The sequence below is a fragment of the Anas acuta genome, chromosome Z (genome assembly GCF_963932015.1).
Source record: "Anas acuta chromosome Z, bAnaAcu1.1, whole genome shotgun sequence".
NCBI classification, from domain to species: domain Eukaryota; kingdom Metazoa; phylum Chordata; class Aves; order Anseriformes; family Anatidae; genus Anas; species Anas acuta.
The window spans coordinates 10,394,334-10,639,535 of NC_089017.1; the positions used below are offsets into that span (position 1 = coordinate 10,394,334).

Genomic DNA, 245,202 nt, shown 5'->3' on the forward strand with positions numbered 1-245,202 from the left:
TACTTTATGAATGTCATCACCACTATCAGTTTTGGGGCAAACCTATGCCTATCACCCAGGCTACTTCTAATGGGAAGATTTTTTCAGTAGTGTAACTGTGGTTTTCTTAGAAGTCCAGTAAGGTTTATTCATTTGTACTAGTTCTAATTCCCTGTTCTAGCATTATAACTGGAGAAAACAATTTTTTTTCAGTTGATCAAACTAAATTCTTCAATTCTTCCTGGTTTTCTAGACACCGCTGTTTTATTCTAGATATTTTTTTCTAACATCACAGTTTCTGTAGTGTCTTACCTGTTTTTGTTTGTGAGCTCTTTCACTATAGGTACCTTTCTGGTGTCCTTTATGATCCAGAATGCTGCAAACAAATTATTCTTTGGCTACTTATATAACTCCCTTTTGAGTGTGGTGATTAACTCAAGTGTTTCCAAAATACTGTAGAGTGTTCCTGCCTATACAATGAGCACTAGACTGTCTGTTGTGTTTTTGTATTACGCAATATTCCTGATAACCAAGAGGATATCTTTGGCATATTCAGAACCAAAATAAAATTCAATGAACAAGGATCTTCCTTCCATCCCCCACCTACACCTGACATATCCTATTAACACTTTGATGTATTGATTCTTAGTCTGCAATCACAGGTATATATCACTCATGAAAAAAATGAGAAAGGAAGGAAGGGAGGAAGGGAGGAAGGGAGGAAGGGAGGAAGGGAGGAAGGGAGGAAGGGAGGAAGGGAGGAAGGGAGGAAGGGAGGAAGGGAGGAAGGGAGGAAGGGAGGAAGGGAGGAAGGGAGGAAGGGAGGAAGGAAGGAAGGAAGGAAGGAAGGAAGGAAGGAAGGAAGGAAGGAAGGAAGGAAGGAAGGAAGGAAGGAAGGGAGGGAGGGAGGGAGGGAGGGAGGGAGGGAGGGAGGGAGGGAGGAAGGGAGGGAGGGAGGGAGGAAGGGAGGAAGGGAGGAAGGAAGAAAGGAAGGAAGGAAGGAAGGAAGGAAGGAAGGAAGGAAGGAAGGAAGGAAGGAAGGAAGGAAGGAAGGAAGGGAGGGAGGGAGGGAGGGAGGGAGGGAGGGAGGGAGGAAGGGAGGGAGGGAGGGAGGAAGGGAGGAAGGGAGGAAGGAAGAAAGGAAGGAAGGAAGGAAGGAAGGAAGGAAGGAAGGAAGGAAGGAAGGAAGGAAGGAAGGAAGGAAGGAAGGAAGGAAGGAAGGGAGGGAGGGAGGGAGGGAGGGAGGGAGGGAGGAAGGAAGGAAGGAAGGAAGGAAGGAAGGAAGGAAGGAAGGAAGGAAGGAAGGAAGGAAGGAAGGAAGGAAGGAAGGAAGGGAGGGAGGGAGGGAGGGAGGGAGGGAGGGGAGGGAGGGAGGGGAGGGAGGGGAGGGAGGGGAGGGAGGGAGGGGAGGGAGGGAAGAAGGGAGGGAGGATCTATTTCTTTGGTATAAATGGGGTTGAGTTGATTTTTTATTATTATTTTTGTAAATTACCATGTGTCTGGAGGACAGATCCTTTTAAGGACTGAAAGCTTGTTAAGAAAGAGGAAGAAAAGGATATGATAACTTTTTCAGGGGGAAATGAATCAGCAGTGATGATCTTGTAGGATTGGTAATGGTCAGGGTTTATTCAACTTTTTCATTGATGACCTGGAGGAACGAGTGCACAGCAAAGACCTGGTTGTCCCTAAATAGTATGGACTTTATTCTTTTGGAATCACTTCCACAACTTTAATTTAACAATAACAAATGTGCTAGTTTCTGTTGCTCTTGTAGGAATACCAGTCAAGACCAAGCTGTATTTCCTTAGCTCCTGTATTTCCCCAGCCCACTGCTCTGTGAGGCACTGAACCTGCCTTTTAGAAGGACCCAGGGCAAAATTCATCACTGGATCATTCACATCATTTTCTTTAACTGACAGTTGAAGAATGAAAGTGAATAACTTGACAACACTTCCCTTAAACTAGCGGCTGGTGGAAGTTTGCTCAGTGGGAATCATTGTCGGTACAGGCTTGGCTGTGCTTCTTAGATGAGATTTGGGTATTGCTGTGCAGACAGCAAGATTTGTATCTGACTGTTGTAGGGAAACTGTCAGCCTTCATGCCATGTAGTTTGACAGTTACCCATCAGCAGCAATCTGTTTACCATTTTTGATTGTCAGCTAATGAGTGTGTTCTATTAATTACAGAACACAAAGAAGAACCTTTCCTGTAGTGGAAACCTCAACATTTAAAGTTTGCTGCTCTTTTGGATTATATTACTTAGTGTCATTCAGATCAGTTATTTACAGGAACGGATGACACTGAGGCATGAAATATAAAATTATTCCAACCAGATGAATTACAAATAAAGTAGAGTGGAGTTATTTTTCAGTCACAGGTAATTTCAACCATTTAAAGATTACTGTGTCTGTGTATCCTAAATAAATGAAATGGAGCTATGTAATTATCATTCTCAAGAAGCCTCAGAGACTGCTCTATTTTGCAAGCTGTCAGACACAATGTTGTAAAACTGTCGCAAGCCTCAGCTAAACCTCGCCATGCAAATGAGCTCACTGTCTCTCACCAGACAGCTGAAAACTATTTGCCTGTAGGAGTTATTTTAAAAGACTAACTTGAATCCTAAAACAGGCACTTGACAACAGAATATATCAACTAATCCTGCGGAGATAGAATTTCTTCCCCATTTTATTGCAGCACATTACACTGAAAATTTGAGACTAAATGGTTGTCCAAGCTTAAAACACAGCAATTACCTTCTTCTTCTTTTCACTTACTATTTCCCTCCTTTTGCCCCTCTCCTCTCCCTTTGAATGCTGTAAGGTATCATTAACTTCTCTAGGAAAGCAGCTATTCACATCACGTGCTAGAATGTCTCAGCATGCACTGGCACAAAGTGGATTAAGGAATAAGTGGTTTGTCTTAATGGCTTTCAATGCTTTCAAACTGGAGTGAAATCTAGATTCCATGGTTTTTACATGTGCTTAGCTTTATGAAAAGCTGTTCTGATTGTATAGACAACTTGTAAGAATTACTTCTGCTTTTTCACAGTCATACTGATGTCAGACCTGATCCTGACAAATGTTTTAGCACATAAATAATCTCACCATAATCAGTGTAACTGCAAAGTCCTACCTAAGTTTGGCTAGTCTGGGATGATAAATAAATAAAAATAAAAAAACCTACAGGGATTCTGTAGATGTTATTTGCCCCAACATATGCAAATCAAGATGCCAATACTAATCCATTCTAGATAGAAATGTTCCTTTAACCAAGGTAGACTTACAATTCCATCTTTTAAAATATATATATTTAAAAAGTACCATTAAAAAAAAAAAAAAAAAAGTGAAACTCTGAGCAAAATTACAGCCTTGTGAACACTTCTGAAAAACCATGTCTGTAACTTATAAATTCAAGGGCTAGCACTCTTGTGAAATAAATATGGTAGTCCTGATTTTTTGGTGGTACTGTTTCAGGTTTTCTGTTGTTTTAAAACAAACAAGCAAGCAAAAAATATGGGTCTGTTTGTTAGTTGATAATTTCATTTGTGATTACATTGCTATCTTTGAAGATCACACAGCTCAACAAAAGGCAGCCTCTGTACTTTGTGAATTGTTGAGATGTGAAAGAAATATATACTCAGTTTATTGTTTAATAATCTGTAGTTATTTCACTGGTGTTTTTCTGTCCTTGGAATGTAGCATTTCTGTTTCAGAAAACTAATAAAGAAGATGATAATGGAGCATTAAAAGAATTATTTTACATAGATTAAATTCAAAAGTGAAAATGATTTGAGAAACAAAGAGTGCTCTAAAACCTTGAATACGGTAAAACTGATGATGTGCTCAGTTCTTTCATTTGTACATGTTTGGGAAACACTAAGTCACTAACAGCAGCATAAATGATTTAAGTTAAGTAGCTTAAATTGCCAACTTATTATAGGAAGATAAAAGCTTTAATTTAAAGTCTCACCAGGGTTCATCAGGATCATGACAATTCTTATAGATAGATTTTTAGTCTAATCCAGAGTAAAGAAAGTATACTCGTGTCTGCTGCTTTCAAGAAAGTTGACGTTATTGTCAGAGAAATGCTTTACTCTTTGAAAACAGTTTAGCTACATACCAGTGGTCATATAAGAGAGCAAGAAGGATGAAAATGAAGAAAAAAAAAAAAAAAAAAAGTTGTTTTAAAAAAAATTATGGTTACACAAATCCAGTTTGGGGTACATAGGAGGTACAAAAATTATACCTAACTTGGCAGCCTTGAAATGCTTTTAAAAGAAGTCTTAGTTCTGGATCTAAATTTTGGTGCAAATCCTTGTTGAAGAATTGCTGAGGATATTCATTTATCCCACAGTGGACTGGAGTCTGCAAGCTTTTAATCATTTAGCCAGAGCCTTCTTTGCTGCATCATCCTTACTTAGCTTAGCCATTCCTTAGCTAGGCTACAATCCAGATGAGATAACAGTTTCTGGAAGGACCAATTCCTCCTAATAAATAACACAAATTAGAAGAGAGAACAGGGGATGTCAAGCCTTTGAGGAAGAGGAAAGAGGTCCGTTATGTCCAGAAGAAAGGGTGAAACAAAACTGCAGTGCCCTGAACCAAACAAGAAATATTATGAGTTACATTTCATAGAATCATAGAATCATAGAATATCCTGAGTTGGAAGGGACCCTTAAGGATCATCAAGTCCAACTCTTGACACCGCACAGGTCTACCCAAAAGTTCAAACCATGTGACTAAGTGCACAGTCCATTCTCTTCTTAAATTCAGTCAGGCTCGGTGCAGTGACCACTTCCCTGGGGAGCCTGTTCCAGTGTGCAACCACTCTCTCTGTGAAGAACCCCCTCCTGATGTCAAGCCTAAACTTCCCCTGCCTCAGCTTAACCCCGTTCCCGCGGGTCCTGTCGCTGGTGTTAATGGAGAAAAGGTCTCCTGCCTCTCGACACCCCCTTACGAGGAAGTTGTAGACTGTGATGAGGTCTCCCCTCAGCCTCCTCTTCTCCAGGCTGAACAGGCCCAGTGCCCTCAGCCGTTCCTCGTACGTCTTCCCCTCCAGGCCTTTCACCATCTTCGTAGCCCTCCTCTGGACACTCTCCAACAGTTTCATGTCCTTTTTATACTGTGGTGCCCAGAACTGCACACAGTACTCGAGGTGAGGCCGCACCAGCGCAGAGTAGAGCGGGACAATCACCTCCCTCGACCTACTAGCGATGCCGTGCTTGATGCACCCCAGGACACGGTTGGCCCTCCTGGCTGCCAGGGCACACTGCTGGCTCATATTCAACTTGCTGTCTACCACGACCCCCAGATCCCTCTCTTCTAGGCTGCTCTCCAGCGTCTCATCGCCCAGTCTGTACGTGCAGCCAGGGTTTCCCCGTCCCAGGTGCAGGACCCGGCACTTGCTCTTATTGAACTTCATGTGGTTGGCAATCGCCCAGCTCTCCAACATATCCAGATCCCTCTGCAAGGCCTTTCCACCCTCAACAGAGTCCACAACTCCTCCAAGTTTGGTGTCATCAGCAAACTTGCTCAAAATACCTTCTATTCCTACATCCAGATCGTTTATAAAAATACTGAAAAGTACCGGCCCTAAAATGGAGCCTTGAGGGACCCCACTGGTGACCGCCCGCCAGCCTGACGCAGCCCCATTCACCATAACCCTTTGGGCCCTGCCCGTTAGCCAATTGCTCACCCATCGTATGATGTTTTTATTTAGCTGTATGGTGGACATTTTGTCCAGTGGGATCCTATGGGAAACCGTGTCAAAAGCCTTGCTGAAGTCCAAAAAAATCACATCCGCTGGTTTCCCTTGGTCCACCATACGGGTGATCTTATCATAAAAGGAAATCAGGTTAGTTAGGCAGGACCTACCCTTCACAAACCCATGCTGGCTGGGACCAATGACTGCTTTGTCCCCCAGGTGCGCCTCAATACGTTCGAGAACCATCTTCTCCATGATTTTACCAGGCACTGACGTGAGACTGACAGGCCTGTAATTGCTAGGGTCTTCTTTCTGACCCTTCTTGAAAAGAAGGTCATTTCTTCCCATTCCTGTTTTCCACTGCCACCTGTTTTGCAAAAGAGCTTGCTCTTCTGTATGCTCAGTAGGCTGTCTTGTCATGGTCCTCCCATCCCCTCTTAGCTCTGAAGCAGCTCCTCCAAAAACTAGTATAGATGAGTCTTTCCTCAAACCTGAAGCTTCCTGAGTTTTGAGGGCAGGCCTCCAGTTCTGGAGCCTGTTCTGCTTAGGAAAGAGGTACAAGCCCCAGAGAGGTGTTTTGGTTGATAGTCGTTGTGTGAGCAAATTGTGCAGTAGGAGATGAGAAACTACAGCAGAACCACTGACAAGGAGTACACTGTGGCTGCCACATGCATGTTGCAGGAATTTTACCTCAGACAACCTCTTGTCTTTCCAGCTGGCCAGAACACCTATTAGCAGCTGGAATAGCTCTCCTGGATTAGTTTTTGCCTGAAAGCACCCAAGGTTGGACACTATTAGTCCTTCTTATGGTAAAACCAAAGCATAGCAAGGGGTAACCATTAAAATTTCACTCCTAAACCAAAGTAAAATACTACTTGAAGATAGCTTTTCTGATGACACTTGTGGTCAACACCTTGCACGATGTACTGTTCAGAAATCACTGGAGAGACTTAAATTGCTGTCACTCTGAAGTGTGTGGCCAGAGCTCCCAGCAGCTAAGACCTCCTCAGACCACCCAGTTAGCTGCTTTTCAGTGCTACTGTTTCACACGTTTTATCCTCAGGTAAAAACAAACAAACAAATAAATAAGCTAATTAAAAATAAAAATAATAATAATAAAAAAATGCAGCAATTCGTTGCCATTGCTACCTAGCAAATCAGTGCACAATAAATTCAGAAGGAAACAGGATAAAGCATTTGAATGTGCTGACAGAACATCCATCTTATATTTTAATTTATTTTGTTTCTGTCTATTACTGCTAAAGTTTAATCAAATGTTCTGAATACTAAAAGGTTGGGTCATCTAGTGAACCTGTCATCCAAGCCCATCAATTACTACAATTTTTAGATTTAATCTTCTGTTTTTTTTCATCTCTCCTTTATCTGTCTAACCTGAATTGCTAAATCCAAAGAATTTCAAAGGGACCATGATTACCAAAGACCCACTAAGTAAGGTCAATGACTGAAAACTGAAGCTGCCCCAGAAAAGAAGTTTTGATGCATGAATGTGGCAAAAACACATGCTGCAAATAAGAATTTTTGCTACTGAGATAGAAATTAGATGTGTAAATTAGCTTATTTCCTTTAACACATGAATAGATTAATTGTAATGCTAAACCTAAAGATTATACTTAAATATCTGTGACTTTTCAATGCCTTGTACTATTGAAGGTATGTTATCATTTAAGAAATATTTTTAAACTAACTGAGAGCAGCATTAGATAAGATGCTAAGCATGCTTCATTAACAGTATGGTGCTTTAAAAATAGACCTGTAAGCAGACTCTGACATTATTGGTTATTTCCCCCTCTTAAAAATGAGAGATCAGACAAAAACTGCACAAAACTCTTAACAGAGTAATGAAGCCCATGTGTCATGGCTTGTAAAAACGGAATAAATATATATATATACACATAATTATGACAAGTAACAAGTAAAACATTATTGGCTAGAACGCATAGAACTGTAATGTACAGGAAGGTTGCAGGATGTCTGCTAATATTTAATTTTCTTGGTTAAGAGCCAGTGAAATGTTAAAATAGGTAATCTGGTAATGCAGCATCTAAGCAGTCCTTTTGATCTTTGATTATGACGATAATTACTTAGAACAAATCTCTAAATTATTTAGATTCTAAATACTGGAGTGATTTGTGTGTGTTTTTCTTCTTCTTTTTTTTTTTTTTCTTTCTTTGTGACTGATGTCACAAAGTGACAAAGTGACTGAGTGCTCTGGGCTCTGAGCAAATTGCTTTCCAGCACTTTGGTCTTAGTGATGTGATATCCCAGACTGGTGGAGGCTGGCAGAACTGTGACACAGAGAGGAGGAGGTAGACTGTTCAGAGCTGTTCTCTATAGCAACATCCTGGCAAAAGTAAGAGTTTAACAAGCCAGGATTAGTAAGACTTGATCTTCCAAATCTAATTCTTTCCACTACATATTCATCCAGGGCAAATTTTAGATCAACATTTCAAAAGCCTTTTTATTTATTTATCTGGTATATTTTTTCTGTATATAACACAAATGAATATCTATTTTTTTTTAATAAAGACAGAATTAACCAGTACCAGTGTTTACATCTGCATACATAGTCTTGGATTCCTATTCTTTTCCAAATACTAATTGTGTCTATCAGAAGAAATCCAGGAAGTATTTATTATAAAGTATTATTATGAAGTATTTATTATAAAGTAAACACTCTGGGGAGACATAGAAGCAAATAATCTAGCTAGCTATTCAGTGCTGCATTTAAATCTAGTTGTTATGAATGAAACAGCTGAAGTGACCTTTGTCATTGGCAGCAGCTTCTGAAAGGCCCTTCCAGACTGACAGCATCATCAGGAGAGGGGGAGCAGAAACATCCAAGAAAATTCAGGTGATCAGATCATATTTATTACAAAGACTAGTATCTTTATAGGTGCATGATGTTTACATTCACATATGTATGTTTATATTTTTAATGCAATCAATTCAGACTGAATTGTTTTTTAATTGCTTTGCTGAAGAGCAAAATTAAATGTATTGCTGTAGTCCCAAGCTGGGACTTTGCCCTGTCTGTAGAACCTATGGGCAACATAAGCTGTATTTTAATAAAGCAATGAAAACTATTTATAATAAGCAAAATGTTGACTTTAGCTTCCAGTTTGAAAATATGTAAAACAAAGCATTCCAGAATTTTGGGGTTGGGTTTCTAATGGTGCAGTTCATTATCAAATTTTAACTAAAAGTGAGAAAGGAATCTGTGCAGCTGCCTAACAACTGAAATCAAGTCTGTTTGAAAAGAAACAGTCAGTTTGCAACAATGACAGAGCTGAAGACTTGTTTGCAGGGACCAAATTCAAAAACGGGCACCTCAACACTTGTTTCTACTGTCAGTTAGTGCACCACAAAGAGGAGCAGAGCTCCTCGCAGAGGATTTGGAAGAACCAGCTCTTCTACATCTTGATGGTTTTTGCTCTTTATTTCTCAGAGATAACATCTTGCTGCTCCTAGCTTAGAATTTTACCATTGCTTTGTCTGTAGATGGTCTGCACCAACAGAAGTAGCAAAGGGAAGGAGAGATTCTCTCCAGCATAGCACTGCTAACAGTCTATGGCAAGAGGTGGGTGAGCACATCTTCTTGCCCAGTTAACATCTCAATATAAATATATCTCATCTATAAAAAAAGAGAGAAAGAGAGAAAGAGAGAAAGAGAGAAAGAGAGAAAGAGAGAAAGAGAGAAAGAGAGAAAGAGAGAAAGAGAGAAAGAGAAAGAAAGAAAGAAAGAAAGAAAGAAAGAAAGAAAGAAAGAAAGAAAGAAAGAAAGAAAGAAAGAAAGAAAGAAAGAAAGAAAGAAAGAAAGAAAGAAAGAAAGAAAGAAAGAAAGAAAGAAAGAAAGAAAGAAAGTTACCAAACATGATTCCAATGCACCACTGTGGAGATCAAATGTAATCTCATTTGTGGCATCCCTACCTGAAAACACTTAGAAACTCACAGAAGTTTGACTGCAAAACTGCTAAGTAAGTCTTCTCACAGAAGAGTTCTTTCACGAAGTCATTCTCTTCCACCCTTCAACAAAGTATAATGAATCTCTTTTCTATAAAAAGAGGAAATATAAACCCTTTCAAGACAGTAGAGATTACTTTGATTTCAAATCCCTTTATACATGCTACTTCAAAACTATTCCTGTGAATTTTTATAATTTACTGGGCAGATATATTTCTAGTAATTTTGAAGTATATTAAACTATAGTTGGGATGGAAAGGTGGTAGAAATCCAGAGTCATGAGATTTAAAAATAAATAAATAAAAACTCTCATAGAGTTCAACACACTTTCTTTGGGAATATGTCAGGTGAAAGATGGGTTGCAGTCTGGATGCCTGACTTTAAGAACACATCTGATCCACTCCCACTGCAGAACTGAGCAGCAGTGCAGAACTGAGCAGTATCTGTTTGTTGTTGTTTGTTTGTTTGTTTGACTGTGTTCTCCAATGAGTCTCATAAACTCCCTTTGCTCTTCTTTTAAGAACTGTAAGTGGTTATCCACATGGCTATCTAAGCAAACTAAAGATGAGACATTTCTTAGCAACCAGTTACCAGGAGTTGTGACATTTTTTGCAAGCTTCAATTTGGCATTTGTGAATGTGGCCAGTTTTCAGTCTACCCAGCTGTCAAGCTGTGGTGATGTAGCTAAACTACTGTTTTTTATGAGCTGTATTAATTGAAAAAGTATGGGAAAAGGATGAGAGACTAAACCTGTGTTTGATCAGTGTACTGAGATGAAAGGACATTTTGGCTTAGTACAGGAGGCAGATGAAAATAACTAAAATTGATTACCCTGTTTATCGCTGACTCAATTTGTTGGTTCCCTTGGCAACTGGCACTGAAGTAGATGAAGTTACTAGTAGCCTGAAGGAGATCAACACATAAGATTTCTATTTCTATCAGCTACATTAGGCATCTCTTGATTGTCAGAAATACAGAGAGAAAAGTACAATCTAGTGGGGGATTTAGACTGCTCTCACTCCAAGTGTAGGTAGTCCAACCTAATTATTTTTTAAAATATTTGCATCATATGGAGTCAAGAAAATGGTAGAATATTGTGTTGTAATACTGTATCATTTTCATTTATCATTTTGTTTTCTGATCCAGAGAGTAAGCTGAGTGAGTCGGTGTTTCATGTGGAAAAGTCTGTAAGAAAAAAATCCTCTCTAGTGTTTCAGTGAGGTGTGGTAGTCTTTACGTTTATGTATTACTTCCTCACTCTGTTAGGTATTTGATCAGAAGTTCCTCCATTTGATGTTTGGTGTGATTTAATCTTCATTGTGGCAACTGCTTGGGAAGCCTATGAAACTCAGAAATGGTGATATACAAGAATTGGAATTTTATTGTAGACTGTGCAGTTCACAAATCCATAGGACAGGATGAAACTCGGTACACAGTGGCTATACGTTTCCAGCAAAGATGTGGATTTTCCACAATTTTGGTTCTCTGTTTGGATGTGTTTTTATTTTTGAATGTTCTCTTCCCTCAGCCTACAGAAAGAATGACTGGGAGACCGTATTGTTTGTTTGTTCTGCTTACAGGATGTAGTTCAAGAGCTGTAATACAGAACTTCCTCAGAACTGTGTGTTTTCAAGTGCTAAACTTTACTGATGGAGATTTTATCTTCTACCTCAGTCCCACACCTTATTTGTCTCCTTATTTCTTTCAATAGTCTGATCCATAAGGGTGTGAGAGCTGGGAGGTGAGGCCTTTCATGTCAATATTCACATTTCTCCTTGCTTGAAGACAGGTCTTATGAAAAATCAAATGACGGTGAAGCCTTTCAGTCTTGTTTTCAGACCCTTTTGCACAATTGGAGCATGAAAACCAGAGAACTGGGGAGCCAGACCCTGGCTCTCTGTGGCTCTGTCTGTACTTTGGGATCTGGGAAACCTTCCCAGTTTCCAGACCTGGACACTTGCCCTGAGCACGTTGACTCCCTGTAGGACAAAATCTGTCTGTGCCATTTTCCGTTCATACACACGCGCAAATGTATACTCTGTTTCTAAGGAGAAAGTCTGGGCACGTAGGCCAGAGTGTTCCCACAGTATACCTCATCTGGATTGTCTGGGCTTGCCAAAAAGCCTGCTTAAGTTGCAATCTACACATATTTGGAATGACTTTTACGTGGTTGTTTTCTCTGAATTTTAAGTGAATCTCCTCATTGAGATATCGGGAGCCCTAGACCATATATACACGCATAAAATACTTCAGACATTTTACAAAACAGGGAATAATTATTTATGAGAGGTTTCTGTATGGCTCTGATTCAGAAAACTTCAGAGCATTTCCAGCTAATATAGGTCAAGAGAACAGGATTCTTACACACTGAATGGAAAGCATTCAGTTGCCCATAAGAAACATATGCACTGCTGGCAGTAATATAGCAGCAACTGTAGTCATCTTTGGCAGACTAAGGTTTTTCTTGTTGTGTAGAAATAATTTCTCATACTCTGTTTCCATCTGTTCTTGAGTGTGGCTCTGAGTTTGTGGACTTCACTGCAGGCTTTCCTGCCTACAGAACTGCTGCTCTATAGGGAGCTGACTTCAACTAGTAAAACTAGAAGAATAAAATCAAAAGATTAATTCCAGTCTTCTCTTTCAGTGCTTATTTTTTGATGTTTAAATGAATAAATCACCTTGGAGCTTTTCTCTACATTTAGCACTGAGTGCTTACATATTAACAGCTGCACACAGAGTAACCTTTTAAAATAGGGTTTTATTTAATTAAGCCATATGCTAGCAACAAATCCTAACCCACTCAATTGTAAATTGTCACAGTTGTGCAGTGTGCTTTCTCCTGCTGAAATCTGATTTGGTTGGTTTTCTGCCATAGGCTATATATTTGGAACAAACCAAATTCCCAGGCTTAATGAGCAAGAAACTAAAAGACCCTGAAAACCCATTTTATTTGAGTTAACCAGAGAGATCAGCAACATCAAGTGTTCTGTTCCCAGATGGAGCTTGTATAGAAAGCAGTCACAGAGATGCTTTAAGGTGTGTTGAGACAGACACTGAAACTGGCTCATCTGGGAGCAATGTCCTAACAGACTGCAAAAGAAAAAAATGTAAAGGCCTTCTTGGCACAGGGATATTAGCTTTACCAACCTGTTTTTCTTCTAGGCTTTCTTTTGACGGTATAGAGAAATAAAGAAAACAGAACACTAAAAGGACTTACTACAGTAGTTTCTAAGGTCACTTTTTTTTTCTTTTTTCTTTCTTTTTTTTTTTTTAATTTTTCTGTTCTAAGAATGTTTTTTCACCTTACTACAGAATTAAATTTTCTTTTTCTTTTTTTTTTTTTCTTTTTCTGTTTCTGATTAAAGCAAAAGCAGACTGGTATGGATGGAACTTACACAGCCATAGCACTGCTAATTGAGATTTGTTCCAATGACATCAATGAGGCAACAGCAGAAGTGTTTCCTACCATAGGGACAATGATAGAGCTGTGACAAGAAATGGAAATGAGGTGAAGATTAAGGCTGCTGCCTTCTTGAAAATCATAGAAAAAAAAATTGCTCACTTTCTTATGGATAAACTTTTACTTTAATTTCTGGAGTACCAATTTAAATGTTACTTTTTTGACATTTGACTGCAAAATCTTATCACCAGCACCTTCCCCCAGGGGTGTCCCATGGTGCTTAAAGGGTATTGAACTTCCCAGCTACTTCGCAGACCAGAACAATAAAACAGATTTGCCTTCAGGGATACATTGTTTTTATTTAGCCTGATTCAAAGCACAATGAAGTCTATGAAACATTATTCCTTTATTAGAATAAGGTATTTTCTTCTAACGGAGAATGAGTTATATATGAAGATCCTCTGTCGAGCAAGAAATGGCTACTCTGTTTGGTCAAACAAGATTCAGGGAATTCAAATTAATTCAACTATTTACCTCTAAGAATATTTTCATGATCCTCTGGTTTTAAGCTCTGAGAAACATCTAGTTATCACTGCAATAGGTGTTTGGGAAATTTAGCTTGATATGTATATTAATATTCCAAAATATGTTGATCTGCATTCATGTAGCTGCCTTAGTGTAGAGATGTCACTAACACCATGGATCCAGGCTGATGACATTAAGCAGCTTCTGCATTTTCCTGGGACTCTTGGTGGACAGCAGGCTGACCATGAGCCAGCAACGTGCCCTTGTAGCCAAGAAGGCCAACAGTATCCTGGGCTGCATTCAGAAGAGTGTTGCCAGCAGCTCAACAGAGGTGATCTTGCCCCTCTACTCAGCCCTGGTGAGGCCCCACCTGGAGTACTGTGTCCAGTTCTGGGCTCCCCAGTACAAGAGGGACACAGAAATCCTGGAGTAAGTCCAGAGGAGGGCTACAAAGATGTTGAGAGGACAGTCATATGGAGACAGGTTGAGAGAGCTGGCCCTGTTTAGCCTGGAAAAGAGAAGACTGAGGGGAGACCTCATTAATGTGTATAAATATCTGAGGGGAGGTTGTTGAGAGTACGGATCCAGTCTCATTTCAGTTGTGCCCAGTGACAGGATGAGAGACAACGGGCACAAACTGAAGCACAGGATGTTCTGGCTGAATATGAGGGGTACTTCTTTAATTCAAGGTCTACAGAGCACTGGAACAGTTGCACAGAGATGTTGTGGAGTCTCCTCCTCTGGAAATATTGAAAACCTGCCTGGATGCCAGGTGGTCCTGCTTGGCAGGGGGGTTGGACTAGATGATCTTCAGAGGTCCGTTCCAATTATATAAATTTAGAAAAAAAGAAAAAAAAAAAAGAAACTTCAAATGAAAAGAACAGTTATACAAGATATGCATTTAGCAATCCAGATAGAGATCCTGGAAAGAACAAATTAACAGTAAATTATGTAATGGCCTATAAGTAATGAAAAAAGAAAAGGAAGAAATGCATTACGTAAATACTGAGGAACTAGAATCACAGAATCACAGAAGAGTCAGGGTTGGAAGGGACCTCTGAAGATCATCTAGTCTAATGCCCCTGCTGAGCAGGATTACTCTTTACGTACCTCCACTGGCAGCTGCCTCTGCTGGCAGCTCCTGGTGGTGCCCGCCTCTGTCCTGGTGTGGAGATGCTTGTGCTCTGCAGGACGATGCTCTGATGACAAGTGGGTAGCAAGTGCCTCCAGTCCTCAGCAACTCTCTCACAGGTTGCTGGCAGAATCTCAGAGAGCCACAGCCCACCAGCAGCACCTTTTTTTTTTTCTTCTAAATTTGTATAATTTGGTGTAACTTGAAAAGAAGGTCCTCTTAACTTTCTATCTAACTTCCTAGAATAAAAAAGTTTGGGCATGAGATTTCTGTGAAGCCTATATCTTTTGATTTTAGGATTTCACTATGTAAGACTTTAAGTGGTGGTGAAATAATAACATAATGTGAATATCATGGTTTTGATTGTGACTAAGCAGAGATTAGCAGAGATGTGCTTGTACTGCTCGGGGAATAGCCAAGTAGCTTCCTCAGATTTACAAGTCAGGTTACTGAACTCTCAAGGATTTTAGACAGAATAATTCTCTTTCTTTTCCTGTTTATTCTGTTAACTTTTTACAATGTGACTTTTGCTTCCAAATACATTTCCAAATGGAAAGTAGTAAACTGAAAGTATAACATTTTCGATTCAGAGCCAAGGTGTAGAAAGTGGCAGTGAGTGCTTCGTAATGGACATAGTTTTGGAGCATACCTTTTTACTTTTCAGTGATAGGATAAAAATCAGAGGTTTTGGTTTGTTTAGTTTAGTTTTGTTTTGTTTTCTGTGTCAAAAGCAGCTCTTAATTGGGTATTATTAACACAGATAAACCCTACGTTGTTAAAGATCTTAAAGATTAGTTGTAATTCCCTGTCTGAATAGGTATAACATTTACCTATAGTTTATAAACAATTAAAAAAGAGCACTACTTATAACGTGGAGGTAATTTCCATATGAAAAAAAAAAAAAAAAAGTAATTTTATGCATTTCAGTAGTACTTTTTCAGAAGACGAGCACAGAAACACTCATGCAGTTAGGCAAGGTAAGCTAATGGAATTCAATGTCCTGTGTGTTTTCCTCTCAGGGCTGGTGCAATGCCACATCCATGAAGTCCAGATGGATACCCACTCTGTCTGCAGTCTCAACTAACAAGTAAGGCTTAACAGTTAAATAGAATAATTGCTTTATGCTCCACTGTGCCAAATACTGAAAGAGGAAAGCTGATTTCGGGGCCTGAAGCATCTTCCCTATGAAGAAAGGCTGAGAGACCTGGGTCTGTTCAGCCTGGAGAAGACTGAGACGGGATCTCCTCAGTGTATGTAAATATCTGAGGGGTGGGGGACAGAAGGATGTAGCCAACCTCTTCTCAGTGGTTTGTGGGGATAGGAGAAGGGGCAATGGCTGCAAGTTAGAGCACAGGAAGTTCCACATGTGAAACATGTGAAAGAACTTCTTCACGTTGAGGGTGACGGAGCATTGGAACAGGCTACCTAGGAAGGTTGTGGAGTCTCCTTCTCTGGAGATATTCAAGACCTGTCTGGATGCCTACCCGGGCAGCCTGCTCTGAGGAACCTGCTTTGGCAGGGGGGTTGGACCTGATGATCTTTCGAGGTCCCTTCCAACCCCTACAGTTCTGTGATTCTGTGACTTTTCATCAGATAAGGCCATAGCATTGTGTTGAGTTCAAGGTATGTATACTCAGGTGTCAGCTCAGGGGACTACAGGTGCAATGGAAGACCAAGGATTGTGCATTAAATAAACTCAGATAAAAGTTATTCCAAACCTTAGGAAAAACAAAACAAAACAAAACAAACAAACAAAAAGAAAAAAACTGTTAACAGGATCCTTAATCAAAGGCATTACTGGTAAAATAAGAGATGTAAAATGATTAGAGTTATCATTGAAAAAAAATCCTTCATTTCTAAAGAGGATTTTTTTTTCAGGATTTTATTTTTTATTTTGGTCAATTTATCCAGGTCATGTTGAAGGAAGAAAATGAGAAATCTTGAACATGGTAAAAATTTATGGACTTACTGTTTCATATGCACTGCTGGAGTCTCAGCAAGGTGCTTGTTGTTGTGGGACTTCCTACTCACTATTCATACAAATATTATCTGTCAAAGGGCAACATATTGCCTAGACTTCGGTGTCAGCACCTTCTGTAAAGTAGTGTGTTGTTTAAAGGGGTTGTTTCATGATGAAGTTGACTTGTTGCTGACTGATAATTCATTTTTACTATCAGCAGATGCATTTGAATAGCTTGATATTTACAGTCCCAAGTTCAGAGTCTGTGTATGTCAAAGCAAAAAGCTGTAGACCAGTAGTACAAGTTTTAAGAGTGAGAGCAGCAAGAAAGCAGTGTAAACTACTAATAGTGCCTAATACTTATATTTAATGCAGGATAACAGTAGAAAAGAGAAGAGGGTAAAAATTTTTCTTAACAAAACTAGGTGGAAATCCTCTGGTTCAAGCAGGAAACTGGTAAATTGCTTTAGCTGGGAAATCATTGAGAAAATAGCATCCACGTTCAATTGCCCTGGTGCAAGCCAGTGGAAACTTGTGCTCCCTGACTGTTGTGAGTGCTTTTCATCCCTTTGCAAATAAAGAGGTATATCAAGAAAATATGAAGGCTTTTGTATTGATCAGTTAATAGCATTTCTGTAAATACACTACTGTTTCCTTGGATAGTCTGCTCCTTCAGTCTGTTGGCAATCTTTGATTATCCATTACAGAACAAAAGTAATAGCAAATATGAGACAAATATTTCTATAAGCTATACATGAATAAATCTATAAGAAAGACAAGAAGAAATAAAAGACATTTAAATCAAAAGAATATAGCGGTGAATACAAAAATGCATTGAGTAATAGAATATCCTGAGTTGGAAGGGACACACAAGGACCACAAAGATCATCAAGTGCAACTCCAGATTCAGGAAGAGTGTAATGTGGGCTAGAAATGAGAACAACACTATATAGACGGGAAAAAAACCTACATTACATGTATTCTTCAGGTTAATGGGAACAAAACAAACAAACAAACAAACAAACAAGAAACCTTTTTGAGTATATGGAAGGTTTGTAAATTTGTGTGTTGAGATGTGACATGAAAATAAACACACTGGATTTATATATTAAATTTTATAATCCAGGGTGCTACTGCTAAAGTTATTTATACTTTCTAAAGCCAATAAATTATTTGGTGCAATTTGTCACATAAGCTCTTCAAAAGCCTTTCCGAGAAGTCACTCAGGGCATTAGTTAAGTCAGCATTCTGTAGAAACCACAACTGAACTTACTGTAGTTAAATATATTGTTCTTTTTGTCCTGATATACATCAGAAGGAAAAAGGAAAATGGCCAGTTTGTATTGAATTTCCGCAATTCATCTTTGCAACTCTAATTTTGTCCTTCCAAATAGCATTTTGTTCTTTCTTCCAAATAGTATTTTGTTCTTTTTTTGCAGTCATTTTGCTGTTGTGAGGGATACCACCACAGTGGCTGATGAATTAGTCCATTCTGAGTCATGTTTCATGTTCATGTATGCTAGAAGTCAACTGCATGAACATTACGAAATACACAACTTATTCTACATCTGTTTAGATAAAGTGTTGTTATCATCTCCCTATCTGGTCACTCATATTTTGCAAGGGTGTGATTTCTATAGTGTTTTCAGGAAAGAGAGAGAGAGAGAGAGAGAGAGAGAGAGAGAGAGAAGTTTTAAAAGTTTCAGTAATGTACAGACCTGTTACCTATGTTTCCTAGCAGAACAGGTGGAGAGAAAACCCACATATTGAGTTTATAGCGTAGCTTTAATAAGATTTCTCAAAAATATTTGAACCCCAAAAAAATGGATAGCTGGTTTTTGAAGCATTTTTTTTTTTCCAATCAATTTGCCATACCAGGCTGGCATTCAGGTCATTCTTAGACACAGACTTAGAGGTGACCTGCCTTAGCAAATCTTGTGGGGTGAGACTTACACGTGTTGGTGTTCTCTGTTCCTGCAAAGGCTTCCACAAGCTCTCTCTTTCATACCAAGAATAAATAATTTTATTTCATCAGCATTATTTTGGTATATAAATTTAATTACGTACGCATCAAAAAAATTTATGTGTTGGGCCTTGTTTTACATAAAATTAACAAACTATTACTGTTTAACCAATTACTCAGGAGAAATGTATGAAGAATCTCTGGGCTAATCTCTCCTGAAAAATCATTGAGAAGTCCAGTTCCTAAAGGATACAGTTATATATTAACATAATATTTGAGGTTCTTGAGGAAGGGACTGATAAAGGTCCTGCCATGTATTTTCATCATAGTAACAGAAATGAATAGTGATTTGCACTTCAGATTGTTTTCTGTTCAGTTTCATGTTTACAGATTTTCTGCTGCACTCCCTGCCCTCAAGGCCACCTTCTCAGTGTGCAGTTTCAACAGCACATCGCAGGGCTTTCTTTTCAGAGGAATTCAAGATTCTCTTTTTGCCTCTTTAAGCTCTCTCTATTGATGAAGTATCATTTTGCTTGTTACTTCAGCTGCACAGAGCTTAATGCCATGTGCTTGTTGTGAGAAATTCACATTATTAATAATTTTCTCAGACAGGCTCTTCTGTCAAGCTATTTTATTTGCAGGAGCGCCCAGCAAAAGTATATGATAACCTTATGTTCCCTATAACCCAACACTTCATTTCTTCCCTGTTTCCTCATTGGCTGAGTACTACAGGTTCACAAATGACTCGATGCTTATTACTATACCATATATGTACAAATTTATTTAACTAACCGTTAATTTATCCTTTTCCATTTTTTTTTTCTCTCCTTCTCTCATGACTAGAGGGTCAGTGGTTTTTTTTTTAATTATTTTTTTTTTTTACTGATTTCACACTGCTCATCCTGTTTCTCTTAGCTATCCTTCTTTTGAGACAGTGGGACCTTCCCCTTATCTGCTTCACATACTCCTCACTGCTATGCCACTGTCATGCCTGCACAATCACTGTTGAAAATGCAAGCTTAGTTTCCACTGCAAAAACATTCTACTGAAAAAACACAATTTTGCTTCTCACATTGATGAGACAAAGGACACAAAACTGATTGTTGAGGCCATTGTTCTTTGAATGGGGAACTTGAGCCTTCCTGAGTATTTCTAAATGTCTACTGTAATACTTTTGGAAGGTTAGAGATCTTCAGAGCACACCCAGTTCAAAATCCGGAAACTGACAGGCACGCTGGAGTTATTTTTTTTTAAATGCAGGTCCATACCTATGTAACTCCTGGAGGAAGCATTGTTTCTGTTTTATTATTTTCATTACTCTTATAATTTGTTAATCTTATAATTTTTTAACGTATTGGCTTGGTAAGTTTTTCTGCCTTCAAGTTATTAAAAAATATTTATTTTAAAGTGTGTTCATCTCCCATAGAGAAGGATTCAGGTCTGGCCTCATAAACATTTGAAATATTGCTTTGATGATAGCCATGCTTTTAAACAGGAAGAACAAAATCTGTTGAATTCTGTAGCTGTAAGTTTTCATGTATTTTTTGTAGCATGCATGAGCATTAATAATATCTTCCAATATTAATAGTAACTACCCTGGACATTTTATTTAAGAGATTCTGTTAAGCCACTTTAAAAAGGGGCTGTTCACATTTTTTATTGTCATCTTTTCCAAATTTTCCTGCTGTTATCTTAAATTCATTAAAAATTTTAAATGTTAATGTCCAACAACATGTTTCTATTGTCAATTATTACATGCCAATTATAAAATTAGGTAATGTTTTTTAGGAAGATCTTAATAAATTGTAGATCTTCTTAGCTTTCTATCACCTACCCATTTGAGTACACACACCAGGTTAATGATTCTGGTCAGTTCAACTCCTCAGCATGAATGCTGGTATTGATTTCATGAGTCCTGCATCAAAGCTTCATTTACTTTTCATAGGCAAGAATTACTTTTGCCCAGTACCACTTCTTGATGTTATGCAAAACTTTCTGTAGCTTTGTTTACTTTAGTATTTGATACCTCCAGGGGTACATTTTTGGCAGAAAATGAGGATTTCTTCATACAGTTAACCAAAATGCCTGAATCTTAAACTAAATCAAATGTTAAGGTCATGTCACAGTGCAATGCCATGTACAGGAAGCAATACTGCTCAGGCAGAAAGTTCTGTTTGTGTTCTCTTACTGTTTTCAGATCACTCAGAGAGCTAACTCAAGTTTGTCCAAGTTGTGCAACAACATTGTTTAAGCTTTATTTTTCTAATATAACGTGTTATTGTTAATGAAATTATGAATCAGCATTTGTGAAAACACCATCATTTGCCAGAAAAAAATGAAAATCCCACTATCTGTTGGAGGGACAACACAGAAGGACATGAGCAATCCAGAAGGTTCCTGAAATGCATTAATGATAACTTCCTTCTCCAAGTGAGACAGGAGCAAACAAGAGGTGTTGTGCTGTACCATGTTTTCACCAACAAGGAAGGGCTGATGGGGGATGCAAAGCTCAAGGGCAGCCTTGGCTGTTGTGATCACGAAATGATGGATCCTTAGGGCAGCATAGCGGGAGCACAGCAAGCTCACTGCCCTGGGATTCAGGAGAACAGACTCTTCAGGGATCTGTTTCATAGAGTACCATGGGACAAAGCCCTGGAGGGAAGAGCAGACATGGTGTGTATCCTGTATGAACAAGGATGAACTGATAAAGATGAAATAATTGTTGTCACAGGTCACACCCTAGAAAGGATTAGATGCCTTAAATACTTGCTGAAAAGCTTCAGAAACAGTCTGGATGAGCACATGTGGGTTTAGGTGAACTTCTGAAATATAAGCTTTTCAGTTATTAAATAATAAATAGAAATCATTAAGAAATTGTGCCTCAATAACTAAAGTAATAAGTTGATATAAAGATTTTAAATTAATTTTCAAGATTTAATTTTCAAGAAAGAATTTGCATCGAAAAATATGTCTATACATCTATCCACTTACAATTTAGTGTTAAGCACTATTTTGGATGCTAGAAATATGTACATTTCTATGAATGTCAGTGTATTTTAACGTGACAGTTAGCCCACTGCTCTTTAGATGGATCAACTGCCAACCTTTCTTTCTGCCATCCATTTTTAAATTGTATTTTTAAATGCAAGTATAACTTGCTGACATCCAAGATTTAGCTGTGGTCTGGAAATCAGTAAGCTCTGGTATTTCTTCAGAGAATTAAACATTTCACTCCCTTATTCTCAATTAATTCCTTCAAAACCTTGCAACACCAGGGACACTACCTATTTTTGTGTGGGTGTGTTGTACATCATATTTTCTGTTTTTCTTATTTTTCTAACATACAAATTTCTGCAACTCTGAACCATACGGATTGTGTAAATAACAGTGTTAAAGGAAAAACTCACCAATATTTCTGTGTATCAATACCAAGTGTCTCTCATGATACAGAATTCCATAAAATCACTTGGACATCCTTCCAAAATGCTTTGCAGCTCTGGGTCAGTGTATAATAGTATTTGTTTCCAGTTTGACTTATCTTATAGAATTTTGTTTTCTTTTGATTTTTAAATTAGGCAACAGTATTTCCATGCTGATATGACTGTTCAGCCCTTCCTCTGACCCCCCAGTTAAATCCATCCTTGGGAAACCAGGTTCTTCACAGCACATGCTTTACCTGCTACTAGTAGGAGCCTGGGTTTCCTTCTCCATGTGTGGTCTTGGGAAAGTGGAGAGAGAAAAAATGAACCTCTGGGCATAAGATTATGATGTGATTTGTAAACAGTCCTTTGCTTATTGGAAGCCTCTGCTTAGGTTTGCCAAGGGTGTCAATCCTGTATGTGCCCACAACCTGTTATCATGGTTGTGTAACCAGCTGCAGGGTGGTGCAGGAGGCTGACCGATGGTTTGTTGCAAATACAAAGTGTACAATGGGATTGCACAGCTTGGTCTTTGCTGGTCAGTGTGTCTTTGGGTGTAGGCAAGCCACATATTTGCCAGCACCTGATTTCTGCTCCTCTGTCTCAGTTACTCCTTTCATCACCCCCACGTTATTCATGACACTGCTGCTGCCTTGGTTCCCACATTCATGGTGTGTGATCGTGTTCCCTAGGGTTCTGCTGTGGTACTTGCTTGCTTCCTCTGCTTTTATCACCTTCTTCTGCCTTGTGATCCCATAGAGTATTCTTCTAACCCTGACATTCATCAAGATATCTGTCTTTCAGTATATCTTTATCTTGCTCTGGTTAGTCATGCTATTCTATAGTATTTCTTGGAACCTTTTTGGTCTCTCACTGGCCTACTAAAAGTTTCTGTCTCCACTGGTGAAGCTGAAGAACCCTCCCAAGGATATTTTTAACAGTGCTTTTGTGCTTCTGTTCAGATGAACTGTATTTTCCTCAGCATTTCATAGCAGAAATATATTTCAGTTTAGGTTTCTTGACTTCTTCCACCTGTAGCACACAAGGCTTGATTAAGTTGATATTTCAGCATGCAAATTACCTGTGTCATGCCTGTAGTCCAGTTGATTAACTTAGAGAGGAGACCCCAAATCCTCTCTAATCATGTTTCAAGCTGAAGCTATCTCAGACCAATAGCTGTACTAAGACCAGGATTTGACACTGATTAGGGATAACTTGAATCATATCTGCAGTTCATAAAGGTCAGCTGCTATTAAAAGGATGTCTTTGCAGCTGTAGATCTCCATTAATTTGTTTTTGGATCTATTTTTATGGGGACAAGCTACTACAGTAGTTTTAACATAGAGAAATAGCAGCCGTGATAGAAGTGACTCTTTTAGCCTACTCTGAGTTTGTACCCTGTCAAATGCTGAGGGCTAAGTTGTTGAAGAAGCTTAAGATTAAATAGCACTCTACTGCAGCATTGCAGGTTTCTTATAATTTCAGTTAGATGGAAAACTACTGCTAATGAGATCCATGTTGTCAACAAATAGGCTGGATTTGGAGCCTCATCACAAGCAGTTCTCACTTTGCATGAACAAGGTAACCTTAAATGAACTGATATTTGCAAAGTATTTTAAAGGTCAGAGTCTACTCTAACTAGCAGTCTTTTTATCAACCATCTGATTATTCTTTTACTCTTTTGTTTGCTAAAGCACCAAGTCAATGCCATATACCTCTGCCACAGTAGTTGAAGCAGAGGAACATACTGTACTAATAAGTAGTAATGTCTGAGTTGCAGACAGGTCCATAATGTTTAAGGAGAAAACAAACTTACAGACAGAAAAAAAACTTTGTAGTTTCAGGTAGGATATAATAGATATTCTTTTTTTTTTTTTTTTTCATTTGCAAAGCTTATCATATATGACTAGATATCAAGTTGTTGGATATAGAATAGAAAGCGTAGTAAAGCTTAAGCTTGATTCTGTGGTTTTGAAAGGAACTTAGTTTCAGGAAAAATGACAGAGTTTCCTCGGCACCAATAAAAGGTACTTAAATAATGCATTGAGCAATGACTGTTGTAACTGGGACAGAAACTCTTGCAGAAATTGTTACTTTTAGCTGCTGACTGCAACCAAAAGTTACAGCACTGGATAGCAGACCTCAGCTTCATAAAGTCACCTCTACTCTCAGATGTAGTTTTGTCCTGTACTTTTTCTCTTCATATCCTTTGCTTCATATACTTAAGAGAGGTAGCAGCAACAATGGTAATTAATTATTTATAGGGAGGCTTTTTTCATTTGAGCAGCATTCAGATCAAAGGGTATTGGGACAACAGCTGTAGAAAGGTGTATGAATATGTTGTTACACATTCTCACCCCCCTCTGTGTCCCCTGATATAGTCCAAAAGATATCAAAACTCATCATCCCCTTCCCAGTTCTCAGGGCTTAGACTCATGAACATATAGCTGCAATAGTTGCGTAATAAATTATACCATTGCATCTGTTGCAAAGCACATGTACAGGTGTGTACTCTAGGTTCTTGGTTATTTTTTTTAATGAAGGGGTAAACTGACTCAAGGTACTTAGTATTTTTCACAAACAGAGATGAAAGTATTGTAATAAGCCAATTTTTCACAAGTAGTTTGCTTGTATGTTGAAATGTATAACATCTTAATGACACCTCCTTCAGTATCAGATTGAGTATCACGTTACTCGAACAAGCTTGAGAAGTGAGTCCATGTGAACCTGATGAGGTTCAACAAGTCCAGGTGCAAGGTGCTGCACCTAGGTCAGGGTAGTCCCAGACATGAGCACAGACTGGGAGAAGAACCCACTGAGAGCAGCCCTGTAGAGAAGACTTGGGGGCTCTGGTGGACAAAAAGCTCGACACGAGCCAGCAGTGTGTGCCTGCAGCCCAGAAGGCCAACTGCGTCCTGGGCTTCAGCAACAGAGGGGTGGGCAGCAGGTGGAGGGAGGGGATTGTGCCCCTCTGCTCTGCCCTGGTGAGGCCCTACCTGGAGTGCTGCATCCTGGGCTGGAGCCCCCAGCACAAGAAGGATGTGGGGCTGTCAGAGTGAGCCCAGAGGAGGGCCACAAAGATGTTCAGAGGTCTGGAGCACCTCTCCTGTGAAGAAAGTCTGAGAGACCTGGGGATGTTCAGCCTGAAGAAGAAAAAGCTCTGGGGTGACACTTGCAGCTTTTCGGTACTTAAATAGGTCTTATAAAAAAAGATGAAGAGCAACTTCTTTCCTGGGCGTATAATGATAGGACAAGGGGGAATGATTTTAAACTAAGAAGGAAGATTTATATTAATGGTTAGGAGGCAATTCTTTAGTCAGAGGGTGGTGAGGCACTAGAACAGGTTGCCTAGAGAATCTGTGGATGCCCCATCCCTTGAGGTGTTCAAGGCCAGGTTGGATGAGGCTGGGCAACGTAATCTAGTGGGTGGCAAGGGGGTTGGATCTAGATGATCTTTATGGTTCCTTCCAACAGGATCTATTCTATGAACTCCTGTGAGGACAAGCTGAGATGGGACTTTTCTTCTTGGAGAAGAGGAGGTTCAGTGGGGATCCTATCAATGACAACAAATAACTGAATGGAAGGTGCAATGAAGATAGAGGCAGGCTCATTTCAGTGGTTCAGGACAAGGAGTGATGGGCACAAACTGGAATGCAGAAGGTTCTCTCTGAACATCAGGAAGCAGTTCTGTGCTGTGTAGGTGATGGTGTCCTGGCACAAGCTGGCCAGAATGGCTGTGGAGTCTCCTCTTTATGTGGGCAACTCTAGGTGTCCCTGCTTGAGCGGATATTGGACCAGATAGCCTCCAGATGTCGCTTCCAACATCAGCCATTCTGTGAATGATCTGAAATGAAAAAGTGCCTCTGCTGTGTGAATTTATCAGAGACAGATCTCAAGTGCAGAGCAAATTACTTTAGGGGAAGTAGGTGGAAGACTCAAAAGAAAGATGGACTCCCTGCTTTAATTTATTCTTAACTCCTGTTTCACAAAATTTAGATGATATCTCTTTAAAACTATTTATAATGTATTTTTTAAAAGTGGTAATGTAACCATGGTATATTGTGTCATATATTTTCTGTTTTATATCCTTCTAGATAAGATGCAGTGTACTACTTCTACACTCCTTAAAGTTGTCATGAAAAGTAAATATATAATGTCCTTTAGATATAGACTCTAAAATGAGGATGTAATTCTGACTCTGTTGACATTTGATTTCTAAATCTAATTAGAAATCAACTGAAGAGAGAAAGAGAGAGAGAAAGAGAGACCAAGAAAGAGAAAGGAAGGAAGAATGGACGGACAGATGGACAACCTTGAAACCTGAAATTAGAGGTAAGAATTTCTGGGAAGCTAGCAAAAATTGTACTATAAAGTCAGATCACAGATGTCAGAAATAGGAACTAACTAGGAGCCTTAATGTAAATATAACTATTTTGCCTCTTCATATGCTGAATTCATGTCAAGATTTTTCCATCTCCTCCAACACAGTATGTAAAATGGTTATATGCAGTTTACGCACACAACAAATGTGCCAAACAAAACTTTCATTTCATTTGCCCAGGCAGCTGACATAAACACGGAACTTAAAGTTCAATTTTCTCTACTCCAAAACCATGAAATTAAACACCAAGCCTATCACATTGTTGTGTCTCTAATCACATTTTAATCAAACCCTTGGAAACTAGAATATATCAAACAGAACACAAGAAGTAAAATATGCGTTATACAAGTGCAACACTTGAGATGATGGATAACTTTACTGCTAACATCTAGGTAATCACTCCTTCCACCCCTTCTAGTGAGAAGTTGTGTTTTTTATTTATTACTCTCTTCTTTACACCAGCTAAGCCTGGGCTGATTTTCTTGTTTACAGGGAGCTATGTTGTAGTCTTGATTCCAGAAATGCTAGCATCCTCCCAAGGGTGTTGAGGGAGCTGGCAAATGTAAATGCTGAGCCGTTTTCCAACGTCTATCAGCTGTCATAGTCAACTGGAGAGGTCCCAGATGACTGGAGACTTGCTAATGTGACGTCCATCTATAAGAAGGGTCGCAAGGAGGATCCAGGGAATTACAAGCCTGTCAGCCTGACCTCGGTGCCAGAACAGGTGATGGAACAGGTCACTGTGAATGCATTCACACAGTATATACAGGACAATCAGGGGATCAGGCCCAGTCACCATGGGTTCATGAAAAGCAAGTCCTGCCTGACCAACCTCATCTCCTTCTATGACTGGGTGACCCGCCTGGTGGATGAGGGAAAGGCTGTTGATGTAGTCTACCTAGACTTCTGCAAGGCCTTTGACAAAGTCTCCCCCAGTATTCTCCTGAAGAAGCTGTCAGCCCATGGCCTGGACAGGTACACTCTTTGCTGGGTTAAAAATTGGCTGGGAGTCTGGACCCAGAGAACAAATGGAGTGAAATCCAGCTGGTGAACAGTCACCAGTGGTGTTCCCAATGGGTTGGTGTTGGAGCCCATCCTCTTTAATATCTTTATTGATGATTTGGATGAGGGAATTGAGAGCACACTCAGTAAGTTTGAAGATGACACCAAGTTGTGGGGGAGTGTTGATCTGCTGGAGGGTAGGAAGGCCCTGCAGAGGGACCTGGACAGGATGGATCAATGGGCAGAGGCCAGTGGGATGAGGCTCAACATGGCTAAGTGTTGGGCGCTGCACTTTGGCCGCAACAACCCCATGCAGCTCTACAGGCTTGGGACAGAGTGTCTGGAAAGCTGTGCAGAAGAAAATGATCTAGAGGTGTTGGTCGATGCTCACCTGAACATGAGCTGGCAGTGTGCCCAGGTGGCCAGGAAGGCCAATGCTATACTGGTTTGCATCAGGAATAGTGCAGCCAGCAGGACCAGGGAAGTGATCATCTCAGCTCTGGTGATGCCGCACCTCGAGTCCTGTGTTCAGTCTTGGGTGCCTCAGTATAAGAAGGACATTGAGGCCCTGGAGCATGTCCAGAAAAGGGCTACAAAGCTGATGAAGGGTCTGGACCACAAATCCTGTGAGGAGTGGCTGAGGGAACTGGGGTTGTTCAGTCTGGAGGAGTCTGAGGGGAGACTTTATTGCTCTCTACAACTCCCTGAATGGAAGATGTGGGGAGCTGGGGGTCAGCCTCTTCTCACAGATAACTAGTGATAGGACTAGAGGGAATGGCCTCAAGTTGTTCCAGGGGAGGTTCAGGTTAGGAATGTGGAGACATTTCTTCTCAGAAAGAGCAGTCAGGCATCGGAACGGGTTGCCCAGGGAGTTGGTGGCGTCACCGTTCCTGGGGATGTTTAAGGAAAGGTTGGATGTGGTGCTTAGGGACATGGTTTAGTGGGTGACATTGGTGGTAGGGGGACAGTTGAACTAGATAATCTTGAAGGTCTTTTCCAGCCTTAACCATCCTATGATTTTAAAGAGAAAATACTTAACATACAATTCAACCAGTCTCTCCTTGCATGCAGCAGCTGCAGCATGATGTCTAACTAGGCTTATCCTGGTTCTGACTGGGACAGAGTTTTCTTCCTAGAGGCCTGAATGATGCTGCAGTTTGTATTTTTGATTAAAATAGTGGTGATAACCCGGGAATATTTTAGTTGTTGCTCATCAGTGTTTATGCAGAGACAAGGACTTTGTCCTTGGTCATACTAATCTATACTCAAAGAATATCTCTTAAGCACTTGTGTACACAGAAATTTGTATTTACCTCCTTTATCAAATAATCTAGTAACATATTCTCTCTCCTTACAAACCTTACCTTATGCATACCGAAAGTCCACCATGACTTTAACAGCTATTTTCATACTAAGAAGGATTCATTGCATGATTTTTGTCTCTGATATTGAAAAGATGTTTTTCTGAATACTTTTCTTCAGCTGTTCTGACAGGTAGTACAGAAAGTTTTGAATGTGAAATCCAGAAGGGTGAGCACCAGTATTTTGCTTTGCTGTGCAGGAAATCTAAGCTATCACCCCTGACTTCATTTAAGCGTCTTTGAAAATTTACTAATAAATAGTTTTGACAGAGCAATCTGCTTCTTAGATGAAAGACCCCAACAGGACAAGATGTTCAAGTGTCTTAAAAACAATGTTTAAAATGTAGTATATAACCACAAGCCAAAGCCATGAAACTAGGAAAAACAAGGTCACATTAATGCAATATATATATATATATATATATATATATATATTAATGTCTGAAATATATAGGTGAGAAACACCTAATACAAGGAAAAGTCTGAAGGACATATTTGCCTCAATACCCTGACAGAATTATGACTAAAGACAGCAGGAAAATACAAACAAAGCTAAAAAGAGACTGTTGTGCTGTGTGAATATGAATGCTTGGATGGCAGAGGTGGAGGTCAGCTGGTATCACTTGTGAGCTGAGATTGTGTTATGAAAACACTGCTGTAGTGCTCCTTACTCCTCACATACTAAATGAACTCTCCATCTGAAATGCAGCCCTAAGATAGAAATTTCAAGAAGCTGGTCATCTCTAGAAACAAGCAAAGCAGAGGCAGATAAATCCTGACATGTACTCAGTTCTAGTGAGGCTGCACCTCGAGTACTGTGTTCAGTTTTGGGCCCCTCAGTACAAGAAGGACATTGAGGTCCTGGAACATGTCCAGAGAAGGGGTACAAAGCTGATGAAGGGCCTGGAGCAAAAGTCCTGTGAGGAGCAGCTGAGGGGACTGGGGTTGGTTCGTCTGGGGAAGAGGAGGCTCAGGGAAGACCTTATTGCTCTCTACAGCTACCTGAAAGGAAGGTGTGGGGAGCTGGGAGTAGTTGGGAATTGGAACGGGTTGTCCAGGGAGGTGGTGGAATCACTGTTCCTGAGGGTGTTCAAGGAAAGTTTGGATGTGGTGCTTAGGGACATGGTTTAGTGGGTGACATTAGAGGTTGGGGGATGGTAAGACAAGATTATCTTGGAGGTCTTTTCCAACCTTAATGATTCTATGATTTTTTCCTCAGTTCTAACATGACCTTTTAGTATTTTGGTTTTGTTTGTTAATTTTTTGTGTTGGTATATTTGCATTACCCTTAAAATTCCCAGCTGAGACAATCAGCAGCACAGCTAAGGCAGCATGGTTGAATACCTGCAGTAACTGAACATTTGTCCAAAAAATATGGACAGATGTTCGGATCTGGATTGTGCTAATCTAAACTTTACCATGGCTTCACCGCTAGAGCAGCAGACCACCTAATTCACAACTAGCCTGGGTATGTTTGGTCACAGCTCTTAGGTTATTCTTCTCCTGTACGATTCTCCAGCTTGACATTTCCATAAAATTTAGGAATGCTGATACGAGCTAGAAGTGTAACTTCTGGCTCTGTTCCTGCACATCCACTTAACATAGCACTTTATTGTCACCTTTTTCATCCCAAACATTCTTTGGGGCTCTGCTTCCAGTGCATTTGTTCCTCTATTGAAAAATCCATCTCTGAAAAATGCAACTTCTAACAACTCAGAAACGGAGATGGCAGAGAAGCCATCTTAGGTAATTTTGACTATTCCAGTGTGTTACTCTGTAAGTGCTTCCATGAATGAGGGTGGGGGGGAAAACAGCAATGGTTTGAAGAGTACCCTGGAAATTACCATGGCGGCTCATAGTTCAAATGTCATCCTCCTTCCTTTCACTAGGATTTATTTTTTATCTATGTGTTGTTGTGGGTGTGTGCAAGCAATAAATAAATAAATAAAATTGTTCTCTGATTCTCAAAAGCTAAATTTGTATTGGCTCCCAAATTATTTCATGGTCTCTTTTTGTATTTGGCCTGCTTGGCAGTTCCCTCATTTTACCTAACCAAAAGGAAAGTTCAGAAGTTTAAATTTGGTTCTACTATCACTGCTAGCATTTAGGGGGCAGTCTATTGGAAAAGGTTGGTTGCTCTTCGTTCCCTTATATCCTTAGCTCTCACTTACTAATACACTTAAAAGAATGGCACAGTTAACAGACATCTGCTATGGGAAATACCAGATGTTTAAGCAATATTTGTCAATATAATTCTCAGCTAATTTATGTATTTATATTGCAACAAATAGACTTGTTCATTATCTAGAATTTTGTGATACATTCTGCTACTTTACTAGAACATACAAATTTCTCTTCTTGAGTCACCTGGCATTTTATTATTGAACTGAGTAACATCAGGGCTTCTACCTAATGACATTGTTTTTCAGAGAAACGATGGTCAAGAAGCAGAAATGAAAGCAGGTTACACCTTACTTCAGAAACATTATCTCTAGAGAGTCTTTAAAAATTAAATCATGCAATATCACCTCGATCTTATCTCTCCCAAACCCCCAAAACTAAGTTTTATATCTCAGTAGTTTACAACCTTTCTCTTTGCTTCTTCTTCAATACATTTCACAGAAACCTGTGTTTGGAATATGAGGAGAATTTTAAACAGGAGATTTCACATCACCAGGACTCCTAATTTTCTCCCCAAATTTTTCTTTTCCAATCCATACCAGCAGGTCTAGTTCAATACTATACTCAAAATGGGACATTTCCAGTCCTTGTGTTTGTAGGATTTCATCAAAAATGTGAGCTGCTCAATAATTGATAGAATGAAAAGCTGAATTACTGAAATGATGATGTTCTCCAAATACAAGTAATTGCAGGGCATAAAGCCATCTTCATCTACCTCACCAGCCTGTACCTGTTAATACTTTAGATACTTGTTGTTGTTGTTGTTGTTGGTTTGTTTGTTTGTTTAAAACATTCTGAAACATGTTTTATAAAGAGGTTGGAAGAATCATAGGTTTTTGACATAGCTATTAGCAAATACTGGAAATCTTTCTCTCTCTCTCTCTCTCTCTCTCTCTTTTTGATTTCTTCTTTTCTCCCCTGGCTGTACTATTAGAAATTCAGGGGCTTTCTTATTTTTTCCCCCACAGCTCAGTATTACAGGCACGGTACAAAACCTAGACTGGACCACCAATAGACAGATGGCACTGTGTATTGCAAGGAAATGAAATTCAGTTATGAGGGAAATAAAATTTATTTAGTCCTCCCCTTATTTTTTTTAAGAAGTGAAGTGGTACTTCTTAAGGAAGACCTGGAAAGCCTTGAAAAAAAATAGTATTGGTAAGGTATAGTTTGGACAGTCAATCAGTCTTGGTTTCCACCAAATTAAACAAATGGTGTACATCAACTTATTCTGTGTATTAGTTTCAGTTTCTAACAGAGTTGTTTTTGATCAGAAAATGAAATGTTTGAGCTTGAAAGAGTTAACAGAACATGTTTAAAAATGTTTAAGGAGCTTTTTGAAAATGACCTTTTCCCACAAAATATTTTGGTTTAGATGAATCAACATTTCCAATGAAAATGTTTCACACAAAAAAAAAAATAATAAAAAAAAATCCAACTAGCCATATGCATCCACCACTGCCAGTACTAAGCATTTAAAAAGTCATCTGTTGAGCCTCAGAAAATCTTCAGAAGTTTAATGCAGCTGGGATTGATTTCATTTGCTTTCTGGTGCATATGGGTCAGATTGTTATGCTTTTATGCTTCAGTACTATATCATAAAAATTATAAACTTAATAACACAAAAGCAGATACAAAGATTCTCACCTTATGAAATGTGTTATGAACCTCGTAATATCTGCATAACATACTGGTAGTGCCCATACACAGCCTAATGATCAACAAAACTGTTCTGTGCCCTTCACCAGCTTTGTCCCGTGCTCATCCCAGGGACAGGGTGGTGAGGAGCAGGGCTCCAAGGCCTGGGTGTGAACCAGGAGAGGCTGGGAGGTCAGACCTAGCCTAGGAGCAAAATCAGTGGGGGGCTGATGGAACGGACAGATGTAGAAGACCACAGAATACATAGGTTGAACTGGTGAGAAGACTGCAGGCTTCAACTTATTTAGGACTTGGTGTGGAGAACTCATTACAAGCAGGACTGAAAACGAAAAGGTTGAGGGAGGAAAGGGAGTACCCTCCAAATGACTACAATCACCTCTATTAATATTACTAATATTCATATCACTAATATCAAAGAATAATATTGCAAAATCCATAGAATTATACTATCATCTAGGTTGGAAAAGACCTTCAAAATCATCAAGTCCTATCATCAACCTTATGAATCAAATCCCATCACTAAGCCTTGTCTCTTAGTGACACATCCACATGTCCCTTAAATACCTTTAGGGATGGGGACCCCACCACTTCCCTGGGCAGCCTGATCCAGCTGTTGACCACCCTCTCCATGGAGAAATTCTCCCTAATACCTAATCTAAACCTCCCCTTGGCTCAACTTGAGCCCATTTCCTCTTGTTCTGTAACTTGTTACATGAGGAAACTAGACCGACACTCTCCCTTCAGGTAGCTGTAGGAGTAGAGACTTCTTTCTGAAAACTTTCTAACTTCTGTATAGCGCTATTTTTTTTATTTATTTATTTGCAAATTTGTATGAATTGTTTTCTTCCTAGGAGTAAGGGAATACAGACATAGTGTATTAAACCTTTGATGAGGCAAATTGTCTCAGCATTTGGATGGTGCCATCTTCTTCTTTATCATTTGCAGGTGGAAAGATGTCTCCCAAAGTTCTTCATTAGAGAAGAAGCTTTCAAATAGCAGGTAGAACTGACAGTTCATGCGGTTTAATGTTTAAAGAAAAATTTGGCATAAGAGAAGGAAACATGCATTTTTTTGCTGTAAATCATTATTTATTGGAGATAGAGAAAATCTGAGAGACAAAAAAAAATACTTCAGGGAACTTTAAATTTGACAAACAAATAAAAATGCTAAATATAATCCCAAACCTCATGTTTTCTATATGTCTCATGCTTTCAAGAAGGTTTATTTGATTTGTTTTGCTACATTTTATTTGACTGATGATTTTTGAATTAGGAAGTAAACAGTCAGCAGCACAGCAGCGGTGCTTATGTTTTGCATAAGATAAATACAGCAATAAATTATTTAGCTCCTAAATGTCAGTAATGTTCTGTGATTGTTTTTAAAACACCTGTCCTGTGAGTAACTGACAAAAAAAAAAAAAAAAAAAAAAAAGATCCCTCACCAGCCCCCCCCCCCCCAAAAAAAAAAAAAAGTATGAAAAATTGTTCTATTGATAGAAAAAAAGAATTACGAGAAATTGTTCTGTTGACGGACCACGTCTGTCATGGAAGAACATTGTCATTATTGCAATTATGTAGAGAATGATAGAAATTACAGAAATAAACTTACCTTTATGCTTTAAAGAGATTTTTAGGTAGTTGGAGCTGTTAAGAGCTGTAAGTCTGTAAATACCCTATGGCAGCAAAGGTTAATATATTAACCCTGAGTCCTGAAAAGGTGGCAAGCAGATTTTACCAGTAAACAATGGTTCTGTAAATTGGTAGCATATTCTTCCATCTAAGGCAGGGATTTAATTGGGAACACTTGGATGTATTTACAGACAGTCTGGCCCTACCCTTTATGTTTACACAGCTAGGATCTTCTGAGCTGCCTGCATTCTACTTGGCTTCCACAAGGTTACAGCTGCCTTCTCTTGCCAGCTCCTGCTGTCTCGTTTGGTGACACTAAGCTTGCGGAGCATAAAACTACAAAATGGTTTATCTGAGAGAAAAATTGCTCTTTTAAGACACAACAGATAATAGAATTCTGTAGTGAGGACTCTACCATAAGAAACTTTTAGCCTTGTAACATCAATAACAATTGCCAGTAATTGTTTTAATTAAAAAAGAAAAACAAACAAACAAACAAACAAACAAAAAAGCTTTTCTATATGAGTTTTTTTAAAGAACTGTATATTCTGCTTTTCAGTAAAATCTAGAATTATAATTTCTCAAAAGAAAATATGACAAGGCTGTTATGATAGGAATATTAAGACATTCTGTTCTGTGTTATACCTGCAATGTGGACTGCAATATATAAATCTTCAATTCATTCCTTTATTGAAATACGTCTTAAAGTTTGATAGACTTATTAAACAGAATTTGGCATTTAGACTGTCATTGAAACCATGATGTCAGGACTAGCACAAGTTTCTAAAACTATTACCAAATGAATGTAGTCTTTCAAAAGAATAGTCTAAACAATGTCCTGAATGTTCCTGTATAGATTTTTGTTTTTAAAAAATGTGATAATTAGAAGATCCAACTTCACAATGAAAAAGTCCAAAATAGAAAAAGAGTTGAACACAGTAGTTCATGAAAAGCTCTCAAAGTCCAAAAGGAGATAAATTAGTCCCTAAATAAATACCTTGCTAATATTTACTCAACAACAGAACAGACTTTGAAAAAATTACCCCGAAGTAACATGCCATATGTTACAAACACCTTGCCACAGGCAAAACCCGAATCACTGTGCACAAATAGTGCTCAGTGAGAATACATCTATTCTCTGTGATCACTTCAGCCTTCAGAAACCCAGACACACAGCTCCAGAAATTACTCAAGCCTCTGAGCAGGAGAGGATGGCATATTCTTCCTGTTAAAGCTGTTTGTCTTTGCAGGAAAACAGTTGCAAAACAATCGGTAGAGGAAAGAAAAATGCAGATAGGATACCAACATGACTTGCTCCCCTCATAGAGCGTTTTCAGCTGGCAGAGGCATGGACAGTTCTCCACATCCCATTAGGTATTTGTGTAGTTTATATGAAGATGGATTGAATAAAACACATAGCTAACATCTACTGAGATAGCTTCTAGTACCTAATAGTGCTTCTCCAGTTAAGAATGCCTTTAGGGATATCTGCAAGTGTACCTTAGACAAGTGGCACTTTGAATGTCAAAGATGTGCAGCTGAAAATGTTAGGCACTTTCATGTTTCAGTGGCAGGAAAATGGGAGTCTGAAGACATCTGTGTGTCTTAGATGTTTGGATGCCTAAACCTCCACAACAAATTTACACCCTTTAAAAAAAGGGATGATTATCATCTTTAGGGTTATCGTCTCTAGATGCTCCCAGATTGTAGAATTTCATTTTGCAGTGGCATTACCCTGTTATATATGATGAAAACTCAGTGAAAACTCAAAATCAACCTTGATTTTTGTTATGTGCAATTTCTGTACAACTGCTATGATGCTCTATCTTCCTCAGGCAAGTGCTGTGCACTGTTACGCTTTCAAGTGTCACGTTAACATCCCAACGCTTTTAAATCCACTTAACCTGTTTTCAAATGTTGGAAGCACCACATTAATCATGAGGCATTTTGCTGACTGCAAGGAAGCTCCAAGGGTGGAATAAGACCGAACTCATTCATCTGTGTCTTTTTAACCACTGTAATGAGCATTTTCATTATATGTAGCCCAAATTGCCATGATGTTTTAAAACATTGTGACTAGGCTACTTTATAGTTGCTACAGTTTTAGACTTCAGAAGTGCTGATTTTGACTTCACAGCTTTATGGCTCAACTTTGTGCTATAGTTCACCTCTACAGACAGATAAATAATTTCCTGATGACATCCACAGTGCTGAGTTCTCATGCAACTTTCATTTTATGGAATTGCCCAAATAGGAACTGTGCTCCTTTAGTAAGAAGGACTTGTTTTAAATACCAAATTATTGGAAATGTGGGCTTTAGAGTATTTGAATGCCTGACTCACATGACTGTGGTTCTTTTTCTGAAAAATTCTATAATTTGGAATCAAATAACGCAGTGAAAGGTGGTAGGCTTCATAAGAGGAAAACAGCAAATCTCCCAACAAGGTAATGCCAACGAAAGACTTTTTCTTTCTGGAATTATTTTTTCTGTATTGGGATGACACATCAGAAATATACAGATTCTAAAACATGCCAACATAAGATTTTGGTACTGAAGCAGCTTAAAGACCAGTTGAGAGGGAGTGAATTACTTCCCCCCCCCCCCCCAATTATTGTTGCTTGCAGTTTTGTTGCACTGGGTTTTTGTTGAAGCTGAATGTCATGTGCTTAACTCTCTCTTAAAGGTCAAATGCTCTACAGATAAATTCCACTTTGAATAACTGTTGCTGAAGTATAACCTGGGTTCCCAGGAAAACTCACCTGTCAGATTTGCTAGTTGGTAGCCAGGAAGCTGGTGGTTCCTGAGGAGCCAGAGCTTCCAGAAAACAAGGCTTCATACTGGCCACCTCAAAGCCAAGGACAACTGCATTTCCAGCTGCACAGAGCACACAGGCATTTCACTGCCCTAGATCAACTAGGAACACACCAGCCCCTTGGACTGGTCTTCTGTACTACCCTCTCTGAGACATTTAGAAACAGTTGAATTAATAAAACCTAAATAAACATGACCAATGAGGTTAAAACTTTCAAACAACCAACAAAAAGTTTCACTTTATCCTGGCAACCCTAAGCAACTTTCCAGGTGTATTGTACAATCTCAGTAGGTCTGGCACATGCTATGCAGGGTGTTGTTTTCATGTGCAAATCACATGCACATGCAGCGTTTCAGCCCTTCACTTCCCCACACCATTTTGTGGTTTTATTTCAATTTTTTTTTCTTAAGAAAAATGTGCTACGCCTTTCTTTTGTAACCAAATACATTCTAGGCAAAACTTTCAATGTTTATTTATATTTTATTTAGCCTATTTTATTTCCTTGCATACTTATGTGTTTATATATTTTGAGCTCTCTATTTAAATTTCCTCCTTGTTTGACAAACCATCTTTGATGCTAATAAGGCCAGAAGAGTGCATCCTAAGGTATTCTCCTTCATGACCTATTTCTACCTACTTTAGCACAGAAGACAAGAGATAGAAAGTGAAATATCAACTAAAAAGGAAAATGACAGTTTACAGGGCTGATATCTAGCATTTTGTGAGGCTAGGTATGCTTCTTCGATGTGATACAAAAAGCAATGAAAATAAATAAATTTGATTTTGCTTTTGTAACTCCTTCTTCCTAACTTCAAATTTTAGAGAAACAGTACCTTCCCAAAAATATGTTTGTTTCTCTTTCTGCCTCCAAGATCTCTGGTTTTCATATCATCTTCACAACCTTTCTATTCTCCTAAAATTACTTTTTCCTTCCCAGCTCTAAGCTACTACTGATGATCAAAATTGAAATACCATGTTCAGGCTTCTTATCTTTAAAAATTGCTGCTCTATTTTCAACTATCTGTGATTTATTTAAGGTATATTATCAAAAAGAGTTCCAGTCATTATATTGCAGAATATTGAAATACTGCAAGTATCTCTTCTCAAGAGCACTCCACATTTCTCTGTTGGGCTTCTAGTGTCTGTAAACAGCATGTAAAAAGATGAAGATGCTCACAAAAGGGATCCAAAAGAGCAAGCACATCTGGGTAAGTAGTCAACTAATAAAGTCTTTAAAGAAGAGGGAAAAAAAAAAAAAAAAGACCATTTATTAAGTTTTATGCTTTCTGGTACACAGACACTTTGCCCTGACCTTCTTGGAGGAGAAGACCACACACTAATCAATTAATCACAGCCTGAGCCTTCCTCCAGTCTTGTTTCTACATCTACTCTTGCTAAGTGAGTAGAACATTGTCTTTATTTTTTTCTTCCCAAAAGGGGTGATGATGCTTTCTTCACCCAGATTACAAGCAAAGCACTGTGACATTTCTGTTTTGAGCAATATTGGAGTGGCATGAATTGGGTGTGAGGGACATTTGGTTTCTCTTCCTGAATCTGGAGAGTAGACTTTCCTATCTGTATGCTATTAAGCATTTAATAGAGACAATAAAATATTAATTAGAACGAGAATAGAACTCCAGCTCTCCCTTCTCTCAGAAAAGTGCTCTAGCAACTAGATGATAAAGACATGAAAAAAAACTTACCATTCCCAATGAATATTTAATAATATTTAATAATGGTGTACTAAGTGAAATAGCTCTGGGATCATAAAACAGATTTCTATTCCGGTACCTACAACATGGGACTTTTTATCAGGAGGTAAAACAGGCATGTTTGTATCCATCCTGGAAGAGACACAAATGAATCTGTATCTCCTACCTTCTCAATGTTGGTCTGAACTTTGAGCAAAGTGAAAAGGCTACACATTGCTTTAGCCACATTTTGCCAGTCTAACAGGCACACATTATCAAACCTTAGGAAAAAAACAAGGTACAGAAACCTCTTTCTGAAGAATCGTAGTTATGACTAATTCTGGGGAAAGTTTTAAGCAAAAATAAATAAATAAAAATGAGGCATATTTTGCATACAATTCTAAGAAGCTTAATATTAACTTAGATATTGGCTAAGATGAGCAGCATCTTCTAATCATGCTGTTTCCTGGGCCATGTTGTGTAGAAATTGTAAGGACTGCAACTTCCATTGCCTCCAAATAGCAAAAGTAAATACCAGGAGATAAACTCTATAGTTCCTGCTTCCTTCGGATTTATTGCTTCAATATCCTTGCAGGCTGCAAAATGATACTGATTCACACCAGTATTAGATGTTTATTGTGCAAATCAAGAGAATCAAAAAAAACAATGAAACATATTTTTATAAATCATTTTTTTGGGGGAGCTAGTGTAAACCTCGCTGATATCACTGCAGTGGTCTCAAAGCATCTGTTCTACTATTTGAGAAGTTAGTATCAAGTATCTAACATTTCTCTCCATCACTACACTGTGTTCTTACTTTTCTAAGATTTATGATCTACTCACAGCTGATTTTTTCATCCTCTTTAAATAGATGCAGTTTTGTTACGTTTAGAAATTCTAAGTGTTAAGGCAAGAATACCTAATTTCTGATCTGTTAAGATGTTCCTTCATGCTCATATTTTGGTGTTTAGTCATTTGTATAGATTTGCGAAATCTGATAACCAGTAGAATCACAGAATCACAGAATGGCCAAGGTTGGAAGAGACCTCTGGAGATTATCTAGTCCAATCCCCCTGCTGAGCAGAATCACCTAAAGCACAAACTCAAGAAGCCCTAAGAATGTAATTCCACGTATAAACATTCCATAGTATCTAAACATAATACTGAAACAATACCAAAACAATACTGAAGCTTATCAGGAGGCAATCCAAGTTTCTAAAATACAGAATCACAAAATCATGTAGGTTGGAAGAGACCTCAAGATCATCGAGTCCAACCTCTGACCTAACACTAACAAGTCCTCCAATAAACCATATCACTAAGTTCAACATCTCAACATCTTCTAAAGACCTCCAGGAATGGTGACTCAATCACTTCCCCGGGCAGCCCGTTCCAATGCCTAACAACCCTTTCAGTAAAGAAGTTCTTTCTAATATCCAACCTAAAACACCCCTGGCGCAACTTTAGCCCATTCCCCCTCATCCTGTCACCAGGCATGTGGGAGAACAGATCAACCCCCCACCTCCCTACAGCCTCCTTTAATGTACTTAGAAAGAGCGATAAGGTTGCCCCTGAGCCTCCTCTTCTCCAGGCTGAACAAGCCCAGCTCCCTCAGCCACTCCTCATAGGAGTTGTTCTCCAGACCCCTCACCAGCTTCATCGCCCTTCTCTGGACTCTCTCAAGCACCTCGATGTCCTTCTTGTAGCGAGGGCCCCAAAACTGAACACGGTATTTGAGATGCAGCCTCACCAGAGCCAAGTACAGGGGGACAATCATTTCCCTAGCCCTGCTGGCCACACTGTTTCTTACGTAAGCCAGGATGCTGTTGGCCTTCTTGGCCACCTGAGCACACTGCTGGCTCATATTCAGCCGACTATCAACCATCACTCCCAGGTCCTTCTCTGCCTGGCAGCTCTCCAACCACTCATCTCCAAGCCTGTAGCACTGCTTGGGGTTATTGCGCCCCAGGTGCAGGACCTGGCACTTGGCCTTGTTGAACTTCATACAGCTGGCCTCAGCCCATCGGTGCAGCCTATCCAGATCCTCCTGCAGAGCCTTCCTACCCTTGAGCAGATCAACACACGCACCTAACTTGGTGTTGTCTGCAAACTTACTGAGGGTGCACTCGATCCCCTCATCCAGATCATCGATAAAGATATTAAAGAGGACTGGCCCCAGTACTGAGCCCCAGAGGACGCCACTAGTGACCTCCCTCCAACTGGATTTGGCTCCATTCACCACAACTCTTTAGGCCCGGCTATCCAGCCAGTTTCTAACCCAATGAAGCGTGCGCCAGTCCAAGCCAAGAGCAGCCAGTTTCTTGAGGAGAATGCTGTGGGAAATGGTGTCAAAAGCCTTGCTGAAGTCAAAGTAGACCACATCCACAGCCCTTCCCTCATCCACCAAGCGCATCACTTTGTCATAGAAGTAGATCAGGTTCATCAAGCAGGACCTGTCTTTCATAAACCCATGCTGACTGGGCCTGATCGCCTGCTTGCCCTGCAAGTGCCACGTGATGACTCTCAAGATAATCTGCTCCATGAGCTTCTCTGGCACTGAGGTCAAACTGACAGGCCTATAGTTCCCCAGGTCTACCCTCTGGCCCTTCTTGTAGGTGGGTGTCACATTTGCTAGCTGCCAGTTGACTGGGACCTCCCCTGATAGCCAGGACTGCTGATAAATGATGAAAAGCAGCTTGGCCAGCTCTTCCACCAGTTCTTGCACTACCCTTGGGTGGATCCCATCTGGCCCCATCAACTTGCATACATCCAAGTGCCATAGGTGGTCGCCAACCATTTCTTCATGCATTGTGAAAGCCACATCCTGCTCCCCATCCTCTTCCACCAGCTCAGTGTACTGGGTATCCAGAGAGCAACTGGTCTTGATGGTAAAGACTGAGGCAAAGAAGGCATCAAGCACTTCAGCCTTTTCCTCATCTCTCATCACTAAGTTTCCCCCTGCATTCAGTAGAAGATGGAGATTCTCCTTAGTCCTCCTTTTCATGTTAATGTATTTACAAAAACTTTTTCTGTTATCTTTAACAGCAGTAGCCAGATTGAGCTCCAGATGAGCTTTGGCTTTTCTAATTTTGTCCCTACTCATCCTTACAACATCCTTATAATCATTCTGAAAGGCCTGCCCTCTCTTCCAAAGATCATAAACCCTCTTTTTTCTCCTAAGCTCAAGCCACAGCTCTCTGTTCAGCCAAGCCTGTCTTCTTCCACACCAGCTCGTCTTTGGGCACATGGGGACAGACCGCTCCTGAGCCTTTAAGATTTCCTTCTTAGAGGAGTGCCCAGACTTCCTGGACTCCTCTGCCCTTCAGGACTGCCTCCCAAGGGACTCTGCCAGCCAGTGTCCTGAACAGCTCAAAGTCTGCCCCCCAGAAGTCCAAGGCAGCAGTATTACTGATCCCCCTCCGACTTCACCAAGAATAGAGAACTCTACCATTTCTTGGTCACTCTGCCCAAGACAGCTCCCACCAGTCCTCCTCTGTTTGTGAACAGAAGGTTCAGTGGGGCACCTCCCCCAGTAGGCTCATTAACCAGCTGCATCAGGAAACTATCTTCCACACTCTCCAGAAACCTCCTAGAGTGCTTCCTCTGAGCTGTATTGCATGTCCAGGATATGTCTGGGAAGTTGAAGTCCCCCACGAGGACAAGAGCTGATGATTTCACAACTTTTGCCAGCTGCCTGTAGAATTCCTCATCTGTCTCCTCATCCTGATTTGGCGGTCTGTAACAGACCCCCATCAGGATGCCTGCCTTGTTGGTCTTCCCACTGATCCTAACCCATAGGTACTCAACCTTATCATTCCCAGTCTCAGCCTCAAGTTCCACAACACCAAAACACTCTACAATATAGAGAGCCACACCACCACCCTTTCTGTGCTGCCTGTCCCTTCTGAAGAGCCTATAGCCAGTCATTGAAGCACTCCAGTCACAGAAGTGGTCCCACCATGTCAGTGATAATGAAGTCATAGCCTGCCTGCTACGTGATGGCTTCCAGCTCCTCCTGTTTGTTACCCATGCTGTGTGCATTAGTGTAGATGCACTTCAGCTGGGCCATTGCCTGCTCCCCCGGCCCTGACATTGTTCTCTCTGGCACACCTCTAACGAGCCTTATTCCCTCCCCATCCTGGTCCCTGTCCCCCTTCCTACCTAGTTTAAAGCCCTCTCAATGAGCCCTGCTAGCTCCTGCACTAGTGTCTGTTTTCCCCTTTGAGACAGGTGGGACCCATCTGCAGTTAGCAGGCCAGGTGCCGAGTAAAGCTCCCCATGGTCAAAACCTCAAAATTTCTGTGTTAGCATCAGTCTCTGAGCCATGTGTTTATCAGGTGGGCTTTCTGAGTCCTCTCTGTAGCCCTCCCTGCCACTGTAGGGATGGAGGAAAGCACAACCTGTACTCCCGCTCCATCCACTAATCATCCCAGTCCCCTAAAGTCCCGTTTGATAGCCTGCATGCTTTTCTCTTCAATATCATCTCTGCCAGCCTGGACTATCAAAAGAGGATAGTAGTCAGAGGGGTGAACCAGGTTAGGAAGCTTTCTGGCAACATCCCTGACCCTGGCCCCATCTGAAGATTTTTCAAGGGAAATCCAGAATGCACAGCAGAATAACCAGTTGTGAAGATTTGTTCTCTCTCCTTATAACTAGGTAGAAACTTCTGGCACCTTGGCAGCTGCCTATACTATTTTGAGCCATAAAGAACCAGGGTAAAATTCACTGAAGTTAATCGCAACTTTACATTGACTTGAAGAAATTTCAGATTTCATCCCAAACAAGGCTAGTGCCTAATTCTATATACTTGTTTTTAGATGAATATATTAGGGAAGTAGAAAACAATGTAGACTATCAAGAGAACCTCTACCACCTGCTGTGGTAGTAGATATTAAAAGAAATAGTGATATTCCCATTGCTGAGAGCTACAAAGAGTTAATATTCTTGGTAGGTGAGAAGGAAACCAATTATTTATGAAAAATGCATGTAATGATCTAATTCTTTTGTCAAATTATATGGTAAATATACAAATAATAACAAGACTTTCAATCTCTGGCAAATTATTCTGTGGTAACCTATGGACATCTTGCTTCTGTTTCATCAGAAAATACAACTTGAATTAATAGGGAGGCATACAGGAGGAATTGCAGTTAAGTGGTACTTGATTATACAAATGATCAGGTTTTATTTTTGACCAAAAATGAAACTCCTGTTTTTCTCAGAAGAAAATAAACTTTCATGTGCTTCCATGTATCTATTAAGAGTAAACCTACTGATTTTATTAAATTAAATAGGGTTAAAAATAGCTCCAATTCAGGACTCTTCAGGATAGGTGTGAGTAAGACAGGAATCTTCTTGTCCAGGCTCCGAAGCAATCATAGACCTGTTTTATGGTTATTAATATGCAAAGCCATACTTCACTTGCGAGAGAGTGAAAATCCTTCTGAAGCTCTAGTACCCACATATGTGCCTGTAAAGAAGGTCTTAAAAGGACTTTTCTTTATTCAAAATAAACAGATTTTCTGGAAAACAAACAAACAAAAATTTGACAGCTTGTTTGCCTGCTACTGAAAACACCATGCAGTCTAGTAGAAAGTAGGGAGAACACACACTGAAAAAAGTATATTTTTTTCCTGCAAAAACAAGAAGCAATAAAAAGCTGTTCTGTACATTTTTGCATTTCAAATCTTAAACTCAACCTACTGCTAAACATTTTCATTTCCAGTGGTATCCCAAATGCCAGAAGAAAGGGGTTTTAAACATTTATCAGAATCAAGGTATTATTTGCTGTGTGAAAAATGTTGTGTTTATGTTGAAGGAAGACAAAAACTCATACCTACCTGTGATATCAACTTTTTACTATGTTTTAGAAGAAATTTCTAAGGATGAATAATCAAAGTCAGAGATGTAACAATAAAAGGGGACAAAACCCAACCAAAACCAAAACAAAACAAAAGACAAAAACGAAGAGAGTATTTAATTCCATATTGCCTTATTTTATATATATATATATATATTCACTATTATTATTATTTATTATTATATTCATACTTATATATATTTATATGTAAATATATATAAACATACATAAAATATATATCATATACATAATATAAAATATTAATATGATTTATATTAATATATAAGTATATTTATATTATATTATATATATTAAATTTTATATATTATATTTTATTTGTATTTTATGTATTATATTTTATTTTATATTATAATATAAAAACACATATGTTTATTTATATATATAAATATATATATTTACTTAATACATTTATATATTATTTTTATATTATGTTAATATTTTATATATAATACTTATATACATTAATATTTATTATTATTATATTATATATTGTTGTTGTTGTTGTAATTTTATAGGCAAAACAAATAAATTAAGCCTCAGAGGTTTATTACTTTCCTGTTGGGTACCTGGCAATCACAATACAAGCAACTCCTTTCCAGAAGGCACTTATGGATTCACTGGTGATGTTACAAGCCAGAAGATGTATTTATACTCATTAACCAGTCAGCCAGCTGAGGGGCAGACTGGGTATCTCAGCCTGCGAAGAAGGCTGCCTTTTTTGTGCATTTTGTGCTGCCTTTCAACACTCAGGTCAACAAAGCCAGAGATGGGAACGACCGTGTTACGTAGGGAAGTTTGCAATAGGTAGCAGAAGAAAAAAGGGAAACAAGATGACATGCAGGAGGAGGTAAGGGACATTGTGGTTCATTTGGAAATGGAGACAGAGTGACATAATACTTTACTGCCCAGAAGTACCACATGGTGTGGTATGTGACCTGATGATGGTATTTTGGCTCTATAATGACTCGCCTATTTGCTTCATTAGAGTATTCTGGATCTATTTGCTCTTTGATTGAAAACACGAGTGTCTCCTACTTCTGGAGAACTTCCCAGAAAGTAATAGTGGAGGAGTTAAATGTCTCCATTTGTATTTTCTGCTCTGCTAAGTGTTTACGTGTTTTCCTAAAAGAGCAAGGTGGTCCATTTTTCCTTGCAGACCCTCTGGGTGGTTGGAGCCGTGTCCTCCTCTTGGAGTCCATGCCAAATGCTGAGAGATATCTGCAAAGTGACATAGTCATCTGTGTTTATTGCATTTTTTCTCAGACACCAAACATCCTTCTTCTCCCTTTATTTTGTTTGTTTGTTTGTTTGTTTGTTGCTTTGCATTGATCTTTGAGCTTTATATGTGTATATCTCAGTTCTCTTCTGTTCTGCAAAATATTTTTTTTTCAGTACAGTGATGTGATAACTTTGATCTCCATTAATTTCAAAATGAAATTCATGACTTAGATTGCTCTGTGAAGCCTAAAAGCTGTATAGAAATAGGCTCTTGATATGTATAAGATAAATACAGGATCTGGATATCATAATAGGCTCTCTCTGAGGTTCTGTTTTTTCTTTTAGTTATTCTGATGGTAAATAGTCTGACATTCTAACATCATTAATACCTCAAAGTATTATCTCAATTTCTGCGACTGACTGGTACTGAAATTATGGGCAAGTTGCTTAGAGGTCACACATGCAAAGATGCTTAAGACACTAAGTCCTTTTGCAAAATCTTTATGCATCTAGCATTACTCATCATTTGTCTTTTTGGGCTATTTGGATTACAAACTCTATGGAGAAGGAGTGCTCTCTCCACTTAGGTATACCTGGAATACTGACCACATTGAGATATATCCTGGTATCATCCATGGGGTGTCTGGGCTCTGATGTTATATAGAAAGTAACAGTACATTTATATACACTTTCAAGTTTTATTTATTTATTTATGTTTGTAATCCATTATGTATATATATACGAAGATACTTCTTTTCCTACTGGAAGTTGTGTATACTTGATATACATCAATTATGAGAAAAGAGATCATTTTGAAGAAAAAAATATTCTTAACCATAGAAAGAACAGGGGACCTAAAAAATACACATTAAAGAACATCACATTAAAAAACATCCTTTTATTTTAGCTTTCAAATGGTCAATTGTGGAGATCAAAACATGTGAAATATGAAGTGCTTCCAAAACATTACCTATGAGTTTGAGTGCTTTTTATTTTTTTACCTGCAGGTCAAAATGGGCTGTCACATTAAGATGGAAAATAGAGAAACCCTAACAATGGTGTTCTTGAAATTTGGTACATGTTGGGTGAAAAATCAAAGAAAATATTTGTATATTGTCAAGATGGCTGAGTAGGAGATGCAGGTGCAGACCATCAATATCATACAGTATTACCTTTGAACTGTAACAGTATAGAACTGTTACAAGCATGTAATAAAAAGATATGGACTTCAGTCTGTATCTAAAATACAAAAGGTACTGAATAGAGGCTGTTTTCATAGCATAATTGCAGCTGTTTTCAAGCAAGCTATAACATGATAAGGAGGAAAAATTCAATGTCAGTAATATAATTGGGTATCATATATCAGTGTCTCTTAGCAACAACCCAGTAATGTTCAGTGAAGGCCATGCTCAAATGGAGTAATAAATAATAGCAGAGAATATTTTCAATGAATGGTTACGCTACAGATTTTTCCCCCTTTGAAAAAACATTGGATGTTAAGAAACCTTTCCGCTCAAGGTTGGAAACATGAATCACTGGCTTGTTTTGTTTTGTTTTCAAAATCTGGTTATAATTCAGCTGTGACAGTGTTCACTAAGCAAAACAAAACTTGATTCAAAATACTTCCTTTATCTTTGTTATACAGGTAGATTTTCTGTCCTGCCAGGAATCCTGTCTTTCAGCCCCTGAGATCTCTGTCAGGTAAGAGTCTCGTCTTGTGATGTACCCATAATGGTGAATGGGTACCTGTATAAACACTCATTTAAAGGTAGAAAAAAATATATTTTTTTTTCCTATGTTCAAGATATGTCATCTCAGATATACTCACAGACCCTCCACCTCAAAGTTCAACTCATGTCTGAAAGCAGATAAACTTCTAATGTTTCAGCATCCAGAACGGAATGGATTCAATCAAACAATTAAAAACAGAAAATGCCAAGAAGCAGAAAAATACTTAAAATTGCTACTGAAACCCTGAAATTCTAAGTTACATTTTTATAGCCTTATAATTCTTTATTCATTGTCCGAAAGCCAAAAATCATGTGTGAATTAACACTATTGTATCAGCAACTTGGAAATGATCGGAAGTAAATTCCCAGCTGCTGTTCACACTTTATAACAATTTGCGTTACCTGAACCCCTCACCCCTGCTTGGTCAGTACTCTTGAGTAAATCCATCTTCTGGAAATTTTTCTGCCTGATGTATTTTGTTTTAAAGAATATTGCTTTAGCCTTTCTTTTTTCTTTCCAGTCCAAGTGTTAGGGAGATACATACTCTTACTTCTTTTAAAATATTAACATTTTGTGAAAGAGAAGCAAAAGTATAAAACTGATTGGACTTCTCCAAGAGAATAAGCCTTCTCTTTTCAGAACAAAAGGTTAATACGCCCATATACCATTTACTTCAAAAGGATTTTTCCAGTGTTTTAACACACATTTAAGGTCCTGCAGAAGAGCTTATCATCTGAAACAGCTGCATTGTCTGTTAAGGCAACAAAGCAGGTGGCACTTGAAAGTAGATGACAACGTAGTGAAAAATTGACAAGTATTGACCATAAAGACAGTATGTCTCCCTACAACCAGTGATCTGTATGCGTGTTCATTCACACAAGCCATTTACTTCACTACCAGAGTCAGAGCATCTCAGATTTCTCAAAGGTGTGGAAATATTAAACTTGGCAAGGCAACGTCTCTATCTCAACAGGCCACTGAAGGTTTTATCTGGAGTGGAAAACTAACCAAAACAAATAGATTCTTTCTATTAAGAGCCCTTCCCAAATAACATATTTTTGGCCAGGGCCTCTGGGCCAGTCTCTGCATTGACAACACCTCCGCTCACAAGAGATAAAATCCTGATGTCATTCTGAGAGTATTCAAACTCTGATTGCAAAGTTGACCGGGTCTGCAAATTCTGTGAGTGAAACAACTTCTTTTCCTAACTCCTCAAAACAAGATAGAAACAACCAAAGAAAGTACTCCCGTAGATGGACCCACAGCATTGTGTCACAGTCTGGAACTGATCCCCTCGCCAAGGCCATGTGAAGGCTTCTTGACATAGGTGGGTGCAGATAGGGCATATCTCCCTCAACCCCCTCCAGCCAGGCGGACACAGACTGGTTTTGGGCAGGAAACCTTGAACTCCCATAATTATGCCACCAAGCCCAAGGCGATATACTTTGTCCCTTTCAAGACTTTTAGTTTAGGTTCAGCAGTGCTCTAGCATTGCTGCACAACTTCTGAACACGAGCCAGCATCCATCTGTCAGACCCTGAGTGGGCAGGGGACAGACACATGGCTCTGCAGCTGCTGCTGGAGACAGGCCATGGGTCCCAGACGGCAATACACAGTTGAGGCAGGAGGACAGAACTTTGAATACAGGCTCAGGCTAAAAAACATGAACCTAACAGTGGTCAGCACTGGAGGCTACAGAGGAAAGCACAAGAAATCTGAAGCTGGCATTTCTAGAGCAGTGGATCTTTGGACTTGATGATCCTTAAGAGTCCCTTCCAACTCAGGATATTCTATGATTCTATGATTCTATGGATCCATCAGAAAACTTCATCTTACTGGCTTGGCCAGTGGAATAGGAAGGACAAACATTTCTTGCACTGCTTGCAACAACCAAACCTAAACCGCTGTGCCCAATCTGATGTGCTACTCTGAGCAGCACACATGGTGACTGCCTATATCTGTCGTTCTTATCTTCCATTCTAAAATGCTCTTTTTCATTCTCTTCTGCACTGCAGGCAGTTACAGGAGAGAGGTCAGAGGGAGGAAGTTTTGAAAAACCTGCAAAACACAAAGTATCTGTGCAATCAAAATGTACTTTTTTCATAAGTCATCCAAAATGATAGAGAAAGCTGGCAAGGCAGGCCTTTAAATTCTTTCTCAAGGCCATTCTATGATATGCCTATAAATCCAGCATTTAGAATAGATTATAATATCATTTTTCCCTTTCTTCACTGAAAATTTTCTTTTGGAAAAATCATTTTAGATTTATTTTTGTGCAAAATAGATCAGCAGCAAAAAATGCAAAAGCAAATATGATGTGGTACTTACTACTTGGAAAAGAAATCTAAATGAAATGTAGACTAGATACAACAGCACTAGCCTGCTAGATAAACAGCATAAGCAACCTTTTAGCTATCTCGTAATGGCACTCTGCTTTCCACAGAGTTAACTGTGTTTAAATAGATGGTATGATGATATTGCATATGAAGAAATAAATTGGGTATTCTACCTGCTAATCACATCATGGTAAATGATTTTCTCTAAATCAGTTTCTGGAGATGCATCAGATCAGTGTTCTTTCCAAGACTTAACCAATTTTTAACTAACCCAGTAACACACCAGAAATTTTGCTGTCTGTATTCAAGTCCATGGTGGGGCTGCACAGATGTGATTTGTTTGATGAAGGTAAACCCAGTGCTTCCAGGAAGGGTCAGTGTTGAAACATCAAATGTGTTTGGGAATACTACATGTTTCTTTGCTCAGTCAAACCAACAGCTCTGTGTAAAACCCTGGCTGCTCTGCTCTATAGAAATTTTTAAACTAACACTGGTAGTCTATTTACAGTTCATCTGAAGTATACCGAAACTGCAGTCTCTCCACACACGGAGCAAGGGAGTACCTGGGTTTCATGGCAGTGCTGTGGTCGGTCTGTTCAACCTAATACCTCAACTACATTATTTATTTCTTTGCTTGTTTGTTTATTTATTTATTTATTTTAGATCTGAATTTCCCATTTTCAAAACTGGTTTCTTCAGCATTTAGAATCCGAGTTAATTAATCCCTTTGGGCTCCTTTCTGTGTTAGAAAGAAAATGTGTAGAAGTAGAAAAAGGGAAAAGGGAAATTTTATTTATGAGAAAGTAAAAAAGAAGCTCTTCTGGTTTCTCCCAAATTCAAGGAAAACTCAAAATTTCATTCTGAATCAACACAAAAGGATTCAAAATCCACATCACAAACATATTTCATTTACTCTCTTGAATACTTACACTTTTTATTAAAAAAAAAAAAAAAGTTTTTTCATTTAAAAAATTGATCAGTTTGTACTCGTCATTTCAAATTTAAAAAAAAAAAAAAAGAAGAAAAAGAAAATGCTATTTGAAGACGTTGTAGTCAGATATTTCATTTGCAGCATTTTCAAAATTTTCTCAATGTCTCTTCTTCTAAACCAAATTTTATTGAATTAGTCTTATTTTCACAATATTCCATTCCATTTTTGCTTAATTCATTATTAGAAAAAGAATTAAAATGATTCACCTGTAGCTACGAATGAACCTTGATCCCTGTAGGCATTCAAACTATGTTGGGTGGGATGTCAGTTAAGTTGTGTTTACCTCAGAGCTTGTTATTTTTCCAAGTGTGGAAAAGTCTGATATACTTAGAATTGTTCAGCCCCAAAGAACTTCATTCTATCAGAGCTCTAACCCTAGCTCTATTTATAGTTTCTTGTGTTACACAATAGAATCTCTTTGAAAGGCATCTGTGTAAAAAATAAAAGTGAATTCTTGGAGAATGTTCACACATTACACAAGTATACCAAAAATGATATCAGATCATTGTCATGATTTTGTAATCATCAAACCTGTTGAAAATTTCATAAGCTCTACCCTCAAGTACTGTGTGCAGTTTTGGGCCCCATGTTGTAAGATACAAAACTGTTAGAGAGCGTCCAAAGGAGGGCTACAAAGATGGTGAAGGGTCAAGAGGGCAAGATGTTTGAGGAGAGGCTGAGGCCCCTTGGTTTGTTCATCCCTGAGCAGAGCAGGCTGAGGGGAGGCCTCATGGCGGCCTGCAGCTCCCTCACGAGGGGAGCGGAGGGGCAGGCGCTGAGCTCTGCTCTCTGGGGACAGCGACAGGACCCGAGGGAATGGCATGGAGCTGGGACAGGGGAGGGTCAGGCTGGGGGTTAGGGAAAGGGTCTGCACCCAGAGGGTGCTCGGGCACTGGGACTGGCTCCCCAGGCAGTGGGCACAGCACCGAGCTGCCAGAGTTCAACATGTTTGGACAACACTCAAGACACATGGTTTGTTTTTTTGGGGTGGTCCTTTGGGGATCCAGGAGTTGGCCTCAATGATCCTTGTGGGTCCTTTCCAGCTCAGGATATTCTATGATTCTAAATCTGACTAAAGTGATATGTTGCCTTCATTTATACTCTTGTATCCAATGAGGCCAAACTGGTGAAAACGACTTTTAGCACTTGCAGTCCTGACACTGCAGTTTGTACAACTCCTGACGGAGTTCCTGAAAGCCACTAGTCTGCATTTTACTGGACTTCTTGAATTTGGCCTTAAAATTTGTTACAAATTGTAGTAATTGGAATATGCTTTCAATGCACCAGGGTCTGAGAGACACTCAGCTGTGAACCCTTTATATTAACGCATAGTTTTCTTAGGCTGAGGCTTGGAATGACTATTGAGAAGTGTCCCACAGCTTACTAACCATTTGAACAACTAGGAAGTTATATCAGATGATGGTACTCAGGTTACTTTGTGAAGCAATAATTAGATTATTAAGAGGCTAAAATAAAAGTTCAAACACCTACTTTTATTTTGGTTATCGCCTTATAAAACAGAAATAAGGTTAGTTTTCCAAGAGCAAAATAATCTGGATTAAAATGATAAATCCTGTTTTATCTTAATAAAAGCCCAAGTAATGCCATAGAGTTAGAAGACTACTTGTGATGTTTAGCAAGCTGGTATCACATTTATCTAAAATTCAAAATTAGTGCATCCAGCATGACAAGGAAGAATCAGTAATCCGATGTAGAAGACAGTCATTGCCCTAATTGTGATGAATCAAGAGATAAGAAAGAATATAGGAACATTACAATGAGAGAATTAGAGAAAAGAGTGGAGTAGACTGAATAGAGAAATAGATGTTTTGTCATTTCTGGACAAGAATATTTATAACTGCTTGCAGTGTTCAAGAAAATACAGTAACAGTGGCAGGATATTTCAAATATGCAGTATTAGCCTTATGAATAAATTAGTTTTGTTGTTGTTGTTGTTGTTTATTATTATTATTATTTATTTATTTATTTATTTATTTATTTATTTTTATTCCAGGTTTTGTGTTTCAGGTTACAATAATCTGTAGTTGATGAGTGTCAAAGACACCTGTTGTACTGTTAGCTTTTCATAGAAATAACAATTTTGTCACTTTATATGAATTAGTCAACCCCATTTAAATATACTACCTTCCTAATTTTAGAGGAAACAATTGCAGTTCACCTTCTAATTTTGTCTGAATATTCAGGAAATTGTGTTATACTCATCTGTGCTTACTCTTGGAAAAAAACAAAATTGGTAGCAGTATATTTATGTGTCAGTGTAATTAATAGATTTGTAGTACTTATGGCTTTCCACAAATGTCTGCTACTCTGACAGTATGTGCACTCCATGAGGAAATCAGTCACTCTGACCTAAAGATATAGTTTTCACTACCTACAGATGATGGGACCTGGTGGAAATAGTAGGCAGCATCTTGATGACATTTTTACATGTGATTTGTTCATATATACACATATATACATTTGATAATGCCTCTGAGTTTGCAGGTATTCAAGTCTTCTGAGGGACATAGTATAATTCCATGCCTTAAGAAAAAAATACTTTCACTAAACTTAGTGTGAGAAGTTCTCCAAAAGAAAGAATATATTCAGAATTACTAAATTTGTGCTTTTCATTAATACTAACGGAGCAAGTCTGAGATCTGAAACTTTGCCCATTGTCAGCATGTGCCATCTCAGTGTAGTGAAAACTGTCACTTCAAAATGCTTGAGAAGGTTTATTCTCCATGGCAGAAATCTACATGGATATATAGATATTTTTTCCCCTGAAATTTTACATTTGTGACTATGGTTTAGTGTACATTCATGGAGCAGTGGGTTATTAACGAGTTGCTACAGCCAGCACAACAGCCTGTGGAATGCTGAGTGTCTCCTGGAACTTGCTTCTTGAAGGTGCTGCAGGATTAGCGATGCGCTCTCTGAATGTTTCTTTCCTAGAGCATAGTTCAGAAGGAGGTGTATAAAGAGAGAAGGACCCCCAGGGTGACAGCTGATCTGTCAGGCCACCCTGGGAGCATGGCCCCTCTCAGCATGGTCTCATGTGAGGCTGCCCATGGCAGTGTGGCCTCCCAGCTCCTCTGCTGCACCAGGTTCTCAGTGAGTTTCCAGCATGGCACCAACTCACTGAGCCTGGCCTGCGGGGCTGACCAGCCAAACCGTGGCCTCACAGAGGGCTGTCCCTGTCCCCTGCCTTCCCCTTGGTGACTTGTCCTGGTCCTGTGCAGCAACACAAGCTCAGGTTCAAAACTTCAAGGAATTTGGCAGCTTCTGAGCTTCAGGGATCTTCTTTGTGGAATCCTTCCAGTAGAACAGCCATGCTATGTCAAAATGATGGCCTGCCAACCCACTCCAACCCAACCCAACACAACACAACCCAGTACTATTATCTTATGCCATATACACCAAGCACAGGTTCCTCTCATTGTACTCCATGCACAGAACGTTACTGTTATTTACAAAACTACAATGTGAGGTACATTTTTAGAGGTAGAAAAGCTCACTAGAAGTGATTTATGCATGACTTGCAGGCTCATATTTTTTATGATTAATTCCGCGTTTTTAAGATTATTTCAATAATGTCCCTTATTATTACATGTGAATGCAGTTGGTAGGCTGGGAGCAATCACAGCATTACTGTCAGCAAAGCAGCCCTTATTTGTGTGCCGTGGGCTCCTCCTGAGCATACAATACTGCAATAAGTGATTCTCTGGTATCCCTTTGTGTACCTCACCAGGTACCAATCTCATTTCCATTTTATGCTTACCTGTGTGAGTCACAAAGCAAGTACATTCAAGGTCCTGGACTCTATTCATGAATATACATACTAGCCTAGCATTATTTTACCTTCCTAATGTATTTTTATACAGTTCTGTTATTCCATCAGCCAGGCACTTTATGGTTTCAAGCTTCTGCAGTAATAAATTGATTACCATTTATAAGGCCCTTTCTGTTGCTTGGAGACAAATGCCTATAAAACACACCTGGAGGAGGTTTCTTCAGTTGTACCTCCTTTGCCCATCTCCGGTTCTATTCCTGTTCAAGCACAGCTGGAAGCTGCTTGTATGACTATATGCTTGTTTGACTGATAAGAGCACGTCACTAAGGTCTACAATGGAAAATCGCTTGCCATTCCTAAACAGATTAGGATGTTTAATACTTGGAGGCTTCAGCATGTTTAGGTATGTGTTTGTGCACGTGGTCAGAATGAGATGAAGCAGTAATGTGAATTATTGTGCTGAGAAAAGTTTAGGAATATTGCAGGATTCAGAAAAGGAACTTCAGAGTAATGCCTGGCTGTGTTTCACAATGGGATCTGTGACTTGCTACAGTGGTCACATTGCTGGGAAGTATTACAATCCAGGGCGAATATCCTCTTTGATTTTATATATGAAATGGGATTTGTTCTATGGTAATTCTTTAAATGTAAATAGAAGATACAAAGAACCAGGTCTATCATGTATCCATATACTTTCAACAAGTTTAAACATGACAGATCTATGCCAGCAGTATAAATTAATGTTGTCTTCCTTTTTTTTTTCTAACACAAAAGTCTATCCAGCTACAATTGCAGCTTTCACTTAGAACAATGGATTAGTTCATTTGTATGTGTGCAATGCTGTCATCAGTTTAAATATTGTCTGTTTTCATAACAAGAAACATTTTCATCCTTCTGACCTCCTGTTCTTCCCAGGACTATGAATATGCAATACTCAGTCTCACTAAGATAATTGGAGTAATTGGCTCCAGTGTGGTTGTTTAACTGAGAAGTCATATGCAAGGTTCAGGTATACATATTCTCCCTACATAAGCTATAACACAAAATAATATGAAATATTCAAGCAGTATAGATGGTAAAAGAAAACTTTACTCCTCGAAATAACTTTGAACATTTCTTTGAACTTTAGCATCTATGGATATGAAGAGAAATATTATAGAAAAAAAAAATCTTAATGTTTCAAACTTTCAGAAAACTAAAAATATGTTATTTGAAGCTCATGGTATTTTGAAAGAGTTCAAGACAACTTCAAAATAAGTCCATACAATACATTATCTTGAGCTCTTAAAAAAAAATAGTAAAAATAAAAATCGGATGTGCAATGTGGATTTGCAGCATCTGTAAAGGGCATTGAGAAGAATTTCTAAAATTGTTCTCTTAATGGAGAACATTTCATTCTGCAGTTTCATTGTCATTTATTGTTCCTGAAAGAGTAGTTAAGAAAATATGTTGGTGCTCATTATATAGCACTGATTACATGATGAATAAGGCACTTATTCAAGTGCTTCAAGTCTGTGCAAGGGTTTCTATTCCCCATAGTAAGTGAAATCACCCCCATGGGTACATGGCCACAAGCACAGCTATTCTGCCTTTGAGAGGGAGGTCCATATGCCACAATAAAGGGCAACTATCAAAATACCACAAATGTATTTTTTGAGCACACTAGCTATGTCAGTGTTTCACAGCCATGGTGTACTGTTCTGACTCTTTATGTGGCATCCACCTCTCCAGAGAGGTGATCCAAAGCCAGCATCTTTATACCTCCCTAACAGCCAAAAGGCTGATTGTATAATGGGGGAAGTGCTTAGGCAAGCATTTTATTCAGATTTTATTCTGTCTTAATTCTTGTGTCTGTTTCTATTGACTACTATTGGAATGTGAACCAATGCCTGACTTTTAAATTTTCTCTACTAAAATTTTAGATGTCTTTTTTTTTTTTCCCTCTTAACCAGGAGGAAAACAAAATCTTATACTTGCAGTAATCTCACTTGCAATATTAACATGCAATGAATCACCCCTGGTATATGCTGTACAGCAGTGACCATATCACACACGACAGTGCACCAAAAGCATGTAGCTCCAGAACAATCAGCAAGTTATCACATCACAGATTACAACAAAAAATGTCTTCCAATATTATATGCAAATCACACCATTTTAGCACAGAAAATAGAGATTTCAGAGTAGTCTGTGCTTATAGGAAAAAGAATAACTTTCTGCTCTCTGTATTATCTCATATCTAAAACACATCAATTGTTTATTGCACAAATCCATGCTGGGTACTGTGTAGGTTATGCAGAAAAGATAGTGATAGTAACTATCATCCTTTCTTCCAGCATTCGTTTTATTGTTTGCAGACATTTATAAGCTGCTAGACATGAAGAATCTTCTGTAATATTGCTGTCATCAAAATGAAAGAGGAGAGATACCAGGCTGTGTGTTATAACATATACATAAAATCCTAATGATGCCATTGCCTAGCAATACCCTTAGTCTTCTGCCTTGTTATCAGCTTGAAATTTTTCTTCTTCCAACAACACGTCAAAATAATAATTTGTCAGAAATCAAATCTTTTCCCATGTAATAGGAGTAAAGCCAAAGGACTGACAAGTGTAGGTTTAAATAACTAACTGTAGCAATCATTTCTATTGCTTGCAAGAACCTTTCAGGAGCCCTCTTTTAATTAGCACTGCAGTTGTTCCACTGTCTTGAGAATTGTTATGGCAATATTTACTGCTACAATTGAATAGAGAGCATTTGTAGTGGAGAAATACACATGCCTTGGCTGAGCTTGCACTGCTTTTATTACATGAATAGGCATGCCACTTAAGCACGTGCAAACTCTTATGGAAAAATAGGCTCCTCTGTCAAAAATCCTAGTCATCTGGGGAGTGTTGTTCAATGCCACTAATCTGCTAACATTTGGTTTCAAAATGTATTAAAAAAAAAAAAAGCACACATCCTTTCTGATATAGAAAAAAAAAAAAGCAGTGAAAAAATTCTGTCACATACCATAATCCATACTTTGATTGTTGATTTTCAGTAATTTGAAAAATAATTTAGTCTTTGAAGCTGATGTACTTTTTATTTATTTATTTATTTTTATTGAAATACCTTCTTCTGTTTTCACATCCTCATTGTATTTTCTTCAGAAATATTGCACGTTCAAGATTAGATTTGAGGGATAATATTTTCCATGGCTACAGTTATATGTACAGTTGTATATTCAGATAAGAATTCATTTGGATATTGAAAGGCCAGAATTCACCTTCATTGTAAGGTCTGCAAAATTGGGCTAGACTTGTGGTTTTAGTGTAAATGGGCAGTAACTGTTCAGAGTAACAGAGTCACGAAGTATGAAACTGCCATAAACACTGAAAGTCAATTTCAAATCTAAAACAACTTGAATGACATCAATAATTGTATGCTGGATTTATGTCCATGAAAACAGAGGAAACATCTCTTCTTTGGTATCCTGACTGGCACTTGGAAATGAACTTTAGTACTAAGAAAACTGACAAATTTGGAAAACTTATAATAAGTTCTGTAATTTCTCACTGTGTGGGGGATGGTGGGAGAGACTTTTTCTTTAAAAATTATTTTTGAAAAAACTTTCTCCTGAATAAGTCTTTATGTTTAGAATGAAAAATATACATAAAAGCCATTTGACTGCCAGATGTTGAAAAATGAGTGATTTAGTTTTTAATGAAAACCAAAGCTTTCAAACAAACAAACAAACAAAAGCTCTTTTCCTGTAAAGACTGAGGAAATGAAAAATTTCCTGATACATTGCACTTCTTATAGGTACCATCCTTTCCAGCCGTCTGCTGCTACTCACTCCTAAAAAGCACCATGGCTGACTTCAGGTATCATCATGAAACAGAGGCTATTAGATTAATAAGGTAATTAATCTCATCACTAGACTCTTGTTAATCTGCAACACTAACCTCATGTTTTGCTTCTGAAGTATGCTTTACCCTGGGCAGTAGGCTGTAACCTCTGCAGTTAAGACAAATTTCTACATTATTAATTGCTACATTATAATTAAACACTGTGCAAGAACAATTAAAGGGAAAGTTTCAAATCTTTCACTGTTAGAAAAGTAACATAAATTTGGCTCAGAAAATATGACTATCTATGCCAGTCTGTGTTTAATTTGGGATGACATCTTCCATACAAGGTGTACCAAGTTAGTTTGCTAATCAGTGAAAAAGCTATCAGCATGTTTTCAAAAAATACACATTATACACATTAATTATGGCAGCCAAGAGAATTGTGAAGCAGCAAAATTTTCATTTACTACTACAGACACGAGTCATTTGAAAAGAAACTCTTTCTGGCATTAGTAGTAGATACTCTAATAGAGATTGCATCACCTGTTTTTCCAGCTAAAAAAAATGTAGAGGCAGGCATTGTGCCTTCATCCTCTGCCACTCTTTAAATCTCCTTCCAACTTTTTTCATAAAAGCTATGAATTTGGCATATACTTTAAAATGAGTTACTCTATTTCACTGAAAAGTAACAGTCTGTCTACCCAGCAGAGGGAGAAATTTGTCTTTAGAGCTGAATTTTGAACAAGTTGTAATGGAGAATTATATGGATTAAGCCCAAAGATGAGGTTAGAGAGCAAGAAAGGGCCTGGAGGGGCAGCCGCTGGGTGCTGACAGGGTCAAGATGACTCTAGTTCAAATGACTGAAAACATGCATGCTCACTCTGCAAGTACATGCATGGGCAATATTTGTTAAAGAACCTGGGCTGGTAAACATGTATGTAGAACAATTTATTTTTTTTTTTTGGCCCCCACCCCCAAAAAATGCACTCTCACTGAAGTAATACAGTAGCATAGATAAGATGAAATGGTTTTAGTGCATAAGCTGTATATGTGAATGGCTTAAAATGGTTGTATAGACTTGGTTTATACTCATTTTGGCCTCAGTAAGACTACTACTTTTCTCTTGCTAGTTTCATCCAATTATGAGAATCTTTCAGATCTCACACGATGAGCTTTTCTCTTTGTCACAATTCCTTTTTTTTTTTTATCACTAACAACTGTATGGATACTTTTTCTATCTTTCAGTGACGGTCCTTTTAATGCCCTCAGGTAATGACTGGCGTAAGCAGAGCAGTAATGTGAATCAAACATAAATGTCTCCAGTCCTGTAAAGTGTGTATTCCGGGAGGAAAATGTTGTTAAGGAAATTGGAACACATAAATTATTATTTTGTATTCAATTATGACTAAAAATACTATTTCTATACAATTATATTGAATGTTTAATATACAATATAGTGTATATAATATATTCTTTATATAAATTAACTAGATATATACTTAAAGGTAATTGAAATGGCTATATTAATACTTAGTATCTGAATTAGACAGTTTGTGTTATCTGTGCAGCATTTTTGGGTAATACATTCCATGTAAGGCTCTGGTTCCCTTATTTGTTGGTAATATACTTGCTCTGAATTTTGCTCTGAACTTACTACTCTGAATTTTAGAAGCTGGAAAACATCAGAAATCCCAGAATGAAACATGTCTGTATAACCTTTCCGTTGCCTGGTGTCTGTAGTACAGTGATGCAGAATGGGATTTGGCAGAGCACAAGCACCTTTGTTGTTCAGCTGAGCAAGTCACTTGGATGCTCAGAGGAACCCACTTGAACTTTCTCCTTCTTTGATAGAAAGAAAGCTATTCCCTCAGAAAAGGTCCTTCTTTGCCATGAATGGAGAGTGCAGAGTAGATGAAATAGTGTTTTACTGCATGCTATCTGAACCTTTTATCCACAATGAAGTGGGTTATTTTATCTTTGGTTTCTCTCTGATGCTTGTTACCATAGTCTCTGTGCAGCCTACAAACACAGATGAGCTTGCTTCAGCTCCCTGACACCATATTTTGTAAACTCCATGAATATTTAGTCAGTATTTACAGAAGCTACCTCTAAACTGACTGTTTCGTTACCTGCGTACTTCACCTGAGGTGCTCAGGACATGTCTTAGAAGCTAACAACTGCTCGCGGCTTCTGCTGGCTTCAGCTGTACAGACTTGTCAGCATCTATGAAATCAGACCCTGGCTGCCTCAGGCTGGGGACCTGGAAAACAGGGAATATATTATTAGTGGTCCAGTGTGGTTGTTTTCTTAGTATAAAACGAAAATCCACAAAGTTGCAGTCTGGAATCAACTTCCACCGCAGTCTGCACTAATCCTGACTTAACTAAGTTTATAGCTATCTGTTTAAATTCTTATTGTTAACCTCATCCTTTGAAATAATGCATGCGGTTCTTTCTTTTTTATATACATGAGCTGCACAGTGAAAATAGTAGGGCAATCCCTTCCAAGGGACAGGGTGTGCCAGTCATGTTGAATTCCTTGCATATGTGCCCTAATAAATGTCAGTGTGTCAGTCTCCTCATGGGTAACACCAAGAACACTCCCAGAAAACTGCACGGAACTTCTGTGATTATCACCTATTTGCTTAAACTGTGCAAACAGAAATCAACAAACATATTTTTTAAATTATTTTCTCTGCACTAAACCAATGCAAAGAGTCATAACATTTGCATTTTCTCTTAGAGGATTAATTAGATTGCTGTAGGATATATCACTTCCATAGGAAAATGCACTCAACTGTAAGAGGTTATAAACGCTTGATTATAAATGAAACTTTTCTCATGGGACACATCTGGTAGATACAGTACTTCAACTTTCATGTCCTTCCTCCTTTTTCTTTTTCACCATCATGAAGGAAAAAAAAAAGAAGAAAAAAAAAAAAAAAAGCCCTGGGAGATAGAGTCTGTTTTCCAGCAAGCCTATTGTTCAGGTGCCTATGGTTCTTACTTTGGAGACCAAGACTGCTGGGGAGTATAATGCAGAAACATAACCCACCTCACCCCTCTCTTACCATAGAGAGTTCCAGAAGCTTGCAAGGTGTGGTGCAAGCCCATAGGAATGCTGGGACCTGCCTGTACTCAGTCCTGTGTTAAATTCAGTAAATCCAGGAAGCAAGGAGAGCAATGTGAATGCACTTCGAGGTGCATTTCCAAGGTAATACTGAACCTGATCTCAAGGGACAGGACTGGCTCCTGCAGAGAGCATCTGCTTCCATGACCTTTTTCCTTTGAATATTCATGATGTGATTCATTACCTGATTCTTAGTACTTTGGGGCTTTTAGGGGGATGTACTTCCTTGAATGCACACCTGGGAACATGCTGGGTCCTGAATTGTGCTGTGGCAGGGGCAGCACACCCACCCAGAGCACCAGGAATGGTACAGAAAAGAACTGTAGTGGCTCTGTGCAAGCCAGACAAGGTCAAGGAGAATTTTTGGTAAACTAGCGTTAATAAAGACTATTTGTTTCCTGGAAAAGACATGGGTGCTTCTTTGCACCACGTTCTCTCCAAGTAGCCATACTCTATGCACACAGGGCATGCTGCACCCCTACCTCTTTGATCAGTAGATCATTCTGTAGGTGTGGCTACATAATCCAAATTTAGGTATCTAGTTTAGGTGGTGCTACAAATCACCATCCCACATTTTTCTGCAGGCTGTTATGGACAATCTGGGCTCTTGAACAAAGGTGCTGTTAATCAAGCAAACTAGTTGAGAACAGATGCTGTATGTGTTCTTTGGTATCTAGAGGAACGGAGATCAAATCACAGTGTTGTCCTCCTATTCTATTACCAAGAAAATTACTTCAGAAATAATTGTCTGAAAGTTAATGTTGGAACAAAATGAAACGTTGAAACAAAGCTTGACCATTTCAGCTCACTGTTCTCCCTGCTTGAGCTTTTGTTCAGTTCAAAGTAAACAGAAGCACAATTATTTCAGAGCTACCAAAGTACATGACAGGGTCGGGGACAACAGAGAAGAATCTTCTGTCAGCATCTGCTAACAAGGAAGGAAAGTGAGCAGAGGCATCAAACAACAGCAAGTGTCCAACATGCAGTACCTCAGGATATTTTTATTAGAGAACAAATAAATGATGAAGCTGAAGTAGCTGTGGGACTGCAACATCTCTGGAAATTTACATAAATTAAAGCTTTCACAAATATTCTCACAGGCAAACGCTACCCTGGCTGCAGGCAGCAATGCTAAGGGAAAGAGCTTGAGAGAAGAAAAAATCATGGTCAGTGCTTTCCTTTTTTTTTGAAGAGTTCTCTGTAAGTTTGTGTCCTCTGTAAGAGTGAAGCACTAGAGTAACCTCTTGGAGGGCCTAAATGAGCTCACGTTCTGAGGATTTTCAACAGCTGGGGAAGTGCTGTGGTAATGACAGCCATGGGTTGGGATGCAGCAAGAGCCATGGTGGAGCTGAAGAGCAGCCATACAAATAACAAAAGCTGCCTTGTGCTTCTTGGATTCGCTAAGGAGGCTAGCCTACATTTGGACTGCTTTCCTGGACTTGTGAGGTTAGTAATCTTTCTGGCTCCTAGCTCTTTATGCAGATTTTTTTAATTATTTTTTACTGATTTATTGTTTAATAGCATTTCTTTGTCCTTTTATTAAAGTCCTGTTTATTCAAAGCTCTTTGTCCTGTGAAGGGACTCCTCATAGCCTCGTGTCTTTATTTCCTAGGTTTCTGAAAGGGTGGCTTAAATCACGGGTAATTCTAACTTTCAAGAAGAAAGTGGTAGAACTTGTAATGACTTATTTAAGGCATTAATTAACATAATCAGGTTGTCATTGCTACTGCCTAGGCAGCTGTGAACTTCAAACTCATCTTTATCTTTCATAAAAAGATCTAAACCTGAGTGACTACGTGAGCAGTGTGACACCTCCCATGCTGAACTATTATTCTACATTTTTAGAAACTCTTACTGTATTGTACTTGAATAGAATTTTTCTCCCTTTGCACTTATTCTTAGAGAAGATCTGTGCAGTTGCAGCATATAGCATTGGGATGAGCTGTATATGACTCTGCAGTATTTTCCCCTGTGTTTTTAAGTGCTTTCCTGACTGTGTGGTTTTGTGGCTGGATCCAGCTACGCTGACATCGGTGTAAAGGTTTTATGGCTGGTGGGAACTAGATCTTATCCTACAGTCTGGAAACCAGTTAGTCAAATGTTCATGAAAAATTCAGGGTATTTTGAAATAAATGCATAATGCCTACTAAATTGACCCATAGCTGAACTAATTTGACAGGGAAATAAATTTATCTTTAATAGAATGGTTAAATAATTCTTTTGAAATACTAGTTCATGGTTTTTTATGGGGATTTTTTGCTATCACACCTCTACAAGCTTTCCTGGTTCACAGGATCATTATTTATACAAGTAGGTCCAGACCACTATGGGTGAGTTTGATGGTAAATGCACCTCACTTGCATATCCAACTGGAAAGCTGCAGAAGCCTGTTGGGAAGGTGGGAATGAAGTTTTGAAATAAGAAAGCAATGTGGGGTGTAGTAGTAATGGTGGTCAAGATTAAAACTGATGTAAATGAACAGTGTATTTAGTGAACACTCCTTGGAGCATATGTGTGAAGATAACAAAAGGCAGCACTGGGAATGACTGTTCATCTCCTCATTTGTGACAATCCTATTTGTGACCTGGTAGGAGGTGCACAGGGCTTATTCCTCCCACCCTAACAGTGTTGATGGAGGGCAATGGGAATTCCTGCAGGATAAAAGCCAATTTAGCTCAAGATCATGGAAGGGGGTTCTTACATCATGTTAATCTGGTCGTATGAATGTGTCTGCCTGGATATGCTTCTTGCAGCAGTTTACTTCCACTCTATGTTCCACAGTAGCATCAGTATAAGGGGAGATAAGTATCTGAAAGTAAGCATCTGTGAGTGTGCTTCAGATCTCAAGAACATGCATTTTCTGTTCCAGGAATAGCTAGATCTAGAATTACATGAGAGTAAGAGAGAAAGCTCACTGCCTGCAGGAAAAGTTTCTGTTCTTGCAATGCTGTGTTCATCTGGGGAGGAAAAAGGCATCTTCTAAAATTACAAGTGGGAGTACCAGGAGCCCAATGATGTGGGAATCTAGTGTGAGCTGTAGATGTACAGGCTTTAAGGAATGATGAGGCTTTATGAACAGTGAAGTGAGTTGGCAGTAGTGGGAACCAGGCTGACAGGAGATGGGTGGTTATCATGTCAGAGGGGAATGGCACAGGGATGAATAAGAGCACCAAGAGCCAATATGAAGAGGAGCAGGTGGTAAAGTAAACCATATGCAGACTGGAACATACACATTTCATAAAGAAATGGTGGAGGAGTACACAGGTGGGTTGAAGTTACAATGACAGAATGGCACAGGAATAAGGGGTTTCTCCTAACAGGCCCTTCATGGCCAAGGAGCACTAACAGGAGAATGTTACTGGCATTCTCTCAGTTTGATCTAAATGCCATCTTTCCTAGCAAAACACTTCTTTCCAAACAGGTTTTCTTCTCTTGGAAGGTAATTGGAGGGGACTACATCCTTGCAGAGTACTCCTGGCACCTGACTCTACTGGGCTCAGAAGCTGTCAGCCCAGCCACTTGAGCTATATTTCATCCAGCTTTAAGCATCCAGATGTTACAATGATAAGTGACATGCCTTATTAAGCTGATTAGAAGGTGGATCATTAGAAGGGGATGGGAGAGGTGTGATTTACCAGCAAGAGGCAGATGTGTAGTAGACCTAGTCCTGTATGGATTGTAGCAGGAAGCTGCAATTATGGGTCCCTGCAGCACCATGCAAAAACTTCCTGCAGTTTCATAACCAGGAAAGCATGGACCAGCTTTCCTCCACCTCTCGGGTGGCTCTAGCAGATCAACTTTCTTTCATCTGCTAGAGGCCAGGTAATCCTTCTAACCACCACAAGAATACACAAATAACAAAACTAACATCCTCAAAAAATATCTCCTTCAAACTGCACTCCCTTGGGGTCTTCTCAGCTAGCTGAGGCAAGCATTAGATGAAAAAAAATCTTCGTTTCTTCAGGGTTTTTCACACAAAAAGGTGATCCTTTTGTACTTGACACCCTTATAGAAAACTCTGTCTGCACAGGACACTGAAGTATGGCCATCTGAACTTTTAAGGTGGCAGAAGTGATGTGCCTGCTGCCCTTCCTCTGCAAAAATAAATAAGTAAATAAATAAATGAAGACCTTTAAATATATATAAATGGTTGTCCTCAGGTAGAATCTTTCTAGCAACTAGTTGTAAGCAGAAAACTTTCTGCTAAAAGATCTTCAAATAGTGGGGAAGGGGGAAAGTTCCATAGTTGATACGTGAAGAAGAATTTCACTGACTAGAAAACAAGGTACTCAAAACTTTATAGGCTTCAATTATAGGAACAATCTAAATTTTATTTTCCTGTAGCTTCAATATACATGACATCTAAATATGACTTGAAATCAACTTCTAACTTATCCACAGTGTGGGTATTTTTTTTCTTTCTGTCAAAAGCCCATGGGATTGATGTCCTAAAATAAACTTAACAAGCTGTCATGTTTTTAACCAATTATAAAGACCTTTCTTGTGTGTACCATCCAATAGAAACCCAAATGCCAAACATTGCAACACTCAGCCAGGTGCTTTCTCTTGCAAACAACTTTGTCTGTTCCAGATGAGGTTTATATACTGAATGTATTGAGAAAAATAGTTGTATTCTATACTTTGAACTCTACAGTGTATCAGAGTAGCAGTACTCAACATGAGCACCTGCAAAGGAGAAATATCAGTGTACCGCTGTATTTTGGATTGATGGTATTTGCAGAAGAGCCTGAGAACATCTGCTTCCCTCTGTCCTGTTCATCTCAGGAAAAAATGGTTAAATCTTGAGAATTACTGCTGTACCCCAAAATGGCTTATGGTCTAGTTTCAACTTACAGTGTGGTATTATTTGAATGACAAATATTGTCTCTTGTTGATGATAAATGTGATCAGTTGTCAAGGTGCTCCAGGGGATGTGACTTTAACATGTAGTCCCTGTCTGAAGTTAGAGGGTCAGTATGTCTTTACAAATTTTGTCTATATATATTTATTTCTCCATTTCCAGTTAGTCATTGATTTTTATAATGGCAGTGCAGTGGGAGTAACTGCCAGTCATTACCAAGTGCTTCTTGTTAGCTTGGAGCCCAATCAATTATAAAAAGGGAGAAGGAAAAAAAAAAAAAAAAAAAAAAGCAAAATTAGAATCCTCTTTTTTTTTTTCCTTCCTCAAATGATTCATTGATTGTCCATCTAACTTATTTTGGAGTTAGATGCACCTCCCCAGTCTCTTACAAGCACATGGAAGGGAAAAGACATCTTACTTCAGATTATGAAAATGACAGCTGCTTCTTGAAACCAAGTACTTTTTTTCCCCTTCCTGTTACATTTTTATCCCCTCAATTTTGCTCTTTTTTTTCTTCTCCCACAAAAAGAAGGTGCAAATACTAATAGGAAAAGTTATCCAACACTTATGGTGATATCTTGAGCTTCAAAATACTTATGTTCAATTTCCTGAATTGCTAACTACTTCCTCTGTAATCTTCAGTGGCAAATTGAGGATAGGATCTAACTCGTGTTTAGATATTCTAGTCTCTGCAGTTATTAAAAGGGTGTCCCCACAGGCAGTGGGGATAGATAAGCATGTCCAGAAAGTAAACCTCTTTGAGATTCACCCTCTGGAGTCCTCAATTCCCCATCTACAAAGAGAGATAAAGCACTTTGCTGTATCAGAAATGTATTCCGAGGATAAATGCATTGAAGAATGTAAGGCATTTGCACTTTGACACTACAGCTGTGTCAGTGCTGGAGACAGACCACATTATGGAGACTTCGCAATAAAATGGTCAGGAAACTTACTGTGTCAGGGTAACTGTGTGATAGGAAATGGAGTTTGCCTTGGCCTGTGCTTCTAGAATTTCTTTAGGCATTTGTGATGATTGAAGATACTTGCTGGACGGACAGTAATTAATTCCTTCAGCTAGAGAAGAACTGAGATCATATTTCTGCTCATCCCTGAGCAGAGCTCTGAAAGGAAGATGGATTCAAGCAGCATGCTAAAAAGGAAAGCAAACAGAGGTGCCAGCTGATCTTAAGCACTAATGAGAGTTTACAACAATGAGCAATGAGTAAGCGAGCTGAGTAGAAAGCATGCATTACTGTAGAGCAAACAACAGCTCTTCACTACCACAACAAGCACATCCCAGCATAACAGCCTGACAGCAAAGGGCCCTCTTAGAGGAATCTGGAGGGAATGTGGCCTTTGAGTATTTCCTAAGAAATAAGTGCTCAAAGCTTAGAAGCTTAATCAAAGCAAGTCACTTACTAACTCCTACCTCCCACCCCCAATAATGTATTTTATCTCTGGGAATTGAAGAGAAGGGTATTCTGTATATTTACCAGAGATGGGTGTTTTTATACCAAAATTTCCATCAGAAAACCATCACTTTTATGCTGGTGTAGGCTTCTTTGGTGGATTATGGGTTTTGCTTTGGATTGTTTTCTTGCTGTTTTTTAAAGCTGAGTATAGGATTTCTACTATAGACCCTTGCGTTAATTTTGAGGAGGTAAAGCAGAATGGGCAATGAATCTTGATCCAGGGCTTTTCCTCACCTCACCATGGGGGCTTCAAAGCTCTATTTTGTCAGGGAGGAAGGAAACCTATTCTGTAATGGCAGAGCAATGGGGCTCTGAATGGCAGCATCTTGCCATGAAACCCTATAATTCTCCTGGAGCTCAGATGCTGATGAACTATAACCGGCCACAGAAAAATGCTGTTAGTGGCAATGTGGGGCCTGAATGTCATAGAACACATCTCCCTGGTTACTTAACCCTTGGGAAAGGATGAAGGGTGAACTGAACCACCAGAGCTGATAGCCAAATCCACAGTTTATGTTAAGATTATGTAGTGCTCCTTCTGAGGCATTCTGCCTTGCCAGGGGAAAGCACTGTTTTTGTCACCATTCCCTTACAGTAACTGTCAGAGCTGCTGTAGACCCGTCATGTGTAATAGCTTCTGGTAGGGAAAAACAGGGAGATAATCAACAAGAGACTAGTTGGAGGGACAAGGCCCTTATTTAAATGACCTTCGGTTACACTGATCACAAGGCAGAGTCTGGCAGAGATGTCCTCATGCTACTCCCAGTCTCTGCTGTGACCATAATCAGAGGTCATGCCATGAACTCTGCTGAATTTGGAGCTCTGCTGGTATTTACTATTCCAGCAAACAGTATACTTGCCAGACCAATGAATTAAGTAGCTCTGGGATAAAGTTGCAACACATGAGACTCATTAGCTTATTGTGAAATAAACAGAATGTTATGGAATAGCACAGATTATCAGGAGAGGACCAACATCCCCTTTGTCCCCGCACGCAGGATTCTCAGGTCATGTCATAACTTTAGCAAGTCCTGCTACTCCCTGCTTCCAAAACTTACAGGTGTGTAACTGCTCTGAACTCCTTGTTTAACCAGTTGTAAGACCTCAGTTTGCTTCGACCTACCGGTAGGGTCAATTCCTGTTACTTACAAAATAGAGCAGGGAAAAGAATGATTACTCTCATGGTTAGAGCAACATTTCACTTATGTTCTTCTGAGCTACATTACATTTTCAATAAAAAAATTCTTGGGTTCTGTCTTTGAAGCAGAAGAGGGGAGCTTTATCCTTCAGAAGGATGCTAGTGTAGTTTAAAAACAGATAATGAAAACTCCATGGTAATAGAAGAAAGTAAGCTGCTCTGCTCTCTTGGCTGCCTACAAATGCCCAGAACACTCTTAAATAAATAGCTAACATTTGCACAAATAAATAAAACATCTCTCTGAATAGTTTAAGGCATTAAAAAATGTGCTGTTATGCTAGGTTATGGGAACTTGGAGGAAATCTTTTTTAATAAGGAAATATGAGAGACAATTTAGGGATGGAGAGAAAAACAGTTGGACACATTAGGAGTTGAAAAGCAGTAAGAGAGAAATCAACATATAAGAAAGGAAACTTTAAATCCTGATGTCCAGAAGGACTTCCATGATATTTGCAGATACCTAAGTATTTGGTGGAGGTAGTAACCATGACCTGAGCTGGCAGCATTTGGAGGCAGAAGAAACCAAGACTTCTGTAGAGAAGACAAATGAGAACTTAATATTAAATGTGTGAAGACATATAATGATCACACCAAACTTCTACTTTGGAGTGTAGTGATATAACACTTAAAGGATGAGTGGAACACTTTTGAGTGCTGCTAAGAGTCTAGGAATTATATAGGGAGGAAAAGTGATCATCCTTATTCGCAGGCAAATTGACCCTCTTCTCTGAGCAACATGAAGATGGTCGAGGTTATTATAGCAGGAGAAAGGACTAAGTGATTCAGTACATCTGCTCTACTGCTATCAGTAAGAACCAAATCATTCTCATCTGTTGTAATCAAATGTAATTAGGTCAAAAATGAGCATGTGAATATACTTCAGACTTAGCCTGCCAACACTGGGTTTTGATTTAGACTTGGTTCTGCAGTTTTATCAGCTTCACATGCCTTGAAAGAGGCCATTTCAGTTTGTGACCCAGGACACTCTGCAGCTGTTTATCATTCCCTTTTTAGCAAAAACACAAGGTCTATGAATAAAACAGCAAGAGGAAACAAACAGTGAAACAGTAACTAACAGCACTCATTAGCTCATTTTGCTATTAATCAAAGCACTGTTTAACAGCAATATTTATTTATTTATAGTTTATTGTAATGATAAATATTCCCAGTAGCATCAACTTCTACTTCTGTAATAACAATCATGGTCTTCATTTTGCTGTAAAAGGGAGTGTGATGACTACCACTCCATGGGAACAGATGGGGATTAAACTCAACTGTATACAATATTGTTGTATATTCGTAAACCTAGCTGTTCTGTTTGATACTTCATGACTAAGTTTGCTGAGGAAATTTGACAGCTATTACATGAATGAAATTGGCACAAAAGTTTTTATTTCTTTTTCCTCTAGCCCCATTGCTATGTGATTCTGTTGTTAGCTACAGCTCTCAGCCCTGCTTTGATTATCAGACACTGGGTCCTGTGTTTGAGCTGGTGCTCAGAAGAGAGCCCAGTAGACTGTAGAAAGGGAAAACATTGACAAACAATGAGCCCTGCAATTATCTACCTCATTAAATAAGTGTCTCAGTGCTCTGCATTACACCTTCATGCAGTGACCTTTCTGCTTGAATTCAGGTGTTGCGTTTCTTCCTGCAGTTGCTGTGGTTAGCAAAGATCTCATTAGTATGTGAATGGTCAGGCCCTGTGCTGTGTCCCTTATTTAAGCTAGTCAGATATAAGCAGTAAATATATTAAACAGCTCAGTTCAGAGCACTACCTATCTCCTCACTTTAAGAATTCACAGGTTTTATTTCAATGATATAAATGAAAAAGACGATTCAAAATAGCCTTAAATCTTTGTTTCTAATATCTTCACTGTCACTTCTCTAACATACTTATTCAAATGAATCTTTCAATCATGTATCTTTAAGAAGTTTGAGGAAAAGATAAATAAATTTTAAAAAAATATATCCTTGAAAAATGGGAAAGGAAGATAATTCCTCTCCCTCCCCCTCCCATGCAATAGGGAAGAACTTAACTGGCTTCTGATAAAACAGCAAGAGGAGTACAAGGTATTGCAGTCATGGGTGCAGAGACAAATAATCAGATCAGTGACCAAATAAGAGACATTTCTCCAACAAGTCTTTGGAATTTATAGTTTGATTACAAGAGGGTTCTGGGAACTATCATAAGGAGCCTCAGCCTCTCTGAGAATATTAAGCTGAAGTGGAGCAGAGCTGTGCAGCTGAAAGTAAGGAATGAGAGGTGGGATCTGAGAATGCTGGCAAAGATTTGCAAATAATATTAATATAAAAAAAAATATTAATGCTTTCCTTTTACATGGAGCAGACTTCCAGAAAGCTAGGCTTGATATAGGATGCAGCAGCTGAAAGGGGTAATTGAAGACAATGAGGACAGCTGCTCTAGTATTTTTAATTCCAAGTGTGTACTTCTGAACTGTGATTTCCAAAATCTGTGTCTGAAGTGGGGGTAGGAGGGTTGTGGCTGGAGGACACCATCTGGGAGAACTGTCAGAACTTTACACGAAGCACCATTTAAATGCTGAGTGCACTGGCTCAAAGCAAGCTTTTGGTTGGGTTACAGAGACAGGAAACTGGTAGATGTTTGGATACAGTATTGTAATTAAAAAGCAAATGAACAAGCAAAAACTTGTTTTCCCTCTGAGTTTTAAATTATGGAAATTAATTAAAGACAGCCCAAGGAGGCAGATGACCGTAGCTATATCTGTACAACCAAGTGAAACAGAACTGGTCACAGATGGGCAATGCCCACACGACATAGCTTTTGCTCATGGGTTTCCTCTGGGCCCACGTCCAGCATTTGTATAGCATAATGACTCTTTCTGTGTGGTGGTTAAAATTGTGTGAAGGCTCAAGTTTCAGTCTGCCAGACCAGTGTTTTCATAGCAAGAAAGTGAGGGCATTTGTTGCATACCCCAGACATGTACTATGCTGCATACCTGGGGATTCATCTGCTGGGATAGTGCTGGAGGACAGCGAAAGAGAAAGGAGCCACCCCTGGTGGCTTAGTCAGCTCCATGTTGTCTGCTGGGACCAGTTTCTAGCAAGTGTTTCTCCCTGGTGTTTTTTTGGATTTATTGACTCAGGTCAAAACTATGCCAAGGAGTGTGTTAAATGATGTGGGTGATTTAGGGCCCAGTAAGTGAACTCATCACTCCACCCTGTTTTGTTCAGCAATATGGTAAAAATATTTTTGTTAAAGCAGAGAGGATGGGATCAAGAACAAGATGAAAAAGGGAGTATAAAACTGATGACTGCACACAGCTTTGTCAGTGCTGCTCAGGGAATCATGGTGCATCCACCCCTGTCCTCCTGCTAGGGCCTCCAAGGCCTGTTTTGCGTGCTGTGTGGTGTGGCCTCTCTTCCAACAACTGCCAGCTCCATCTGGCATTGCAGTGACTGTGGCCTGCTCTAAAGGACCAAAACTGGCAGAAAGATGGATCAGATAAGGGATTTTGTACAGAGATTAGAAGTATTAAGAGGACAAAAGGAACAATTCACTGAACCCTGGAACATGTGATATCTCCGCAATGCTTCAGCAGAACTCAGCTGAATTGCTGAGAGCCTCCCTGAGCGGGCAAGTGCTTTCCCCGTACACACAAGGTTCAGCAGACTGACCGTGCCAAGGGCTGACATTCTGCAGCTGGGATTTTGGATTTCGTGATTCCAGAGTAGCCAAATCCAATATATGGGAGCAAAACATCTGGGGTTCCCCCACCAAAAAAAAAAATAATAAAAAAAAAAAAATAGTGTTAGGCTTGGGACCTGAGCAGCAAAACGGAGATGACAACTGATGTTCACATGGACAGATTTTGAATGACATTCTTGGAAATTCAGAGAATTCTCAGAAGTTTCAAAGTGTTTGGTCAGCTCAGCAACTGGATTATTAGAAAAACGAAGTTCAAAGCCCAAACAGGGAAATCTCCTTCTACAATCAGCTGTTGCAGCAGCCTCTTCCCTGAGAGGGGACTAAAGAAGTTTGATGAAAAACAAAGTGAAAGCTGAGAAGAAAGGCAATAAGCTAACTATTAATATGCCTGGGTGAAGCACTAGGGAGAAGGTCAGTAATTTCAGGTAAAGGACAATTTTTATACACAAGAAGTGGACTTTTGCAGGCCATGAACATCTTCAGGTTGAAATGAGAAGAATATGTGTAACTACTAGAGAACCCAAGTTCTGATGCCCCAAAACTCAACCCCATGCTGCTTAATATGGAGTTTGAAAAAGTTCAAGATGTTTGGATGTCACGGTAGCTGGAAATAGTGGACTGACCCCTGCACCTTAACTGCATCCTTCCCTCTTTTCCCATGGGACTAAGCAGTTGAGAGTCAATGCTGTATACTTGCATCTCATGTTACCCATCTGTCAGGGTGTATGTAGGCTACTTACCTCATTCTGTGGGTTGGGAAATGTGTCTGTTTCACTTTTTGACAATTATTCAAAACTTTCCTTCCATCTCTGTTCTTGCTGTCTCTATAAACTTCAGTAAAATTGGCACATCTGGGGGAAAAAATGAGTCAGTTCCAACATGTGAGTAGATTTTCAGCTACAACAGTATTTTGTTGGAACCACTGAAACATGTACATATGAGAAGACAGTAATCTTACTGTTGTAATTCTTGTCCTGCCTGCCCCAACTCATCCTGCTCAGCTGTATGCTACTTGTGCTTTCTCCACAACAGATAAATGGAGAGAAGTTGGAGGTCCCAGTCCTTTAGGCAGCTATAAAACCTTGGTACTGACTTTCCATTTCTTCTGTATGGTGTACAAAACTGTGTCTGTGTTCTGAAGATTACAGAAGCTACGCTTTCTCATGTGATAGGCTTCCAGAACTACAAACTTCCTGCGAAGTTCTCTGCCTTTGGGAATATTAGTGGCTTCTTTCATGTTTTAAATTAAGCTTCAAGAACCCAAATGAAATATTCCAGCAGCACATCTGTACAGGCACTTTAGCCAGGCATGGATTGATCTGCAAGGGAAGGCAGAGACAAACAGAACTTTAACCCTGTGCCCTCGGTGTGGGACAGAGACACAGCTGCTGGCCTCCTCCTCACGTCGTCTGGTGTGGGGGGGGGTAACAGCTGAAAAACTGCTTTATCAAAGTAAACAAATTTATGAAAATGGAAAACAGCAGTTCTGTGACAGTTTCTTATGAAAGGAAGTGCATGCAAACAAGTCGCGTAGTGAGTGTGTAATAGTAAACATGGAGTCATGAACATGGTCGCTGGTGTGGAAGTAGGTGGGATTCCTACTACGCAGTGTATATGCAAGGAGCACAAGTCTCTCAGTGCTACAGGGCCCTCCTCTTGGCTGTGTCAACTGACTTACGGGATTATTTCTGTACAAGCTATTTCTAGATGTGGCCTGTGTCAGAGGTTTCGGCTGGCTGGATATCTAAGCATCTGTTTACAAGTGTCAGGATCGATGGAATGTTATCAAGTGCTGTTAAAGGGAACTGGAAAGGACATGTCTGCTGGTGCTTCGTATAGGTGTTAGAACTGTTCCGTTTCAAAAGAAATAAATAAAACTCACACTAGGTAAACATCACTGCAACTGTGTTGAAGCCATTTAAATGGTATTTGCAAATGACTTGAGGGCTGATATCTAAAGCGTGTTGGTCTCAAGTCAATAACGATATAAAAAAACAAAACAAAACAAGCAAAAAAAAAAAGACTACATCACCACCACAGAGAAGAGAAACATGCAACTGGCATAGAAGTTGGATTTCTAAAGCTGATTACCCTGTTTGTTTTTTTTATATTATTTTTGTTCATTTGATCAAAAATATACGAATCCTTTAAAAAAAAAAAAATCAGGAAAGAACAGAAAGTAACATGCCTAGATTTAATTTTATATACCTGTTATTCTGTATGTGTTCTTCTCCATCACTCTGTATGTATGTGATCATCTCAACTGCATAAAGCAGATTTTAAAATACTTTAAAAAAAATATGCATGGAGGTAGGAGGATTGTGACAAGCCAAGTAAAAAGTATGAGGAAATGTGGGAAGTAATACAAGGACCAGGGAAACCTAAGCCACAACCACAAGGGGGAAAAGGGAAAAAAAAAAAAAAAAAGACCTTGTTGGCAAAGCATAGGCTTATGAGCATGATAACTCACATAATAGGGCTCTTTACTATTAAAGGATACAGCTCTGCACTGGTCCTGAATTCCAGAGGTGAGAAAAAGTCAGACTCTGAGAAAGGATCTGTGTAACAGTGAAAGAGCAGAAGAACATGACTGCTAACATTGCTAGTCCAAACACCTCATCTGAAAATGTCTGCTGTGAAAGCCTTTTTTTGTGAACTGTATAGCAAATTATTCAATGCATGGGGCTAGAGAGTCAGAGAGTTTAGCTATCCAAAGAACTGTTAGGAATGGAAAACATCAGGACAGAGATTGATTAGCAAGCTCTAAATGGAAAAGCACTGGTCACCATTTCTGGTGCAGTAGAAAAAACACACAGAGTAGAGGCTCTTCTAGATGTGGTTCTTACCAGTAAAGGGTAATTGTTTGAGAATTTGACGATGAAAGGCAACTTGGAGACAGTGCCTATGAAATTACAGAGTTCACAGTCCTCGGAAAGGAAAATACGGAAAACAAGAAAACCATGGACTTCAAGCAGGCAAACTTCTATCCACTCAAGTCAGTAACAAAGTGAAAGGAAAATGTAAATCAGTTCTTGTGGCAGGAAGCACGAGCTATCCCTATCAAAGGGGAAAAGTAATGGGAAATAAATTCAGGTAACTTTTAACTAACCTCAAGCTCACAACGTTGCATGTGTAAAGTGGAAATCAGATCAAATCCTAAAGCATATAAAATAACAGCACGTGTATAAAAACTAATCAGAAAAGCAGGCACAAAACCCATATACAATTACAAAAGTCTTCAAAAGTTAAGGTGCGTTAATAATGAGGAACAGCAAGAAAAACACTGGTTATTTTTCCTGTCTCTCAGAGGAAAGGGTGTAAGGCGATGACATATAAATTTACGATCCAAAGATGGTTGGAGTATTTAAAACCTCTTTTGCATGTGAGCTGCATTCACATGACTAGCATAATTAACATTCATGACAAAGGGTTAAGAATTCAATCTAAAACAGGGTAAAAAGAGAATGAGAGGGTGTTACAAAATGTTCTCAAGTCAGCCTGACCAGATAGACCATGACCTGGTATATTTTAAGAATTAGGTGAAGTAATCAGATAATCTATAGCTTGCAAATTCATGAAAAAAGAAAGAAAGGGGGAGGGTGTAAAGAAGAGCTTGGAAATAATACCCACGCTTTCTACTGTGGATATAATAATTCAGGAATTTAAATTGTAGTAAGAAAAAGGGTTAGGCATGAGGTAAAACATTCTAATCATAAATTTGTGGAGGTCTGATATAGGTGGCTTTGGTAGGTAGGGAGGTCTTTACCACTGAGACTTGTTAGAAAAATCAGTCAAGGAAGTATGAAGAATTAGGTAGGGACAATTAATCTTGCACATCAGGAGTAGGTCACCTGTAGGTTTCAACTGCACTTGGCTCAACAACAATCCAAATGTTATCGTGTCAAAGTGATGAAATGTGAAGCATTCCAAGAACATGATGAGCAGATAGTCTGCTCTGGTATGGGAGCTACGGCTGGATCTGAGTCTCCATCTATGAAAAATAGTAGTCATCAGATCTTATTTCGACTGAAATCACCTATTTTCCTGGAACCCTGCTTTATATTCAGCTTGGCCCCATCCCATGATGGAACTCTGTAGTCCCATAAGAATATTGTAGTTCATATGACTCCTGGTCCTTGGCCTCTCCAAGGCACACAGTATGCATCCCATGGCTTCTGTCCAAACGAAAACATTGTTATGCAGATCCATTAATCAGAAAGGCTGGACATCTGAACTGGATGATTCCTGAGGTCATTTCTTTATCAGCTGATTCTTGCCCTCACTGCCCTTCAGTGCAGTTATTTGTGCTGAGAATCATCAAAGTGCAAGCATGCAATATGAAACAAGTTTAAAATAATCTTATGCAACAATTTCACCCTGGCAGTGGTTGAGGGCTAAAGGACATTAGATGCTGTGGATGAGCAGCCAGGCTGTTTCCTACAAGTTGAATGGAAGTGCATGGGAGGACCTTGAAGAAGTAGGACAGAGATATTTTTCAAGCAAAAAAAGATGCAGTCCAGAGATCTGCATTTTGATTGCAAGGTAGTTATGATGCAATTAAGATTTCTGAAGAAATAAGTGTAATTCCATCTGCAAAAGAAGGATTTTGGGGATGATCCCAAGAACCGAAGACCGATGGGTCCAGGTTTTACATCTGATTAGATGGTGAAGTTCATACTACAGAACAGGGGTGGGAAGCACATGAATGAATGTTGCCTTTTGGAAGAATCAAAGTGTTATCTCACTGATTATTATGACCTTTGTGTATACAAACAAGATTCTGTTTTCAAAGACAATTATTTGTAGAGCATTTAAATGATACTTGAGCAGAATAATATCAACAAGATTTTCCTCTACTGATGCTACTGATGTTGGATTTTTCTCAGAATGGTCACTTGATGTGAAAAAGAAAAACAAACAAACAGAAAACACATGCTGTTCAGAAAAAGGTTCGTGTCATCCTTAATAGTAAGCCTATCAGTTCTGCACAAAAGACAACAATGCATACTCTATCAGACCGACTTGAATTCCTTGCCATCACATACACTTAAGAGCTGTCAATTATGGACTTTAAGCTGCATTTTAAATTGAAGGGTGCTACTGTTCCAGGAACTAACAGCCTTATGAAAACAACAAACAATGTTTTCTGTGGTTTCATTCTCATTCTTCAACTACCCCAGGAAATTTAAATTTCCTGCTTTATACACTGTGACCTTGGTCAAATTCTTGTCTGTTGCTTTTTGCATGGTAATGCTACTGTTTAGCTTAAAGTGAATTTGAGTATCCCGATCAATTAGACACAGTCTCTGCTAAAAATTCTCTCCTTTCCACCTAAATCTGACAAAAGAACTTGTGGAAGGGGTGGAAGATATAGCAAGAGTTATAGGAAAATGCTCATAAAATGTGGGCAGACAAAGAGTGCATGCTCTGAGCAATAAAATGTAAAATCCTTTGAAAAGCAAACCAGACAGGACTTTAACATGCCAGAATTTAGTAAGCTAAGTACAGGAAAACAATCCAAGACAATCTTGTTTAATGTGCTTAAACTTCTGAGACACTTTAGAGACGAGTATTTTAGGCAGAAGCTTCATTGGATGCCTAAACTTGTGCTATTAGCAGAAGGAAATGGAAGCCAATGTAGGCACATAGATGTAGGAAGTGGTCTCAGGCTCTGGATTCCAGTTTTGCATATGTGCCTGGTTCACAACATTCAGTAAGCACTGAAAAGGATAATGATGGGATTCAGGCACCTGCAGTAGACATTTTGGGTTATTTTAGGTACCATAGAGTATCTCAGAGACACAGAGGGTGGTAGAAGATACGAGATAGTACCTCAGACTCAACAGATCAGATCCCCTTTAGCACTTTGGTGAACACCTGTCTTGGGTGATCGAGGTAAGCAGGTCCCAGGGTGAGATGCCTAGAGCCCCTGCACATTGAAGTGGGTTGTGTAGTTAGCTCCAAAATGCATTTTGTTCACCAAAGCTGAGATAGCCATCCCTGAACATAAAGATGTCTCTGGACACCCACTGTATTCAGGAGCATAACCGTCAGCATGTTTGTGATTTAGACATTATTTCTCTTAAAAATAATTAATGTTTGTCATTGTTCACTTGCAGCAATTCTTCTGGCTAATGCACAGATAGGGCACAGGATAGGCTGCTTAGTACTGAAAGTGGGCTAGGACACCGGGTGTGAAATTCCTTGCCTTCCAAAAAGGGCTGTGATTATACTGGCTGAAGCAAAACCTTCACTTCTACTCTCCGCCGTGTCCCTTCTTCACAAACAAAACAAGCAAAATACTTACATCGTCACTTTTCTTTTCACAGAGTACCAGAAAGTCAATATATTCATTACAGAGTCTGCTAGGTCTCCAGTTTATATTAGCTGTAGATAATGGCATGATAGGTGCCTTAGAAACAGCAGAAAGAGAGAGCAAGAGACTGCATGCTGCAGCAGGGTATTCCTTCATTTTCCTTTCTCACTTTGCCTGTGCCTTTCTCTCCTGCATGCGTGTTCATATTGATTCCTTGGAGGTCAGGTTTTTTTGTTTGTTTGTTTGTTTTTTAAGAAAATTCTCTTTCCACAGATATTTGTTGGCTATGTAATTATTCTGCTTTAATGCAAAGTACTCGGGGGAGCTTTGCTCTGTAGCTTTAACGGAAGTAACCCAGACAACCCACAACCTAAAATTTTCCACATATCCAGAGGCTGAGAGCAGAGCTGCTATTAAACATTGTTTTTATTTTTGCGTACAGCTAGCACTGTGCTTTTGGTACCGCTCTTGGTACAAGTCTGATCATGGCTGGGATATGCCTCTTATTAGTGTGGTTTCCTTTTTGTGGTAAGCGGTAGTGTGCCGTAACAAAACTTCTTCTGCAATTCCATTTATGATGTAGGTTTAGATTAAAAGTATGCTTCTCTTATTTCAGTTACTCTTATATCTTGGATTCATAGAGAACATGAAGACAATGAAGTAAGGAGAGGAGGCCCTAACCTACCTACTGAACAGAAATTTGACTTGCACCTATCCTATGAACAGGAAGCTCCACGAAACACACAATGTGTGCTTAAGAGATTGATTTACTCCATACTGAGATTATCAGTTAAGTTCCACACAGCACCAGTAGTCTTTTTTTTTTTCTTTTTTTTTCTTTTTTTTCTTTCTTTTTTTTTTCTTTTTTTTTTTTTCTGAAGTTAATATATAATGGGTGGTTGGGTAAACAAACATTTAGGTGAACCAGTCTCTATCTCACTCCACGATACTAACCTGTTCCTCTTATGTGCCCCATTTTTCCCATACCATCCAAATAAGATCAGTGGAAATTAAGTGGAGAAAGATGTTATATTACCAAAAAAAAATACAGATCCATAGTCCTTGTGCCTGGAGGCCAGTAACAGTGGCGTCTCACAGGATCTCTGGTACCTTTCCTGTTTAATATCTACATCAATGACATGGAGGAGGTAATGTGCGCTCTCATCAAGCCTGCAGATAACACCTAAATGGAGAGGCCAGTCCATGCGCTCACGTGCAGGGCTGTCTTCCAGCTGCAGGACCTAGACAGGCTGGTGGAATGGCCTGATGGGAAACAGGTGAAATTCTGCCTGGACAAATGCAAAAATGCTGCCTGGGAAGAAGGAAGCCCACGCAGTTGTACAAGCTGAGGACTGACTGCACTGGGAGCAGTCCTGCTGAAAGGGACCTGGTGGACTTGATGTGGACCAGGTGTCCCAGCAGCTGCTGTGGCAGCAGTTAAGACCAACAGCACCATAAGCTGTGAGAAGGTGAGCACAGCCAGAAAGAAATGATTATCCCCCTTCATTTGGCACCCATGAGAAGACATCACAAGAACTGCACACAGCTTTGCCACCTGTCCATACAAGAGAGACATTGTCAAAATAAAGTGAGCCTAGCAGAGAGCCACCAGGATGCCAAGGGGCTGGGGCAACCACCTTGCAAGGGTAGCCTGATGGATGGGGCTGCTTCAACCTGAAGAAGGAACGGTTTTGGGAGCACCTCAAAGCCGCTCACCCCTACCTCAGTGAGCAGGTCACTGAGAAGATGGAGCTGGGCTCTTCACAGCTGTGCAAGGCAGCAGGACAAGAGATGGTGGGCATAAGTTGATATGGAAAAGTTCAGACTGAAGGGAAAAGGAAAAGGTGAGGGCAGAGCAGCAGCGGAACAGTTTGCCCCAAGATGTTGAGCACAGTCCATCCTTGGAAACCCAACTGGGTAAAGCCCAGAGCAACCAGGTCTGACCTCTACACTGACCCTGCCTTGGGCAGAGGTGTGACAGGGGACCTCCTGAGATCCTCCAAGACCTTCTTTGCTGTCAGAGCAAAGATAGATAAAAACACAGACTCAAGCTGTGGGTAAGAATGTGGAATATGAACAATGTCTGTATTTAATTTCAGCCTCCTGCAGTTTTTCATGCAGTTTTGAAAAAAATAAAAACTGTTTTTCTCATTAATATAAGTAGTTCCTCACTCAAGAGAAACACATTCATAGTCACTTAAACTGCATGCAGAATGGAATTTTGAACTATTCACACTAGTCCTCAGAGCCTCTCAGCAAGCAGAGAAATATCAATTAAGAGTGCGTTTTGCAATAGCCTATTGGCAAAATGCCCAGCAGCAAAAAAGTCACTATTTCCTTCCAGGATAAACTACCCCAGCTAAAGAAACCCCTTTTTCTAGCACAGACCCTGCATGTGGAGCCTGTTACACTGATCTAGAAATGTATTAATGAAGCTTTTGCTATCGATAGGATGTTATCTTAAACCAAGCAGCCAGAGTTTGACCAGTGTAACTCCACCTGTGACAGACTTTAATGACATAGCTACTCTTACACTGTACAAGCACAGGCTTAAGTCAGCACTTACAATTGGCGTTCACAGCTAGTCTTGCAGAAGTACTGCCAATCTTCATCTGGGAAGCACTAGGAGTACTAGCTGTAGTCACTTCAAAGTGAAGGAACCTCTTCCAGATGAATAACTATGAGCTGAGTTGTTAGAATCCCATTTAACATCCTGTTGACAAACATTGCATTATACACTAGCGTAAGTAGAAAGCACAACCAGATTCAATCTTTTTTTTTTTTTTTTTTTTTTCCTGCTGTGCCTGGTTCCATAGCATCATGTTCAGAATGGAGATGACATTCAACACTACTCTTTGGAAAGGACTGAAGTGGACACTGAGTGTATTGAGAAGAGAATACTTACGTTAGCTGACGTTGGTACTGTTGGATGTTTTGCAGAAAATCAAAATGTCAGAATAAATGGTCAACATTCAGGTATCTTTTATCAAGTGTATGCTAGTCAGACTTAATTTTCCAGGCTTTCTAAGGGATTTGGAGAGCATCTGGATGAGTGATAATACACCATAAATGAAGGGGGGGAAAAACAGTGATATTCATAGGCATATGTGAAATTATATGTAGTTAAAGAGGCATATGTTTCCTAATGGATATATAAAGAACATTATCAAATCCTACATTGTTGCAGAGCTAAACTTAAGATTTGTGCTCTGTAAGGTACATGTTCTGAAACTAATTTCTGGTAATGATTAAATACAACCACAAGCTAGCAGAACACAGTAAGTGAATCACAGAATCCCCCTAAATCCTTCACTGAAACTGAGTATAAAAGTTATTAAAAAATAATTAAAATAACATTGGACTTTTTTCAATAAGATTACTGACCATGCATTATACTACTTTTTTTTACTGAAGCAATGAAGAAAATTCAAGATGTTTATCCTACAGACATGTAACACACACACCATTGTGCTTTTGCAGCTTCAGGACTAGCTGTAGACACTGTGGAGACTTGAAGCTTAATTTACAGGCAAAGTCTTAATTATTTAGAAAAATAAATTAATTAAAAACAAAAAAAGTAAAATTCTCATCTTCCATCTTTAGCTAATTTATTTCACAAATGTTCAAACCTCTCCTACCTGTGTACTGATGACCTCCAACCCTGCAAAGCCCCTTTGCTACCACAAGCCAGGACCCCAGACCAGCACTTACCTACACTTATGTGTCTCCTGACCTCCCAGTCCTACCCACAGCCCAACAAGCCCACTGACTGAAAATTACTTAGGCTGCTTTTGCCTAAATCTGGTCTGGCTGGCAGTGAACTGTGTTTGACATAAATCCCTATGAAACTAAACCACTTGCCATATGAAGCATTAAAAAACATCTAGTACAAAGTAACTGCAGGAAGGCATAAATCAGTAATATACAAGTCTACTGACTTATAATTATCTATGCTTATTTGTACATACAAGGAGAGAGCAATAATGCATTTTCCCTGGATCGTCTGTCTGCTGTTTTAGATATTTGACTATCACTGCTACTGGGCTGACATAGTTTGCAATAATCTGAGATATGTTCTCATTATGGTACAGGAATGTTGTGCTAAACACCATAAACATCTCTAGAGCTGGAATACAACTCTGCCTTTTCTAACAGAGTGCTCCAAACCACAAAACTACAGGGGCAGGATCAGGTTTGTGATTGCAGTTTCTAACCCCATGAGTTACTAATTATGCTCTCCCATAGCTCCAGCAGCAGGAAATAAGAATGAAAGGCCTCTGGAACAACCACGGGCTTGGCAGCACAGGCATCTCCTGGGAGATGCTGATGCGAATCCCCTAACCAGTGGTAAGAGTTGAAACTGTGTCCATTGCATGTGTGTTAATGGATGAGCTATTCTATCAGTTGACACTCTCAGGAAAATACAGAGTTCTGTTTCCATGATTTTTGAAGTGAGGGAAAGGCAGGAGATGGCTTTGATGTAGGAATAAGGAAATGTGTCTTCATGCCCTGAAAGCACTTAGTTTAAAGCCTCTGTGAGACTTCTGGCAGTTAGTTATTGACATACTAGATTTCAATTCCCTTAAGCCCATCCACAATCAATGAGGTCACGCCTCACTGCCCATTCTGCCCCATTTGTGTATTTTTGCCCTCTCATTTGGTCTGGCACTTACATGAGTGAACAGAGAGACAGCCTGAAGGGAGAGCCTGCCTGATCATTTATCACAGAATCATAGAATCATTAAGGTTGGAAAAGACCTCCCAGATCGTCTGGTCCAACCATCCCCCTACCACCAATGTCACCCACTGAACCATGTCCCTAAGCACCACGTTCAACCTTTCCTTAAACACCCCCAGGGACGGTGACACCACCACCTCCTTGGGCAACCCATTTTGATGCCTGACTGCTCTTTCTGAGAATAAATGTCTCCTCATTTCCAACCTGAACCTCCCCTGGTGCAGCTTGAGGCCATTCCCTCTAGTCCTATCACTAGTTATCTGTGAGAAGAGGCCGACCCCCAGCTCCCCACACCTTCCTTTCAGGGAGCTGTAGAGAGCAATAAGGTCTCCCCTGAGCCTCCTCTTCCCCAGACTAAACAACCACAGTCCCCTCAGCCGCTCCTCACAGGAGTTGTGCTCCAGGCCCTTCATCAGCTTTGTACCCCTTCTCTGGACACATTTCAGGGCCTCAATGTCCTTCTTGTAGTGAGGGGCCCAAAACTGAACACAGTACTTGAGGTGTAACCTCACCAGAGCTGAGTACAGGGGGACAATCACCTCCCTGGTCCTGCTGGCTGCACTATTCCTGATACAAGCCAGGATGACATTGCCTTTCTTGGCCACCTGGGCACTTCTCATTTGCAGTTTGGATTTTGAGATGCACCAGCTCCCCAAAGCCAAGCAGTACCACACACATGAGCACCGGTGCAAGAATAAGGGCAGTGCTGATTCGGGCAGTGTGGGCTGCCAGGAGCAGCACCACACCTGGCACCTGTAACCCAACAACTTCCATGTGGAGACACAAGTGTTTGTGGACAACACACCACAGCAGGGAACAAGGGTGAGCTACGATGTCCCTACAGCTCCCGTCCTGTGCTGCATGATGGGTGCTGGAGGGCACTGCGGCACCCCTGAGGGGTGCACTGAGGGATTTTCCGCCTTCCTTCATATGTTGGATGTTAGGAAGAACTTCTTTACTGAAAGTGTTGTTAGGCATTGGAACGGGCTGCCCAGGGAAGTGGTGGAGTCACCATCCCTGGAAGTCTTTAAAAGACGTTTAGATGTAGAGCTTAGGGATATGGTTTAGTGGGGACTGTTAGTGTTAGGTCAGAGGTTGGACTCGATGATCTCGAGGTCTCTTCCAACCTAGAAATTCTGTGATTCCTCAGCCCAAACCCGGGAGACGGCCGGGTTCAGACCGCGGGGCAGCCTGAGGTGGCTGTGGGCAGTGCTGGTGGTGGCGGTGGCAGAGGTGCGGGGTCGCCGTCCACCCTCCCGCCGTGCCCTCCGCCAGGACGCGCTGCAGTGCGCCGCCTCCTCCCCTAGACGGAGCCGCACGGCCCCGCGCCTCGCCTCGCCTGGCCTCGCCTCACCGCCCCGGCGGCCATCGCCGCTGCCGGGGCCCCGCCGCCGGCCCCTCCCCGCGGCCATGCCCCCCCCGCCCGCCGCCGGCCCCGCTCCCTCGGCCCGTCACCCCCGCGGCTGACGGCGGGCTGCCGCGGCCATGGCAGGGGGAGGGCGACGAGCAGGAGGAGGAGGAGGAGGAGGAGGAGGAAGAAGCCGCTGAGGGCAGGCGGAGGGGGGGGTGCAGCAAAGTGAGTCCTGGCCCGGCGGCGGTGAGGGGCGGCCCCGCTCTGCCCGCCCGCCCTCCGGGGAGGTGGAGGGGGGAAGGAGGAGGGCGGCGGCGCTCGGCGCGGCGGCTCCGCTCCCTGCCCGCGAGTCGGCACCGGCCCGGCCGAGGCAGCGCCGTGCCCGCCGGCGCCGCCGTGCCCCGGTGGGGCCGATGGCGCCCGAGGCGGGGCGGGCGGCGGCCGAGGCGGCAGCGGCGGCGGCGGCAGCGGCAGCGGCAGCGGGGCGAGGCGGGGGAAGTTTGTGAGCGGCCGGTGAGTAGCGAGCGGGCAGGGGGCTGCCCCGGGGAGGCTGCTCCCCGCGGGGAGCGGGCAGCGCCAATTTTCCTTCCCCCCCCCCCCCCAGAAAGAAAAAAAAAAAGAAAAAAAAAAAAAAAAAAAAAAAAAGAAAAAGACCGGCAGCGACCCAAACCCAACTTTTTTCCGCCCGGTTATGCGTGTCGGTGTGTGTGGTCCTCGGGGAGAGAACCGGGGAGAAGCAGGCGTAAACACGCGGTGCAGAAAGGTGCTGGAGGGGTGGGCAGTAGGAGATGTTTTATGCTTTCGGATGCAGCAGGAGCGAGGGTGAAGCAGCTAAAAAAGAACTGCCGCCCGAACCGCATCCCGTGCTGTAAATCCGCTGCACCTCTCAGCGAGCGTTTGGGTAGGAAAAACTGAAATCGCCTCCCCCCGAGGAGCAGGTAATGCAGAATCACCCCTGAAATGAGGGCTCCCGGGGGCAGCACAGGCTGGGCTGCTCGCACCGGTGCTGAAGGTGCCGGGCAGGGAGCGGTGCGAAGGGGTTTGTGTGAGTTTAATGCCCTGCGCGTTTGGGAGCTGCTGTTTGCCACGCCGAGGTTGCAGAGGGCTGCCAGTGAGATGTTGTGTGGTTCCCAGCGATAAAAACGAGTGTTACTGAAAAGTTTTTCGGGCAGCTTGAAGTGTTCAAGCAGGAATGCAGCGCCTTGCATCGCCGCCGCATCACAGCCGGGCAGCACCGGAGTTGCTGCTCGCCGTGTTAGTTCAGGACGTGAGCGTGTTTTAATAATTACGAGGGATTGACGAACGAGATGGTTTGCATGGCTTCTCCCAGGAGTCATTTTGAAAATTGCCCGTGAGTGGTACTTTAATTTCATTCACGAAGACAACTGCTGAAACTTACTCTGACGCGCGCAGAAGTCCCGGATACCTCACGGCTGGATATTCTGGAGCCAAATTCTCGCCGTACGGTCCAGCTTTGTGTCCGTGCCGGCGAGCCGTCGCGCTGTCTCCCGGTGCCGGTACGCTCACGCTGCACCGAGCAGCACCGTGCAGCCCTATAAACCCATGGGCCCTGCAGCCACCATTGCCTGCAGCACCCTGCACCCAGCGAGTGCACTGGGTGCCCTGGCTGGGTGCACGGAGCTGGGCTCTGCCCGTCCTTGCTGGCCGAACGGGAGTGTGGCACTGCGGGTGACCTCCCGCGCCCGATCCCAGCAGGGAAGGCTGAAAGAAATCTTTGCTGGAAATTCACTTATTTTTGGGTTGGTACTTCTGTGTTCCATGGTCTGTATCGGTCCCTTTAGCCCCTGTCACTTACAGGGCTTTTTTTCCCTTGACTGTACGTGTGTTTCTGTTCTTGTATATACATTAAAGATAGGCCTTACTTCTCTAAAAGAAAGATGCCTTTTGCTTCAGAAATCATGTGTCCTGTTTTGTTTTGTTTTTTAATCAAACTGAGCGTTTACTTTGCACTGCTAAAGGGAGCATCGAGATGAATAAATGTAATATTTTGTGTCTTATTTGAAATACTAGACTCTCATGGACAAAATAGAGGCTGGGAATACTTGTCACTAAGCACAATAATAAAATAAAAACTATATAAAATAAAATAATTTAAAAAAGTAGTTTATCAAACACAATAGCACCTGCACTCAAGCCAGGTGAAGCAATTTCCATTATGATAGGTGTCCACCATGATAGGTGTCAGAACAAATTTCAAAGCTTTGCAAATAAATAAAAATATTAGTAACAAAAAGAGGGGATAAAGTGGTTGGGGAAAGGCAAGACAAGGATAACAGCAGCGCAGTAACAAGTCCACACAGGAGTCCCTGAACAACGGTTTTGCTAAAGGGTCAGGTTCCTCTTAACTAAAAGGATCTTGCTGATTTTTTCATCACCTATTGATTTAATGGAAGGATGAATCTTTGGCCCAGCAGAGTTGGTGTGGTAATTGCAGGAAGAGGGCAGCGTGAGGGAAGCAGGCAGAGAGCAGGCACCACAATAGTGGTGAAGGCAAAAGGCTGACGCAACGAGATACCAGCTTGGCAGGAACAGATTTATGTCAGGGCTTGAAGGAACACTTTGTGCTCCAATTGTAATCACAAGGGAAATCTTTCTTTACTGTATACAAATCCCAAGTTAAGTTCTTGATGTGAGGTGGTTGTTTATTTTACACATCATTTTAATTCATGAGAGGTGTAGCAAGCGTCGTTTTACCAGAGCTGGTTCTCAGTGTAGGAGACATGCATTTTACTGGTAAATTATAAAGGCTGTTTCCAGACAGAGGCAGATGTTTTCCATATCATAATGCTGCAGATTATGAAATCAAAATACATCTAAGCATGATATTTTATTGAATGTCTATTTAGAAAGCAGGTTTTTGTTGAAAAAGGTAGTCATCGCCAGAAACTTCGGGCTTTTCTTAATAAGCTAACACAGACTTCAGAAACACTCTGCAGTAGCAGGGTGTTTTGCAGTAGGGGTGGACTTGGTGTTTTACCTGAACAAGGTAATGTTGCTCACTGCAGTGTGCTCTGCAGCACAGCCTTCTGTCCTGCTGCATGGAAGAAGTAGTGGTGATGTTTTGTGGAAGGGAACTGCAATGTGTGAACGTGGTGATAAGGGCAAAGGAGAGGGAACGGGACTGTATGGAAAGCTCTGGAGATGTGGTGGAGACAACAAACTCTGCATGGGGAGTGTAGATGGGAAGAGGTGGAGCTCCGGTAAATTTTGGAGAAAATCTAAACCTCTGTGCGTTGAGAGAATAAGCGCAGTGCTCGTTGCTCTGGTGTGGAGGGAGTTACGCTCTCCTGTCTCACCTCCTCTGTAGTCATTTGGAGAGATGCACCGTGTTAGGATATGATAGTGCTGGACCTGCTAAGCCTGTGGATCAAGCACTGAGCACTGTGCAGAGTACACAGTGTGAGAAGTCAAACTTAGTGTGTATGAAGTGAAGATGCTTCACCAGCTTTACACTCATTAAGGAGAAAGATTTCTGTCTGTGATTGCTTAATAAGCTTATGCTTGTAATCCCAGAACAAAGATGATATATAAATATGAGTAATCAATTCCTTTTGGATACCATTTAAACATTGGATAATAACAGGGAGATAATTAACATTTAGAAGTTGAAAAGCTGTTTGAATACTAAAAGTCCATTGCAGTCTTCAAACTCAGTTTGTAAGTAGTCAGTCCAAACATAAAGTAATATTTCAGATGCTCCACAGGGTAATTTTGTGCAATACAGGTTTGTCAGCAGCTAACACATAACTCTGTGGGTTAGTTGGAAAGAGCTGGTTTATTAATAACAGCTCGGTCTCCTCGCCATCGTGTTGCATCATTCAAGTGTTTAAATTGAGCTTGAAGTTTGCCTCCTTCAGGAGAAAATGAGATTGGTAAAACATGGCCCTTCAGTAGGAGAAAAAACATATTCTGACCTGTTGTCAGGAGTTGATCAAGCACAGCACTAAGGGTTGATTTGCTTGTACCCAGGTTTTTCTGGCTTTGCAGCTCTGTGCAGCCTGATACATGCACTCAGTACTGCAGCTTTTACAGTGGCAGCAGCAGTTCAGGTGTGACGAGCCTACAATTTGGGGAGAACAGAAGTACTTTTACCTGTTTTTTCCCAGGTAGAAACATTGAACAGCTGTTTCCAGTCTTGGAAATCCACTGCATCTGTGAAATAGTGTTTTTGTTTAGATCCATGTGGGCTGGCTCTATATGTCAGTATGTCTTCAGGATGGATGCATTGTGCAACAGTTTTGTGTTTTGTTCTGTGCTTAGCTCATCTCTACAACCTTATTGATACACCTGAACAACTCCTTTTGTGTCTATTGGAGTGTGGGGAGTAGATGGAGATGGTCTGACTGTAGAGTTTGTGGGCTGTGAGAAACACAGGGAAAAAAACAACGCGTTTTGTTTGAGCTGTCTCAATTATATGAGTGTGCTTGTTAATTTTTGCTTCACTTCACAAACTGCATGCCTAATTGGAATTCCTAGCTGTTCCCTAATGTTCAGGTAGCAGCCAGATTTCTGCTATATTTCATGGTTGTTTTTTTTGTTTCCTGTCTTTTTCATTCACATATAGGAGTTTGTCAGTGTTACCTTAAGAAGGAATTGGTGCAGTGGGCTTTCCTTTACTGCGTGACTGCAAATATTGTTTCAATTTGGTACTGAATGCATATTAAATTGTGTTTGCTCACGAACAATGCTATGAACCTCCTTTATCACTTGTAATTATTATGAGTGATGTCTAGTATATTGTGTTCATCCAGAATAGCTCAAACTGTTTGGTGTTTTGACTGTTCAAGGGATTGCTTGTCACTTCACGTAACGCTGCAAAAAGGGATTGAAGGAGTGTAAGAATCTGAGATTCCTTCTAGATTATGTTTCTTGTCCCTCGCTTTGGACAAGTTGAAGGTGCCTGAATGTGATGACATGTGGGGCCAAGCTTCATCTGTCCTGCCTGTAGGATGGAAGGTCTGGCATAGTGATTGAGAGGAGGAGAGCAATTAGAAGTGATGAGCTGGCGTATCTTTGCACATGATTACTGAGAGTAGTCGCAGGAAGAAGATATCAATATCTTAGAGCAAAAAGTACGTCTGGGGAATGCTAGGGAACTTGTACTTACCAAAAAAAAAACAACTCAAGAAAACTACAGCTTTTGAACTGACTGCGACAGTGTGAACTCAAGCACAGAGCAGCTCTAAGGGCTAAGTCAAATGTTAAGTAAACAGCACAGAGCACAGCATGGTCAGGACTGCGAGGCTCTGCACACCCATCTGCACCTCCGGGCAGATCAAGCCTTGTCAGCTGTGCTTTCACTGGGGTTTCAGCCTTCCTGGTTGATTTTCTGTGTTAGTAGGGCACTTTGTAGCTCCATGCTTGCTTCAGTGAGTGGAGCCACTATAAGGAACGATTCGCAGCACGCTTTGGGAAATCCTGCCTTTTATTCCCAAATTCCTGTGCAGAGCTTCTTGGCTCATCAACACCTGTAACCCAACCACAGGCAGCCAAAACTTCTCAGGCTTTTCTTGCGCTTGTTCCAGACGGTGCTAATCTGCTGGTCCAGCACGTGTCAGCAAACTCTTTGCACCCGCGGCTGCAATGCTCCTGCAGCAGAATGGGAGAGGGATTGTGAGAGGCGGCGTCCTGCGCTTGTGTCCGGCCTCTGGAGAGCGGCCGTGAGTCTCAGGGCTCGTTCGAGCTGGGTGGTGGTGGCACTGCTCAGCAGGCGCCTGTTACGTGATACGGTCCCTGCTGGCTCTCTGTAAGCAGGCCAGCTCTGCGGGTGCAGGACAGCTTGTACTGCGCAGGGGAACCGTAGCCTGGGACAGGGAGAAATGTCCCCACAGCCTGCCGGAGAGGAGGGCTATTTTTGTGGGCACATGTGATGAGCTCCGGTATCTTCCAGCACCAAGGTGCGTTCAGTGCGGGTGGCCATATCAGTTCAGAAGCCATTTCAGAAAAAGCATTCGCTTCCCTAGAAGCAGCCTGCACCTCCCTACTGCTGGTTTCTAGTGAAGTATTTTGCTTGAATAGCTACTTTACTTGACATAATAGGTAGCTTTAAGAGAATGGATTTCTTTGATTGCGCAGGGTTCCGGCGCGCTTTTTTCAGTGACATGTAATTTCTCCACCACGAGGAGTGCACAAGTGTGCTAACTGCAGAGGATACTGCCCGATCGCTCTTAAGGCTTCGGCTGACCGCAGGTGCAGCAGCTGGTGGCATCAAGGAAAGTGGCATTTACCTGCTTGAGTCCAAGTGGTGCGAGCAACCTGCCTAACTTGCATCGGAGCAACAAGGACTACAGCATTTACGTGAGGAATCTTTATACACCATTGATTTTTTCAGGCTTGTTGTGTGTATCTGTAGATCACATCTGTCATGTGTGGACATGCAAGGGAAATAAGCCATACATTGTGCACTCATGTTTTTGATACGGCTTGTGACATAGGTGAATGCATATAATGCCAGGATGGGAAAAGCAATGCTGTTTACTGTTGTGCCTGTGCATTTGTTTTAGCCTATTCTATATTTTTTTTTTCCAATTATAAATAAGCTAATGTTTTACTAGAGTAACAAAATAGATTGTGAAAATCATTGCAGGACCTATTTCCTCTCTTCTACTACTGTATACTGAGGACTTTCTCTGTAAGAACCCAAGGGAGTTCTTTATGGATCCAGTGAAAATAAAAAGTACATCTATCAGAAAGAAATAAAGTATGATTTAGGAAGAAAGTCTCTCCTCGTGACTTTCATGCTGTGCATTAATTGTTCACTTTAACGTTGAACAACAGAACAAAAACCTTCATACAGAAGCAGTTGTACTATTGTGTATGCTGAGGTATGAATTTCAGATGTAATTCAGTTTTCAAAGAATTCTGTGCTATTGCTTGAATGTTATTTCAGGCCTAAGGTAGCTGTGTGCCTCCTTAACAACAGGAGATCTCAGAGCTGAAGAGGGAAGAAGTTTTCCACAACGGATGAGCATGTCCTAAAGGTGTTTCAGTTTGCTAAATCATGCAGAGAAGGAAAGGCAGTTATAGTATGAAGGATCAAAAGCCAGGTGCTGAATATAGATTGTGGATAATTTGTGAATAAAGGGGAATATGAGTAAGTAGAAAAAACAGGACATGAAAGCCTGGGGTATTGGTAGATGGTACTGGAAGTACTGAAGTTATATACTCTGAACTCCTGTTGTACTACCTTAAGGTGAAGGCTAAACAGCACAGGACCAATAATTAGAAAGGCATGTTTAAGACTAAATGTAACGATTTGTTTAAGGGTGTTTGAGATGGCTTGAAACACACCAAAAAAAAAAAAAAAGAAAAGAAAAAAAAACAAACAACAAACAAAACACCCCAAGGTGATTTAAAAACTTGATTGTAACTTGAATGACATCCAGAAGTATATTTTCTTACTGATTCTTATTTTTTCTTACTGAAAAGACTGTGACATTTTCCTGGTAGATCTGTGGTAAGGGTAGAAATGTTTGTTTTGCCAGAGGCTTACACTGTTGTGCTTTCCAAATGGAAAGCATATTGGTTGCAGTGTTGTGCAGGAGCCTGTCAATGCAGCATCTTGTAACCAAACACAGGGAATGGAACAATGGTATTTTTGCATCAAACAACTAATGTCTTTCACCAACTCATTTTATATGTGAGCAGTTGGTACACACAGTTTGTTCATATTGCAGCTTTCATTTCATTTCCTGATACTGAAGCGTGAAGAAACTGAAGATGACAATAAACATGAATGACTGCCACCATTTGTTCTTAAGGCTGAACCAGGTTTCTCTTACCAGTTAGTTATTACTTCACAGATTTTTAAAAACTAAATTTAAAAGGTTCTTGCCAAGGTAAGAGATCTGACACATGTGGTAATCCCATCCATATGAAGCAGAAGCGTACCCTTACTGGCAAAAAAATCATAATTCCTCACAGCAATCAGGTCTCAAACACATGAATGGACCAGGTGTCTTGAAAATTAGTCTGAGATGTACCTGCGTTCCCATTCATGCAGCCTTGGCTGTAGCTTCTGGGTCGACCAGCTGCCTGTTCCTCTTGCTTTTTGCTTGCTCCGTTAGGAGTGGCCAGGCTCCTGGGCCCCTGGAGCCACGGACCAAAGCCTGAGACTGAGAGCTGAATATGCTATGTCATATAAATTGTTAGTTAATTTTGAAACCTTAAACACTTTTAACAGGGGTGTGAACTCGTTTATAAATTTCTCATGTTTATACCACAGCATATTTAAACATACTTCATATTGTCAATTTTCATGGGCACCATAGGTTCAAAGCCTGTATAGAATCACAGAAAGGTTTGGGTTGGAAGGGACCTTAAAGACCACCTAATTCTGACCCCCTGCCATGGGCAGGGACACCTCCCACCAGACCAGGTTGCCCAAAGCCCCATCCAGCCTGGCCTTAAACACCTCCAGGGATGGGGTATCCACAGTTTCTCTGGGCAGCCCAGGCCAGTGCCTCACCACCTTCACTGTGAAGATTTTCTTCCGAATATCTAATCTAAATTTCTCCTCTTTCAGTTTAAAACCGTTACCCCTTATCCTGTCACTACACTCCCTGACAGAGTCCTTCCGCAGCTTTCCTGTAGGCCCCCTTTAGCTTTTGGAAAGCTGCAGTGAGGTCTGCCCAGAGCCTTCTCTTCAGGCTGAACAACCCCAGATCTCAGCCTGTCTTCATCAGAGAAGTGCTCCAGCCCTCTGATCATCCTTGTGGCGCTCCTCTGGCCCCACCACATCCTTCTTGTGCTGGGGGCCCCAGGCCAGGATGCAGCACTCCCAGTGGGGCCTCACAAGGGCGGAGCAGAGGGGCACAATCCCCTCCCTCCACCTGCTGCCCACCCCTCTGTTGATGCAGCCCAGGACACAGTTGGCCTTCTGGGCTGCAGGCACACACTGCTGGCTCGTGTCGAGCTTTTTGTCCACCAGAGCCCCCAAGTCCTTCTCTGCAGGGCTGCTCTCAGTGGGTTCTTCTCCCAGTCTGTGCTCATGTCTGGGATTGACCCGACCCAGGTGCAGCACCTTGCACTTGGACTTGTTGAACCTCATTAGGTTCACGTGGGCCCACTTCTCCAGCTTGTCCAAGTCCCTGTGAATGGCTTCCCTTCCTTCTGGTGTATCGACTGCACCACTCAGTTTGGTGTCATCTGCAAACTTGCTGAGCATGAACTTGATCCCACTGTCTGTGTCATTGATAAAGACACTAAACAGCTCCCATCCCAGAAGAGACCCCTGAGGGACACCACTTGTTACCAGCCTCCACCTGGACATAGAAAAACTGACCTCTGCTCTCTGGGTGTGGCCTTCAAGCCAATTCCTTACCCACTGAATGGTCCACCCATCTGGGTGCAGCCAGTTTTATAGAATCATGGAATACCTTAGGTTGGAAGAGACCTTAAAGACCACCTAGCTCCAACCCCCTGCCATGGGCAGGGACACCTCCTACCAGACCAGGTTGCCCAAAGCCCCATCCAGCCTGGCCTTGAACACCTCCAGGGATGCGGCATCCACAGCTTCTCTGGGCAACCTGTGCCAGTTTCACCCTTGTGTAGTCTACCATGATGGAAGTCATTAGACCTATTGAGTATTCTGTGGAAAAACTACTATGAGTTGGCCAGAGAGGGGAGGAAGTACTGCATTCAAACTTTGCTCTGTCAGTGTCAATATTGACTGTGAGGAAGAGGGCAGATTATTTACAGAGGCTTCCACAGCTGGTTTTTGTGTCATCTTCTGAATGTTTTTAAGCAGTCACATTAAATAGTGGACACAGCCAAATATCAGAACGGTGATCCACTGCTTACTGAACACGAAGTCAATGCATGGCTTAGAAAAAGTGTGGAAGGACTGACAGAAGGTTCTTTTAGAGGACGAGCAAACGATCTCTAGCTGTTGCCACATCATTGTGTTTTGGAAGGGTGGCTCTGGAGGGCAGTGTCAGAATGCTGTGTTTGTGATGTTACTTAATATTCCAGTTGATTGGTATTTTCTGAATGTTTTTGTGCTTTGATTACTCCTGTAACAATACAAATAGGTGCTTTTAAAAAACGTTATTAAAATTCCCAGACAGAAGCAGTGCAGTTGTTCGCAAACTGTGGCTTGTGGAGCACATCCAGACAATGCACAGAGAAGCCAGTTCTGGGAAAGTGCTGAGCTGTGCACCGCCGAAGGAAAAGGCAGCCGTGGCTTCAATTGCCCATTCAGCAGTCTGCAAGCATAGCTGCCTTGTGTTCCTTCCCTGCTGCTCGCTTGCTGGCTTGCTGAGCAGAAATTGAAATCTGCCTTAGAGTTTGTGGAATTGTATATGAATTCAGTACATGCTTCCCTGTGATGCCTGCAGAGAAGAAGCAGCGCATCATAAAGGGCACACGATAGGGGACCTTAAGAGAGTGGAGCTGCAGAAGGTGGTGGAGGTGTGGCACTGGTGGAGTTGGAAACCAGCTAATGGAGAATAGCAGGAAGCCTGAGCAAGCAACCAAATTCGTTACAGCAGTTATTGGACAGAAGTAATGCATCTTCTGAGGAAAGATGGGTGTTAATCTGCATCTTGTTCTGTTTGTACAGTCTGTAGCACAACTGTCTGTCAATCACTTGTAGGCGCTATAACAACACAAGCACTTAATAGCTTAAAAAGAGAAATTCAGACATCTGAAAAGCAACAGTAAAAAAAAAAAAAAGAGCCAAAAGTACATTGAATTTTAACTGTGCTTCCAGGTTAGCATTGATTCTTTAATTTGTATAAGCTTTGTGGGATATGTTAAGGGACGGAGATGCGTACAGTAGAAAGTTCTTCTAGTACTGTAAATCACGGATGGAGTGTGTGTACTGCTGAGTGAACAGCACAAATGTTTTTGGATGTTCTACATTATAAATAGCTGCTTTTTGGCAGCTTTGGCCTCAGGCCTTGACTTTTGACCCCTACTGCTCTTAACTATTCATTCCTTTGTTTTTTTTCTTTGCAGAGTGCTTCAGCTAGTACAGAAAAGGACTAGTGCCACTTACTATGTTGTTTTGTCACTCCCAACAGTAAAAACAAACAGATTACTCATGTTCTCTCCACTTTTTCTTAAGACCTGTGTGCCTCTGGTGGGTGAGGGATGATGGTTTCAAAACTGTGTTGGTAACTCCTTTCTGAAGAGCAAAGCAGGGCCTAACTGGTAGGGAACTCTCTGCACACAGCATTACAAACAGGTTATGTTTTACATGGCATTAGTATTTTGTGCCATTGTTTGTCTCATAGGTCTATCCATGGACTTCAAAGGTTGGCTGCTTTTCTAGCCTTTGCTAACAGCAATTCACTGGGTAGAAAAGTTACTTAATTGTGCTAAGTTTAAGAAAATGTTGAAAAAGTAAAGAAATGCCATGTGAGCCATGGGAAATAGTTATCTCGGGACCAGGAAGACCCACAACAATGTTCTTTCATCTTCAGTTCTTAGTACAGTCTGGCATTGAGAGGTTGTGAAGGAAATTCAAAATAAGTTTTGCCAAGATTACTCAGTGAAATTGCTTGTTGCCAGATGCTGATGCTGATTGAGAGGGAACAGCAGCCACCACTGGGGGAATTTGTTTTCTAAAATTACTCAAAGTCGATACCAATCCAGTTGTTCTAGGAGTTTATTAATAGTTTGCTGACTCCCCGACAGTTTGAATGACAAGCAAGCAGGTAGTGGAGATGCTTATGAGCAAAGTGTTTCTCATCTATCCTGATAGCTGTGGGAATTCCTACAGCACCCTTAATTGGGAAATTTAATGTGGCTTTGAGAAAGAAGTTGTAGAATAGGCTGTAGGACTGGAGTGAAAGATTCGGTCTGTATTTCCCAAGCAGTAGCTCCTGGAAGCAATATGCTTCTTGTGGCTAGGAACACAGCCATATTCCTGGCCGTGCCTGCATAGCAGGCTCAGCAGCAAGCTCAGAAAGACCTCAGCCAGACATGAACGTTCAGAGGACGCTTAGAGTGCTGCGCTCGTGGCACTGGTTTCCAAACTGTGGCAGAACCTCTACAGGAATCCTGTTGGGTTTTGATTTTGTTCTTTGCTTCTTTGGAAGAGGGGAATACTTGATGGGTGTTTTCAGTGTTGTTTTGAATGCATTGTGCTCTCTGTGCAGGGTTGGATTAGTATTAAGCCAGGTTCTGCTTGTGTTTTAAGGATAATGTACCCTACCCAAGATTCCAGGGATCTAAAAACACGCTATTCCTTTTGTTCAAGCCATTATCTGGCAGTTGCGTGAGATGAAAGATTTACATGAATTAAAGATGTGTGGCAGAGTATGAAGTCAAGCCATTAAAGTTATCTTGCTGCTGATCAGACCCCTCTAAGCAGTTTCTTAATAAAGAAGTGACAATCCAGCACTATATGGAGTAAATGTATTTAATTGTTTCAATGGTAGGATGGTAGGTGCAGCTAGGAGGAATCTAGCATCCTGTCTGAAGTCTGGTTTGTTGATTATTGTATGACCCAGTTGGCAGCAAGCCTGCCTTGTGAGGCACAGGACAATAATATCCTTCACAGCTACTTTGCTAAGTAATTGGAATACACTGCCAGTATTATTTGGGACAGATATGTATTGGATAAGCCATTGCTGCCAAGTTGCATGATAAAAAGAATTCTTTTTTCCATCATAAAATTTTCCTGCACTGTTCATCAGCAAGCCGAGCTTGAGGAACCCTGCTTCTGGTAGGATTTCAGGGAGAGTTTCTAGTCAAAGGTGAAGATAAGCTTGTCCTTTTGCTCACTAACAAATCTGCTTGCTCCATGCTGTACTAGAGCTCTTAAGCATTTGCTCAAAATCCTGCATTGTTGTCTGAAAATTCAGATTACGATGTCAAGTTTTATCAAACAGGGATTTTTATAAACTCAGAAAAAGTTAACCAAATGATGCCAGTAGATACGTGATTATATAGATAATTTCTAACTGCAGTCTCTGCCAGGTGATGAATTATCTGCATGAAATGATCACTTCTTCACCGTTCTCAGAAAGGCTAAAATTATCCTTTTGGGAAAGACGGGAATCTGGTAGACTCCAAGTACAAACCAGTCTTTTTCTGGAGGATTACCCATAGGCTCTTAGAGATGCTGGTTCTTCCTTTGCAAAATTAATACAAGCTCCTGGTAAGGTTGTTCCGATCTTCTTTCTTCTCCTGTTTGAACTTCTCCATCACTTGAATTCTTCCTGAAAAGTAGATTGGCGCAGGTTCTCTTATTTTTCAAATTAGTCATGTCAGCTATGCATAAAGGAGCTAGAGCAAAAGCATTGCATATCCGTTGTTAAGTGTTTTATTTTCCGGACTAAAAGCTGAATACTTTCAGTTCACATGTCATTATATGCCTGTCATTCTTAATTACTTTCTGGCATGTTCTTGGGTGTTTTGTAGACAGGAAAATACATTTGACTTTTTTTAAACACACAGCTGAAACGCTTCCATAACTGTAGGCTAAAAAAAAATATTCTGTGAGTTCTGTGAGGCTGAGAACTATAGGGAAAAATAAATGTGTGGACATAGTAACTTCTTAGTGCTTTGTCTCTTATTATCAGTAATCACTTTGCTCTGGAGCATTGAGACTGATAAATTTCATTTTTGGAAATTGGTTATCAAGCACATTTGGTTATTCAGAGCATATAAATGTATGATTTTTCCATGTGGGTATTTTGTATACTGCAGCTTGTGATTTTTTTGATTTATATATAGCAGGAAAATGTGATCTTCACATTCCACATTATGTACACACAAATTCATAAGCGTACCTGTATGCAGAAACAGATTTACAGTTCTGACTCTTGATACACATTCAGCAAGCTACAGTAACTCTCCTGAAGCTGTTGGTAAATAGAAACTCCATCAGTGAAAAACTGACAATTTCCCAGCTGTGCTTGCCTTTGCTTTATCGGATTTTATTCTCTTGACTGTCAATTGGCAACTTGACTGCCCCGATGATTTTGCTGGAGTATAAGGAGCCTATTATTTCTCGAAAGAGCTGCAGTTTCTGAATCCAAAGCTCACTCTTCAGAACTGCCACAGTTAAGAGAGATGCAGCTTTGCTGAGCTTGTTCCAATATGCAATCTGCCTAGGATAGTTTCAGAAATGAAATACACCCAAAGACAGTGGATGAAGATTAAACACACGTATTCTGTGTAGGATTAATTTGTTCAAGGGGCTGACATTACTCCGTTATGTAGGCAATAATGTGTGCTGCTGCCCAGAGTGCCTGAGCTACTCTGCTGCTTGGGAGCATTTCTCACCTCGGTCAAGCCAAGCCAAGACTCTTCTCCCCCTGGGAAAGGTGGCTGCACCCTCTCCCACATAGGATCCTGGTTCCCAGTCTTTGCCAATGTCAGCACAAACCATTGTGCAAATGTCAGGTGAATCAATTTGCATTTTGAATCAACAAACTCATATACCCATATAGGAGGACAACAACAACCGTGACCTTTTTCATCCAGGTCATTGAGCTGATGCAACTTCTCCCTCAACTCTTGATAGCAGGAGGGATTGGGCATCTGTGGCGATGGGCTGCCTTGTCACCAGGAGGGGTGTCAGCTCGTTCTGGCAGCAGACCATAGCCATGTTGGTTTTGGTTAGGCATGGGGATGCTTTTTGACAGCCCCACATACCAGGTGCTGCTAATCTTGCTGCAGAGTCAGGGTCATAGGCAGACTTCTAGTGGTTGGGCTCCATGTGCTGCTCAAAGGGGGACGCTGGGCTCTATTCTCCTAGCAGCTACTGCAGGAAACTGCAGGGTGGCTCAAGATCCTGCTTGCAACCATCAAGTGACCCAAAGGGTCATGTATCCACAGACAGGGGATTTGAGAGCTCTGCAAGCAGGGCATTGCCATCAATAACAAATTTTAATTAAGCAGGGGTGGGCAGATGCAGCAACAAATGGGAATGTGACTTAATAATGCCTGGTGTGTCTAGGTGATGTCATAACTTTCCTATTTTTGTATTTTGGTGTGTGTTTCTAATTAAGAAATCAAGATTTTCTATTTAATCCACAATATTGTCACACATCTACATAATTTTAGCACTGAGGTGGTTTCCATTCCTATGAACCATTACAAAAAAACAGCAGAACTTAACCTAAGAGTGTGAGTTGATACCAGTTCGTTTGTTTTGTTAAATTATAAATGGGTCTGGTACCTCCTGTGATGGTAACTTGCTGGGGACAGTTTAGCAGAAGAGAAGGGATACAGTAAGCATCTTTCATGTGCTCTGTGCCTCTGAGGACGTTAATCACTCAAAGGAATAGTGCAAAGACTTGGAGGTTAGTTAGTACAGTTAACCATTGCACAGCTTAATTTCTTCTGTGAGGCGAGCAAGTGCATGTTGGACACCTGATTGGACTCGTGTTGGGTAGGTATCACACGCTTTCTCAAAATACCAAGTGTCATTAGGCACTTCAGTTGCTGAAGGGTACTTATATGGTCAAATATTAAACATCTGCTTTAAATACCTGAGTTATTAGCCTTCTCCGAAGACTTCATTGGCTGTGATAAAATCTAAGACCTTAATTCAGCCGAGTTTAGTACTTGAACCTCAACGTACTCGAACACACAGAATTTCCTTAGTGTGCACTGCCTGCTGTGATAAACAGGAGCAAAAACTCTCGCCTCAGGTGACAATAATTTATCACTCATACAGTGTCATAACCATGGCTAGCAGTTCACTAAACTATGACAGAGAAATATAAAGATACCTGCTCTGGAGAACTGGCTGGTTGCATTCGACTGCACTCAGGAACAGCAGGATGATTTACAGTACGTAATAAAACAAATGTAATCACATGCTTATTACTTGTGCTTTTAACACATTAAATTTTTGTTGGCACACGCTATGTATGCCTGTTTGAATCTGATGCTCCCTGATATTAATTGACTGTTTATGCCTTGCTAAAATAGCTGAAGGAAAATATTTTTTTCCTGAAATCTCCAGTTTTAAGTCAGTTTTGAATGAAGCCTGATGATATCAGTGAAGGAATTGAACAGTAAAGGAATCTTTGAATATTGAGTTTAGATTGCAAGCAATTAGTATTTTCTGTGCAGCAAATTATATAAGCTTTTCATTATGAGCTTGCCCTTGACTGGATAAGATAAAGTAGTAATTAAAAAAAAAAAAAATGTTTCCAAGAAACCAAGCCAGTTTATAATTTTGAGTTGAAGTAGGCTAACAGTGTCATCTCTTACAAGTAGTTGTGACTATTTAACTCAAATATTTTAAATAAAATGATTAATTCTGAAGCTTCATTTTAATGGAGTCAAATGAAAAAAAAATAGTTAAACATAAGTAATTTCAAATAAGTTCAAGTAGTAAGTTTAAATATTTTCAAGTGCATTCAAACAATTTAAAATGGATTTTATTTTGTTTTGCATAAAGGGTTATGGATTGACTAAAAATAAAAATTTCAGTCCTCCTTTAAAAATACATTCCAGTACAAACGGAGCCAAGTGAATTTTTTTCACTGTGCCAGAATGATCTGTTGTTGAACTGTTTTTTGCTGTTATGCTGTCTCCTGCCAGTTCTCTTTTATAGAGAAGCTAGTGTTTTTATGATGTTTATGAAGGTATTAAGATGCCTTTATGCAGATAAAATTTTACTAAATGAGTATTTACTGATGCCGGAGACTGATTTTGCAAGATAATAATGATAAGATAATAATGTCAGATGAGGTTTAGGATGTTGGTAATGGTACCACTAATGATTAAGTGGTAGGTACTGAGCGGACACTTTATGTTTCTCTTTCTTCCTGTGCTCCCCCATGTGTCTCGCTTCTTTCGTAAGCCAGATATCATTCTTTCAGTTTTCTCCATTGGTCAGTTTTTCATATCTGTATTGCTGTCTTCTGCACGCTCTTTGGTTTGTCAGTGACCTCTGCATGGGGAAGCTGCCCAAACGTGACGTGGTGTTCAGTAGTACCCGGGAGAGGAACAATTAATCTCCTGTCCCGTTAATGCGTTACAGAATTACTCTTGCCTTTGAGACGATGACATCGTGTTGTTGACTCACATTCAGTTTGTGGTTTACTCCAAACTCCTCTTCCATTATAGGGCAATTTAAAAAAAAAAAAAAGAAAGAAACATTTGTTGGTGGTAGCATACTGCAGTCTAACATTTAATCTTATAATAAAACAGTGATAAAAACTGCCTTGCATCATGGAATTCCCCAGATACAATCACTTAAACCCTTGTGATTTGAGAGATCTTACTCTTATTTTATTTTTTTCCTTAACGTGCTCCAAACCAAAGGTGTTTTAGAAGAAGCTTCAGCCTGAAAAATGCTTTACTGAAGTAGACAAAATCCATCTTTATTTCCATGTTAGGGGTGGTCAGAGCAGATTTTGCTGAGGATCTGGACAGCTTCCACCTCCTGCATTAGCATGACATTGGAGTTCTGCCTCTGGCACTGTCCTGTGTCAGAGCAAACGTTCAAAGTCCTGTTTGCTTTGTGGTCAGTAAAGATCCCAACACTGCTTTTTTCATGGATTAAGGTGATAACTGTGGTGGCCAAACTAAGCTTCTGACAGTATAGTTTCCCCTTTGGCCTTAACTGCTACTTATAAAACTTTGCAAATATAACTACTAAACTGGCAGGCAGTTTTCTTCAGCTACATGTTGAGCCTTTCTAAGAGCTTTTGCTCTCCCTGAGGTTTTATTGCAAAATGAAAATGTTCTCTTTGTCTCTGGCATGACTTCAGGTTTGTAAACTTTGTTAACCAAAGAAATATTGAGTTCATATTCCAAAATACTTGGAATCTACTTGTTGACTTTGGGGTACATAGGGCCATTGCTCTCACTCAGCACAGTTTTGCCTTTAAACTTCCGGATGATCCCTGTACACATTTTCTTGTTTATTCCCTTTTCTGTCAGAGAGCTCTTTCCTGGAAAACCCAATGCGAGCACGGTTTCCAAACTGTGCTGAGGGTGATCATTCACTTTTGCTATAAGAGCTCTTGATGGGATGGATTGTGGACATTTTGCTCGTTTGCACTGAGTTTGTATCGCTGGAGATGGGGATATTTGGATTACCAGCAAGGATGAGTGAATGGGATATATACCCAAAGACGAAGATCGGCAGGTAGGAAGTGGGAGCAGGGTTTAGCAAGGAGATTCTGCCTGTAGGGCAAGTGGTAGGGGGTGGTGGCTGGGAGGGGCTGTGTTGGAGAACACTTGCCAGTGGTGATCTACTGACCTTCACCCATTCTCCTTGGCACAGCTTGCCCCCCTGCCCTCCAGCCTGTCTCCTTCCCCAGGACATCACAGCTTCTTTCTTCCTTTAAAGTTGACCTTGACTGCACATGTGCTGAAAGGTGAGCTCCCACTGAACAGCCTGGTTCTTTGTCTTGGCTGGATTCCCAACCCAGGTGCTGGATTATTTCATCTTTTTAATTGTTATTTTCTTGGCTTTGTGGGGACGGGAAGGACAGAAGGCAGTGTCAGATTATAAAGGCTGATTTACAGAGACTTTGAAGGTGGAGCTGCTCTGTCTTGAGGAGTAATGCTTTGTTTGTACAACACGAATCAATTTGCATTCCATTTTCACCATAACAGCTCAGATACAATTAATCCTCACCATGGGCTACTGGGATGAGTCCTGTATATTCAATTGAACTTTTTAACCTCCTAAATGAATCACAGAGAGAAAGTTAATGCTATTTATATTTAATTATACATTTGCAAACTGGGCAGGAGGGGAGAGTGTACACGAAAGTGATGTTAGCCTTTACGTTCAAGCTAATCGAGGGAAGCCTGTTGTCTTTTTGAGAGATGATGAGTATAAGCTTCTGCTACAGTCAATTGACTGTAAAAATCGGGTTGTTTTTTAAAATGGACACTGTACACTTACATGTTGTGAAACTCAGTTGTGTTAAAAAATGCTTCGTGTGAGTAAAGCCTCCCTTTCTTGATTGGTCCTGTTTATTTCTTGATAGTTCTATCTTCAAAGGGTTCAGGGAGCTGAGAGGAGATGAATGCATCTGGTAAGACTCACTGTGTTTTACCCCCTGTATTCTTCCGTATCTATTTAGCACCTTTCTAGACACTTGATCATACATGTCACTATAAAATGCCTAAAGGCATTTTATATTCAGAGTTGCAGCAAGCCTTTAACTTGCTTATGATGCACGTTTATAGCCTTCCTTGTTGCCAACAGAATTTTGCAAATCCTGAAGGTTGAAGCCCCACAGAGAAAAAAAGAAAAAAGAAACTGATTTTTTTAAGCACAGTTTTAAGCCAACCCAGTGAATTTTGAATGCCTGTGGTATGCTTGACAAATCAAGTAACTTCGTAAAGCAGTCCCATTCACTGTATTTGGTATATGAATGCCTCACATACTTAAACAAGGAGAGTAGAAACAGTATCTTTCTCTACATCTTTTCAGCCCATCAGCAAAATGATTTACAGATATAGAAATTGTATATTAGAGAGAAAAATGACTCATCAGAAATACTGGTCCTCTTCTCTTTCTCATCTTTGATTATTTTCATCATAAACCATGGAGTGGTCAATGCCTGTCTGAATAGGGCTGAGGATGTGAGATAGGTCTCAGAAGCCAGAATATTTTGCAGTTTTTACCATCCTTCCTTTGCTCCATTTCGAGTTGCCAGCTTTAAACATGCTAAAGACTGGCAAAGTTTAATAACTGTGAAGGATGTTTGTCTAGTTTACGCTAATGTTTCATTTACGATACACTGCCTTTATTAAGCAAGAAGGAGGAAAAATGAACAAATAGTATTTTATCTCATTTCTGAAATTGTTAGCATGAATGCGTATATCCCACGCTAGATGATGACAATGAACTCCCTGGAAATATTAGAGTTGCTCTCCATTAAGAAATGTGCAGTGCTGCACCTAATGAAGCAGCACTTAGCTTCGCTAATGTTGCGCTGGAGCAATACAGAGGTTCTTTTAACACGCAAGTGAATTCCCAGAACTCTTGCTTTGTAAATAAAGTCTGTTCCCAGAGAGTCCCAATTGATAATGACAGTTAATGTAATACCTGCTGGCTAGGCCTGGCCTTTGCTAAAAGAGTTCTTTGAAACTTATTTATTGATTGATGCAATCAATTTAGTCCGTGTCCGTCCCCCCTCCCCCAAACAACAAACAACCATTAATTTGGCCTCAGTTTTTCTTTAGTTGATGGGGTGAGTGAGGTTAAAGTCTCAAAGACCTTGCCTACGTTTTTGTTTGTAAAGTACTTGGTGATTTTGACTTTACATGTGATTATAGCCCTGGGAATTACTATTACATGAATATTAAATGAATGTAATTTTCTGTACAGGTTGACCAATGGCTACCCAGAAATAGAGGCATAAAAGATGCCTATCTCTCCATGTCATCAGTTCTTCAAAAACTAATTCTTGGTTATTTACCTGTGCAGAAAATGGAGTTTAGTTACAAGGCTGAGATGTTTCTCTCCATGTGAACAATACATTAATGCATTAGAGGAAAGCATTCCCCTCTGCATGCTGAGAGTCATCGATACTTTCCCCTTGCATGCTGCTGTACAGAGATCAAGTACTGAATGCTTGCCCCATGGTGCTGACCTTAGCCAGCTTTCCTTCTGTGTCCAGAAGCGATGGGAGTTGTGCTTTGATCTGCAGGGATCCACAGGGATACCCATAGCATTCCCTTGGAAGTCAGAGGATTGATGTGATTGCTGTTATCAGAGAATGGATAATGCTAAACATAAATCATCTAGTGGTGACATCCATCTCATGTTTTCTTCTGTTTCCTCTCTCTTTGTATACATTTTGGTATATAATTCTGCATACTGAATTACTTAACTGTTGGGAAGTAAAAAGCTTTTAAAGGAAAACATGTTTTTGTTCTGTCTTTTTATACTTTTACTTCAAAAATGACGCTGTTATGAATTGATACACCTTGTACTGGGCACTCTACGAATGCTCAGTGGAAGATATGATTTGTTTTGAATAAGCTGAAAAATGAGAATCCCTGAAAGAATAAGTGAAAAAAGAATTAAACAATGATTCTTAGTAAAGATTTAGTTAATAGATAATTATTATTTTTTATTGCCTAGTGTTGTTTGCTTTGTGCTTCTGATTGATTTTGAGTCATTTTTAGAATGTATGGCAGTGTCTTCTTTATGCTGTACCAACAGGGGAGATGATACACTGTGGGAAAACAGAAAAGAATATATAGAAAAAATTTAGCAGGAGATTTTAGTTGTGGTGGCAGTGAAATAAAGTGTAAGCAACAATTTTTGGTGAACTAGGTCATGATACTACTATGCCCCTTTAAACTCTAGTAGTTTGTTCCCTCATTCATTCCATGCATCCCTGCTTTCTTTTGGCTTGACAGTTGTACTCTGAACTTCTGGTTACAAGTTTATCAGGTTGTTGGAACAATCTTCCTGTTCTTGATCTTAAAGGAAACAGGGTTAGAGTGGTTCAAGATTTATAGCTCTACATGTGCTTTACTGGTGACTGATCTGCACAGTGGAAAGAGGATGCAATTGTAAATGTTTTAAGGGACATGGAATGCAATAAAGCAATTCAACCTACAGCAGGTCCATAAAAAATTAAGCATTATTGCAGTATGCTATAGAAGCCTTGTCGTGCTGGAGGCAGTCATAAAACATGCAGGACAAATTACACAACCCCCTCTTATTTTGCCATTACTTGGTACAAATAATAACAATCATTAAGCACTTCTTTCCAAGCTGTTGTTACAGACTAGTATTTTAGTCCCAGCTTGTGGGGAGAAATATGATTAATAAAAAGTACCCTACTTTGTAGAAAAATACTTCAGATACAATAGAAAATTATAACATTTTGTACAAATTTGAACAGGCCATGGACTTATGGATTTTATAGACTGTTAAAAGGCCTGTGTTTTGTTTTTTTTTTTCATTCTCAACATTTTCAAGTTCTGCAGATTGTTTATCCCACAACATCCTATTATGGACTTCCACATAGTTTTGATCTTCATAAATAGTTTCCATTTGAGACTTTATCTCTGCTGAAAAGGGCTCAGTTGCTAGTGTGGTGAACAGTTTTCAAAACTGATATGGAAACTTGCATTTTTCTCAATGTGTCAGGAATGATTTTGTCATTTCCATAGTGCCTTTCAGCAGCACTTCATTAGGATTGCCTCTTGACAGCAACATGGGATTGTCCCAATGTTAAGCAGGGCCAGGCAGTGCTGGCCAGCCATGTGCTCCCCTAGTGCAAACATGCATACTCTCTGGCAAGGAGTATTTCCAACAAGTGCTTTTTCTGAGCACTGAGTTGTTGTAGAGCCAGTCCGTCTTGTGAGATGTGGTACCAGTCCTTTTGCTTCTCCTCTGCCACTTAATACAGAGATCAGTGTGGCTTCAGCAAGCAGTTCGTCAAAACCTTTTCAGGTTTGTGTCATCATGGGTGAAAAGGGACAATCATCATGAGTCCCATTAGTGGGGGAGGGAATATGCGCACAGATGCTATGGCCAGATTGGCCAAGGATTTTGAACAGGAGGAAAGCCTTCACTAGAGATCTAGTGTGAAGAGCAGGAGACAGAATTTTAAATTCAGTTTGTTTTACTGAGCAAATGTTCTGCTACGTTTCTGTGCCAAATTTTTAGGGTTCCTGCTCAATTCCTAATGAAAACGAGTATCAGCAAGAAAGCCTGGGGACATACAGTCAAAACTCATGCTGTTGGTGATATGCTGGTCCCAGCTGGGACCGGGTATGGTTAGTCCTCTTGACAACACACACAATTTAATACTGCGATTTTTTTTTCTCTAAATCTCTTCTAAATCGTCAGTCACCTGTGATTTAATCTGTGGGGAGGGACGTGGAATGGAGACACATGGGGGTGGTGATGCCGATTTGTACCTGCTGATCTCACCAGATCAACACTGAAGAAACAGGGAGGGGGGCTATAATTAGCAACTGAGTAACTGAAGTACACTTGCCTAATATTGTTGCTAATTCTGCATATGGCTCTCCCTTTACTTAGTTTATTTAACATTGGTTTTCAAAGGCTTGCTCTGAGAACTTCTTCTGTGTGAAACCTGGACCCAGTTGTCCCAGAAAAAAAGTTTGAATCCCCTGTTCAAATGGACAGCGTGCTAGAGATAGTGTACTTTTTTTTCTTTCCTTTTTTTTTTTCTCCTCTCACTGCCATTATGTATAATTTGGCTTCTAATTATTTTTTCTAAAACCTGGCCCTGCAGGTTGGCATGGCTAAGAAGTGTTGTGTAAGGTGTCCTGCAATATCATCCGGATTGCTGCTCGGTGTATCTTGCTCATGTACGTAACATTAAGGTTAGATTAATGAGAGGACTATTTAATTAAGAATAAGGAGTTGGCTGCTGTTATTATAGCCAGTGATCATCTGGGCATTTTCAACTAATACCTAATTTTCTCTCTATTTTTGCAATTCTTTTTCTTGGTGAAAGTAAAAAAAAAAAAATCTTAAAAACAAACAAACAAAAAAAAGGACAGTGTGCCTTCAATCTCATCTATATTATTCCTGTTGATTAAGTTAAAAAATTGAAGATTTAAAATCCTGCCCAGATTTATTCTGCAGCAATCTTCAATACCCTGCACAACAAACATATTTTTCTTTAATGAAAGACAACATTGTTCAGTGTACTTTTAAAATATATTTCCATTTGCAAGGAGATCATAAAGAATGTGATTATGACACAGGAAGTTCCCTTTTTGGAGTAGAAGTACTTGAATACCTGCAGTTTTTTAAGTCAGTTGTTATACAACAATTTCCTAATCACACAAAACTACTCTTTTTAATGTCTTTCCAATAGAGAAATCACCAAAGATTTTATTTATTCATTTATTTATTTATTTGTTTTGGTGCATATTATACTGTGTAATTGGTTTCTGGTAGTATCAAGCCAGTCAAAAATATAATGTAACAGTAACATAATTAATCCCTAAATGTTACAATTCAAGTTTAGCAAGATCAGCTTTTATTGAATCTCAATGTAACAACAGTATGCTGTGAATTGTGTGCTCGCTTTGGTAGGGTGCTGTAGTTTTGCCACTCAGTGCAGCAGAATCACAGAATCATTTAGGTTGGATAAGATCTCTAAGATCAAGTCCAACTCTTACCCTGTCACTGCCAAGTTTACCACTAAACCATGTCCTTAAGCACCACATCTATATGGCTTCTGAGTACCTCCAGGAATGGTGACTCAAGCGCTTCCCTGGGCAGCCTGTCCCAATGCCTCATAACTCTTTCGGTGGAGACATTTTTTCTAATATTCAACCTAAACCTCCCCTCACACAACTTGAGGCCATTTCCCCTTGCCTTACCACTTAGTGCTTGGGAGAAGAGACCGACCCCCAGCTCCCCACACCTTCCTTTCAGGCAGTTGTAGAGAGCAAAAAGGTCTCCCCTGAGCCTGCTCTTCTCCAGCCTAAACAACCCCAGGTACCTCAGCTGTCCCTCGTAAGACTTGTTCTCTAGACCCTTCATCAGCTTCATTGCCCTTCTCTGGACACGCATCAGGGCCTCCATGTCCTTCTTGTAGTGAGGGGCCCAAAACTGAACACAGTACTCGAGGTGCGGCCTCACCAGGGCTGAGTACAGGGGGACAATCACTTCCCTAGTGCTGCTGGCCGTACTATTTCTGATCCAAGCCAGGGTGCTCTTGGCCTTCTTGGCCTTGTGATCACACTGTTGGCTCATATTGAGCCAACTATTGACCAATACCCTCAGATCCGTTTCCACCGGGCAGCTTTCCAGCCACTCTTCTCCTAGGCTGTAGCATTGCATGGGGTCGTTGTGCCCAAAGTGCAGGACCCGGCACTGAGGCTTATTGAACCTCGTACAGTTGGCCTTGACCCATCAGTCCAGCCCATCCAGATCCCTCTCTAGAGCCTTCCTACCCTCGAGCAGATCAACACTCATGCCTAATTTGGTGTCATCTGCAAACTTACTGTGTACTTGCTCCCTTTGTCTAGATTACTGAGAAAAATACTAAAGAGCACTGTCCTCAGTACTGAGCACAGGGAGACGCTACTGGTGACCTACCTCCAACTGGATTTAATTCCATTCACTGCAGCTCTTTGGGCTCAGCCACCCAGCCAGTTTTTTACCAAGTGAAGTGTACACCCTGCCAAGCCTGGCGCAGCCAGTTTATCCAGGAGAATGCTGTGGGAAACACTGTCGAAAGTGTTTACTAATGTCTAGTTTACTAATGTCTAGTTAGACAACATCCACGGACTTTCCCTCATCCACTAAGAGGGTCACCTTTTTTGTAGAAGGGGATCAGGTCAATCAAGCAGGCCCTGCATTTCATAAACCCAATGCAGACTGGGCCTGATCAGCAGTTTGTCCTATATGTGCCACACAATGGCACTCAAGATGATCTGCTCCATAAACTTTCCTGGCACTGAGGTCAGACTGACAGACCTGTATTGCCGTGAGCCCCCCTTCTTGCAGATGGATGTCACATTTGCTACTGGCCAGTAAACTGGGATAACTGATGGAAAGCAGCTTGGTGAGCACTTCCAACAGCTCCCTCAGTACCCTTGGGTGGATCCCAGTGATGGATTCAAATTGGAATGTGTAGTGCTTGCATCACTTTCATTTTGGTTTTCAGCACTGTGTCATTGGACAGTATTTACATGTAGAGTTACGTATCATAACTGTACCCAAAAGCTTATATAAGTACATAGCAGCTTCCTCGGAAGATTTGTGGTGGTCCAACTTATATTAATGATTAAATAGCATCTAACCATTACTGAGATGTTTTTTTTTTTTTAATTAAAAAAAAAAAAGATATTGTTTAGATATTAGGAAGAAATTCTTTCCTTTGAGGGAAGTGAGGCACTGGAACAGGCTGCCCAGAGAAGCTGTGGATACACAAAGCCAGGCTGGATGGGGCTTTGGGCAACCTGATCTGGTGGGAGGTGTCCCTGTCCATGGCAGGGGGATTGGAATTAGATGATCTTTAAGATCCCTTCCAACCCAAATCATTCTGTGATTTCAGTGTGTGAGCTTTTGTGTCTATAATTGGTTGCTTGTATGTCATATCAGTTACTAGTAATAGAAGAGATTTGTGTAGTATTTATATGTAGAAACTTTTATGTATGTTGAATTTAACAGGATGCTCCTTAAAACATCATGGCTGCATTAAGTGTGAGTTGTATTCAGCAGCCTGAATGTACAAAGGAAAAATACCTGAAATCAAGTTTTGCAAGCAGACGTATCAAAACTCATTGGAAAATTGGGAAGAAAACTTACTGCGACTTACATTCTTATATGCTGTTTGTAGGCCACTTACTGTGGAAGTTGCTGGACTCTTGATGTCTTCTGGCACTTGATGCAAGTGCTATCCCTGCACCCAGAGGAAAGAGACAGTGCAGCTACCAAATTTTGATCCTAAATAATTTGGAGGATGGAGCAAAAATAAAGAAATTGTGCAGTTCATATTCAGTTCATTCAAGTTCATTCAAGACCAGTAATTATAATTTGGTGATAAATCTCTGGCTTTCACTAAACCAGTTCAAGTTTTGCAAAAGGTAAACACAAGATATGGAAGTCTTGAATGTATTCATGCTAAAGACCCATACTTAAAGAACAATTCTCAGTTTAAATAGAAAGGGCTTTTGTCATTGTTTAGCTCTGTTGAATTGTAAATTAATAGGCAATTTGCTGTAAGCAGCAAACCTTTCTTAAGCTGGCAACTGGCATGTAAATCACTTTCAAAGCAGGTTGGCCGACCTGAAAAGGACTGTCTAAATAAAAGAAGCCAATTTACATTAATGTAATCCTGAAATACCAGGATTTTTGAGGGAACAGAATACACCTGAAAATAACTGTGGCTGTTATTAAACCAGAGGATAACCATTTGCACCTCTGTGGAACTAGAGTAGTTCTGGTGCTAGAAATAACTAGCCCAAAAAATGCTCCAAGAATTTTAAGTATTGCTTTAGAAAACCACTCATAGTTCCATGAATGTGAAACCTTTGCCTCCAGAACACTAAAAAGGGTCCTTCCTGGCCATACTTCTGTGGAGTGAGAGGTTTGTTTTTTACTTGTCAGGCTCTTCAGAGATGTACCTAAATTGTATAATGCGTAACAGTTGTGAGACATTCTCGTTCTCAATATTATATGCTATTATTTTTATTTAAATACTGTCTAAGGAGGTTGTGGATCTCCAGTGCTCTCAGTCAGATTTTAAATATATTTAAATATATTATTATATTTTTAAATATATCATGGGTATACAAGAATAAGAAAAGGGTAACTCAGGTTGTGCACCTTATGGCCTGATGCTGTTCCTTTTAAGCCAATGGAAATTCTGACGTTTCCTTTATCTTAAACCACTGTGACTCTGAGCTTCAGCCTTCCACATGTCTCATTAACGGAAAAACAAACTCCATTTTCTAGCTAATAAGGGGACAGTGATGATTCAACAGTGGGTTTATAGATTACCTCAACCTCATTGAAAGTTCATTACAATGATGGAATTGCTTAACTATCTATTAATGCAGAAACATAATGTAAAATTTGCTCTCATTCGTGTTATCTGATTTGCTTCCAGTGCATAATATTCTGTCTATGCCGTTGCTGACAAGTCTTAGAAGCTGCTATGGTTATGCAGAAGAGTTTGAATTAATGGCACTGTATAATGAGGGATGTTTTTCATGGTTGTGCTAGACCTTTTGAATCTGGAATTATTGCAATGCACTCTGACCCCCCTTCAAAGCACGGGCTAGAGAAACTTAACCCTGGGGCATTCACATCGTGATATTGATGTGTTACAGCTGCAGTGTGTTATGCACTGCACATGCAGAGTCAGAGACAGCAAGCCCCAGCACACTTGGTCCAAATAGGACAGACCAGACACAGGAGGAGGATGAGGTGCAGATGAGGGGAGTGATAACTCAGTATCACACAACAGATAAAGGCGGATTCAGTGCACAGATGCCTGGTCTGGTGAACAGTCAGTATGGTACACTGCTGAAGGCAAACATTGAACATTTTGGGTCTGAAATGAATTTCTGATAAGATGCTGACCACTTATGATACTCAAATTAAGTATTAGTCTGTATTGTTTTCTCCTTAATGTAGAACAGTTTTATTGTATAATTTTTCAGACTTCACCCCTCCTAGACAAAAACATCCACAACCAAGAAACAAGTGTCTTGTGTTAGTATTAATATTTTTCTTGGGATCATATTTAATTTGGTTCTGTGTCACACAGTAGCTTGGCATGTATAAAACCAAATCCCAACTCAGTGACATTTAATTTCAATGTGTTTTTTAAATGTATGTGATATTTGATTTCAAGTTTAACATTCATTATAAAAATAGAGAGGTAAATTTATGTGACAAATAATGGCTCTGCAGGATTCTACTCAGATTTTTCTGGTTTTTAGGAATTGAATTTTTATTGATTTTTTTTTTTCTTTAAAAATATTTTACTTTTCAGTGAGAGTAATGGTGTCTACCATGGGATTAGACTTCTAGAACCAATTAAGCACTTCTGGAAAGGAAAGCGAGAACAAAATGTCTATCTGTGCAATAATACAGGTGTTTTTTTTTGAATACGGAGGGGAGGGCCATAGCTCATGAGCTACTTCACTTACATTTCACTTTCTGCTATTATATTGAAATAAATGTTCATTTTTGAGTGCACCCTTTTGCTTGTTTGGTTTTTGTACTGGGTTTGGACATAATTTCTGCAGGCATGAACAATTTTTCTGTGTTCTGTAAAACATCTGGCATGCTTGTAACTACCATGACTTACTGTGACTTACCTCAGCTTCTGCTGAGGTCAGTGAAAGTAATCAAAGGTACTATTGAGACAAATCCTTTGAAAATATTTCCCACCTGCAAGCAGTGATGATACACTTTGAGGAAGGTTGTGTCTCTTGCCACATATAAGCCTGCCTTTGAGTGATGGGAGTACTACAACCTTGTCTTTGGTGCCTACAGACCAAAGTTCCCTCCTCTTCCAAGCTTTTTGCCCACCAGTCTTCTGGACTAAGCACTACAGTGGGAGTAGTTACTTCATTGGCCCTCTAGATCTGGTTCTTAGTGGAGATGTGATATGGCTTTGTAGTGTAAGTCAGTTTTTAAAGTGCTCCTTACCCAAGGCAAATGCATATATAAAAGCTATATGGTTCTCTGCAGTGTCTAAGATTAAGGTTCTTCCATTAAAGTGTAGTGAAATGCAGCTAGTCATTTTTCTCATTGTAAAAGTATCCTTGATATTTTAGTCAGTAACCAAAGGCATAATGTGTGTCTAATAACTTATTATTAACTATTGGAGTCATTCAGGCACGTCTCAAAATCCATGTCTTGATATCATCAATTTTTTTTCACCATTGCATTGACTGATGACAATATTTAACAATTTCTGCAGGTACAGTCATTTTATAAGAAACTGATGTTTTTTTTTTTATGTTTTTAATGACTTGTCCATAGTAATTGTGTTTTTATTTAATTTATTAGAAAATTGTATCACTATATTGTTCAATTTTAAATACCATTAATCTATAATTGAGTTGTCCTGCAGCTATCTTTTTTCGTTTAGTACCAGCATTTATAGATATGTCTCCATTTTCTGTAGCTTTTTGTAGTCATCCCATAGTTATGGCTCCAGGTAATTACATACTGATATAAATAGAGTCTGACTGCGAAGCTAACCTTTTTTCATGTAGCTTTGTATCTAACCCACTGCTAAACTGCTTATTTTAGAATACTGCAGAGCCACCATATAGTTTTAATGGGAAAAAAATAATTAGAATGACAAGCTTCCAGTAATGTGAAGATTAAACTTTGAGTCAGGTTAATCTGGGAAACAAAGGGTGGTAATAGGCTCAAAACTGTCCTCATACTTATTTTTTTTTATTGCTTTGAGGACAGATAGCTTCTCAGAGGACTGACATGAGCTATGAACTGAGAGTTGGTTAGAGTTTAAATCTTGTGTGTTGTCATTTTATTGCCTTTTCTCCTCTAGTAAGGGTAGTAGCAAACAAAAAGTGTTGTAGTAGGGCTACTGAGTCCAAGGACTCAAATACTGGTTCCAGGTCTATTGCAGTACTCCTGCTGTAATAGGACTCAGTATTGTGAAATTTGTCAAGTTACTAGGTAGACACAATGTGCCATTTATTTCTACAGGTAATTTTCCTGTTTGATTAATAGCTGGAAAAATAGAATGTAACAATATTACAAGAATCTATGAAAATTGAAATATGTTCCAAGGTATTTGTAGTAAAAAGAAGGTATCATGACTGAATTAAGGCTTTTCTTATTACATCCTAGTTCTTATAACTTCCTACGTTAGAATTTGTACTTCTCTGTTATAAGTAGATTTTATGAGCAATTAAACTCATTTGTGATAATGGAAAGAAAACCCATGTGTATCCATGGCCAAGTGACCATCCTGGCATTTCTTTTCTGAAGCAGAAGTGTAAGGTGTATGTTCATCTTCTGTTATATATTTCAACTTTAGAGAAATTAAGGGAATTCACTTCATTTCTTTTACATAGTAAAGCCAGCTAGGTTTGTATGATGATGTATGACTCTATTATAAACTCAAGTGAGTACAGATCTGGTCACAGCACATTTGTCCTCTAGCTTAGCCAGAACACTTCCAGGCTGCTAGTGAAGTTAAGACCAGATTCAGTATCCATTAATGCTTTGAAAGATACAAACGCATTATATTTTTGGCAAATCCTAGGTGGTTTGTACTTTAGTATAAATAATGTGATGCTGCATTGTATTATTTCAAGTACACTTAACACCATACACTTGGAGTTAGGATGATTTGGGGAGACCATCTCCAGAAATAGCTTTTGAAGTCTGAAGGTGTTATTTTCCATCAGATGTGATTGTTTGAAGTCTGTGTGTTTTTTTTCTTTGTTTTTCTTTGTTGAGCAGGATGCTTTTCTGTGTGTTTTACAGAATCAGCGTGATCCAGGATTAGCGTAGTCTAGTGTTGTCTTTATATAGGGACTGTGAGAGGCTAAGATGCAGCCTGAGGTACTATTCAGGGATGTCCCTATTAGTCAGTCATGAGATACTAAAAACACATTAGGATCTACACGAGTACATATAGCTTGTACAACTGCAGGTTGGGGTTTTTTAATGGTTGGCAAGCAGCGTATTGCACACCAGGGTGAGCTGATTGTCCTTTGTATGTAGTTGGAGGGATGAGATAGGCTTTGTCTCATCTTTATTGTCCTCACAGGTTACTTTTTCGTAATTGCTGCTGAGGTTCATATTTCCTGTAGATTAATGGATGCTCGGGTTGGAGCGAAACACGGCCGGCCTTCAGCATTCATCAGTTTGTAAGTAGCCTGTGTCTTTTTACACACAGTAATAACTGTCAAACCACTGGATCTTGATGAATAAGCTGTAGGATTTTTTTCTGTTGGTGCCCAGCTTGGAGCCCATGAAGATCGGTGGGGCCTTTCTGCCGATTCATCGTTTGGATGAGGCCTCATGTAACCAGTGGGAAAGTCAGAGGAATTATAAAACCATCAGGAATAATCCCAAGGAGAATTCCTACCACCACCCAGCCAGGGGCTGCCCCAGCCTGGGCATTGGGCACCTCTCTGGGGACAGGATGGGACACAGGCCCATGCGTGAGCCCAGCTCACCAGGGCCGGGCTGTGGGGAGCGGGCAGTCGGCCCTGCTGCGGCCATGCTGGGGTAGGGGGGCTGATGTCCCTAGGGCTGATACAGGGTGATCCCTGGGGTGTTCACAGGTCTCTGTGCATTAAGTACTGAACTTAAAATTAATTAAAAGATTTTATTTCTTCACACTGTGTTCTATCATTTTTCCAGAGTTTTTCTGGGCCTTTTCTTGCCGTCGTCTTAAGAACTTGGAAGGCAAGAGCCTTCGTCTCTGTTGAACATCTCATTTGTTAATAAATCACCTGCTCATTACTCAGAAACAGCATTATTTCATTCCTTGCTAAACGTACTTGAAATAGTTTTATTATTTACTGTAGCTTTTAGTTCAACCTGTTGAGTCCCCCACCTGTTATCAGTATTTGCTCTTACTCTACATACAGTCTCATTCCTGTTCTTATTATTCAGCTAAAGACGTGTTAGGCTGTCCATGCACACCAGTATTGAATGTGATTATTTCATTGGCTCTTTAGATGAACTCCTTTACCATTTCTGTTCAATTCCTCCAGTTTTGTATATGGCAGGCACAGGCATGAGCAGGAGCAGGTATGCTTCACACCACTAGCTGATGCTCTTTCTGTGTTCACACTGTGACTAGCACTGGGGAGGCATGTTGTTACCTTCTCATGGCAGCAAGGTAACTGGTCATGAGTGCTTGTAGTCTAACTAGAAGGCAAATTTTTAAGAATTACAGTAGCAGTTGCATTTAGGTGGTAGCTAATAGTGACACTGCTTCCTTACTGCAAGACATGCTTCAGCAACTGCAGTTGCCTACAGACTGGTTATCTTGGGCTGTCTCCTTACCACTTTAGGCAGACCTAACTCGGTAGTAAGGAGAGCTAGCCACAGGGATCACTGGATAAAATCTCGAGCCCAGAGTAAACAAGTAGCAAATATACCTGTGAGGAGTCAGTACCTCTCCAAGGTCAGGACTAACCTGATTGTGAAGCTAAGATCTGAGAACAGTGAGGGAGGATCTAGATATAACATCCAGCTCATTTTTCATCCACAGCAGCACAGAACAGAATGTGAACACAGCTGATACCTGCCGATGTTGTCATTTCATTTAGGGTTCCCCTCACGTAGATAGGATTTCACTGAAGTATTAACATCATTCACTGCCTATTTGAAATTCTTAAATCTGTGTTTCATTAAACATCCAAATTCCTTAGTAAAAATACCAGAGGACGCTGTTTTTTTTCGTTTTTTTTCCATTAAGTTATTTGAAGAGTAAATACAGCTAGGCTGCCCTCTTGGTGTGATTCATCTTTTATCTCAAGGTTGTGTATAAAGAAAGCTTTTTTCATCCCTCTTGCTGTAATATCACAGTGCACAGAAGTCAAGTGATGTTTGTCATTATGTTCTGTATACTTCACAGCTGCATGTTAGTCATGTGGAGCTAACTTGTTAATGTTGGTGACAAATCTCTCCACAAAAGTGAATGTAAGATAGGTGTACAAAAAGAATGACCTTTTATAGTTCTCTCTGATGTGTCACACTTGCCTATAAAGGACTCCTACCATAATTCACAAGCCTAACTTGGGAAACAAGTGTGCATGTAGCTGGCTGGTATTAGTTTTGGCAATAGGTGTCTTTGTAGCCTAGAGTATTAATTAAAGTTCTAAGGGCCCTAGGGATTATTTAAACATCCATGTGATTATCTTAGTGTTCAGGAATTTTATATGTTTATTTTTAAAGACCATCCCTCCTTCATTTTGATTCCAGGAGTTGGATGAGAAAGATCAGAATGCCATAAAAGTTTCTGAAGTCTATTTCTGCATTAAATATGTATTATGATAAAAGGCTTATCACTGATGCTCAGATTAGGAATTATATTCAGAATATTGTTCCTGTTGTGATTCCCTGCTGAATTTCTCCATCTGGTAATGTTACTACTTAGGAAGTGATAACATATGCATGTAACAAGTTAATTGTAAAAGCTCAGAATGGATAATTTGATTGTGCTACTAAAACAATAGTAGTGAAGCATTCTGGTCTGTGGTTGCCAGCATTAAATTACCATGATTGTTATAAATCATACAAGAGGATTGTGGGAAATAGAGCTTTCAGCTTTTCATTACAAATCCCCCATTTTCTGTCCAGTGATCTGAAGGGGAACAGCGCTCAGCCATCTGTCTAATAGGCTGCGGTGGCACTTTACAGACCATTACTCTCAGTGCTCTGGGGGAATGAGAGTGGGAAGAGGCAACATGCGTGAATAATGTAGTATCCTTAGGATCACAGTGCTTCTTGCTCTGCAGATTCATAGCAAAGAATTGAGTGTCTATACAACTGCTGTACAGGGGGGCCCTGGCACGTTTCCACGTCAGACTGTGCATATGTTAAACAACCACAATTCAGAAAATGTGGGGGATGAATAGGAATTACTAGGAAATGTGCATATTTATTATGTTGCAAATTATAAATAATAATATGGTTATTTCTGAGATAGTGAAAAATTTGCCTGGCAAATATAAATGCTGTCATGGGCAGTTTCTTTAGCAGGCCTATTTCTCAAAAGCCTGTAACAACAGATAGCTGAACAGTTCATATAGGTTACTAATAGGAACAGTTGGGCAAATCCTAAATAAAAATTCATTAAAGCTGGTAGAAGTGCATGTCACTGTGATTTAAAATCACTTCAGATGCCCATACACTTGAAGATTGGCTAAGGTCAGGCTGAAAGGGTAAAGAAGACCTTGGTAAAAGGATTTGGGCCAGAAGGCTTCTTGGCCATTCCTTCTGAAGTTAAGCCAGCAGAAGAGGCAGACTGATATAAATGGGCTGCCATTCCCCCTGTTTTCTCAAACTATGAGGTTCATTTTCATACCATTGGGCCTTTATTGTACTCAACATGGATGACAGTTTGACCAGACAGACTCAGATGATACATCCACGTTGCCACTGATGATGACTCCATGTCCTGCTAAAGCTTGGAGGATGTCTACTATGTGAGATTTGTTTCAGCCCTATCTTTTGCCTCCTTAATCTTTACCATCTTCTAGCACTAACAGTGCAGATTCCCCAAGGCTCAGAGGTGACATCTAGGCTGACACAGCTGAGGTGCTGTTTGGGCTGTAGGATGGCGTGGTGAGGCACAGCTTGCGTCCCTATGGGCACCCTCTGCCCTGGGGTGGCCACATTCACACCCTCTATTGACAGCAGCTGTGGAGCCCCATGCCAGGGCATGGGCAGTGGCTGGGGCTTTGCTGGTTATTGACCATTGTGTAAGGATGATAGATGCCAAGAATTGGGCCCATTCCCTGGTTCTTTTCAGTTTACTAGTAAAAACATAGTCAAAATGTTACAAAGGCCATGTGATGCTTCTGGCATTTTTTAGCATAAAAATAGCTAGTCAGCACCAGGAACAAGTTGTATTTTATATACGCTTTTCTCTTCTGTATGAGGAAAGTTTCTCCTTTTTGCTTTTAAAAAACAGAATCCAATTCCAACATACGTCAACTAATGTATTCTCCACCCTTTTGTAAGTACAAATGCTCACGTAGGGGAAAATAATTGTTAATTTAAAACCGAAGCTTTAATACATTCAAACTTTTTGTCTTATGTCTTCAGAATCTTCATTTGATGTTACCCATGGGACTGGGACCGGGATGCAGGCTCTTGACTCTGAGCCCTGGTCCGGCTGTGGATATTCTGGGCTTGGTCTGCAGCAACAATGGGGGTTCACACTGCCTCTCAGGGCTCATTTTTTTCCCATGGTGTTTAACAGAGCGGCACTAAAAGACAATTAGTTCTTGATTAATGAGTTGTGAACTCAGAAAAGGGAGGAATTTAGCTGGTAAATGAGTGTGTTGCTTGCTCAACGTATAGCCCTACTATATTGTTTTCCCTATCCAAAAATCACAGAATCACAGAACTGTAGGGATTGGAAGGGACCTTGAAAGATCATCGGGTCCAACCCCCCTGCCGAAAATGAGTGAAGCGTACAGGAGCAATGACAAAATCACTATTCGTGTGGCCTGAGGGCATGGTATTTGGGTTAGTGTCTCTTGCCAGTTATGAGACATACCTAACGCTTAGCTCTGCCTGATCCTTCTGGTGACGTTGTACTATAACTGCATATCATATGGCCATGATGCGTGTATGAGCGTCGATATTTCTGAGATGCCAGTATTCGCATCTGTTGCAAATATGTGGAAAGTCCATGAGTTTCTAGTCTCTTGTTTCTGCCTGCCACACTTTACTGTCACTTCATGCCACACATATTTTTTTCCTAAAATAATAATAATTAAAAAAAAAAAGAAGAAAATCCAGGTTAAAATAGTACTATACAGAAACTGTTGTCTACTTGAGTACATAATATAGGAATATTTAGAGGTTGGACTCGATGATCTTGAGGTCTCTTCCAACCTAGAAATTCTGTGATTCTGTGAATATGTCCATCTTTATCAGACAAGAAATAACGACAGATATTCTTAAAGTAAATGTAAATTATTACTAAAACAAGACAATTGTGATCTTATTCATAAATGTGTATTTGGAAATTACATCCAAAGAAACTATAACTCAGTTCACTAAGCAAAACAGAGTCTGATGTATTTTAATTAATCAGAAGTCAGTGTGATTTTGTTCTTACTGTGGGCAAGGCTAATATTTAAAAGCATTAGCTATTTATGCTCAATCAAAAGATAAGTAGTGGTGGTGGAATCACTTCCAATTGACTTTACTTACTATTATTTTGGCATCAAATAAAAGTAACGTGATACTTTCAATATAGTATTCTTGATTTCAGATAGAGACTATTCAAATTGATAGTGCCTGTGATACGATGCCAACCAAATTTGCCTTGGTGTTCTTTTGTGTTGGCATGGTAATAAAAAAAAAACAACAACACTTATTTGCTTCATTTTTATGAAATCTTTTGCTAAAATGATCAGTGGATTATGAGCTCTTATATCTGAAGGCATTTTGCTTTGAATAACTTCAAGAACTGTTCCAGTAATTTACTTATCAATCTAGTGAGAATTTTAAAATAGAATTGCATGAACAAAATGGCTGAATTGCATGAAAGAAATACAAAAGAAAAAAAAAAAAGGTTTGAAAAAAAGGTTTGATTAATATTTTCTTTGATCTTTACAAGTTGTCTCACCTAACTTTTTGAACCTTCTACCTTTTAAATTTAGATTCAGGTGAGATTTTAAAGATAAAACGCTGTTTCAGCAAAACATTTTCTTGTGTAACACTGAATTGGGTACTAACTTAAGGAAAGAAAAGCTTTTGAAAATTTTGCATCTCATTTCTGTGAAATTCAGTTTGAATTTACAGCTGTTTACAAGTTATCCCAGACTGTGTTTTTCACTGGGACAAGAGAAATGGACTTGGAGCAAAAGGTAGAAGGAGTATTCTCAGAGGATTTTATGTGTCATTTAAGTTGTTGTTTTGGTTTGAGGTTTCCTGAAGATACAGGGGAAGGAGAGAGCATGGTGAATGGAGGAATGAGAAGCTCTATAGAAGCCATCAAGTGAGGCAGGATTAGATATCAGTAGTATGGTCAGAAGAATAAATGAAGGAGACTGATGGTGGGATCAGATTCTGACTTTTGTTCAAAAACAGATCTTGGGATGCTGTGTAAAAGAATGTGGACTTGAGAGTTTGAAACTCAAAGTGGAGTTTGAAACCCAGAGTGGAAGATGAGTCCTCCAGACAGTGACTGAAAGAACTGTGTTTTAGTTTGAGACAAAAAAAGGGTGGAAAGACACATAATGCTTCTAGTTTAAGGAGGCAGAGGGTTGTTGTGTTGTTGTTGTTTGTTTTGTGTTTGTTTGTTTTTTTAAAGATGAGAAATACTGAATACAATTCTAACATGGGAGAGGTGGGATATAGTGAAAAGTTAGAGGAAAGCTTGAAGGAGAGGAAGAGAGGAACAGTAGGACAGAGTGCAAGAGGAGAAAGCCAGAGGAGTTAGAGTAGGCAAAAAAAACAAAATTGATGCTCACTGGGGAGCAATCTTCAGATTGTTTCAGCATTAATTCACCCCTTTCTTCCTTACTAAAAAATAAAAGTAAGCAAAGGGGAAAAGTCACACAAGAATCCCTCTGTCTGGGGACCTTGTGACTGTGTCCAGGCAGTTGCTGTTACTGAGAACTTGATAGGCAACTGCCTAATATCTGTTATGCATGCTCCTTGGAGATCTCTGGGTTAACAGAAGATTGATTTGGCCTGTAATTACCTCTTTTCCTGGATTCATGCCTTGGAATAGCTTGAATGTTTGGACATAAAAGTGAAAATGAAGTTAATTCAGTTCTCTCGATGTAATCTCAGTGTTATCTGCCTAATGTTCCCTAAGCACATTTTGGATACCTGGAAAAGCAGCTGGGCCTCTTACAGGCTGGTCTGGCAAAGGAGGTTTCCATGCTTTTTGGCAAAGCAATGCTACCCATTCTATCTGAATGATGCCACCCGTTAGTCATTGCTTTTATCAGCAGAGCCAACCTGTGGGTGGGTGCGGAGGCAGGTTGTTGGTCGGCATAGGATGTGCTGTCCTGGGAGCTTTTCTGTTCTGCTTTGGGCCTTTCTTTGTTAGTTTGAAATTTTGCCTCAGACTGTCTCCTGGCTTGTGGTGAATGAGATGTGGGTAACTGAGATACAACCTTCTCATCATTGTTTCTACCCTACCAGGCTTTTCTTGTCTTCCCTCTTGCCCTGACTGCACAGTTGTTTTCGTCTCTTTGAACTGGATGTACATAGTGACTAATGCTTTATTAATCTCCTATTTCTCATTTCTTGTTTCATTTCAGCCTCTTCCTGAGCTGTTTTAGACCTCCACTTTCATTTTTTTCTGAAGCATAGTGAGCTCATTCTTTCACTGTCACAATTCAGTATGTATCTGTGCTCAGCCAAGTATGTCTTTTTTAATGCACCGCTTTCTTAGCGACAGGTGTATTTCTTGGAAATATGATAGGTCCCAACCCGCAAAAGTCATATTTATCCAGCAGCTGAAAGATGATCAAGAGCCATTCATCAGCAGTGTGAACTCCTCTTGAAGATAGGGCTGAAGGGCATGACATTCAGCTATACCTGACGTATCAGATAATCATTGTGGCAGCTAGGACATATCGAAGTAGGGTATCTGCATCTGATTCAGTAAAAAGATGATGGGCTTTTAGACGGGTACTTGAAAACTGCTTGCCTATGTAAATTATCAAAAGGAATTCAGTTCTTTGTTGGGGTGAAACTCTTCTGATTTCTCCCAGCGGTCCTCTTTTAAGCCATGGCTACAGAAATGGATTGCTAGTAGCAGGAAAAGCTTGTGCAGGAGAAGTACAATAGATTCATGACACAGTAACTATAGCTTGCTTTGGTCTTTGAGTCTGACTCTATGTGATAATTTTCATACAAAATGCATGAGGTGTTTGGAGAAAAGCACTTACGCGGTGAGAAGCACTCTATTTCTCACATCTCTATTGCAACCTGAGTCACTGGGAACAGTTTCTTTCTTTTTTAGGTCTCTGAGTAATCAGCTACCAAAGTAAGAAATATTTCATAAAAGGGCCAAATCATGGACCACTTAGAGAAGCCCAAAAGTTACGGGTCATAAAGTCATCAAAACAATCCAACATTGGCAAATCATCTAAGGACTAACTGTTACCTGGTTTTAGAAGAAAACAAAGCATAATGCACTTTGCATAAATCTTATCTGCACAATTTTATTTTATTTTTTACAGATTTGTGAACAAATACTAAAAAGATACTTTGTATTACAAAATTATATTTATAAATATATATTTATAAAAAAATACATTGTATTTTTCAGTCTGAAGATGATACCTAATGTATAATTTGTGCTGCTCTGGCAGTCTAACTGCTGTCCACTGTTCTGATACATTCTTTTTGTGAAAGCAAAGTAATGTCCATCAGAGTTACAGAGAACAAGTTCAACTGAATTTGTTTGATTTTTTTTTTTTTAAGCAATGTTTCTTTTCAATATGGTGCTTTTTTTTCTGTAAAGATCATTTCAAGTTTGGTATTTTATTTATGAAAGTTGTGTTGTGGTTTTGTTTCTGGAAAACTGACTTTGTTTTTCTTTATGCTCTCAGTATAGAACTGCTTAGAAATAACTACTTGTCAGTAATCTTTTCAGAAACTTACAGTATAACAAAATGAAACCCTTGATCCCTTAGTTGAGCTTCTTAAACACTGACAAGATAAATTAGAGCTTCATTAAATTAATGATTTGATAATTAAAAAGGACGATTCAGAAGAATGGCTTAGAAAAATGGATAAAGTATAAATGAACTCTGCATTAAAGTTACCATTAAATGAAAGAACAATGAATCATAAATTGCATCTGTATAAATGCACATGCTTTCTGTGGGGAGACAGTAATTATTATGCCCAGGAGCATTCTCTGTAACGTCTCCCACTCAGCTACTGTCAGCCTCAATTATTCCATTATGATGAAAATTTCTGAAATGATCTGAGGTTAAAGAAAAATAATAATAATTAAAAAAATCAAATCTCTTCGCTTTAGTTTTTCTCCTGTTTTAAAAAGTTTCAAGGCATTGATAACTTTGAGTTCTTTATGCAGGGGTAATTAAATTTACAAACACACTGGTAAACATACCTAAGAAATGCAAGAAAATTGCAAGTCACATTCACTTTTTAATGACGTCATTTACCAACAAGTTGTAAGTGTTTCACGAGGAAGTTATTAAGGATTATCTGATTTGGCACACAGTGGTGTCTTCAGGGATCCCTTTTGATATCTGCACACTGAAATGGGAGGAAGAAGCACTCTTCATTTCTTTTCATTGAAAGTGCTAAGGGAATTTTGCCATTACTCGGTATTTTTGTCATGTAGTGTATAACCAAATCTGAGAGAACCACTGAAATGTAACTATGTTACAAAAGCGTGTATATGTAAATACATAAGTACATTTGTATTCCTAATATAGTCTCATACTGGCTACAGGCTGGAAGCTGTCTGAATACTGCCATCAATGGTGCGCCTGCCAAGCCCTGAAAATAGGCCTCTTTGAATTCCTGAGTCTGATTTAAGATTGTTGATTTAATATTTTTAGAAGAGAAAACAAGCCTAAATCAGTGGAGAAATAATTGGCTGAATATGTGAATTGCACAAGATTCAAGTTCTCACTTGGTGCCTCAGAGAAAACACTCTTTGAAGGAATTCTCCACACCAGTCTCCGGTGTTGTGACACACAGAGAAACACCCAAAACATCCCGCTGCAGATACTTTCTGTTCCCTAGTTAGCCACACGTAAAGAAACCTTAATTTGAGATAGGGATGCTCTTATAGTTGGACTTTGCTTTGCGTCAGATAGGGAGCACATTGTTTGCATCTCTGCTGAGATGTACCAAAAAGACCAAAACTAAAGAGGCATTTACTGAGCTTTTACTGAGGCATCTGGTGAATCCACAGTGAGTCCACACAAGTGAGCTAGACTGTCTCAGCTGAAGGTTTGCTTTGTGATTTTAACTAAAACTACCCACGTTTTTAGAGACAGAAAATGGTGGAGTATCATAAAGCCATCAAAATTCACTGCTTAGAGTAAGGTAATTTCTGTGATCTGCTGCAGTTTGGTCACTAATGTGGTGTGCTGCTTTGGTTTATTAGATGACATTCCTGTGCCTTAGGTCATCTATTAAAACTGAATAATGAAGAATTTATATTAAAATTAGGTGTAGGACTTACAGTGAATATTTAAGAGTAAGTAAAATCTGAGACAAGAACTCATGACAAAAAATGATGTGTGATGTAAACCTATCATATGCAAAAATCATATAATTTAAATATATACACGTATACAAACCTGTGCAGTATCACAGAAGATGGATGAATAGGTATGGACTCAGATTCCCCAGATGCTTCACAGTGGTTGATTTGTAAGGAGGTATTCTAGAGGTGTGTCCTTCTGTTATTGATTTAAGATTAACAAAAAAACAAATGAGGACTGCTTTTAAAGTAGAGCTGAAGAAATATGTACAGTATCATTGCTGTATAGGGGCCAAAGTTTGTGACACCAGAAATCTCTTCTGGTTCTCTGTCACTGTGAATATTACAAGCCCGTAATTCTGTGTATAATCTTAATTGAGAGTACGGGCTGAATTTGAGATCTTCCCAAATGAAATATTTGACTCTGAAATAAAATGCTGAGTGCCTTCAGCTGGGAACTTTAGAAGAGGGTGTGTTTGCTGATGTAGTACGATTTTTCTTATTGGGTCGTCCTCTATATTCAGCTCTTAGAAATATTTGGAAGTGTGAACAAAAGGAGCATAAAATCAATGAGAAATGTTTCTTCTCGAGTAATCTATAGTGTTTGGAAAAACACTGGTAAGAGTTGTTTGGACTTGCATAGAGCTCCCACGGCTTTGCTAAACAGACAGTTCTTTAATATGAGGCCTCTTTGTTATCTGAAATTATGGAGGAAGGCAGACGAAAAGTACATTTAGAGTATGAAAAGAAACAAAGTACGTATAGCTTGCAAATAAATCATCCAGGAAATGGAAGGTAATAGTAAAAACCACAACTAAAATGTAAATCCAGTTAGACACCATGCCTTTTTTTTGCTTATTTTTATGAAAGTAGTGATTGTTGATGAACAAAAGTGCCTGATATTAGTAAAATGTTTATTTTTAGAGTGATTATTACAATTATTCTAGCACTATTTGAAGCCACAGGTACCTCAGCACATTGCAGGAACAGCTGAGGACTTTAGGATCCTATCTAAAGGAAGAGCCCATGGCTGAGGGTGTAGAGTGGATAAAAGGGCCAGTTTTAGGGCTTCAGCCCTACATGCATAGGTACCTCCCAGCTGCACTTTTCACTCCTGGCTGACTTCAGCTTCTTTCTGCATAGCAACTGACTTCTGCAAATCCTTTCTTTAATGCTTTATCTATTCACTTACTTTCTGTTGTTGGCACCAGTGATGTTGACCTTGGAGCTGCACACTTGGAATTGCATATAACTCCATTGGTTCTAGGCATTACTTTGCACAGCCCAGCAAAGTCCTGATTTCTTGACTTTACAAAAGGGCTGAAGAAGTACAGTTCAGGACTCCAAAGCTTGGAAATTCATGTGTTAAGAAAATTATGGAGAGATGAGAAGTTCAGTCTCTTGCTTCATAATTTTGAGTGCTCATCAACAGTTGTTTTCTTCTTGTATTGAGGAAACCTGATCCCTGCTGAGCTGAAAGTGAACCTATACAATGATAAATGTTAGTTTTTCTGGAAGAAAAAGCAATGGAGCAGAAACCGGGCAGTCAGCGGGGCTCTGAGGCAGAAAATGAAATAGCTGTTTTGAAATAACAATGTGGACTCTTTGAATTTTTTGTTGAGAGAAGGTTGAAACAAAATGGCCACCATCTTAGTTCATGGGTAACACTTCATTTGAATTACAGCCATCTGAGGAACTCATAAAGCCAGTCATTTGTAAATGAAGATATATAATAGTACTTAGAATAGCAGCTGCAACACTTCATGACCAAATTAAATTCAAATGTAAGTTGAATTAAATTCAGTTTAGGTTGTGTCAACAAATTTACCTCATCTCCTTCCTTTATCCTCAAGAACACTCTCCTAAAGTGTGGATTACCCAACTTCCAAAAGTAGAAAGGAAATGAGAGCCACAGAGGTTTTAACTTTGCCCAAGTTACATACTGAGACACCAATAAGCTTAAAATAAAATTCGTATTTCTCCATTTTAAGTCCTGTAGTTTTAAGCACTAAACTGTTCACCACCTTTGCTGATTAGTCATGAGCATTTTTGATCCTGTAAATTTTGTTTGTTTCTGTATTAACAGTTTGCCAAATGTTCCCATATGCTATGTTTTTTCATAGATCACTGAAGACTTTGGCATCATGCATTTAATAGGTGATTTTCTTAATATTTTATATTTCCTTTTGGAAAAATGTTTTCTTGTACCTTCTTACAATCCTACAGTCCCTTACAGTTTTACAGTCCATAAACCACTTCTTTTTATCCTTGCATTAGTTTTAGTCTTCAGTTAAAATTAACAGCTTTGTTTTCCTATATCTTTTTATATTCTATTTGCATATTTAGAAATGTTTAATCAAAAAGGAGTGGGAGATGATCAGAGGACAGGGAATCATATTATTCAGAAGACAAGCTTTCCAGTTTTGCAAAAAATTATCTGGAGCTGGCTGATCATGAGTCAACAGTGCCATTCTGTTATAAAAACATAGATATAATAAGATGTATAAAGCTAAAAGAGAACTACATGAGGTAATCCTTTCAGTTTGTCTTTGGTAAAATATCAGATAGGCTGCTATTTCAGACTTTGGTTAGCTGGAGAGAGTCTAGAGGAAAGCTCTAGGAACAACCAGCAGTCCAGAAAACTTGTTTGAAAGAAATGGTTTTGTTTTATCCAGGGAGGGAGAGGAGAGAAGTGTAATGGTCCTCAGGTAGGCAAAGAACTATGATGACAAGTAAAAAAAAGTAGAGGGACTGAAATACTTAAAGACTTGAAGTGCCCTTCCTAGTAGCATGGATACTCATGCACTAGCATGGATTCCTTGGGGACGTTGCAAAATCTTTGCAAGTCCTTTGAAAAATGCATGCCTTTGTCAGTCTTTTGAAAAATCTAGTAGACAGACTTGAGGGTAAAGAAAGAATTAATTGATCTGACTGTGAAGAATGGGAATAGACTAGCTGATGTCTGGCAGTCTTTTCCAATGCTATCTTCTGTAGGTCTGTTATACCTACAGTCATTCTTTCTAAATTTGTTTTAAAGTAATTTGTTCAAATCCAACCAAATCCTGGGATACATCAAAAGCAGTGTGGCCAGCAGGTCAAGGGAGGGGATTGTCCCCCTCTGCTCTGCTCTCATGAGACCTCACCTGGGGTGCTGCACCCAGTTTTGGGGCCCCCAGCGTAAGAAGTACATGGATCTATTAGAGTCCAGAGGAGGGCCGTGAGGATGATCAGAGGGCTGCAGCACCTCTCCTATGGAGACAGGCTGAGAGAATTGGCTCAGCCAACTGAGGGGTCATTCAGCCTGGAGAAGAGAAGGTGCTGGGCAGACCTTACAGTGGCCTTACAGTACCTGAAGGGATCCTGCTGGGGAGGGACTCTTTGTCAGGGAGTGGAGTAATAGAACATAGAGTAATGGCTTTAAACTAAAAGAGGGGAGATTCCAATTAGATATAAGGAAGAAATTCTTTACTCAGAGGATGGTGAGGCACTGACACAGATTGCCCAGAGAAGCTGAGAATCCCCATCCCTGGAGGTGTTCAAGGCCAGGCTGGATGGGGCTGTGGGCAATCTGGGCTGGTGTCCCTGCCCTTGGCAGGGGGTTTGGAACTAGATGAGCCTTAAGATCCCTTCCAACCCAAATCATTCTGTGATTCTGTGATATTCAGGCTTGAAAAGTAAGCTGCAGTAATGGAGATTTTTTTTTTTAAATTCAGTTTGTGGTAAATTCCAGTTTTCACTTCATTTCAGCCTTGTAAAATATTTTTTTCTATATATGTGTTCTTGATTCCTCGGTATCTGTTTAAGTTTGTTAGTGTCTTAAGTGTGGACATGAGAACTGGCTACCATAATACAGCTTTCTTCTCAGCTTGTACTTGGTATGTCCCGGTTAATTTATCATGGAAGTTTCCCTTTTAAGTTACTGATACATCAGCAACAGTTTCATCTAGTAGAGTTCTGTATTTCAAGCTGCCCGGATCTCAAAATACTTTGCATAAACATTGACTGAACAGTTCTTCATAAAATTCCTCAAGTTCAACTTCATAATTAACTGTCGCTGGGAATATGACATGCTTCACTCGTGGAATACAGCCTGAATTCTGCTTTCATAAGGCAGCACAACATCTATCTTGTGTGTCAAGTGAAATTTTAATACCTACTTAAGAAGTTTAGACCTCTTGTCTGTTTACATACTTTACAACCCTGATGGCTTCTTTTACATCCCAAAGAGGTGTACTAATTCCTATTACTTGTCCCTGGGCTGCAGTGCTAAACTCCTGAGCTCTCCTGTGCACAAGCTTTACTTGTGTAAGTGTAATGCAGTATAAAATATATATTCGCCTTTCATCCCTACTGTGAGTGCCAAAACAAATATCAATTGTTACTTAGCTTAGTGCTGCTAAGAAGATGTTCCGGTTATTGTTATGTCAAAGAGACAAAGGCTGCCAAATCTGTAAGAACAGAAATGTGGTTCAGTGAAGTATGTAAAATATGAAGGACAAGATTTATTCCTAGAGCCCTAAGGGGTTGAAGGGAGCAGGGAATAAAGGCTCTGTTTGGAACAAGAATGTGATCCCTCATAAAGGGAATGCTGACGGGACAAGTGGAAGGGTTAAAGGAGGAAAGAAGGTTTAAAAAAAAAACAAACAAACCACTGGCTGTCTGTACAGATGGTTATAGGGGAAAGATGGTGGAAGATTGTGATGTATTTTGTTAGTGTTTCTTTGAAAGAATTTAGGGAATCCCCACGCAGAGAAAAAGTTGATGAGAGAATTTAGGGATTTGGGTTCACAGTGGTAAAAAGGTTGTAGAGCTGGGGGTGTGAAACCTTAATGTATTAAAGAAATAATTTGAAGCAGTAAGAAGTTTGAAATTAAGAAGGACAGAATGACTTAATAGTGCATGAAAGTTTCTTTGAACAGAATATTTGCTACAGGTGGCTCACAAAAAAAATGTCCTTACAGTGACATTGATCATGTTCCTCGATGTTCATATGTGCATCCCTTTAGGTCCCATACACACATATATATTTGTGGCTCATTACAAGGATTCAGATGTAGTTTTTCTAACTAAAGAGGAGGGGTATACACATGCCTTCTCTGAATCTGAGCAATAAGCTGGTTTTGCTTTTTCAAGGTTTTATGTGCATATGTATGTAAGTGTGCTGTACCTTAGTCACTCTGAAAATATTTGTCAAGCGCTCTGGAGAATTCAAGTGACCACAAGTTAATGCTGGGCTACAGCCACAGTAACCGTGTGCATTTTCAGCCCAGAGTCACTAGATCATTTGTCTTACTTTTTAGACTTAATTTTGGTGGATGTGTCAAGTGTCCACCTGAGGTATAGCCTTAGGATGTTTAATTTAAATGAATACTGTAACATATTGTCAGCACGATTGTATAAGCATGTATATATGCCCGTATCTGTAAAAAGCAGGTATGTCACCTTGTGGTGCATATAGAAATGAAGTGACAGTGCTTGGTATTTGTCTAGTCCCAGGCCACTGTCCCTTCCATTTCCTTTGTTGGGAGATCACGCACAGTGGAGTAAGGCAGTTGCAGTGAACATAAAATTACATGCTTGTATGTTACTATATGTACCTTAGCCATTCGGTTTCTGAAGATGAAACAGCCTTGATCAAGTCAACGACTAATGGGAAAGTTTGAGCCTGCCCTGCTGCAGCATTTCCCTTCTGTCCAATGACTTCCAAGTCACAATGTAGAGTTAATGCCATCTCAGCAGCTTTGCATTGGAGCAACTCACTTGAGTTACAAGGTAAACATTGAGCTGTATACACAGTAAAATGTCTACCTTCCTTCCAGAAAGTGGCTGAGATCTCCTGGGAGATCTCATACACTTCCCAGGCATTCTCTTCAAGCACTAACTTAATTCCGTCTAGCTCTCTCTCTCTCTGTGCAGTTCGGTATTCAGTTCTGGGCACCACAGTACAAAAAGGACATGAAACTACTGGAGAGTGTCCGGTGAAGTGCTGCTAAGATGCTGAAGGGCCTAAAGGGGAAGACGTATGAGGAGCAGCTGAGGTCAATGGGCCTGTTCAGCCTGGAAAAGAGGAGGCTGAGGGGAGACCTCATTGCAGCCTACAGCTTCCTCACAACGGGGAGTGGAGGGGACGACCTATTCTCTTTAGTTGCCAGTGATAGGACCCAAGGGAATGGTGTCAAGCTGCAACAGGGGAGGTTCAGGCTGGACATCAGGAAGAGGTTCTTCACTGAGAGGGTGGTTGCACACTGGAATAGGCTCTCCAGGGACACAGTCACTGCATCATGCCTGTCAGAGTTTAAGAAGCATTTGGACTGTGCACTTAGTCACATGGTCTGAATTTTTTGGGTAGACCTGTGTGGTGCCAGGAGTTGGATTCGATGATCCTTGTGTGTCCCTTCCAAGTTGGGATATTCTGTGATTCCATGGTTCTCTCCCTGGGGAAGAGGTTCCTGCCTGCATACCCAGTGCAGCACCTCGTCCTGCCTGCCTTGAGATCTGCCTTTCAGATACTATCTGAAAACACCATGAATAGTTTTGCAAAGATGGGACTTTTTCCCAGCACTAGGTCATCATTTGAATACTGTTTTGTAGAACTTTTGACATGTTTGGGTCCATCTCATCCTCTTCAGTTTTTTACTTTTTATTATGTGTGTGGGGGAGGTACTGAGGAGGTGAAATGGACACAGATCCTGACATCCCAATTAAGAGTTGCATCTGATCTTAGTTTGGAAGCAAAGAAGTCTTGGACGGGCTCTATCTTATAACTCAGTGTTGTAATCCTTTCATTTGCCACAGAGGTTAGAGTAAACAAGTTTGTTTCTGAAAAGAACTTATCTCTGAAAAAAAAAAAAAAGCCTCACCTATACAGTTTATTCCTGTGAATCTATGTTCTCCTTTTGCTGAAGTTGACATGTTTCCAAGAATCATTGCAAATGTGGCTGCTTGCCATTTCAACGTCCAGCTCGTTACCTTGTGTGTGGCACTGCCTCTTTTTCACACGTAATGTAGCGTCAGAGCCAAGTGCAGAGATAACTGGCTTCGTGCTTGTGTGGCTTGTTCTCAACTACAGCGTTGCAGATAAACAGTGTCGCTGCATGGAGTCTGTGCTATCAGCACTTGCTACCAAGAGTGAAACAAAATGTTCTGAGTACAATTAGGTAATCAGAAATTAGGACATTTCCCTCGTGTTGCCCATAAAGTAGCTGAGATCTTTTCTACTGTTGAGCAGGATTTCAAAATATTTTGGAAAGACTACTGGAATAATTTCCCCTTTGCTTTTGTAGTAGGATTCTGACTTTGTCACATGGAGATCATTTCCACTTGCTAATATCCTACCAAGTGTTTGGAAAGAGGAATTTGTCAGTAGTCCTTGTTAGCTCATTTCAGTCAACAGCTGCCTTAGACTTTACAGCTTTGTTTCAGTCTAAGCTGTCCCTTTATTTTTGAAAAACACAATTGTGGCTCACAGGTCAATTAGTCTCTGTGAAATTAAGAGATCTTTTGAAAATTCACAATTAAATCACCTTAGGACTCCTTACTGAATTACATAAAAATGTAACCTCATAAAATGTGAGCAGGCTGTTTCTGAAAAGTGGGTTATAAGAACTTGATTGTGTATATTATGGGGTAAAAAGTAAAGCCTTACCATGTATGAACCTCTCCACTAATTTTGTTCCATGGTATATATCAATGGAACTAACTGAAGATTTCACTTCAGCTAACAATATATAGAAGGATTTTTTAAGCCTAATTAGTATTGCATGTAATTCTTGTTTTGCAAGGAAAATACCTTCATTTATTGTCAAATGTTAGTTTAATTTTGCTCTATATTCAGTTTAAGGATTTTCTCATCTGGTAGTTTTTTGTTATTGTTGCTTTTTTTTTTTAACATAGTTACAGAGGTGTCAGCCTTTTACACATTGCACTGTCCTTTTAATGAAAAAGGCAGTGTTACTTTCTTAAAACTAGCGGTTTATGAGTTTCTACACCGTAGTTTATTCACTAATATATTAGGAGTGAGATACTACTCATCCAAACCCTGTTTGTGATAATTCTGATTTTCCTTCAAGGCTGGCTGATTTACACTGAAATGTACATTGAAAATGAGTCTTGGTCAGTCTTCCTGACTTCCTTTTGCCATTTGAATCTGTGTTCATCTGCTTTAATGTCAAGGTTAGCATAGGGTGCTGCTGCTTGGCAAGCCCCCAGTGACAAAGGGGGTTTCAGGCAGCCGTCGCTGTTTGAGTGAGAAGCCCAGGTGCACCTTGCAGTGCCATTGTGGAGGCTGCCCAGCTGGTGGCCTTTCCCAAGACCGCCTTCCATAAAGAAGGACAGTGCCAAGGCAACTATACTTAAAATTATGTTATGTCATCTCCCCACCACTGTGACCTTCATCGTTCCAGAGCTCATGGTTTCTCTGTTTCCCCTGATTTTGCATAGGTGCTGGGATGGCTGGAGAAGGTCGCACTTCGCAGCTGAGCTGAGGGAGGCGTGAAGCATCATCCATCCCCTGCTGACATTTGAGGTAGTGTGCTAACTTTTATCTTAACTGCAGGAGACTTCATGGTGAATGTTGGGTAAGCAGAGTGATCAATAGAGCCCTGTAGTGCTCTGCAGGCAATCCTCACAATTTCTTTATTTCATTCCTACAGAGGATGATAATGCTATAAGAATTCTGAATGAGATTCCCCCCAAACCCCCCATTACCCCAAAACAGAAATATTTGAATTAAGGCTATCAAATTCCATCCAGCTGTAAGTTGATGGCTTCATTTTTTGCTGAACTCCAGTGGCCAGCATTTGAGACAAAGGGCTTAGTAACTGATAGAAGCACTTCAAAGCCATTTTTCCATGTCAGAGAAAAATTATTTTACTGTGTTTTCATGAAACACTTTTCATTCATGAAGTTAACTAAAATATTAGTTGCTTAGTTTTTTGAATGCAGAATATTAAAACTAATGGGATAACATTCTGTGTTTTTCCAGGGAGAGTGAGCTTGGAAATGCATATTGGAATATAGTAGATAGAAAGTCTTAGTTTAAATGACTCTTAAATGGGATCCAGAATGAATTCAAGTAGTTATTCTTGTTCATATCTGGAGTGCATGTCTGGCAATTTGATCAAATTACAGTAGGGGTAAATCTGAATCAAACGTCATAAAAATACACTGTGGGTACAGGTTCCAGGCTCATGATTGCTTAGGCTGTGGAATTGGAAAGCTGTTATCTAGAGTTAAATGATTACATACTGCTTTACTGCTGCTATCTGTGTGCAATAACAGTTTTATAAGGCTTAATTGGTTATTCCTGTGTAAGTGTACACAAATGTAATGTTACTAAAAAGAATAGAAATTCTTTGGCTGTGATACACTAGGTAGAACTTGCCACACTATGTCCATATTTTTAATGTTTCTAAAATTAGATGGTTGAACTCTAGATGCCTTCATTGTACCATGAATCTGTGCTTAAGAGACTTTTCTAAGGTTATACTAAAAAAGTAAAAAGGTCAGAATAGTGAGAAGTTGTTTGTAAAAATGTAACATGGGCATAATTTACCATCATAAGGAACCTCCGCAAACCAAACCTTCCTTGTGGTGGTTACTGTGCCTTCTCCTATTAAGATGAGCACCCTTGAAAGTCATTTATGAATGACTTCTCTCATTTTAAAGCTGAAGCATGGCAATACAACCATACAGAAAGCTGTTCTCTGCTCTTTTTCTGGCTTTTTGTGCTGAGCAAGCTGGTTGTTCCCTAGCTAAGCTGCCTGGTCTTTGTTCCCCTACAAGCAGCAGTACAAGGAGTGTGTCTCGCTCTTGGAGTGCCCAGCTTGGACACAGTCTCTGGACTCACTTCTGAGCACCACCACTGGCTCACTCTGTGGTTCTGCCACCTTGTTTAACCTCGTTGTGTTTCTGTTTCCTATTTGTAAATGGAGGCTAATAAGCCTTAACTTTCAGGAAGGACCAAAGCACACTGATCCTCAGGAAACGCTGTTACTCACACAGCGTGTATCACATTTGATCCAATATTAACACCACGTTACCAAGGGAGGGTTCAAACCATTTGCATTTAAGTGTGACCGTGCGCTTGGAAATTTATAGTGGATCCTTGGGTGGTAAAAATCATTTCTGTGGCGCTTTCTCACTTGGTATTTTCCACTAACTAGTCTAGTCTAACTAGACAGAAAACATTTTGGCACAGGGAACGGGAACTAGCTTACTCCAAGGATAAGGGAGGGGAGATTATGCTGGCCAGATATCTTGAAAATTGCATACCTGTAATTTATACTATCTATGCCAAGTTAGTTTTAGATTAAGAATTGAAATGTGATAGCTGTTCTCATGTAGATCAAATAAGAGCCAAATCTTTATATATTTACTTTGTAATACGGATTTGACAGTACCAGCTCAATTATCTGGAGGCAAGTTTACTTCTCAACTCTTGGTGAAATTGAGACATTTAATGCATTATGCACAGTGGGAAATGTTCATCTGCACATTTTCTAGACTGAGATTAATAAAGTGTTCTGCTCTGAATAAGGATTTTGTTTATCCTAAATGAATGTGTTGCATTCTTTCCTAAAAATTAAAAATTAAACAGATGCCTTGTTATTTCAAGTCTGGGATACTGAAAGTGACCCATAGATGTGGCGAGAGTAATTTGTGCCTCATTGACATTTACAGCCCCAATGGAAGATAACACGAGGCGCAGCTTTAAATAGATTTTGAGAGTGCTGGTAGTTCTGCTGAATATGCTGGAAAAAATTTTAATATCTGGCCAAAGGTAGCAGAGATGTTTGTAAAATAACTGCTCTAAAATATTCCAGTAAGTGGCATTTCTTTAGCTATTAACACTTACCAGCAACCAGGTCAGCACACTTCTGTCTTTTAAACAAAGCTCTGCTAAGTTGCTTGCATACAACTTAGGGAGTAGGAAACCATTCAAGGTGCCATGAGTGCCCTGAGAAAAGCTAAGGGTATGGAAATAAAATTGGCTGTTCTGTGCCTCCACAGTCTGGAAAAACTTACAGGCATACAGGGCTTCTCCTTGTCAATGGCCTTTTAACTGCAGGGAAGAGCTTGCCTAAGCTGAGAATGTCAGTTTGTGCATGTTATGTTGACAACAAGTGTATCCAGCAGTTTAATACCAACAAGATGTAATACTTTGCTAATCAGGCAACTTATCTGGTGATGTTAGGCTGCCACAAACTAGCCACCATCTGTGGATCATGTCTGCTAGTTTTTGACTGGGATCAAACCCAGATCAGAAGTGTTATTAGTAGACAAAAAATACATACATGCTTAATTACAGAAAAGGAAAACCATCTTATTGTTTAGCTTTATGGTTATTCTTCATACCTTCGCTTTATCAGTTCATCATACAATCTGAAGTGTTTGCTTTTTACCAGTTAGTGATACAGTCATCAGTAGGACAATTTAATTTGATGTTAAATAAATTGAATTAAGTTCTGCTGCTGTTGAGTCATGTGGTACTGCAGATCTGAAATCAAAGTTAAGATTCAGTTTGAATAAGTCTGGCAAAGTCAAGCATTATGTCCTGGCAAATGGCTACAGGCAGTCATATTTCATTGACTAATATGCCTAAAATAGAAAGGAAAGTAAGAATGTAAGTATGAAAATATACTGCACAAAATATTTACTTGTTGTTGTTTTAGTAAAGAGAATACTCTGCACTCCTTGGTAGCCACTTTTATTCTGACTCCTGGCTGCTCAGATTGAATTCTGGGTACAATATCTCATACATACGCCATTTAGGAATTATTTGTGAAAAGCAGATTATCCAGGCTAAACGTGCTACACTGAACCAGTGAGAAGAATCAGGTAAATCTGTGGAAACCTATCCTCCCAGACACTACTTTGTGTGTTTTAAAAATACACACCAGCAAATCGGGTCTTACCCTTTAGATACCACTCTAGGGTTTATTATGTGTGACTAGTAAAAATACATCAGTATGGTCCAATCTTTGCTGAAGCATTTTGTAAGCATGGATTTTGGAAAGGCTAGTCTCAATGTTGCCTTTTAGCTGCAGCTGATCTCCTGTTAGCTGAGCAGCAGCAGACTGTTCTGCCCCATCCACCCTCTGTGCCCCTCTCCCACGGGAGGCAACTATTCCCTTTCACCACACTTTTAAGCAATTCTCCTCCTTCCATGTTTTTCCTTAATGAAGGCAGTTGTCCTTCTTTTTCCATTGCCAGCAGAGGTCAAGAAATAGGATAAAGGAAAAGAGGGGAGCAAGGGGCTGCTCCTGGAAAAGCAGCAGCTTCTGGTATCTCCCTGCAGCTATGACAGAAAAAACAGGGGGGTTGGTGCAGCCTTCATGGCTTTAAAAAACATTTCTCATCTCTTCCAGGCACAGGTGGCAAAAGCTGAATAGCATCTTTACTTGGGCAAGACCTGCTTTATTAACTACACACCATAAATAAAAACCTACTTAGAGAATCCAATTTTCCATACAGAAGGAAAAGCTAGTCCTCGTTTTCAGATGTTTCTCTGTAAAGCTGTACCACCATCTCCATTAATTTGTGCTACAGCCTAGTAACATCTGCTTGTTACCATATCAGATGACTTTCAGTCACACCAGTAAATTAAATGTACTATTCCCATCAGGACAGATTCTTCTTGGAAAAAGAAAAATAGCTTTCAGGTTGTTTCAAATAAGCTAGTTGCTTAAAAAAATCACACACCACGTTACAAGTTTCCTACCGCTATGATACTTCATATGGTATGATACTTCAACAGTTCAGTCTCAAATCTGTTCTTTAGATCTTTTATCAAATATGCTTACAAGTATACCTAGCACCATTGATAGCAAGATGTAGAATAAGTATCGGTATCACTGAATGTGAGCCCTGTGCATATTTGAATTATTTGAGACTTGAAATCTAACAAAACCGTTTTCTCTAATATGGAGAAAAAAAGACACAGAGAAATTAAAACACAATTACAAGCTCTTCACAACTTCTACATTCTGAGGACATTCCTATTCTGTAAGGGTACAGCTGTTGGATACCTCCCTACCAGCTGAACTATTCAGGGGAAACCTGGCTGACCCACAGTGTGTGCTTTTCTGTGAGATTTGTCTGAGATTGGAGGAAAGCCTGCTTGCCAAGGGAAAAATAAACTCAGTTCCAAGCCAGCCAAAAGCAGGCCCTTCTTAGCCAAGAAACTAATTTATAGACCACCGAGTAATCCTGCAATTAATTGTTCTCTGCAACCCATAGAACAGCTGACATCTGGATTCACTTTCTAAGCTCTGAAAGGACCACAGAATTTGAGGGGCTTGGGACTTCAACATGTGGTTAAAGCACCCAGTACCAATTTATATTCAGAGCTGGCTGAGAATACGGCTGATAAGCTCTCCAAAATCTTTGCAGGCTATCGCTTATACAATCTGTGAAAGCAGGAGCAGGAAAATATCTTATTTGAAAGAACTATACTGAGTCATTATTCTTTATAGGATACAAGTCTAGTCACCTGTTCGCAGTTCTGGTTGCTGAAGAGAAACTTGTGTGCAGTAAGTGAACAAAAAATCAGCACTGATTTATACATCATGGCAATTCAAAACTTGAAGCTCCATCCACTGCAGTATTCTTCAGTATTAGTAATGTTGGCAAAATGATCATCTATGGAAGTGTGACTTACCTAAGGCCACACTGTAGTGTGTAGTAGTACCTATGAGCAGTCAGTCAGACTCATAATGCTCGTTGTGATTGCTGTTGCTTCCATGTGATTCAGGTGTGATTGCTAAGTGTCATACGTACTTTGGGAGCAGATGCTATCTTTAATGATTTCTAAACAAACAGAAAGGATCTATGAACTTACATGGTAAGGTGTTTCTAAAATGGAAGCCTTTTATTGCTCAAAATTAAGTTCTCTGTGATATCAAGAACCACAAAAGGGACCGTCAAACTCTTTCCCTTCCATGCAGGAGGTTTCCACGCATGATCATGCTGGTGAGACTAAAAGCTGCAGCTTAGTCTGCAGGGCCAGCAGTTGAGTAGGGTGGTTCTTGATCCGCTGATTAAAAGGGAGACCCAGTTGCTTGGACTTCCGTTGACCATCTCATGTGAATGCACCCTCACTGCCTGTTTCAGCGTGGCAGTGGCTACAGAGGCATGGCTGCTGTTCAGACTTCAGATGAGTTCATTGCCATCTTAGACCAGGAGGGTGCCCAGTAGGATTGTACAAAGCTCTTTGTGGATACAGTGCAATGTCCTCACCCGTAGTCTGCTCATTTTTATTGTACTGTGTGTGTAACGTGAGTCCAGAGATCTAGCTTGGTGTGGGATTTATTTTTGTGGATAGCCCTCATGAAATAGGTATGAGCATGAGCAGTAGTTCTGGTAGTAGTGGATGAAGGATCTGGCTCTCAGTAGCCCCTCGAGGCAGGTATCTCCCAAAGCCTGTCTGTGAACACCTATTTCTTTCTGGTCCTGTGTAAAATAACAATAACTGGAATGCAGAAAGGTGAATACTCTTCTCTGTTTTCTTTAAGAAAAAATAATTAAAAAAAAAGTTGTATCTGCTCCAAAGTTTCACTTTCTTAATGACAGTTTGTACCGTGTTGGTCTTCCTGCAGGGGAGGTGGGGAGTCTTCACGTCAGTGGAAACAGACATGCTCTCATGTGCCAGCCAGCTTGCCTTGCAGAGTATCCCTTTTTAGCTGATGAGTGCAGAGTTCATCTCTTTTATCTGTGATGTCCAAAAACAAAGGTTACAGTGCAGAACTGTGACTATTAATCTCTGACATTTGAGAAGTGGTAAACATGGAGGGGGAGGTTTACATCAACTGCACTCTTCAATGCACTCTGGCAGGTAAATCATTGCACACAGCTGCAGTCCATGCCTTACTCTGCTGCAGGACTGTGGTTTAGATGCAGGCAAGCCACTTCTCCCAGTGTCTCCATTTCCCTGTCTATAGACGCATCATGACCCTGACCCCCACTGTAGACTGTGTATGGAGAACACTGTCTGAAAGCACTGAAAGATCTCTTTACAAATAGATACATAGGTAAATTGGCTTAAAAATTGGTATCCCTATTTCTATTGCTTATTTGCAGACATGCCTTAAATTTTTTATTAATTGAGTTTTCTTAGAGAAAATGTTGGGCATTGGCTCTGACTCAGCTCTTTCAGTTTCAAATGTGAATTTTTAGTTGCAAGCTGCCATCATCCACTTCTGTCATATTCGCCTTCCATGTAGCACTGTGCTAGCTGCAGGTTGCCACTTAGAAGATTAACTGAATGAATTCCATTCACTAAACCAGTGACTGTTAAGTGGGTTGCTAAATAGAGATTATCAGGCATGGCTGTTCAGTTTATTGCCCTTAAATGTCATGCTGACACGCTCCCTGCCTCAGCAATCCACTTGTCTCCACTTTCTTAATAATACTGTCATCCCAAACTCACTCTCCAACCTGTGCTGGTCCCCGGTCACAAATCCTCTGACTTCTCCAAAGGAGGGGGACAAAAAATTTTCTTCAAGGCTTCCCATACTTCTTTCTCATCCAGTCTTTTTGTCTTCTACTCACCTTCTTCCTGCAGTGGAACCTCCCCTCTTCATGAGGTGGCAAGTAATCAGCTGAAAAAACATTTTCAAATTTCAGCTGAGCAAAACGCAAGTATGTCTGTGTGCATATGTGTATATTCAGTGTATGCAAGTGCACACGTAGACACAAAACCACATACACATACATACAAACTCTTCTGTTCCTTATAAGGAATTATTTCATGTCCTGTGCTAATGAAAATGCCTCAAATAATGCCAGTGATAAAATTGAAAATATGATCTAGAATAAAAGTTGGTTGAAGTTCTTAGAAGATTAGAGGACCCAGTATGTACTGTACACTGACTTGAGTAAATTCACGTAATGATATGAGCTGATTTCACTCTCTGTTTTGAAATACTGGATGCACTGATCTTGGAAAAATCTCCAATTAAGTATACAGTGATTTAACAGCATACATCCTAAGCTCTTGGTTTAAAAGGTGTCTTTGATAGCTGTATCATAAAAATGTGTATCAGAAGTGTTTGATTTGTTATAAAAGTTCTAGACATCCTGTTTGGATGTATGTTTGGTTGTAAATAAAAATGGATGTGTTTGTAAACCATTGGTGATGGACATGGTCTGTTTTGGTATGTGAGATGCTTCATCAAAGCATACTTTAAACTTCATAGTCAGATTTTATAATTTCCAGATCTTACCACTGGAATTGGAGGGAGAATTTAATTGGCTTTTTAAAACTTTATAAAAGGTTTGGACAGCAATTCACCAGTTATTACTTAACTAATTAAAATTTGTTTGACAATGCTGCATGTAAAAATACAAAATAGTCTTTTCCCCATGCTGGTATCATTTAGTCTCTCATAACTATGCGTTGACTTAGACAATTAAGAATTAAGGATCTAGCTCAAGATTTTCTATACGGCTATGCAAAGTGGTGTGTGTGTGTGTGTGTGTGTGTGTGTGTGGCTGTGTGTGTGTGTGTGTGCGCGCGCGCATGTGTGTGTGTGTGTGTGTGTGTGTGTGCGCGTGCGTGCCCCTGAAGCACCACATCTGTGGAGAATAGAGTCGCACAACAGTATTGATATGATCTTAGACATGAGACATGGAAAGCAGTTGCAGTCATGGTGGTTCTCATTACAAGAAAAGTTCTTAAACAGAGAATTTTACTTTATATTGTTCTGAAGAATAGTTTTGTAGAAAAGATGCAAACTGATTTTCTAAGTCAATGTCAGCTTAAACCATAGTTAAAGTAAATGTAAATTAAATCAATATAAACCATACTTTAAACTGATACGAACTTCAGGACACACAAAGCTGCACCAGTTTAAATGCACTGCTTATTGCTATGCCTTCAGTCGAGTTTATTAATCTTTACATGTTCACCAATGATTTGTAGAGAAAGTTGTTGGCAGTGTGTGAGGTGTGAAAGTTCTCCTGCTCGTTTCAGCAGATGACCAATGTGAATATGTGAGTACTTTTGCGTCATGAGTGGTCACCCAGAAATCCTGTTCATGTCCTTTGTCTGTCTTTTACCAGCTTCCATTTAATCCAGTATTTAAATCAAAGACTTCCTTAATGCCTTACAGGCTTTGTTATGTAGTCTTTAATCTGATTAGCAGTACATGAATAATTTAGCATGCAACTGAACCATGTAATTCATTTGTCCCATAGTAATGAACTGTTAAGTAGTTCCATTAGTCTAGGATAAATACCAGAGTCTTTAACTTAAATTTTACAGCTTTTTGAAAATGTTTTCCTTGGATGAGAAACATTTTTGTATAAATACAATTAAAATTGAACTCGTTGCTCCCAGATGTCCTGAAATTACTCTTTGACATCTGAAAGGCAAGTTTGGATTCAAGATGATTAACACAAACTGAGGATGCTTGCTTGGCTATAACCAAACCCCGTTTCACCTAAGGTCAGCAGGAGCTGCATTGTGTATATCAGCTTCTCTTACAGCACCCGTCTCTGTCCGTGATCAGTTGATCCTGTTACAGAAAAGTGCAAGAGATGAGATACGTATTTCTAACAAGTGTGCTGAAGCTGGCTTTAGTAACTGGCTGTAATTGCCCAGATGTTAGCTACTATGTTTATCGTTTAAAGCAAATACTAGCATGCAGAAGAGGGCTTGCAAGAAAATACTAACTAGAACAGTGTAATTGGCCTGCTGTATGGTGACAATCAGTAGCACATACAAGAAAGTGCTTTAATATTAAGCATGTAAATAATCCTGTCAATTCCAACCCAAACTCCCAGTAATGCCACATGGGTTGCTTGCCAGCATCATTCCCATGTTCACAGTCTTCATCATTTCTGCAAAGTGCTAAGAGCTCTGGTTGCATTAGGGAAATCACTTAGCCATGTTCTTGTGTTAAATATATATATTTACCTGCTTAAAATCAGATGTCTATAACTGCTTTGCTGGATTGGGTCTAGACTACTGCGCCCTGCTGGGATTTAAACTTTACTGATAGCTGAAAAGCTCATAGCTGACACTGAAAAGCTACTTGTTTTTTGTACACTAGCACAAAATTTTTTTACAGCACTGGGAATATCATTTAATTTCTTTATGTAAATTGAGAATAATTACCTTAGTCAAATGTTTTTCTTTCAGAAGAGGCAATTTTTTAGCACAGATTTCTAGGGGGTTGGTTCTAGATGCAGATTCAGACATTTCTTTTCCTTTCTTGTTACAATATTTGACATTAAGTTGATGTGATACATTTCTTTAAACAAACAATATACTTTTTGCTCAGAAAAAAAAAATTATTTCCTTTTGCAATTGTACAAATATATATTAAAAAAGGCCTGAACTTTGTGTTTTGGTTGTCTGCTATCTTAATAAATAATAATAATAAAACAAAGCCACAGGAAAATTACTGCTGTTGTGGAGGAGAGTGTTTATATAGCCTGAAAAAACTACCACCTTCATACACAGGCTGGGGTGCTCTTCCTTAGTGATACAAGAGCGTGTAAAGCTGGGTATCAACTCAAGAATTCACATCAGCATGAATGCAGCTAGATGTCATTTCATTCAGCTGATATGCATCTACTTTGCTGCTTTGTTTTCATTTGGGGGATAAAAAGCAAACAAAGCAGCTTAGACTTGTCCAATTTGAAAAGTTTCTTTATGTGTGGTAGACAGAAATTTGATTGTATTGGTTCTCTTTCAGCAGATGTCTTCCAAAGGAGGTGACCTACTAGGCTTCAGGTTAATATCCTCCCTGTATGTACCTGGTCCATCAGGTTACTGTTGTCAAAGCATAACAGACTGTGTTGTAAATAAAGAATTGATATGCCATATACCACAGCCATCCTGGGACTTCATAGCCCGGTTCTTAGAGTATCCCTTTAGAGCTGCTTTAACCTAAAAGAGCTTTCAGTGCAATCCCAGCACAATGGCTAAACTGCAGATTCATTGAAGGTCTCCTTAACACCATGTAAGAATTGATTATCATTTGGCCTGTTACCAGTTTAATTTTGGTTTAAATCAGAGTAATTATCTGACACGTGTCCACGAGAAAAAGAAATCAGCTCTGATCAAAGTATTGAAGTTGTCCATTACAATAGAGATATAAGTAAATTAAATCAGGACTTGTTGAAATATATCAAATGTGGTCTTGAAATGGAGCTCTCATATAGTCTGTATTCCAAAACGAAGTTTGTTTAGGTGAAAAAAAAAAAAAAAAAAGGATTTTGGAAATGTGAGCAGTTTTTCTCATAGATTCCATTTCCAACTTGAATACTTCAAAATCTTATAAATGATTTGACTTATGTAGAGCTCTAATTAATAACACAAAATTGCCTCTTTTCCATTCTTTTACTTTTTTAAGGAGATTTACCTCTTAATATTCATCAAATTTGCATGAAGCCATGCATAGTTATTGTAGCCGTGTTCCAGTCCCTCATTCTTTCCCAGCCTTCTGTTTATTTCCTCAGAAATGCACCCCTTATGGGATTTTTTTATTATTATTATCTGTAGTTCATAATTTCTGTTTCTGTGGTGTTATTCCATGTCCTTTTCATATCCTGGCTTACCACACACGCTGGGTGAACGGTGTGTTGTTCATCCCAGCAGAGACGGTTCGTTATTTCTGTTTGTTAACATAGAATCATAGAATCATAGAATATCCTGAGTTGGAAGGGACCCTTAAGGATCATCAAGTCCAACTCTTGACACCGCACAGGTCTACCCAAAAGTTCAGACCATGTGACTAAGTGCACAGTCCAATCTCTTCTTAAATTCAGACAGGCTCGGTGCAGGGACCACTTCCCTGGGGAGCCTGTTCCAGTGTGCAACCACCCTCTCTGTGAAGAACCCCCTCCTGATGTCAAGCCTAAACTTCCCCTGCCTCAGCTTAACACCGTTTCCGCGGGTCCTGTCACTGGTGTTAATGGAGAAAAGGTCTCCTGCCTCTCGACACCCCCTTACGAGGAAGTTGTAGACTGCGATGAGGTCTCCCCTCAGCCTCCTCTTCTCCAGGCTGAACAGGCCCAGTGCCCTCAGCCGTTCCTCGTACGTCTTCCCCTCCAGGCCTTTCACCATCTTCGTAGCCCTCCTCTGGACACTCTCCAACAGTTTCATGTCCTTTTTATACTGTGGTGCCCAGAACTGCACACAGTACTCGAGGTGAGGCCGCACCAGCGCAGAGTAGAGCGGGACAATCACCTCCCTTGACCTACTAGCGATGCCGTGCTTGATGCACCCCAGGACACGGTTGGCCCTCCTGGCTGCCAGGGCACACTGCTGGCTCATATTCAACTTGCTGTCTACCACGACCCCCAGATCCCTCTCTTCTAGGCTGCTCTCCAGCGTCTCATCGCCCAGTCTGTACGTGCAGCCGGGGTTTCCCCGTCCCAGGTGCAGGACCCGGCACTTGCTCTTATTGAACTTCATGCGGTTGGCGATCACCCAGCTCTCCAACCTATCCAGATCCCTCTGCAAGGCCTTTCCACCCTCATTCGAGTCCACAACTCCTCCAAGTTTGGTGTCATCAGCAAACTTGCTCAAAATGCCTTCTATTCCTACATCCAGATCGTTTATAAAAATATTGAAAAGTACCGGCCCTAAAATGGAGCCTTGAGGGACCCCACTGGTGACCGCCCGCCAGCCTGACGCAGCCCCATTCACCATAACCCTTTGGGCCCTGCCCGTTAGCCAATTGCTCACCCATCGTATGATGTTTTTATTTAGCTGTATGCTGGACATTTTGTCCAGTAGGATCCTATGGGAAACCGTGTCAAAAGCCTTGCTGAAGTCCAAAAAAATCACATCCGCTGGTTTACCTTGGTCCACCATACGGGTGATCTTATCATAAAAGGAAATCAGGTTAGTTAGGCAGGACCTACCCTTCACAAACCCATGCTGGCTGGGACCAATGACTGCTTTGTCCCCCAGGTGCGCCTCAGTAAGTTCGAGAACCATCTTCTCCATGATTTTACCAGGCACTGACGTGAGACTGACAGGCCTGTAATTGCTAGGGTCTTCTTTCTGACCCTTCTTGAAAATCGGCACAACATTTGCCAGCTTCCAGTCTACCGGGACCTCTCCAGATTCCCAGGATCGTTGAAAAATAATTGAGAGAGGTTCCGCGATGACGTCCGCCAGCTCTTTCAGCACCCGGGGATGAATCCCATCCGGACCCATGGACTTGTAGGGATCCAGGTGGAGTAGCAAATCCCGCACACGTTCAGGGTCAGTTGGGAGTTTGTCATCCCCACCGTCCCGGTCCTCCAGCTCAGGGCACCCTGGGTCCCGAAGCCCATCATCGGCATTGAAGACAGAGGCAAAGAAGGCGTTAAGCGTCTCTGCTTTGCCTATGTCATTGTCTGTGAGGAGACCTTCCCTATGAAGGAGTGTCCCTATGTATTCTTTAGTTCTCCTTTTTCCATTCACATATCTAAAAAAACCCTTTTTATTTTCTCTCACAGACACAGCCAGCTTCAACTCTAGGTGTGCTTTAGCCACACGAATTTTCTTCCTACAAACACGAACAGCATCCCTGTATTCTTTCCATGACACCTGGCCCTCCTTCCAGTAGCGAAACACTCTCTGTTTCCGCCTAATCTCCATTAGAATGTTCCTGGTCAGCCACGCCGGCCTCCTGCCCCGCCTGCCTGACTTGCGATATTTAGGAATTGCCTGATCTTGTGCTTCTAGGAGGCATCGCTTAAAGAATGACCAGCACTGGTGGACATCGAGGCCTTCAAGAGCAGTTTCCCAGGGGACCTTGCTGACTAGTTCCCTGAGCAGCCTGAAGTCCGCTTTCCTCATATCTAGGGATGAGGTTTTGGTGGCACTTTTCCTTCTGTCACCGTAAATTTTGAACTCAACCACTTCATGGTCGCTATGACCGAGGCGGCCACCGATCACCACATCTCCCACCAGACCCTCTCTGTTTTCTAGCAACAGGTCTAGGAGGGCACCTTTCCTAGTTGGCTCTGTTAGCACCTGCGCCAAGAAGTTATCATCTAGGTGCTTCATGAACCTCCTGGACTTGCTCGTGTCAGCCGTGTGGCACTCCCAGTCAACGTCTGGCAAGTTGAAGTCCCCCATAAGGACAAGGGGAGTTAATCTCGAGGCCTCTCTTAGTTCTGTAAAGAATAATTTATCGGCGCTATCGTCCTGGCCAGGCGGTCTGTAATAGACTCCCACAACGACATCCCCTTTATTCGTTCGTCCCTTGATCCTTACCCAGAGGCTCTCAACTTTGCCATCGCCGACCTGAAGTTCCACACAGTCCAGCCCCTGCTTCACATACATCGCCACCCCACCACCTCGCCTACCCTGCCTGTCCCTCCTGAAGAGCCTGTAACCATCTATCGCAACACCCCAGTCACAGGACTCATCCCACCAGGTTTCGCTTATGCCGATGATGTCGTAGTTGCGGGACTGGGCCAGTATCACAGAATCACAGAATCACAGAATTTCTAGGTTGGAAGAGACCTCAAGATCATCGAGTCCAACCTCTAACCTAACACTAACAGTCCCCACTAAACCATATCCCTAAGCTCTACATCTAAACGTCTTTTGAAGACTTCCAGGGATGGTGACTCCACCACCTCCCTGGGCAGCCTGTTCCAATGCCTCACAACCCTTTCAGTAAAGAAGTTCTTCCTAACATCTAACCTAAAACTCCCCTGGCGCAACTTTAACCCATTCCCCCTCGTCCTGTCACCAGGCACGTGGGAGAACAGGCCAACCCCCACCTCTCTACAGCCTCCTTTAAGGTATCTGTAGAGAGCGATAAGGTCGCCCCTGAGCCTCCTCTTCTCCAGGGTACTTCTAGCTCATCCATTTTATTCCTCATACTCCGTGCGTTCGTGTAGAAGCATTTCAGGTGCGTCTCCTTACACTCAGCACCTTATGGATCTAACCGAAGGACCTCACTGGCACACAGCCCCTCTGATTCTAGCGTACCATCCCTTAGGTCTTCACCGGTGTGCCTGGTTTTAGCTCCTTCCCCCTTCGACTCTAGTTTAAAGCCCTATCTATCAGCCCTGCCAACTCCTGAACAAAGATCCTTAACCCTCTCCGAGAGAGGCGCATCCCATCCGGTGCCATCAGGCCCAGTGTAGCATAGACCTTCCCGTGATCAAAAAACCCAAAGTTCTGCCGGTCACACCAGTCTCGAAGCCACGAGTTTATGTGAACAGCACACCTTTCAGCTTCAATCCCCCCTATCGGAAGGACAGAGGCAAACACAACCTGCGCGCCTGAACCTCTAAGTAGTCGCCCCAAATCCCTAAAGTCTCTTTTGATTGCCTTCGGACTTCTCTTTGCTACTTCATCGCTACCAGCCTGAAAGACCAGTAGCGGGTAGTAGTCAGTGGGCCGTACCAGGCGCTTGACTTTCTTGGCAAACTCTCACCCGAGCCCCAGGGAGGCAGCAGACTTCCCTACAGGTAGGGTCAGGCCGACAAATAGGGCCCTCTGTTCCCCTAAGGATAGAGTCTCCCACAACAATCACCCTCCTGTCTTTCTTGGTGGAGGCAGTCCCGATGCGTGGAGTCGACCTCCTCGCCCTAGGCATCCTCCTGGGAACACTTGCTACCTCTTCCTCAGTTACTGGTCTGTCAATCTCCAGGGCCTCAAACCTGTTTCGTAAGGGCACCTGGGAAGGTGGGGCCGGAAGGGGAGGGCATCGCCTGCCATGTCGAGCAGGGACCTGTCTCCATTCCTCCTCAAGTCCCAGGTCCCCTCCCTCTGCCTGACGGCGACAGGGCAGGGGGTCCACCCCCATTTGGGGTGTCTCACCCCAGTACCTCTCCTTGAGGCCCTGCAGGGAGTTACTCCACCAGTCTATCTCCCGCTCACACTCCCTGATGGCCCTCAACCTCTCCACCTCCTCCTTGAGCTCCGCCACCATGCGGATCAGGTCATCCACCTGCTCGCACCTCACGCACGCAGCGTCTCTGCCTCCCGCCGACGGCAGCAGCAGGCTCTGACACTCCCTGCATCCGGTGACCTGAACCGCTGCATTCTTTAACGGGCAGTCGGTCTGGGTGTGTACCGACCTCCTGGAGAGCGCACCATGCCTGGTGGAGACCATTATCGCCTAGCTAACGGCTGGCTGTCGTTAAGAGGTGTTCGTGTGGGCAGGCGGTTGCTCTCTGCCCTTCCTGCGCGAACTGACGCGCCACGCCCTGGTCGCCGCGCTCCTGGTCACTCGAGCTCCCTAGGGGCTGCTTTTGAACGGCTGGGGAGGGGGTGGCTGCGCCTTCGCCTCGTCAGGCTCCCTCACGAGGGCTGCCGGGTCCTGGCGGCTCCCTGAAGTAGGCTCGATGCCGGAAAATTAGCCCTGCCTGGCCCAATCCCAACATGGACGAGTATATAGCACTGACAAGGACTCTATAAAAAACAGGCATTCATCCAAGTGCTGCTGATGACTCAATCAAGCTGTAATATCAGCAAGCAAGCAAAGAAGTCTTTAGGTCTGTGGCAGCTTTAGATTGTGCTGATTTGAAAGGCTATAACTCATTTCATCTGCAGAATGACTCTGTCCTGTTGGCATTTAGTGAAATGAGGGTAAGCAGGCAAAGTGATTTCAGCTATGCATATTGAGCCAAACCTGTGTGAAATATGTTATGCAAGCACAGAAAGATTTTCTCTTTGTGTCACTGATCTTGCCATGAGATAGCTTGTAAGGAATGTACACGCTGCAAAAAAAGAAAGATTCTTCCCCCAAAAAATTCTGCAAGGGTATGTACATACATATTTTGTATTTGATTAAACATGCTTTAGAGTGGTGCAGAGCTTGAGAGGCTGGACTTGCATGCCCTTCTCCTCAGCACTCATTCCTACTTGATGATGGCTGTATTTATGTGCGTTTGCATGCGCTGCAAGCTCTTGTGTCCTTGCCTGTTTGTGATTGATGGAATGATGAAAGGTAGAAATATAAAGAAAAAAAATATTACATCTTCTCGGATTAGTCCTTCACTCAGTAATGTTGTTCAGTTTGCAGCAGAGAAGCCACCTTTGGTTCTGGAATAGTTGCACATGTGTTATTTGGCAAGCAAAGTGAAACTGAAGGAGGTTACAGGGGAAAAAAAAAATCTCATGTTTGGAGTACTTGGAGTCCAGTGAGTTAATGGAGATGGCAAAAGCAAGAATTCCTTCTTAGGCATAATTTAATGAAGTGTAATATCCTTCTCTTTCCTTCAGGTCCTGTCAGGTTCAGGACCCATCTAAATGTAAAGATCTCGCTTCAAACAACAGTTTTGTTTATAAGCAAAACTCTTTATGATTTGCTTCGAGTGTCAACATAGTTGTTTGTCCAGAGTAGATGCAAACCACTCAGTAGGCTGTAACTAAACAATTTATTTTTTCATGGGTTTTCTTAGCCTGGTTTCCCCTGTCTGTGCTGACTGTGTTCACGTCCCACTGGAGAGATGTGTTTAAATTCACTTGTGATTGACCTTACTCCAACACTGCTATAGAAAAGGGCCAGGAATTTTTCTATCCTTTTATAACTCCTGGCTCCCTTTCTCCACTGAAGCAATTAGCCTGAGCTGACCTCTAGCCAAATGTTCCTGTGGTCAAGTTTCAGCTGCCTTGAGGACAGTCAGCTGTTGTAATTATTTTTCTGGTTTTAGCTCTCTTCGTTCTTACGAACTGCAGGAGTTGGGCAAGACACAGACTATTATTCTTTAGAATAGCAGGTATTAAAGACACTGAAACGTCTTGTTCTGCTCGATAACGGGAACTTTATTAGTGGTATTTGTCTTTCATACAGATGCAGGGAGGCAGAGATTACTAGATTGTGAAAGGTCAGGTTTATCCTAAAGCAGATCAGAGGAGAAAAGCTGTCTCTCACTAGGTTAACACTGCAGCCTCTGAACAATGCTGTTCTTGTGAGCTTGCACAAGTGTTACAGAAGAACAAGAGCAGGCTGTTGCAAACCACACATGTGAGAACTTTGTGCAAGGTGGTCGTCTAATGGTGAAGCAGATGGTGCTCCAGAGGAATCTTCTGTCTGAAATTTTGTTCTGTACCGCCAAAATCAGTATCATGGTGGGGCAGCTCCTGTCGTGCTGCAGATTTTCTCCCACAAGCCTACAGCTGTGGGAGCTCTTTGTAAACGTGCTGGGTGCAGAGAGGCGACAGAGACCCTGGTGCTTCACACAGCATGCAGAGCTCCTTCTGCCTTGGGGGGGGGGGGGGGGGACCTTGAGCACGAGCCCTGTCCCAAGGGCTCTGGGTTTGAGCTCCAAGGGAAGAAGCACAGTTTGCCTTTTCCAGGTCCTGTTGTACAAAGTGGGCAGTGTGGCCCTTCTGTATTTTCACATGAGAGCAGCCACCATGTTTGACGTCAGTCTTGTCTGTACTGGGTATGTTCAGACTACACCTGTTGGCTTTTTCTGTTACAATTTATTACAATTATTTGTTAAAATAAATGTTTATGCATTGATTTTAACTGGAACAATTTCCTGATGGCGTTCGCTGCAGCAGGTATGTAAACAAGACCGCCAGCACACAAGGAAGAGCATTGCTGGAGCAGGATTGTTTTTATCTGCAGCAGCAAGGCCTTACTGAGGTTTAACTTGATAGTTGACCTCTGGGATATATTTCCAGACTCCTGGGTTAGTGCTCCATCTGTCAAACCACTTCTCCTTGCAGGAAGCTGAGATAAGTGCTCGTCCCAGCACACGAAGGGGACAGCCCTGCCTGTGGTGGCTGCGCCTGGGAGACGATCCCGTTCTCAGCACGGTGCTGCTCGGCGCGGTGTGCTTGTAACAACCTCTGCTCACAGATGTGCTGTGAATGACCGACTGTGCTGATCATTTTGCATGGAGAACTCCCAGGAGGGTTGTGTTACTTTTTTTTCATGTCATGTCATTAAGCAGGAAGAGGTAGGAAAGTTTGGAGAAGAGCAAAATGAGCAGAGGTTGATGGACAGGAGAGAGCAGGCAGGTGTGATCAGAGGCAAGCATGGGATGTCTGGGTGTTAACAGCGCAGAGGGCAGAGCAGGGTTGTAAATAGTGATGTGCTCAGGGCTGTGAAAGAGAGAACAAAACTTCAGGGAGAAAGTGGAGAGGCTGTAAGGGGTGGGGGATGTCTGATAGGGCACGAGCTGTCTAAGAGGAGGGGAACTGGCAAGTACAGTGAAGCATTTCTGTAGAAGATTTATTAATAAGAAACAATAAGAATCCTCTAAACATAAGTACAGACAGAGTTGGGGGAACAATTGAGCTAGCTGAAAACATCACTGTTCTGGGATGAACCTCATGCTGTGCCAGTGTAGCTCCTCTCTACGAACAGGATCACTGCCCTGTAGTTGCTTTGTAAACTTCTTCCCAGCTCTGTGCTGCTCTCCAGCAGCTGCAGCCTTTCGCTGCTCCTCAGTTCTGCTCCGCAGGCTCCCACACCAGCCCTAATCCTTCACGAGCACACATCCAGCCCTGCCATACAGCTCCCTTCCTCCCTGCCCACAGGAGGACAGGCTGCTGCCTTCGGGCAGAGCCACGTCTGCTCGCACAGGGCGAGTGCTGCAGCCGGGCAGCCCTGCAGCAGCCCCTCTCCAGTGGGAAGCATCCTGGGTTAGGCTCCGCAGGGTGGTCCGGATACATCCTCCCTGTGCTGGGCATGAAACTGAAGAATTACTGAGTGGTTGTGTTAATGAGGATGTGAGAAATATCTTCAGATTTTCAAGTTTTATTCTAAACTGCGTGAATGAGGAATCTGGAGTTTGTAATAATTGTGGTGTGTTTTTTATTGAAGCGAGTCAATCTGTTCTCTTGGTGAGAAAATTAAGAAGAGGGAAATATCTTTTAAGTTTAATGTTAAGTTTTCCATATTCAGCCTGCTTGTGTTTTACAGTTGCTGACTAAATTCACACTTTTTTGTGAATTTGTTCACAAAATTCGCAAAAAATGTGAATTTTTTTGCTCACTCAAGGAGGACTGTTTCAATAGCCAGATTTGCCAGCATTGGTCATGTTAATCGGTAGCACCCACTTAAGAGGTTGTTGCTCTGTAGTGGGTTAGGTGGCTTGGACACTGCTGATATATTCTGTCAGATGGAGACAGAAAATGTCCAACTGAAAGCACTTCAGTGTAGAATCAAGGTTTGCTGTACCCCTTTACAGTCATATATAAAAGTGCTACCCTAGCACATATCCCAGGTCCTGCCCTTCCCCACTGTCTCCAGATGCTAATGGTAACAGCACAAGCAACATAGCATCCCTCACACAGGGTTGCAGGTTGTGATGAGGTTGTGGCACAGGTACATTAGGGAGAAGGAGGAACGTGCTTTCTGGGGAGGTTGCAAAGGCTTGTTGGGTTGAGGACTGTCCGTGTGGTGTGCTGCATGGACATGCCTGAAGGTGCCTTCTCAGCAGTGAAACGCTGACAGATTTTCAGCACCAGACATCTCCCGTGGCAGACTCCTAAGCGCAGCGCAGCAGAGCAGGGCACCAAGGCACATGCTTGCAGCTGTGTGGGAAGCCAGGAGGAACAGACCAGAGAATTAGCCTGGGTTACTTGTTGCCTACAGCTGCTGCAGCATTTATCCTCTGCTCGCTCCTCCCGTTTTTACTGCATGTAGTTGTAGACTCAGAAAGCATTGTACATGTCCTGCAAAGACGAGCACAGCTTCAGGAATATGCAAGCTGGAAAGGCAGTCATCGTGTCTTTGTTCCCTAAGAGAGAGGTTTTTCTTTCCTACTTTCACATTTAAACTAGGCTAGTCATTGGGATCCACTCCCCACAGGCTGCTTTGGAGGGGAGTGTGGTTACTTTGGTTACTTCCTGGAAGCAAGCTAGAAATTGACAATACTGATTTTTTTCCTCTGTATTATATGAACTAGAGACCCATGAGCTAGTCTTCGTATAAAAATACTACACGCTATCTGTCCCAGGCAGCAGAATGATGATGTGACTATATGAGGCAATAAACCGTAAACTAAATATGCTTCTAGTTTAAATTTAATCAGAAGTTCAATAAAAATAGATAATAGTTTGTGTCATGTACCTGTAATAATGTTAGTTTATAAATAAAGTCTCTTGTTGTCCTTTATTATTACAGAATTAGAGTTATGGATCTTTGGCATCTGCTGTTTACTTTGGCGCTGGTCTGTGCAAATGACTCACTTTCTTCAAGTGATGGTAAGTTTTATGGTAACCTTTCTGTGCCTTTGTATGTGTATAGCTGTATATAAGGAGTATTTTTATATTATATGCGTCAGGACTGTTGAAAGGTCCTTGATTGTGGTAAGATAGGTGCAAAATGTGAAAAATATGTCAGCTAATCTTACTGTGAAGAGAGTGGATAATGTTGAGGCTATATGTTGCAGAATAAATGTGAATTTTGTAGACTGCATTGTGTGCGTGGTATGTAATCAGACCAGATCAATGCTGGTGTTAAATGTTGAGATGCACTCCTCTAAGGTACCAAAGTTATGAAAGAATTGCATGAGGTTAATTTTTTGTGGAAACTTTTCCTTTCCTTAATGAGTCTATTTAGTATATTTCTATGGTAAATGTAGAACTATTTGGAAGTATAAAGGAAGGACTTCAAGGCTTCACATACTTGGTCTGAGGCCAGTATGAATAAGTTTCATAAGAAATACACTTAGAAATTCTTAAGTAGAGGTTATAAAAGGGATTTGAAAAGAACATGTAACCTCAGACAGCCAGATGGCTGTGGGTAGCCAGCAGAAAACCTCTTAGCTAGGCGAAGCTCTGTTCAGGGTTTGCATCCACTGAATGTGCCTTTGGCTTTCCACAGTTCATCCCCTTCTCATCCTAATTCACCTCAATTTTTCCACTTGTAAATTAAATGTAGGGCTGGAAATTACTCCCTCTAGCTGAGCTTTCTCTGATGCTTTCTGTTTCTGCAACCAGCAATGATCCAGAGACATTTCTGTGTCACCCAGAGGCCTGCCTTGACCCTGTTTGGTCCTTTGGGATGGGTCTTTTACTCATTTAGAACAAAAAGTTCCTGTTAACTTCATTGGGAGTTTTATGTTGTGTCAGACAGATCCGCTTACACGGATTATGATCTGCTCCTGTAAACAAATACAAAACCTAGTCTGCTCAGTCTTATTCTGGCTTTTGGAGAGAACAGTGAGTTTTCCATAATTACTAATCTTACACAAACATGTTGCCTCTTCTCCCAGGACTGCAGAGCAGCATCACTAGAGTAGTTCCTGAAGCAGGTGCCCCTCCTGACCTTCTGACCAAAACCAATGCAAGCAGGGAAAGTCACAGAGGGCAGCTGGCTGAGTGATTTGGAAAAAAGTGGGGTGGAAACAGCTTCCACAGAATGCTGTAAACAGACTGATAAAATTTTCAGTGAAAATTTCTCACGTCTCAGTTTATTTTTTTTCTTCACTCAGTGGCTCCAGTCCTACCTAAGTGTTACAAAATGCAAATTAAATACATACAGAGTTGCAAGGCGTACTTTGTGAGCCCTTCTGCTGTTAACTTTGGAATATGATGCTAAATCAAAGGTCTATGACGTAGTTACCTGTAATCATAACTATCCTACAGTTTAACGGTGTACTAATCCTCCATCTCCCTGATGGAGTTTAGACACCCATATTTGCAAAATGAATGGAGAAATACAAGGGCTATTACCTTGTTGTTAACGAAAACATTAGGCTGAAATAAGATATAATTAGAACTCAGATGATCAGTTTTCAGAGAATTCTTCCATAAAGTTCGTTTTATTTATTAAAAAGAACACCAGTGTCTTTATTTACTTCTATGTTTGTGGTTGAGATTCTTGTCCTCCGCATTATCAGGCCACGGATCATCTGTGAGATTCTCTTCTCCCTTGCTAATTCAGGCATTTTCTGTAACATTTACCAAATTTCATCTGAGTTCCTGATGTATCTGGCTGTTGAAGGCAATGCATGAGTCCAGTTTTCACTTTTGTTCCCTGCTTTTAATTCCTTCTTAGAGCAATACTTTCATTCTGCTACATGCACGTCCCATGGGAAAAGAGTTTGCCTGTTTAAGAAATGTATAAGGAAGTATGGTGTAGTGAAGTGTTTGTTTTCACATTAAAATTGTGTGGCTGAAACAATGTGGGGCTTTTATATAATCTATTCTACATCCTTCTCTGTTTTCTGATTTGGTTAAAAGTATAGATAAGTTTATGATAGGAATCTGCTCGGTAAAGCTGTACACTGTTTTTCCCTGTTGCATACCGCTCCCTTTCATTAGACGTGAACTGAAATAAAATTTGGAAATTCCTCCTTGGTTCTGCTGAAATGTGGAAAGTCAGTGTTCCTCAGTGAAATCTGATACATGTACCAGCTTCTATTCACTGTCTCTTTCAAAATGGCCAGTAGAACAGAAATGAATGTGTCCTGATTTGATCCTTTCCCCACTGTGTCTGCATGTTACAGTAAATTCATTAAATGGACCAAAATAATTCCTGCTCAGATGCTGCAGTCTACTGGACCATCTGATTTCCCTCTCAGTGTTTAAGGGCACATAATGATTTTTAAATCCCTTCCAGATGAGGTGTGGTCCACATGTCCTACGTAAAAATCACGATACAAATAAAACTTAGCTGCAGTGTCACCTTTTATCTGGTGACTTTATCTATACTGATGAAATAGTAACCTCTATTAGTTAACCTCCAGAATCAAAAAAGAAGTATTTTAGTTGTGGTCCTATGCTTAAAGCTAGGACACAATGCTATAAACCTATATGTGTCCTGATGTGCAGTATTACTACTACAGGATTGTGGATATGAAATAAACAGAGCTTTGTCATCCCCAAAATAAATTTTGAATCACTAAACTGCTTTTAAAGTTGTAGCACTTCTGTTTTGAGGGTGGGGGAGATGGTCAACTGAAGAAGTCCAACAAGGAAATAAAACTTGAACAATAATCTTTGAGATAACATGGGAGAACATCCATGTGTCATTCTTGAGTAATACAGATGAAGTAATAATAATACAGTTTTTAGCCAGCCAGTGCTGTTTTGTTCTACTTTTTTGTTTTTCCATGTGAGTGTGCCTGCATCTGCAAATGCTTCTCATGAGCATACGGCCCCTCTCTTAGCTTATTGCTAGGTGATGAATCCTGAAAATCTTACAGAGAGCTCTGCCCAGCACAGTCTTGCTGAGGCCTTCCTATAAACTTAATTAGATATACTCCATACCTGATATGTTGCTACAGGGGTTGATCTGCGGTGTCAGAGCTCCTGAAGAAATCCACTGCAGTAATTGTAATTTTCATCGTAGCACAACAAAAAAAAGGACACAAATTTGCTAGTCTTACACCAAATCACACTGCTGACACAGTGTAATATTGACTCGTATGTAGAGTGATTCACAGAAGAACAGCATGTTTTTACGTCTTGAAAGTAAAGCTTATATTCAGCTGTACAAGCGCCTGTGCTTCGAGCTGGCTCTGAGCAGTGGGGTCAGATCCACCCTTGGCACACAGTTAAATCCCATACGTGTTTCCTCCTGGCAGGGAAAAGGGTGTGAGGCCAGCAGCTGGCCGGAGAACTGCACAGCATTCAAGACCAGATCTTGGACATTTAGTCACATGTTTGCTGTCTGCTCATTCTGCTGGAGGCTTTCCACTGATTTAGTTTTTGTGCTCTGCTTTTGCTAAGAGCCCGGCTTGCCAGCTCCTCAAGCAGAGGCTTTCGCTGGAGTGTGAAGTCACCGGGCTGCCCACCATCACTGAGATGGGGGAGCTGAATGGGACCAAGTTATGTCTGCTGCATTGGGCTTGGCAGGGAGCTCGGAGCCACGCAGGTCTGGGACGTGCAGCCTCCTGCCAGCTGGATGCTGAGACGCACGCTGCCCGCGTCCCGGAGGTGCTGCACAGCAGGGAGTACCCGGCACGGCAGAGCCAGTGGCAGACAGAAAACGTAAAGGCCACCGCAGTGGGAAAGTAATTTCTGAGAGGTGTGTAACTGGCATAGGTGGATGGGCCTTGTGCCACAGAGATTTAAAAGCAGAAGGCCCATTTTCACAGCTCTGAAGGCATTTTTGTCAAGTCAGCAGAACTAAGGCTCCTGAGAATTTCGGTTGCTTTGAAGATGAGGGATTATGTGCTTTTGAAAATCACACAGCTTTGTTTATAGGTAATGTGGCACGTGAACAAGAGGCAGGAGTGATTCATGAGTATCTCACCTACTTCAGTGCAATAGTAATCATGTTTCAAGGCAAAATGAGAACTTATGTTCAAATGCACATAAGCAATTTGTGTTTGAGATTAATGTAACCATGGTGCTTCAAATATGTCTCTAAGCATATATGTGGGTATTATGTTTTAATATACCAGCTGACAACAAAAGTGGCTGAATAACTCCAGGCACGGGTTGCAAAATGTTTAGGAAGCAAAGTAAGTTTTGTCCACTTTTTCCTTCTTTACAAGTGATCAGTGTAGGTCACGTAAGGACACAGAGGAATAAACAGGGAATTAGACCCAGTTAATAAAACAATACTTAAGCTCAAGCAGTTCCAAAACTAATTTCTTCCCAGTGAAAGAAGTAGGAAATGTCTTTTATCATTTTTGATACTAAATCAACATTTATTTTAGAACGTTACAGCTATGTTAATTCATTCTCTGAAGCAGGTTTAGGGAGATATTTGTATTTAATGACACAACAGTGAAAATATTTTTGAATGAACTGTTTTTGTACGATAATTTTAGGAGCTACAAGTCTGAATTTACTGTTCCTTTTATCTAATCTGATTTCAGAAAATACTTGAATCATAAGTTTTTGTGTGTGCGTGGTTGTGGGTTTTTTTTACATTGTTGTGTGAAACTTATGTTCAAATGCTCAGTTTTCTTCATTTTTATAGAAGTATGATTAATTATTTTCCCTTCTGACATACATCAAGTCCAGTTTTGACTTGCATCAAAATGTCCCTCTGTTGTGCTGGTATGTGTTCCCTTGCTGTACTTGGATGCTTTGTATGCATTCCATATCCAGATTAAACCATCTAAGTTTAGGTGTGCAGTAGGTGTCAAATCTGCCAATTACAGATCTAGGGTTTGAATCCATCAGCCATGACTAAAACCCTATGGTTTTAGTGTCATTAGACACTCCCAAGCACCTCAGGTACCTGCACAAGACTCAGAGGTGGCACAGAACATGTAGGATGTGTGCATCCTCTTGGAATGGCCAGAAGCTTTTTGAGCTGTATAAAAAAGCTTGAGGCCAGGCAGCTCAAATGTCCCTGTACATCTGTTTTCAGGCAACTAAATCAACTCCATCAGTTGTTCTTTGTTCCAGGGACTGTACTGAGTCTCTCTCCACTGGTTTCATGGGACCTTGGACACCTCAGGATGATGCTCATCCGTGTATGAATCATGGAGAATCACTAGGTACCCAAAATAACAGCATGAGACTTATAGATAAAACATAAAACCAGTAGGAGCTCTGTGCATTTTGAATCAGAGGCTGGAAGGCAGGCAGCTTGAGACAGCTGCAGATGTTAAGCTACTGGTTTTTGCCCTACCTCGCACAAAGAGAGTTGAATGTAGGTGTCTGTGTTTTGAACTGAGTCTCAGCCGTACAGCTACAGCTGCCTTGTTTGGGTATGCATAATTCTGTGTGCTTTCTGCTGGGCAGCGGTGTAGCTACTCAACCACATTGCCAGCCAAGGTGAGGGGTTTGAAAGAATAACAAAGGGCTTCTTACTGTCAGCGTGAAGTTAGGTAGAAGACCGATGTTGTCTAAAGTCATAGATTTGATTTTTGTGACAAATAGAAGAATTCTTAGTCTAAGCAGTGAGGTGCTGTTGAATTGCAGCATGTTTTCTGCTGAGGAAAGGAAATTTGTCCATTTGTTCCTGGAGGTGGAAGATAGCAGAGACTTTGTTGTCTGGTTTGAAATACTCAGAAAGATCAACGGCATTGTGGAGTTTTGGCTGAAAATACGTTTTGTGATTTAGACAAACTCAAATGTTACAGGTTGCAGTCAGTGCAGTGACAAACTATTTCTCATACATGAGGAACGGTCTTTTATTTTTAATGACTTTTTTGGTGATTTGGAATATTCGCATGAATAACTATCCTAAGCTTGTTAGGAGTGGCAAAAGATAATAAGAAAGGGCAAAGTCTTTCCCTAACTTAAGCTGCAAACTCTCTTTCTTCCTCTTGGTGAATAATAGTACCATAATATGTTTGGTAGTCATCTGTTCATTGTGTTCATTTTCTTTTCACTAATTCTTTCAGCTGGTTTATTTTTGCTTGTATTTTTTTTTTCTCTGTGTTACCTACTTTTTCAATTATCTGCAGGCATATAATTAGGGGATACAAACCAAAGCAGAGCTGGCAGTGAAAGTTCAACATTGCTACCAGCTTGGTGAATCCTATTTTACATAGACAGCAGCAGAATAGTTAAGAAAGCATATTTAAAAATTACAAGTTTTAAAACAGACTTAAAGCAGACAAAGTCTTTAGAATAATTGCCTCATTTCCAGAAATTTAAGTATCTCTGAGCAAGAAAAATGTTCCATTATGTAGTAGAAATTGCCACAGAAGCCATTCCAGGAGCCAAGATCAGGAAGCTTGGCACAAGTGAACGTTAAGTTACACCACTCTGATCCTGCTAAGCCATTCTTGCTGGAGGGAACATTCATTTTGGCAGAGAGCAAAGTAGTATTTCCATCATCACTTTCCATTGTGATTAGGCATGGCTTTGATGGCTAGCAGAAAATTTTGAAGGAGGGCCTTGAGTCTGTGCACTTGGAGTTACTTTCACTGCTCCTGCTTCCTGGCAAGTAGTATGCATTTCAGATAAGCCATTTTTCTGTGACCATATGACAGTATCTATGCTGTCCCATGGAGAAGAAAGGATTTTACCTTCCCTTTTTTCTATAACAGGTAGCATACATGGTATTTTAACAGGAAGGGATTTGGGATTTCTAAGAGTGGAAGATACATTCTGGAAATGAATTGTAGACAGGCATATCCTTTATAAGAAAACAGAAAACAAAAACATAGTCCTGGAATTTTGAGGGATAGTAGCCTTAAATTATGCCCCTAAAATCCATATTTAGGCTTGTAACTGAGTACATCCAATAGTTCAGATGTTAACTGGGACTGCAAGAGGCTTGTCTCTTTTGTCCCTTCCTCCAAACCACATCAGTGACTCCAGTGAAGATTTAGTGAAGAGCCTTTGCATATCTTCACTCACAAGCCTGCCAAAAAAACACATCATGAACAATCAGCTTCACTCAGACACCCTGCAGAGTAACGTACATGCCAGTTTTCCTATCCAGTTATCTGAGTTATATGTAGCTGTTGTGTAGATTTCCTTCATTGTTCCTTAGTTGCCATCACATTTTCTTCTCTTTGAAACACAACCTCACCAATCTGCTGTCCTCTGATTGCTGGGTTTTGAGATCATATGCACAAAGGAGCTGCACATCTGTAGTTGATGTCAGGAATAGTGAGAGGGAAAAGTTAAGCTGTCAGCTGCAAGGCTTGTAATGCCAATGTACATCTCTTTCCCAAGCAGCCAAGCCGCCAACATACACACTGGTCCTCCTATGAAATGGAATTGCTTCTCCTTTACCTCCTTTACCAGGGTTGAGCTGCACCCAAAACTGCTCACTAGCAGTGGTCACTTGTGGCTCACTTTTGAGAAGCGGTGCAGCTAGTCTGAAACAAGAACTTCTGCCCGTACATGCATTGATGTGTATGAATTTAAGGAGAAAGATCAGACAATGGAGACAGCAAAAAACATTCACAGCACTTTGTACAGTTATCTAAGAATATAAGTATGAAAATTCATAGTTAGCTTTTAACTTCTCTTTTGGTATTTGAAATGTAATTGTATATTTCATGTGAATTACTAGAATGGTTTGCACTGTACTAGCCAAATGCAACTCACTTAATAAACTGCACAAGGGAAAGGAAGAGGAGTTCAGGCAAGTAATCACTAAACCATATTATGGAAGCATATTGCATGAGTTATGATGAATCATCCCATGCAGAGGTATATACAGAGCAAATTCTTTCAGTGTTACTCATCTGTAACCAGAAAAAGAAATTGTTGTCACTGCACATTTACTACATATAATGAAATGACCATGGGAAACTGTAAATTTTTTTCATGAATGTAAGCAATGATACCGTTATCATTGTGTAGTAATGTACACTGCCTGATTCAAACTACAATGGACTTTCAGAACCAAGAGACTGTCTGCAGTGTTGCACCTTTTTGTTCCATGCTGTGGGCTTCAGAAGTGATAGGATCCAGTAGGAAACAGAATAAAATCATGACTGGTAACTGGAGAAGCAACCTTAAACTGAACTGGTTCATACCATTGTACGTGAGGGAGCATTGTTTGGCACCTCAGCAGTATTTTGGCACATCAGTGCTCTCTCTTCCAAAGGACAGAAGCAACAGAGGAACAATTGAGAGCAGGAGTTCGTTCGCAAGATGCCGTCCCTGAGTTGCATGGAATGACTGAAAGCTTCGTGCAGGTAACCACCCTCAGCAGGACAACAATTTTCAGGGATGCAGCAGCACTTCCACCATCATTAGGTACTTCATGAACTGGCGCTGCCATTTGGAGGAACGCTTGGTCCAGCCTAGCAGTCAAATTCTTGGAAAAATTGACTGCAACAGTCCCTCGGATGTTTGTTGCAAGCATTGGCCGTTCCACCAGTCTTCCATGGTACTCTCTGTAGCAGTATTACTGGTTACTGGGTGATGGAAAGGGAAAAGGGGATTTTGATAATACTGTGCCCTAGCAAGGTTCTCCTTGGGGAATCAAAATACCAGGCCTGGGCTGTTTCCCTTCCCTGTTACTGGAAAGGAGCTAAGAAGAATAGCCCAAGAATGGTGCTGTACGTGGCAGGCAGAGCTACAGACTATGGGTATGGACTCTTTATAGCTTCTGATTCTGGAGGAAGTTCTGGTATTTAACAAGACAGAACTTTATAACTTTGCTTTTTCTTCTTCTTGCTCATTACAGAAACATGCTGTAAAATGAAGTAGTGACAGCACTGGTTAGTTTTCTGCAGAACTTTGAACCCCCTGATAGAGATTTTGAATTCTCCTAGCTTAATGCAGTGAACTTTTTTTTTCCTAAAGCACGAAGTGATGGCATTTGTGTTTGTTTCTTTTTAACAGATTATTTTACAAAGTAATTCCATGCTAAGGAACGTAGAATTGCTATAAGATAGGCTAATAGTGTTGGTATATCATCTGCAGAGCCATGTGTAATTTCTGTTCGCTCCTACCATTTATCCTTACTAAATCGGTTAGTTCCCTGGGAGTTCCAAGGAATGCGATAGGAAACTATTAAATATTAAGTGTGATTGGGAATTTATGTATTTATCACTTATATCAGCCTTGGCACCAAAGAAATGTTACGTAGCAGACCTGACACCAATTTTAAAAAGACTCAAGGAAATTGCACACCAGAAAGCTTGTCTTCAGAGCAAGGCAAATTTGAAGACACTTGAAAAAAGCATAGATTGGTAAAGACATGGAAAAATGTTATATATTTTGGAGTTGGTATAAGCCCTATTTCTTTCAAAAAGCACTTCGTGTTTGCACCCGTAGCTACTGACTCAAAGATTTCAACAAGCACACTGAAAGTGGTTGTTCGGTCCCTATAGTAGTGATGTTCAGAGAGCCTTTGTGCAAGACTCTAGCAAAGGTTCTTTCTTTGAAAATTGTCAGGGGATAAAACCGAAGGGTGTCCATGGATTAAAAATTAATCAGAAGGGGAAATAAAGGAATACATTATCAGCTCCCACAGCAGAAACATCTAAGGATGTTTCTCTTCCACAGTCAATACAAAGAGAAATTAAATAGACAAGAACTTTTCCGCTTGGAAAGCTCTGCGGTGGGACGTGACAGAAATCTGTGCGATCCTGCGTGGCGCCAAGGGAGTGAAAGGGAAGGGTGTGAGCGTGCAGCAGCCATCGGGGGCGTCCTGGATTCCTGCACGTGCCTGTGCAAACACTGCAGAGCTGCACTGCCAAGGTGATGGACTGCAGTCGGGCTGGGGAAAGGCAGAGAGATCCACCCAGCCTGAGAAGCATGTCTTCTCTAGGCTGTCCCTGGCTATCACCCGGAATATATTCAGGGAACCATAATGAAAGGAAATATATTTATTCTTCCTCTGGTCTGGGATTGTTTGTTTATCATTCCCCTAGCAATGTGTAGTCTTGGCATTAGAGGCAGGGCTGACGCAGAAAATTTAGAAGCAAATCTGAACTCACTTGGATCAAGAGTTTGTATTTGAATCCATATAAGCTAGAACCCCGTGTTTATTGCTCTGTAAAGACAAAATAACCAGAACAATAACATGCCTGGCTGGCAAACCCCATGTGCGTCATGTTTCTTTTAAAAGGCACTGCTTGCCACGTATGCCCACAGTAAAACAGGAAGAACGATATTATCATTTAAAAAATGCTAAATTTTAAACAACAACATACATGTATACAAAGTAAAATAACATCATTATACCCTTTGAATTTCTTTTCTGTCTTTTCAGCACTGAAGCACAACACAAAGACTAATGTAATAATTTGCCTTTGAACAGGAATTTGCAAGTGTTAGCGAAGTGAATGTAGGTAATAATTGTAAATGCTAACACTGTCTATTTATTATTTACTGGTTATGATTAAATAGTTAATACTCATAATTATTTCAATGAAAATGCTGATGACAACTGTAGTTACTGTTGTATAGGATTTAATTCAAACCATCTGTTTTCATCCACTTGTATATATCCGTGCTTGCAGTGAAGTGAAGTGTTTTTCTGGAAGTTAAAAGTGATTATTAAGGGAATGGAAATTATTAATGGTTCATGGCTTGGCAAGGTAAAGCTTTTTGAAGTTCCTAGTGTCTATATTCAAGGGCTTCTGCAACAGAAATGGTTGAGGGCAGAATGTAATGCAGAAGTGTTTTCTGCCATAGGCTATGCATTGATATTTGGGGTTGGTCTGAGTAAGGTGTTAAGAGGTAGAAGTCACTGGTCTGACTTCTACACCACTTAACTAAACCCATTTATTTCATAGGGCAAGGGAAATATGAGTAATGTATTACAAAGAAGGTATGTGATACTGGTCAACAATATGGAAAAGTGCTGGTGTATACATAGACAATATAATTTATCCTCCAGCAAACTGTTTCATTCCCTCATTTATTCTTCATTGGATTTGTAGTGGATGGTTGTTCATGCTAACTAGCTTAGTTAGCTTTGAACGTAACTGCCTCATCTGTTTTAGTCAGAAACTGCCCTGTTATCCAAGGATGCCTCCACTTGGCTCCAGAGCCCAGCACTTCCCACTGTGAAGATCTATTAAACCACTTCACAGGAAAAACACTTACATCTACTTCTACTCTACAAGTAATGAAATGAATATGAGGTCAATAACTTACTGTCTTTCTTTTCCCAATCCGTAGCATTGGCACAATAGGAAGCTGTAGAGATAATCAGAAAAACCCAGGGTATCTCCTGTTACTCATGACACATGCTTTTCAACGCACCTAGAGCCTTTCAGAATTAAATTAAAGTCTTGGCTGGACTGTGTCATGCTTTGTAGAGGTAGAAGGCAAGAAGACTTTGCAGCCCTCTGGGGAATCCAGCTGTCACAGCTGAGACTGTTCAACTGCACATTCCCGGCCCAGCTAATTAAATGGTTACATACATTTCTACAGAGATACTTGCACGAGTATTGCAGAACCCTCCAGAATGAGACTTCACCTTAAGAGAGGTAGCAAACACCAAAATGGTGGAATTCACTGCAGTTGCCCCAGATATCAAAGAGCTGTTACCTGTCAGCTTTCCCCGCTCCATGAACACTGCTCGTTGTTCGAAGCAGGTTTTTCTCTGGGTTGCTCTTTCTTTGCCCCACCAGTTGAGAAGCATTTGTTTTTTACCCAGAGGAGCACACTTTACAGAATCTGGCCTCCTGGGCACGTTTGCCTGTGGCGCAATCTTGTGAGTGTTTTGTTGAGATAAGTGGGTGACAGCTTCCAGTTAGTGTTCGGCAGGAGGGGAGGGCTTCTTTCCAAAAGTGCTGACCACCTCAGCATAACTACATCCTTTTTGCAGAGGTCTCAACCTGACGTGTTATCTTATCCCCCCAGAACAGCAGCCTTGACAGCCTGCTGCACCTTTTTATCTAGCTGGTAGACTTGCAGAGCAGTTCTAGTTACAGGAAAGAACTGTGCAAGGATTACATCTATCAGGGTTACTGTTTGGTCTGTGTTGTCCAACATATTGTAACAGAAGGCTTGATTGTAAGTTATTGTTAAATGCTGTTTTTCAGTTATGGTATCTTGTTACTGTTGGAGTTAAACATGTTTTTTCTTTCTATTTGTTCAGCCAAAAGTGCAGTTTGTCTTAAGAGAGTTAGGCTCTGTTTTCTTCCTGTTTAGAGAAGTGTCAGCAGTTAATGTCTTGCCTTTTAACTCTGTTATATTCCCTTGAAATCCCTTAAGAAACATGAGATTATGACCATGACAAAACTTTGCCCTTCCATGTGTTTTACATCTCAACAATTTGCAAAGATGTGTGAAATACAATTAAGATCTCAAAGATGCCTATGTATACACACTGGCTTCCTAGAAAAAGAGCACTATTTTTTGCAAAGTCATAGCTATCCCTTATAAAAAAAAGAAAAAAAAAAAAAAAAAGTATTAGACTTAGGATGTGTTTGATGTGTTTGTTTAACCCCCTTTAAGAAAATAGGTGGGGATCAAAAAAAAAAAAAAGTGTTACATTGATAGAGCTTGTGGTTTTAAACAGAGATAGTCTCTGTTATTCTAGTTGCCTATGGAAATCCCATTGTGCAGTTAATTATATTTACGAAAAGCCACTATTAATCTCCTAACAAATTACTTTTACAAGATCCCTGGATATTTCTCATTTACTAGAGTTAACCTTCCCTGTCTTCTTAAATGGGTGAGGAGGTCCCACAGCATTTCCTTATTGTTAGCTTAGTACACCATAGCTTTTTAATTGCCAAATGTTAGAAAGATGTGAATTTTAGAAGAATGCATACGAAGTTCTCTTTCCTTTAAATCAGAGCAAGGCCTGTTCTTAGGTAAGGAATAAAAATTCCTAACTCCGTATCTGGGATGTCTGCAGCACAGATGTATCCCTTGTAGGAACAGAGCTGGCCTAATCAAATCCTTGCAGCCCAGCATGTGGGAGATTTCCAGAAAGACTCTGTGCAGAGCACTGAAGCTATCGTGAGTTCTCATGTGGAGTTTAGTTCAGTGCTAAGGCATGAGTGAGATTTGTTTTACCGATTAAGTCTTTTTTGTTTGTTTGTTTGTTTTTTGTTTATAATTAGTATTTAGTTTATACACGATGTATGAAATTACCATTTTCCTTGTAACTGCTTTCTGGAGGGAATATACCCCAACTACCTGAGTTGTCCCTATCAACCGTACCCGTCATCAGTGTCAGCAGGAAGACAAAAGGGTTGCAATAACCTGAGCCCTTCAGATGAGGCTGGGGCATTTTTACAGGAATGGATGATCTTCCTAAGCCACTTATTTATCCAATAGTAGACAAAATCCCTGTGACTCTAGGAAGAGTAATAGCTTTGTAATAGAGACATTGGTCTGAAACAAGCTTTCAACATCTGGCTTTGCCACAGAAATTCTTCTGTGTCCGTTGCAAATTGATTAATATCTGTGTCCCAGCTCCCCAGCTATAAAGTAAGAAGGCACTTGGAGAATAAATTCCTTAATCTGCTCGAGTTGATCAGATATTTTGGTGATGAAATTGCTGGAGTTATGCAATACTGCCTGTCAACAGCATTGCATTTATTGTGCAGAGGAAAACAACAGAAAAATATATGTAGTCTTCCAACACTGACAAAGCTGGCAGGCTGCCTCCTCTGCCAAGGCAGGAGAAGGCAGCTGTCTGTTTCTCAGTAGGTAGGGGACAGCAGTATCAAACAGAGAAAACGCTGACGTTTCTCCCACTGCATATTTGATTTCTGCATAAATCTGCATACTTGCAGGAACTCTGCTTTTCTTCCAACAGGCAAGGACTTGTACTACTGTGAGCCCATAACTAATTGTTACCATGGGAAACTATGAAATGGCCACCCACACTTTCGTATCTGAATAGAGCTTGTGTTCAGACACACTCTTCAATCAGTGTGTGGAGATGTACACAGTGTATATGTGTGTTTCTTCCCCATGTAGCATGGGGAAGTTGAAATACAAAAGGTTACTTTTAATGTAAAAGATTTTGGCAGCATCAGCAACACCTGGAACACTTTGTCTGTGGAGATGCTCAGGTAGGAGAGGTACAGAGTGCTGCTCGGTGTTGCTTCAATTCATTGACACATGAATTGAGCACACAGCAAGACACAGCCACTCGCATGAAATTTTCCCTTTTCTTGCTTTACTTGTTGCCCAGTGTGACCCTCCAGCCCTTCTCCCCACTGAATAATGTGATCCAAAAACAAAAATTGAAATGGAGCTTTTCAAAGTAGACAGCATTTTGACTAAAATTATGAACCTATTTTTCTCTTTTGCCTGTTCACTGGAAAGGCTGAATTACCCTGCGTGAAGTTTTCTAAAACTGTCATGAGACGTGTACCTGATTAGAAGATCTCCACTTGAGTGAGTGGAGCTGGGAGATGTCCTGAGTGACCCAAACAGCACGGTGGCAGGCAGCGACCAAGGGGTCTCTGCTAGGACAGGAGCTGGGGGTGCTGCTGGCCTATGGCTTCTCCTAGCCAGCAGCTGCTTGAGGAGGAAGCACGTACAAGCAGGTGCTTGTATCAACATCTAGATTTAACCTTTAACAGGTTAGAATTGACTGTTTTCAAGCTGCTTAGTTTTTGAAAGCTTTTAGATGTGCTGTTGAAGGCAGGCTGCTTGCTAGCAAGCTGCATTGGAAAATCATTAGGGTCAAGAGATGTAATTGTTTCGCTATTTGTGTGTCAGCAGAGCAGACCAAGGGCTTCTGTGACTGTAGAGAGGATTGCTGTGAAGCAGGTTAAAACATATTGAAATGTTGTGGAAAAGGCTGCATTGTCACTGGCTGAACTGCACGTTTGCTTTGGACTGTGGATTTGGCAGTGTTTTGTGAGACAAAAGAACCACCAGCACTAGAGTACAATGCTTGGCTTCCTCCCTGTCTTCAAAACAGCCTGATCTGCCAAATTCTTGTGTGTACAAAATACTGACTGGATTAATATCAATGTCAATTATAACATCGTTTGGGACAGCAAGCAAGCACTTGTTCCTTCCTGACGTTTCGGTGGTGTGTGTGAGCACCTTTAGCACCAGCAGGTCCCGTCCTAAATAAAGGACCGGGCTGCACATGTCACACAAGCATGGACCTTAGTGATCTTTTAACTTTGTGTCTTCTGTCATGTTGGTTCCCTGCTCTCCTCCCTTTTTTGTTTTTGGGGTATGTCTAATCTGAAAAGATAGGCATTGTGGATATTATTAATCTAATTTGATTATGATGGAAGTGCTACTGTGTAGCCTTGGAGTTTCAAGGATGAGAAGATGACTGCAGACACCTAGATTCTTGATGGGAGCTGGAAAAACAATAGGCATCTAATTGCCATATTGTTTGTTTCCTCTTATTTCCTTAAGTTACAACTTTAAACAAAGAGATCTCATATCAAACTAAAATCTTTTACCACTTGCGAAATTAACAACTAAAAATGTTGAAAGTGAAAGTAGCAAATAAACATCTCCAGAAGCATACTGTTGTGCAGTACTGAGTGTTCCTGTTCTGAGCAATTCCCTACTAGAGAAGAGACATGACTAAAAGCATGCGAATATAAAACCTGTATTATTAAAGTTTTACTCTTTTACTTATTCTCAGAATTTTAAGAATTAGCTAAATGAAATTGTTTAAATACAGGCAGAGCATGGTTCAAGCTACAACAGATTTTAATGATCTGAGAAAATATGTTTCTCAGTGAAATATCAATATTGCAAATTTAAAGAAGAATATTTTTAATTGTTTTTCTGCCGTGAGAGTAGCTTGTCTAGCTGTTTATCTGTATTTTTGATGAGTTACCTTAATATTTCGTAAGTGCTATGTTGGCCACTTAAAACGTTTTTGTTTTTATAGATCCCTTAGTAGATACATTGCTGGTTTCAATTCTTTCAAATTACATAAAAGTATCCAGATATTTGTCATATGATAGTTGTGATTGTAGAGCAGTAGGAACAATGGGAGTTTCTAATTGACTGCATTTTTCTTTCACTTTCTAAAATACCTTACTGAAGGGGATGGATTCCTAGGAGAATGCTTTACTTTAAAGTGTAAAGTGTAGTACCTAAGAACATATTCTAGATGTCATATTTAATTCCGTTGCCAAAGTAATCTTTTGAAACATGAAGAAAAAATTGTAATAGACCAGTATTATTTTAAATAACTCAGGGAAAAATTGCACTTAGTTGCATTTTCAACAACAAAATTCTGCTATTTAAAAGGACTGCAAAACTGTTTTGAATTTTTTTATTGTATTTTCTTCTGATTTTTTTTTCATCCATTACTGTGAACTTTCATCATGTTGAGCTTAGCCCAAAGGTTTCCTGTGTTCCAGCTTTTTAAGGTACCCAACCTGTGTAAATACATTAGGATAGTTCTAAACCATTAAAAACAAGAGGAGATAAATGTGTTCAAAGTTCAAATGTGTTCTGCTGGCTTTTATCATCAGTGTGAATCATGTCGCAATTTAGATGCTTAAAATAGTTTGTTGTTCATAAAACACAGCAAAATACAGCAAATGAAATCTCTTTAGAGGAGGCAGAAATCCATAGTGGGCATTTCAGTTTGGTACTGAGGGAGGTTTCTTACGGGAAGGGGCTAGTTTTTTTTCCATTTGGGTAGTTCAGTCTTTATTTTAAATTATTGTTGGTGTACTTGGAATGTTGTGTGTTTCAAAAGTTGTGGAAACTGAAATCCTTTTTTTTTTTTTTTGTCCTTAAAAATGAAACAGTATAGGAAGTTTATGTTTCTAGGATAGCACTAGATCACAACCATTTCAATAAACCAAATTCAGTCATCCTGGTGAATCAGATTCTTACCTCTTTCTGTTATTTCCCAAGACCTCCAGCTTAATTGCATACAGCTTGCAGAATCAGTGAATAAATGTTCTTTTAAAAATGTAAAAGCCTGAAAGATGACATTTCTTGGGCCAGATACTGTGATGCTCCTGTCTCTGGACTGAGGCTGACAGCTCATCCTTAAATCCAGCAGGCACAGTGTGCCAAACCAACAAAGCCATGTGGGAGAGTAAAACTGTTCAGGATTATCTTTTTTCCATCTTGCATTATCATTAGTGCGCTGACATAAAACAGCAGGTATTTAAGAAGGGAATACAGTAGGAAGGAGCTCGTCTCAGTCTGTATAAGGAAAAGCCAACCGTTTGGATGTACAAGGGCAGCAGCTTTTGCAAGGATGGGAACCAGAGAGCTTGAGTCAGGGAAGGGAGGTGACTAGTGAAGTTGCTCAAGTGTCTGTGTTGAGACCTGTTCTTGTCTACATGCTCATAACCAACTCAGAAAAGGAGGGAAACACTGAGGTAGAAGTTTGCTGATGCTCTGCGAGGTTACTTAGAACTGTAAATCAGTGGGTCAGCCAAAGAGCTGCAGAGAGACCTTACAGGGCAAGCATCCAGGTAATGAATCAGCAAATTAAAGCCAGTGTAGATAAATGTGAAGTGATGCATGTAAGCAAGATGCAGTCCTCGTTTTGCATATAAATTCAGGGGCTCCAAACTGTATGACTCAGCCATGGGATTTTGCAGCTATGATTGCTCCCTGAGGCCAGCTCACTGCTCATCATGTGCAGTTCCGCTCTTCCCAACCAAAACAATGTAAGGCAGAGCTGGAAAAATGCAGAGAAGGGCACCAGGGATGGACAACACTATGGAACAGACTCAGTGCCGAGAACAGCTATGGTCATACTCTTCAGTTTAGAAAGGAGGGAGAAGGAAATCTAAGAAGTGTCTATAAAAGTGATTAATGACAGAGGGAGTAGTTTGAGGATTGCTGTCTGCCCTAGCAGAAAAAAAAAAAAAAAAAAAAAAAAACAGGAGTTACCAAACTAGGAGAAGGGACACACAGAACATTTTAAAAGTTGGTTTTTCATGTAATCCATGGTTAGGCTGTCACTCTCCAGAGCCATGGATCCTTAACGCAGGTCAGTTTACACCTCTGGGTGTGGCTTATTTTACACTGTGTTTCAGTGCGTGCAGGATAATGAACGTAATGCTTATTGGGTCTAGTCCACACTAATTACTGCGGCTGATACTGCTTTTGGAGTAACGTGTCAAAAAATACTGTTAATTGAGAAAAATACTTCACAGACAGTATTTAGACTGCAAAAGGTTGCCCAGAGAAGCTGTGGATGCCCCATCCCTGGAGGTGCTCAAGGCCAGGCTGGATGGGGCTTTGGGCAACCTGGTCTGGTGGGAGGTGTCCCTGCCCATGGCAGCGGGGTTGGAATGAGATGAGCTTTAAGGTCACTTCCAACCCAAACCATGCTATGGTTCTGGGATTAAAAGCAGTAGAAGAGTAAGGGTCTCTAAAGTCCATTGGCTTTTCCACAGAAGTTTCCTTTTTCTGCCAACCTTATGCTAGAGTTTAAAGACATTATGTCTGAGGGAAAACTGTGTTACTGCTCAAAAGGAGTAGAAATAGCGCAGAATCTGTGCAGTTCCTGTGTTGGTGTGTCCTTCATCTTGGTAGTTGTGGTATTTCCACAGCAAATACTAGAAATAGTGAAGTCACTAGTCAGCTTCAGGGAGTCCTTGGCTCCTTCTCTGCTTTTGGTATGAAGTGTCATTCCAGTTATAGTGTTTTGTTTTTGTTTTTTTTTTTTTTCTTAAAAAAAAAAAAAAAGAGGGGGAAAAAAAAATCAGAAGAAAAACTTAAGAACATTTCAGAACAAGGATGGGCAGTACTCAGAGTCTCTTTTGGAAACGCCTTCTGCAGCCAGAGTTTTTCAGCTGAGGAGGCTTTATCCCTCCCCAGGATCTGCAGCTATGTCCAAGAACACATGCTCTTGGCAGCAGACTGCTGCTGTCTGATGTAGCTGGGGAACTGAAAATAACTGTTCTAAGGGAAAAACTTTAGACGTAAAAGACTTCAGTTATCTAATGTTGTTTGGTTTTAGTATATTTTGGGTGATAAGAGAATTGGAGGGTTTGGGATTCTTTTTTTTGCTTTCCTCTCAGAAATCATCAGCTAAGCAGTTTGCACACAAAGATAATACAGGACATAGTGAAGTGTGTTAAACCTCCTTTCACTTGTGTAATCAGAATTCTCTCTCCGCCTTTTTAAATGATGTGGAAAAAATTTAGTGACTGAAATCAATATTCTGTCTTTGTTTTATACTCTTTCGTAAGTGCAGTTTGGTTTATTTTCCAATTTCATCATTTGTGTTAAAGGCAAAGTTGTCCTGCTACCCATAACGTTGGGTAAATAGTTACCAATAAAACCTTAGTGCATTTGGTGAAAAAGGATTTAAAAAAAAAAAAAAAAGAGTTGTTCTTGTATCAGCTCACTGTTTTAACAGGGTGTGCTGCTTTCAAATAACTGTTTATAGTGCCTGTTAATTTAAAACAATCTCACCAGCAACAGCTGTGGGAGGATTACGACCCATCAAAGGTAAGATGCAATGTAATTTAGAATCAATAAATCCCTAGCCTATTGTGGTGTTAGAATTCAATTTGAAATAAGTGAAATATATTATTATTATAACTAGCATAGCATATTTTGATACATTATCTTTAAAAGCAGTCTGTGTCTTTATATAAAGTGCAGATTTTGCAGCAGAACCATATACATAGACCAAAACTTACACTTCTAAAGGACCTTGCACTTGTGACTATCAAAATAGTTAGTAAATTAATAGAGATTTAATACAGAAACACAATAACATATTTCCCAAATACTATTTTTGCTTAGCAAATGAGGGAAACAGAGATACAGAGAAATAATAATTTTCCAGAAATCTTAAGGGGAATGCAATGGTTAAGTGTGTCATGGCTTGACAGAGAAAAAACTTAGAAGAGAGAGTCAGGTTTCTCATTTTACTGGGCTTCACGTTTTTCTCTTACATTAGTAATAAAGGTGATGTTTTTAAGTATTGAACTGTACTGATAGATTATGAATCAGTAATGCAATGAACAATTTTTTTTTACTTTAATTTACTAAAACAAAAGATTAATAGACCTTTATGTACCTTTAGTGCACAGGTCAAATCTGGTGTTTGGGAAGAGGGTGAAAGAAAATAACCCTTTTGCTTATTTTTATTTTATACTTTTTTTTTCTTCAGATACTATACCCCTCGCTGAAGGCTTGAAGTAGAGAGATTTTGTTTATAATGCCTGTATAACTCTTTGGGTTCTATTAGCTCTTAGTCTGCTGATATAAAAAAAAATTCTTGGCAAGTAATATCTTGATAGTTTCACTTACTTACCGTATATCATTTACAAGAATACTTTGGCTTTCTGAAACAGAGATTTGTTTATGCAATGATGTCCAAAACCTGAAAAAAAAAAAAGCAAAATGTGCAAAGAAAACATTGTTATGGTACTTCCCATGCTGTTTGACAACAGTGAACTTATGATGACAACAGTGAATTTATGAAGGTGTGCTCCTTACAAATCCTTCCCACTTGGGTCCTTTTCGAAAGATTGTTCAATGCCACGTGAAAGAGGAGAGAAGAGTTGAATGCATGAGATTAAGGCTAACCTCGTAGAGGACTGTGTTATGGAAAGTGTAGCAAGCAGGTCAGGGGAAAGGACCATTCCCCCTGTTCAGCATCGGTGTCTTGTGTCCTGTTTTCTTACTGTGTGGAACTTCCCCGCAGAAGACTATCAACAGAAGACAACACCACTTTATGGATGGAGGGCTGAGCACACAAGAAGATAAATAAACTAGGCTTTTTTAACCTGAAGAAAGGGTGTCTGATTTCCTACGACCATTAGCACAGCAAGGGCAGTTATGTGTCAGATGGAGCCAGTTTCTTCTCAGAGGTACACAAAAAAAGAACAAGGGGCAATGGTCACAAGCTGCAACAACAACCATCCACTTGGACATAAAGACATTTTTTTTCCACTGCAAGCATTTAAATACTGGAGAATTTTTTGCCAGAGAAGCTGCAGAATCTATCTTCAGAGATACTCACCATGGGCCTTTTGTCTAGCTTTGAAGTTGGCCTTGCTTTGAAGCAGAACTAGATAATCACCAAAGAGATTTCAAGTTTATATTACTTTGTAATTCTGTGATCCCTAATGGGCTGAGATAGTGGCTAGTCAGACGTGCCTGTATAGAGGGCCTGACACCCAAGTACTTGCAAAATGGAGAGCAAACCCTCTCCAAAGTGCAAGTTGTATGTAGATATGTCCACGCATGCAATACTCTTTTAGTAAGGGTTAATTACAGTTATATCACTTCAATACTTATTAAACTCAAAGGTAGGAACAGCATGTCTACATTCTGAATGAACAACACACAGATTTTATTGATTTTGAGTTGCATTAGTATTTAAATACTGCTAGGAGCAAATTTTCAGAAGTGCTCTGTATTACAGTTTATAGTCCTATAAAGATAATTTATTAATCTCTGTCTGAACATTTAGCTTTCAAAAGATTAAATACGGCTGTTGGTCCCTAATTTAATTCTGTAAGGAGCTGAGAACCCTTTGTACCCAACAACACTCGAAATTAAAGGTTCTTCCTGGATTTATTTTACCCCTTTGGGGAAAATTTGCCGGAATTGTTAAATGATTTGGGGAAGCTAACACTAGCAAATTGTTGTAAACTGTGCTGAAGGATGTCAGTTCTGCAGTATCCATGGCTCTGAGTGGTCACTGAGCAAAACATGGAATTGCAAATGATAAAAGCACAGGAAGACCAGAGCAATTAAGAAAGGTGAACCGAGTATGAGAGTTTCTGGAAAAGGACAAATGAAGAAGGCTGATACTGCTTTTACCTTAATATCCATGCAGAATGGATTCCAGCAAAAATGTATTCTAGTTTTTACTTCTCTGGAGAAAAAAAAAAAAAAAGGATTTGTAACAATTCCATACTCTTAGCATAAAACAGCATAGGCAAGCAGTATTTTTAGCTGATGAAAATCCAATGCTCTATATGTGAGCTGTATACATACCACAGTCATCCACAGAATTCAGTAGAAACCAATTTCTGTGCTTCTAAAATCTGGGTTGCAAGACACAAAATGTATTAATGCTTTGAGTTAGACTGGCTCCAGAAAGGTAGTTTATGTTTAGGAAATGGTAAGAGCCTCACCAATCTGAGTGAGTAGTTTGACCTTCCTGCTTGCTGTCACAAGCTGGACAGCCTTGTTTATGCTTTCAATAATGATTAAGGATCTTTATTGAGGTGATTCTCTAAAAAGTAGATAAGTACCACCCTGGAAACAAATCATTACCTACATCCATCAAGCTCATGTAGTATCTTACGGACAGACAAAACTGGAATCTACCTACAGTATTGTCATGGAAGTTTGAGATGTTTGTTTCTGTGTCAGAATAGTGAGCCCTAAATCTCTTCCTGTCATAACCAATTGTTGATTTATGACATTCATCCTGGATGTGATAAGCTGTTCCATATGTTAACAGGACTTAGAGTTCTCACAATCTCTTTCCTACTTAATGACTAGCACTATTTTTTACTGACAACCACTAGAGTTTAAAATAATGTTTTTCAGATTTGTTTTCTTTTGTGAGGACTAGTAAGAGGTTCCAGGGAGACATTAAGATTTATTGTTGGAAATACTCTTGGTGGGTTTAGAGATGTGGAACTATCATTTTCCTAGTCTTGCTGCCAAATGTCCAAGAAGACTGTTTCCAAATGTTATTATGGTGACAAACCTGCAGTGAATCAGCAGAATTTCATACATTGTTCTACAAATAACCATCTTCTAGCTCTGTTTTGAGCTTCTCATTGGAAGAGGACAAAAACAAGACCCTCATGTAGGGAAAAAGATTAGGAAAAAATAAACATCATTTGGCCACTAAATGTAAACAGAAGTAACAAGTGTGCATACATTGATGTTAACTATATGTTTTTCCATATTTACCTGAATATGTTAATATCTTATCTTCACATGAATACAGGGAGAATAAATAAAATAATTTTTAATATTAAAGTTGGAGTCAAGAATGAACTGGACAGCTGGGTGTGGTTGGAGTGGATTAAAAATGCATAAAAGAGACGTGAAGTAAAAAGGAGAAGGGTAAGAATACCAAAACAAAGGAAATCAAACTTGTGGAAGCTTTAAAAAACGCTGGGAACCAGGACAGCAATATGATGCTGGTTCTTCAAGAGGTGCAAAGCCTATAAGAATATCTTGTCTCTCTCTCTTTTTTATTATTTTTTTTTTAATCATGTGTTGTTAGACATTACCACTTTTTGTTCCATTGCAGCAACAGGGAAGAAATCATCTTGATCCTTTGAAGGTGGAAGGTTATTTTCCGGGCTGAAGGTTATTTTCTGTGAGGAAAAGTTGCTTTTGAAAGGCCTTAGAAGTTCTCACTACATCTCCAAATATTAGATTTTATCCAAAGTTGAGTCTCTGAGTCTCATATAATTTAAATGAAGAATCACAGTCTGCTTAGTTAGCATTTAAGCAAATATTTTGCATGATCTGTACTGAATTATGGAATCAGTCAGTCACATAATAATTTCAGTTAGAAGAAAACTCTTCAGGCCTCATCCAACCTCCTTCTGGAAGCAGAGCTGATTTTGAAGTTATATTAGGTTGCTCAGGGCTTTAAGTTTTGAATGTCCCCAGCACTGGAGGTCCCACAAATTCTCTGGCACACCTGTTCCCTTACCTTTAGGTCACACCAGAATTTCATAGAATCATAAAATATCCCAGATTGGAGCACCCAAAAATCAGACCAAGTGTCTGAGAGCACTGTCCAAACACTTCCTGAACTCCGGCAGGTTCAGTGCCGTGCCCACTGCCCTGGGGAGCCTGTCCCAGTGCCCGACTATGCTCTGGGTGCAGACCCTTTCCCTAACCCCCAGCCTGACCCTTCCCTGTCCCAGCTCCATGCCGTTCCCTCGGGTCCTGTCGCTGTCCCCAGAGAGCAGAGCTCAGCGCCTGCCCCTCCGCTCCCCTCATGAGGGAGCTGCAGGCCGCCATCAGGCCTCCCCTCAGCCTGCTCTGCTCGGGACTGAACAAGCCAAGGGGCCTCAGCCGCAGGCATCTTGCCCTTCAGACCCTTCACCTTCTCCATAGCCCTCCTTTGGACACTCTCTAATGGTTTTATATCCTTTTTATACCATGGTGTCCAAGACTGCACAATATTGCCTCCACCAGTTTTTCAGCCCTCACGGACACCACAACCAAAGCTGTTGTAGATCTTCTTATTTAGAGAATCCAAGAATACTTGGAAGGGACTTCTGGAGGTCTTCTGTTCCAACCCCCTGCTCAAGCAGGACCACCTAGGACTGGTTGCCCAGGACTGCACCTAGGCACCTTTTGAAGATCTCCAAGGAGAGAGACTCCACAACTACTCCGGGCAACCTGTGCAAAGGTTCCATCACCCACATAGCACAGAAGTGCTTCCTGATGTTCAGAGCCTCTTGTGTTATAGTTGTGCCCATCGTCTCTTGTCCAGGCACTGGGCTCCACTGAAAAGAGCTTGACTCCGTCTTCTTTGCACCCTCCCTTCTGCTATTTATAGATACTGATAAGGTCCACCTAAGTCTCCTCATCCCCAGGCTGAACAGTCCAAGCTCTCAACCTCTCTTTACAGGAGAGGTGCTCCAGTCCCTGATCATCATGGTAGCCCTCCTGTGGACTCTCCCCGGTATGTCCATGTCTCTCTCGTACTGGGGAGCCCAGAAGTGGACACAAGACTCCAGGTGCAGCGTCAGCAACACAAAGCAGAGGGGAAGGATCACCTCTGCTAACCTGCTGACAATATTTTGCCTAATGCAGCCAAGAACATCATTAGCCTTCTTAGCAGAAAGGGCACATTGCTGATTCACCTTCAACTTGGTGTCCACTAGGATTTCCACGTCCTTTTCTGAAATCCTGCTTTCCATCTATATGGCTGTTCCACTCCAGGTGCAGCACCTTTCACTTCTTGTTTTACTTCATGAGACTGATACCAGCCCATTTCTCCAGCCTATCAAGGTCCGTCAGGATGGCAGCATGTCCCTCCAGTAAATTGGAGGGACATGAGTAAATTCCCTTAGTTTTGCCTTCCCTCGGTTTTGTGTCATCTGCAAATTTACTGAGGGTGTGTTATATCCCATTGTCCAGATTGGTAATGAAGATGCTATACAGGACTGAACCCAGTATTGAACTCAGAGGTAATGCACTAGTTAGTGGACTGCAATTCTCTACCAGCTCTTCCTGAAGTGCAGGTGCTGCAGAACATTTCCCTCAGTTGGCCTGTCCAGTGTCTGCGGAAAAAAAAATCACTGAGGGTCTCAAATCTCTTAGGTTTGGAAAGGTATTATTTCTTATATAACGTTTCTGTGCACCTGTAGCTAGAGATGCTTTGGAAGATTAGATGACAATAACACAAGAATAGCAGGTGCTGTTTAACCATGATTTGTTTTATTATAAGTAGATGTTCCAAAAGCATTTTATGAATTGTACCTCTTTCTCTCCGGTGAATATTAGGCTGCTGACTCTGCTGTGTACTGAATCTCACCTTTGCAAACTCTTACATATATGACCAGGTCTTCCTGTTGCTTGTGGATATGGGAATCCATTCTGTAAATCAGAGTACAAACTTAGTGAATGTTATATATGCTATATTTTGTAGTACCTATCCTTTAGGAGAATTGTGGTATTAACAGCAACATATTTACCAACAAGAATGTAGTTTCATTTAGAGTAAAATTTTATTGGCACTGAATATCCTACTCATTTGCTCCAAAACAATTGCAATCTCTAACATAAAGCCTTCTCATTTGTTGTGCACATTTGCTGAGTGTTGATAACTTTTTCTGCTGTTTTTATTCCACAGTGATATATCACAGTGTTTGGCTGTATTAGGTAGCATGAATTTGTTGTTCAGTCTCTGCAAGCCTAGACAGTTTTAACAACTTGGTAGAAAAGGTCTGTTATGGACAGGTATGTGGAAAAATGCCAGCCTGACTGAGAGTTCAAAGGAAAATAAACAACAAAAAAAAATTAGCTTTCCAGCATCTTGGAAAGACACCTGAATATGTTTGCACAGATACGCTGGCATTCTGGAGAATATTCAGAGGTTCTTTTCCTTCTGTTTCAGCATGTATACAAATTAATAGAAGTGGAGGAAGAAGGTGTTTTTAACTTGCAGCCTTCCTTTCGCTGCTGAAAAGCCTCATACTCAAACCAAGCTAAATATCCCTCCCTAATTAGTAGCAGATGCAGCAGTACGTGCACAAGCATGTGTCAAGAGGACATTTGGAAATCAGAGCAGAAGGTACGGTGCCAGATAGGAAAGGAACATGTGAAGCTGTAGCAGGGAGTTGTTAGGAGAGTTCAACAGTTGTTTTATAAAGATAGGGAGGCACAGGGGACAGATGTTACTGGGTTTTAGGTAAGACTACAAGTCAAGCACATGACCCTTGCTGATCTTCAGCGGAGGTCTTCAACAATTATTTAGATGTGTCAGAACACATCAATTAAAAGAGACACCTCCATAATTGATCTTCAAAAATCTATTTAAAACATTTACATATTCTTTCTGCTGTCCCCAAATCCATAAGCTTCTCAGCAGCATAATGTACACATTTTCATTTTCTGTTTTTTAATCTTGCTATCATGTTGCTGTGTAAAAGAGCCAAACCAACTGCAGAAGCCATTAATTAACTGTATACCAAGACAGCAAAACTGCTTCCTAAAAAGAAGAGAAAGAGACAGAGAAAATTAAAATGAAAATACTTTTCTGTCACTGCATTTAGCAATGCTGCTACTATAATGTTATTATTTTTATTACTTGTAATGATATTAAAATACACTGATGGGTAGTATATGATTAAATGTAAGTTTAGAGTTATTACTGGGCATCTAAATCTACTTGCCCCGGTCTCAACACACTTATCCCTTCAATTTAACGTACATGATAATGCTAAATCCCAAAATATGTTTTGTTTATTATTTTAAAACAAACAGTACTGCTGATAAATATTTGGAATTAACATTGCAAGCTTTCTTTCAGTCTCACTCCACACGATGCCTACATTCCTTTACCTACCTGGTAGATTGTGATATACAAATATTGAAGCTTTCAGTGCATTGTGTTTTGTTTTGTGTTTTTTTTTTTTTTTTTTACCAGCCTTTGTAAACTAATCCAAAGTAGTTTAATTTTATTATCAAAAAAAATGAGATTTAAAATCCCTTTTTCTGGCTCATGAATGAACATAGGAGTGCAGAGCTGTGAGCAGGCACTCAATCCACAATGGCATGACCAGGCAGATAGAGTAGCACTCGTCAAGTAGCATCAGATGGTATTGAAGTGTTGTGAAAAATTCTACCTTTACTTTTTTTCCATTCTTGTGTCTGATCTCATTTTCTCCTGGGTGTGGTGTGGAAGTTTCTCCTCTCAAGGTTACCTGATGAAACTATCTACTGTAGCAAAGCGATGCCTTCAGCTTTCTGTAGTTCCAGTTACGGTCAGTCCTCCAGCAGTGTTCCTCTCCACATAGCACACTTTCAGACATGGTTCTTCTGCTCATTCCTGTTCTGAAATGCTCCGTGGAGGAAGGATGCTTCCAGGAAACCTTGTGTTACATTTCCCAAAGCCACTAACACAGTTTTTGGTGTTAGGAATGTGGGAATGAGGTTGGCAGCTCTGCTACTTGCAGTTGCTAGCATTGTCAGGAACACATCAGTTTTCATTTGGGAAGATCATAACTGCTCCCATATGGTCCCTGCTTTCCCCATTGTTTTGCTGCATAATAAAGAGAGAGGAGACAGCTTTCACGAGGGCAAGGAGAACTCAACTGTAGCCTAGCAAATCCACAAAACCCTCTGTGAGGGTTACAAAATAAAGCCATAAGAAAACATAGCAGCCCTCACTGTGTGGGAGGATCTCTCTTCAGTTGCCGTTTCCAGAGGGGGTTCTGGATAATTCAGAGAGCTCCTCGGTGGACACAAGTTCAGACAAATGGACCAGCATTCAGTCACAAGGAGTGTTTCTAATTCTGTAGTGTAGAAAATGATTAATAAGACTTTTTTTTTCCCCTGAAATATTTTTCAGAAGCTCATCAAAATGATCTCAGTTCACAGAAAAATGTGGCTTTGATATAAGTGAAATATTCTAACAGAAAGGAATTTCAAATGAAAATTTGTAGCCTGTATTCACACCAAACATGCTTTCAGTTACTTCTTTTTTTAGAGTTATCAAGCTCCTCAGGACATTTTCTACCCAATATTTATATTCTTACATAAGCTTTATTTTTTAACCTTATTGCAGAACATGCCTGCAGAAACTGTCGTGTACTCTTCTGTAATTACTGCCCAGATCTACCACTTTGCTAGCAGTCATCTTTAATGAATCATGAAGGATCAGTAAAATGTATTCATAATATTTATTTTACTGTTGTTAAGCCAGTGTGTTCTTTTGGGATTGTGTAATCTAGAGAGTTTTAAAAATAATTACAAATATTATTGACAACCTGGAGGCCATCCAGCAGGGGGCCACTAGGCTGGTTAGAGGGTGGGAGCAATGGTATACAAGGAGGAGCTGAAAAAAATGGGTCTGTTTTCCATTACCTGCAGGAATATTTATGGATACGCCTGTTCCTTCTCAGAGGTATGTGCAAAAGACCAAGTGACAATGGGCAGGTGGAGTGGCCACAGGATATCTACCATTACTGATAACTCAAAACAGGACAGGGCAAGGTCCGGCAGACTTACCTAACTTCAGAGATAGCTCAGCTTGGGCTGAGTCTGGACTAGGTAACACCCACATGTCCCTCCTAACCTAAGTTACTCTGATATTTTCATAAATAAATCTTTCTGCATTGTTTTTGTGTTTCAAGCCTGAAACCCAAATGTCATGTACAAATGCCCTTTGTAGCTGGGAAGCCTTCCTGCACTGGCCTCAGCTCCGTGCCCTGCCTCTCAAACCTTCCCTTGCTGTGCTGGGGGAAAGGATGGGTGAGAGCAGACTGAAAAAAAAAAAAAAAAAAAAAAGTTCCTTTTACTTTGCCCTTCTTTAGTTCCTGTTCTTCTATATTTGATGATTTATAGGACAGAAGCCATATCTACCTTTTAAATATATATATATATATTTCTATTTTAGAAGTAGTAACGTTCATTTATGATGTCTGACAATGCAATTAGATCACTTCTTCCAGAAGTAACGGGATACTGAACATTCTTTTTTGACAGCGTTAGGGATCCTGAAGTGCTTATTGCAGTCATGTACAGTCTGAACTTTTCCTGTGGCCGTGCTTTCTAATTATTTGACAGTGTGTTCCAATAAGATAGAAATCTTGCTAAACATATTTTCAGGCCTTACTGTCTATACGCTTCTAACAAGGAAATTATCTTTGTTCTTCTAAGAAATTCTCTAAGAATTACACCGAGTGTAGTACGATCACATTTACAACAGCTGATGTAGTAATCACAAGATAACCAGTTTTCTTCGTTCACCTGCTCCTCTAGATTTGTCCAGTTGTGGTCTCTTCTGATGTTTAAACATATGGTGCTGGACAAATCCCTGCTTTTGTTTAAGATTAATAATAAATAGAAAAATTGGCTAGTATTTTCCTTTACAAAGGTTGTCAGACATGAGAAGTAATTGTATACATAATGGCATGATGTTTGTGCCACCCTTGATAAAATGGTCGGATCAATTCTTCTCTCTCAGGGTCTGGGGCTCTGTTCTTAAATAACTACCACTTGAAAGAAATGGGCAGATCCATAGATTTTTCATGTTTTCCGTGACATAGACATGGAAGCTTCATGTGTAACAGAGTTTCTATGCAGAATGTATGGATGGTGGAGCTTGCAGAGTTAAGAGAACTGTGCTCTGGACTGGTTGTTCTTGCACCCAAAGACCAACTTTGCATGCTGCTCGGCATTTCCAGGCTCACTGATGCTAGGAGGGATATAGGAAGTGCTGCTAACATTTTATGTGACTGAGATTGCCTAACTCTTCCTACTAAAATGTTCTCAGTTGCTTCTGGCTCACTGGGGAATTGTCTTTTATTGTGTCTATGAGATCAGGCTTTGATGGTCCTGTGAGAGTTCTCAATTTTGTGTGCATGCACTAAGTAGAAATTTCCTTGCACTTAGTAACTAACATTTCCAAAGCCTCTGACATCACGCCTTGCTTAGGCTCTCCTAGCAATTAGCACTGATGAGCCTGATGTGTTGCCTTTGGAGGGTCTCTGATCGTGCTCTGTCCCAGGGCTGCAGAGACAAAGCTGAGTTTCTCTCAGCGGCCACAGCCAGCTGCTGCGGGCTGGGATGTGGCCAAGCCCTGGAAATGAGAGCAGGAAGCCTGTCTCTTGTGTGCATTCAGTGACCCTCTTATTGGTGCCAAGACAGTGTGGAGGAGGGAATAGGTTCAAATTCAGTGGGGACAAGAACTGAACTGGGGGAAAGGGATATGGGCAAGGGTTGCATTTATGCTGCCGTGTGGGCCAAACCTGAAGTAGCCTCAGTGGCCCAGTAGCTGCCTATCTACATTACTAACCTGCTTGATGCCTATCTACATTGCTTACCTGCTTACGTGCCACTTTGGGGCTCCTTCCTGGAGCAAACCTCTCCACATTCCAGGAGAAACTTCCCAGAAGTATCAAAACTTTGCTTGGATAGCCCTCCAGAATGAGCTCCCCTGCGGTGCGGTGGGGTCCAGCTCCCTGTGCAGCCTCTGCCTGTGTTACCTGCTGCTGTTTTGGTAACAGGGTGCAGGTAATGCCTAAAGGTGGCCTGGCATGGTGTGACGCCCAGGCTGATGAGGTAAGGAGTGGCCAGAGTTGGTGTTCAGCTGATGGCAGGAGGTCTGCAGCCCTGCATCCAGGGGCGTGCTGTGGTGCAGGGCCCCACGTGCGATGGATGTGCAGCACGAGGAGCTGTGTCGGGCTGGTTTGGACTGGATGGAAGGTAAGGAAACAGTAAAGCAGCTTGCTCCTCATTTAAGGACTGCTGAGGCAAGCAAAGAAAAGATCAGGGTTGCCTGAATGGAAAAAGCAGGACTGAGCACAGAAGATGATCCAGTGGTAATAACAAGAAGTCAGAAGCAAATAAGAACAGGTTCACAGTACTAAGACACAAGGGATCGCAATGGCAAAGAAACGTGCAGAAAAGCCTTGTGTAAAATCTACAGCCTACTCTCCTCCAGAGCCTGAATTAGAACTGGATTCCTTACCCTCATCGGTCTGCTGCTTCGTACTGGATAGATGCAGATCTCACTGGCAACGTGCACGTCCAAGCCAGCTGCTGAGTGCCAGCAGATGAGCCTTTCCCACCCAGGCAGTGTTGCTGAAGTTGGCATTCAGTCAGTTTGGCCCATATTTATTACATATTTTCTTCCTCTATACATGTCTTTTTTATTATTTTTTTTCCTACTGGGCACCAGAGCTGCAGAAAGAAAACATAAATCTGCTGCTGACCGAGAGTCACCTAGGCACTGTGCAAGAAGTGCTCCAAAGTTTGGTCTCATTAGATGCAGCAGATTATCATTTTAGTGTGTTAAAAAGGGAACATTTTATTGCATTTCTTTTCTCAATTTAATCTGAAAGGGCCTGTAGTACATATTGCAGAAAGGTCCCATGGGTGCCTTAGCTAGGTACACCCTGTTCAGAATGAGTAAGTGTGGTAGATCCAGTCCCACCCTCTGTTCATTTCATAATGAATTTGTGTCTTTTCAGTGAGAGTGATAGGACTTAAATTGCTCAGGAGACACGGTGATCCTGACATTTTTAATTTATATCCCAGCTTTCCAAAAAGCTGTTGAAATGTTAATGTCTATTCAGTGCATCTTTGATGTGAACTTAAAACATGTTTTTCATAGAAGAAATTGCCATTGTCTGTGTCAACAAGAGGTTTCTCACCGGGATGTCTATGACAGAAAGTAAATCCATTTATAAACTGTGTAACAAATGGCTAAATGCTGCAGTGGCTTCAATATACAAGGCGTTTAAAAAGGTTGAGGAGGATTCTGTGGCAGCAGTTCAGAGGGAGCTTTGTCATGTTTAAGGACTTAATACCTTCTCATCTGTAAGACCTGCAAAGTGTATTTGCTGTGTTTTTGTTGCAGTCCCTAAACATGCTTCAGTAATGCTCAGGGTCACACAACGTAGTTGTAATTCTCATGAGCCTTTTTGGATTTCAAGTTGTGAAACAAAATTCATACAAATGTTTGCCAAAATGTGCTTTCTGGCCTTTTAGGTAGTCAAGCTCTGTTGTCTCGATAGCAAAAGCTTAGTGTTCCCTACGGAGCAGGCAGCACAATTGTCGGATGAACCCTAATTATACTACTACAAGATGCCAGTGTAGATCCCTTAGCAAACTTTTTTTTTTTTTTTTTTTTTCTGGGTTGAACTGAAGGAGCTGTTTTCCCCCCTCCTGCCTCACAAGGTTAACTGGGAACTTCTGGCCCAAAACAGCAAACAAAGCTGCGTCCTGGGGCCGTGTTTGGATCTGTCACTGCAGCAGCCCCAGCAAGCAGCCGCCTCTCATGGGCATTCAGCAGCAGCATGCCGCACACCCCGCCTTCGCTCCTCAGGGGTGTTGAAAATCATCTCAGAACAGCAGAGCTCAGAGCTGCAGCAACGAAGGGTGAGGTGTCAAAGGCAAAAGGAAAGACAACAAGTGTAGGGGGCAAGTACCTTGAGAAAAGAGAAAGGAAGGCAGAGAACTCATCGGTGGGAAGAAAGAGGATGATGTTACAGGGGAAAAAGACGTAAAACTGAAGTTCAGATTTCTGTCACTAGTTTAAGTGATAAAATCTGAGATCCTCAGTGCTCTCACAGAACTTGAAAGGGAATTTGTTCTCTGGTCTTCCCATCACATGAATTCTCTTTTGGCAAAGCAGATATAAAATCCCAATTTTGGCAAAGCAGATATAAAATCCCAATGTTGCCTTTTTTCTTTTTTTTTCTTTCGACTCCTGCTCTCCTAGGAGCATAGCACCACATGTTCTCTGTTCCCACTGGAATGAATGTGTGTAAGTTGATTGTGCTCTTGGAGTCAATTATTTCACTAACCAGAGCTTGAAAATGAGAGATGTCTTTGGCTCTTAGTCTTTGGTCTCTTACAGACCTGCAAGTGCCACCGTCATCACTTCCCTTTGAGAAGCCCTCAATTTCTGCTTGCAAGCCGATTGTGTTATCAGCAGCTCATTCCCAAAATGTATGCATCCTCTGCCTTATTTTCGTGGGTGGTGTAGAAGTCACACAGAGAGTTAATGCTGCATGAATGCTCCGCAAAATTTACAACGGAGGAAAAAAAGACCGTAACGTGTGAGTGTCTGTAGGAGGTCTCTCAACAAATAAATCTTTTTCTATCTGTCCCCGGGTACAATCTCAGCAACAGAATAAGTACATGGCAAAAGTTCAGGGAATATTCTGTCCTTTCAGTTCTTCAAGTCACTGTTGCCTTTCCCAGCTATGCCTGGGAAGCAAGCTAAAAGTCATCATGAATGCTGAATGCATTCTGGTAACTGAGAAATAAGTAAAGGCATTCTGTACACAAGATCAGGCATATTGGTTTTATTGATGCTAAATGAGTACATGTTGAAGGATGTAATTAAGCTGCCTTTCCTAGCAGTTTGGTGTATCCTCCCTTACAGCATTTCTGCCTTCTTTCAAAAAAAAAAAAAAAATCACTTTACTCATACACCAAACAGGTAATATAAGTGAGATTATCCCATTCTTCTTGGCTACGCTCTCAGTGTCATATAGTGACATGCAGGTGAGCCTGAGAGGGTGTCATTTACGGACTTAGTGTCAAGTTCAGGGAAGAGCACAGGACTTCACAGCTTTGTAAACCATGAGTTTAATGCTATTCTTGCTATAGTCCTCTTTCTGAGCTTTCCATATGTACAGTGCACACAGCTCAGGTTTCCTTGCAGCAGTTAAATGGAATAGCAATTACTGGCACAGAGCTAGGAACTGGAATGAGCTCACCAAGTATCTTTTGACTAAAAGTAGAAGAGAAAGTTTGTTTCATATTTGTGTTGCATAGCAAGTCTTATTAAGTTTGTCACTTACTGACCATTGACAAAACTGGGCAGATAAAATAAAGTGAGGTAGAAAAAGTATTTTAAAACACCATTGTTTGATATTCATATCTATCTCCCTTGCAGGCTTCTCATTTCAAAAGCATTGTAAAACAGTAATAATTGTGCCAAGGAAGACCTAAAATTCCTTTAGCCTGGCATCCTATCTCTGAAATGTTTGTTTACCAAATGTGTGGTAAAAAGCAAAGAAACAGTGAGCACTAAATATTCTGCCTTCCTTCAGCAATGGAAATGGGGGGGGGGGGGGGGGGGGGGGTTGAAGCCAGAGGCAGTGCCTTGATATTTGTTACTTTTGAATATTTTTTTTCCTGTAAAATTGACAACTGTCCTCTTGAGCATACATATGTGTAAAAGTTTAGGATCCTAAATGCTGTGTAGTAGGGATGCTCACAACTCAGATACAGGTTGTTCCTCTGAACCTGCTACTTGCTAGCTGCATTAGCTGCCCCCTTGTTTCTGTATTGCCAGAGGCAGTGAATAACCAGTCACAGTTTATCTTTTCTGTCCTTTCTGATTTTGTAGATCTCTCTACTAAGCTGTCTCTTTTCCAGGCTGGAAAGTTCTAGCTTATTTAATCATAAAAAATCTGTTCGTTAGCTCTCTCAATAGCCTTGCCTGAAAACAATTTATGATAGGAAATCTGCTTCCTTTCCAACTCCACTGAAGGGGGAAGAGGAGACGTGTATGTGTGTCCATGATGTGTACATAGGCTCCTGCCTTCTGCACCGTGCTGATTTCAGCCTTGGAGGTTAACTCTGCTGCCCGGCTTGCACCGTGCAGCTGGGTCAGGGCAGAGCTGGGCACAGGGAGCCCCACCATGTAAATATGCTGCTGCCAAATGTGACAACAGCTGTTTGAAAAAAGTTTTCCAGGCTTTCTGCACTGTTAGTGGGTAATGCCTCTGTGCCTTACCTTCTGCAAGGTAGCGTTAGAAATGCTCCTCTGCTCCTCTGAGCACTTCAAAGGTCCTGTCTTTCAGAAGCAACTGATACTTTAATCTGCTCCTCAGTTAACACCGGTTTGAAAAGGGCTTGGCAGTTTTATGAGAAAAAGGATCCTGATTTGAGTTCAAAATATTTGCTGAGTGATTTCTAAAAGAAGAAAACTTGTAAAAACATATTTGATTTATGGTTTGGTGAGACATAGCAGGCACTTTCCGGGGCCAGGTGTAGATTAATCTGTCAGCATTTTGCCACTGTCATAGGAATTTCCAACATGTGCCACCATGTTACGTGCCCGCAGGATTCAAAAGGGATCACAACTGGTTTTGGTTTCCCAGCTCAGATAGCAGCATGAACGTTTTGCCAAGAGACCAAGACCTACTCTGACCTACAATGGCATTATATAAGCAGTCACTGTGATAGAAGTGGTAGGTCTATCTGTGCACCACGTGATAAAATTTTGCCCAATGCAAGGGGGGCATAAAAAAAATCAGGCACAATTTTGCCGACAGTGTAGTGCATAATGCAATTAGGGCAGATGACCACCAGAAAATGATGTGTTCTTAATTGAAAAACTGTTTTTGAAATGAAGAACAGCAGAGTCCTTAGCGTGAGCAAACTTGTTTTCTGCAACCTTCTGTGAAAAGCTGAGCTGTTTTGGCTGGTGCTTTTCATGAGAGGCCAGCACCTAACACTGGGATATACACCCCGAATGAATAAATTATAGCAAAGCATCATGCAATTGAATACCAGGTTTTGTAGTGGGCTCTGTAAAGGAAGGCTTAGCAGATGGCATTGTTAGTTCTGCTACTGGTGTGTGGTTTATTTTGACATGTTTCTGGCATCTTTTATCTCTGTTCGTCATGCTAACACTCTTGTCTACCCGCTCTCACTCCTCTTTCCAACAGTTTTTCTGCTCTTACGCTAAGATAATGTCCCAGAAACTACTGAAGCTTTTGAGTTTGCTTTTTCACTTAACACTGTAACTTTTCTTCTTTCTCCTTTAAGATGTGGTGATTTAAGTTGGATGATTAACTCGAGCTTAATCAACCAGAAATGAACATGAAAATTTTACAAGGTGTACAACAGTACTTTCTGTATTCCTTAGTTACTGTTTTTTGGGCACAATACATAGTTTGAAACTCATCTTTTTAATGATAATTTGACATTTCCATTTCTTCTTCCTGGTAGCACTGAAAAGGTTAGAGAAAGAATAAGTAAAATATGGGAGTGAAAAAAATGTCTTCAATTGTTCAAATTTTGAACAAAGCGAAGCTGGGTGCTAAGGTTGTATAAAACTTCACAGTATTCTTATTTCCTAAACTGGCTTGCGTATTCTTCACTAAAGCATGAGTATCTCATAGTTGGAGATGGTTATATTGTCGGCACAGAGATGCTATCCAAAATTTCAGATTCATTTTATCAGTATAAACTCCTCTCTGTAAATCCACGTGTGACAGGTGCAAATCCTAGGAGCTAGTTTGTGTTGTCTTTTATCCTTGTCCCTGCTGCAAGAGTTGCATCACGAGTCATGACAAGGGACTGGCTCAGGACTTCTTCTTGAGCCTCTTACTCTGTGCTGTGTCCCCACATCATTTTTATACTTTCAGAATCACAGGCACTCAATTTCAGGCACCTTGTAAGGGGAAAGGTTTTTTTTTTATTAAATAAGCGCTTTATTGCCATGGAAATAATGAGGCTCATCGTGCCTCACGCTCATCCCCAAACCTTCCCTGTTTCTCACGCGGGCTGGCACAAGCCTATCTGCTGTCATGCATGAAACTGGTTTGAGGAGCTGATGTGGCTGGAAAGTAATCCTGTTTTTTTTCACCAGTGTTAGCTTGCAGCCGCCTCCCTTCCCCAGCCCAGCATGCTGCATGATCATACTGGTGCAGGAGGGAGCAAGTGGCCTGGGAGCCTGCTTCTTGCAGCAGCAGTGCTGCTGGAGCACCACCCAGAGGAGCTGAGCTCCCTGGACTGCAGTCAGCGAGGTGAGATCAGTGTCTCCAGGCAGCCCTTGGGAGCACCTTTGCTCCTTCCTTAGGGGCATCATTGAAGCTCTCTAAGTCATAAGGCAAGAATCCACAGCCTTGTGCCCATACAGCATGCCAGGCAGCCCAGGGAAAAGAAAAGTGGGAGAGCCCACCCCAAACAAGGAAGGCTTCAGGGCAATGTGGCACGTGTCCATAGCAGCCTGGGAAACGCACGCAGGGGGAGCTTTGACAACACTGTGTTGGGGTTGTTGGAGAACACATGCCAAGGTTACTTGTAGAGATTAGACAAAACAGCAAAGATTTCCTGTGCTCCCTTGTTTTGATATTAGAAGAGAATGCACAAAGAATACCCAACCTGTAGCTACCATGTGTCCTGTTTAATGCAAATACGTTATTTTAGCACATGGTTTCATTTACTGTTTTGGTTTCTTAGCTCTATCTTGATATGTTCAAGGAAAACTGAAATGTGTGATAGCATTGGATCCTTCATGGGCAACGAAGGGACCAAAACTCCTGGGTAATGTCAATGTAAATGATGTTCTTGGGAGCCTGACATACAATAAAACTGCATCAGGTGCTTGTAACAAAACTCATTGCTGGTGTTGTAAGTGTGAATAAGGGTTCTGCAAGCTGTGGAATGTACTTGTGCCATCGATTTTCTGTTTGCATTCCCTGAGAGCAGCAGTGTTTGCTGAGAAAGCCCTTGCAGAGCTGTTCCTTACCGCAGTGCACTGCAGCACTGGGAACAGGACTGAGGTATTTCCCAGCACGAATCGGTTGGGTGTCCTCTATTCTCACAATTGTTCCCATTCATCTTTCACTGTAACATCTGGAGACTTTTACGAAGACAAAGCGTATGAAGAGTGTGTCTTCTCTTTCCTCCAAGTCCATAAGTCATAGTATCTTTTGGCTGACTGGTGAGACAGAAAGAAGGGAGAGAAGTTGTAAAATACGGAGGGAATCTTCTGTGTCAGCAGTGGGGCAGTCGCTCATTTTTTATATGACTCTTCTATCTCAGGGAAGAAGGATGAGCTTAGATATTGCAAACTTTATATCTAGGACCTTTCCTGGATACATAAATCAGGTGATTTATTCATTTTTTTAACTAAGCTGATAGGTATTTCAGCTTTCTGTTGTTTCTGTGAAGATTAATTTGTTAAAGAGAGCAGGAGAGCCATGTAATTGCCTGTCCACTGCCAGGTGCGATCCATGTTTTGCCCACCTTTTCAAAGGAAACAGTTCTAGGAGCTCCTGGAGAGAAGAAAGATCTTCACATTTCTTAAACTACTGTCAGTTTTGCTATTTTGAGATAAAACGGTCTGCATTATTTGATTGTTTATTGTCTTGGGCCTGATTCTGTGCTGTGCTAGGTATACCCTTAATAGCTAGTCATACATACATCCTAACACCATATCCTGTGCAAGCATAGCAGAAGTTACGTTCATTTTACTCCTGCAGTAACCATGAGAATATGATGATGTGTGTCATTCCACATAATGTGTCTTGGTCACTGACACAAACCAGGTGACAGAAACAGTGAAGTTCACCACAAGCTCTGCACTTGGCTGAAGCTTCCACTGCTGGTCTGAGCATGAGATGGCCCCCGTGCAGTCTGCCTGTTCCCTCTGCAGATCGATGTGCTTGGTATGGCAACGCAGTGTTGAGTGTTTCAAAGTTAGATGGAAGCAAGTGAGATAACCTCCTCAGGCATAATTGTTTTCTCCAAAGCACAGTACGATTAATAGCATGGCACTTCAGACTGTCAGCCCTTCTGCCTTCTGCCAGATAAGCCTTACTGTCTGTTTGGCTTATGTGAGTTAATCAAATCTGTGGTCTCTGGGATGAGACAGCTTGTGTACTAACCAAAACATGGGAATAGTTACAAGCCAAATCTAACCAGCCAGCACATAACAGGATGTGCTGGATGGTGGTGACCATTAAATATAGCTTGGCCAGTTCAAGGAGAGGTGGGTCACTCTCTTCTGACGTTACAACCCACTGGACTCTCACACTTTCTGTGTGGTACCCTGCTGTCTGTAAGCCATTCCTCCTACAGAGACCATAGGGAAGAGAGGAATGCTCAACAGATTTTCCTTCTTAATTTTCAGTTTAAGCAAAATCTTTACTGGAGAATGTGAAATAAATAAATAAATAAAAACCATTATGAGACCACTGTAGCATGACTTTTAGCCTGGCTATAAAAGGAGGGTGCTGAAAGTCACAGGAGAGGGCGTGCTGAGAGACTTCCCAGTCAGATTTGCAGGCCATAGGTCATGTTCTGTTCTTCACAACACAATACTTGCCTTGCTAAAGCCAGCATGATTGCAAGTTGAAGAAGAATTTGTCTCTAGAGATGCAAACAAGCATCCAAGCTTGAAGTGCTGAACTAAGCTTTCAGATATCCTGAGGCCAGTCCAATCCTGTTACCAGTATTCAGCGCTAATGAATGTCTGCTGAGGAGGTGGTTTTTGGTGGAAATAGTGTTGTTTTGATATAGTCTTCTCTGAAAACATTTTAGGATTCTAAGCCATGTGTTTTTGCAGTCTGCAAGGTTAAAAAGGTTAAACTTCAGCAGTTTATGTAGACCTGTCAAGCTATTGAGGATAGTTCTGGTCTTGAGATCAGCGATGAAAGGCAAATACTATGGGCCTTTATTGATGAATTTGCTTCTTAGACATTCCAGTGAGTGCAAGTAAGTCTGAAATGTTGCAACATACTCTGCAGACTGCTTGTTTGCTTTTCACAACCAGTCTTTTTTCCTCTTTCATGAGTTTACTGACATCTTTTGCCTTAGCTTTTGCTTTTCTGTTGTGCTTCTTGAATGTCAAGCCTCCACAGAAAAAAAATGTTCTTTATCTGTTTTCATAATTACATAATTTTGTAGCTCCCCAGAATCACAAGTAAGGAATCTTCTGAAAGAACCAGCATTTGTTTCAGATTAATTTTTTTATGTTATTCACAGCTTGTGCACGATCCTAGGCTGATTCTTAAGGCAAGTGCCAATTTGTGTAGGTTTTACTTTCTGACTACTTTGAAAACCAGAATAAATACTACACGTGGCTGTAACACAAAAGAATTGGTATAACATATTTCAGTTCAATAACACGGGTCTCATTGTGCCTATAGCGTAGGCTATCCGTTCGTAGGCAGGCATTTACTGCCAAAATCTTACCTTCCCATTTACAAATGTTTGGTCAGTCTCCTTCTATACCTTCTGGCCTCTCTCACGATCGCTCAAGTGCTCATTTCACCAAGTAAGGCAGTGGTAACAGCTGGCATCCCTGGTTCAGTCTATTTTGTGTGCGCGCTCTGCTGTGAGCTGTGAGGCCATCTCTCAGTCCAGACTTGGAAGCAGCTTTGAATCTCCGACACTTGAGATCAGCTTGGCACTGAGCAGCGATTCCTCACTGGCTTGGAAACAGCTCCCAGTCTCGCTCCGCTTCTTTGTTTGGTATGAGATGACAATAAAAAAACACTGCAGAAGCTTTTGCAGGGTGTCCCCCACTGCGGTGGCTGGAGTGGAGCACGGGGCAGCAGCCCCTGTCTGACAAGCAGATGGATGGTGCAGGGGCACCTCAGCCTGTGTCGGACATCCAACACATGTCCAGTGCAGGGACGAGTGACACTGGGCCAGACATTGCTAAAAAATCAACAGGATGGAGGCATTCAGATACAGACTAACCTGTTTGTCTTGGAAAATAATCAAAATATTGTTGACACCTAAAACTGTGACTTAAAAACAATACATATGTTCAAATCTACCCCTTTCAGTTTAAAACCATTACCCCTACTGGGTAATGCACATTTCTGGTTCATGTCGAGCGCCTCATCAGCCAACACCCCCTGGTCCTTCTCCTCAGGGCTGCTCTCCATCCACACATGGCACAGCCTGTAGTGGTGCTTGGGATTGTACCTGAGAGAAAGAAAAGGAGAAGGACCTGGGGGCTCTGGTGGACAAAAATCTTGACACGAGCCAGCAGTGTGTGCCTGCAGCCCAGAAAGCCAACTACATCCTGGGCTTCAGCAACAGAGGGGTGGGCAGCAGGTGGAGGGAGGGGATTGTGCCCCTCTGCTCTGCCCTGGTGAGGCCCCACCTGGAGTGCTGCGTCCTGGGCTGGGGCCCCCAGCACAAGAGGGGTGTTTGATCTGCTAGAACGGGTCCAGAGGAGAGCCACAAAGATGATCAAGGGACTGGAACACCTCTCCTATGAAAAAAGGCTGAGAAAGCTGGGGATGTTGCCTGGAGAAGAGAAGGCTCCAGGCAGACCTCATTGCAGCTTTTCAGTACTTAAAGGGTGAAGGGTGCTTATAAAAAAGATGGAGAGCAACTTTTTACTCTGGCAGATAATGATTAGGAGAAGGGAGAATGGTTTTAAACTAAAAGAGGGGAGATTAGATTCATTGTCAGAAGGAAATTCTTCACACAGAGGGTGGTGAGGCACTCTAACAGGTTGCCCAGAGAAGCGGGCCCCACTGTCCATGTCACTGACAAAGATATTAAATAGTGCCAGTCCCAGTACTGACCCCTGAGGAGCACCACTCGTCACTGATCTCCACTTGGACATTGAGCTGTTGACCGCAACTCTTTGAGTGTGACCATCCGGCCTATTACTTACCACTGAGTGGTCCATCCATCAAATCCACGTCTCCGATTTAGAGACATGTCTCAAATCTCCTGTCCCCGGTAAATCACTGCTGTCCATTCTCCATTTGCTATTTACAGCCAGGTTTCTCAGCCTCTCATTGTAAATAAAGCTCTGTGGTATACAGAGGATCAGAAATTTAAGTTTAGTTTTAGTGTCCTTTTAGTAGTAGCAGCTTTCTATAGCATGAGTTTAAAAAGAAGCTCCATCCAATTGTAATTACAATTTATATACAAATATATATATATATATATATCACAGAATCACTGGCTTAGTTTCTTTTGTTTGTCTTCTGTTTTTCTTTTCTTTTCATTCTTTTCTTTTCTTTTCTTTGCTTTGCTTTGCTTTGCTTTGCTTTGCTTTGCTTTCCTTTCCGGGTGCCTTTTTTTGCTTTTTTTTTCTTCTGCCTGTTTCCCCCTACTAATTCTGGGCTGCATACTGGTCAGCATAACATCTGAAGTGACTGAAAATACAGGCATATTTAAAGGTTAGTGTGTAGTTCAGCACTCTAACTCTCCAGGTAGAGAGTTTGATACCCTGTCTGACAACTCCTGTTGAAACGCAGACTGCAATGTATAATTCATCTCACTTTTCCAAATTCTCGCTGGCGCTGAAGGGCCATCATGATTTAGCATTTGCCTAAATAAACTGAGACAATATGATTTAGTGTATAATCAAGAATTAGATCTAAGTAAAAAGGTGACATTTCACAAGGTCGCTCGTGTTCATGTAACAAAAGCAGCTGTCTATACTGCAAAAGAATGGCAATAATTAAGAAGACTTTCTGAACCCAATTAGAATTGTAATTAAGAAACATCGTATACTAGAGGAAATATGCTAGATTAGTTGTCTTGAATGTTGGTTTTTCTCTCTTCAGACATTACTTTGTCATTGAAATGTGATCAAACAAGTAATTTGTCTTTTATTTTAGCTGATTCAGTTAAGTACATCAAAGCTGGTTAGTTTTCATAGAATTTTCTTTTCATCATATGGATGTTGTACACTGGCTGCTTTAACTCTGGTGATTGCATTTATTTTATGCCCTTATGTGTTCTAATTCTAGTTTTACCATACAGTCTCTCTCTCATAGTTTCTTAATTGACATGGCTGAGAAAATAATAGCCATAACATTTTAAACTCAAGAGAGCTGCCAATGAGCATATTTTATCACCCCAAAAAAATCACAACTATCTAAATCTAACAAACGATTTCTACATATTACTTCTGGGGCTTCCATGAGCAACACAAACATTTACGGTTGATATCTGTCCATAGGTATTAGGATGTGACCTTTGTGTCATGGGAAACTCCACATTTGGTATGATGGTAAAAGCCTGCACTGCAGCAATGCAGGAGTTTAAATTTCCAAATAAACTGCTGTTCTAGTAACAATGAGTGTTTTATGTACCCAGTAAGACTGAAGACATTGATAAAGTATCTGTACTGTAAGTATGCAGAAATTAAATGAACATTTAGACTAACTGTGCTTTGATTATCCTTTTATCATAAAACTACTTAAATATAATTTTAAAAATCCAAAGGTCCTTCAGAAATGGCCTGATAAAAATGAACATAAACTTACTGTAGTTAAGTAAAATTTTGCCCCTTAAAAATCATAAAATATTGCTGATAAAAAAGAAGATAACATCCTTGTTTTTGGAGGTCCAGTGCATTAGGACTAATGCAAAATACCAGTGGCTATGTGTCATCATGATTACACCTATAATACATCCTTAAAGACACATTCTTGGGTCAATTTCTTAGATAGATTTAAATATTCTGAGCCAAATTCTTAAAACCGCATAGGATGTGATACAAAGCTGCCAAAATTATATGCATACAGGAAATAAGGGAATAATACTCTTCCCAAAGCTAAACTGCATCTTAGTTCTCTCTTAAACTTGTTTAAATCCACTTTTCCTGGTGATGTTGATTCATAGTAAAAACAGCATCAGTTAGAGATGAGTTTTTCACTGAAGTGGAATGATTTCCTGAAGTAAAACTTACAATCAACCTGTGACTCAGGGATGTTCTCATGTTAATTTCTATTCTTGTTGCTATTTCTATTTATTATTAAGAAAGTACCTCCAAAGATTAAGCTTCCTGCATTCATCCTGTTTTTCTGCTCACCTGTAGAGGCAGTGAATGAATCACTTAATTCCATGAGCTTTAGTGTTCCATAAATGTAGTTTTGGTCATTCTGTATAATTGCATTTTACAGTTGTTGCTCAGAAAATGGTGTAATTATAACATTATTCTTGAGACCTGTCTGAGTAGAAGACTCTCTCTTTGTGCAGGGGTATAGATGGAATCACAGTTACTGAGGCTGTGGTCAAGATATATAAGTTTAGCTAAATGCAATCAATTGATCTTTGGGCTCTTCTATGCTGTTTTCCATTGCTAAAGCAATAGAGCAAAATCAACAGAATGATTGCTGGCTTAAATTTTGTATTTGTTGATTCCTACAAAATAGCCGAATGATAATGGGATAAAAATGGAGAGAACAAGAAAAGCTGGGCCAGAAGCAAGGAGACAAATGATCGCTGTTGGAGATGAGTTCTACAGTTAGAGGGTCTTCAGAACAGGGAAGGTGTATCTCACAGTAATACCTAGCACGTACATCAGTGATTAATACATGCATTTAGAAACATAAGTGTCAGTTGAGCTTCTTAACTGGCAATACAGCATCTGACACATTAAAGCAAGTTCTTGATGCCAGGGTTTTCTGAGCAACCATTTTGGCTTTGACAGCTGTTCCCCCTTCCCACTTCTCAGGATTATTTGGGGTTCATGTACTGAACCTTTCTTCATCCCGTTTTCTTTAAGCAAACAGCAGAGAAATGCATATGTCACAATCATTTAGGGGGATTATGTGCCTTTGCTTGGATGACAACTTGAATGAGCTGATGTCCAAAGCACTTAATGTGTCGTGTGTTTAATGTCCAGAGCCTGCTGACTTTAAGTGCCTGTTGGAAAGCGACTATAGGAATAGTGAGTACCACTGTAGATGAATCGTAAGAGCATTTTTTGACTGACTTCACATGTTCTTTGATTGTTTTAAAGATTCACTCGGTATGCACTTACTGATATTGCCTATTAATTTTTCATTAATCTAAGCCAATCGTGAAAACTGTATTGCTTATGTATTAATGTCATTCAGGGGAATGAATAACTCCTTGGCATAGTATACTAAAAGTCCATGATTTTGTCAGAAGTGGAGTCTTCTTAGGCAAGCTAAAGGCTAATACAGCAGCAATTCTAGAGATTTAGTTTGGTCTTCAGTTAACTTTAATGCTTGCTCTGTGTTTTGTCCAGTCAGGAAATGGCTCTGTTTTCAAATTAAAAAATAATAAAAATAAATAAACAAAAAATCATGGCTTCCCTTTAATGTCCTCCTGTGTTTATCTGAAAAGACTAGTTTATGAAAAGATGTTGGAGGAAGATGGGAAACAAGCCAAGCACAAATGGCCTGTTTTTCAATAGTGGTCAGTCTTCACCTCTTGTAAGCCCAGTGGTCTTTAGTTCCATGACTTCCGTTCCATGACAAGTAGATCTGTGGAACCTGTATTTCAAATACTAAGAAGAGAAAGCCCCAACACCTCTCCCTGTGATTTTTACCCAGCTAAGCTCTGAAGCACAGGACTGACAGCGATGGGTCCTTACAAAGAGGGAGTGAATGGTAGAGAAAGTTCAACAGAGGATACATAAAACTTTAATAATTTTTGGCAGTCTATCAGAAAGAAAGGAGAAAAAAAAAAAAAAAAAAAGAGAGAGAGAGAGATTTCCTTTATAAATATGTCCACTGTGCTTTTGAATGTGATTGTTTTGTCCAAATCTGTTCTGCACATGAATCACTAAATGCAATAGTAAAATCAGGGTGAATCTGGAGGCTTACTTCAGGCCACTCAACACTACACAGATGATCAGATTCTTTTAGGCTCATAGCCGTATCACAGAAGTAAAAGCTGAAGGAAAACATGTATTATTCTGTTAACATTCAGTTCTCATCCGAGTCATGAATATTACCCACTTGTGTTTTCTCTAGTGCATTGTTCAGCCTAGTGTTGAATCTCAAATACCTTGGGAGGTTGGGGAGTTGTTGTTTTTCCACTGTTAATTTAATTCCATCAGTCTAGTATTATTGGCATGTTTTTTTCTCTCTTCTGGTGTTTACATCATCCCGAATTTCAGAATAAGTTAAAATGTATCCAGCTCAGCAACTTTTCCATTTTGGGAAGAACTTCAGATACTCCATGCTTGTAAATTTAAATGTGTCACATGGATTTCCTTTCATGTGCAAGAGTTCAGCTGGGATCCAATGCCCATGTATCTGGGCATGGCCTTGAGAACTACTTGATAGTCTGGTTGTTTTGTTATTCTTTTTTAAAGAAAACTTGTTTGTTAATTTATCGGTATTTGTACATGACACATTGGCTTCATTACTGTCCACTAAGAGTGCAGATTGTTGGTTTATAAATGCCTTTAAAAGGACAGTGCTCGTAGGTCAACAAGAACTCCACATAAATGAGGGACAAAACTTTCATCACAGTAATTTTCCTTTTGAAGTCTACTAAAATGAATGTTCTTATAAGAAAACTGCAAAACTTCAAAGATTCAGGTTCTTACTAAGTTTGAAAATAAACTAAGCAGAAAATGCTTTTATTCTTCTCTAGTTTGTTTTTAAAATTTCATTGGATCTTCTTTGACATTAGTAACTCATAGTTTGTGATTCATTGCAATAATAAAGCTCTGAATTACTGAACAAGTAAACATCCTGGCTACAGTAATAAAACAGACACTCCAAAAAGCACAGGAGTAATACTGCATGCCAGAAAGTTTTAAAATACATTGATTCAGTCATCTTTATTGCCCAAGAAAAGATGTCACGGTCCAGATGTGCAAAAAGAGTGAGACTATCATATTAAGCCCTTGTATTCTTCTCAGTCTCTGTAAAGATTAAATTGGGTAGTTTTCATCACGAAGAATTGTGAAGAATCAGCATGACTTTCAGTCTTAAGATACTCAAAGCAATATGTAATTTTCAGTTGTCAGTGATCAGAGTGCAAAAAGTAGCTCCTCGGGTTGCTTGGAGACCTTTTCCGTTGTTTGGTGCATGTGCCCCTGTCGTGTAATGTGGGTCTTGTAGGACTTCTCAGGGGAACTGCTAAATGACAGCTCAGTGATCTCTCTTGGAGTTTCACTCCGGGTGTGGAAGGTAACAAATAATTCTCTTAGTACCAGCTCCTTAATTTTTGTGTTGATATATGTGGACTGTAACAGGGAGCTTATCTCTGTACTGAAAAACAACACTTATGGGGCTTTCCTTTAAATACATTCAGATAGTTGTTCGGTGGATAAAAAGTGGCATTTTTCCTTCATTTACTTCACTTAAAAAACACACCAAATTCTGCTATTTCAAATGTATGTGGTTGTTCTTTTGTACCGCATGAAAATCTCTGTGGAGTACAATGAAGGATTTTTCTGTCTAATATGTACAAGCGTTATCCCACATAAATCATATCAATAATTATCTTGAAGACTGGCTAAAATCTGCAGAAGCCAGAAGTAGCTTGGAAGTTCAACAATGGCAGGTTCAAGAATTTACAACTTGAATCCAGTCTTCCAAAAGCAATGTGAATTAAAAGGAGCAAACGTCAAGAGCAAGGACAGGCTGAGGGAGGGTATCTTCCTGAGTTACTTCATTCAAAAGTAACGAGGGTGGGGAGAGGGAATAAATAACAAGAAACATCAGGATGAACTTGTATATAACAAGTACTGCTGCAGTGATGAAACACCAAGTTTAGGACATAGTGTCATTTGTAATTGATAATACACAGCTGTGTGTCTAATGAAACCTGGCAAATCCATGCCCCTGCTTTTATGGAGCACTGATTGTGGTGAGCCTAAAGACTGAAAACTTAATTAGATCTGAGAGGAAGACTTCAGTTGTTTGCCGAGTTGTCCTTACCACATGTTCTTAAACAGAGCTGCACTGTGACATTTCTTCGTTCCTCAGCCTTACCACCCACACTGTCCTTAGAGCTGCCTGCTTTTTTCTCCTCTCTCCTAGTATCTTTTCTGGGTGATCTCCAATAAGTTCTTCTCTGCTCTGTCAGGATACATGCATGCCAGACCAAGAAATTCTCATCTTTACTATTAAAACACACATCCAATTCATGTTCTCTCGTGCTTTTCTTTCCAAATATATCTTCTTCTCTCATCCTTTCTGCCTCCTGTGTATTTGTCCATCTTTATCTCATGTCCCCAGCGTTTGCTCCCGTAATCCACTCCCACCACAGATGTGAGCTATGCCGTGACTTCTGCTTCGTGAAAACACTCCCCGTGTTGTTCTCGCATTGGCACACGTGTTGTTTGCTTTTCTAACGCAACTGTGCAACCGTCTGCTGCCACCTCACGCAGCCATGCGAGCACTGCATCCGCCGTGCCTGGCTGCGGGGCTCTGCTCACGCACTGGGTGCTCCTGCCTGACCCTCTGCTGCTGCTCGTGGTGCTGTCACCCACCCCGCGTCCTGAGGTCAGACCAGGACGTCCTTAGCATGTGTGTGTGAGTACTCGCTGCACGCCTGCTGAAGTTCTCCCTTCCACACAGCACGTCCTGTTCGTCGGAAACGAGCAGGTGTTGAAACACGGAAAATAAGTTGTCAGATTCATCATGATGTACCCTTGCATGACTGTTACGTGGAGGTAATTGTGAAGTTTCAGCTCTTGACTTGGGATCACAGCCTAACAGCTTCACTCCCCGGACCCTGCGAGTATTTTCCTCATAGGGTTTGGGGAGACAAAAGAGTTTTGGTCAGCCTGGAACCGAGTCTGTGAATGTCAGATTATACTTCAGCTGGTCTTCCTGGGAACGTAGCAGTCCTGGCTCTGAGCACTCATCTGTGGCAGGAGGGTGGCAGCTAGTGCAGCAGCAGGAGAAGGAAGGATGTTGGAGGTGACTGTCAGCAGCGTAGACGTTGCTTGCTTTAAGAAGGGCATGGAAACCTCTCAGGATATTTGTTTGCTGCACTGCTGTTTGCTGGTGCCAACTCATCTGTGCTTCCAGGGAGAATGCACCTTGTCTCATATGCCTTACCACGTCACATTAGTCATTGCTGAACATCTACAGCAATGGCAGGAACAGATGAAACCATTGTTCATCATTATTCTTATGGATGCTTACTTGAAAATGTAATTTCAATTTGAGTTACAACTATATGAGCAATTATGAGATAATTGGAAATTGGTTTTGTTACATTAACTGCCTTTCATTTACAAATACTGTGCCCTCTGTCTCTACTTCCCTTTATACTTTACACACGTAGGCATGCAAGTTCATGTGGCTTGCCTGTAGCAGAAATTGTGGTTCCACCACTGCACATAGGAGGGTGTGATGTGGAAAGCAAATGCCAAAACACATGGAACATGGCACACATCCACATCCTCGCTCATCTCTGTAGTATCTCATGGCCCATAGTACTGAGTAATGCTGCGTGATTGTTCTGCCCACAGTGCTGGGCTTTATTTACGTAATTTTCTGCTGTACCCAAGTAACACAGCACGGACAACACATCTGTGAGCCACGTCAGCTCCTGTGCTGTGGAGGTTGAGCAGCACAGAGAGCGTGGGAAGATACACTCATTGGGCTGTGATGCTATGGAAAAGCTCTGCTTTTGCAAGGCTTTTATTCTTTTAACCGTATCTATCTCACTTGACAAAAAGAGGCAGAAGTCTGTCCCAAAGAGGCGTCCAATACCTCTTCATTCTGTGTTTTAAAACTTCGGAACTGGTCTTTGATTTTTTTTGCTCATTGACTATGTTGCAAACTTGCTAAAAATTCCTTCGGGCATTCCCCAAAACACTGTGCATGTCTCCCATCTGTTAGCAGGAATGCCTGTGTGTTATTGCTCAAAGCAGTGGTCACCAAATTAGTCTTCAATGTAAGGCTGAAAACATATTTCCGTTCCCTGATCCTCAGCAAAACATTGTTATTTACTGTTACAATATTTACACTTACTCCATGGGCAAAAATCTCTCTTGTGCAGCATTTCCCTTCATTTTTCACTGCAATGTTTTATCCATTATAGTGTTGTTAAACTTGGCTTTCTTTCTGCTGAGTGGAAAGGATCTCATTCAATGCTGATATGAAAGAAATTACCTTCTTTTCCCCAAAATGTTGTACCAGAACTTTGTTCCTGGCCCTTCATGGATAAGTTGTACCTAGAGTAAAGGCTGAGTCAGATTGGCAAGCAACCTGATTATTAGGAAGTGACCTTGTTGTTGTCTCTGCTTTCTGCATCCCACTTTCCATATATGTGGTGTCTGTTAATTTATTAGTACTAGACAGTACTATTTAAAATATCATCCACTGTCTGCAAATGTTGATCATTTTGCTGTGCAATTTGAAAGAACCAGAATTTCCTGGTACCAGAGAAATCACCCTACCTCTGTTAAAGTAAATTGCCCAACATTTGTTGAGCTCGGTGGATTCAGGAACAGAGTCTAATTGATAGAGCATTCACTTTCAATGTTCAAAGTTGAGATACAGTAAATAAAACTCCAGGTCTTCATAACTGTTTCCAATTTTAAATATATTTAATTCCCCTGTTTGTCTCCATCATTTTCTTCTATGCTTTAGCAATAACACAGTGTGTATGCTTCAAGAGTGGGTTATATGAAGATAGGTACTGTTTCATAAGGTTTGTTCTGTTGTCAGTTTACAGGTAGGAGTGCATTTGCTCTAGGTTTGATAGGTATCAGATGTTCTGATAACTGATAATTCTGCATGAACCTTTTAAAATTACCACAAGAAGTACTTTAGCTTCTTCAGCAAAAATATGCCCTCCTTTTCCATTTACTGCTTAGTTAGCTTGATTTTCATGTGACAGTCACATCCTCGTGGTTATTTCACCTGCCTAAGCACGTGCTAGTAAGACATGTTGTTTCTGTACAGCTCACGCAATGCTCCACCTGCAGAGCTGCTAGAGCTCTGGTGGCAGCAGGACTGTCCCTCAGGTGAGGATAAGTTGCTTTGCTAGACCCCAGTTGTAAACTTCAGTTCCTATTGGTATTCAGTGACTACTCTTCTGCACTCAAGGCCAGCTCTCTTTAAAATTAAATTTTATTAGAAGGACTTTTAGACAAAAAATAAATAAATAAAAATAAAAAAATAATAAAAAAATAAAACACACAAGGAAATTTGATTTCTACAGGAATTAGCCTCCTGACAGCTCTAGATTGTCTTTAAGGCTTCTTTTGTTTCGAGGCCTTTCCATATGTAACTCTCAGTAAGCTGTTCCTGTATCACACTCCCTTTTAAATCATTAAAGTGTACATAGCATTGGAACTACACTAAACATAAAAATGCCATCTGGTGACCTATAAAGAAATGTAAGTAGAAGAGATGGCACATCTGCATTCCTGATTCTTTCCATAAACCACACTACTGTTTCAGCTTCTGTTTTGGCACAGTTTCTTCTAGCTGAGCCAGAGTTTATACCATGGCTAATCTGTGGTCATAACAGAGTGAAAGCAGAATGCAAAGAGATTTTATTTTACTCTTCCACAGCTCAGCTCTGGTAGCTGAACATTTCGGCTAAACCCTGGGGCGGGACTAGGAACTTTTGTACCAAACTTCCTTTGTAGTCACAGTGGAAGCCACAGATTTACTAGCTTTTTTCCATGTTTTCCGCTGCTGAGCATATGTATTTAGTCAAGTCATTATTTTGAATGAGGTGAGTGGTTTTATTCATGACAATTTGACCATAACTTTTCAGAGCAGGTATGAAAAGAGCAAGTATGTTCCCATGTTACATTTTGCTTTCCTAGTCTATTTTAAGTCTCAGAGTTTGACATCCTTTACTTTCAGTAGCCTGCTGCCTTTATGCCTAAATGCATTCAGCTGAGCTATTGTGTTCATTTATCACAGTCTGGTACAGTTTGTTCAGGAGATGGAGCTCACACAGGGTCCTGTACAATGTTGATCATAAAAACAAGAAATTCAGGAGATCTACCCCAAGAGTGCCAAGCATTACACGAGAAAGTATTAAAAGGTTTTCATCAGTCAGGCTGATGAAAAAATGTGGCTTTGAAGGATGGAAACTCGACACAGAAATTGGAAATGATCAATCAGAAGATCATTTTTGTTACAAATGAAACTGGCCATAAGGGAACAAAAATAGGAATTACAGTCCAGTAAACCAGTAGTATATGAATCCTAAACAAACCTGTTCAGCGCTCACAAATTCTTGTGCATGTTGAAGGAACACTTGCAAGATAAAGTATCAAATCCTGTCACAAGGGAGTGGAATAGAAAGTGGGGCCTTAAGAATTCATTCCTCTGAATTTAGGGTATAAGAGACCAAGTCTTAATCTGAATTCTGTGTGCATTGCTACTCCTGTTCATCATAACCAACAGCACTTCTAGCTGCATTATTACCCATTTTCCTAGAAGAGTTTGTATGCCTCGTAGTCTTTAATTTAGCTTCTCTGTAAAGGTGGTAAATAGAACAGAATTCAGTATTAAGATATAGCAGCACCTATACGAAGATCCTGGTGGACGTCTCAAAATGTTTTGACTCCGTTAAATTATTTGGTCATGTTAGGAAGTTACTGTGTGACTTTTTTTACCCCTGTCCTGGAGATGAGGACATGGTCTGCATGAGCTTTAAATATGGTTAAGTTCTAGTTATAAATAAGTGCAGGCATCAACAGAAATATTCTAACTTAGGAGGGTTTTCCAGTATATCATTTTCTTAAATTCTTTCACCTGTTTCAGTGAAACTAGCTATATTTGTTCTTAATTCACATAGCTGAGGATAGAAACAGGAAAAGCCATAGCATGTACTTCCTTGCACACTGTTTATAGAAAGAGGGAGAGACGTGTCTTGTTGATTATAGGCATTATGCAACTGAGGCAATTTTACTCGTGTCTCTGAAGCAGACGCACAAAATTTCATTTATTTTTCTTTGTTGTTTTTTTAACAGTGACTTGAGTTTTCACTGTTACAGAAAAAATACCAAATTTAATGTAAGTTAAGTTAAAGTTCAAAAGTTGAAACTATGATGAATTAAAAAAAATATAAATACAGTAGTTTTCTTGAATCTCTAATTCTATTTTATTTTAGATCTATGTTATAATAGTTTGCAATGTCATGGTCATGGGTTAATGAGGATTTCTGCCAGGTGAAGATTGTTTGGTGAATGATGTGAAACTGTCTAAAAATTCAGATCAAGGTTAGACAAAAGCTTTCTGGGATATATGCCAAAGCCATCAAGTACAGAATGCCATACCGTGAAAAACCAGGTGCCATGCCTGAATGTTTAATTTCAATATTTTCTGAAAAATGTTTGATTTTTTTCCTTTTGCTGCAACGTTTCATTTGAAAATGTCTTTCAACTTAAAAAATTTAATTTCTTTGAAATTCACTAAAATGGAACATGCTGACTAAGGAAAAAACATTTCTATTTAAATCTCTTGAATCAAACAGCAGTTATTTTAGGTTGGCAAGAAGAATTTCAAATTGGGGGGGAAAGGGGGAGGATAGGTCAATATAGACTTATGAAACCTCTTATTTACATTCATGAGTTCAGGCCTTGTTCAATGTCCAAAGTGTGAAATGAGGCAATGGTATGGGGTGAGGAAAACAGAAATGCGTAATATTCATGTATTAGTTACTGCCTGATATGGATGCTCATCAGTGCAGAATGTAGAGGACATGATTTAAACCAATAAGCCAAAGAAATACAAATTACTTTGGCATTCAGTGTCTGCGTCTATCTGAGCTGTAAATAAAGGAGCTAACATTCAAGAAGGCTACAAAATCCCTGTGTGTAGGAGGATGCATCTGCTGGATATCTGTACCTTAGTGCTTTCTCAACTTTGAGGATAAATCTTTCATAGCAAATATTTACAGCTGTGATGCTGCAAAAATATTTCTGCAGAGCATTTCTGCAGAGCTTCCCATGCAGGCTCCAGTAGCATCGCGTTGTTCCCTGGCCAGGGGTCATTTCACCGGTCATAAATACCTGAATAACACCCAAATTTTAGGTGCACAGTGAAGAAATTTTCTCAAATAGATTATCATATTTCCCAGATAGTAAGTGAAGAGAGGTAGACACCTCCATATGCATCTCCCTCTGGAAAGCTCTGCAGGCCAAGTAGGAAATGCTGGCATTTTAGAGTGACAGCTTGATTAGACCCTGAAAAATCAGGAAAGAAGTTACATACTTACTTTGTAAGCAGCGAATCATACCCACAACTTCTGTTTTTAGTTTTTTTATGGGGCTGACAAGGCTGACTAATTGCACTAGTCATTTCATGGATCTTCATCACTTCAGTTTTGACAAAGAATAGAAATGATGAGTATCAAAACAGCATGTGGCAGAACAGGCACATGCTTAGAGCTGCCCTTATCTCTGTCAGGCCAAGGTTATATCTACACAATATAACATACACAAACCTTAACTCAGTTCAAGGTAGCAATTCTAATGTTAGCACTACAGGCCCTGACACATTGCAAAACTGCTCAGCTGGGTAAATACAGAGCTGCGGTTAGTCTAATACTGAGCTCTGCAGTACCACAGTTTCATTAAAAAAGTGCAGGGCTAATTCAGGTGTATCTGCACTGAACTACAGCTCCAGCATTGGCAATTCCCCACTCCGGGTGTCAGGCTGTGGAAATAACATCTTCACACATAGAAAAGTGAACTTGACCCATCTTTCAAATTTGGCTTTTTACAGGTGTAGTCACCTGGATATATGCATGTAAGAGGAATTTAAATCTTGCCTCATTGTACATCAGCAATTGAAAGAAAAGTTAATTACATATGAAAAAATGCTGAATTTCATTTTAACAGTATGTTAGTCTGGCTTGTGGATTTCTTTATTTTGTCTCATTCTGTCTCCTGCGATTTTTCTTGACAGATCTTCTACGATGGCCACAAATCAGCAAGTGCAGATCACCTGAACTGGAGACATTTTCATGTTATTGGACTGATGGAAATTTGTATAACCTCACTGCTCCAGGAACAATACAACTGTTGTACATGAAAAGGTAATACTGTGGAAACAATGGAAGAAAGAGGAAAAGATAAAGAAGTCATATACTCTTGTATTCCTGTTACCTCATTGCTGAGATGTGATATGATATGAACCAGAATATTTTTAAGGGCATAAAACCATGTTGTAAGTGCGTATTTTTCAATGTCACATTTGTTTGCTAATTATCAAGCGTTACGCAGTCACAAGTATTACTTGGGAGACAAAATTTATAACACATTCCTACCAAATATAGGTCCAGATTTCAGAATCTGAAGTTGAACACTGTAGGGCTTTGGAAAGGGTTTTTTAATGGAGAACTTCGGTTTATTCCTTATCAATTTAGTAGCAGCTGTGAGATTCATTATGTGTGTGTACAGAAGAAGAGTTTGAATACAAGCCCCTTTGAATTGTTAGTAAAGTTACATAAAACAGTAATTGATCAATTGCTAGGTTGAAGGCTGAATGTGCAGGTCCAGATAAAAAGCCTGCTCAGAGGCTGGGGATTATGTTTCATTGAGACCTGCTGAATTCAGTTTCATATTTCACTTAAGCTTTTGTAATTTTCAGGTTGTTAGAATGATTAGATGAAAAGAGAACATGCACATTACCATGTTACCCAGTAATGGCTATTTAGGAAACAAAAGCCTTTTGTTCACAGGAATAGGAGGAGAATGTGCGTGCCTGTTACATCTAATGTACTGGTTTTCAACCTTTTTGATCTACAGACACTTCCTACAGGTGATGATACATTTGCTTAGGAAACAAGCTTAATGGCTAGGCGTGTTTTCCAACCACTTTTCCCAGAGTGCTCAGAAATACAGGGATCCAAGTTAAAACGACTATTTAAATGTACACGTTGAGCTGTCACTTGTTAGTGGCATGCACCAAGAGTACAAACTTCAAAAATTAAACGTACAACAAAGTACCACATACATTGAACAGATCATATATTTCATCTCGGTCTAGGAAAAATCAGTATACTGCAATAACAGATGTGAACTGAACAACCACATAAAAATTAGTTCTGTTTTAATGTGCAAGCAGTATTTAAGGCTCAAGATTGAACTACATCAGCTAACACAGTCTCCTGCTTAACACAAGTCATAGTATCTGACCTCATACACCTTTATCAAGTCCTGACTTTGCCAGGAGCATTTCCTTTAGAAACGTGTCTGGTCTCATCAGCTAAATACAAGACCCTTGCCTATTGGCAGAAATGCTCCTCGTTCCATTTATGCAGCATCTGCCGTTTTTACTTCTTAAGCACCCACTCCAGCATTGAAGGATGCACTTGGAATAATTGTTTTAGCCTAATCCCTCTTCTCTGTAGTTTGAACAGCTCTTAGTAAGAAAAGGCATTTACATGATATTTTTAGCAAACCAAGACTGTAATTTCTGAAAAGATCCCTACTCAGAACAGAAGATCTGTTCACTATGAGATTTGTTTTCCTAAAATGACTTCAGAAATACTGAATATCTGAATACTCCAGAAATGCTGAATATCTGATGCTTTTTGTGTAGAATATTTCTAATAGTATGGTTGTTCCTGTTTTTCTTTAAATAAATAATTCTGGGGGTTTGGACCTGCTAGTTTCTTTCCGTTTGGTTGTATGACCCTACACAAGGATCTGTGTTTTGCAGTCTGAGAATTCATCCCACTCTATATAGATCTGCTGTTTCCTCTTTGTTTAAGAGATGAAATGAAATATGCAAATGTTACATTTTCTGCTGCAATTCTTCTATTTACAGAGAACATTTTTAAATGTTTGAATTCAGAATGGAAAAACATAAGTGGCTTCATTGCTAGTACTTCCAACCCTGTGTTTTAGAAGTTCCGTATCCCAAGAAATTTAGCCCCTCCTCACTCCCAGCACTGTATTTCTCTTCCCTTCTTTCACATCCCACAGTTCTGGATTGTTTTGTGCCAGGTCTCCTCCATGGGAGTAGTCAGTCCCCCAGTGCCTACATTCCCTTTTGGTTCCCCTGCAGAGGTTCCCTCTCCTTAGCCTTGCAAGTGTTGCAGCACAGACTGCCTTAAGGACTGGCTTTCAGTGTTTCAGATCTCATCATTTAGATGGGCTTCTTACTGCAATTTAATTTTGCCTGAAGAAAAGTTGCTTAAATACATATTAAATTGACTAAAGTTCATGCTTGCTGGCAGTCATTAACATAACAACATGTGGCCTCTGACTGGTCTTACAGAAATGCCATGCAAAGCATAGAAATGTCACTAACAGTACCTCTGAGAATCTAAATACATCTATGTAGCTTGTTTGGGTGGTTATTTCTCTTCAAATCACAGTATTATCACAGTACTGTAAATCACAGAAAATATTGGCATGTATTTCTCATTTCCATAGAAGATGTGACTTATCAACATTGTGTCTTGTAACATCTATAATTTCTACTTTGTAAAATCCATAAATCTCTCTCTCACGTATCTTATACTTTTGTTGTCATTCTAGGAATGATGAAGACTGGAAAGAATGTCCTGATTATATCACTGCAGGAGAAAATAGCTGTTATTTCAACACATCCTACACCTCTATATGGATACCATACTGTGTTAAGCTTGCCAATAAAGATGAAGTATTTGATGAAAAATGTTTCAGTGTTGATGAAATAGGTATGCTTCTATTATGCATTTTACCTCTGTATTTTTATACTGCAATAGATGTGATTCTATAAGCTTTCACATAATTCATATTGTATTTAAATTCCCCCCCTCAGAAAATTTACTTTGCAAAAAAAATACAATACATGGGAGGGGATTTGGATTTGAAAAATATGTAATGTGATCTACACCTAGAAAATAGTGCCACTGTTGAAAGCAAGCTAAAAGGATAAAAGCAAGTGTGTGTTTTGTTTTTTTTCTTTATGAAGACCAGTGCTCTCTCAAACGTGTGGAGATGTTTTTGCTTTTGCTGTCACTCTGAGCTCTTTCAAATGGATGCTGTGTAGCCTTGGTCAGTTTGAGCAAGGATGGTGTTAATATCTTGTTTCTGCAAAATTCTGGAACCGAGTAGGTTTTTGTTCCTCAGTCAACAAATGTGCAGAATCAGGACATTTAGCATTTCCAAGCTACACTTTATATTTATTGCAATATGAACTGTGACTGTCTGGACTTTCCAGACATTATTGCTTGTCCAGATCAGTGATATATGGACATGCAGTTAACACTTTATTCCTGCAAGTGACTAGAATATTCACTGTACCCTTTTCTTCAGTGCAGTAAAATACAAATCACTTTTCAGATACGATCATTTTTCAGTGTATTTCTGCATTATTTTTGAAGTCGTTACTGAATATTTATAGTTCTGTGTTACTTCAATTATAGTTTTTATTTACCGAGAGAACTCTAAATATAAATTTTTATGGAGAGTTACTTATGCCGCAGTGTTTTATAAGCTTCTATTGGAAAATATATTTTAATAGGTAGCTTGTTCTTAGTCTTAGTCTGTTCTTAGTTATTAACTGTTCAGGTAAAATTAATGGAGAGCATGTTGGTAGCAGGGTGCCTTCTTGTTATCAGGCTTCCAGTGACTTTGCCATTGACTCATAGGTTTTGACTTTAATCAGCAGATATGTGATTAATATGTTTTTTTAGTCCTGGAATCATTTACAAGTGTGTAGTAAGAATGGTCATATCGCATTGAAAACTGGCTGTTTCATTCCAAATACTCTGTTTAAACAGTACTACCTGATCCCCCTGTCCACCTTAACTGGACTCTGCTAAATACTAGTCAAACTGGGATCCATGGGGATATCCAAGTAAGATGGGATCCACCACCAACAGCAGATGTTCAGAAGGGATGGATTACTCTGGAGTATGAGTTGCAGTACAAAGAAGTTAATGAGACAAAATGGAAGGAGGTATGGAGCAAATATTTATTATACAATAGTCATAGTACAGTGCAGGCTTGTTCTATCCTCTTTTATGCTCTTTTGAAAAGCAACAGGTTTGTAAATGCTAATTAGACAATATCTTAAATCTTAAACAATATACCTGTATTCTTTTCAAGTTTTCTCACAAACGTTGTAATATTACATGTCAAGAAAGCTGGTACACAGGATGACAGTGAAACCCTGAAATCCCGGAGTTAGATTAGAAAGTGTAGCAGTAGTCAAATATATACACATTTTTCAATAATAAAATATTTCTCTATTGTTTTCATAAACCTCATTTATTTGAAAAAGTGCATGGAATTTTAGTAGTTATAACAGGAATTTTTTGCTTGGAAAACATCACTACGTTGGTCCAGATTCTTCAGGGTACTTATAAAGTTCTGGTGTTTATAAATATTGTTTCAGTGGATTAAAAAATAAGTAAAAGATTGAATTATAATTTAAAATTTGATACAAAAAACAAAATCAATGCAACACAGGTAAGACATACAGATTTCATGCAAGAGAGCAAGGTGAAATTTGTGACTGTAGGGGTAATCCATGAAAATGTATACTATGAAGTGTTTATGCCTCAATTTTTTTAAATTTTCATTTGAAAATCACTGATTTATCATGTAGTTAGTTTTCCTGTTACAGGTAAAAATTGTGCCCAACTTACCTAAATGTATAGGCTAACTGCCAATATGTCACAGAATATTTGCATATGGAGACTTCTCTCTGAATACATGCTCAATGCAGTAAGAACATCTTTTCAGAGCAGAACCCTTTCTTTGTTTTCTTATTAATATGAACTGAGTTAAATGACAGAAGGAAAGCAGATAGTACTTTTAAGAATTTGTCTAAATTTACAAAAAGCAAGTTTACCAGCTGAAACATGGTCAAGATGGTTTGTTGGCCTTCATCCATGAAAGACCTTGGAGCCCTTCTCACCTCTGATCCTCTTCAATTTATTTTTCAATTTATTTTTTTCTGTTTATCCTCATCCTTGTTAGTAAGTCTAAAGCCAAACAGGACTTGCATTGTCTATATCTTTTTTCTAATAATTTTCTGAATTTCTCTGTATACTTGTTTAAGCTATATATGGGGTTGAAATTAGATGACCTTTAAGGTCCCTTCCAACCCAAACCATTCTGTGATTCTATGATTCTGTATCTACTGTATTGCCTCTATATTTTAAGTGAATTGACTTAACTTTAGGGAGTAAATCAGTACTCCTTAAGAACCTGAAAATCTACAGGTGTTTATGAGATTTACAAAAGCAGGTGGTAATACAGGTACTTCTTTAAAAATGTACATTTTGATTTTTTTATAAGCCTTTAGATATCAATCATATAAATCCCCTTCTAAACCATTGTTCTTGCTCCAGTATCATCAATAATTCCAGTATGCCTTGAGAATGGTTCTCCTCAGGAGAGCAAACCTTGAAGTTCAGTATTTCTTCTTGCAGAAAACAGATACTGCTGAATACTGTACTTACCTCAAGAAGAAACAGTACTAGAGATTATGTTGTAATGGAGCTGTACATATTGTACTGTTATTGTATCTTTCATTTTAAAAGCACAAACATGACATTGAGAACCTATCAATTAGAACACAAAAAAAAACTAAGACATTAATTGGTAAACTATTATAACAGTAAATTGCAGTGATAAGAGGATCAAAATTATTTTGAGAACCTTGCTAACAACAATACAATCCCCACCCTTATAGAGTGGCTGGTTTTGAGACAAAGCCAAATTTCATCCTGTTCACAATTTGAAAAACATTCATTGTTGGTACTAGGTCCTGGGTATCATTTTAAAATTCTGTTCTTTCATGATGCAGTGTTGTCCACTACAGTCACTAGACTAAAACTGAAGAGGGCTAGACCAGCGAGGGCTCTGCTGGCTCTGCTAAGTTGTTGGATTTCGGATCGGAAAGGTCAATTTCTTAGTGCAGTGCAGTGTGCTTAGGGCAGGGAAGCATGGCATGCTGCCTCCACCGCTGCATCCCCACAGCACTGTGTCTGAGCTGGTTAATCATAGAATCATAGAATATGCTGAGTTGGAAGGGACCCTTAAGGATCATCAAGTCCTGAGAGCTGGGCTTGCTAGTCTGCAGGGTGCTAACTAAACTCATCCCCCTACACTGCCTTGGGTGTGCAACCTACTACCTGCGTGTAGTGTGGATGTCCCACTTCACACTGTGCCTGCCCTCAGGGTAGCCCCAAACCTCGCCCTGGCCGTGCATCTCCCAGGCCTCACCGCAGGGTCAGCAGCAGCCACCGCCACAGGGCCTGTCAGGCCTGGGCCAGCCTCTGCTACCAGTGCCTCCCAGCCACCAGGGACAGGGCTGCTCCGTGGCCTGTTTTAACACCACCTTGCAGACAGGCAGCACCGTCACAGCCCAGCATGGCCGTGGGTTTTCACTCAGCAGAGTACAGCAGGCAGATCGTAGCCCCAGCAACCCAGCAGTCTGCATGTGAAGCTCCCCTTCAGACACTAAATGCTTGTTGTCTGCTGCATGCATTTTTGTTAGTTATCTCTCTCATATGGCTTTTAATTAATTTCATCCATATGAGAAATGCTATTCATCTCTCCAGTTCATGCACTAACTTCTCTGTTCTCATGTGCAGTTTTGTTAGTCCACAGATGGTCTGGGGGCATCCTGCCCATTAACCAGTTACCTGTTCTGTAGCAACCCTTTCCAATTTCAGGTCATTGCAGTTATACAGCTGCAGCAACTCTACTTCACATCCTTCAGCACTCCATTTTGGCCTGCATACTGCCTTTTCCAAGTGCTGCTGTTATCTGTGATGCATAAAATTTTGTGTGGCCAGCACCCATCTCCTAAGTACCTCCATTAGTTGCTCTAGAAAAAAAACAAAAACGCATTGTTACATGCTGTAAAATTGCAGTGTGCTCTGTTTTGTGGCTTCATCACACAAAATTAGTAAACTAGATTAACATAGATCAGATTCCCTTCCCAACACTTTGAAACTGGATGGGTTTACCATATTATAAACCTCTGTGATGCATAGAGCAATGGTTCTTCAGGATCTTGTGCTCATCCACTAACAGAGAAAAGCAGTCTGCCTGATCACTGCCTTGTCCAAAATCTGACCACTTACCTGTCAGAACACTTGGTGTAGAAGCATCAAGGATCACAAGTACTCCACAGATCACAGCTAACAATAAAATTTGTTTCAAATTTAGATTATGCAGCCATAGTGATTATTAGGTTGGATTAGAATATATAGAATATAGAATATCCTGAGTTGGAAGGGACCCTTAAGGATCATCAAGTCCAACTCTTGACACCGCACAGGTCTACCCAAAAGTTCAGACCATGTGACTAAGTGCACAGTCCAATCTCTTCTTAAATTCAGACAGGCTCGGTGCAGTGACCACTTCCCTGGGGAGCCTGTTCCAGTGTGCAACCACCCTCTCTGTGAAGAACCCCCTCCTGATGTCAAGCCTAAATTTCCCCTGCCTCAGCTTAACCCCGTTCCTGCGGGTCCTGTCACTGGTGTTAATGGAGAAAAGGTCTCCTGCCTCTCGACACCCCGTTACGAGGAAGTTGTAGACTGTGATGAGGTCTCCCCTCAGCCTCGTCTTCTCCAGGCTGAACAGTCCCAGTGCCCTCAGCGGATTGTTCATTCTTTTTTGAAATCCCCAATAGGTATTATTTTTCAGGTGTTTTAATTCTTAGCCCACTGTGAGTTTTGCCAGTATCATCCTTCTGAAGTAAAAGTAGAGTACAAAACATCTGCCATGTTGATTTATATTTTGTGCACATTTTCCTTGTTTTTTTTTTGTTTGTTTGTTTGTTTGTTTTTACTTGTGTTGGGCTGTTGGAGCTCAAATACATATTCTGAGAGAAGCAGTAGAAGAGAGATTTCACATATTAAGACTTACAGTGTGACTTCCAGCATAGTTTGATATGCAGCAGTAAGTAAGAATGTTGTAATTAATATAGAAGTCTCAAAACATACAATGTGATAACAGTTCTACCGAAGTCTCCATACATTATCCCATTTTATATATAGTTGAAGATTTGGAGAGTTATGCAGCCTTGCCTAAATACTTATATTTGTAAGATATAATAAATTTGGTTAGATGACTTTTAAATATTTTTTCGTCTTACAATTAATGCCATAGTTTTAAGATATCCACTTTACTTTAGCAAGGTTTTTGGCACTATGAAGTCAATAATGTTGTGTCAACAGTAAGAAGGATTTTCAGCTTGGTAAGATCAGTGGGAGATACTCACACTACCCACTTAGAGCATATAAGTGGGGCCAGCTGCCTTTTTTCACTGTTTATATAGAGACCTTGGATTCTCTTCTGTTTGGTCTTCTGAATCACAACAAGGCCCTGTAGCTAGTAAGTCTGAAGGGAATTATGTGAATTTTCTCTGAACTCTTCAATGTATTCTTGAAGTTCCAGGTAGCAAAAATGCCTTTAAATGTTTGTTTCTGAAATCAAGAAGTAGTGTTAAACTGCAGGTTAAACTCAAACAGATAAATCACAGTCATTCTGTCTTTACAGTTAGAACCCAGGCTCTCAACAATGGTTCCACTGTACTCTCTGAAGATGGGACGAGATTATGAGATACGAGTCCGATCAAGACAACGTACCTCCGAAAAATTTGGGGAGTTCAGTGAAATCCTCTATGTATCTTTTTCTCAAGCAGGCGTTGAATTTGTTCATTGCGCTGAAGGTAAATAAGTGAGGTGCAATGAAGTGTTTTTATAACCATTGCTGTCTTCATGCCTTTTTTTTTCTCCTTCCCTTTGATGTGGTATACTTAAATGGATTGATGATTCAGCCTACCACATGAAAATCATTTGGTGAGATTGAGAATGTGCAAGTTCCATACACAGGTTCAGAATTACATTCAGCAAGACTGTTTCCCAGCTCATCAGAGAACAAAAGTACAGATAGTTTTAAGAAATAATATCAGCTTTTGCAAATGCTATAGAGCCCAAAATAAAGACAGTTAAATCTCATCCTTCATTGTTTAAGCTGAGCACTCCAGCAATGAAGAGGAGAATTTTCACTAATAAGGTGTTTTAATATTTGCTGACTTTGTTATCAGAATGATGTGCTTTCCTGATCTGCCTAGTTCAGTCAAGGACAGTGTTTTTCATATTCTTTCTTTTGTGCTTGTAGTTGTTTTTTAAAGTGCTGTTAAAAACAGAAGAAGAAGCAACCATTGAGCACCGCATTTTTTCTGTGAAAGGAATGAGACAGTACTTTTTCATAAAGCATTCTCAGGTCTGAGCTACTAAATTAACTCTTCAAAATATGAAGTCATCAGCAAATTGTTTTAACAAACTGCTTTGCCTCTTTTTCCAAAGTATTACTTTAGGAGTTAAATCAAACCACTCATAACTCTTATCGTCCTAAGTCTTGACATAGCCCCCTTTTTAACACTTTGCATTACTAATTTTCATTCCTCATTTATATGAATAGCTCATGTTCCATCCACATTGTTCTGTTACCCCAAATCAATCTGCATTACCAAGGTTTTCATATGAACAAAATTAGAATACTGTGAAAATCGAAGGCCATCATACTAGCACAGTTTTCCTCGGTCACTACAATCCAAATTCATCAAATTGATTCTTTTCTGTACATCTCACATAGCAGAAGTGATCTTATTTGCTGGATCAGTTCTCTTACATGTACAGCACTGCTGAATCAGGATACAAGTTGGAAGTAGACAAGGGAAAACTGAGAAAGCGTAAGATGGGTCTGGCAAAATGTATTCTTCCTTGTTTTGTATTTCACCTTTAGGAACACAGACTTGAAATTTTCTGTGTTAAAAGTTATGTATCTAAACTGAAATATAGTATGCTAATTTTTTGAAGAAGGTAGACTCTGGTCATACTGACATTAGAAGAAGTTACTGGTTCTCCATTAAAACAGGGACCTGTCTAACACAGACACGGCTAGATAGAACCTTAAATACTCAGATTTGAAAACATGCAGTCAAAACTTTAAGCTGGGAGCAGATACCTAAAACTGGTGCCTAAAAACCATTTTTTTTTCCCCAAAAGGCCATATATTTATGTTCACATATAGAATTCTAAAGCTCCCTGTCCAGTATTTCTTGGCCCAAAAAATGAGTGAAGTTGATATGGAAAACTTAAATTTGGGAATAAATTAAAAGAAACTACGGCTACAGCCAGAATAAAGTTTTCTATACTTTGTATTCTGCAGTGTTGGTGTAAGTATGGTGAAATTGACAGTATTTAAAAGCTAAATCATTACATTTACCAACATTTTCTTTGTTCCTACCACATCACTTCAATTAATGACCTTTTCTTCTTTTTTTTTTTTGCAACTGATTGATACAGCCCATGACATAATTAATGTTCTGCCTTTAGAAAGAGTGATGTTCTGCCTTTGAAAAGAGTAATATTATGGCTTTTGACGCCACCATATTTTAGTTTCTAAGAGAGAAGAATACTTTGTCTATGATTTAGTGGAGTTACATGCTATTAATGATGTTCTCTCAGCTTAGGCAAACAGAACCCATCGCATGCTCTGCAACAAGACTACTGGTAGTGTGTCCCAAGCAGGCAGAATTTTCTTCTTGTCTTCTTCCGTTACATATATTGTCAGTGCCAAGATCCTGTTCATATCAAAAAGCTCACTCTGTCTTTGCAAGGAGTCTTGGTAGAGTCATGAATGCAATATGGAAACTGTTGATACCAAAGGGTATTTTTATTTCTTCTTGCTACAGAACTTTAACATTTATATAACCAAAAATTCTTCTATAAATTTGTAGGACTTTGGAATTCTTTTGGCAGAGAAGGTGGAAGTTAAAGATGCAACAGAGATGCAGATTCCTGCTAATATGTTTTTGCTCTGTGTTTTCAGAAATTGAGTTTCCATGGTTCCTAGTTGTTATCTTCGGAGCATGTGGGCTGGCTGTAACGGTGATCTTAATCCTGTTGTCTAAACAACCAAGGTAGGGATCTTTGTCCATCAGATTTTATTTACTTGTAGTTTAAAAAAAAGGATGCTTCAACTTTTTCAAATTTGGGGGAGTAGAAATTATTTTGACTGTTGCTGTCCATCCTCTTAAGTTACATGGATGCTGGTATATGTACATGTACATACTGGTCCTTGAGCAGGAGGAATCTGATTATTTTGACAGCTTCCATTCATTTTAGATTGCAGAACATTTTATAATACAGTATTTACTTAGTTAATGTACTTAGGCTTTGAAGTTTTGTTGGTTTTTTTTTGTCCATTCAAATTTTGTAAATGCTGTCTTTACACACTTCCTGTTCAAAAGTTTCACTCAAACATATGGCTTTATATTTGTTTTTGTTCTTGGACTATTCCAGTAATCTGACTAGTTCTTTACTGAGCCAAGGAAAAGAACTTGAGTCATAGGGCAGTATTTGGTATCTGTGGATAGACTGCCGCTCCTATAAATAACAGGAACAAAATAAGACAAAACTCAGGATTGTGTCATTTATAAAAATGACATGATGGCACATTTATAAGAATGACAGAATGGTCTCAGAGTGAACTCATCCCCTAAAACATGTGTTCAGGGATGGGCTTTGGCAGAACTAATTCACCTTAGATGTCATTACAATACTGTCCTAGACTATGGAGCAGCACCATGGTCCAGCCCCAGTGCACGCAGGCATGTTGTTAGTGGTGTTATATATACACGTGAAAAATGAACACTGAAGTGTTTTGCATTGTACAAGGACAATGTCACTGAAATGAAAACAAGATGGTGCAGTTGGAGCTACCTCTAAAAAAATAATTTAGGCCAGCAGCTCTATGGTTTAGCAGTGTTCAACTTCCAGTAAGCCACTCCCTACAATAGTATCCTGATCCTGGAGTTAAGGTCAAGGTTCCCAACACAATGAATGGCAAAAGCTAGACATGTCAGATTGGTGCAAGGAGATCTCACACACAGGACCAGAAGATTACCACTTGACACACTGAGCAAGGAGAGGCTTGGTCACAAAAAATCCCGAGGGCTGAAGCATGTCTCTGATCACAGCTCATTTTCTTCAGTGCTAATCATGATTACTGGAGAAAACTTTTCTCCACTGAGTACCCTTTATCCAGGATGTACTTCTGGACCTATACGCCTCCCATTCCTTCAATCTGGTGCATATGAATGTTGTGCTGGGAGTGGCAATACCTCCTGCAGAGGAGACATAGGCTGCACAGATTTCCAGCAATGCAAAATATCCAGGTTGTTTCTTCCTGTATCTGGAAAGATTCAAATTCATACTTCTTCAATCTGATCTGACAAGTTCTGAACTAGGCTCTCTAGGACAGATGCCCCAGGTTTAGGCCATTCTCTTTGAGAGTTGAGAGATGCAGGCTTAAACTACCTTAAGGCTGAGTGTAGTTTTCTCTCCCTGATTATTTCTCGAGGCAGAGAGTGGTAAACTCTGTCAGCTGTTTTGTTAGATGCAGTGCCCAGTCCTGCCAGAATATCTGATTTGTGGATTCAACTGGAAATGCAGATCTTAAACTAGTACACTGACAGCACAGCTAGCACAACCCCTTCAGGGATTAAGTGGAAAATTACAGGATTTCTGGCTCTCATTGAGGCTTTACTGGGCAGAACATTTGAGGGTCTGCCAAAAAACAAAAACAGCTGGGGAATGTGGGCCTTCTGTAGTTAAGCAGAAGGTGCCTAAATTTCTCTCTAGCACTTCTTCAGACTCCTCTGATAATCCCTGGACCTTGCTGAGGTCACTAACATTACAGCAAAATTAATAATTGGATTTGTTTCTACCATTCTCACCATTTACCTTCTAAAATAGGCAAGTAGTCCAGTATAAAGACAACACTGAATTTCTCTTTTGGGGAGTACGGGAAATCTGTTTGCAAAAGAAGCAGGGAGGTAAAATGGAGGAGGATAGGCATCACCCACTGATGCTGGATTTTTATCAATGTTATTTCCCAAATAATTTGAAATTCTTTTTATGAAGGGTTAGAAAAATAACTGTTTTCACAGTGTGTACATGCATAAGCAACTTACTCAGTCTTTGTCTACAAGGATAAAACTTTGCTGTTATTATATATTACTTTTTGCATTAATAATTCAGAAAACACAACAGTCATAGAGATAAAATACTGGCCTGCATTTATGCTGTTGTGTTTCTGTTTTATTTATTAGTTCTAAAGTAATCCATTCTTTTCACCAACTCCCTTTTTCTGTTCCCCTCTTTAAATTTATTGGGCTTATGCAAGACTACTTTATCCCTCAAAAAAAAAACTTTGGGAAATTACATAAAAAGGGAAAGTATTGACAATGCTCTAGGAATTTACTCTCCTTCTATGAGTGTTAAAATAACAGAATGGTGTCAGAATGGAGTCCAGCATAAGTGTATATGATTTCAGCAAGGCAGGCTGCAGAAAGCTTTTTTATTATTTGGAATGAGAGAAAAATAACAATCATTCTTTTCCTAAGCACTACTTTAAATTGAATTTTCAAGTATTTCAATTTTTAAGTAAGTCTAAACACAATGTAAAGATCTTTTCTTTCAAGCTTCCTCAGAAAGGACTGCTGTAAATTAAAAACTAACATTTATTTTTTCCAGGTTAAAAATGCTGATTTTTCCTCCTGTGCCAGTTCCAAAGATTAAAGGGATTGACCCAGATCTCCTGAAGGTAATTTTGTGCTTTAAAATCTACAGTGGGAATCCCAGTAACAGGTAACGATTGTTGTCCCTCGCAGAACAAATCTGTATGAAAAAACTGCTACATTTTATGGCAACATGGGGGAGTTGCAACAAATTAGTTTTCAAAAACACAGAAAAAAAAAATGGTACCTTGCAGTTATTAGATCAGCCGCAGTTACTTTTGCTTAAATTGACATCATAAAAAGCACAGACATCGTTATTCTTTTCTTTGCAACATCCCTTTTTTCTTGTTTTATAGAAAGGAAAGCTAGATGAAGTGAACTCCATCTTAGCCAGCCATGACAGCTACAAGACACAGCTATACAATGATGACTTGTGGGTCGAGTTTATTGAGCTGGACATAGACGACTCCGATGAAAAGAACAGAGTCTCAGACACCGACAGGCTCCTGAGTGATGATCGTCTGAAATCACACAGCTGCTTGGGAGCAAAGGATGATGATTCTGGACGGGCCAGTTGTTGCGAACCAGATATTCCAGAGACAGACTTCAGTGCAAGCGACACGTGTGATGCCATCTCTGATATCGATCAGTTCAAAAAGGTAACTGATAAAGAAGAAGATCTCTTGTGCCTTGACAGGAAAGATGATGACGAGTCCCTTCCAACTCTTGCTGACGCAGACGCCCAGCAGCCACATACCAATACGCAGTCTGAACGCAGCGAGTCGTGGCCACCTTTTGCAGACAGCAGCGACTCAGCTAGTCCATCAGTCCATACCCAGCTCAGTAACCAGAATTCCTTGACAAACACTGACTTCTATGCGCAAGTGAGTGATATTACTCCATCAGGCAGTGTTGTACTTTCACCAGGGCAGAAATCCAAGGTGGGGAGAGCACAGTGTGAAGGCTGCACAGAACAAAGCTTCGACATGGACAGTGCCTATTTCTGCGAGGCAGATGTGAAAAAATGTATTGCTGTGACTTCCCAGGAAGAGGATGAGCCGCGTGTGCAGGAGCAAAGCTGTAATGAGGACGCTTACTTCACCACAGAAAGCCTTACCACTACTGGTATCGGTCTTGGGGCTTCAATGGCAGAAACCCCAGGTCTGGAGATGCCTGTCCCAGACTATACTTCTATCCATATAGTTCACTCTCCACAAGGCCTTGTGCTCAATGCAACTGCACTGCCTGTGCCAGAGAAAGAATTCAACATGTCTTGTGGCTATGTGAGCACAGACCAGCTGAACAAAATCATGCCGTAGCTCTCCTTTGACTAGGTGTGTGCAGTATTTCACAGCAGAGAGTCAGCTTGGGCTTGTATGCTGAAACCAAAATGAAGTCTAAACGTTTCTCGTGGTTCTTATAATTTTATCTCAAGTGTTGAAGCATAAAATATTCATCAAAATATTCCTATTGTTCTGTAAATATTATCTATGAATTTGTCTTGAGACTGTTTTACTAGCCGTGACTGTCTTGTTCTCGTGGGTGTTGATTTTTGTGATACTGAACATTGAAATGACTATGTTTAATGTACAGTAAATCATGCTTTTCGATAAAGCTAAAAATCAGGTGGTCTAAAGTCTAAGAATTTAGTAAAAATCAAATGCTGTTGACAGAGATCTTTATATCAATAATTGGGAACTGAGCATAGGTTAAAAAAAAAAAAAAGTAATTTGAATAAAACATTTATTTTGATCTATGTAAATTAATAAAATGTATTTTAATATTTTAGTCAAAAAAGCGTAGATGTTTTATATTATACTACACACTGTAGTTTAATTATGATGACCCATCCAAGGAGCGTAATTGCTGCAATCTTAAAAAGGAGTTTTCTGTTTTATAAAATTTTTGTTTGCAGCAAAAATTAAAAGTAGATTTTTACAGAGCCATTTTATACCTCCAGAGGAATCTGTAGAGAAATTTTGAAATATCGTAGGAACTTAGAGCAACTGATCCTATTACTTTCTTATGGTGACTAATATAGAAATATATAGAAAATTTAAAGTTTTATAGAAAACTTTAAACTATACAAATTATTTGGACAAAAGATTCTGTTCTTCGTCGAGTTCTGGTTAATGATAATAATACACTTTTTTATAAGCAAGATTTTGTTGACCACAAAATTAAATAGCATGAAACTACACTTTAATTGAAAAATTTTGAAAACACATGAATAAGCTCTGGTGACTTAACAGCATAATCTTTTTGCTTTTGACCAACTTCTGAAGCCCTCCAACAGCCAAAGCTACCGCTACAGTTATTGTTTGTGCCACATGAAGTATTGATTAAGAAAATAAAACAAGGACTTCAGGATTTGGCCAGCAGTTGATTTTTAAAGCTAAAACCGGGTTGAAAGGCTTCAATGGAACAAGCAAATTGAATACAGTATTGTTCAAATGAGTTTATCTTCTTTGCAGCCTAACAGCATCTCCTGTGACTGAGTTAGGCAGACTTTCTTAGGAAAGGCGAGAAAGCCAAAACTCAGTGGGAATGCTCTCTTTGTTATTAAGTATACTAAGAGCTTGATAGGGCTTTGTAATGAAATGTTATTGCTTCAGAAGTTACCTTGCTAGGCTATAGTTCCGTCATGACGGGGTTCTTCTGAGAAAGCAAATGGGGATGTTCATTGCCATTGTCTGACCTGAACAGCGTGTGAAGTGCAGTGAATGCAGGTCTTGCTCATGATGTCTCCCACTGAACTCACTGATGCTCTCTTTGTGACCAAGGGCTACAGGACTGGGCCCAACTATTCAGTGGGATTTTTACGTTTAGCACGTACTTTATGGTAAATGTGCATTAGATATTCTGCTAATTTGCTGCTATATTTTTCTAACAGCTACATTATTTAGTTTCATATAAAATTTCATAGATGATAGACACTAATGCAAGTAATGCCTATGTGTGTGTTTGGAAGAAGTTTCTTACTCTGTTTCTATTGCCAAAAATAGTTAAATACCTCAATCAAACTCAGAATGTCATTTTGGTACTTTACTGGTCACACAAGCCATTATAAGCCGGTCAGAAGATGTGTCTTTCAGTTTCTATTTAACTTTCCTTATGTCAGTGTTTTGTTTGTTTTCCTCAAAGTTTAATAAATGTATTGTCTTTGATCTGTCCTGACACACTGTGTTTTATTTCAGATAATTCAATGTTTATGGAGAAGAGAGATTCTGTCAGGATCACGTATTTCTTACTGAATAAAGTGTAAGGCATCTTTCCTTAGAAGAGAGGCAATACCTGCTGGATTCAGTGTTTTCACTGGCTGATATGTATTTAGTTAAAAATAGAAGTACAGGCCTAAATTTATAGATAGAGATTGGACATGCTGTACCCAGAATTGGCCCAGACATGTGTTACTAATTTAGCAGGCCAGTTTACCTTTGGCTGGAACAGCCTGTGGTTGCAAATAAATAAACTGCATTAGCTCAAGATTTACACCTACAGTTCAATCTACAAATCAGATATTCTGACAGACCTCGATAGTTATTTACAGTTATACCCAAAACCTACCAGTATTGAACTCTGAAAAGTCAGAAACGCCAGATAGTCTGTCTCTATGAAAAATGCCATATTTTGAATGTTTCCCAGTGTGTAATGCAGTAATTTACTACTGCTGGTCTTCTCTATCCAGGAGTAGAGAGGGAGCTGTTGGAATCCAACTGGACACGGGTAAACCCTTTCCTCCCCAGGGAATCACTGTATAGTGATTCTACAGTTTCTTCTACACAGAAGTCCAGTGGCATGTGAGGTATATAATCAGGCTTCCAAGTGTTGATCCAAACAGCACAGGTCTGATGTAGATTGTCTCATCTAAAAGCCAAAAGGATGGTAGACTTACCAGCTGAATTGATCCTCAGTGGACAGAAACGGCTCAAGGAAAGTAAACGTATTTTTGTCAGGTGGGCCTAAATTACCATTTTAGCTAAGAGCCTAACAAGCTACCTAGATGACCAGATACAGCTGTCTGCTTTAGGTGAGCTGGTGAGAGCTCTCCAGTCTTCATACCTCAAGGGTACCATTGACATTTTGTTCGCACCCAGACACAAAAATATATTTGTTAATTAAGGTGTCTTAATGATTTGCTGAAAGACAAGCAAAGGAGGGCTGTTGCTGTTCTCTTATGGTTTATGCTCTGTGTAAAAGCTTCAGCTACAGAACCCAATGCAAATAAACTATCATGCTGAGTAAATGTGGCTGCTTATAGCTCCTGCTTGAAGAGGTAAGCTTCAGAAGGCAAAGGAGGTAGGAGCTACAGTGATCTTCCTACAGGAATATCTTTTTTGGCCAGAACATCTTCTGTGTGCAGCTCACTCATATAAGCAAGAGACAGAAGGAGTGAATGGCTCAAGATAGGTGTATGTTTGCAGGGAGGTAGTGTAGCCTTGTTTGGTGGTAACTATCTCCAACCAATTTAAAAGGACTGAGGAAAGCCCAGTTGAGTTCCTGCCTGTCTCCATCTGTAGTGTAGCTCAAGTATTTACATGCCTGGTGTTGGTACACTGCGTACAATTCACTTGATCAGAAGACAGATCCAAGTGTCAAGCTTCCGGCTATCTGAACTTTGCATTTTATACTGGCAATTCGCTGTTTTCCTGTGGAACAGAGCAACCTATTATTTCAAGGTATGATGCACTTTTCAGATACAGAAAAGCTTTTATTACACTGCTGCAAAGCAGCTTATTTATTTACTTTCACCTTTTCTTTGAAATGGAGGAAAAAATATACCTGTGCTGTACAGAAAGAGCCTCTGGACCAGTAATTTGTTATTATCTCTCTTATACTGAGAAGTAATGATACATACTGTACAAATGCTGGATGTATAAGTCAATGTAAAAGTGACAGAATTCACTCTTAAAAATGCTGACTAAATTTATACTTAATAAGTTTAATCAATGGCTAAAAGTTTAGGGTGAAAAGAAGTACATTTCATAGGGACACTTTAAACAAGATGTATTTTGATCGTAAATACAGTAATTTTTACTGCATCTAAAGCTTTTGGCATGTAAATGGGCCTTAATTTTTCCCATTCTTGGAGTGACTTTTTGTGGTTGTATATTGTCTGGCAGAGGCTGATCTGTATGGATATCTATATTTGGTAACCATGTTGGTTCTCAAAAAGCAAAAAGGACTTAATTTTCTGTGCTGACTGCCTTTTGTCATCATCAAGAAGCACACCTTAGTCTGATTTTTAGCCATTTTTCTCCATCAAGGAAAATGTGCATTTCCCAGGCTTCCAAATTACTGAAAAGAGACACCACCATCTATACCAGTTTCCACAGAGATAAATCATTTTGTGAAACAAAATAACTTACATTTCTGTTCTTTACTACTTGAGTTGAAATATTTTTTTCCTGACTTGTTATACAGTAGATGAGATCAGCAGGTTATGACAGTTGTTCAGTCTTTCTGAATGAAACATTATCAAAGGTATATTCTGTTTTTTCAAAATAGTAAGCATACTAAAGAAGACGTGGGAGGTGTTCTATAGACTTCTGTTTTTGTTGATGCTTCAAGTTTATGAAGGCATTAAATGCTGGGAGCACTCTACTGTCCTTCACAGCTTAGTACCACCACTTAAGAAGACCAGAGGAACAGACAATTCCAAAATGTCAAAGGTCTAGTGGGTGAGAAAGAAAGCCAGCTGGGCTGAGTGGTGATCTTAGTGGTGAGCTTAGTGGTGATCTTAGTGGTGAGTTTAGTCCACCTAAGCTCTAAGCTTAGGTGGACTAAGCAAGTGTATGGGCACTGGAAGTGAGACTGGGCAAGGTGGGAGGACTGCAGCAACGCTGTTTGCCATTGTAGGGAGAAAATTTGAGCAAAGCTCAATTAGAGTTGAAGCTGACCAGAACTGTGGGGATAATAAAAAGTTGTTTAAACATTTGTTTGTTCATTTGCTTTTTAATATGTTAACAGCAAAAGGAGACTGAGAGATAGCATTGGTCTGTTACTTGGTGAGGGTAGTCACCTCACAAACAGAGATGTAGACAAAGCAGAGACATTTAATGCCTTTTTTGCCTGTCTTCAACACCAGTGATGAGCTGTGGGTCTCCTGGAGACCTGAGTTGAAGGACTATGACTGCAGTAATGATAAACTCCCAGCTGACCCCAAACTTACGTGGAAATTGCTGCTCCAGCTGGATGCATGTAAGCGTATGGGGCCCAAGAGGATTCATCCCAGGGTACTCAAAGAGCTGGCTGATGTCATTGTGACTTCTGTTAATTATTTTTCAATGGTCTTGGGAATCTAGAGAGGTCCCAGTCAATTGGAAGCTTGTTCCAGTTTTCAAGAAGGGCAAGAAAGAAGACCCTGGTAATTACAGACCTGTCAGTCTCAGTTCAGTGCCTGGTGAATTTATGGAGAATATTATTCTGGGAGTTATTGAAAACCTGAAGGACAATGCAGTTTTTGGTCACACCCAACATGGGCTCATGAGGTGGAATCCTCTTTAATGAACTTCATTTAATTTTATGACAAGGTTACCCACCCTGTTGACCAAGGGAAACCAGTTGATGTAATCTTTCTGGATTTCAGCAAAGCTTTCAATACTGTTTCTCATGAAATCCTTCTGGACAAAATGTCTAGCATATAACAGGACAAATACATAATGTGATGGGAGAACAGTTGGCTGATGGGTCAAGCTCAAAGGATTGTGGTAAATGGGGTTACGTCAGGCTCGCAGCTGGTCATCTATGGGGTTCCACAGGGCTCCATTTTAGGGCCAGTTCTGTATAATGTTTTCATAAATGACTTGGATGCAGGACTTGAAGTCCTACTGACCAAGTTTAAGGACAACACAGAATATCCTGAGTTGGAAGGGACCCAGAAGGATCACTGCATCCAACTCCTGGCTCCACATAAGGCTACCCCAAAAATCAATCCCTAAGTCTGAAAGTACTGTCCAATTACGTCTTGAACTCTGTCAGGCTTGGTGCTGTGACCACTAAACTGGGAGGAGCTATTGACTCCCTTGGGGGTAGAGAGGCCTTGTAGACAGATCGTGAAAAATGAGGGTGCTGGGCAATCACCAACAATATGAAGTTTTACAAAAGCAAGTGCCAGATTCATCACCTGGAACAGGATGGGGGACGAAATGCTGGAGAGCAGCCCCATGGAAAAGGATCTGGGGGCTTTGGTTGACAGCAAGTTGAACACAAGCCAGCAGTGTGCCCTGGCAGCCAAAAGAGCCGAACATATGCTGGCGTGCATCAGGCACAGCAACGCTAGCTGGTCAAGGGAAGTCCTTTGTCAAGGTCAATATCCTGCTCTGCTCTGCGCTGGTGTGGCCTCACCTCCAGTGCTATGTGCAGGTTTGGATACTTCAAAATGAAAACTATTGGAAGGTGTCCAAAGGAGGGCTATGGAGAAGGTGAAGGATCTGAAGGACAAGACGTATGAGGAGCAGCTGAGGCCCCTTGGTTTGTTCATCCCCGAGCAGAGCAGGCTGAGGGGAGGCCTCATGGCGGCCTGCAGCTCCCTCACGAGGGGAGCGGAGGGGCAGGCGCTGAGCTCTGCTCTCTGGGGACAGCGACAGGACCCGAGGGAACGGCATGGAGCTGGGACAGGGGAGGGTCAGGCTGAGGATTAGGGAAAGGCTCTGCACCCAGAGGGTGGTTGGGCACTGGGACAGGCTCCCCAGGGCAGTCAGTGGTCATGGCACTGAGACTGCTGGAGTTCAAGAAGCCTTTGGACACTACTCTCAGACATGGGGTCTGGTTTCTGGTTTGTGCTTTGTGGAGCCAGGAGTGGGACTCAATGATCCTTGTTGGTCCCTTCCAACTCAGGATATTCTGTGGTTCTATGATTAGCTGATAGGACAATGTATATATCAGTGCAGTTGCAAGTTGTAAATCCATCTGAAATGTAGCCAGAGGCAACCTTTACTTCCCTGCACTGAGGTGTTATCACCAGGGTTTATTACCACATAGCCTGCAAAAAGGAGTGTCTGACACAGGGTGCCAGACTATTTTGAGATGAAAAGAGAGAATAAAAAATAAAGCATGTTGTTGTTGTTTGTTTGTTTAATTAAAGAAGCAATGTAGATTTTGTTGGGGAGGTCAGTGCTACCGGGTGGTCAGTGCTACAGAAGATTCCTATTATATTACACGTTTTCCAGTTGTAATTCAGAACATCCTAGTTCACCAAAATGGAGAAATTGGTAATAACCAGCTTTTATATGCAATTGAGTTTGAGGAGAGAACACTGGATGTATTTTTATGCTGGAGTTCCCTCTGTTAAAATCTAATTTCATTGTACAAATTCTGATTTCCGGCTAATCATTGATTGGATGCACAGCCAGTGCTTGAACTACTATAGAAACCATGCCCTTAGGCCAAACAGAAGCAAGATCCAAGTATCATAGAATTTTAGGGGTTGGAAGGGACCTTGAGAGATCATCGGGTCCAACCCCCCTGCCAAAGCAGGATCCTCAGAGCAGGCTGCCCAGGTAGGAGTCCAGATGGGCCTTGAATATGTCCAGAGAAGGACACTCCACAACCTCCCCTGGGCAGCCTGTCCCACTGCTCTGTCACCCTCACCGTGAAGAAGTTAAGTTCTTTCTAATATTGGTGCCTAACTTCCAGTGATCCATAAAATTGCACAGAGCCTCTTCAGCTCCAGCCGTAGTCGGCAGGATTCGAACCTGCGCGGGGAGACCCCAATGGATTTCTAGTCCATCGCCTTAACCACTCGGCCACGACTACACACAATTTACTACTTACTGGCAACTACTCAAGACTCACCTTACCTGTTCTGTCTCACACTAACAATTTCACCATCCTTGTTCCTAGGTGCTTATTATTATACTAGACACCTCACCTAGTTTGTTTCCTCCTCACCTTGTGACCTCATCCCACACCTCTCTGGACTCAGATCTAAGCTCTGAGTGTTTCCTCCACCAGCAGGCTCCCAGTCATGCTTTGTGATGCACCTAAGTGCTGCAGTTCTGCCTGCTGAACTCTGGTCTTACTCCGCCACTCCTCTCTGTTCATTCCCTGTTCCTTGTGCTCAGCATTCACTCCCCACCGCAAAAGTAGCCCAAATCCATTTCTATGATTTGTATATTGCTCAAGAACTCTGGAATAACTGTGTTGAGTAAACATTTCCTCACCTTCTCTCATCAGGACTACTAGAAAACGTACTAGAGAAAGTTCAGAAGCAGATAAAAGGGAGGAAACACAATAACAGTGGTGTTTAAGAATCACATCCAACAGAGCAGCAGCCAAAAGGAGTCAGCAACGCACAGGGTAATTAGTTGTAGGTGGAGCTGTAGGAGTGGTGTGGATGACAACTGTAGTCAGTAGTTGAAATGAAAAGCAGATGCAACTTTAAAAATCAATGCATCTGGTAAATTGACAGAATTTTTACAGGTTTATTTTTTTTTTGTACAGGCTTCAGTATTTCTTTTTCATAATAAAAGCTTCTTAATCCTAATACATGAAATTTAGCAGATTGATTATATATCAGCTTCCTAAAATAGGGAATCCAGAGAATCCTTCCACAGCATGTTTCAAATTGTGAGAGAACATAGATGAACTCCCCTCCTTCCAACTGGAAGGAAGGAAGTCTGCAGAGGCTTATCCTTAGGGAGTGGGAGTAAAAGTGAAGTTGAAGAGCTGACAACTTTCTTTAGTCTCCAGTCACAGATGCTATAAACGACACTTCCACTACCATCTTTGTTCTGCTTTTGAGCTCAAGAAAATAAAATCTGTTCACTAAGAAACACCTGAGGCCTACACATGCCAGGCAACTGCTTCCTCATACTCTTTTTTTTTCCAGTACTAAAATTAAGAGAATATATATTTTGCATATTTTTTCACTTGCATTGCATATGAAGCTTTATGGTATTATACCAGAAAGATATTAAGTGCAGAATCATACAGTGTTGGGTCACTTTCTCATACTAAGAAAGAAATTAAATTTCCTGATCTATTTCACAGCAGCTATCCCTGTAGCACATACAGTGCTACAAACTTGAATTACAAACAAAGGAAATAGCAACCTTGCCCTTCTGAATGGAAAACTTCTTCAGGAACTAATTCTGTGAGCCAACTAAATGTACTTTCCTTGGAAGAGTAAGACACAAGCCTGGAAAGCTACCAACATGATTCCTAGCAAAAGTGTGCTACTAAATAAGTGGGTCCAACCCAACAACGGACCATAAGTTTGATACCCAGAGTTAAGATCATTATCATCACTCTGCCCTCTCTCTGTAGCCTAGCAGTGTGGAATTCCTTAAGTTAAATTTTTGCTTATGTTTTGGAATTCTTTCATGGCTCCCCACACTTTTTTTTTTACTTTTTTTAAAATTTTTTTTTTTTAATTTTTTTTTTTACTTTTTTTTTTTTTACTTTTTTATATCAGAAAGATTTGCTAGTGCCTTGAAAATGCCGTGAAAACTTCTAAGTGAAATTTCCTGAGCCACAGACAAGGGATTTTAATGGAAGAATGTGTAACTCTGGAGAAGCATCTGTATGAACTGCAATTAGATTTGTAAACACAGAGAATTTAAAAATGCAAAATGTTGCTTTTAATCATCTTGGAAAATGGTGTTTTAGATGTATTTAAGAAACTATCCTCCTTGCCAATCTGACCTATACAAACACATCCATGTGGTTCAAACACTCACTACCACCCTGATTTTTTAGGAGTACACGAAAATTAGGCCAGGAGAAGTTCAGTATTACTTTAAAAGAGACCTAGAATCACAAATAAATTATAAAATAATTGTTATGAATGTGCTTAAAATTGTAACAGTTTGGCTCATTGGTATGTCAACAGAAAGATCAATCTTATGTAAATGAGAAAGCAAAGAAATGCAGACTAGGTTAGGGTTTCAGTGGAAAAAAAAAATATATATTTTTCTTGAATTCATCCTTCTTTCTCTCTTGCTGTTCTCTGTTGCTGTTCAACCCTAAAGTTCATCAGTCTTCTTTGTCATATCCTATTCAAACTGGATAGAATATCTATCTGTTAAATGCTTCCAAGCAAAAACTGTCTTTTTCTAAGCTTGCACAGCAGCTTGCAGGAGAGAGCTTTGGCGTGGTTGGAATGCTGACATGGCTGCTGTATCAAAAGTTAAGATCTCTAGACCAAAATAAATAAATAAATAATAAATAAATAAATAAAAAGTAAAGCAATTGTTTTAGTGACTTCAAGTTTTATTTAAAAAAAATATTCAGTAAAAAATGTGTTTCTGCTGATTATGTTCTATCAGAAATTGGCTCAAAGCTGATGGTATTGACACAATAATGAAGAACATTTGATTACTGAAGAGCAACTTTTAAGCTCAGTTCAAAAGAATTTGAACCTGTGTACAGATAGACATTTTCTTCCTGGTAGCAGCAATTAAAATTTTGTATTAGTATAATTAAGTCATTCAGTCTCGGTATGTCCTTTCTCTTTGGGTTTTGGTATGTACTTATGTATTTGAGAGAATTTAAACAGAATCTGCATAAGTGAGCATCTGTGTCAGACAAAGACCAAAAAGCTGTGCTACAAATTAATGTTTTCAGTCCTGCTTGGGTGATGGTTGAGACTTTTAAAACAAAAACATTGTTCTGACAAGCTAAATGACTATAAAGGTCTCTTAGGCTCTAATGACATGTGAGGGGCTTTTTTCCCCTTGGAAACAGCATGTACCAGTCTGCAGCAAAGTGCTGGAACATGTTGTCTATCTTCAATACCATATGGCTAAATATTTTATTAAAAGTTATGCTGCAGACAAACACTGGCTATTCCAGACTAAGATTTGCAGACAGCATGATACAGTGAGCTGGATTTCCATCCACAGTCACAATCGCTTAGAAAGTTATTTCAGAAGGCAGACTAAAGCCTTTTAAAGTCAAGCATGCGATACCACTAATAAAAAAGATTGCGTGATTTTATATCTGACCCTAATGTCTCCTTCTGGAGGCTACAAAAACAAGGGTTTTTACAGAGGCACAGAATGACATACATCTTAGGAGATTTCATTTCCAGTTCACCTAGTGTTTACCTTTTTCTCTGTCTCTCTTTTTTTTTTCATGCATTACCATTATTTTTTCAATGAAGTTATAAAGGAAGGATTAGGTCATCTGTTGCCAAGTGAAAAGACACAAGTACAGAGGAAAAAAAACACTTTGTGGAAGAACATAGTACCTTATTTTATCTGCTTCTGAACAAAATAATAGCTCCAGAACATGCTGAAACTAAGTGGCCTTTTATGTTATTTGGTGTCTCCAATTATGAGGAAAGATAAGGTCGCATACATAATCTTTTTTCCCTTTCCTAATAAGTCCCATTCAGGACTTAAGTAGCAAACATGCATGAGTGATGGTAACATAGAATCATAGAAACAGAGAATCATTTAGGTTGGAAAAGACCTCCAAGATCATCTAGTCCAACTACCATTCTGACCTACCAAGTCCCAACCTTGTCCTATAGCGCCACATCCACACATCTCTGAAATATTTCCAGGGATGGTGACTCAACCACCACCTCGGGCAGCCTATTCCAATGCCTAACCACCCTTGCCATGAAGAAATCCTTACTGACATCTAATATAAGCCTAACACAACTTGAGATTGTTTCATCACATCCTAACACTTGTCACCTGAGGAAAAAGACTGACACCCACCTTGCTACAGCCCCCTTTCAGGTATCAGTAGAGAGCCATGAGGTCTCTCCTCAGCATCTTTTTCTCCAGACTAAACAGTTTCAGTTCCCCCAGCCACTCCTCACGTCTTGTTTTCTAGTCCTTTCACCAGCTTCATTGTTCTTCTCAGAATGCATTCCAGCAGTTCAGTGTCCTTCCTGTGGTTAGAGGCTCAAAACTGGAGGTGTGATCTCACCAGTGCCACGTACAGGGGGACAATCACTTCCCTAGCCCTGCTGTCCACACTGCTTCTGATGCAGGACAGGATGCCTTTTGCTTTCTTGGCCACCTGAGCACACTGCTGGCTCATGTTCAGCTGGGTATCAGCCAACACCCCCAGATCCTTTTCTGCTGGGCAGCTTTCCAGCCACTCTTCCCCAGCATACTGCAGCACTGGACACTTAGCCTTGTTGAATGTCATACAACTGGATATGGCCCATCAATCCGGCCCATACAGGTCCCCTTGCAGAGCCTTCCTACCTTCAAGCAAGTCAACACCCCTGCCTAACTTGGTGTTGTCTACAAATTTAATGAGAGTGCACTCAATTGCCTCATCAAGATCACTGATAAAAACATCAAACAGAACTGCCCTTGATACTGAGCCCTGGGGAACACCAGTTTTGCTGTCAAACAGATTTAACTTCATTTACAACAACCTTTTTGGCCCACCACCCAGCCAGGTTGTTACCCAGCGACTAATACATCCATCCAAGCCATGAGCAGTCAGGTTCTCCAGGAGAGTGCTGTGAGAAACATCATCAAATACCTTGCTAGAGTCCCAGTAACAGCCACAGACTTTCCCTCATCCACTAAACACGTTGTCTTACCACAGAAGGGAATCAGGTCAGCCAAGCAGGACTTGACTTTAATAAACCCACACTGACTGGGCCTCCCTAATAAAGACTGAGGCAAAGAAGGCATTAAGTACCTCAGCCTTTTCCTCATCTCTAATCACCAAGTTTCTCCCATTTCCAATAAAGAATGGAGATTCATCTTGGTCCTCTTTTTGTTCTTTGTTTATTTATAAAAACATTTTTCACTGTCTTTTTCTGCAGTAGCCAAATTAAGATCTAGCTGGGCTTTGGCTCTTCTAATTTTCTCCCTGCATAACTTCACAACATCTCTGCAGTCCTCCTGAGTTGTCTGCTCCTTCTTCCAAAGGTCTTAAACTCTCCTTTTCTTCCTGAGTTTCAGAAGAAGCTCTCTGTTCAGCCAGCCTGGTCTTCTTCCCCACTAGCATGGGTTTTGGCACATAGGGATGGCCTGCTGCTGCACCCTCAAGATTTCATTCTTGCGAAACTTTCAGCTTTCCTGCACTCTTTCGCTCTTTAGAACTGTCTCCCAAAGGACTTTGTCAACCAGGTCCTGAACCAGACAGAATCTGCCCTCCAAAAATCCAAAGTAGCAGTTCTGCTGACTGCCCTCCTTGCTTCTCCAAGGATAAAGAACTCCACCATATTGTGATCACTGTGCCCACAACAGCTTCCAACCATCACGTCATCTCCCACAATACGTACCCTGTTAACAAAATACAGGTCAAGTAGGCCAAGTGGTGTACCTTGCCTAGTCAGTTCCCTCACCACCTGCATCAAGAAGTTATCATCCACACATTCCAGAAATCTCCTAGTCTGCTTCTTCTCCACTGTATTTTATTTCCAGCAGATGTCTGGGAAGTTGAAGTCTCTGATTAAAAGAAGGGCTAGGGATCGTGACACTTCTCCTGACTGCTTACAAAATATTTCATCTGCTTCTTCATCATGGATGGTCTATAGCATAATCTTACAACTATATCTCTTTGTTGGCCTTTCCCTTGAGCCTTACCCAGGGACACTCAACCTTTTCATCACCATAACTAAGTTCCAAGCAATCAAGATCTTTCCTACTGTAGAAGGCTACCCCACCTCCTCTCCTTCCCTGCCTATGTCTTCTGATGAGCCTGTAGCCATCCATTTCACTCTGATCATGAGAGCCACCCCACCACATCTGAGGCTTATGATACAGTAGCCCTGAGACTGGGCTAAAGACTCCTGTTCCTTTTGCTTATTTCCCATGGTAGGTGCATTGGTGTAGAGGCATTTAGTTTGGTCGACTACTGAAATTGACTTATTCACTGGCATTCCTGTACATTGAGTTATCCATATTTAAATGAGTTCTAGTACCTTAATGCACTAAATAAATATGTATTTGTCCATATTTGCATGTTTTCATCCTTTGGAGAAACATAGAATATTTGGGAGGACAAAACAGAATTGGGTGCTTCCGTACTAAAAATGAAGCTTGACAGACAGCTTTCACCTAAACTTGAAAAATAAATCCTTATTCCAAGAGTAAAAACAACATAGCAAACAGTATCCTGCTCGCCAAGATACATGATAGTAAAATTTCTGTCTTATTAAGCTACCCTGCAGCTTAATGTTGTAGAACCTGCTCTTCCATGTGCTCTTTCTTCAGCATAAGGGGAATCTTGCAAAGCTTAATTCTGGTAAGTGCTGTCACTGTTGTATTTTAACTGCAGGTGGCACGTTCCTCTGGTATGGCTGAGGTAATAGGGTTGGGTGTTAAAAAAACATGTAATAATAGCATAAAGAACAGTAAAAAAAATCATGTAGGCCTAAACCTGCTAATGGCATTTTAAATGTATACAGATGCTGCTGTTGCTGAGAAATTGAACAGGAAACATGGATGGGACTGTGGTGTCTTGGGTCTTTGACACAGAAAAGTTTCTCCTATGGGGATGCTCATGATTGCAGCAAAATGCATTTGTGTTTACCACTATTAGAAACAGTTTGTAGACTGCACTGTATTAATATAGCATGACCCAGCTACCTGATAATTTCTGTCACAAAAAAAAAAAAAAAAAAATCTCCCTACCTGCCTAATAGGCAGTAGATGTTATACATTTTTCAGTGACCGCCAGACTCTTGAACTTTCTTGCTAGCAAAGTTACTACCCTATGAAAAGGCAAAAAGCAGAATGAACTCTAGACAAACTCATATTTTGGATGTTAGCAATATTAAACTGCTTACTAGTTTAACAGCACTATTTTAAAAGCTAAAACAAAAGAATATTTGCTGTCTTCTAAACTTATTAAAACTTACATGTTTCCCCTCCAACTTATTTTTTTGTTTTGTTTTGTGTATTTCTGTGTCAGGCTTTGTCATCTTTTTTCCCTGAGTCTGTTTTCTGCTTTTCTATCCAGTAATCATCTTCCCAGGGATTCTGTTTGATGGCAAATTAAATAAGACTCAACAGGATGCACTGGCAGACAAAAGGGCCAGCTGTACCCTGGGACGCATCAAACACAGCACTGCTAGCTGGTCGAGGGAAGGGGTTACCCTACTCTGCTCTGCGCTGGTGCAGCATCACCTCCAGTACTGTGTGAGTTTTGGGTGCCGCAATATAAGAAGGGCATAAAAATATTAGAAGGTGTCCGAAGGAGGGCTATGGAGAAGGTGAAGGATCTGAAGGACAAGATGTATGAGGAACAGCTGAGGTTTCAAGCAGAGCAGGCCGAGGGGAGGCCTCATGGCGGCCTGCAGCTCCCTCACGAGGGGAGCGGAGGGGCAGGCGCTGAGCTCTGCTCTCTGGGGACAGCGACAGGACCCGAGGGAACGGCATGGAGCTGGGACAGGGGAGGGTCAGGCTGGGGGTTACGGAAAGGTTCTGCACCCAGAGGGTGGTTGGGCACTGGGACAGGCTCCCCAGGGCAGTGGGCACAGCACCGAGCTGCTGGAGGTCAGGAAGCATTTCTGGTTTCTAGTTTGATTTCTGATTTCTGGTTTGTGCTGTGTGGAGCTGGGAGTGGGACACAATGATCCTTGTGGGTCTCTTCCAACTTGGAATGTCCTAATCTGTGATTCTATGATGTTTTCATGTATGGACATACAGAGTCATGTTATTGGAAAAGACCACAGTGTAACATTTTTGCCTTATAATGAGAGTTGGATTTCAGTCTTCATTCCCTGTCTTCCCTTGAATGTGATTGATAAAATAAAACCACCACTAAATAATTAACTCTAAAAACAGACTGTGCAGTACTTCGTGGTTTACTGTGCTTTAAAATCCTCAACACTTAGGACTGTGGGTTGTTTTTTAAAAAATCTTTAGAGCAATCAACAGTGATTCTGCACCTTTTTGCAGGTCTGAGAAGAGCACTTATGGCTTGTGACATTTCACTTTGATCAAAGCATTGATCTAGTCTTCTCAAACGTATAACTTTATTAAACTTGTTTTTTGATTTTTGTTTTTTCTTTAAGTGCCTACTCTTTAGAACAGGCTTTTGAGGGTGCTGCAGTTTTCAAGTACAATGGGAGGTGTATAACAGATTTTGTGGAAATTGGTTGGTGAAGCAGGAAAGGTGAGCTAGAAAGCACAAACATCACAGAAATTCACCGGGAAATGACAGGAGTTCCCCTTTCCGTATCAATACTTGTCATCATGATGCACCTAGAGTTCCAAGTCTAGTCTATGACTATGAGGGCACTGCCCTTTACCCTCTTTTATCTATCTCAGCCACAGATCTTCTATGCACAAAAATGATTTTCATCATTTTGGCCATGTGTATACGCCAGTGGACAGCAACCTTCACACACTCTGATCATGTTGTTGCCTACAGATAGTACTTGTGACCAGGACTGGTAGGCTGTTACCTCTCTGGATGTTTTCAGACATAAAGGGTTCTGCACGCTCCCAGAGCTATCTGAGTTACACAGACAAGCAGTTCTGGTCTTGAGGACAGCATCAACAGGCACCGAAGATGTGATGTCTTTCTTCTCTGATACAAATAAAACCATACCACCTGAGAATTATTTAGCATTTCTGAGAGCAAGTCCACTTATTCTGGTATGCAAATGTATATGGGTACTTAATTTTACAGCATGATGCTGAAAAAATCAAAGCCAATTAAGTAAATTAACAATTACTTCTGTCTAAGTCCAAGCTTCTAAAACAATTTATCTTCAAGAAGCTTAAATCATAAAATAATCTCCTCCTTGAAGATATTCCAAACTGAACTTGATAAGTCATGAGCAATTCCATCTGGCTTTGAAGCTGGCCCTGCTCAGAGAAGGATTTCGAACCAGGCGAGATCTAGAAGTCCCTTCCAAACTAAATTATTCTGTGAAGACAAATAGTCACCCAGCACTACTAACCCTGAAACCTAGTTGTGATCATTTTAATGACAAGATAGTTAATGTTTTCCTGTGATGCTTTCAGTAAAGGTCTCTAGCTAATGAGCCTGTTCTACAGTTATAACATTTACTGCTATGAGCCCCCCCGCTGAAGAGTCCCCACTGCCTCAGCACAGTTTGTTTCCATGGTAAGGCAAGATACAAAGAAGAATATACAGATGCTCCTACAGGAATTATAGAGATGTTGGTATGTCTCAGTCATCAACTGAACATTAGCCTGGAAAATAAGCATTTTATACCTAATAAGGTGAGAAGAAGCTGGAGGGGGAGTTGTTTAGTTTTCCTGTGTAACTACAGGGTTTGGTTGCCTCTTGATTTCACAGGGATGGTCTTCAGTAACCCGGTGGGTCTCTTTCATTCCAATGTGTCTACTTTCAAACAAACAAACAAACAAAACCATCTTGTCAGAATACAAATCATGCTAGGACAGGGTAATCCTAACTGGATTTGTTATCAATATTCATCACAGAAACAAACAAACAAATAAATAAATGAGTAACTTGCTCTGTCTCATTTGTAAGCTGATCCTTCAGTTTCCCAGCCCACCCAAAGCAGCAGCACAACCTTCCATCACTATGAGCATGGCAGCAGCACCTACACACCATGGCCCCAAATAGCAGCCTTCCTACAGAGCAGATAATGTCCTGACTGCTGCAGTGAGCTCCAGCTTGACCTCCATGGGCCCTGTGGCATGGTTCTCCACTAACATGGCTATCATGGAAACTTTACTCAGAAGCCCTTTGTGGTCATTTACCTCAGAAAAAGGAGTGATCTGCAAGGAGAGTATCACTGCTTGGTAACCATAGCTACAGGCACAGTGTAAATACTTGGAAACTGGAGATAACGGGAATCAATCGATCTCTCTGTCACTCACAGACCTGCTTCCATCCGAAGTCTATTCACCTCTGTTCATAGGAATATTCAGACGTGGAAACCCCCTCACCTAATGTTAATGTTGATGTCAGGAGCCATTTGATGAGATAACTCATGCACTGCCCAGGCAGCAAAATCAGGGCCTTGACAGGTGCTCTGCTGAGGTGTTCAGGTTATGTTTATTTTGGGGGGGAAGCAGAGGGGTAGAGTCACTGCCCCTGGGGTGCTGTCATGACAAAGGCACCCCCTTGCCCCGCTCCCCCAGCCACCACAAGGCTGAGGGGGGTGGAAGCAGCCCTGCTCCCAGAGCCAGCCTCACATCCACAGGGCCACAGGCGGCCATACTCCTCACCTCAGCCTGCTGAGGGAAAAGCTGCAGGCAGCCGTGAGGGGACATGGGGTGAGGTGTGGTGGCAGGGCACGCTGGAAGAAGCTACTGGTGTCTCTTGGTTATGAACTGAGCCCCCCCAAAGGACCTTACTCAGACTCGGGGCACAGGCTGCCCATAGGCTGTGAGGTTGCTGGGGGGGAAAGGCAGGGCCGGTGGGACACAGGGGCCCTTACGTTCACCTCGTGGTAAGGGCTCTGTGAAATCATTTGGGACGGTGGGATTTGCCCTGCTTCTGGGGGCTACCTGGGTGCCAGTCACTTTGGTCTGCCTACTGTGTTGTACATCCCCACAGGGTCCCCAAAGAGTGAGTAATAAAGCATGGGAATGTCAGGTGCCTACCCTAAAGAAGGGTGGGTGGAGGTCAGGAAAATGGTGAGGCAATCTACTGTGTAACTATCACATTCAGCTGAGGTGTGCTGTGAAAAAATCAAAGTTTCTCGGGGATTTTCAGTTATAAATACAGGTTTCACTGTTACACAAAACAAAAATGAAACCTCCAAAACCGTCAGAAGCAATACTTAAAAAATGACAGTGAGAGATGAGGGGGTAGAGATTAAATATAGGCATCGTTTTTATGACTGCTGAAAATACATGTTAATGCTTTAGTTCTCAATGTAGTAAAATAAAAATAGGGAATTCACAAAAGTTATTTTAGAGGACATAACATATGTAGCAATAATTACGCAAAAAGTGATGAATTTTTCTGCTGGAAAAATAAAACATTAATAATACATCATATTATTTTTAATTTATTGTTTTTGTTCAGCAGGAGTTGTATTCCCAGTGGCACTGTTGCCTAACATTGCTGAGTGCTGAGCACATCCTGCCTTCTACATAAACAAATGATGCCATGGAATAGGGAAACACACAAACAAAACAGCATGCAATGTGGCAGCTGCCTGAGCTTCCATCCTCAGTCAAAATTTAGAAGGCAAAATAGAGCATGATGAGATGGGACAGTGAAACAGAAAATCATTTAAGATACTGTCCATGATAAGGACTCAAAAGATCGGGGTTTTCATAGTCTACATTTAGATTATCAACTAGTAAATTATTTACATACTTAATTGCTTTACAAAATTGAATATCTTAAATAAATATTTCAAGCTCCATTTTAACAATTCATTGCATTATAATGAATATTATAATGAATAAACAGCCACAGGTCATTAAGATTGCTAACTTTGAAGAAAATTACTTATTTAACTTAGTTCTTTAATATTAGGCATATTCTTAAAAAAATTGATTTTTTGAAAAGCTCATTATCTTCACCTGACAAATTAGCATTGGTCCTTCTAATGCTAAGTAAAGGAAATGGTGGATACAAGACAAAATTATTAAACATACAAAGCTCATGTCTTTACTGTACTGTTTGCTAAAGCTGCATTTAGATAAAGAACTGTAAATATTAAATGAATGAGAAAATTCCATTTGGTTCTTGGTCAGCACTTGTGCATTTACATGTATATTTCAGCATAACTTCATTGTAAGTACATCTGTCTGGAAATCTCTTCAGTTTCTGGGTAATGCACACATTCTGTCTTCTAGTTCAGCTCCCTCATTTGATTTTTTTACTATTTGTAAAAAGACATTTTTTACCCTTCCACACAAAATTTATTGTTTTGTCCAGAATACATGCTGTATCTGGTATTGGAATCATTATCTGATGAAGCCTGATGTTCAAAGATATTTTAAATATTTTTTGAAATGCTCATATTTTCTCTTTCAGATTCATCTTGCAAATGCATGCTGAAGATTCTGTAAGTAGAGTTGCTAGCAAAAATAGGAATTGTGTTAAGAATCTGGGATTACATGGATGTGCCTCAAAAGACTGTATTTTTATTCATACAGTAAGGTGTATTTGCAGCAGTGTCTCATCACTGGTATTCATGCAATTTTTTTAGAAGAAAAGATGTATGTAACTTGAAGCGTCAATAGTTAGAGCATGTACACAGTTAAAAGGTCTGTATCTTGCATCAATGGGAGCCTCATAAAAGCTCATTTACTTAAGAAACATTTTTTAAGTTAAACCACATTAACAGAAATTCATCTGTTGCCTTGTTTCCTCTAAATTACGCATAGCAGAGAATGAGTAATTGTTTCAATTGATTCAGTTTCCTGCTCTTCAAAGCGAGAATAGGATAACCAATCTGTTTTAGCAGTATATA

At 40.3% G+C, this 245,202-nt stretch overlaps 1 protein-coding gene and 1 non-coding gene across 8 annotated transcripts; one reads left to right on the forward strand and one right to left on the reverse strand.

Annotated features, from left to right (window-relative positions):
• Positions 1–85,415: 85,415 nt before the first annotated feature.
• Positions 85,416–227,069, forward strand: GHR (growth hormone receptor). 7 transcript variants are annotated; one of them, XM_068665883.1, is made up of 11 exons: positions 103,249–103,402; positions 103,541–103,634; positions 135,078–135,162; positions 155,693–155,772; positions 210,309–210,438; positions 212,891–213,051; positions 214,120–214,298; positions 218,861–219,032; positions 221,201–221,291; positions 223,909–223,978; positions 224,249–227,069. In XM_068665883.1, the coding sequence occupies exons 4-11, from the start codon at positions 155,703–155,705 to the stop codon at positions 225,209–225,211; spliced, it is 1,836 nt and encodes a 611-aa protein (XP_068521984.1). In that variant the 5' UTR covers positions 103,249–103,402; positions 103,541–103,634; positions 135,078–135,162; positions 155,693–155,702; the 3' UTR covers positions 225,212–227,069. The 7 variants fall into 7 exon arrangements, with proteins under 7 accessions (XP_068521983.1, XP_068521981.1, XP_068521985.1 ...); XM_068665882.1 differs by lacking the exons at positions 103,249–103,402; positions 103,541–103,634 and adding an exon at positions 85,416–85,539; XM_068665880.1 differs by lacking the exons at positions 103,249–103,402; positions 103,541–103,634 and adding an exon at positions 85,567–85,827.
• A 5,498-nt stretch (positions 227,070–232,567) lies between these two features.
• Positions 232,568–232,649, reverse strand: TRNAS-AGA (transfer RNA serine (anticodon AGA)). Its single transcript has one exon. It is a non-coding gene; the product is annotated as a tRNA-Ser (tRNA).
• Between the last annotated feature and the right edge of the window lie 12,553 nt (positions 232,650–245,202).

Bases quoted from the DNA above. Each gene is read 5' to 3' on its own strand.
- GHR (XM_068665882.1), top strand. From the start codon at position 155,703: ATGGATCTTTGGCATCTGCTGTTTACTTTGGCGCTGGTCTGTGCAAAT. The intron at 155,773-210,308 runs GTAAGTTTTATG...TTTTCTTGACAG, and splicing joins CTCACTTTCTTCAAGTGATG to ATCTTCTACGATGGCCACAA. The intron at 223,979-224,248 runs GTAATTTTGTGC...CTTGTTTTATAG, and splicing joins TTGACCCAGATCTCCTGAAG to AAAGGAAAGCTAGATGAAGT.